Raw genomic sequence first — 286,336 nt, forward strand, 5'->3', positions numbered from 1 at the left:
AAAAGATCCCACTTGTGGGAAATAATCAAATACATATTTAACTCAAGGATACTGTGAAATTCTGTTCCCAAAAAATGCTACAGTATTTTCATGTACTAATATAGTATGTAGAAAACTGGGGGGGGGGGTGTTTTGGTTTTATTATAGAGCATTTTTGCACAATGTCTCCATTACCCCCATGAGTGAGTAATAAGATATGTTATATGTTTACATTTAATGATAGGAGACTAGAGAAAGGGGGCGAGGGGGAAATGGATTTACTCATCACAGGTGTATTATATCCTAGAAGCAAAGTCCTGTGAGGATATCCAGTGCACTGGTGGAAAAAAGTGTTTATGGGATTTCAAGGTTGGCAGAGGCCGGTGTTCCCTCTGCGATGAGCTGTGCCCTGAGAGTAAGTCTGAGGAGCCTGTCTGTGCCAGTGACAATGCCACCTACGCCAGTGAGTGTGCCATGAAGGAAGCGGCCTGCTCTTCAGGCGTGCTGCTGGAAGTGAAGCACTCCGGATCTTGCAACTGTAAGTGCAATTTCTAACCTTGCTGCAATTTAAGGCTTTCCCAGGCAAGCCCTAGGGAATGGAGATGTAAAAAGCACGAAAACCTCCCCATATAAGCCCACTTCTGTTAGGTAGCTGCTAAATTTTACCAGCAGTTCCGCGATCCACAGAAAAATTGCCTAGAATGTTTCTGGGCTTTTAGGATTTGTCTGATGATCATCAAGGGGGTTGCCTCTAAAAACCTGTTTCCAGTCATTTGCCCCTAATTTCTTTTGCTTTAGTAGTGTGCTTTGCTGTTTGCTTTATTAACACTTGAATCTAAACTAACTGCCTCAAAGGCTGTTTTTTTTTCTTTTTCAAAGACAGCTTTCTATTATCACACATGGGCTGCTGCTTTGCGCAGCTGCCTCTACTAACTCTGAATTAAGGACCCAAAGCAGTTATACCTAGAACACAAGAGCGCTTTTTATCTAATTTCAGGAATCTGCCCGTAAAACCTGAGCCATTGATTCTTCAGAACTTTCTGCAGTTTTTGACTTCATAGATAATGGTGTTTTTTTTAAGTTTTTTTTTAAACTTATTGCATAACAGCAGATGCCAAAAACAAAACAAAAAAAAGCATCTTACTGCAAGTCACATAAAAATGCAACGCTGTAATATGGCTGTTTCAGAGGGCTTTGAAAACGTACACTGAGCTGCTTCTGCGCTGTTGTTGTCCATATTTAAACAGCAGCTCCCCTGTATTCCCCCATCTAGCCATTTCGGAAGACACCGAGGAAGAGGAGGAAGATGAAGACCAGGACTACAGCTTTCCTATATCTTCCATTCTAGAGTGGTAAACCCTCCACCAATGTTCAGTGTTGACATAGCCTTTGGGCAAAAAAAAAAAAAAAGAAAGAAAAAGAAAAAGAAAAAATATATTGTCCATACTGTAAATAAGTGTATGCTTATTTATTTGGGGGGAAAACTATACATAAAGGACATTTGTCCTAAAGCTCTCTCCCAGGCCACCTTGTTACTCACTGGACCCGGAGAGGCAGTCATTGTGAGGTCTACTGGATGAGGCCCATAGTTGAGACTTGTAGACATTTATTTATACTGTGTCATGTTTTATAATTTATACATAAAATGTCTGGTTGACTGTACACCTTGTTTTTGAAGAAATTTATTCGTGAAAGGAAGAGCAGTTGTTATTTATTGTGAGGTCTCTTGCTTGTAAAGTAAAAGCTTTTTTTTTTCCTTGTAAACCATTTAAGTCCATTCCTTACTATTCACTCACTCATCTGTCTCCCTTCATTTCACTGTTGTTAGACTCTTTTCCATTATAACAAACTTGCATGTCAGTTTCTGTCATGTTTATTTATTGGATTCTCTGCTGCCTGTTCTGTACATACATGATCCCTCGGGTTTTGTTTACAAGGAATCTTGACTGACCAAAAGGCATTATAACTCTGACTCACATAGAAGGTACACAGGATACATCTTTGAGGAAATTCCTACTTCCGTTCTCTTTTGTGATGAAGACATTTGTGAGAGGGGCTGATAGCAATGTTGGGTTTCTAATAATGTACTTTTAAGATGTTACAGATCCAAAGAAATTGAATGATATGGGTGTCAGGAGCCTGAAGGAAGGGGAATGCTACACATTCGACCTTTTGTTAGGTGTTTCCTTTAAGCTAGTCTGCTGTACCTTTTAAATTAGTCCTTTTCACCCAATGTGTCATGAAAAGTTATATCAAAGCTTTATCAGTTCAAGTTTCTTGCTTTTCATAATACTTTTTTCTGATGCAATTTTATATTTTCAAACATGGCAAGTTAAATATAAATTCATTTAAATATATAGTTTTGTACTTTTCTACCATGTAAATGTGCAATGTATATAAAAGTTATAATGTGTATTTGTAAATAAATGATGAGTGAAAAAATAAAAAAAATTTTAAAAAGCCAATGGTCTCAATTGCTGATGATGTAAAAGAAGTTATGTGGGCTTTTGAGTAAAAATGTATATGATACATTTGCTGAGAAATAGAGTTATCACTGAAATGAAGTGGCCAGGGCAGTAGGAACTCCAAGGTAAATTACAGATCACCTCAGTGGAGCTCAAAAGATAAAGGAATCTGAGGTCCAGCCACCTCTTTGTAGGAGTGATAGCATACCTACCACACAGCCCTGGAGGACACTGTAGCTGTTCTTCCTTGCAATGGACCAGGCCTAAAGTTTCCTCTTTAAAAACACCATCTTCTTAGCTATCCTTGTTCCAAACTCATCTCCATAGCCAGACGTGCCCTTGATCTTTCCTCATCTAAAGACAGTGGATCTTAGATCCTTAAAAAACAAAGCACATCACAAGGAAAAGTGAAAATAGACTAATATATGACAGCACATCCTAGAAGTCAGAATATCAACTACAGAAATAAAGGCAGTATAGTGTTGGAATTCTAGAGACTTGGTGAAGTAAGGGTGGGGCAGGGGTGGATTTCCACAATGATGTCCATGGTTCATGGAGAGTAAATAATGACAGTTTCAAGGTAAGAGGACCTGTATTAATATTTTGCAGTTTACATTAGACAGCCAAGTCACACTATCAGAGTCTCAGATTGGCATCTGGGGCATCAATTGGTTGTCCCTGTAATACATTGTACTACATAGTGATACGTAACTATATAATCACAAGTATGATTAGGAGCCTGTCGGGTTCATTAGCCCTCTGCCCCCGGTTCCCAGAGAAAGGGGGAAAAGAGGTGCAGAAGACAAACAGGCCACCATTAACCGAGGAAAGACAAGGATTGTAACTTCTGTAGAGCCCAGGAGCTGCTGGCTTGCCACTAGGGTTGGGCTCTTGGGTAAGGAAACAGCAGGCAGACATGGTTTCACATCCCTTCCTGGAACAGATTTATTACCTCATCCTGGGATGCTACCGATGCTTTAAAGCTGCCATTGACATCAGAGTAAAAACGTCAAATTTAACAGGCACCAATGTGTGTCTTGGCAAGGGGGAGTGATTAAATCAACAGCTTGCCTTTTAAACAACATCCGGATTATTTATTTATAATTTCTATTTCATACTTGTCAGCATCAATCATTCCTCTCAAACACCAAACACTATCTCATTTTCCTTCTTGGGGTTTCTGACTTTTCCAGTAATCTTGCATTAGGCTAATTAGTACCAAAAAATAGAAGTCTCTTTTAAAATTAAAATTAGATTAATACCATTAGGCTACTGTTAGAATTTCAGCTATGACTCAAAAGAATCTAATTCGTTTAGGTATATAAAGTAATTAATAGAAACAGTTACTAGTAACTAGCTTTAATTAGTATGAGTTCATCCTAATCATCATTAGGAATTTCAAAATATCAAGTAATAATGAAAAATCTATCAGGGGTCTAATTTTCATCAGAGGTCCACTTCAATTAAGATTTTTACATGCTGTATGGGTATAGCAAAAATAAAATCTGGCATAATTAGAATCATTCTCAAACAATGCAGCTCAATATAGTACCTGGCCTTAGACTGGATCCTGTACCCAAGGTGGAAAGCCCTGTATATAACATTATTGTCCAACTGACAAAATTAGAATACTGTCCATAGATTAAAGCATTGTATCAAATCAAATTTACTGAAATTGATTACTGAAATATACACGTAAGAGAATATGCCTATACTTAGGAAAGACACACTGAAGTATTTAGGGGGAAAGACCAAGATGTATGTAATTTACCCTTAAGTGATTTAGAAAGAAAAAATGTAGCTTTATATAGTTTTTTTCCCCCCATATGTAATCATAGAGAGCACACAAATGATAAAATAAGTAAAATGTGAGTTAACAATAAGTGAATTTGCGTAAAAGGTGTATGGGTATCTTTAATACTATCTTTATTTTTGCAACTTTTCTGTAAGTTTGGAATAATATCCAAATAAAATGTTTAAAGATTTAAAAAGTCATTCTCAAGGAGAGGTGCACGGTAGACTGCTTTTCCCAATCTCTAGGAAAGCAACTGAAATAGAGTCATTTAAAAAATCATTTTGTATGACCAAAAGACTGGAAAATAATTCCGGTGACTTTGCAAGGGCTAAAGAATCAAAATTGGCAATGGGAGAATTTCTGACATCTAAACCATACCTGAACTGAGAAACAGCCTTTTCTTTTCCATAACCATCTTAAAATTTAGAGTAATTCATAGCTTTGATAAAACACTTCAAACACCAAAACCCCAGTTCTCCCCACTACTTGCTATATATTAATTAGACAAGGAATTTAACCTCTCTAGGCCTCAGTTTTCCCATGTATGTAACCAGGATAGTGAAAGTGTCTCCCTCATAACAATGTTCTGAAGATTAAAAGAAATAAAATGTGTAAAGAGCTTAGATCTGTGCCTTGCACATGAAAAACAGCCAGTGAATAAGTGTCCTCTAGGACTGTAATAATTGTTATTAATTAAAGAAAAAAGAGGGACTTACCTGGTGGTCAAGTGGTTAAGACTCTGCTCTTCCACTGCAGGCTGCATGGCCTGGACAAAAAAAAAAAAAAAAAAGAAAGAAAAAAAGAAAGAAAGAAAGAAAAAGAAAGAGTGGGATTGTAGCTCATCAACCAGCCTCTACCTTGAAAATGCAATGAATAAGGAGTGGCACCAATCAGGACCAGAAGCACAAGTGTAAACAATTAATTTAAAATTTTAAACTATTTTAGCCACGTTAATATTTAACAGAGCTTCAGGAAGTTCTAGGTGCTATAGCAAAAGTTCACAGTTCAAATAACAAATTGAGATACATCATTTTTCATGGAAATTTAGAAAAAAATCAGTCACCCAACAACATTTCCAAAGCCACAAGACATGCATTTTGTCTTTTCATTCACACACCCAACACAATCCCTGGTAGTAAACTAAATTAAATCTGTCTTTAATTTTGATAGGATTTCCTACATGAGGGCCATAGGTTTCTAAAGATAGTAATAAATTATTTCCAAACTAGCAAAAATCTTAATGTAAATTGTACAATTACCAGATACAAAAAGGTGATATATTATTTAATTTATAAACTCATTTATTAAAAAACATTTTTCAAAACCTGCATCCTAAGACAGACACATTTCTCTTCTTCCCATTCCACTTTCCATTCAGATCAACAAACAATCATTCTTCAGCCAAAAGTTGTCATGTAAATAGACTCCAGGCATGCCTGCCCTGAGTATTCAGCAGACCTGCCTGGACATGTCCAAATCCCAGCTTCTATTTAGCTGGAATCCCCCCATGAGTACTGGATGGTCCCTGGGTTTTGCCACCCTTGGACCTCAGATATCTTGGCTGGTACCATCAAGATTCCTGTGGCTGATTCCTTCAGACACTTAAACACATATTCTCTGGATTATACCAAACGTAGTCCTGGCAGAGCTATAATTTATTTTTCTATTTTAAGAATATGGCCCAGGAACCAGCTGGTACAGTCAGGAGCCAGATATACTACCACCAAGAGTCTGTTGTATTAATTCTCTAAGGACTCAGGTCTCTGGCTAAAAAACAAGTATAAGCTTTTCTCAGGGATTTTGGGCAAGCAAGAAATCAGAAGCAAAGTCACAATCCTGGTGAATCAGAGGAGCTGTACATCTATTCGAGTTCTAAGAGATCTTCATAGATCTCTATCTTTTCTGGCACACAAAAAAAATTGATGGGATGATTTCCTGGTCATGATGCATCCCATAAACTGTGGTGGCAGTGAAAGACCAAGGCACTGGCCAATCTCTATAGTTTCTTGAGACTGCTGTGGACTTATGGGCCAATGACAAGGGAAGAATTGGATTACTCAAAAGACTACCAATACTTGAAACTCCTAGAGTCTTTTGTAGACCCAGTGACCCAGGAAAAGTTATCAAAATAGATTGAGGGCACTTTATTTATTAGCTATGCAGAATCAGGACCCAGTCAATAAAATTCCCAAATATAAACAGTGCCACTCAGGGTGTAGTGCCTGGACCAGCAGCATCAGAATTACCTGGGAGCTTGTTAGAAATACAACTTTTGAGCACTACCCCAGAACCACTGAACAAAATTCACCTGCGGTCCAAGAATCTATGGTTTAACAAGCTTTCCAGGTGATTCTTGTGCACGCTAAATTTTGAGAACTACTGCCCTAGAATCAATTTAAGCTCTGAGTGAGCCCTGGATCCCTGATGTTCCAAAGGCAGCCAGAATACCCATACATGGGTCTCTGGTAGGGCTACAGAGAAACTGTATTCAATTCTGTTCTGCCAGCCTGACCTGGCCAGAATTCCCACGCATAATTGGCCTTATTTGCAGGAGTGTACCTGCTGGTGGTAAAGATACTTGGCCATAGACATCACAAGGCACATTTTTCCTAAGAATATTCTCAGCCTTCACTATCTTAAGGGAGATCTTCCCAATGAGACTTAAGCTGGACTGGCTAGGAGTTGTGGACTTGCCTTTACCATCCCTTCCAGGCATATGTATTGAGTGGTAAGTTTATCAAGAAGAGACATGAATTTTAAATGAAGAGTAGTGACATTCCAACCCTGGACCTCCCTTAAATTGACATTTGTTCCACTTCCCTTCCCTAGCACTTGCCTACAACTTCTTCCAGGTGTTCTACATCATCTTCTTAGAGAGTAGAACTTCCAGCTTCATCCACTGGTCAGGAAGCCAAAACTGCTATTCATCTGATCCACCTCTTCTAAGAACAGGGAGATCTAAGCAACCAGATGGAATAGACGTGCAGGCTCAAAACTATAATAAGTGATATCCTCCTAGGAATGCATCCAGAGAAAACCACATCCCAAGGTCCATAGGCTGAACCAAGAGTGAAAGGGCCTCTCTCACAATTTTTTGACATTCTATTCTTCCTGGCCTCATATCTTTTCCTACCTCAATCATCTCAATGATTCTCTCACTAGAACCTCGGTTCTATGAATTCCTGTCCATTTCCCCACACTCTCTGGCCAAAATCCTAACTATGGATCAGTGAAATCCACCTTCTCTACAACTATACCTATGCTGCTGAGCAAAGATGAAATCCTCAAAAAGTACCACTGGGTGCCCTTACACAAGTAAGGAATCTAATCTCAGTTGGGTTCTTTAAGAGCAATATTTTATACATCTGTCTTTTCCCATTTCCCTCTCTGGCACTTCCAAACCACTCCCACTCTCCTCACTTTCAGTGAACTTTATCTCATCTACTCAACTAGATAATTGCTGCCATCAGGAAAGAATTATGTCAGCTTCCTCCACTGCCCTAAGTTTGCCCTATTCCATACAATTTGTAACAACCTTCCCTCCAACCTCAAAGAATCTCATTTTCATTTCTGTGTTTTCTACCACACCCCCTCCCGTCTCTTCCAGAAATTCACTCTATGAACAGAGCTTTCCCTCCATCATTTAAAATTTTTCCCTCTATGGTGGTTTTATTAACCTGAGCCTATAAATATGTTTCATAAAAATGTTTTTAGGGCTTCCCTGGTGGTGCAGTGGTTGAGAGTCCGCCCGCCGATGCAGAGGACACGGGTTCGTGCCCCGGTCCGGGTAGATCCCACATGCCGCGGAGCGGCTGGGCCCGTGAGCCATGGCCGCTAAGCCTGCGCGTCAGGAGCCTGTGCTCCGCAACGGGAGAGGCCACAATAGTGAGAGGCCCGCGTAACGTTAAAAAAAAAAAAAAAAAGTTTTTAAATAAAGATAGGAAAATTGAAATAATTAGTAAAGTTTGCCTAATTAAAGACACACACACACACACATACACACACACATAAATGCTTCAGCCTTGGCTAGCCCTTTAAAAAAAAAAAAACCTTCTTGTGTGTTCCTCTAGACACAACCTGTGGCGTAATCTCCATTCTGTCTCCACTAGCTCACCTCTCCCTCATTCCTCAACCTTCTGCAATGTGGTCTTTCCTCCTATTCTTCATCTAAACACGTTTGGCAAACATTATCAATGACTTCCAAGCTCCCAGTACAATGGACACAATGGATGACTCCGTCCTTACTTAATGAATCACTCTTTGGTTTGTACATTGTCAGCCGGACTCTGCTCTTCTCAATTCCCCTGGTTTTTAAATTTCCCCCACCCGTTATCACACCATTCTTATGGGATTTCCTTATGCACCGTGTTCTTCTCACCAGTAAAGTAGGATCAAAAGCTGGCAACCTATGGACTGTATCCAATTTATATTTTATTTGATCACCCACACCTGTAAAATAATTTTGAATTAGTTAACAATATTTTAAAATTAGGAAATCCCACCCCAAAATCTGGATTTCTACTTTCTCTTGAAAAATCTGAGAACCAGATATCACTGGGCTTGTGATTCCACACAGTCACCAGGAGCAGAACGGACATCAGCAGCTCTTTCTTTAGATGGGTACATGCCTCCTAGTTCACTGCACCTCCCATGTCGCCTGTTGTCCTTCACCTGGTTTGTTTCACTCATCTACCTGATGTGACTGCCCTTTGTTGGCCAAGAGTTCCATCCTCCACTCCCTCGCTTTTCAGTCCATACAGTCTTCTATGTATTCCACAATATTCCACTATCATCAGATTGTCCTGGTTTTCACTGCAATCCAAATGCTGGTGACTGAAGATTGCTATGACCTGACATTTGATTGAGCTTCAGATCATACCTTTTCTTCTACAATCAGGAAATTGCCCCTTTACCTACTGCCCCTAACAAAGGGATGCCCCTCACTCTGCTTGTTTCCTCACACAGATTCCTTCCACGTCAGAATTTTTTTTTTTTTTTTTTTTTTTTTTTTTTTTTTGCGGTACACAGGCCTCTCACTGCTGTGGCCTCTCCCGTTGCGGAGCGCAGGCTCAGCGGCCATGGCTCACGGGCCCAGCCGTTCCGCGGCATGTGGGATCTTCCCGGACGGGGCACAAACCCATGTCCCCTGCATCGGCAGGCGGACTCTCAACCACTGCGCCACCAGGGAAGCCCCTTTATACGATCTTGATCTTTTGTAAAATCCTCCAATCTTAACTCAGGTTCTTATTCTTGAGTTAAAGTTAGGTGTGTGCTTTTTTTTTAAAGATTTTAATTTGATCATTCGATTCCTTTGGGGAGAGGGATTTGAGAATTTATGCAAACACTTTCTTGTTTATCTAGAATATTAATTATATATCTCAAAATATGATATACAACATACTATGGCAATGATGCATATGCATATATAATGAGAGAATCTTCCCTTAAAACTCTACTTCAATTCACATAGGGTTCCCATAATCACCCAAAGCTAGTTGGGGTTGGGACTGACAAAGGTTACTGATAGCTTACCTGTCACGAGAAACACTTACACTTTTTGCTCTATCTTGGAATTTGCCCCGAGGATTTTAAGGCAGGAAACACTAAGTATGCTGATTATCCTTTTTGCACTTCCACTCCCACCCAGTCTCCATCCTTTTCTCTCCTGCTCTGTGTCCTCGAAGGCTGAGCCCTACAGAATGCCCCCGTGGGGGCTGGTTTACCTCTAGGTCTGGCCAGGTCAATGAGAAGAAAGCAGAGGATGGGAGGAAAGAGATGTGGGGTCCGGGTTCCTTGCTCGCTCCCCGTTTCAGCACCAGCTCTCTGGTAGTCGCTGCTTCCCTCCGTGACCCTCCAGGAGAAGCAGGGCGGCCCAATCTATACATTTCCAGTTCCCTTTGAGTCCAGAAACTCTATTTCTTGCCCTCGTTCTTCTCTAAGGAAAGTAAGGTCTTCCTATCTTTACTTGTCTAGGTGCCATTGCTTGCTTATTCCCTTACCCCTGCAACACCACTGTGACGAGTCCTATCCTGTGTGAAGGTTCTGATCAAACTCTCGGGCCAGGGACCAGGCATGGATTCTCTCTTCCTGCCTCAACCTGACAGACACAGGAGTCTTCTAAGACTTCCTATTCAGACCTGATTTTTGGTTGATCAATCCTGAATTCATATAGGAAAAGGGGGGAAGAAAACACTCAGGAAGAGAAGAGTTTCTCTACCACAGCCTGATATGACTGCTTCTCAGTTTGATCTGCCTCGTTTCACTGAAAAACACTGCTTTTGCTAACACTGCTTCTAAACTTCGGATCCTTTACCCAATACACGTGAACGTGTGCATTTTTAGGGTACATAATTCAGTGAATACAGCAGTTTGACACTCTCAAATTGGAATAGCAGCAAAGACAGGCAACTTCCACTGAAAACCAAAAGAGGTTTCCTGAGTCCCCTTCACTTGTTATATCAGCACACTCCAGTTTCAGGGCCAAAGCAATCTATTCCACCACCCTCTGTTCAGACTTGTGTCCAGGACCATGGCACCAATCTGTTTGAAAGCACAAGTTTTTCAATTTTGTTTCTGATAATGAGCCTGCTGTAAGCACTGCTTTATTTCCTTGCTCAACTGAGGAGAAAATCCTAGACTCAGAATCTGCTACATTTTTGGATTAACAAAGGAGCTTATCTTATTTAAATAATGGAAAGAATCATTATAATAAAACCAGTGAGGTCATAGTCAATGTATTAATTACCACAAGTAGGTTAAATAAATTCATATTACTAAGACAAACGTATTTATTACTTTAAGTGAATAAATGTAATTTTGTATAACAAATATTCTAACACATACAGTTTCTTAAACGTGCCTGGAGATTAACATAACCTGAAGTTTATAGGTTACAATTGTTAACCGAAAATCTTTTATATTTAGAAGCTGCATATCACAGAAGATTTCCTTATAAATGTTAATGACATTTATAAAAAAATATAATTGTGTTTAAAAGAGACAAAATTGGTACAAATTTAAAGTGGAAGAGCTTTGCTTCTCCTCCCACCCACCTTAGGTTGAAGGTTATTTGTACATCAGGTTCTTAAAACCACTTAAGCACTTTTTAAAAAAAAAGTCATGTGTGTTTGATTCAAATAAGAAGTGCATACACGTGTTAGTAAATTCAAAGGGAACAAAAGGATATCTAGGGAATAGAATGTTTCTCTCCCACCCGTATATCCTGGTCACCAAGTTCCCCTCCTCTGAAGCAATGAATGGTACCAGTTTCTTGTATATTTTTCAGAAATACTCAGTGCATAAGCAAGCATGTACCTGTATTTTTGTTTTGTTTTGTTCTGCATAAAAGGTGCCATACTGAAATTTTTTTGTGCAGTTTGCTTTGTCCACTTTTTATATCTTAAGATATAGATTGTTCCATATCAGTATAGAGCTGGCTTATTTTTTAAAAAAAGAAGAAAAAGTGTTCAAAGACATAGATGTACCACAACTTAGGCTATTTTTTAAGACCTTTCTTGTTTTGGGTATCCTGTGCTAGCTACTCATCAACACTTTATTTTTCCTTCGCCTTTTATTTACTATTCCCCTTCTTGATTGATTTGTTTGTTTTCACTTATATAGCGGAAAAGATAAGAACAAATGTGGTGATGATGATGACATAAGGATATAGGAGGGTGAAGAGACAATTTGCTTTCATGAGGATTTTTCAGTGGTGTACTGGGAAGTGTGATTTAACAATAAGTTTTCCAGGGAGAAAAAGCCCTGCTTGGTGGCATTTGCTGATCATTGTATCATAGTCAGTTTCAAGCTACCAATGTGATGCCACTGAACCCAGAGGTGGGAAGAGATATGTACCATTCTATAGTATTTTTACTGAACAGATACAAGAGAATTAACCTCATCATTTTAGATAATAGTAAAATGATTAGGAAGTGATGGGTTTTAAAATATGTATTACTTTTGTTTTGGTATAATTTAACTAATACACCTATACATACATAGCTTAATTTTGAATAACAGCTTGTTAACTTCTAACAATTGGCTTAGAAAATTCCTGAAAATATTACAATCAGCTCTAGCATGCCTCTAATTGTGTTTACCCTCATTGAACAGGGACCCACATTAGCATATGTCTAAAGATGTCTTCTCTTGACTCATAATCATCTCAAATTTAATATGTCCAAAAGCAAAATCCTGACTACCCCCTGTGCTCAAACCCCTTTCTTCCAATTGCTCCAGTCAGAAACCTTGGAATCATCCTTGACTCTTTTCTTTCGTACACACTACATCTAATCTGTCTGTAAATCCTGTTGGCTCTACTTTCACAATATGTCCAATATCCAACCACTTCTCATCGCCTCCACTGACACCACCTTGGTCCCTCTTGTATGCCAGCACCTAGGATGTTGTCTAGCACATAACTAGAACTGAACAAATATTCATTGAATGAATAAAGGTATGAATGCAAGGCAGAATATTTTGAAAAAAAAGTAATCTCATTTTTATGTGTTTTAACTTTCCTTTGTCATTACCCAATCAAAAATCTGCAATGGGCCCTTATTTTCTAGAAAACTGCTTGCAATTTGTAAGCCACTGACTTTTCACAAATCCACATACGCACCGAACATTATAATATGTCTGGTAACAGATGAACATCCTTTTTTTCCCTATGTCTGTAGATGCTTTGGTGGTAAGTAGAACACAAATTTATTTTAAAATGCTATTAAATTTATCGTAGCTTTTTTGTCATTATACAGTTTTTCAGAAAAATCCCAAAAGTATGATTACAAAGGAGTCCTTGTACTGGAAAAAAAAAAAAAAGAAAGAAAAAGAAAAAGCTAACCTAGGGGAAGAAGTCCAAAATCAATTGCATTTAATTTTAAAACTCACTAATTAAAATTGTGCTGGGTGATACTTATAGTACAAAGAGGTGTGCCTGACTTTGTGAATGATAACAACATGAATAGGACATATCCTTGGTCCTATAAGAATTTTAATCTACTTGGGAGATAGACACAATTCAAAATAATTCTACCATGAGTTCTACTGTGAAAAGAATACAAAGTACTATGAGACTATCTGAAAAAGAGATCAATTCTACCTAGAGGAAAAAGGCTTATCATCAGAAGAGGCGGAGACAGTCTGAGCTGGGCCTTAAAGGATGGCTAGCTAGAAGGTAGAAACACATTCCAGGCAAAGAGAAAAGGTTAAGTTAAAGAATGGGCATGAAAGTGAAGAGTGTACTCAGAGAAGCCCTGTAGAATGGTTTTTATGGCTAAAGGTATATGGCTGTAAGGCGTGGAATGGTAGGATAAGCTAGAAAGATAAGTTGCAGTCAAATTGCTGTGGGCTAGGCTGATGAATCTGATCTTTGTTCTGCAAGTGAAAAGCAGCCATTAAAGTTTTTCAATTGCATTCATCAAATATCTATAAGTACCTAATATGTAACTAGCCATGAGCCAGGTACTAGAGATGCAGTGACCACCAAGAGAGATAAGATATTGTCTACCCTCAGCCTTTGAGCAAGAGAATGATGTCACCTGATCTATATTTTTGGAAGATAAATCCACAGAAAAGATTGACTAATTTCTTAGTTTTTCAGTCACTTGTAAGGGAAATTATTTTGGACAGATAAAATATATTCACTATAAACAATTCCCCTCACCTGTAATTCTCTCCAACCCCTTTTATAGGGAAGATAGAGTCAAAAAAGAGTTTTTTCTTATAGAGAGGGATGAGGAGCAGGAGGCTTGTTATGAGTTGAATTGTGTCTGCTGAAAATTAATATGTAGAAGTTCTACTCTCAGTACCTCAGAATGTGACCTTATTTAGAAATAGGGTCACTGCAAATGTAATTAGTTAAGATGAGTCCATTTAGGGTGGACCCTAATTCAATATGACTTGTGTCCTCATAAAAAGGGAAATTTGGGGTTTCCCTGGGGGCGCAGTGGTTGAGAGTCCACCTGCCGATGCAGGGGACACGGGTTCGTGCCCTGGTCCAGGAAGATCCCACATGCCACGGAGCGGCTGGGCCCATGAGCCACAGCCACTGAGCCTGCAAGTCCAGAGCCTGTGCTCCGCAACGGGAGAGGCCACAACAGTGAGAGGCCTGCATACCACAAAAAATATATAAATAAATAAAAGGGAAATTTGGATGGAGATGCACACTGGGAGAACGCCATGTGAAGGTGAAAGCTGAGACTAGGGTAATGCTTCTACAAGACAAGGAATGTCAAAGATTGCCAGCAAACCACCAGAAGCTAAATCCATGGAACAGATTCCCCACCACAGCCCTGAGAAGGAACCAGTCCTACCCATACCTTGATCTTGGAGTTCTAGCCTCTAGAACTGTGAGACAATAAATTTCTGTTCTTTAAACTACCAAGTTTGTGGCATTTATGTCAGTTCTTGCAAGCTTATAGAAGGATGAAGGCTATAATGTTCCACATTAGAAAAGGAATAGAGAAAGATCTCTGTTGGCTTGGTGAAATCAGAGTGGTGAAGGCTGAGTCTGTAAAGCTGGACACGGTTCTTGAAAAGTAAAGAGGAATAAAGCAGAAACTAATAAAAAAAATGTTATTATCCAGACAAAACACACAGAAGGCACAGAATAAATTTTGCTGTTTCTTCCTAAAAAAAAAAAAGTAAAGAGGAAGACAACACACTAAAAAGGAACTTTGAGGGGAAGAATAGAAAAGGCTAATAGGAATGTTCAATAAAACTTTGCTGTGTGGTATGTGATGTCATTCTCTTCTTCAGCTCCCCCGAAAGCATTCAGTAAAATCTACATTACTCACGTTCTTAGGTGATTTAGATTTGAACTTTTAGATGAAGCAAAAACCATGTTCACCTGATTCAAGGTGAACAGTCAATGACAAGGTTTCCCACTGAGCCCTCTCATAACTACAACAGAGCCTCATTCATTTCAGAGATACTGATAAAGCACCAACTCTGAGTCAGGCACAGTGCAGGTACGTAGAATTCAGTAATAAACAAGATAGGCACAATCCCTGCCCTCATGGAGCTTAAAATCTAGTGAGAAAGAGACAATAGGGACTTTCCTAGCAGTCCAGTGGTTAAGACTCTGTGCTTCCAATGCAGGGGGCACAGGTTCAATCCCTGGTTGGGAAACTAAGATCCCACATGCTGTACTGTGTGGCCAAACATTAAAAAAAAAAAAAAGACAATAAATAATTCATCATATTTCTATTAAAATTACTATTGGTTTGAGTAGTTTCACTTATACAAGTAGTATGTGTAAAGGCAAAGTATAGGATACTGTAATAATATGTAGCCTAGGGACTTCCCTTGTGGTCCATTGGTTAAGAATCCATCTTGCAATGCAGGGGACGACAATTCGATCCCTGGTCTTGGAACTAAGATCCCACATGCTGTGGGGCAAGTAAGCCCACGCACCACAACTACAGAGCCCACGCGCTCTGGAGCCCGTGCACCACAACTAGAGAGAAGCCTGTGCACCACAATGAAGAGCCTGTGCCCCGCAATGAAAGATCCTGTGTGCCGCAACTAAGACCCCATGCAGCCAAAAATAAATAAATTAATTAAAATAATAATAATATGTAGTCTAACCTAGGCTGGCGAGCCTCTAAAGCTGAGACTTGAAGGTTGAGGAGGAACTAGCTGGCAGTGGTAGCCTGGGGAGGGCTGCGGGTGGTAATGAAGATTTTCCCACACAGACGGAAACAGTGATACTCTGAAGGATGACAGAGCTTGGTTTATTTGACAAAGAGCAAGCAGGTCACTGAGTTTGAATCTCAGTGGGGAAGGCAGAGAAAGGTAGAAAATGAAGCTGGAGAGGTGAGTGCCAGATCATGCAGAAATTTGTAGGATTTTAAATTTTATCTGAAGAGCAATCGCAAACCATTAAGGAATTCAAGCAGGTCAAGGATACCATCAAATTTCAATTTTAAAATTTCTATTGTCCACAGAATTGGGGAAGAGGGATTGAGGAAGAGGGAAGAGAAAGAGGGGAGAGGAGGGACATGACCACTGTTGGCTTCTGCTTTAGGTTATTTGAGGAAACCCCACAGCCTCCTTGTGTTCTGCCTACATGAGGGTTGCTGTTTCCCATGCCAGCCATACTCTAAGATGCTGAAGAAACTCCTTGGTTGTTCTCTTTGGAGAAAGTAGGAACAAGGAAAATATATTAAAGAGTGAGATCTTTCTTGTAAAGTCTCCTTATTCTCCTTTGTGTTTTCTTTCCACACCCAGGTCATGATTTATGCCATTTCATTTTCATTGACTGGAGAGCATTGCTTATTAGACTCAGATCCAGTTGCCTTTGGTAAGGAGAAACAGTTGATGTTCATTTATTTTTTATTATACCCTTACTGATGTTCCTTCCATTTGCCTTCTTATTTTTTTCAAGATTTGATTCTAGGGGCTTCCCTGGTGGCGCAGTGGTTAAGAATCCACCTGCCAATGCAGGGGACACGTGCTCGAACCCTGGTCCAGGAAGATCCCACATGCCGTGGAGCAACTAAGCCCGTGCGCCACAACTACTGAGCCTGCGCTCTAGAGCCTGCGAGCCACAACTACTGAGCCCGCGTGCCACAACTACTGAAGCCCACGTGCCTAGAGCCCGTGCTCCACAGCAAGAGAAGCCACCACAGGTAGAAGCCCACGCACCATGACAAAGAGTAGCCCCCACTTGATGCAACTAAAGAAAGCCCGAGTGCAGCAAGGAAGACCCAATGCAGTCAAAAATAAATAAATCAATACATTTTTTTAAAAAAGGAAAAAAAAAGACTTGATTCTACATAGAGCATTATTTAAAAACAAAAAAACTTCAAAGCAGTAACTTTTGCAAATGTGGAAATTTTTCTTTAAAAAATTCTAAATGTTTATATTTGTTCTCTGTGCTGACTTGCAACATGCTTCAGATTCAAATGAAGGTCATATCCACGGTTTATCTGGACTATAAAGAAGATTATAAAACTAGCAACATTCTTAAGAGATACTTGTTATCTACTTGCTGTATGGACATAACATGCTCCCTCAACCTCATATTTGATCCTAGTCAATATTTTAGTTGTCCGAGGGTTTCAAAGAATCAAGACTTAAACAAAAAAAATCTCATGTTTTCTTAATACTTAAAAGTTTATCTAATGTTTCTAGAAATGTGTGAAGGATGAGATATGAGAAGGAGTATGCACTTTCCCCAAGCCTAATTTTGACAGTTTAAAAAAAGAGAAGTGTCTCTTATAAAGCATTATTTAGACTGAAAAGGAATCCAAACAAACCTTCAAGCCATCAGTCTGCACTTTAAACCCCTAAACTAGCCAAGGACTTGAGATTTTATGCTTCCTTTGTTGTGAAGCTAAATATTATGGGATGTAATATTATGGGATGTAATGTACCTGACTCAAACCTTCATTTCCATTTACATGGAATTTGAAAAAGGAAACTAAATTGATGTTTTATTTGCCGCACTCTAAGGAACATTGCATGTACCAGCAAACCGCCGGTCATCTAAGATAAGAGTAAGAACTTTATTTCTCCATTCAGTTATCAATATATTAGTATCTGCTAAATTCTCAACTCTCAACTTTAGGAACAATGTCTGTCTTTTTCTCTTTTTTTGGTCTTGCCACGCAGCATGTGGAGATCTTGGTTCCCTGACCAGGGATCCAACCCCTGCCCCCTGCAGTGGAAACACAGAGTCCTAACCACTGGACCACCAGGTAATTCCGTAGGAACAATGTCTGTCTTGTTCGTCACAGCTCACCTACCATTTAAGAAACTGCTGGCACATAATAAACCCTCAAGAGATATTTGTGAAATGAATAGCTGCATAACATAGCATAATTAACTATTATGTTAATAGTTTTAACATACTCCATTATTATATATTTTTTTGTATATAGTTCTTCACTCCAAAACATTGCCATTTACCTGCCTAATCTACCAGTCCATATTATTCCCCATTGTTGAACCCACATAAAGAAATCATTCAGCTTTTAGGGACTTCTCTAGTGGCCCAATGAGTAAGACTCCACACTCCCAATGCAGGGGGCCCGGGTTTGATCCCTGGTCAGGGAACTAGATCCTGCATGCATGCCGCAACTAAGAAGTCCGAATGCTACAACTAAGAAGTCTGAATGCCACAACTAAGACCCAGCGCAGTCAAAATAAAGAAATAAATATTTTTAAAAACACATTTAAAAGAAACTACTCAGCTTTGAAATAACTCCTTGAAGCCTTTAAGAAGTTCTAACTCTGTGGATCTATAGATATCACAATTACTAAAGTGTCTATTCCTTTGACCAAGCACAGTTCCCTTTGAACTGAATTCCCCATCTAAAGTGTACAAGCCTTTCTAGTCAAAGAATTATTATTTCAGCACACACACAAAAATAAACAGCATAAAGATGATTTTAAATGACAGAATATCAACATCAAAATTCTCAAGATGAAACGAGAAAAAGCCATGTGCCTGACAAATGTTAAAGGACTATGATTAAAAACAAATGATAAACTCAAGGTTTTGTGAAGTCATCCAAAATCAGAACTGAGGCTATAAACTTATTTAGATATCTTTATTATCTTACAATGTGCCAGAAGGACTTAAACGACTCCCCAGAGTATTAGACGCATACTTCCTTGAGCACTGCTTTGAGTAGCACTGATGTATTATAGCACTGTTGTCTCTGAAGTATTTCATATTAAAATGTGTGTGTGTATGTGTGTGTGTGTGTGTGTGTAAAACACATGGAATATTGCTTTGGTAGGCATATTTCTCCTGATGAGTCAATTGTAATACATCATCATATGCCCTACTTACTTTGCCTCCATTTGCGTGGGCACGCCAAACTCTTTTCTTGAGCATGGTAAAAGTGAAGACAGGAATTCCCTGGCGGTCCAGTGGTTAGGACTTGGTGCTTTCACTGCGTTGGCCCGGGTTCAATCCCTGGTTGGGGAATTAAGATCTTGCAAGCTGTGTGGTGTGGCCAAAAGAAAAGTGAAGCCAAAAATTGGGAGTGAGCCTTTATTTCATATCATGGTGAACGGTTTCAGCCCATTGTCATTGATAAAAGATGTGCACATTGTAGTACTGGAAGTGATCCCATTGACTCATCAGGAGAAATATACCTACCAGAGCTGTACTCATTTGGATATTAAAGTACTTGAGGAGGAAGAGCACATTTTAGGAACTAGTGGAAGAAATAAATGACAAATAGCAGAACCATTTACGGATGGTGATCATTGTTTTTTCTCACTGCAGCTAAGAAGAAATGATCAACAGTTTTATGAACAATGGTTGGAAGAATGTAAGTCAAGAGCTTTTCTCAACTCAGGATATTCAAAGAAGATAGAATCAAAATTGTCTCTGCAATGGCCAGAATATTAATTCCATATAATTATCTGTTTGCAGTTAGCACTCCCCATTCTGTAAATGCATCTCTATGCTAAGAGAGTATGACTACACTTGGCTACTTTAATTTTCAGATTGAATCATCACAGACTATTTAGCTGATTTAATTCAAGTAACAAGTATATTTTGAGGATTAATCTCAAGCCCAGCACTTTTTGAATGCATCAGATATATAAAAGAAAGAAAAGTTTCTTCCCATAGTAGATCAAGAATTCAATGGTGAGATGAGAAATTCACAAAGAAAACAACTAGAAAATAATACAAAAGAGTATATAATTAAGAGCTAAGCCACTTAATGTGAGCCACACAATAAATTTTATTTACATTGAACAAGTTCCAGCATGATTCATGGCAAGGAGAGAACATACATTGGTTTGTGAAGTGTGGATAGAATCAGGTGTCAGAACGGAGGGTAGAGGTATTTTAGACAGGGAACATGGAAAGTAAAGGCAGAGAAGAGAGAGCCAGCCTGGTGGGTACAACACTGTAGTAAAAACAGCTTAAAGAAGAGCTTTTCTAAAGCATTGCATTAGTGCTGTTTGAAATCATATTAGTTATGAAACTTCTGTCCCGCAAGGAACCCCTTCCCAAAGATCATGACTTGCTTGTAATGACCAGTGTTACGTAGTCTTGGTTATAGGTTACAAGCATCTGGAGGGTTCAAGCAATACTGCCTTACTTGCTGTAGAACCATGCCTAAATCCAGTGAGATGAATAGTGACTTACTTTTTCAATATGCTTAATAAGGCCTAGGTTCCCAGACAGCAAAACAAATTCTCCAAACTTTTGTAATATGGGTTGAAATGTACCCAATACTACTTAGATGTACAGCAGATTATACATTTCTTTATTTCAAATAATCTCATCTTGTCCTTGAGTCCCCACTGCCACTGATAATTGAAGAAAAACTTAGTCTCTAGATAAAATTAGAAAACCATAATTCAAAAAGACACATGCACTCCAATGTTCACTGCAGCGCTATTTACAACAGACAGGTTATGGAAGCAACCTAAATGTCCATCAACAGAAGAATAGATAAAGAAGATGTGGTACATATACCACATCTTCTTTTTTTTCAAAATGAGCATTTATTTCACAGAAGCCTTAGCACAAAGAGACTGGGGTGAATGTGGTTTTAGTGATTGTTCTTGGTTGCCTCCTTTACTGCTGCAATCAGTGGAGTGAGACTGGAGAGGGGCTTGGCAATCTTCAGGAACTGATGCTGCAGCATCTCTTTAGCTAAACTTCTCTTCTCCACATCCATTTCAAGACAGCGGTTCAGAAAGTCTCGGAAGATAGCTGACAGCTTCTCTGGGTTCTGAAGCTCCGGGGTCCCATTGGTGGCGATGGGGTACAAGGCTCTCAGAGGACTTTCACTGAGGTATGGGGGCTCCACTTCAATCATTTCTATGGCCATGATGCCCAGGGACCAATGTCAACCTTAGGCCCATAGGCCTTCCGTGTCACAACCTCTGGTGCCATCCAGTACGGTGTTCCCACCATGGTGCTCCGTTTGCTCTGCTCTGGGGTGATCTGGGTACAGAATCCAAAATCAGTTAGCTTGACAGAGCCATCCATTCCCAGCAGGATGTTGTCACTCTTGATGTCTCTATGAATAACTTGGTTCGAATGCAGAAACTCCAAAGCCTGCAGGCACTCACAGCACACAGCTGCAATCTGGCCTTCATCCATGCAGGTTTCTGTTACCACGTCTGTCAAAGGACAATGGAATATTACTCAGCCATAAAAAGGAATGAAATTGGGTCATTTGTAGGGATGTGGATGGACCTCGAGAGGGTCATACAGAGTGAAGTAAGTCAGAAAGAGAAAAACAAATATCGTATATTAACACATATATGTGGAATCTAGAAAAATGGTACAGATGAACTGGTTTGCAGGGCAGAAATAGAGACACAGATGGAGAGAACAAATGTATGGACACCAAGGAGGGAAACAGGGGGTGGGGGGAGAGGAGTTGGGATGAATTAGGAGATTGGGATTGACATATATACACCAGTATGTATAAAATAGATAACTAATAAGAGCCTGCTGTACACTTCACTGTACAGTAGAAACTAACACAATATTGTAAAACAACTATACCCCAGTTAAAAAAAAAAAAGAGACCCCAGAGAGCTCCCTACTCCTTTCACCATGTGAGGACACAGCAAAGAGATGGTCGTCTATGAACCAGGCAGTGGGCTTGCACCAGACACTAGATTTGTCAGGGCCTTAATCTTGGATTTCTCATCCTCTAGAACTGTGAGAAATAAAATTCTCTTGTTTATAAAAAAAAAATTAACTGTTACCTCCAGTTAAAATTCTCTTAATCAATCCATAATTTTAACTTCCTATCAAAGACATTTCTTACAGCCAGAGGGGTCTCCTCTCCCCACTCTTCCTTGCTAAGATTGTTGCTGAGTAGAGAAGGAAGCTTCTATGTATTAATGATGGCGGGAAGAAGGGCCTTTAGTCTACCTCCTATTCTCTTGATCTGTGCCATCCAATACAATAGTCACTAGCCATGGGTGGCTACTGAGCACTGGAAATGTGGATGGGCCACATGGAGCTGTGCAGTAAATGTAAAATACATACTGGCTTTCCAAGGTGTAGTACCCAAAAGTATATACATAAACTATCTCCTTAATATTTTATATAGATTTCAAGTTAAAATGAAAATATTTTGGCTTGTATTGGGTTAAATAAATGTTAACTATTCAAATTAATTTCACCTATTTTTAACTTTTTTAATGTGGCTGCTCGAAAACTGTAAATTGTATGTGTAGCTTGCTGCTCTGGGTCTTCTCCTACCTCCAGTGTAGTGTGTCCTCAGTCATCAGCCCTGGCATCTGCTGAGGACTGTCTGGTCCTGCATGGTAACTACTAATAATGGCTACTGTGCCCATTGCGGGGACAATCCTCCAGGTGTAAGTTCTTCACCAACTACAGCTTTCTTTTCCCAGCCCAAGCCACTTTGATCTTTCAGTCTGTGATATTGTGATTTATAATAAGAAATACATATTTGTTCTTTGTCCTGTTTCTGGCACAGAGCTCCTAAAACCCTTGGCATTTCCTCTGACAAGAGCAGATACAGGTGTGTCTTGTTATGTTAATGAGGTGACTTTGTGAAAGCACTGAAGGGTGGGGCTGGTTGCCAGGGAACCAACCTTGTGAGTAGAGGGTTGGAATTCTCAATCCCACCCCCATGACCTTCCCCTGGAGGCTGGAAGTTGAATCAATTGCCAATGACTAATGATTGAATCAATCGTGCCTGTGTAATGAAGCATCCACTAAAACCCCAAAGGACAGGGTTTAAAAACCCTTCTGGGTTGGTAAACAGGTGGAGATTTGGGAAGCGTAGTGGGCTCAGAGAGGGCATGGACTCTCCGAGCCATTTCCCCATAACTTTCCCTATGCATTTCTTCCATCTGGTTATTCTTAAATTACATCATTTTATAATAAACCAGTAATCTAGTAAGTAAAATGCTTCTCCGAGTTTCATGTGCTGCTCTAGCAAATTAATTGAACATGAGGGGGGGTGTCATGGGAACCTCTGATTTATAGTCAGAAGTACAGATGACAATCTGGACTTGCAACTGGCATCTTAAGTTAGGCAGAGAGTTTGTGTGAGGGACAGTCTCGTAGAAATGAACCCTTAACCTGTGGAATCTGACACTGTCTCCAGGTAGATAGTGTCAGAATGGAGCTGAATTGTAGGACATGCAGCTGGGGTCCAAGAATTGTTTGCTTGGTGGTGTGGTAAACTCCCCCCAACACATGCCCACATTCAAATTGGGTGTAGAATGTTTACAGTCCTTGCAGCATCTCTGCTTTCTACCATTTAGTAGCATATAGGACTTCCCTGGTGGTCCAGTGGGTAAGACTCCATTTGCGGGTTCCATCCCTGGTTGGGGAACTAAGATCCTGTATGCCTCATGATGCAGCCAAAAAAAAAAAAAAAAAAGTAGCATATGAAGGTCATAGGCTTTGAATAATACTGTATCTCAGGCCCATTGCTCTAGAGTCCTCCCAGTGCCCTTGTTAATTTATCATTCCAGAGCTATGATAGATAAAGCCATGAGGCTGATTACAAGCCTGGATGTTCTCAAATTCTCCCTCAAGCTATCTGGGTTTACTATCATCTTGCTACACCCTCCTTTGCCCAAGGCTGAGAATGATGGCTCATCAAATTCCTATTCCAGGATTCAATTATGCTTATCTTCTCTCAGGTTGCAGCCCTCCTAATCTGTCTCGTTTTCTCTTATCACGTAAAACTTTCTCTTTCCTCTTCCTGTCTGAAAGGTCTTTCCTATCCATCATGTTCTGCATGCTTCTTACACTATGCGTGATCGTAAAACTCTATAATCTGAGTTCATGAGATCGGCTCTTGATATTCAAAGGGGAGCGTTTAGAAGACAGACTATAGAGCCACTGAGCTCTATTGGAGATCATCACTAACTTCGGGGACATAAATGCATGAGTTCCAGTTTTACCTGCACTGTCAAGGATTTGCTGAAATCCTGTAATTCTCTATATAACAATTGCTTCTAACCTTCACATAAACTATTTCATTTCTTCCTTTATAATATGTTTTTAAAAAGTTGTACTTTAAGTAATTACTATACTTACAGGTATCTGCAAAATATATGTATTTTGTAAAAGTACACATATTCACTTTAAAAATTCAAAAATAAAATAAAATTAATTAAAATAGAAATTAAAAATTCATACAGCACAGAAAAAGCCAAATAAGAATAAAAGTACCCAAAATACCCCAAAAATGATAACTGCTGCTAACAATTTTGTGACTATCTTTCCAGATACTGTGATTCCAGATTATTATGCTTAGTAACCAATTTTAACTCAATGGGATTATTCTATACATGCTATCTTTTTCACTGATAGATCTTGTGCATATATTTCCACATGAATTAATATAGAAACATATATTAATTTTAATGGCCACAGAGTATTCCACCGTAGGATTGTATCTTAATTTTTCTGTCTAGTACCATATTAATGGATTGGGAGGGGGCTAAAATAAAGCCAGAAAGGGACATCCTAACAGATAAAACATTTTGCATTTGTGCAATTACTCCTTACAATAAATTCTAGAATTGGGATTGGTGGGTCAAAAGCTGTATACATTTTATATTTTGATACAGTGTCTCAAATTGCCTTGTAGAAAAGTTGTATTGATTTATATACCTACAGTAAATTAGCGGGTCTGTTTTCCTTCACTTCCTACAACAATGGGTCATATCAATCTTTTTTTTTCTTTTTCTTTTTTCCTTTTTTTTTTTTTTTTTTTTTGCGGTACACAGGCCTCTCATCACTGTGGCCTCTCCCATTGTGGAGCACAGGCTCCGGACGCACAGACCCAGCGGCCATGGCTCACGGGCCCAGCCGCTCCGCGGCACGTGGGATCCTCCCAGACCGGGGCACGAACCCACATCCCCTGCATCTGCAGGCAGACTCCCAACCACTGTGCCACCAGGGAAGCCCCATTTCAATCTTTCACAACTTTATAGATATGGAAATTATATTTCACAGTTGTGTTTGGGTTTTTTTTAGTAGATTTTTTTTTTTAATTTTTTGGCCACACAGCATGAGGGATCCTAGTTCCCCAACCAGGGATAGAGCTTGCGCTACCTGCAGTGGAAGCACGGAGTCTTAACCACTGGACCGCCAGGGAAGTCCCTTTCACAGTTGTTTTTAGTTCATGTCTTTGATTATTAATAAAGCCAGAAGTATTTTTATATTTATTTACCAATATGTTTCTTCAGGGATCATTGGCCTGTTAAAATCTATCACAGATTTTTTCCTACTGAATTGTTAATTTTTTATAGATTTATTCATTTGTACATTATGGCTATTAATTTTTTGACATGTGTTATGAATTTTTCCTAATTTTTTAATGAATCTTTTAGCTCGTTTATGGTATTCTTGCCCTAAAGATGTTTTAAATTATAATGTAGTTTCCAGTTCCTGTGATAATTTCAAAACAACAAAATATAAATATATACACTTAGATTCCCTTCAAGTTCTTTTACATTTAAATCGTTAATTTATCTTAAAGTTTACAGGTATCTAAAAGTAGGGATTTAACTTATCTTTTCTAAATCACTAGCCAGCTGTTCAAAAATATTATTTGATGAATAATTCATCTTTTGTGCCACTAGTTTGAATATACCTTTACCATATAATGAATGCCATATTTAACTTGGTCCTATTTTTAGACTCACCAGCTTTTTCTATAACCTATTTCTGAGCCAATAATGCACTGTTTTTCTTTTTTGGTAGCTTTATGGTACATTTTTACATGTGGTAAGGCATATTATAATCCTCCAAATTCATTCTTCCCCACCCTACTCTATTCCTTTGCTCTCTGGCTTTTGGTTGGGTTTGGCCAACAAAGAAAAGGGAAGGATTAGGGATTGTGAGGTCTAAGTATTTATCCTCCCAGCTCCCCACCTGTGGGTCTCTATGAATGGAGGTGTCTCTCATTCTATCAAAAGTCCCTGTTCCTAGAAGCCAGCCTCTTCCACTCAGCTTTCTCAGTTTCTAAGTTACTGAGTTCCAGTAACTTTCCTCTTTTTCCTACTTCGGTCCTGGGAGTGGTAACAGTGTCCTGGGTTACTAATCCTGAGGTGTTGCACTAGACCTTACAATTTCCCTTATATGCTGCCAAAACTTCATCAATAGCCCCTCTCCTCTCGGTACCCCGACTTGATTGTGTCATCTGTCTCTGGCTGGGAACCGTACTGATACAAGTGGTAATAGTGAATATCTCTATCTAATCCTGGCTTAAACTGGAATGCTTACAGTGTTTCACCATTAACCATCCTTCACTACATCAAACCATCTCTACTGTCCTTGAACATGCTCTATCGCCTCTTCCTTCCCTCTCAGCACATGGTCTCACCTGCTACTATATCTGCAAACTTATATGCAGTCCTTTCTTCCTTCCCTCCTCTCACAGTGGGAGAGAGATTTCTCCTTTTGTCTCAGCTGAATTCCTCTGGCTATTAAGCTCAGGATTCCATCCTTTCATTTTTCTCAGGGATCTTGGGCTATCACCCCTTCCACTCACTCAAGTTACCAGATCGAAATATTTCATGACTGTCAATTCTTTTTTTTTTGTCACACTGCACAGCATACAGGCTCTTAGTTCCCCAACCAGGGATCAAACCTGGGCCCCCTGCAGTGGAAGCTCAGAGTCCTAACCATTGGACCACCAGGGAAGTCCCCATGCCTGTCTATTATTAAAGTGAAGTCCCCAATGACTCGAGTCCCACTCGTTTCTTCCCTCGCTCTTCCTCTTCACCATTGAGTTTCAAACTTTACTGGGCATTTATTCCTCAACTTCCTCTAATTCCATGGAAACGTCTCCTGCAAGATCACTGTGTCAGAAGTGGACACAGTGAACAGTGTAAGAGGTTTCTTTGGGAATAGCACCTGTGAAATATGAAAGGGGAGGAAGCAGGATTGGAACATAGAAGGCCTTCAGATGGTGATGCAAATCTGAAAAATTCTTGGTCAATCCAACAAGAAGTCCTGGGGCAAAAATTGCTCCTTAAAGGAGCCCTGGGCTGGGCAGAAGTGTCCTTACTTACTCAATGTTCTTGATAAGCTCCATCGTTTGCTGTGGGCTGTCCAGGAAGAGCTTGGCCTCAGTCTGAAAGCTGAGGCAGATTTGGGAGGTACTAAAATCTGGAATCTGTCAGCTCAATGACATGGATCATTCTGTCCTTAAAAAACATCCTCTGATTCTTCCCTGTTACTCTCTCAGCTTCTTCTCAATCACATTTGAAAGACTCTTTCTCTGACCATCCACTTACGCTGTTCCTCAGGGTTTGGTCCCAGGTCTTGTTTGTTTTGTACCCTGAATACTCTATCTAGAAAAGACTCACACATGTCAATAGCTTCAAAATGCTGGTGGCTTACAAATGCACGGCTCTAGCCACGATCTCTGTCCTAAGCTCTAGGCCTGTGTAGCCAACAGCCCAGGAGACATTTTCACCCGCATGTCTCACAGGCACCTTAAGTCTTCCTAACTGAATTCTTTACTTTTCCTCCAAACCTGCTTCTTCCCCTCCAGCATTTTCTATCTCAGTCACCTACCTGGTTGTCCGTTATCCTCATCTCCTCCCTCTCTACAATCTTACGCAATCGATAAGTCTTGTCTTTTAAAAACTTTAACCACCTCTCCAATCTGTGCTGTTCATTATCACTCCACTATCTTATCTCAAGCCAGGGTATTTTTCTCTTCTAAAATATTGCAGCAGCCTCCAAACTGTTTTTTTTTTTGTTTTTTTTTTTTTTTTTTTTTTTTTTGCGGTACACGGGCCTCGCACTGTTGTGGCCTCTCCCGTTGCGGAGCACAGGCTCCGGACGCGCAGGCTCAGCGGCCATTGTTCACGGGCCCAGCCGCTCTGCGGCATGTGGGATCTTCCCGGACCGGGGCACGAACCTGTGTCCCCTTCATTGGCAGGCGGACTCTCAACCACTGCACCACCAGGGAGGCCCCCAAACTGGTTTTTTTACCTTTCTGCTTTCTGTCCTAGCTTCATCCAACCTTATTATTCATTAAATAAATAAAAAATTTAAATAACCATGTGTCTGGTGAGGGAAATGCTGGTTAAAGCAACACTGAAATATAATTTTGACCAGTTGTATTCACTTCTTGTACTTTTCTCTCTAAGAAATCACCAAAACTTGGTGGCTTAAAACAACAGCAATTTATTCTCTCGCAGTTCTAGAGCCCCAAAATCTGAAATCAAGGTATTGGCAGGACCACATTCCCTCTGCAGACTCCAGGGAAAAATCTGTTCTTTACCTCTTCCCTCTTCTGGGGACTGCCGGCATGGCATCCCTGGCTTGTGTCCCCACCCTCCCATCTCTGCCTCTGTCTTCACATTGTCTTCTTCTCTGAGAGTCTGCCTCAAAACTTCCTCTGCCTCTCTCTTTTAAAAATACACATGATTGGGACTTCCCTGGTTGCACAGTGGTTAAGAATCTGCCTGCCAATGCAGGGGACACAGGTTTGATCCCTGGTCCAGGAAGATCCCACATGCTGCGGAGCAACTAAGCCCATGCACCACAACTACTGAGCCCATGTGCCACAACTACTAAAGCCCACGTGCCTAGAGCCCGTGCTCCACAACAAGAGAAGCCACTGCAATGAGAAGCCCTCGCACCACAACAAAGAGTAGCCCCCGCTCACCACAACTAGAGAAATCCCACACACAGCAACAAAGGCCCAATGCAGCCAAAAAAAAAAACAAAAAAAATATGATTGCATTTAGGGCCCCCTGCATAATCCAGGATAAAACCTCCTCTCAAAATCTTTAACTTAATCACATCTTTTGTCATGTAAGTTAATACTCAGACTGTGAATATTAGGACGTAGTCTTATCTTTTGGGGAGTCTACCATTCAGTCTCACTACACCTATCAAATTAGCAAAGCTTTAAATAGAATGAACATTCAGTGCAAGCAAAAGTGACAAAAAACAGTATGCATACACATCCGCAGCTGGTGAGGCTACAAATTGGTATAAATCTGTTCAAAACAATGTAATAGTATGAATTAAAGCCATTAAAAATATTGATACTCTTGGACTTCCCTGGTGGTCCAGTGACTAAGACTCCATTGCTCGCAATGCAGGGGGCCCGGGTTCCATCCCTGGTCAGGGAACTAGACCCACGTGCTGCAACTAAAGTGTTCGCATGCTGCAACTAAATGTCCGGCACACGGCAACAAAGATCCTACCTGCTGCAGCTAAGACCCCACACAGCCAAATAAATAAATAAAATTAAAAAAAAATATTCATACTCTTATCTAGTAATCTCACATCTAAGAAGTTGTCTTAGACAAATATATTTAAATATGGACAAACAGAAGATTCAAATTTATATATGTATATACATTTATATACATATGGAGAAAAGACTAGAAAAAATGCATGAAATGCCTGTCATAGTTATCTCTGGATAGTAACATTATGGACATTCTTATTTAAATTTGCCTAGGATTTTAAAATATTTTAGGATGAGCATGCATTACTTTAATAATCATTTAAGTCGATTTTCAAGTTTAATCATATGAAATGTGGATTGTAGTTTGATTCACAATGAAGGAATATATGACCAGCCATAGAAGACTTGTGAATTACTTTCCAAAATATTTAAAAGCCTATCTGGGAAAAAAAAAAAAAAAAGAAAACCTATATGGCTATACCTCAGGAGCCAAAGCAAGGCAATAAAAAGTAGATTCTGGAAGTCAAACTTTTGAGATTTGTGATTATACACCCAAATATTCCAGGGTTCATTTATCTCTGGAGAAATTTTAAAATAAGAGAGAGATAAGTGAAGCTGGGATGGCCCCTATTATGAGGCTAAAGGGGACCCAAGAAGTCACCTTGTTTATTTTATCACCTGAAGGCAGGCAGCTGCTCTAGGGAAATGTAAATGTCTCTTGTTTTAAAAAAACGTATTCTAAAAAAAAAAAAAAAGTATTCTATGTCCTGGCTATTGTAAATAGTGCTGCAATGAACATTGTGGTACATGTCTCTTTTTGGATTATGGTTTTCTCAGGGTATATGCCCAGTAGTGGGATTGCTGGGTCATTTAAAAATTTTAAACTAAATTTTTAGTTTATTAAGGAACCTCCATTCTCCATAGTGGTTGTATTAATTTACTTTCCCACCAACAATGCAGGAGGGTTCCTTTTTCACCACACTCTTTCCAGCATTTATTGTTTGTAGATTTTTTGATAATGGTCATTCTGACCGGTGTGAGGTGATAACTCATTATAGTTTTGATTTGCATTTCTCTAATAATTAGTGATGTTGAACATCTTTTCATGTGCCTCTTGGCCATCTGTATGTCTTCCTTGGTGAAATGTCTTCCGTCCATTTTTTAACTGAATTGTTTGTTTTTTTGATATTGAGCTCCATGAGCTGTTTGTATATTTTGGAGATTAATCCTTTGTGCATTGTTTCATTTGCAAATATTTTCTCCCATTCTAAGCATTGTCTTTTTGTCGTGTTTATGGTTTCCTTTGCTGTGCAAAAGCTTTTAAGTTTCATTAGGTCCCATTTGTTTATTTTTGTTTTTATTTCTGTTACTCTAGGAGGTGGGTCAAAAAAGATCTTGCTGTGGTTTATGTCAAAGAGTGTTTTTCCTGTGTTTTCCTCTAAGAGTTTTATAGTGTCTGGTGTTACATTTAGGTCTTTAATCCATTTTGAGTTTATTTTTATGTATGGTGTTAGGGAGTGTTCTAATTTCATTCTTTTACGTGTAGCTGTCCAGTTTGACAGATGAATGGATAAAGAAGATGTGGCACATATATACAATGGAATATTACTCAGCCATAAAAAGAAACAAAATGCAGTTATTTTTAGTGATGTGGATGGACCTAGAGTCTGTCATACAGGCAAAGTAAGTCAGAAAGAGAAAAACAAATACTGTATGCTAACACATACATATGGAATCTAAAAAAAAAAAAAGGTCCTGATGAACCTGGTGGCAGGGCAGGAATAAAGGCATAGACATAGAGAATGGACTTGAGGACCGGGGGGAAGGGGCTGGGGGGAGGGGAAGCTAAGGTGAAGTGAGAGTAGCATCGACATGTACACTACCGAATGTAAAATAGTTAGCTAGGGGGAAGCAGCAGCATAGCACAGGGAGATCAGCTCCGTGTTTTGTGATGACCTAGAGATGTGGGATAGGGAGGGTGGGAGGGAGGCTCAAGAGGGAGGGGTTATGGGGATATATGTATGCATATGACAGAAACTAACACAGTATTGTGAAGCAATTATATTGCAATAAAGATCTATTTAAAAAATTTTTTTAAATAAAATAAGTCTTCATGTGGGGAAAAAAAATATTCTAGAAAGAGAAATCCTGTATCTCCATTGGGCTTCCATGTTCTTAAATATATCAATTATATTTGACAAAGTTCTGCAGGTTAAGTAAATGGAGGAGAGATGTAAGTCTAAGAATTTTCTTTTGGGAACAATGAAAGAAACAAAGGAGAGACTGTTCCTTTGATTCTATGCTAAATCTAGCTACATACGACACAAAATTATTTTATGATTTTTTTAAATAACAGTTTCCTGTATGAATTATGATTTAAGATCCAGATATTGATAACAAAATAATTATTAAGCAAAAGGTTATGTATATGTAAAATATCATGAAAAAAATTCCCCCTATAATAAAAAAATTTTTAATGTGCCAAATCCAGCTAGAAGTAAGGTATTCAACCCTCCTCACCAACTGAAGAAATCACTTACTTCAACAAGACAAATGCTTTTTTCATTATGAAATGTTATCACATACCATTAGATATAACCTGAGGGCACCAAATAACCTTAAAATATAGTTACAGAGAACTTATTTAACATACGGTTATTTAGTAATAATTAACTTTGTCTATTCAATGCATTACTCAATAAAATCACCGAGAGGTAAATATCTTGCAGATACTGTCTCAGGAAGCCTTAGAAGAAATGATGGCTTCCCATTCAGGACACACAAAACATCTTAAGGATTAAGACAATTGTAGTAAAAGGACTGTCCTCTTCCATTATGTACAAAGATCCTCAAAGCTTTTAACCTCAAGAGATTATGCAGAAAATGTGTATACAGTTTCCCCAGAGGAAATTTAGTTTGGGTGACTAACTCCATGAGAAGATGAAGCACATGGAAAAGGACAAGAAAAACCAAGAAATACTTGCCGAAGTTGTGCAAATATACTGAGAATTAAGATCCAGTTAGGTGTATTCATTCTCAGGATAGTGGTTACAGTTCTGAAAGACATCCTTCAAAGGAAATGACTATGTTATCAGCAGGGAACTTACGTAGGTTTGATTTGAAAATAAACTATTATTTGATGAAATTGGTAGATATGTGCGTTTTCTTATAACCTGTGAAGGAAATAATTTTAAATGCAGAGACAAAAATAAATAAGGCAAAAATAAATTCATGTCAAGCCTACATAAGTATTTCAAACAGACATACATATGAGAATATATAAACTCATAAACATGTACAAGGACTGTCTTTTGCATTCTTCAGTTGAAAAATCATTAAATGACAGAAATATTCATTTTTGGAGTAAACTTGAGAACATTTCAGTCTCAAGAATTGGTGTAGGGATGAGAACTGAGAAAGACCATAACAATGGTCAAGTAACTAGCACTGCATAGAGAAATACTAGACAACTATTAAAAATGGTGATATAGATATTTGTTGTCTGTGATGTATTTTTTATTATAAAGAAGCAAGTAATAGAATAGCATGTATGGTATGTCCCTATTTATGTAAAAGTGTGTGTGTGTGTGTGTGTGTGTGTGTGTGTGTGTAGAAAGATGTCTCTGTCATACAGTGAGCATCGAATACATATTTTGTTAAATGAACAGGGTTAATCTCAGGGCGATAAGACCTGAGGTGAATTTTAGTTCCTTCTTTTTCTATTTATATTTTGAGACAAATATAGTTAGAAGTAGACAAATATTTTCACTTTTTTTAAAAAAGGAAATAAACAGAGAAGAAAACCCGTAATTACTTCCCTACATGTGACTCAGTAAGGCAACTATCCTTGAAATACCATTCATCCCTCAATTTGGATTTCAATAGAATTCATGCTGCTGTTCCAGGTCTTCTCTAGTTCAAAAGTCCTGACTTGAGAGCCCCGGGGGTTTTCAGAGATTGAAGACTTTGGATGAGGAAAACTCATTGAAGATAATGGTGTATATATGCACTACCATAAAGTTAGGAAAAGAAAAAAAAAGATTGCCCATTTTTGTGTGTTAATTCAGTGTTTTTCATACTTCTCTATGTGGGCACCCTAACTGTGGAGAAAAGAATCTGGAAGGCCTTCATAATCTTGAAATTTCTTTAAAGTCTTACATTTGATCCAAAAAATCATGAGAATTTTGCATTGTATCCATAATATATCTGTAATATTAGTGCAAAATGAGGTTTAAATTATTTAGCCTAGAGTAAAAATGATACTCCATGAAAAAGCTGGTCACGTTTTTTCTTGGGGTTTTAGTGCCTGGTGGGCTGAGTGTGCGGGGGAGGAGTAACATCCCAGCAGAGAGGAATTCAGTCTAGAAAGCGCTCAGTTCCTAAAATCAGTATCACTGACAGACCAGCTGCTCTTGCGAAATAAGCCTCCAACTTTGCGCAGGGTGTCTCAGCACTTGATGGAAATCACAGAACGCTGAAGAAAACACGTGATGCAAATGTCATAGGACGCATTGGATCGTACTGTTACTTTAAAAAACGTTGTTCATTTTACCAGTTCTCTTTAACTTTCAAGTCCTAAAAACTAAAATAATATTTAAAAAAGTAAACTATGGACTGGTAATAAAGTAAGACATATTTACTAAGTATTCATATCAGCACATCAAAAAATCGGATAAAGCTAAAGTTTTTATTTCAAAAGGTTTTTTTGTGTGTAATAATCTTATTAGTATTCTGACAATATTATACCTTTACTACATATGTTTTGTAAAATTTAAAATGTTTACAGATGCTTATTAGAAAATGAATAAGCCCCAGATGTTCAGAAGCCATTCAGAATGTCAAATTTAATTTTAAAATAAACTGTTTTCTTCTCCTCTTCCAGGACAACAAAAGAAAATTTATAGTACATATCTATCCTCTGGATAATAATGTTATCGTTTAAAATGTGGTATTTTTCTCTCTTAAGAAAACTGTTCTGACAATCCTTGAACTTAAGAAAAAGAAAAACGGTTGATAAGCATTTAATAATTCAAAATTTATTTATCATTCTTCTTGTTTACAAAGGAAAAATATAATTACCCAGTGTATCTCAATAAGAGGGAGGCATGGAGTAATAAAGATACCAACTGATGAAATTAAAACCATGTGGAAGCTTGGCAAGAAGATCAGGACAACCAAATTACAATTTAAAAATTAATCTTTTTTGAATTTTTGGTAATTGAGCAATCAAGAAAAATAAATTCTATGTTGTTATAAACCAGTTGCTGTTCAAAACTTTAAAATAATGTCTTTTTGCAAGAGAATGTTGCTGGAGCTGACAAGGTCTGGGACGGTTTTCAATGTTAAATGAAACTTAAAAGGCTTCTTTTTCTTTTGCAATTATTCATTTCTTGGGTTCAGTGAAACGTGTTGGGTCACAAAGAATGATCTTATTTTATTTTCCTTTTACCCCCAAAACATAGGGTTATAAAATAAAAGTTACAGAAAAAAAAATCTACTTCTAACAAAAAGGGGCATTTTAAAAAGAGCTACAAGTAGTTTTTTACATTAAAAAGAAACTCAATGTAGTAAATTACTGTATCTGAATATCTTATTTTTGCACCACATTTAAATCATTGGAGCCAGGAAAAGTAAATGCCAACGCTTGATTCAAAGAGATATTTATCACATTCTCTAAACTGATGGGAAGAATACACAGACACAATAGGGATTACAACTCTCTTTGATGAAGTCTCCCTGATTTGAACCTGTTTTTTCCTCTTTCATGGAACAAGAGACAATCTCCCTGAAATAAATATTTTCCCCTTTGAAAAATGATTCAAACAAAAGATAACTGGGCAAAATAAGGTGCCGAACACATAGTTAAGGTGGGAAATAATAAATAAATATAAACAGATAAAACACTAAGATTACATCTCTCTACGGTATTTTCTAAAGAAAAAATGTAATGAGCAGACAACCACTTGTAATTTACAAGCTGAAGTCTTCCTTTGACAGCCCACGGATCAATTAAATCCTCTTCAAATTAGTTTTGATGTGTTAATGTGTGAGTTCCCCACCTCCCCAAGATTCCATGGACCATTACTGGGGTTTTATGCTGGCTTTCCTTTGAATTGTTTCTAGTGTTTTGTTGCATGTTAATACGAGGTCATTTAAAGCTATGTAAATACAGAGAAAAATAACTCTAAAGCAGATTATTCTCTACTTTGCTTTATTTTCTCACACTACCTTAGGTCTTCTAGCTAAGAAAAGATAGAAAACATTTGAGCCTTGCTTAGTTTTTCTCTTTGATAGCTGCATGTGTAATCTTTAGCAATACTTAGACTATCAAGATACAGCAGGTGGCCATATCCCAATTTCCACAACCTGTTCAAAAACACCTAGATTCTCAAAATTGTTAACCTTAACCTGTCACAGATACTTAACTCTAATACAGAGTGACTAACAGGTAAAGAAAGAAAATTTTAAATTTATGACTGGGTAATTCTTTTCACATATGATGGGATCCAAAACAATACCTCAGTTTTATCTGACAGGGAATTACTGTCACGTTTGCCTCCCCAGTGCTTCCTGTTGGGGGTGAGCGGTCTATTCTTCAGCATGACAAAGTCTGATTTCTGAATGGCTGGTAGTGTCAAAGGGCCATTAGTATGCTAAGCCTTTTAGTGGCATGGGATAGCTCCATCCTGCTTTCCTCAATTGTTGCAATTGGGCCACGTGACTAACTGATGATTTCAAGGCAAGCTTTGGAATCTTGCTGTCTTCCAGAAATTAATATTCCTTCTGGTAATATAATCTATTGACTCCTCTTGCCCAATTCTTTAATGCCTGAATGGAGGTACAGTCCTAGTGAAACTCCGGAGCAATGAGAAAAAAAGAAGACTCAGCCAATAAAATCGCTAGATTCGCTCATGATTAGATTTTAAGAGTTTAAAAAGACAAGTCTAATCTGTTTGGAAAACTGTTGACAGCTTTTATCATCTCCATTTTAAAAATTCTACAAATAATGGTGACAGAATTTGAAAGCCATTTTTCAAAACTGAATTAACTACAAAAATGTTTATAGATCTTATTTTATTTTGTTTAGTCAACTCTCTATTGCCCAGCACTGAAATTTCTTTTGCATTTCTTGAAAATATTCTTTTCATGCTTATTAACTGCCAGCACCCACAGAAAGGATGGTAAAATAAACACAAAATAATCATCTGAAAATTAAACAAAGTGGACCAGATGATTTCTGATTCTATACTGACTAGTTACCTATTTTATTATGTCTTATTCTTACTCAACAGTTAGCCTGCAAACCAATAAGGAAGTTTATTGAAATACCACATTTAGCTCCAAAGAAGATTTGAAAGATGGTACGCTGTAGATTTGTCCTTCAATAGTTCCAGAGGAAGAGCCGAGCAGGGGAGACTAGATAACAAAACTGATCAGTTTCTTGGCCTTGCAAGAATGAAATCTTTATAGCCCATGTTATTTGGTTAGAGGGGCATTCCAAGAATATCAGCCACATACATATTCAAATGCAGAGAGAAAATAAACTACCGAAGTCCAATGCACAACGTGTTTTAGATTAGCGACCTACACATTATCCACAAATTTGCCTTTATTTCTAAAGGGTGAAAAACTGAAAACTATGAATATCTTGTCACTCTGTGAACTGGTATAGCAGAGACAGCCTGGCTTTTCAAAAAACTTTTTTTTCCCTGGGGCACAAAGCTAGGCCATACATCCCTGCCTCCCTTGCAGTTAGGTGTAATTATTTGACTGTGTTTCAGCTGTAGGATGTATTTAGCTAACAGGATGTGCTTCACTGCCAGGCCTGGCCCATGAAAGTCTCCCACGAATGATCTTTTATACCCTTTCTCCACTTGCCAGCCTGACTCAGACCATGGTGACATTGAAAACTTATGATGAGGAGGGCAGACCCACAAGATAGAACTAGCCTCCATTCTAGAAACACTGCTTACAGGAAAACTCCACACCAATCAAGAATACTTTTATTGGACTTTACATGAGTTAGAAATAAATATATGAAGAAATATTTATTGTTTTTAATAAAGAAATAAATATTGTTTTTTAATCCATTGCATTTTTCATACTGGAAGTAGAGTACGGCTGAAAATGACAACTCTACATTTGTGACATGGGTTTAGTGGTTGAGCATCAAGCAGTAAGGAAACTGATATTGGAGGCTGGAAAGATAGAGGATCATAATGCCTAGAAGCAAAACATATGATAAAACTGTCTTCAATGATAGTTTAAAGTGTTACCGCTCCCCACATGTCAGGCCAGTACATCGAGAGATGAGTTGTTAGGGCAAGGAATAACAACTTTATTCGGAAAGCCAGCAAACCAAAGAGATGATGGACTCCTGCCACAAAGAAACATCTTGCCTGAGTTAGAATTCAGCCTTCTTTTATACTAAAAGGGAAGGTGTAAAGTCAAACATTTCCTGGTTCTGGTCAGCCTCCGGAGGGTATACGTTAATTTCTTCCTCCCTGTAGTCATTCACAGGTGGGTTTGGTCAAGATGTTTCCTGTGAAATAAACAAAGGTATTTTAGCTTAATGTTCATTACCTGGGAGGCAGGCAGGGTTCCCAGAGATGGGCCATTATGTATAAGTTAAGCTTATAGGCAACATCCATTTAGTGATTAACTTGTAATAGAATACAAAAAGTTCTTCCCTGTTACAAGAGGAAGACCATATAACCTCTGAACCTGTAGCACTAGTGGAAATGACTGGAAAAAGTAGGGGTAACTGCTTTCAGCAAGCTATCACAGAAACTGATGTACTCGGGAAAAAAATCACAGTTTCCAAACTGAGATGAAAGGGAATAAAGACAGTCCAGAAACTTAGTTCCTCAAAGGATTGGAAAAGTCAACTGCTTCTAAATCCTATGGAATAGGAAAAAAGACTGAAAAAAAAGTTTTCAGCAAAAAAGGGCTACACAGCAACTGTATGTTCCAGTTTTCCCAGGATAATCATGGTTTATGTCTCTTGTTTCTGCCTAAATACTGATAGTATTATTATGACTCATTTTGGCAAAAATCAGATTACAGATGTAGTCTTCCTAACCAAAGTTCAGGTGCCCTGAAGGTAGCTGGCTAGATAAGAGAAAAAAAAGGCATTGAATTATGTAGTTATCTACTGCTGTGTAACAATCCCCAAATTAGTAGATTAAAACACAACCATTTACCTACTCATGATTGTGCAATTGTGAAATAGCTCAGAGGGATGGATGTATTATCTCTGCCCCACAAGGAACTAGGTTGGGTCACTCAGTAGCTGCATCTAACTGAAACAGTATTTATCATAAAAGGCAAGGAGGCAAAAAATAAATGAGGTTTGAGAGTTATATCTATAGGTGTGGTTACTGACATATGGAACTAAAAATACATCAATCAGAAATCTACTATGATTTTGAAGGAATTGAACTATCAAACACAATTAAAAGCCCAAACTTGCATGTTGAGAGCAAGCAGTAAAAACTGGGCAGTTCCCAAGAAGGGCATACTTCATATGTATCTATGGAGAAAAGATATTTGGTGATCAGAAGAGCAGACTGGGGGGCTTCCCTGGTGGCGCAGTGGTTCAGAATCCACCTGCCAATGCAGGGGACACAGGTTCGATCCCTGGTCTGGGTAGCTCCCACATGCTGCGGAGCAACACAGCCTGTGTGCCACAACTACTGAGCCTGCAATGTTGTAACTAGTGAAGCCGGTGTGCCTAGAGCCCGTGCTCCGCAACAAGAGGAGCCACCGCAGTGAGAAGCCTGCACATCTCAACGAACAGTAGCCCCTGCTCACCACAACTAGAGAAACTCAGCAAATAAATAAATAAATAAAAAGAAAAAACCTACAGGGAACTCTGGCAAATTAAAAAAAAAAAAGCAGACTGGGCTAGAGACATTTATGTGTTAACCAAAGTCCATTTCCTTTTCTTTCAGAGTACATAGATATGATACTATTCCCAGAATTCCCCTTTCAGTTAAGTGTAACTGTATGACTGAATTATGACCAATGGAATGTGGGAAAAGTGATGTATGCCACTTCCAAGTCTGATCCATTAAAAACTTTCCACATTATCTGCATGGTATCTTTTCTCATCCACCTATTGAAGGCAAAGTTCCCTACGGATCTTGAGAAGAGTGGAGCCTGGGTCCCTGGTCTGACTGGGAACACCTTATTTTACTGACATGTGAGAAATAAACTTTTATTTTGACGAGCTTCTGAGAACTTAGGGTTTATTTGTTAAAGCAGTCAGCATTATTTTAACTAACACAAGGAAATTAAATGTACCAGAAATAAATGTTATTTGATTCACAAATTACTATACAGTCAGCCTTATTTATGATCAAGAAAATGAATTGTATTTATTGTAAAAACATATTTTAAGTTTTTATTTTCTTTTATGGGTTCAGGAGGAAAATAAAGCCTATATTTCTTAGGCAAAAGTTGGGATTTCTACCTGGCTCACACACTTTCCTTCAGAATTTGGCTCTTCTGAAGGGATGGGCAAAGGCAGCCATCTCTAGTCCATGTAACATGGCCACCCAGTCCAGCTGATTGGCAGAGGTGGAGATCTGACCCAAGATGGACCAATATGATTCTTCTTTCATAGGAATTTGGTACTAGGAAAATACTAAGTAGGAATTGAGCATAACTGAATAATTTTAATGGTGGGATTGTAGTGTGAACTTTATAAATTTCTGTTGATTAATAAGTAAAATATATGATGGGATGTCCAAGATTTGTTTTAAAATACTCCAGAAAAAAAAAATTGAGTAGGATGTGTGTTTATGGGTTTTAATGTTTTTACAATATCAGGGTAGTATAATAAATTCCCATGTAATCACTAGCCAGTTTCAACAATTATCAACATTTTGCCACTCTTGGTTCTATGTGAACACTTTTTAAAAGCAGTATATCTCTTGTATGGTTAAAAATTTAGATTCTGAGAGAGATCTTCAAGATGGTGGAGGAGTAAGATATAGAGATCACCTTCCTCTCCACAAATACATCAAAAATACATCTACATGTGGAACAACTCCTACAGAACACCTACTGAAAGCTGGCAGAAGACCTCAGACTTCCCAAAAGTCAAGAAACTCCCCACGTACCCAGCCGTGTGGCTGACAGGGTCTTGGTGCTCCAGCCGGGTATCAGGCCTGAGTCTCTGAGGTGGGAGAGCCAAGTTCAGGACACTGGTCCACAAGAGACCTCTCGGCCACATGTAATATTAGACAGTGAAAGCTCTCCCAGAGATCTCCATCTCAATGCAAAGACCTAGCTCCACTCAACGACCAGCAAGCTACAATGCTGGACACCCTATGCCAAACAACTAGGAAGACAGGAACACAACCCTACCCATTAGCAGAGAGGCTGCCTAAAATCATAATAAGTTTACAGACACCCCAAAACACATCGGTGGACGTGGTCCAGCCCACCAGAAAGACAAGATCCAACCTCATCCACCAGAACACAAGCACCAGTCCCCTCTACCACGAAGCCTACACAACCCACTGAACCAACCTTACGCACTGGGGGCAAACACCAAAAACAACGGGAACTACAAACTTGCAGCCTTAGAAAAGGAGACCCCAGTAAGTTAAGCAAAATGAGAAGACAGAGAAATATAGCAGATGAAGGAGCAAAGTGAAAACCGACAAGAAAAAACAAATGAAGAGGAAATAGGCAGGCCACCTCAAAAAGAATTCAGAATAACAATAGTAAAGATAATCCAAAATCTTGGAAATAGAATGGAGAAAATACAAGAAATGTTTAACAAGGACCTAGAAGAACTAAAGGCAAACAAACAATGATGAACTAACTAAAGGCAAACAAATAAACAAATAAACAAACTAAAGGCAAACAAACAATGATGAACTAAAGAACTAAAAGAGCAAACAAACAATGATGAACAACACAAAAAAATGAAAATTAAAAATTCTCTAGAAGGAATCAATAGCAGAATAACTGAGGCAGAAGAACGGATAAGTGACCTGGAAGACAAAATAGTGGAAATAACTACCACAGAGCAGAATAAAGAAAAAAGAATGAAAAGAATTGATGACAGTCTCAGAGACCTCTGGGACAACATTAAATGTACCAACATTTGAATTATAGGTGTCCAGGAAGAAGAAGAGAAAAGAAAGGGACTGAGAAAGTATTTGAAGAGATTATAGTTGAAAACTTCCCTAATATGGGAAAAGAAATAGTCAATCAAGTCCAGGAAGTGCAGAGGGTCCCATACAGGATAAATCCAAGGACACATATTAAACCCAAGACACATATTATTCAAACTATCAAAAATTAAATACAAAGAAAAAATATTAAAAGCAGCAAGGGAAAAGCAACAAAAAACATATAAAGGAATCCCCATAAGGTTAACAACCAATCTTTCAGCAGAAACTCTGCAAGCCTGAAGGGAGTGGCAGGACATATTTAAAGTGATGAAAGGGAAAAACCTACAACCAAGATCACTCTACCCAGCAAGGATCTCGTTCAGATTTGATGGAGAAATTAAAACCTTTACAGACAAGCAAAAGCTAAGAGAATTCAACACCACCAAACCAGCTCTACAAAAAATGCTAAAGGAAATTCTCTAGGCAGGAAACACAAGAGAAGGAAAAGGCCTACAAAAACAAACCCAAAACAATTAAGTAAATGGTAATAGGAGCATACATATTGATAGCTACCTTAAATGTAAATGGGTTAAATGCTCCAACCAAAAGACAAAGACTGGCTTAATGGATACAAAAACAAAACCCGTATATATGCTGTCTACAAGAGACCCACTTCAGACCTAGGGATGCATACAGACTGAAAGTGAGGGGATGGAAAAAGATATTCCATGAAAATAGAAATCAAAAGAAAGCTGGAGTAGCAATTCTCATATCAGACAAAACAGACTTTAAAATAAAGACTATTGGGGCTTCCCTGGTGGCGCAGTGGTTGAGAGTCCAACTGTCAATGCAGGGGACACGGGTTCATGCCCTGGTCTGGGAAGATCCCACATGCTGCGGACCGGCTAGGCCCGTAGGCCATGGCTGCTGGGCCTGTGTGTCCGGAGCCTGTGCTCCGTAACGGGAGAGGCCACAGCAGTGAGAGGCCCATATACCACAAACAATATATATATAATAATAATAATAATAATAAAGACTATTACAAGAGACAAAGAAGGACACTACATAATGATCAAGGGTTCAATCCAAGATGATGATATAAAAATTGTAAATATTTATGCACCAAACATAGGAGCACCCCAATACATAAGGCAAATGTTAACAGCCATAAAACGGGAAATTGACAGTAACACAATAATAATAGGGGACTTTAACACCTCACTTTCACCAATGGACAGATGAAAATGAAAATATATAAGGAAACACAAGCTTTAAATGATACATTAAACAAGATGGAATTAATTGATATTTATAGGACATTCGATCCAAAAACAACAGAATACACTTTCTTCTCAAGTGGTCATGGAACATTCTCCAGGATAGATCATAGCTTGGGTCACAAATCAAGCCTTGGTAAATTTAAGAAAATTGAAATTGTATCAAGTATATTTTCCGACCACAACACTATGAGACGAGATACCAATTACAGGAAAAAATCTGTAAAAATACAAACACATGGAGGCCAAACCATACACAACTCAATAACCAAGTGATCACTGAAGAAATCAAAGAGGAAATCAAAAAATACCTAGACCCAAAACCTATGGGATGCAGCAAAAGCAGTTCAAAGAGGGAAGTTTATAGCAATACAATCCTACCTCAAAGAACAAGAAACATCTCAAATAAGCAACCTAACTTTACACCTAAAGCAATTAGAGAAAGAAGAACAAAAAAAACCCCTAAAGTTAGCAGAAGGAAAGAATCATAAAGATCAGATCAGAAATAAATGGAAAAGAAATGAAGGAAACAATAGCAAAGATCAATAAAACTAAAAACTAGTTCTTTGAGAAGATAAACAAAATTGATAAACCATTAGCCAGACTCATCAAGGAGAAAAAGGGAAAAGACTCAAATCCATAGAATTAGAAATGAAAAACGAGAAGTAACAACTGACACTGCAGAAATACAAAGGATCATGAGAGATAACTACAAGCAACTATATGCCAATAAAATGGACAACCTGGAAGAAATGGACACATTCTTAGAAAAGCACAACCTTCCAAGACTGAACCAGAAAGAAATAGAAAATATAAACAGACCAATCACAAGCACTGAAATTGAGACTGTGATTAAAAATCTTCCAACAAAGAAAAGCCCAGGACCAGATGGCTTCACAGACAAATTCTATAAAACATTTAGAGAAGAGCTAACACCTATCATTCTCAAACTCTTCCAAAATATAGCAGAGGGAGGAATACTCCCCAACTCATTCTACGAGGCCACCATCACCCTGATACCAAAACCAGACAAAGATGTCACAAAGAAAGAAAACCACAGACCAATATCACTGATGAACTAGATGCAAAAATCATCAATAAAATACTAGCAAACGGATTCCAACAGCACATTAAAAGGATCATACACCATGATCAAGTGGGTTTTATCCCAGGAATGCAAGGATTCTTCAACATACACAATTCAATTAATGTGATAAACCATACTAACAAATTGAAGGAGAAAAACCATATGATCATCTCAATAGATGCAGCAAAAGCTTTTGACAAAACTCAACACCCATTTATTATAAAAACCCTCCAGAAAGTAGGCATAGAGGAAACCTACCTCAGCATAATAAAGGCCATATAACACAAATGCACAGCCAACATCATTCTCAATGGTGAAAAACTGAAACCATTTCCACTAAGATCAGGAACAAGACAAGGTTGCCCACTCTCACCACTATTATTCAAAATAGTTTTGGAAGTTTTAGCCAAAGCAATCAGAGAAGAAAAAGAAATTAAGGGAATCCAAATTGGAAAAGAAGTAAAACTGTCACTGTTTGCAGATGACATGATACTATAAGAGAATCCTAAAGATGTCACCAGAAAACTACTAGAGCTAATCAATGAATTTGGTAAAGTTTCAGGATACAAAATTAATGCACACAAATCTCTTGCATTCCTATATACTAATGATGAAAAATATGAAAGAGAAATTAAGGAAACATTCCCATTTCCCATTGTAACAGAAAGAATAAAATACCTAGGAATAAACCTATCTAAGGAGACAAAAGACCTGTATGCAGAAAACTATAAGACACTGATGAAAGAAATTAAAATGATACAAATAGATGGAGAGATATACTATGTTCTTGGATTGGAAGAATCAATATTGTGAAAATGATTATACTACCCAAAACAGTCTACAGATTCAATGCAATCCCTATCAAATAACCAATGTCATTTTTCACAGAACTACAATAAAAAATTTTACAATTTGTTTGGAAACACAAAAGACCCCGAATAGCCAAAACAATCTTTAGAAAGAAAAATGGAGCTGGAGGAATCAGGTTGCCTGACTTCAGACTATACTACAAAGAAAAAACACAAAAACAGAAACAGAGATCAGTGGAACAGGATAGAGAGCCCAGAGATAACCCCATGCACATATGGTCACTTTATCTTTGAGAAAGGAGGCAAGAATATACAATAGAGAAAAGACAGCCTCTTTAATAAGTGGTGCTGGGAAAACTGGACAGCTACATGTAAAAGAATGAAATTAGAACACTCCCTAACAACATACACAAAAATAAACTCAAAATGGATTAAAGACCTAAGTGTAAGGCCAGACACTATAAAACTCTTAGAGGAACTCATAGGCAGAACACTCTTTGACATAAATCACAGCAAGATCCTTTTTTACCCACCTCCTAGAGAAATGGAAATAAAAATAAAAATAAACAAATGGGACCTAATGAAATTTAAAAGCTTTTGCACAGCGAAGGAAAACATGAGACAAAAAAACATTTCTCCTCAGAATGGGAGAAAATACTTGCAAATGAAGCACTGACAAAGGACTGATCTCCAAAATATACAAGCAATTCATGCAGCTCAATATAAAAAAAACAAACAACCCAATCCAAAAATGGGCAGAAGACCCAAATAGACATTTCTCCAAAGAAAATATACAGATTGCCAACAAATACATGAAAGGATGCTCAACATCACTAATCATTAGAGAAATGCAAATCAAAACTACAATGAGGTATTACCTTACACTGGTCAGAATGCCCATCATCAAAAAATCTACAAACAAGAAGTGCTGGAGAGGGTGTGGAGAAAAGGGAATCCTCTTGCACTGTTGGTGGGAATGTAAATTGATACAGCCACTATGGAGAACAGTATGGAGGTTCCTTAAAAAACTAAAAATAGAACTGCTATACAACCCAGCAATCCCACTACTGGGCACACACCCTGAGAAAACCATAATTCAAAAAGAGTCATGTACCACAATGTTCATTGCAGCACTATTTACAATAACCAGGACATGGAAGCAACCTAAGTGTTCATCGACAGATGAATGGATAAAGAAGATATGGCACATATATACAATGGAACATTACTCAGCCATAAAAAGAAATGAAATTGAGTTATTTGTAGTGAGGTGGATGGACCTAGAGTCTGTCATACAGAGTGAAGTAAGTCAGAAAGAGAAAAACAAATACCATATGTTAACACGTATATATGGAATCTAAAAAAAACCCCATGGTTCTGAAGAACCTAGCGACAGGACAGGAATAAAGACACAGATGTAGAGAATGGACTTGAGGACACAGGGAGGAGGAGGGTAAGCTGGGATGAAGTGAGAGAGTGGCATGGACATATATACACTACCAAATGTAAAATAGATAGCTAGTGGGAGGCAGCCACATAACACAGGGAGATCAGCTTGGTCCTTTGTATCCACCTAGAAGGGTGGGAAAGGGAGGGTGTGAGGGAGACGCAAGATGGAGGAGATATGGGGATATATATATGCGTATAGTTGATTCACTTGGTTATATAGCAGCAAATAACACAACATTGTAAAGCAATTATACTCCAATAAAGATGTTAAAAAAAAGAATTTAGATTCTGGAATGTGATGGACTAGGCTTCATATGTTGTTTTTGTCACTTTCTAGTAGTATCCAGGTTGTGCAAATTACTTTGTCCTCTGTAAAGTGCAATATTCTCACATGCAACAGAAAGAAAATGTAGTACTTCATAGGGCTGATTACGATTAAATGAAACATGTAAAGCACTTAGCACATTATCCAGTACAGAGTAGGTTCGTACGATTTACTTTTTAATTTTTAGTAGTGCCATAGCAGAAATTTGTACAAGGTAGAGTGGTGACATAAAGAAAGACTGATATCTACCCTTTGCATGGTGGGGGGAGGGGTGACTTCAAATGAAAAAGAAACTGAGTTGGATCTTGAAGGTTGCACTAGACACTTCTAAAGGGATAAGATGGTATAAAGGGTATCCAAGAGAGAAAATTCACAGTAGTTTTGGATACATACAAAGATACCATGAATGCTTATAATTTTTTTGGCTGCCCAGGCTGTAAATCTCCTTTGTATGTTTGGGAAATTACTGCCTTCTGAATATTGATAAAAGGTGGAGACTGCCTTTCACCAAGAAATCTGAAAATAACACATACCCTTTCCCAGCCCTCTGTGCAGCTAGGATATAAGCATGTGACTCAGATTCAGGCATTCAGACACATTTGCCCTGGATTTTAGAGAGCAAGTCATTGAGACCAAGAGCCCAGGGCAGTGGAGAATCTATTACAGAGACAGGTGGCAGTACTAATGGCAGTGATACCCAGTTTTCATGAACAGCAGTGGCCATGGTTCCAGCAGTGGGATCTAGTCTCCAGTGATCTACAAAACAGCTGTGCATCTGTATCTATCATGGCCATGGTAGGGTCCTCAGTGGGCTAGTTTCTGGGGCATGTTTTGTTTTGGTCCTGCTTTCTGCCTAGTTTTCTGTGCTACTGGCCCCTTTTTAACTGAGCTCAGTTCTCCAGGCCTCCTGTGATTCTATCTGCTACCCCACATATTTTCAACAATTTCCTCTTCTAAAGGCACAATAGGTTTCTGTTCCTTCCAACTAGGAATCCTGAGAGACAAGACCATAGAGCAGGGTAAGAGGGAGTGTGTGGTAGATGTGGGGTTTGGGATCTTGAAATTGTAGAAGTGTGGTATGCTGAACTTTTTCCAGCTTCTCTTAGATTTCTTCCTTGACTTCCCTGCTCTGCCATTTCATAAGGAACAACCTCTCCCAGGTTCTCTTGACTTCGAGCTTCCAGGTGGGTTCAGTTAATGGGAGGTACTGGCAGACTGGAGGGCAAGTTGGATATTTATCTGCCTCCCCTCTCCAGCTTGGGGGTTGATGTCTGGCACTTTTTCCATCATTCTGTTCCAGTTCCTGTTGGATTATCTCTCCCTCCCTGGTCCCAGCTCCTACTCAGCCTCCCTTGCTATGGTTTCAAAGCCCATGGGTCACCCCAGCTTTGGAGCTCTGGTCACACCACTTACTCCCTGTGGTCCTTAGCCCTAGGGGTGACAGCAGCTCCTGCTGATTCTGATATCTGAGTTGTCTCATAATCTCCCTCGTTTGGCTCCTCAGCAATTCCATCACCTGTGTAAACAATTCCCTGAATTAAATTTCCTCTGTTTGAAACAGTGGTTTCTGTTTTCCTGGCAGTACATTGACTGATATGTATGTCAAGGAAAGCCTCCTTGAAAGGTGACATTTGATCAAAGACTTATGAGAGGAGGGAGTTAGCCATGTTGATACATGGAGGGGAGTGAATTCCAGGCAGAAGGAACAATCAATGCAAAGGTCCTATGGTGAGAAAATGCCTGGTATGTTGAAGAAAAGAGCAGAGTGAAAGAGAGAATACTAGTAGGTGAGGTAGGAGAGGTCATGGAGCCCGATCATCTCTGATGGAGGGTTTTGGTCAAGGGCATATCATGAATTGCCTGATATTTTAAAAGGACCATTGTGGCAACTGTGTTGAGAATATACTATAGGGGACAGAGACAAAAGGAAGTCATGCTCAAAGACTCTAGCAGCATTCTAGGCAAGAGATGATGGTAGATTGGACCTGTGAGCTAGCAATAGAGATAGTGAGAAGTGATTATATTATAGTCATACTTTGAAGGCAGAGCCAAAGGAATTTATTAGGGTGAGAGAGAAAGAGAGGAGTGAAGGAGGACTGTAATGATGTTGCAATGTCTAGCTAGGGATATACAAAGTGACCAGAAGTCTTCTGGCATGGCAGTGAGAAGTTATCTGCCTGTGTTTCTCTAACAGCTACACAAATTTATTTTCCTTAGGTTCTTCTGGACCTCTTCCAATGTCAATGGACATTGAACAGTTGTTCAACTGTTCTTGAATCTCATGTAGAGGGACTTTGTGGCCACTCTGTAATGTGGAACCATCTTCCAGAAATATTCCAAGATGTTTCAGAACTAGTGTTCCAAAGAGAGAGAAGGGAGTTAAGGATAACTCCATAGTTTTTAGCTTGAACAACTAAAAGGATAAGGCTGCCATTAGTTAGGATGGGGAAGGCTATCAGATTTGGGGGGGAGATCAAGAATTCAGTTTTAGACATTTTTAGCTGGTGATATCTATTAAACACCTAAGTGAGAAAATCAAGTAAATAAGTGGAAATACAAATCTTTAATTCATGATAAAAGACAAAGCTGGAGATAAAGGTTTGGTAGCTATTGGTAAATAGATGACATTTAAAAGCTATGGGGCTGAATGAGGTTGTCAAGGGAGAAGAAGAGAAGACCGAGGATTGAGTCCTAGAACACCCCAACATTAACAAGTTTGGGAGAGAAGGAGGAATCAGGAACTGGAGTCTGAGAAAGAACATATAAATGAAGTGGGAGGAAAACCAGGACAGTATGGTGACCTGTAAAGCAAGTGAAGCAAGTGTATTGAGAGATGAGAAATCAATGTGTCAAATGACATGAAGTCTGAGAATTGATAATTGGCCTTAACAACATGGAGGATATTGGTGGTTTTGAAAGAACAGTTTTAGTGGAATCAAAGCATTGAGAGAATAGGAGAATTGCAGTGTATAGAGACAACTATTTAGAAAATTGTTTCAGAGATGTGGCAATAGTTTGTGGGATAAATTGAGTCAAGATAAGTGTTGTTTTTGAAAATGGGAGAAATGGCGACATGCTTGGGAACTGAGAAGGATGTTCCAGGATATAGTGAAATATTTATGGTGTAGAAGAGAAGAGACAGAATTACTGGGGCAATGTCCTCAGGTAGGTAATTCAGGATGGATCCAGTGTACAAGTCGAGGATCACCTTTAGATAGGGGCAGGGATAGTTCATCTATGATAACCAAGGGAAGGCAGAGTATGTAGGTGCAGCTGCTGATAAGTGATATGTTGATGGGTATCTGGAGAATGGCTCTTCTGATTAATGAAATTTCTCAGTGAAGCAGGAAAGTTACCAGCAAGAAGTGAGGATAGGAGAAGAGGTAACAGAGGTTTGAGGAGAAAGAAGAAGGTGTAAAAGAGTAAATGGGTTAAAAATACATGAATATAGAACATAGGAAAGTTTAATATGATTGGCAAGTAACATTAAGAGCCAACTTGAGGTTTGTGATAAAGTGACACAAATCAGTATAGGTTGGTGCTTTTCCCCAGTTGTGTTCAGTTGTGTGCAGGGACAGGATAGAAAGACAGGTGAATTTAACTTAGGTGGCAGTTTTGCTGAGTATAAGAAATAGAGAGAAGGGCAAGGGAGTTGTGAGTGTAAGCAAGAAAATATTCATAATAATTGGCCGTGGAACTTAATCTGGATAAGGGGGGAGAGCCACCATCAAGGGAGTGGTGATAGGATCAATGGGTCGGCAGTTCTTATGGAATCAAAGGATGGTTGGAGTATCCAGGCTCCTTCCACCTCATTATTTGCTCATCACAGGGCTCTTGTTTTCATGGTCTGAGTCTTCACATTTGCATCTATATAGCAGGGTGATAGAAGAAATAAAGAAAAAGGGGGAGGGAGGGGCAAAGCGGTGCAACTACTATCTATGTGTAAAGGAGGTTTCCCAAAAATTGTCACATGATAGTTTTTTCTTACGCTTCTTTGGTCAGAACTTGTTACATGGTTATTCCTAGCAATAAAATAAAATCTTTATTCCAGAGACCAATAAATAACGGCTTCTATTACTAATGAAAAAGAGGAGGAAATAGGTTAGGCAATTAGTATATTTCTTTGCTTCTAAAATGTGCATTTCCCTATATTTTACCTCTCTGAAATCAGGATATATAATATAGTTGGTATTGTGTCATGGTTTAATTGTTGCATTTTTTTGTACTTAATAGTACAGAAAATAACGATGTATTTTACAGTTGATGACATCCTATATTGGAAGAAAGATAGGAGTATTTTGTCAAGACAGAGAATACTGGATGGGACAGACAGATTTGCTCTGGGTGAAAGAAAGGGAAGAAATATAATTTGTTTGGTTTTCTTCATGTTAAGTTTGAGAATGACCCATAAACAGTTGAAAATTTCGGATTGGAGCTCCAGATTTTGATGGGGCATGTGATCAAATTTATGTGGGAAAATTCCTCCAAATTTTTGAATTTTGATTGTTTGTATCCTTTGATTTCCAAAAATAATTTCAAGTGGTATTTCTTCACTATAGGTAGAAATTATTTCATTTGTTGCCAAAGCCTCAGCAACCCTGCCAGATGTCATAATAATTTTATAAGGTAATAAGGTATTAATTCAAGATTTTCAATTAAATTAGCAGTGAGAAATAAAATGTGATTTAAAATATTAGTTTGTAGCCAATAAATGATGGTGGAATTTTTTCATGTCTATAGTGATTGCATGTGAAACTTCTGATAGAAATGTCTGGTTTTAATTTATTTTCTTCTGGAAGCTTTATTGAAGACCCATGTGTAAAGGGAAAAAATTAAAACCAGACAACTTCAGATCCACTGTAAATTTCACATGGCCTCAGAAAGACTAAACTAAATGTTTCTTTTGGCCACCATGCTTGAAATGCAAGCAAAAAGTAAAATCAATTCATATTTTAATACTCCTATTTGAAGTAATAAAATAGTATTTGGACCTAGATATTTATTAAGCCTAGTGGTAGAACCTATGGTTTGGGTGAAATTGTTAAAAAAAATAAATTCACACAGCAAATTATTTGTATTCCAAGCTCAGGCCTATATCCTGTATTTGAAATGTGAGAAATAAGGAAATGAAAGGGGTTATTAAAATTCTTTTTTTAAATGCAAGCCTAATAAATGGTAGATTTATGGTTTCAGGTCTTTTGCCAGCAACACTGGGCCCCTACCCCTAACATCCCACGAAGGTCTTCAGGAAATGGCACTTGATCAAAGATGAAATATTAGAAACCAATAAGATCTGTAGACCTGAGTGAAAAATCCCTTAAAAGCAATTTGTACAAGCTTTTTATGAGCAAAAATAGCAAAAAGAAAAGGCTCTCTCCCCTGATTTTTGATACATATTTTTAAAATTTATTATTTATTTATTAGATTTTTGATACTTTTATAGTTCCAATTATCTTCATTCATTCATTCATTCATTCATTCATGTATTCTATGCTTTCTTTGGGTCCTACTGTGTGTCAGGAACCAGGCTAGGTACTGGCAAAATGATTAGGAAAAACAGATATGACCCTTGTCCTCAGAGAACTTACTTTACATTCTAGAGAAAGAGATGATTACATTGCATTAAAATCACAGCATGCAATCCAATCCAAAAATGGGCAGAAGACCTGAACAGACATTTCTCCAAAGAAGATACACAGATTGCCAACAAACACATGAAAGGATACTCAACATCACTAATCATTAGAGAAATGCAAATCAAAACTACAATGAGGTATCACTTCACAGAATGGCCATCATCAAAAAGTCTACAAACAATAAATGCTGGAGAAGGTGTGGAGAAAAGGGAATCCTCTTGCACTGTTGGTGGGAATGTAAATTGATACAACCACTATGGAGAACAGTATGGAAGTTCCTTAAAAAACTAAAAATAGAAAAACCATATGACTCAGCAATCCCACTACTGGGCATATACCCTGAGAAAACCACAATTCAAAAAGAATCATGTACCACAATGTTCATTGCAGCTCTACTTACAATAGTCAGGATATGGAAGCAACCTAAGTGTCCATCAACAGATGAATGGATAAAGAAGATGTGGCACATATATACAATGGAATATTACTCAGTCATAAAAAGAAACGAAATTGAGTTATTTGTAGTGAGGTGGATGGAACTAGAGACTCTCATAGAGAGTGAAGTAAGTCAGAAAGAGAAAAACAAATCTGTGTGCTAACACAGATATATGGAGAAAAAGAAAAGGTTCTGAAGAACCCAGCGAAAGGACAGGAATAAAGACGCAGACGTAGAGAATGGACTTGAGGACACGGGGAGGGGGAAGGGTAAGCTGGGACGAAGTGAGAGAGTGGCATGGACATATATACACTACCAAATGTAAAATAGATAGCTAGTGGGAAGCAGCCACATAGCACAGGGAGATCAGCTTGGTGCTTTGTGTCCACCTAGAGGGGTGGGATAGGGAAGGTGGGAGGGAGACGCAAGAGGGAGGAGAAATGGGGATATATGTATATGTATAGCTGATTCACTTTGTTATAAAGCAGAAACTAACACACCATTGTAAAGCAATTATACTCCAGTAAAGATGTTTAAAAAAATGCATTAGATAGAAAAAGAAAAAAAAATCACAGCATGGGAGGTGCTCTGAAGGGGAAAGATATGGTGCTAGGTGGGTCTATCAAAAGAGGAATTGACATGGTCAGGGAAGTCAGAGAAGTAATTCTTGTGTAAGGGCATCAGTGACAATATTTTTGGTTGTAGGATATCTAACAGATGTAGGCTTAAACAATTTTTTCCCTTTCTCTGCTCTTCCATCCTTTCTTGTTGACTAGGCTCTTCTCTGTCTCCTTTTGCTGAGATTCCACAGCTCTAGGCATTATGTCCTCATTCAACTGCATCCAAATGCAGGATAAGAGACCTTTTCCATTGTGTGTCTCTTTTTTTCAGAAGTCTTTTTTTCCCAGAAGGAATTTCAGGTCCCTTGGCCTTGGACATGTCCATGTGCTAGCTTCAAGTTGATGGGAAAGCAAGTATACAACATTTTTTAGTCTCTATAGTAGGAATCAGGCTCTGTCATCAAGGAACGGGGAGGTGGGAAATACTTATAAGATACCTACATTTTCTACCACAGGGAGTGACTCTCAGGCTGTGACCTGAAGGGCAAGGAGGATGACTAGAGAAGAGGCAAGGAAGAGCACTCTAGTAGATGATCATTTGTGAAAGGCTCTGGGGCATTACAGAAAGCCAGTCAGTGGGCTAGAGAGGAAGGAAGGTGGGAGACGGACCATGTGGAGCCTGTCAGATCAGGTGAAGGGATTTTGTCTTTATCCTGAGGACAATGGTAAGCCACTGGAGGGATTTATACAGGGGACATGACATGTGTTCACTTCCAGAGTGGATATAAATTGGAGGCCAGAATGAATGTGGTAACCCAGTAGGGGTCATTGCAGGTCTCCAGGTACAAGGGAGAGTAACATTATATAGTTCACTAATTATTGCAAGCTAAGTAAAAATATCTTCATTTGATTAATTGCAGAAATAGAATAATTGTTCCCAGAAACAGTACTGTGAAGGTAAGAAAAAGTTTGCGACCATAAGTGGAAGGAGATTAACCTTATTTACTGGAGGATTTTCTCCCGTATTTTATAATTCATATTTATCATAAGAAGTTCATAAAGTGCTGAAACTTACAAAAACGCTAAGGAGGAAAAATAAAGTGGGGAAGACGTATAGAAAGCGTTGGAGTGGGGTGAAAAGTTTAGACAGGGTGCTCAGGAAGGACCTCACTGAGAAGGTGACATGTGAGCAAAAATGTGAAGAAGGGGAGAGAGAGAGACAGAAAGAGATAGGTAAGATTATTCCAGATACAGGGAACAGCATTCTAGCCACAGAGAACGGCAAGCACAAAGGCCTTGAGATAGAAGTGGGCCTGGTGTATTCTGAGAATATCAAGGAGGCCAGTGGGTCTAGAATGCAGTGAGTGAAGGGACAGCAGTAAGAAGTGAGGTCAGGGGCTTCCCTGGTGGTGCAGTGGTTGAGAATCTGCCTGCTAATGCAGGGGACACGGGTTCGAGCCCTGGTCTGGGAGGATCCCACATGCCGCGGAGTGGCTGGGCCCGTGAGCCACAACTACTGAGCCTGCACGTCTGGAGCCTGTGCTCCACAACAAGAGAGGCCGCCATAGTGAGAGGCCCGTGCACCGCGGTGAAGAGTGGCCCCTGCTTGCCACAACTAGAGAAAGCCCTCACATAGAAACGAAGATGCAACACAGCAAAAATAAACAAATTAATTAATAAACTCCTACCCCCAACATCTTAAAAAAAATTAAAAAAAAAAAAAAGAAGTGAGGTCAGAAAGACTTTAGGGTTCCTAGTATATGGGGCTTTATATGTTATAATAAGGCCTTGGCTTTTACTTTAATTGAGATAAGAAGTCCCTGGAGGGTTCTGAACAGAAGAATGGCATGATCTGACTTTTGTTTTAATAGCTTTGATTGCTATGTGGAAGCAATTAGAAGCCTTGTGCAAGGATCCATGAAAGAGGTGATGGTGGCTTGGATCAGAGTATTAATAGTAGAGGAATGAAAAATAGTCCTATTCTGGATACATTTTAAAGACTGAGGGACTTCCCTGGTGGCACAGTGGTTAAGAATCTGCCTGCCAATGCAGGGGACACGGGTTCGAGCCCTTAGTTTCCGCGAAGCAGCTAAGCCTGTGCACAACAACTACTGAGCCTGCGCTCTAGAGCCCGCGTGCCACAACTACTGAGCCTGCGCGCCCTAGGAGCCCATAATCTGCAACAAGAGAAGCCACCGCGATGAGAAGCCCGTGCACTGCAACAAAGAGTAGCCCCCACTCGCCGCAACTAGAGAAAGCCCAGGCCCAGCAGCAAAGACCCAATGCGGCCAAAAATAAATTAAAAAAAAAAAAAAAAGATTGAGCTGAAAGGTAAAAGAAAGAGAGGAATTAAGAATGCCTCCAATGTTACCACGTGATCCAGCAATTCCACTTCTGGGCTATATCTGAAGCAAATGAAATCACTATATTGGAGAGATATCTGCACCCTCATATCTATTGCAGAATTATTTATAATAGCCATGACATGGAAGCAACCTAAGTGTTCACCAATGAATGAAAGGATAAAGAAAATGTGATACACACACACACACACACACATACACAATGGAATATTATTCAGCCATAAAAAGATGGAAATTTTAAAATTTATTGCCATTTGTGACAACATGGATGAAACTTGAGGGCATTATGCTATGTGAAATAAGTCAAACCAAGTAAGATAAATATTGTATGAAACCACTTATATGTGGAATCTAAAAAAACCAAGGGACTTCCTTGGTGGCTCAGTGGTTAAGACTCCACGTTCCCAACGCAGGGGGCAGGGGTCGGATCCCTGGTGGGGAACTAAGATCCCACACAGTGCAGAAAAAAAAAAAAAAAGATAAAAATCAAAAAAATAACAAAAAACAAAAAAACGAACTCAGAAACAGAGTAGATAGGTGGTTTCCAGGGCAAGGTGGTGCTGGTGAGAATGGGGGTGAGGGTGGGAATGGATGAAGGTATTCAAAGGGCAAAAAGTAAACTTCCAGTTATAAAGTGATTAAGTTCTGGGGATGTAATGTACAGCTTTGTGACCATAATGAATGATACTGTATTATATACTTGAAAGTTGCTAAGAGAGACGATCTTAAAAGTTCTCAGCACACACACATACACAAAGGTAACTGTGTGAAGTTATACATGTATTCACTATTGTGGTAACTGTTTTGCAATATATGTGTATATCGAATCGTCCCAACGTATACCTTGAACTTATACAATGTTGTACGCCAGTCATGTCTCAATAAAGCCGGAGGATAAAAGTGACTCCAAAGATATTATGAATATCCAAGTCTGGAATCTTAATAGCATGGGATCAATTTTTAGGAGCATCTGTTAAAGTCTTCCACAATTAGTATTCTCCCCAGAATATCATTTGGTAAATGAAGTAAAAGACATTGAGTTAAAAGCTATGCCAAACTATTGAGGAGTCAGATAAGGTTGGATAGTGAGTACTCGCTGGTATTAAAACAAGTGTTTTAGGTTGCTATTTTGTTTAGCCATGATGAGCAGCTCGGGAGAATTCTGGTCACTATGCATGAGATGCCAGCAAAAGTTACCATTAATTCATATTTTAATACTCTTATTGCAATAATAAGATGGTATTTGGACCTAGACATTCTATTAAGCTTAGTGGTAGTCTATAGTTTAGGTGAAATTGTTTTAAAGAAATGCACACAGCTAGTTATTTCTGTTCCATTCTCAGACTTATATCCTGTATGTGAGGTCAGAAAGAACTCATGTATGGGCGGATGAGGGAATCCAGGGAATCAGTAAAACCAGAGATTCTATAGGAGTGTATTATTGGCAATGCTGGTTTTGGATCACGGGCTGAGTAAAAAGGCAAAAACGCAGACAGTGGGGTTTTGCTGAGGACTGCAAGCTCATAGAAGGAAGGGAGTGGAGTAGGTGGTAGGTGGAGAGGTTGGCTTTCGATCAATAGGACTAGAAGCAGGGCTATAGTAAGTTGTCCTTGTGAACATTCGGATGGATCGTAAGTTTCTCCTTAAAAAAGAAAACATATTTATAAAAATTTAATCTAAAATCAAAGCCACCTTGGCCTTAAAATCCCCCCAAATAGAGAACCCAGAAATAGCCACACATAAGCTCCGCCAACTGATTTTTTGACAAAGGTACAAAAGCAATTCGATGAGAGAAGAACAGTCTTTTCAAAATATATTGCTGAAACAATTCGATAACCACAGGTAAAAAACTGAACTTTGACCTACAATTCACACCTTATTAACTAAAAACTTAAAAACGAACTCAGAGAGGATCATAGACTTAAATGTAAAAGGTGAAGCTAAAAACCTTTAGAAGAAAACACAGGAGAAAATCTTCAGGACCTAGGGTTGGTGAACAATACCTAGACAAGACACCAAAAGCACAATCCATACAAAAGAACAAGAAACAACGTGTTGGCATGGGTACGAAGAAAAGGTAATCTTTGTGCACTGCTGGTGGGAGTGTAAATTAGAAAGCCACGGAAAACAGTATGGAGGTTCCTCAAGAAACTAAAAATAGAACTACCATATGATCCAGCAATTCAACTTCTGGGTATTTATCCAAAGAAAATGAAAGTGCTAATTTGAAAGGATACATGCACCCCATGTTCACTGCAGCAAGATTTACAATAAGCAAGACATGAAAGCAACCTATGTGGCCATCCATAGATGAATGGATAAAGAAGATGTGGTCTATATATACACAATGGAATATTACTCAGCCATAAACAATAATGAAATCTTGCCATTTGCAATAACATGGATGGACCTTGAGGGTATTATGCTAAGTGAAGTAAGTCAGACAGAGAAAAACAAATACTATGTGATTTCACTTACATGTGTAATCTAAAATACAAAACAAATGCACAAACAAAACAAAACAAAAACAGACTCATAGATATAGAGAACAAACTGGTGCTTGCCAAAAGGGAGTGGGGAGGGGGAACAGACAAAATAGGTGAAGGGGATTAAGAGGTACAAACTTCCAGCTATAAAATAACTAAGTCAGGATATAATGTACACATAGGGAATTTGGTCAATAATATTCTAACAACTTTGTACAGTGACAGATGTTAAGCGGTCTTCTTGCTATAATCATTTCATAATGTACAAAAGTATCGAATTACTATGTTACACACTTGAAACTAACATAATATTATATGTTAATTATAATGCAACAAAAATACATAAGTAAAAAACATGGAAGCAAAAGAAAACATAATCCATAAGTTTAAAAATGACTAAACTGGACTTCATCAACATTAAAAACATTTACTTAGCAACACACCCTGTAAAGAGGATGAAAAGACAAGCTACAGATAGGAAAAAATATTTATGAACCACATATCTGATGAAAGAGTCATATCTGGAATATATAAAGACAAAATGTAACAGTAAAAAACAAATAATGCAACTAGAAAATGGGCAAAATGAGACATTTAACTGAATAGAATATTCATAAAGGCAAATAAGCACATGAAAAGATATTCAACATCATTAGCCATTAGAGGAATACAAATTAAGACCATGATGACATATCACTACACACCTATTATTTATGTTAGGTGAACTGAAATTAAAAATAGTGACAATACCAAATGCCGGCAGGGATACGGAGAAACTGGATCTCATACATTGCTGGTGGGGATGAAAACTGGTACAGCTTTTCTGGAAAATAGTTTAGCAGTTTTCTTAAAAAACTAAATATACATTGCACTTTTGAGCATTTATCCCAGAGAAATGAAAATTTATGTCCACATAAAAACCTGTACATGATTGCTCATAGCAGTTTTATTTGTAATAGCCCCAAATGGGAAACAACCAAAATATCCTGCAACAGGTGAATGGTTAATCAAATTGTGGTAGTCCAGATATATATACTACTAGTTTTGTTTTTTGGCAGCATCTGGACTAATACACCATGGAACACTACTCAGCAATAAAAAGGGATGAACTATTGTTAAATGCAATAACTTGGATGGATCTCAATGGCATTATGCTGAGTGAAAGAAGCCAATTTCAAAGTCATATACTGCAAGATTCCATTATATAACATTCTTGAAATACAAAATTATAAAAATGGAAACAGTAGTGGTGGCCAGGGATTGGGAGGTGGATACGACTGTGAAAGAGTAGCACCAGGGGAAATTTTTGTGGTGATGGAATAGGTCTGTATCTCGATTGTGTTCGTGGTTTCATGAATTGACACATGTGATAGAATGACATAGGACCATATAAACACTTTATATCAATGTCGGTTTCCTAGCTTAGATACTGTACAGCAATTATATAAGATGTAATCAATGGGGGAAACTGGGTGAAGGGCACACAAGATCTCTCTGTACTGTTTTTGCAACTTTCTGTGAAATCTATTTCAAAATTAAAAGTTTAAAAGAAAATTCCCTCTGAGACATCTCTTCTTTCATCTTTCTGTGCATTTCCTCTTTTCCTGGACATGGCTTTCTCCCTCTTTGGTGCCAGGTGCTATGGTGCTCAATCTCTTTCTTTTCCCCTTTTCCCTATGTATTGAGTTTTCTTGTAATTGGCCTTAATGCAAAACCAAGGCATTCCCCATCCTCCTGTTAATCCTATTCTTTTAATAAAGGTTATGTTTTAACTTGCTTAATTTTAAAAGCAGCAACGTTCTAACTCTTAAAAAAAATCTTTTAAATAACAAATCCCACAAAGTAGTCTGCTTTTCATTTCATAATCCACAGTTAATCATTGTTCTTAAGGTCAGTAGCCCACAATACAAACATGTTTCCAACAATCGCCTCAGAAGATAATTTTTGTTTTATATGTCTGGTATCTATGGATTATGATCACACATTCAGGATTTACTGGGAAAAGAGTGATATAAAATATTATTTTCCGTTAGTTTTTCATATAAATACACAAGTCAAAAAAATAATCCTTTGCCAGGCCATGTGTCTAGATTTTTCATTTGGAAAATATGATCATTATAGCTATCAACTACAGAACACCAAACTGAATACAGCCCTTTCCTGAGGTCTTGCAAACTTAATCTGGCAACACTTTGGAAAAGTACTACTTAAGGTTCTCAAGAACCCAACGAGCCCTCTGGCTCTTCCAGTGGGCTCAGCCCTAAATATTGAGTCCTTTGAAAAAATTATGAGTTGCAGGTGTTTAAACTTTTAAGTGTTTTCTTTTGGTCTCTTGATTAACTGCTAAGTAACCAGTCCTAAACAACAAAAAAGGATTTTACTTTATGAGGATAATCTTTACACTTAATGCACTTCTGCATTTTTCTTCCGTCCACTTTCCTTCTTATCTCTTTCAACCAAACGTTTCACCTCTTTTCTAAACTCCATTATTTAACAAAACACCAAACAAGGATAAAATTAACCCAAAAAACCCACTCCGTTGCATTGCGGTTCCATTCGCTTGAAAACGAAGGAAGTTTGTCCCTTGCGGTGATCCGTCCTAGTGTTTGCCTGAAGCAAGATGGCGGCGGTCTCAATGTCAGCGGCGCTGAGGCAAGCGTTGCGGGGGAGAAGGGCAGCTGTAGCTGCCGTTTCCGTTTCCAAGGTTCCTACCAGGTAACAGCATTGTGAGGCTTCTTCAAGCTTCTCGGGTCTCTCCACTTTTGCGGAGGTCTCTGCTGCTGGGTCCCGGAGAAGGGCCTCGGGAAAACGTCCTCTGCTGACCCTTTCCACGGGAGAGGGCGGGCGGATTTGGGACTAGCTGCGACCTGGGGAAGCTTGGCCAGGCCAGCGGGGGCGTGAATGCGGGGAGGTGGGAGGAGTACCTCTGGTTTCTTGGAAACTTGGACTGCTGCTGTGAGGGGTCTGTGGAGTGGGGCTGTCTCCGGAGCTAAGAGCCGAGCCCCCAGAGAGAGGGGGCGGAGTCTCACTCATTTTTCTCCCCTCTTTCCTCACCCCTCCATTTTTTACCTGTTTGCCCATCACTCCAGTCTTTACTGGAGGGTTAAATCACTCCCTCCCTTTCCACGGCTTTAGGTGATATTGATTGGGTTTCTGCACTGAAAGATTGTTTTATTTATCAGGCTGCTTGGGAGGAAAACTTGGTTGGAAATCAACGTTAGTAAAAATATCACTGCTAGTAGTACTGGAAAGTAATTTTTAAAAGACTGGTGGTAATGCCGGGAGTTTTCCCAACCAGAATTTTATTAAAGCCTCACAGTAATACAGTAATTCAGAGATTGTTGTCGTTCATTGTTTTGCCTTGAAGCATTTTTATGATGGTGATTTCTTTTTCGACTGCGTTACTTAACCCTCCATTTCCCTATTTTTCTGAATTTTCCCGACTTTATCATAGTACTGACACAACAGCATGCGCGAGCCCGCGTGCGCACACACACATTCTAGCATTTTTGTCTGCGAAGAATTGTTTTGTTTCATTGCTATTTTCACAGCTTGTTAGTATAAATACTAACCAGGGCTTATGTTCAGTATCTTCTACATGAGTGCTTAGAACAGTGATGGAAAGACTGGATGGACAGATGTGAATGGGTGGGAGGAATGGGAGTGGTTAAAAATTGAAAAGAGGGTCTAGTGAAACGCTAATTAGTGTTATATTAAACATAAAGGGAGTACAGAGAGTTAGAACTAGAGTTAATTAGAAAGGATTTTTGGAGGTGAGTTTTATTAAGGTTTTAAATAGTGGATGATGGATGGGAAAGATGATGTCAGTGGCTTATGAAAAGTCTTGAAGGCAATAATAGAGCGATGTATACATAATATAGTGTCATTGAAAAATAAGAATGCTAAGATTGGGGAAAGGTAAGTTTGTACAACAGTTAACTGTTCTACACATGAGTATTTCTCTAAGGTAAGATACTCCACTGGTTGACTTAGGTCTAGAATAGAGGTGACCAAGGTTAGTTCTTATTCTCCTAGATACTATGGGCATTAATTTTGCATTCCCGAGAAGTTCACGGTATTCCTAGAACTGAGAACAAATTTGAAGGGTCCATGGCTAATCAAAACATGGATGTATGTCTAAGTCACAGCCATTTTGTTAGCGATTTATAGTTGTCGAAGTTAAGATACTAGATTTTGGAAACTTTGCTAATTAGTACTACTTATCCACATTTAAAGAGTTTCTGCTTGCAAATGTGTTAAAAGAAATTTGAAAATAAAATTTTAAATCATGTAAGATGAACTTTGTTTCAGACTTTAAAAAATTTAAAAGCCAAGGAAAACAAATTTTAAGCTCAAGTGAAATGATACATTTATTTGCTTTCTTTACCACCTTTTTTACCCGAAGAGCTTATGTTGTTCACTTCACCTTGAGAGAAATTTATGGCACTTCTCTCTTAGGTATTATTTGCTTTTCGTCCTTAAGCAGTCTCTTCACATTATGTTTTGAGAGTAATGAGGATCTGAAAAGGTAGAGCGTGGAAAGAGAACCAATTAATGGGGACATCTGCATCTAAAATTCATTTTATTGTATTGCTTAGAAAATATTTGCAAATGATGTGACATTTCAGATCACTTGAGTGAAATGAGGGAGGATAGAATCAGTAAGGCCCTTGATAAAGAAGGGAGTAGTGAACAAATATAAATATTGAAGAAAAGGAACTATCCGCAGAAGGAAAGAAGCCGTTAACTGCTACATTAACTTATATGAATTTAACTTTGGTATATCTGTAAAAAACCAAAGAGCAAACCAAAAAAACCCAACAATGTGTACACACAAGAAAGAAGAAAAATTGTTTAAACAGTGTAGTTGATTCAGCTGATCTAGTTGCTGAGATCCTGCTTTAGAGTGAGTCTGTTTCCACGTGCTTCTTACTTGCCTGGGCTGAAGAGAGAGGAGACAACCCCGGATATATGGCCTACATTTATTCTTACTTTCCCTGACTTTCCTAAGGGATTGTCCAGGGTAAGTTTAACTATTTAGTATATTAATCTAAAATCAGATAAAATGGCAGTCTATTTCAAAATAGCAATACTTGGGACTCAGGACATTTGATACAGTGTTTTTGTTTTTATTTTCTTTAACCTATTCATGCATACTTATCTCACCTAGCCCTGTTCTATCACTTCTCAATTGGACTGAGTCTTGTGTTTACCTCAAATATAGCTCCTTAGGGTCTTCAGAGGGTGTTAATTAATACTGGTGGGGACTGAGTGTATGGGACCTTTTTGTGAGGCCTATTTTGTGCTCCAGTCTCTGGCTGTATTTTGTTGCTATGTTTCCTTTTTCAGCGTTAGATAAGCCAGTATGAATATGAGTCTGCAGGAACCTTCAATGAGTAAGAGGCACTAAGTTTGATAAGAGTTCTGTGTGTATTACATCTTGCTAAGAAACTGTCTCAGCCCTAATTTGAAAAACACTTAGGACATTTAAAATCAGTAGGTTAGCTTCTGCTTCAGATAAGCTGGATAAACAAATTCCTCTGAAGGGCAACTACTTTTTGCTGTCTGAACCATATCAAAGCCAAGTTTTGTGAGCTTCCAATGTTTCTAATGTGTTTTCTAATAGATTTCATTGTTTTGCTTATTTTCCTCATTAAAAAATACCCATAATTAGTTGGTCTGTTTTCATCAGTAGCAGACATCTTTGTTGATTTAAATATTTTAACATTAATAAATATTAGAATAATGTCTTGGCACATAGTAAACCTTGCCTAAATAAATGCTGATTTTATTATTGGTTTGAATAGCCTGAATATTTTTCTTTTCTTTAGTCTTGATGGTGGATATCGTGGTAGATGGTATTATTATTTATAATATTAATTTCCATTCCCTGTGACAGGATTATACATCACCACCCCATTGGCCAAGTGACTTGTTTTGACCAATGAATTTTTTTTTCCAAGGGGACCATCTCCTCTCCCCACCATTCTTTTTTAAAAAAAGTTATTTATTTATTTATTTTTGGCTGCATCGGGTCTTAGTTGTGGCACGGGGGATCTTTCATTGCGGTGCGTGGGCTTGCTCCTCTCTAGTTGTGGTGCATGGGCTCCAGAGAGCATGGGCTCTGTAGTTGTAGCACATGGGCTCTCTAGTTGTGGCACACGGGCTCAGTAGTTGCCACACGTGGGATTAGTTGCCCCATGGCATGTGGGATCTTAGTTCCGGACCAGGGATCGAACCCGTGTAATCTGCATTGGAAGGCAGATTCTTAACCACTGGATCACCAGGAAAGTCCCTTGACCAATGAAATGTTAACCAGGAATGTTATACCATGTCAAGCAGAAGCTCCAAGAGTTATCCCATGTTTTGCCATGTCATTTTTTCCTCTGCTGTCCCTGGTGGGGTCTTTTCTTTCAGCCTAGATCCTGGAATAAAGATAACATGGAGGAAAGCAGAAGCTGATTCTTATAGGTTATATAAAATGTAAAGTGACAGAAACAAACTTTGTTATAAGCCACAAAGTTGTTTGGATTGTTGGCTGCCTCAGCATAACAGCCTATACTGACTCTTCTACACACAAGTGAGCGTGCACACACACACTTGAAAATGAGCAGGTTTTTTTTTTCTTTAATAAATTTATGTATTTATTTATTTTTGGCTGTGTTGGGTTTTCGTTGCTGCGCGTGGGCTTTTCTCTGGTTGTGGCGAGTGGAGGCTACTCTTCGTTGTGGTGCACGAGCTTCTCATTGTGGTGCCTTCTCTTGTTGTGGAGCACAGGCTCTAGGTGCACGGGCTTCAGTAGTTGTGGCATGTGGGCTCAGTAGTTGTGGCTCATGGGCTCTAGAGCACAGGCTCAGAAGTTGTGACGCACGGGCTTAGTTGCTCTGCGGCATGTGGGATCTTCCTGGACCAGGGATTGAACCTGTGTCCCCTGCGTTGGCAGGGAGATTCTTAACCACTGCGCCACCAGGGAAGTCCCTAAATAGATTTTTTTTTTGTACTCAAGCACTTCTTTGACAAGTGTCCTGATTCCTCCTTTGTTTTCAAATTTAAAACAGAGGTGGAAATGAATTTAATTTGAGAAAGGGTACTCAGAACATGAGAGCTCTTTAGGAATAATAGTAACTAAATGTGATTATTAGACTTGCTGTGTACAAGCTACTTTACATGAAGTTTTTAAAAGTTGATAATACATGGGACTTAATGAAGAAAGATGGGGCAACTTGATTCCTGTATAATACATTTTAGAGAGGTCTCTGGGTGTGGGGTGAATGCAGAATAAGACCATTTCAAATGGAAAAGCTTCTAAAATATATCCTTTGGTGAACATTGAGAATCATTTTTATGATGTTTATTCTGAGTACAAATTAATAATGGCAGCTAACATTTATTTCTCACTGTTTATTAGCCACTGTGCCAAGGACGTTACCTTTGTTATCCCATTTCTCACAGTAATCCTACAACTCACATGTTTTTATTCTCATTTTTCAGACAAAGAAACATTTTAAGTTTACATTACTAGGAAATGGTCTGACTTAGCAATTTAAAGGAATATGTTGACTTTTGCAGAGAGAAATATTATGTCTGGTAATAGTAAATTAAAACCTCAGTATCTTCTCTGTTTTCTTTTCCTTTTAGCAAGGTATATATATATATATATATATATATATATATATATATATATATTTATTTATTTATTTTATGTTGGAGTATAGTTGTTTAACAATGTTCTATTAGTTTCAGGTGTATAGCAAAGTGATTCAGTTATACATATACATATAATCTATTCTTTTTCAAATTCTTTTCCCATTTAGGTTATTACAGAATATTGGGCAGAGTTCCCTGTGCTATACAGTAGGTCCTTGTTAGTTATCTATTTTAAATATAGCAGTGTGTATATGTCAGTCCCCAACTCCCAGTCTGTCCCTCCCCTCAAGGTGTATTCTTTATTTAAAAGACTATCTGATGCTCTTTACTTTCATTCCATTGTTCCTTTTATACAGCTAGAGTCTCCAATTGAGGAATTAGGGGGTTTTGTGGTTTTTTTTGTTTTGTTTTTTTTCCCCTGTGGTACGCGGGCCTCTCACTTGCTGTGGCCTCTCCCGTTGCGGAGCACAGGCTCCCGACGGGCAGGCTCAGCGGCCATAGCTCACGCGCCCATCCGCTCCGCGGCATGTGGGATCCTCGCAGACCGGGGCACGAACCCGTGTCCCCTGCATTGGCAGGCGGACTCTCAACCACTGCGCCACCAGGGAAGCCCTGTGGTTATTTTTGTGGTAAGGATTTTTTCCCCTAAATTTTGTAATTATTTTTGATGAAAGACTTTGTATAGGTAACTTGATTATTATACTTTCTTACCCTCTTAAACAAAATACATGTAAGGTATGTATTAAACAAGGTATACTGAACATATTTTTCTTTTTCTTTACTCTAGTGATCATTAGGAAATAGAGTTACCGTATTCTGCTGCCTTTAAAAACTATCAAGTGTCTGCTGTGCTTTCTGAGTTCTTGTGTCTACTTTTTAATAGTGTTTTTGTATCTTTCCTTGACTGGTCTGCTCCCCTTTAGCAGTTCCACTGCCAGTTTTCGTTTATCATGGATTTGAATACCAACCAAGTAAAACCTGGTAGAATTTTGTGTAAAATGAAGTAGGCTTAATAAAGCTTTGATAATGGCTGAAGTTTACTTTGTTGTGATTAAAGCCTTGAACTTTTTTTTTTTTTTTTTTTGCGGTATGCGGGCCTCTCACTGCTGTGGCCTCTCCCGCTGCGGAGCACAGGCTCCGGACGCGCAGGCCCAGCGGCCATGGCTCACGGGCCCAGCCGCTCCGCGGCATACGGGATCCTCCCAGATCGGGGCACGAACCCGCATCCCCTGCATCGGCAGGCGGACTCTCAACCACTGCGCCACCAGGGAGGCCCAAAGCCTTGAACTTTTTAAAGGTTGACAGATAATACATATAATACATGAGCTCTTATTATAACTTTTCTTTTTTTCAGTTTGCAGTATCCAGAGACCCTGATGGAACCTTTGCAGTGATCACATTCTTCATAACAACTTTCATCTAAATATTTGGATATTTTAGCAAACTATTCTAAGACTTTTGTCCTTTAAGTAATGGCATGAGAACAATTCAGAATTTCTGTTTCAAATTCTCTTTCTGTTTGTTACTGAGTATTTTAGTAGGTGTATACAACCTTAGGTTCTTTAGAACTAGTTAGTTGCTCAAATGTGACCTTTCCTTCTTGTCTTTACTCACTAGACTTTAATTTTTCCTCTATGGGATCATGCTCCAGTTCAGTTGTTTTTAAACCCTTGCTGTGCATCAAAATCACTTGCTGTGTGCATAAATACTTCAGATGCCTTGGTCCCAATATATATTGGTTCAGTAAATTTAGGTTGAGACCTAGCTCTATAGTGATTCTGAAGGGAAGCTAGGGCTGAAAACTACTGTTTTTGGTTTTTTTTGTTTAATAGTTTCCATGCTATGTCTTGAAGGACTTCAAAATGCATTTTGCCTTAGGCGGAGGAGATTTCCAGAAACAAATGCTTCTATTTTTGCATGTTTTCCTAATCTAAGTTTTGTTTTTCACCCATGTATTGTATAGAGGCTGTTTCTTGGAGAAACTTTCCTTTGAGGCAAAGCAGGCATTTTGATAATTTTGGAGAAAGCAGGCCATGTTACTCGCTCTCCAGAGACTCTTGTTCTTCCTTTTGGAAGGGCTCAGGTTTAATATAGCGCAGCTGTTGAACTCTGCCCTTCAGAGTTTTGAGAAGAAAGTGTTTTATCCTTTAAAATGGAAATGCCTTTTTTAGGGAGGTGGTCTTTGGCTGGATATAGTTCTCTAAGAAAGCTTTTCTAGAGTTCTTTTGTTTCAGTGATTTCTTAGAATTGTTTCAGATGTTGAGAGCACTGTCTCTGAGAGTAAAGATCCGCTGCTTTTCTAATGTGTTTTGCTGTGTCCTTAACAAAGCTAGATGAAGAGTTTATTTCTTTGTGTTTTCTAGGACTTAAAAATATGTTCTTTTCTTTATTCAGCCACTCCATACATTAGTAAATGGTCCTTGAATAGGGTTTACTAGACGAAAGATCCTGTTCTAGATGACTGTTCAGCAAGCCATATGCTTCTCCTAAAAATGTCAGTCTGTCTTGATGAGCTTTAAAGTGAATACAGATGTTTTGGCTCTTTTGAGGACTACCACCCTTTGTGTGGAAAGAGTACTTCTTTTTCAAGACATTTCTTCAATATACTTATAGAAGTTTGCATGAAATTTATATTTATAACTTTTGTCTTTTAAGTCTAATGAAATTAGATTTAATTAGACATTAGTAATTTGAATTTAATCTTAATATCCTTAGTACAAATGAGATTTGGAGAAATAAAATGGGTCTTAATAAGGCGTTTGTTAAGATTTTGAATTTATTTGGTCTTTTTAAAAATTTGGAACTTAGAATGCTATTTAATATTTTTATGCAATGAAAGGTGATATTTCGGCAGGAAGGGATACCTTTTTAGATGTTCGGTGTCTTCTACTTTGGTAGGTTAACTGTAGAAGTTATAGTTCATATAATGTTTGAGGTGGAAGAAAACTCTTGGATCATCCCGTCTGACCCTTTGTTTAATGCCAGAATCTCCAGAACGTCCTGCTTCTTGATTATCTAGCAGTTGAGGAATATATGGTGAATTACTGGTAGCCCTAGAAAACCTTCTATATTTTTAGGCGCACTGGTAAATGAAGTTTCTCTTTAATATTATATGGAAAAATTCTAACTCTCGTGCACATGTCAGCTCTTCAGATAATTGAAGACATTTGTCATCAGTCATTCTCCTTCTGAGTCTGTGCTCCAGGCTTAGCATGTCTAGTTTATTTACTCCTAATTAATGACCAGATTTATTACCTCTTGGTACTCCTTAGGATGAATTTCATTTTTTCCGTATCTTTCTTTGAACTATATACTGTATTTTAAACTAAATGAGATGATCAGAAGTGGTAGTCTAGTGAATTTAAACCAAATTAAAGAAAAGCTATTGACTCTCAATATTGACTACTGACTCTCAATATTGACTACTGACTCTCAATTGGATTTAACATTTTTTAATTTTGAAAATTATAAAGAAAAATCCACTATTTTCCTTTTGGTGAACAGTTTTTAGAATTTTAACAAACGTATAGATTTGTGTAACCATCTCAATAATCAGCGTACAGAATACCAAAGGACTTCACCCCAAAAGACTCCACCCCAAAGGGGTCCCTCCCTACCCCTGTAATCTCTGGCAACAAATAATCTTTTCTTCATCTCCATAGTTTTGTAATTTTGAGACAGTAATATAAATGGAACCATATGGTATACCACCTTGTGAAGATTGGTTTCTTTCACTTAGCATAATGCCTTTGAGATTCTTCTAAGTTGTGTGTATCAATAGTTCATTCTCTTTATTGCTAAATCATATTCCATTCTTTGGATATACCACAGTTTATTTATCCATTTACCCCTTGAAGAACATTTAAATTTTTTCCAGTTTTTTTAAAAAAATAATTAATTTATTATTTATTTTTGGTTGCATTGGGTCGGTTGCTGTGTGCAGGCTTTCTCTAGTTGTGGTAAGCAGGGGCTACTCTTCTTTGTGGTGTGTGGGCCCCTTATTGTGGTGGCTGCTCCCGTTGCGGAGCATGGGCTCTAGGCGTGCAGGCTTCAGCAGTCGTGGCTCGCGGGCTCTAGAGTGCAGACTCAGTAGTTGTGGCTCATGGGCTTAGTTGCTCTGTGGCATGTGGGATCTTCCCAGACCAGGGCTCGAACCTGTGTCCCCTGCATTGGCAGGCGGGTTCTTAACCACTGCGCCACCAGGGAAGCCCTTTTCCCAGTTTTTGACAGTGGTAAATAGAGCTACTTTAAACATCTGTGTACAGGATTTTATGTAAACATAATTTCATTTCTCTAGAGTAGATACCCAGGAGGGAGATTTCTGGGCCGTAGGTAATATACTTCAACTTTATAAGGTACTGCAAAACTATTTTTCAGAGTAGTCATACCATTTTGCTTTTCCAGCAGCAATGTTTGGAAATTTAATTGCTCTGCATCCTTATTAACATTGGTATTGTCAGTATTTTTAAATTTAGCCATTTTAATTGGTGTCTAATGATAATTCATTGTGTTTTTTATAACAACCTTATTGAGATGTAATTACCATATAATTCATTCATATAAAATGTATGATTTGATGGTTTTTAGTATATTCACAGAGTTGTGCAACCATTCACAGTCAATTTTAGAACATTTCCATCACTCCAAGAAAGAATCCTGTGCTCATTAGCTGTCACTCCCTGTTTCTCCCTTCCCCTAGCCCTAGGCAACCACCAACCTGCTTTCTGTCTTTTAGGTTTGCCTACTCTGGACATTTCATACAAAGAGAATCTAATGTGGTCTTTTGTGACTGGCTTCTCTTAATGTTTTCAAGGTTTAACCAAGTTGTAGCATGTATCAATACTTGATTCCTTTTTATTGATGAATAATGTTCTGTTGAATGGACATATCACACTTTATCCACAAGTTGATGGACAGTGGGTCTATTTTCACCTTTTGGCTAGTATGAATAACGTTCTGTGAACATTTGTGTACAAGTTTTTGTGTGACACAGGTTTTCACTCTTTTGGGTATATACGGAGGAGTTGAATTGCTGGACAATATGATAACTCTGTGTTTAGCCCTCTGAGTAACTGCCAGACTCTTTCCAAAGTGTCTGCACCACTTTACATTCCCACCAGCAGTGAATGAGGGTTCCATTGGCTTCACAATCTTGCAAACACTCGTTATTACCATCTTTATTATAACCATCCTAGTGAGTATGAAGTGGTATCTGGTGGTTTTGATTTGCATTTCCATCATGGATAACTCATGTGGTTTTAATATGTATTTCCCTAATGGCTAATAATATTGAGGTGAAGTGTCTGTTATGTCTTTTGCCAGTTTTTAAGTTGGGTTGTTTATTTTCTTATTGTTGAGCTTTGAGAGTTCTTAAAATATTCTGGATATAAGACCTTTGTTAGATACGTAGTTTGCAAATATTTTCTCCCCATCTGTAGTTTTTCTTTTCATTCTTTTAACAGTATCTTTCAGAGAGTAAAAGTTTTTAATATTGATAAAGTTCACCAGTTTTTTTCTCTTATGGATTGTACTTTTGTTGTCATATCAGAGAACTCTTTGCCTAACCCCAGGACATGAAGATTTTTTTCCTCTATTTTCTTCTTGAAGTTTTGAAATCTTTTTATTCAGATCTATGATCCACATTGAGTGAATTTTTATATAATATGTGAGATTTAAGTTTTGCAAATGGACGTATATTTGTTCCAACACCATTTATTGTAAAGACTATTCTTTTACCACTGAATTGCTTTTGGACCTTTGTCAGTAATCAGTTGACTATATATATATATATATATATATATATATATATATTTTTTTTTTTTTTTTTTTTTTTTTTTTTTTGCGGTACACGGGCCTCTCACTGTTGTGGCCTCTCCCGTTGTGGAGCACAGGCTCCGGACGCGCAGCGGCCATGGCTCACGGGCCCAGCTGCTCTGCGGCATGTGGGATCTTCCCGGACCAGGGCACGAACCCGTGTCCCCTGCATCGGCAGGCAGACTCCCAACCACTGCGCCACCAGGGAAGCCCAATCAGTTGACTATATTTGTCTGGGTCTGTTCCATTGATCTAAATCCGTTTGCCAATACCACATAGTCTTGATTACTATAGCTTTATAGTTAATGTATTGTAATTGAGGAGTTGTGATTCTTCCAATTTCATTCTTGTTTTTCAAAATTTTTTTAGCTATTCTAGTTCCTTTGCCTTTGTCTAAATTTTAGAATCATTTTTATCCATATCTCTGAAAAATCCACCTGAGGTTTTGATTGGTGTTTTTTTTAGATCTATAGATTAATTTGAGGAGAGTTGTCATTTTTACTATGCTGAACCTTCCAGTCCATATATATGGACATCTCTTCATTTATTTATTGATTTCTTTCATCAGTGTTTCGTAGTTTTGAATCTGCAGATCCTGTATGTTCTGTTAGATTTATGCCTACATATCTCAATTTGGGGGAGCTGTGGTAAATAGCCTTGTTTTTAAAATTTCAGTTTGTAATTGTACATTGCCATATATAGAAGTAGAACTGATTTTTGTGTGTTTGACTTTGCAGGCAAGCTTGCTATATTCATTTGTTAGTTCTTTATGTATTTTGTAGATTCTTGGGGATTTTTTAAGTAGGTAATCATGTAGTATGTGAATAGGGACAGTTTATTTATTCTGTCCAATCTCTATACCTTTGTTTCTTTTTGGTTTCCAGAAGTGTTAAACAAGGGTGGTGACAGTAGACATTCTTGCCATTTACTGATCTTAAGGGAAAGCTTTCAGTTTTCCACCATTAAATATAATGTTAGCTAAAGATTTTTTTGGTAGAAATGCCTTTTATCAGATTGAGGAAGTTTCTACTTCTAGATTGCTAATAGGTTTTTTTTTTTTTTTTTTTTTTTTTTTTTTGTGGTATGTGGGCCTCTCACTGTTGTGGCCTCTCCCGTTGCGGAGCACAGGCTCCGGATGCGCAGGCCCAGCGGCCATGGCTCACGGGCCCAGCCGCTCCGCGGCATATGGGATCCTCCCAGACCGGGGCACGAACCCGTATCCCCTGCATCGGCAGGCGGACTCTTAACCACTGCGCCACCAGGGAGGCCCTGCTAATAGGTTTTAATCATGAATGGATGTTATATTTTATCTAATGCCTTTTCTGTATCAGTTGATATATTATTATGGTTTTTCTTCTTTAGCCTGTCAATATGTTGAATTATGTTGATTTTTCAAATACTGAAGCAGCCTTGCATTCTCAGGATAAATCCCACTTGGTTGTATTATTTAATTCTTTTTATATACTTCTGTGTTTGATTTGCTAATACTTTGTTGAGGATTTTTACATCTATATTTATGAAGGATATTGGTTGTAGTTTTCTTTTTTTGTTCTATTTTTGTTTTGATATCAGGGTATAGTACTGGACTCATAAAATGAGCTAGGAAGGACTTCTTCATCTTCTGTTTTCTTTTGAATTGCTTTAGTTCCATCCCACAAATTTTGATACGTTGTATTTTATTATCTTTTGGTTCAAAATATCTTATTTCCCTCCAGACTTCCTTTTTGATGCATGGATTATTTAGAAATGTTTTAATTTCCAAGAATTTGGAGATTTTTCCTCTCATCTTTCTGTTTCTGATTCCTAGTTTAATTCCATTATGTTCTGAAGACCCAATTCCATGGGGTTTCCCTTTTAGTTTCCATCTAGGAACTTGTGGCTCTTGCTACCTTGTTTTGTAGTGCAGTCCTACAGTTACATTTGCCTCAGGGGCTAAGGGATGGGAGGACAGAGAGAGAAAAAACCCAAAAAAGCAGTAGGTGTTGGTCCTGCCTTCTTAAAATCACAACTTCAGTGAATGGAGAAGAAGGTTTCCTTCCCTCTAGTTTTTGGCTCTTGCAGGTTTCCATGTGTGGAAGCTGTAGGATTGCCTACCACTTGGTGCATGAGAAAACAAAGAAAAGAGAAAAAAATGGGTGATTTCCCACTCAAACATTTCTGTTAGTTCCCTTTCTAGCTTCTTGGGACAGAATGCTTCTCCTCCAGAAGTGCTCGTTTCTAGGTTTTCAGTTGCATTAAGTTCAGGCAAGGGCTACTGGAGGGAAAAAATGTGGTAAACTTGTCTCTGGTTGAGTGATACTTTGAATTCTGGTAATCTTCCCTGATCTGCTTGCTATTTACCTTTCAGTGTTCAAATAGCTTTTCCAAGCATCGTGTCCAGTATTTATGGTTGTATTCAGTGGGAGAGACAGGATAGAGTGTGCTTACTACATCTTACCAGGGCCAGCCAGCCTAGGATGAATTATTTAAAAGCTAAATTCTAATATTTCTTGCATTTTAGCACATCTGAATAGATTTAAAAGATCTAAAAGGTGACCCCCAAAAAGTTCTTCATAGAATCAGATTCTAAACCATTGATTCTCAACTGTGGTAGGAGGAAGAATCTTAGAAATGGGCCAGAGAAAGGGTTTCAAAGAAAATACATGTGCCCTTGGTTGAAAATTATGACATTTAATAGAAGATAGAAATTTGTTGCCCATGTAAATGGGCAGAAAAATACATTGAGTCACTGTTTTAGACCACCAACCAATAAATCTTAATTTCTTTGAGAGGATGTAGGAGTCAGAGATTTATTTTGAGTAACTGATGGAAGTTTTGGTGACTTCCTTCTAGAGATGTATACACTCATATATAAAATCAAGAGTTACATTTCCAGGGGATTCATGGATCCCAGGCTTTGTAGCCCTTCCATAGAGAGCATTAGATCTTATACGACGTTTTGTTTATACTAGCTCTTGTGTTAGACCGTTCTCAGTTGCAAGCGACAGAAACCTAGAAACTCAAACGACTAGCATAGACAAGAAGATGGAATTGGTTTATATTGGTATTATCAAGCAATGAAAAGGGCAAGGGTACTGCTAACTGGTCCCAGGGATCAGAGCAAGAAAGCTACTAAGTTCTCTCTCTAATTTGTCTCTGCCATTTGTCAGCTACTACTTCAGCTTGTTTTTTCTGATGTGGCAGATATCATAGCTGATGGAACACAATAGTGTTCAGCTATTTAACACTGAAAAACTGAAGTTTTTTTCAGGCTTATATCTCATAGCTTTATCATGAGGGAGGGACTGAAAATCCCTTTCTTTGGTACCAAGTTTTAAAAATCTTGGGGGAGGGTTTCCCTGGTAGCGCAGTGGTTAAGAACCCGCCTGCCAATGCAGGGGACACGGGTTCGAGCCCTGGTTGGGGAGAATCCCACATGCTGTGGAGCAACTAAGCCCATATGCCACAACTACTAAGCCTGCACTCTAGAGCCCATGAGCCACAACTACTGACCCCGCATGCCACAACCACTGAAGCCCACACACCTAGAGCCCATGTGCTCCACAACAAGAGAAGCCACCACAATGAGAAGCCCGCACACCACAACGAAGAGTAGCCCCCCACTCGCCGCAACTAGAGAAAGTCTGCACGCAGCAATGAAGACCCAATGCAGCCAAAAATAAATAAATAAAATAATTTATTAAAAAAAAATCTTGGGAGAATACTCAATTGAGTCAGATTAAACAGACTAAGGGTTTACTATGATATAGTCATTGTTTGTAATTGTACTTATGTTGTTGTATCATATACATGTAGGTTATAGAAACTCTGGAAGTTGGTTGTAATGAAAACTGGGCCCCTTGAACAAAAATTAAGAACCAGGAATATTTTATTTATTCATTTATTTTTTGGCTGCGTTGAGTCTTCGTTGCTGTGCGCGGGCTTTCTGTAGTTGCTGCGAGAGGGGGCTACTCTTTGTTGCTGTGCGAGGGCTTCCCATTGCAGTGGCTTCTCTTTTGCAGAGCACAAACTGTAGGCGCGTGGGCTCTAGATAGAGCGCAGGCTCAGTAGTTGTGGCGCGTGGGCTTAGTCGCTCTGCGGCATGTGAGATCTTCCTGGACCAGGGATCGAACCTGTGTCCCCTGCATTGGCAGGCGGATTCTTAACCACTGTGCTACCAGGGAAGTCCCAAGAACCAGGAATATTTTATATTGCAATATCTGTAGGGAACAAATAATGTTTGCATATATTGTATAGACTGATCTCTTACCTGTTTCTTAAAGAACTCTGGGATTTTGCTTGCCTAGTTTGCTCACTCATTCAATAAATGCTTGTAGTTCTTTTCTAGTCTCCAAGACTGTAGTTCTACACTTTAATAGGATGTATGCCCTTGGAACATCTGCTTTGAGGATGAATGTGTTAGGGTAAAAGTGTTCAATCCAAGGATAGGTGATCATTTCTTAGGATCTTGTGCATGGGCTTTGTCTTAGATTGACATTTCCCAAAGAAGAGTATGAGACCAAGACATGGGTATAGGTGGTTTATTTGAGAGTTGACATAGGAACTAGAAGTGAGGAGCTCTGGAGTGAGACTGGGAAGGAAGGAAGAAGGGTGATAATTGAGATTGCTGCAGTGAGCAAGCAGTAAGAGGCTCAGTTCCACTGGAATCTCCTAAGCATACAGAATGCCTTTCAGTGTTATCCATTTGAAAGCTGGAAGGCTTGAACATTTATCTACTGGTTCTCATTTCCCTTTGGTTGAAGGTGTTAGCTCTTCTGTACTCTGAGCTAAACTAGTGCTCCTGAAGACCCTCAGGCATAATGGGTTCACTTCAGGTGGGATACTGGATGATGACCCGAGTCTGAGCTTCTATAGCTGTGGCTGAAAAGAAAAATGGGCCAAAGGAATGTAATGTGAGCACCAAAGGTATCAGTTATAGGCTTCCTTATAACTCAAGAGTCTCTGCAACCTTTTTTGGGGGGAGGGGAGTTGCTAATAAGAATTCTTTTTATTTTTTTTTTAAAGTTTTATTTTTTAACATTTTAATTAATTTATTTATTTTTGGCTATACTGGGTCTTCGTTGCGGTGCGTGTGCTTCTCTGGTTGCGGCTTGTGGGCTCAGTAGTTGCAGCGTGCAGACTTAGTTGCAGTATGTGGGATTTTAGTTCCCTGACCAGGGATCGGACCTGGGCCCCCTGCATTGGGAGTGCAGAGTCTTAACCACTGGACCACCAGGGATGTCCCAAGAATTCTAATATCTATAATTTATTGAACACTTAGGCACTGTGGTAATTGCTTTATGTGTGTTATTTCATTTCATGAAAGTGAATGATCTCATTTTAGATGGTCTATTGATAATTATATTATAGTTTAATCTATTCCTAGCATTGTAAATAACTCATATTTATTAGAATTTGCTTTATTCACCAGTATTCTGAAGGACGTGACAAAGGATCAGGACACTGAGGTCTTACAACTCATTTAACTGTAAATAATAATAGAAGTTCTCTAGGGAAGAGAACAATTCCATGTTTAAAGAATTCATGATGGCATAATACTCCCGTATTGTGTACCAGTTGACCAGTGACTGTAACATCCCAGCAGACAAAGGTCAACCTACAGAGTTTTCTTTGAATTTGAGGATGTAACAGGTACTAGTGGCCAGTAACCTAGTTGATCTCATTCTCTGGGTGAGCATATATTTTCCTTTCACTGACACTGTCTAAATGATTTAATGGTAGTTATGAGAACTTTTTTCTACCGCTATCTTTTAGGCTCTTGCTCCTGTCCCCCTGTCTTCTCTGATTACCTTGGTGGTAGCCTTGTTGTCCATCTTATTAATGTGTTTCAGCATACCATGTTAGTGCATAGTTAATAGTGGTATGGATACAATGTGCATCTGGGGTTATTTCACAAATTTCAGTTTTCTTTTCCTTTAGTTGAGACTTAAAACATTGGTATTCTGCTGCTGCTGAAGTTAATGGTTTAAGTACATCTTAGTTACTGCTTGTAAATGGCCCTTCTTTAGGGCTCAAGTTTTTATTTTGGTCCCCAATTTAATCTTTTGGTTTTGAGTTCAAACTGTTGATGTGGCCTACTCCCTTAAAATCTCTTTACTTAGTGTCCTTGACTCTAGCTTTGGGAAGAACTGCTTTCCAGAGATTTTCTGTTAACTCCCGATATTAGCCATGCTGCCAGGCTAATTCTTAGGTAATTAGCTTCTGGCTAATTCTGCCATTCTTAGCTTTTTCATACTTGAAATACACTATTGGAGCCATCACATCAGTTAATACAGTAGTTAGGAGCACATGTTTTAGAGTCACCTTTACTGACATTTGAGTGCCACCTCTGACATTTCTTGCTGTGTGTCTACTTTGTGCCTGTTTTCTGTTCTGTAAATTGGACATAATAATCTGTTTCATAAAGTATATAAAGTGCTTGGGGCAGTGTGCAGCATATGCTAATGCCTAATAAATTGTAACAACAAAATTATCATCGTCATTAACATCACCATTATTATTCTTTCTTTTGTGGCTTCTTTCTTTTAGTTTTTATTCCTTTCTTTCTTCCCCACCTCTTTTCCTCCGTCCTTTCATAAATCTTACCTATATTCTAGTTCCTCTTCCTGGATTATTAGAGCATCTTAGATTTTGTCTGTTTATTTACAGTGTTTTATTCACTAGTATGTGAAAGATTTATCTGCACCTGGCTTTTTCCAGATCGTGACCTCCCATGCACTCCTCAGCTCAGTGTAATCTATTTTTGTATCCACCATTCCACTGAAATAGCTTTCATCAAGGTCGACAGTGAACCTGTTGCTAAATGAATAGACTCTTCTCAGTCCTTATCTTACATGACCGTTGCAATCCAAAAGGATGACTTTTTCATTCTTGAAAGATTCTTCCTTTCACTTCTATTTTGGCTTTCCTCCTCAGTTCCCTTTGAATGCCCATCTTCTTTTGTCCATTCCTTGAACTGCTAGTGTTTCTCAGAGTTTGATTTATAGTTCTTTACTTTTTAAAGTGTTTTACATTATATAATATTTTATATACACATAAATGTATGTAACATATGTATGTTAGGAAGCATAATGGCAAAATGAATTGATGTGGACTCACCATTCAATTTGAGAACTACCAATACCTTTATTCTTTGCATACTCTCTGTGATAGGCTGAATGATACCCATTCGGCCTAAAATCTCCATGTCTTTTTTTTTTTTAATATTTATTTATTTAGGTTGCACTGGGTCTTAGTTGCAGCTTGCTGGGTCCTTAGTTGTGGCACGTGGCCTTCTTAATTGCAGCTTGCTGGCTCCTTAGTTGTGGCACGTGGGCTCCTTAGTTGTGGCATGCGAACTCTTAGTTGCGGCATGCATGTGGGATCTAGTTCCCTGACAAGGGATCGAACCCAGTCCCCCTGCATTGGGAGCATGGAGTCTTAACCATTGCGCCACCAGGGAAGTCCCCAAAATGTCCACGTCTTAATCCCCAGAACATGTGAATATTACTATTACCTTGGATGCAAAAGTGACTTTCTAGGTATGATTAAATTGAGGCTCTTGAGATGGGAAGTTATCCTATTGGGCCTGATGTAATCAAAAGGGTTCACATAAGAAAGACACAGGAGGAGTCAGAGGAGAAGGAAATATTACCATGGAGGCAGAGACCAGAGTGATTTGACCACATGGTAAGGCAGCCTGTAAGAGCTGGAAAAGACAAGGAACAGATTCTCCCCTGGCACCTTTGGAAGGAACCAGCCTTGCTGACACATTGATATTAGCCCTGTGAGACTCATTTTGGACTTCTGACCTCCAAAACTGTAAGAGAGTAAATTTGTGTTGTTTTAATCCACCAACTTTGTGGTAATTTGTTACAGCAGCAATAGGAAACTAGTACACTCTTCCTGTATCTCATTATCTACTGTGACTTCAGTTACCATCTATTTATACGAAAGCTTAAATGTATCTAGTTCATTTGCATCATATACACTCTTCACAGAAGAAAGGCAACCCATATACATGGCAAATAAGAGTAGAAAATGTTTTAAAAGCATTTAAAAATTCAAGTTGGATCTTTCATGGTCTACTTAGTGATCATTTAGTACTCAACCAAAGAAACAGCAGTTTGTCCCAGTGCTAGAGGACTGGCTTATTAAGAGATGGTATGTGGGTCTCCACTGTGGGGTGAGAGGGCTTCCTAACGAATTTCCAAAGATAATTTTTACTCTTTGCAGTTTTTGCCTAACACACTGACTTTAGGACCTACTTTCCATCTAAGATATAACTCTGCATCTTCTTCTTGAATTCTAGACCCTTAGAACTAACCACTTGATTTTCCACAGGCATCTTAATCACAGCATACCTGAAACAATTTGATAATGATCATCTCTTCCGCCACTTCATTCGTTCTCCCTCTTAGTTACTGTCACCAACACCCAGCCAGTGATCTGAGTCAGAAACCTATGTATCATTCTTGTCTCCTCCCTCTCTTAGGCCTCCTAGCAATGTCATTCAATCCTAGGATTCATTTTCCTAACCCTCATTCAATTCCATCCTTACTGCAACTGCAGTTACTATCGTCCAGCCTCCTAACTGGTCTGCTTGCCATTGGTATTAATTTGTTCTCCATGTTGCCTGGAGGATGAAGTCCAAACTTCTCAACATGCCACAGAGGCCTTCATATTCCCTGCTCACATCTTCTGTTCATTTTTTGGCATTCATCCTCTCCTCAGTTCCCTTCTGGCCCAATCTCCAGCCATATACAAATTATATTTTGGTGTTTCTGAACTACTTGCTATCCCTGACTCCTGGCATTTGTATGCTCTCTTACTCTCTCCTATGTGATTACGGTTCTGTCTGCTTAGACTGTTTCTTCTGCTTTCCCCTCTGTCCTTCCCTTCCCTTATTCCACCTCAACACCCTTTGCCTATTTAAGGTCTGTTTATCCCTCAGGTGGCACTTTAACCATCACTTTCTCTAAGGAGCATTATTTGAATTCACAAGCTTAGGTTAAATACCAATTCTGTGTGGTCTTAGAGTGCCTTGTTCTTATGTCTTACCTCTTCCTAGTAATAGTTATGCTTCATTATGATTGCCTATTTCCTTGTCTGTGTTTCCCAATAGTCAAGTTCTTTGAGAGAAGGAACTATTTTCTTCACCTTTTTCCTTTCACAGTGTAACACAGAACTTAGATTCTCACTAAACATCTGTGGGATCATTTGATTATGCAATAGTATAGAAAATTTAAAATATTTCATAGCAGCATCTCCTTAAGCAGGATAGCATTTTAGATTTTTGTTTTCCTTATGAAATAACTATTTGGGTTTTAAATGTAAGCATCATGGGCAATGATGTTATAGATTACTGGAAAATGATGACTTTTTTTTCATTTTATGATGTGTCCTGCTTCTTCCTTATATTGAACAATAGTATTGCATATTGCAGACTTTATCTTTTTTTTAATCCTTTTTTAAAAATTGAAGTATAGTTATTTACAGTGTTTCAGATGTACAGCAGTGATTCAGTTATACATATATATCGATTCTTTTTCATTGTATGTTATTACAAGGTAATGAATATAGTTCCCTGTGCTATACAGTAGGTCCTTGTTGTTTATCTGTTTTATATATAGTAGTATGTATCTGTTGATCCAAAATTGCTAATTTATCCCTCCCTCCCTTTCCCCTTTGGTAACCATAATTTGTTTTCTATGTCTGTGAGTTTATTTCTGTTTTGTAAATAAGCTCATTTGTATCATTTTCTTAGATTCCACATATAAGTGATGTCATATGGTATTTGTCTTTCTCTGAGTTACTCAGTATGATAATCTCTGGGTCCATCCGTGTTGCTGCAAATGACATTATTTCATTCTTTTTTATGGCTGAGTAATATTCCACTGTGTATATATATGTGTGTGTGTGTGTGCGTGCATGCGCACGCCACATCTTCTTCATCCATTCATCAGTGGACTTTCAGGTTGATACCGTGTCTTGGCTGTGGTAAATAATGCTGTTACGAACATTGGGGTGCATGTATCTTTTTGAATTAGCATTTTCTTCAGATATATGCCCAGGAGTGGGCTTGCTGGATCATATGTTAACGCTATTTTCAGTTTTTTAAGCAACCTCCATAATGGCTGCACCAATTTACATTCCCACCAACAGTGAAGGAGGGTTCCCTTTTCTTCACACCCTCTCCAGCATTTATTATTTGTAGACTTTTTAATGATGGCCATTCTGACTGGTGTGAGATGATACCTCATTGTAGTTTTGATTTTGCATTTCTCTAATAATTAGTGATGTTGAGCATCATTTCCTGTGCCTGTTGGCCATCTGTATGTCTCCTTTGGAGAAATGTCTATTTAGGTCTTCTGCCCATTTTTTTTTTTTTTGCGGTACGCGGGCCTCTCACTGTTGTGGCCTCTCCCGTTGCAGAGCACAGGCTCTGGATGTGCAGGCTCAGTGGCCATGGCTCACGGGCCTAGCCGCTCCGCGGCATGTGGGATCTTCCCGGGCCGGGGCACAAACCTGTGTCCCCTGCAACGACAGGTGGACTCTCAACCACTGCGCCACCAGGGAAGCCCTCTGCCCATTTTTTGATTGGGTTGTTTGTTTTTTTGATATTGAGCTGCATGAGCTGTTTATATATTTTGGAAATTAATCCCTTTTTGTTGCATTGTTTGCAAATATTTTCTCCCATTCTGTAGGCTGTCTTTTTGTTTTGATTATGATTTTCTTTGCTGTGCAAAAGTGTTTAAGTTCAACTGGGTTTCATTTGTTTATTTTTGCTTTTGTTCCCATTACTGTAGGAGACAGATCCCCCAAAAATATTGCTGTAGTTTATGTCAAAGAGAGTTCTGCCTGTGTTTTCCATTTCCACTATGAGTTTTATAGTGTCCAGTCTTACATGTAGGTTTTTAATCCATTTTGAGTTTTATTTTTGTATTTGGTGTTAGAGAATGTTCTAATTTCATTCTTTTGCAAATAGCTGTCTAGTTTTCCCAGCACCACTTATTGAAAGACTGTCTTTTCTCCTTTGTATATTCTTGCCTCCTTCGTCATGGATTAATTGACCATAAGTGTGTGGGTTTATTTCTGGGCTTTGTGCCTTGTTCCATTGATCTATGTGTCTGTTTTTGTGCCAGTACCATATTGTTCTGATTACTGTAGCTTTGTAGTATAGTCTGAAGTCAGGAAGCATGATCCCTTCAGCTCCATTCTTCTTTCTTAAGATTGTTTTGGCTATTCAGGGTCTTTTGTGTTTCCATACAAATTAAAAAATTTTTTTGTTTCAGTTCTGTGAAAAATGCCTTTGGTAAACTGATAGGATTGCATTGAATCTGTAGACTGCCTTGGGTAGAATGGTCATTTTAATAATATGGAGTCTTCCAATCCAAGAACACAGGTATATCTTCCCATCTGTTTGTGTCATCTTCAGTTTCTTTCAGCAGTATCTTACAGGTTTTGGAGTACAAGGCTTTTGCCTCCTTAGGTAGGTTTATTCCTAGATTTTTATTTTTCCTGATGCAATGGTAGATGGGATTGTTTCCTTAATTTCTCTTTCTGATATTTTGTTGGTTACTGTATACAAATGCAAAAGATTTATGTATTTTAATTTTGTGTTCTGCAATTTTACTGAATTCACTGATGAGTTCTAGTAGAGTTTTCTGGTGGCGTCTTTAGGATTTTCTATGTATAGTATCATGTCATCTGCAAACAGTGGCAGTTTTACTTTTTTCTTTACAATTTGGATTCCTTTTGTTTGTTTTTCTTCTCTGATTGCTGTAGCTAGGACTTCCAAACTATGTTGAATAAAAGTGGCAAGAGTGGACATCGTTGTCTTGTTCCTGATCTTAGAGGAAATGCTTTCAGCTTTTCACCGTTGAGTATGATGTTAGCTGTGGGTTTGTCATATATGGGCTTTATTATATTGAGGTAGGTTCCCTCTAGGTCTGGAGAGTTTTTATCATAAATGGATGTTGAATTTTATCAAAAGCTTTTTCTGCAACTATTGAGATGACCATAGGGTTTTATTCTTCAGTTTGCTGATGTGGTGTATCACTGATTGCCACTGATTGCCACTGTTTGATTTGTGGATATTGAAAAATCCTTGCATCTCTGAGATGAATCCCATTTCATCATGGTGTATGATCCTTTTAATGTATTGTTGGATTCAGCTTGCTAGTATTTTGTTGAGGATTTTTGCATCTATGTTCATCAGTGATATTGACCTGTAATTTTGTTTTTTTATGATATCCTTGTTTCAAACTTTACCTTATGGAAATATTTACTAAAACGTGTAAGTGGAATTCTGTCAGAAAGGCACCTTTTTGGTGAATTGGGTCTTCACTATGACTCCAAAGTTTTCCATCAAAGACAGAATGGAAAAGATGGAAATGTACTGTGAATTTAAATAATTGCCAGTAGTAACTTTTTTCTGTATGAATAGCTCTGTAGCTATTATACTATAGATTTTGGAGTGGCACAGTACACAATATACAGAATAAATCCTGACTTGAGACTGAGAATAACTTTCTTCTGTTATAGTCCACATTAAGCAAACCACATGATTTTACTTAGTTATATTTGTTCAGTTCTATTTATTTTAGAAATAAAAGCAAGTATGGAATCTATTAGTGTTTAAAGCAGCGGTCCCCAACCTTTTTAGCACCAGGGACTGGCTTTATGGAAGACAGTTTTTCCATGGATGGGGAAGGAGGGATGGTTCAGGTGGTAACACGAGCGATAGTTCAGGTGCTAATGCGAGCTGTGGGGAGTGGCAGATGAAGCTTCACTTGCTTGCCTGCTGCTCATCTCCTGCTGTGTGGCCCGGTTCCTAACAGGCCACAGACCGGTGTTGGTCTGTGGCCCAGGGGTTGGGGACCCCCGGTTTAAAGGATTTTTTAATACTGTAGATATGATTAAGTGTTACCATTTCATTTAATTTACTGGAAAGGAGTTGGGAGGAGGTAAAATAAGAAGCACTGGTGGAAAAATAAGCATTTTTGGAAAAACAAAGTATAGATGATTTTTCAGCCACTATTTAAATTACTGGCTTTGTGGGACTATACCTAATTTAGAAATAAACTATGAACGTATTTGCCAAGACTGTACCACACACCATAGGCACTAATTGTGTGAATGAATCAAAGTAATATGCTAAACCTTTTGTAATTCCCTTCTCAAGCCTATAACATTGGACGCTCAATGAAAACAAAAGTATCTGGACAGCATGGGAAACATCGTTAAGGAAGTTTTTCCTGAAAACCCTGCCATATCCCACTACATCTCCCACTCCCCAATGGACAGTTTTTCCTTTATTCGTAGAAAAGCACCTTGATATACCTTTATCATAGTAATTACCACTAGCATTCAAAGCAGTGACATTGAAATTACTGTTTATATGTTTGCCTTCCTACCAGTAAAATCTTTAAAACCAGCTACTGGGTCTAGCATTGTGCATAAGATCTAGTAGACGTTTCAGTAGATGTTTGATGAATTGAGAATAGGATTTAGAATCTTGGTATACATTCTTAAGTATATATGGTCAATAGAGTTCAGCTAGGCGTTTTGAAAACAGATACACTGTTTTGTAGTTGATAAGTACTATCTCTCGTGTGATGTTTCAAACTTCTCTTCAGAGTATTTTATTGTCTGGGTATATGTCAGCATCACCAAAAATATTTATTTTATTTTATTTTATTTTATTTTGTGCGGTACGCGGGCCTCTCACTGTTGTGGCCTCTCCCGTTGCGGAGCACAGGCTCCAGATGCGCAGGCTCAGCGGCCATGGCTCACGGGCCCAGCCGCTCTGCGGCATGTGGAATCTTCCCAGACCAGGGCACGAACCCGTGTCCCCTGCATCGGCAGGTGGACTCTCAACCACTGCGCCACCAGGGAAGCCCCCAGAATATTTTAAAGTTAAAACCTCTTTGGGAATTCCCTGGCTGTCCCATGATTAGGACTCAGTGCTTTCACTGCTTGAGGCCCAGGTTTAATCCCTGGTCGGCGAACTAAGATCCTGCAAGCCTTGGGCCAGGTATGGCATTGTGACTGTTGTTAACACTATATTGCGTATTTGAAAGTTGCTAAGAGAGTAAAACTTAAAAGTTCTTATCGTAAGAAAAAGGATTTGTAACTATGGTGGTGATGTTAACTCGACTTATTTCTGCTGATCATTTCACAGTATATGCAAGTATCAAATCATTATGTTGTACATCTGGAACTAATACACTGTTCACTTCAATTAAAAAAATCTTTAGGTGAATATTTTTAAAAGATAGAATGTTATTATGAAAAGTCTATGGAAATTTCGTTCATGTCTCATTTCTTTTTTTTTTTTTAAATAGACCTTTATTGGAGTATAATTGCTTCACAATACTGTGTTAGTTTCTGTTGTATACTAAAGTGAATCAACCATATGCATATATATGTCCCCATATCCCCTCCCTTTTGAGCCTGCCTCCCATCCTCCCTATCCCACCCCTCTAGGTTATCACAAAGCACTGAGCTGATCTCCCTGCGCTATGCTGCTGCTTCCCACTAGCTAACTATTTTACATTCGGTAGTGTATACATGTTGATGCTACTCTCACTTCACCCCAGCTTTCCGTTCCCACCCTGTATCATCAAGTCTGTTGTGTATGTCTACATCTTTATTCCTTCCCTGCAACTAGGTTGGTTCATCAGTACCTTTTTTTTTTTATTCCATATATATGCGTTAGAATACAGTATTTGTTTTTCTCTTTCTGACTTACTTCACTCTGTGTGACAGACTATAGGTCCATCCACCTCATTACAAATAACCCAATTTAATTTCTTTTTATGGCTGAGTAATATTCCATTGTATATATGTGCCACATCTTTATTCATTCATCTGTTGATGGACATTTAGGTTGGTTCCATGTCCTGCCTATTGTAAATAGTGCTGCAGTGAACATTGTGGTACATGACTTTTGGAATTATGGTTTTCTCAGGGCAAATGCCTAGTAGTGGGATTGCTCGGTAATATGGTAGTTCTATTTTTAGCTTTTTAAGGAACTTCCATAGTGTTTTCCATACTGGCTGTATCAATTTACATTCCCACGAACAGTGAGGGAGGGTTCCCTTTTCACCACACCCTTTCCAGCATTTATTGTTTCTAGATTTTCTGATGATGGCCATTCTGACCAGTGTGAGGTGATACCTCATTGTAGTTTTGATTTGCATTTCTCTAATGATTAGTGATGTTGAGCATTCTTTCATGTGTTTCTTGGCAGTCTGTATATCTTCTTTGGAGAAATATCTATTTAGGTCTTCTGCCCATTTTTAGATTGGGTTGTTCTGAGGATTGTCTTTTCATCTTACATATGGTTTCCTTTGCTGTGCAAAAGCTTTCAAGTTCATTAGGTCCCATTTGTTTATTTTTGTTTTTATTTCCATTTCTCTAGGAGGTAGGTAAAAAAGGATCTTGCTGTGATTTATGTCAAAGAGTGTTCTGCCTATGATTTCCTCTAAGAAATTTATAGTGTCTGGCTTTGCATTTAGGTCTTTAATCCATTTTGAGTTTATTTTTGTGTATGGTGTTAGGGAGTGTTCTAATTTCATTCTTTTACATGTAGCTGTCCCGTTTTCCCAGCACCACTTATTGAAGAGGCTGTCTTTTCTCCATTGTATATTCTTGCCCCCTTTCTGAAAGATAAGGTGACCATATGTGTGTGGGTTTATCTCTGGGCTTTCTATCCTGTTCCAGTGATCTATATTTCTGTTTTTGTGCCAGTACCATACTGATTACTGTAGCTTTGTGGTATAGTTTGAAGTCAGGGAGCCTGATTCCTCCAACTCCGTTTTTCTTTCTCAAGATTGCTTTGAGTATTTGGCGCCTTTTGTGTTTCCATATGAATTGTAAAACTTTTTGTTCTAATTCTGTGAAGAATGCCATTGGTAGTTTGATAGGGATTACGTTGAATCTGTAGATTGCTTTGGGTAGTATGGTCATTTCCACAATATTGATTCTTCCAATCCAATAACATGGTATATTTGTCCATCTGTTTATGTCATCTTTTTTTTTTTTTTTTTTTTGCGATACGCGGGCCCCTCACTGTTGTGGCCTCTCCCGTTGCAGAGCACAGGCTCCGGATGTGCAGGCTCAGCGGCCATGGCTCACGGGCCCAGCTGCTCCACGGCATGTGGGATCTTCCAGGCCCAGGGCAAGAACCCATGTCCCCTGCATTGGCACGCAGACTCTCAACCATTGCGCCACCAGGGAAGCCCTGTTTATGTCATCTTTGATTTCTTTCATCAGTGTTTTATAATAAGTTTTCTGAGTACAAGTCTTTCACCTCCTTATGCAGGTTTATTCCGAGGTATTTTATTCTTTTTATTGTGATGGTAAATGGGATTGTTTCTTTAATTTCTCTGTCTCATTTTTGGTTGTTGGTGTGTAAGAATGCCAGAGATTTCTGTGCATTAATTTTGTATCCTGCAACCTTACCAAATTCATTGGTTAGTTCTAGTAGTTTTCTGGTGGCATCTTTAGGATTTTCTATGTATAGTACCATGTCATTTGCAAACAGTGACAGTTTTACATCTTTTCCAATTTGTATTCCTTTTCTTTTTCTCCTCTGATTGTCGTGGTTAGGACTTCCAAAGCTATGTTGAATAACAGTGGCGAGAGTGGACATCCTTGTCTTGTTCCTGATCTTAGTCGAAATGCTTTCAGTTTTTCTCCATTGAGTATGATGTTTGCTGTGGGTTTGTCATATATGGCCTTTATTATGTTGAGGTAGTTTCCCTCTATGCCCATTTTCTGGAGAGTTTTTATCATAAGTGGGTGTTGAATTTTGTCAGTAGCTTTTTATGCATCTGTTGAGATGCTCATATGGTTTTTTTTGTGTTTTTTTTTTTGTGGTACGCGGGCCTCTCACTGTTGTGGCCTCTCCTGTTGCGGAGCACAGGCTCCGGATGCGCAGGCTCAGTGGCCATGGCTCACGGGCCCAGCCACTCCGTGGCATGTGGGATCTTCCTGGACAGGGACACAAACCTGCATCTCCTGCATCGGCAGGCGGACTCTCAACCACTGCGCCACCAGGGAAGCCCACTCATATGGTTTTTATTACTTAATTTGTTAATGTGGTGTATCACAATGATCGATTTGCGTATATTGAAAAATCCTTGCATACTTGGGATAAATTCCACTTGATCATGGTGTGTGATCCTTTTGATGTGTTGTTGGATTTTGTTTGCTAGTATTTTGTTGAGGATTTTTGCATCTATGTTCATTAGTGATATTGGTGTATAATTTTCTTTTTTTTGTGATATGTTTTGATGTCAGTGTGATGGTGGCTTCACAGAATGAATTTGGGAGTGTTTCTCCCTCTGCAATTTTTTGGAAGATTTTGAGAAGGATCGGTGTTAGCTGTTCTCTAAATGTTTCATAGAATTTACCTCTGAAGCCATCTGGTCCTGGACTTCTGTTTGTTGGAAGATTTTAAATTATGGTTTCAATTTCGTTACTGGAGTTTGTAGGCTGTTGGGTAGAGCTGGGTCTTTGTGCTGATATGAGGACCTCTGTGAGACCTCACTCTGATGAATATTCCCTGGGGTCTGAGATTCTCTGTTAGTCCAGTGGTTCTGACACGGAGCTCCCACTGCAGGAGCCTCGGGCCAACCCCTGGCTCGTGAACTAAGATCCCGCAAGCTGTGTGGGGTCGGGAAAAAAAATAGAGAACAAAAACAAAATAAAAAATAAAATTAGACTAGGCATCTAACAGATATGTTAGAAAGAATATAAAAATAAAAATATACAGGAATCAACAACTGGAATGTACAACAGTACCGCAGTAGTAAAAAAGAGGAGGGAGAAGAGGAAAAAAAAGGAAAAAAAAGGGGGGGGGAAGGCCTTGGCTGTGGAGGGCGGGGCCTAAGCAAGGGCAAGGTTTGGGCAGTCAGTGAGGCCTATGCTTAGGACTCACAGCGCTGGAAATGGCCCTGGGGGCTGTGAGGGGTGGGGCTTAGGCTGAAATAATGGAAGGGGCCCAGGCACGCCCACCACCCCTGATCTCAGAGGGTGAGGGACCTCACCTTGGAGCCCAGCAGGTTTCCTGTGCTTGAGTGGTGGGGCAAATGCCCTCCTCTCCCCTCCTGCTTCTCTGTCCCGGAGGGCCCCTCCCACCTGCCTCTCCTGAACTCCTCTCAGCCTCCTTCCTATTCCCACAGGACCAGTGTGGCCAGTGAAGGGGGGACTTGGAGGGCAGGGGATCGGCCTGGGAATCAGCAGGCTCCCCGGCCCAAGTGGGCAGGGCAAATGCCCTCCACTCCTCTGCTACTCCTCCCGGATGGCTCCTCCCACCTGCCTCTCCTGATCTGCACGAACTCCCTCCTATGCTCCTAAGGACCCACAGAGCCTGGAGGGGGCTTTGGAGGTCAGGGGACCGTCCTGGGAGCTCAGCAGACTCCCCGTGCTCAAGTGGGTGGGGTAAATGCCCTCCGCTCCTCTCCTGCTCCTCCTGGATGGCTTCTCCTGCCTGCCTCTCCTGATAATCCCTGCACTCCCTCCTGTGCCCCCAGGACCAATGTGGCTGGGGTGAGGGGGGCCTTGGAGGGCAGGGGACCGGCCTGGGAACTCAGCAGCCTCCCCAGGCCGCATGGGCGGGGCAAATGCTTGCGCTCCTCTCCTGCTTCTCCCGGAGGGCCTCTCCCAGCCACCCATCCTGATCTCCCTGGCCTCAGGGGCCCCAATCCTGTCTGGCTTCCACTTCTACCTTCTCTGTCCCACCATGTTCTACCAGTTCACTTGGGGGTTCCTTCCATCTCCTTGGGCATGAGGGTCCCCCACCAGCAGCTGACAGGTGCCCTAGTTGTGGGGAGATGCTAACTCGGTGTCTTCCCACACCACCATCTTGACTCCACCCCCGTATCTCATTTTCTTATTGATTATGTCAGTTTTGTGATTGGAGTGAAATTGCGTATACAGACCTGAAAATACTTCTTGTGTAAAAGTCATAGACTTAAGCATTTAGTTAAGTAATTTCTTTAGGGAAATCATTGAGAGTTCTAAGTACTCTGTTCAGGTTTAGTAGTCTATTATTTCATTGGATTTGGATAAATTAAGAAAAAAATTTTTCTTTTTTTGTTGAAGTATAATTGATTTGTTATATTAGTTTCAGCTGTACAGCATAATGATTCAATATTTTTATACATTACAAAATGATTAGTACAGTAAGTCTAGTTATCATCTGTCACCACACAAAGCTATTACAGTATTACCGACTATACCCCCTAAACTGTACATTACATCTGTATGACTTACTTATTTTATAACTGGTCATTTGTACCACTTAAGTATTTCTTAGCTATTTGTCTCATCCTCCTCATCCCCTCCCCGCTAAGAACTACTGGTTTGTTCTCTGCATCTGTGAATCTGTTTCTGTTTTGTCATGTTTGTTCGTTTGTTTTGTTTTTTTAGATTCCACATATAAGTGAAATCATACAGTATTTGTCCTTCTCTGCCTGACTTATTTCACTAAGTATACTATCCTCTAGATTCATCTGTGTTGTCTCAAATGGCAAGATTTCATTATTGTTTATGGTTGAGTAATAGTCCATTGTTTATATACACTATATCTTCTTTATTCATTCATCTATGGATGGATACTTAGTTTGCTTCCTTATCTTGACTATTGTAAATAGTGCTATGGTGAACATAGGGGTGCAAATATCTTTTTGAATTAGTTTTTGTTTTCTTCAGAAAAATACCCAGATGCAGAATTGCTGGACCATATGATAGTTCTGTTTTTAAATTTGGCAGGGGGGAACTTCCATACTGTTTTCCATGGTGAGTGTACCAATTTACATTCCCACTGATAGTGCACAAGTGTTCCCTTTTCTCAACATCCTCCCTAACACTTGTTATTTGTTATCTTTTTGATAATAGCTATTCTGAAATTTGTGAGGTGATATCTCATTGTGGTTTGATTTGCATTTCCCTGATTAGTGATATTGAGCATCTTTTCATGTGTCTTTTGGCCATCTGTGTATCTTTGGAAAAATGTCTATGCAGGCCCTCTATCCATCTTTTAATTGGGTTGTTTGTTTGATGTTGAGTTGTTTGAGTTCTTTGTACATATTTGGATATTAACCTCTTATCAGATATTTTGTAAGCAAATATCTTCTCCCATTCATTAGGTTGCCTTCTCATTTTGTTGACAGCGTCCTTTGCTGTGCAAAAGCTTTTTAGTATATTGCTAACACCAGTGTTAAACAGTGTACTGCCTATGTTTTCTTCTAGGATTTTTATGCTGTCTGGTCTTACATTTAAGTCTTTAATCCATTTTGAGTTTATTTTTGTATATGGTGTTAGAATGTAGTCTAGTTTGATTCTTTTGCATGTGGCTGTCCAGTTTTCCCAACATCATTTATTTAAGAGGCTGTCTTTCCTCCATTGTATATTCTTGCCTCCTTTTTTGTAGAATAATTTACCAAAGTGTTGGTTTCTTTCTGGGCTCTCTATTCTGTTCCATTGATCTGTTTTTATGCCAGTACCATACTGTTTGATTAGTGTAACTTTGTAATATAGTTTGAAATCAGGGAACATGATGCCTCCAACTTTGTTCTTAAGATTGTTTTGGCCAGTTGGGGTCTTTTGTGTTTCCCTATGAATTTTAGAATTATTTGTTCTAGTTCTGTGAAAAATGCCATTGGTATTTTTTTTTATTTTTTATTTTTTTGCGGTATGTGGGCCTCTCACTGTTGTGGCCTCTCCCGTTGCGGAGCACAGGCTCTGGATGCACAGGCCCAGCGGCCATGGCTCATGGGCCCAGCCACTCCGTGGCACGTGGGATCCTCCCAGACCAGGGCACGAACCCATTTCCCCTGCATCGGCAGGCGGACTCTCAACCACTGCGCCACCAGGGAAGCCCGCCATGGGTATTTTGATAGAGATCTCATTGACTCTGTATTAGATTGCCATGAGTAGTATGGTCATTTTAACAATATTAATTCTTCCAACCCATGAACACAGTATATCTTTTCATTTATTTGTGTTATCTTCAGTTTCTTTCATCACCACCTTATTTTTTTTTCAAGTATTGGTCTTTTACCTACTTGGTTAGATTTATTCCTAGGTCTTTTATTCTTTTTGCCATAATTGTGAATGGAATTTTTTTTAATATCTCTGATAGTTTGTTTTTAGTGTATAGAAACACAAGAAATTACTATATATTAATTTTTTGTCCTGCAGCTTTACTAATTCATTTATTAGTTCTAATAGCTTTTTGGTGGCATCTTTAGGATTTTCAATTTATAGTATCATGTCATCCTCAAGCAGTGGCAGTTTTACATTTCCTTTCCAATTTGGATTCCTTTTATTTCTTTTTCTTGTCTGATTGATATGGCTAGGACTTACAGTACTATGTTGAATAAAAGTGGTGAGAGTTGGCATCCTTTTCTTGTTCCTGATCTTAGAGGAAATGCTTTCAACTTTTCACTGTTGAGTATGAGGTGGGCTGTAGGTTTGTCATATATGGCTTTTATTATGTTGAGGTATTTTCCCTCTACACCCACTTTGTTGAGAATTTTTATCATAAATGAATATTGATTTTGTCAAATGCTCTTTTCTGTAATTTTTCTTCTTCAATTTGTTAATATGGTGTATCACGCTGATTGACTGGCAGATACTGAACTATTCTTGCATTCCTGGGATAAAGCCCACTTGGTCATGGTGTATGATACTTTTAATGTATCATTGAATTCTGTTTGCTAATATTTTGCTAAGGATTTTTTCTTTTATTTCATCAGTGATTTCGGCCCGTAGTTTCCTTTTTTGTGATGTCTTTGTTGGTTTTGATATTGGGGTGATGCTTGAGTCATAGAATGAGTTTGGGTGTATTCTTCCCTTTTCAATTACTGAAATAGTTTGAGAAGGATGGATGTTAACTTTGCTTTAAATATCTAGTAGGATTCACCTGTGAAGCTGTCTGGTCATGGACTTTCATTCGTTGGGAGGTTTTTTTTACTTATTCAATTCCATTACTATTATTTGGTCTGTTCATATTTTCTGTTTTTCTCATTCAGTCTTGTAAGATTGTACGTTTCTAGGAATTTATTGATTTCTTCCAGGTTATTCATTTTATTGGAGTATAATTGTTCATAGTCTCTTATGATCCTTTTTAATTTCTTTGGTGTCAGTTGTAACTTTCTGGTTTTCTTTATTTGTGCCACCTCTTCTTTTTTTTTTTTTTTTTTGATGAGTCTGGCTACAGCTTTATCAATTTTGCTTATCTTTTCAAAGAACCAGCTCTTAGTTTCATTGATCTTTTCTACTGGGCTTTCTATTTTTTTTTTTTGTCTTTATTTATTTCTGCCCTGATTTTTATTGTATCTTTCCTTCTACTAACTTTGAGTTTTGTTTGTTCTGTTTTTTCTAGTTCATTTAGGTGTAAAGTTAGATTGTTTATTTGAGATTTTTCTTCTTTCCTGAGGTAGGCTTGTATTGCTATAAATTTCCCTCTTAGAATTGCTTTTACTGCATCCCATAGATTTTGGATCATTGTGTTTCCTTTTTCATATCTTTCTTGATTTCATCTTTGATTTTTCCATGACCCTTTGGTTGTTTAGTAACATATTTAGTATCCATGTGTTTCTGTGTTTTTGCAGTTTTTTTCTTATAGTTTTCTGACCACAATCTCATAGCATTGTGGTCGGAAATGATACTTGATATGAGTTAAGTCTTCTTAAATTTATTGAGACTTGTTTTGTGGCCTAGTATGTGATCCATCCTGGGAATGTTCCATGTGCACTTGACAAGAATGTGTATTCTGCTGCTTTTTTGGATGGAGTGTTCTATATGTATATCTGTATTAAGTCAATATGGTCTCACAAGTTGTTTAAGGCCAGTGTTTCTTTATTGATTTTCTATCTGGATGATACGTCCACTGACGTAAGTGGCGTGTTAAAGTCCCCTACTATTTTTGCATTACTGTCAATTTCTTTATGTTTGTTAATATTTGCTTTATATATTTATGTGTACCTGTCTCAGGGGCATATATATTTACAATTGTTTTTTTCCTTGTTGCATTGATTCCTTGATCATTATACAATGTCCTTCTTTGTCTCTTGTTACAGTCTTTGTTTTAAAGTCTATTTTGTCTGATGCAAGTACTGATACCCCAGCTTTCTTTTCATTTTTGTTTACATAGAATACCTCTTCCATCTCCTTTTACGTCCTTTAACACTTACTATGAAGCCTGTTTGGTGGTGCTGAAACCTTTAGCTTTCCTTGTCTGTCTTTGTCTCTCTTTCATATCTGAATGGCAGCCTTGCCGGGTAGAGTATTCTTGGTTGTAGGTTTTTTCCTTTCATCATTTTGAATGTATCGTGCTACTCCCTTCTAGCCTGCAAAGTTTGTGCTGAAAAGTCAGCTCATAGTCTTATGGGAATTCTGTTATACTTACCTAGTTGCTTTTGTCTTGCTGCTTTTTAAGATTCTCTGTTTTTAGTTTTTGCCATTTAATTATAACGTGTCTTGGTGTGGATCTTTTTGTGTTCATCTTGTTTGGAACTTTTTGTGCTTCCTGGACCTGCATGTCTGTTTCCTTCCCCAGTTTAGAGAAGTTTTTAGCTTTTATTTTTTCAAATAAATTCTCAGCCCCTTTTTCTCTTCTTGTTCTGGGACCTCTATACTGTGAGTATTAGTATGCTTGATATTGAGATCTCTTAAACTATCTCTTTTTTTTTTTTTTTTTGCGGTACGCGGGCCTTTCACTGCTGTGGCCTCTCCCACTGCGGGGCACAGGCTCCGGATGCTCAGGCTCAGCGGCCATGGCTTATGGACCCAGCTGCTCCGTGGCATGTGGGATCTTCCCAGACCGGGGCACAAACCCATGTCCCCTGCATTGGCAGGCGGACTCCCAACCACTGTGCCACCAGGGAAGCCCCTGTCTCGTTTTTTAAAAATTCTTTTTTCTGGTCAGCTTGGGTTAATTCTACTTCTCTTCCAGGTCCATGCTCTGTTCTTCTGTATCATTGTTGATTCCTTCTAGTTTATTTTTAATTTCAGTTATTGTATTTTTTGGTTCTGTTTGGTTTTCCTTTATATTTTCTATGTCTTTGTTAAACTTCTCGCTTCATTCATTCTTCTCAGAAGTTTGTTGAGCATCTTTATGATCATTACCTTGAACTCTTTATCAGGTAGATTGCTGATCTCTACCTCACTTAGTTGTTCTTCTGGGGTTTTGTTCTTGTTCCTTCGTTTGGAACATATTCCTCTTTCTCCTCATTTTGCTTAAATTTCTGTGTTTATTCCTACATGTTAGATAGGTTGATTACATTTCCTGAGCCTGGAGAACTAAGCGTATAGGTTACATCCTGTGGAGCCCAGCAGCACACTCCACTCTGGTCACCAGACCTATAAGCTCTAGGGCTGCCCCCTGTGTGGACTGCATGGGCCCTTCTGTTGTGGGACCAACTACTGGGGGTGCACTGGTAAGCAGGGCTAGCTCCCAACCTGGTTGGCTCTGAGGACCTGCCTTTTGTGGTGGCTGCTGGCCTGCTTGTGGGCCGGGTCGGGTCCTGGTACAGCTGGCTGTACCACTAACTGGGGGCTTCCAGGGTTGGTGCCAGCCTGCTGGTGGACAGGGCCAGGGAGTAGGGTGGCTGGCTGTGAGGCCCAAGGCGACCTCAAGCTGGTGCTGGCCCACGTGTGGGCCAGTAAACCCCCAGCACTAATCAGCTAGCAGGAGGACTCCAAAATGTTACTTGACAACACCAGTGTCCTCATGGTAGGATGAGCTCCCTAGAATGGCTGCTGCCAGCCTCTGTGTCCCCAGGGGGAGTCTCAGTTGCCTACTGCCTCTCTGGGAGTCTTTCCAAAATCAATAAGTAGGTCTGACCCACGCTCCATTCAAATTACTGCCTCTGCAGTGGGACTTGGAATGTGTGAGATTTTATATGCACCACTTAAGAGCAGAATCTCGGTTTCCTAGAGCCCTCTGGCTGTCTTGTACTCAAGCCCTCTTGGCCTTCACAGCCAGCTGTTCTCCTCTTCCTGGTGCAGGACCACTGGGCTGGGGAGCCCCATATGGGGCTTGGACCTCTTGCTCCTTGGGGAGAACCTCTGCAATTGTGATTGTTCTCCCATTTGTGGGTTGCCTATCTGCTAGTATAGGTCTTGACTATACCACATCTCTGCCCCTCTTACCCATCTCATCCTGTTTCCTTCCTAATGTCTTTAGCTGTGGAAAGTCTTTTCTGCTAGTCTTCAGGTTGTTCTCATAGATGGTGTGCTCGTGGGAGGAGGTAAGTTCAGGGTCATCCTACTATGCCATCTTGACCACACCAAGATTTATACCAGATCTCCTGCATAAATCTTGTAGTGAATGCTAAGTTTTTCTTTCTTTTTTAAAAATTAATTAATTAATTAATTAATTAACTTATTTTTAGCTGCATTGAGTCTTCATTGCTGCACACGGGCTTTCTCTAGTTGCTGCGAGCAGGGGCTACTCTTCGTTGCGGTGCGTGGGCTTCTCATTGTGTGGCTTCTTTTGTTGCAGAGCAGGGCTCTAGGCACACAGGCTTCAGTAGTTGCAGCATGCAGGCTCAGTAGTTGTAGCTCATGGGCTCTAGAGCGCAGGCTCTGTGGTTGTGGCACACGGCCTTAGTTGCTCCGCAGCACGTGGGATCTTTCCGGACCAGAGCTCGAACCTGTGTCCCCTGCATTGGCAAGCAGATTCTTAACCACTGCACCACCAGGGAAGTCCCTGAGTTTTTCTTAAATGGTATGAAGACCTGTAAAACTGTTAATTGAGTAACAGGTTATTTATTTTCATTAAGCTAACCACTATGAAGTTTAGTGTTTGTCTGTATCTTGATTTCTATGTGGCCTTTTGTGCTTTTATGCATATATATTTTGTTTTGTTAATGTTTATGAGGTGATAAAGTCTAGATTGTATTTCATATTACTTAAAAAAATTCTATTTGAATTTATTTAAACAAGTTAATACATCTGTTAAATTTACAGACATGCATTATTTTAAAAATGTACTGTATTTTAAACTAGTATGGCATTGCTAACTAGTACGAGATATTTTCAGTTTTTCTTTTATTAACAACTCACCTCTTGTTACAGTAATTTATTACTAAATTTTCCCTTGGTTTGTGCCTGATTTCAAAAAATGATTGTTCTGAAACAGGTCATGGGTAGCAAACATATACCGTAGCAGTTTAGGATAGTGAATTGTTGTCTAGTTAATTTTTTTTTTTTTTGCAATATGCGGGCCTCTCACTGTTGTGGCCTCTCCTGCTGCAGAGCACAGGCTCCGGACGCGCAGGCTCGGCGGCCATGGCTCACGGGCCCAGCCGCTTCGCAGCCTGTGGGATCTTCCTGGACCGGGGCATGAACCCGTGTCCCCTGCATCGGCAGGTGGACTCCCAACCACCGCACCACCAGGGAAGCCCTGTCTAGTTAATTTTAAATCTGAACTTTTTTTGGTAGTTGAATCTATATCTTAGAATTAGCTGTGCTAAGCATTTATCATTTATATCTCATTTAATCTTCTCAGTATTTCTATGAAGTTATACCTTGGTTGACTAAAGGTAGACGATAACAAATTCTTAGGATAGGAATGGTCTGCTGTCCAGTCAGGTTAGGTAGTAGGGTTCACTATGAAGAGGTAGTTCACAGGCCTTATGATGAGAATCTTGGTTCACTAAAGATAAACAATAGCAGTAGTCTGATGGCAAGACTGTCAAGTCAGGCAACAGTGGGAGATCCTAGGTGCAAATGGAGCTTTAGACCTTGAGTGTTGTTCTAAAAGTCTAGGCTACTGACCTTGCTAAATTTTAAATCTTGTTCAATGGTGCACACGCAGTTTTTGTAGACAGTCATAAATTTCAAGTACCACCATTTCATCAAGGAAAAAAATTTCAGTCTTGATTTATGCCAATCAAAAAAATTCCTTTGTTATAAATTTTGATAATCATTTTTGAAATTCGTGTCTGTAAGTAGCCACTTCTGGAGTGTATAACTAACCATCCCTAGGGTGTAGATTAAAATTAAGTTGTATACATTAGATGGTATTATTAATACTGAAGTTTTCTTTCTTTTTTTTTTTTTTTTGGCTGTGCCACACGGCTTACAGGATTTTAGTTCCCCAACCAGGAATTGAACCTGGGCCCTTGGCAATGAGAGTACAGGGTCCTAACCACTGGACCGCCAGGGAATTGCCAAGATATTTTTTTCTTACTTCAACAGCTAGACTTAGCTAAAACATTTATTGATCCTTGACCAAGTGCCAAGCACTTACTAAGGCTTTATATATGTTGTCTCATTTAATCCTCACAGTAACCATATGCATTGAGTAAAAATATGGTCAACAATACTTTCCAATGTAATATTTTGAATTGATAATACAGTCATAGAGTTCTGTGTTTATAAAATAAATAGCATGTAAGGGTCTTCCTCTCATCTCCGTTCCCCATTTACCACTGCTCTCCCCACCCCCACCCCCAAGAAATCATTGTTATCAGTTTCTTTCTTATGCTTGGAATTTGTCTATGCATATTTAAGCAAATACATTCTTATTTCTTTTCGATTTTTCCATAGATGAAGCATGCTAATTGTAATATTCTAATATTTTCCATTTTGTTTTCAATTTTACAACTTTTTATAAAAATCTTCACACATGCAAGAGAGTATAATGAATCCATAAACCCACCACATAAATTTAACATTGTAAATATTTTGCTGTTTTTTGCTCATTTTGCATTTATGTATTATATGTATATAGATAAGAAAAATACATATATGATTATATATGCATATATATGTATATGAGCAAAATGCACATACACATATAGTCTTTATTATCTAATCTATTTGAAAGTAAATTATAAATATCGTGGTACTCCATCGTTAAATACTTCCATTTTTAAAAGTAAACTACTACCAGTCAATGAAGGATTTTAAGCAAAGGAGTGGCATGATAGGATGTAATTCACTGATGATGTGGAAGACGCCTTTAAGGAAGATAAGACTAGAGTCAGGGAGGCCAGTTAAGTGTTGGATGTATTAGTCCAGCTGAGAGGGAATAAGGACAGAAATAGAGTAATGGATTTTGTAGTATTTTGTGGTTAATTAGACAGAAAAAGAAGTTAGCTGTTTACATTTCTTAGAGAAAATCTGAGAGATACGTGTTTCTTAATCCTTTGTAGGGTTCCTTTTCCTCTCTTGCCACTAAATGAACTGGTTTTATTTGTTATTGGAGGGAAAGGAAAGAACATTTATTTCTTTCTACACCAGGCCCTCCATGTCAATTATTTAACATGTTATTTGATTCTGACAGTCATCTTGTGAGGTATTATTATCCTTATTTTTGCAGATGAGGAAATTGAAGTGCAGAGTTGTGCAGTAATTTGTTCAGGATTGTTTTGCTCTTAAGTGGCAGATACGGAATTTTAACTTGGCTCTGACCAACTCTGAAGTCACTATGTGACCATTTTCCACTTAAAAAAATGAAACGAATATGAATGTTAGTGATTTTTTTCTTCTCAATGTATTTGTAATTATTCTTAGTCATGTAATCATCAGCCTTTAAGAAATAGTGTGCCTAAGTGTACCAGATTTCCTGATGGACATACACTCCATCTTTAAATTGAAGAGTAAGCAATACCTACCAACTAGCTTTCTCTTTGGTGTAACATTGCTAGATAATGAATGCTGTGCTGTTCAACTATCATGTGTTATAATTTCTACATACGATTCAAACCAATCGCCGATCGTTTTATAGTAGTTAAAAGTTTTAAAGTAAAGATTCTTAACTTGAAGCAAATAAGCAACAAGTTCGAATAGTTCAAAGTGAAAATAAATGAAGATAAAATACATAGCCTTTAAAAAAAAAAGTTAGATGAGCTGTCTATGATGAAGCAGTAGCATTAAAGGTGGTGTGAAGCAAATCATATAATGACTTTTTGACCCCTTCTGAGCTTTGGAGGCACAAGAAAATAAATCATGTTGACCTTAAAGACCAAAAATGGGGGCTTCCCTGGTGGCGCACTGGTTGAGAGTCCGCCTGCCAGTGCAGGGGACACGGGTTCGTGCCCTGGTCCGGGAGGATCCCACATGCCGTGGAGCCTGCGCATCCGGAGCCTGTGCTCCGCAACGGGAGAGGCCACAACAGTGAGAGGCCCGCGTACCACAAAAAAAAAAAAAAAAAAAAGGCCAAAAATGTATATATATATTTTTTTGCCTCTCACTGTTGTGGCCTGTCCCGTTGCGGAGCACAGGCTCTGGACGTGCAGGCTCAGTGGCCATGGCTCACGGACCTAGCTGCTCCGCGGCATGTGGGATCTTCCCGGGCCGGGGCACGAACCTGTGTCCTCTGCATTGGCAGGCGGACTCTCAACCACTGCGCCACCAGGGAAGCCCCAAAAATGTAGTTTTTGAAGTGACATCTTGATTCACTTGAAAATAGTAACTCTCCATCTATAACACTTTTTTTTTTAAAATTATTTATTTATTTTTTGGCTGCATTGGGTCTCATTGCTGTGCGTGGGCCTTCTCTAGATGTGGTGAGCGGGGGCTACTGTTTGTTGCATGCGCAGGCTTCTCACTGCAGTGGCTTCTCTTGTTGCAGACCACTGGCTCTAGGTGCGCGGGCTTCAGTAGTTGTGGCTCACGGGCTCTAGAGCACAGGCTCAGTAGTTGTGGCGCATGGGCTTAGTTGCTCCATGGCATATGGGATCTTCCCGGACCAGGGCTCAAACCCGTGTCCCCTGCATTGGCAGGCGGATTCATAACCACTCTGCCACCAGGGAAGCACCATCTATAACACTTCTAACTTCAAACAAGCAATGTAAAACAGAGACCATATAACTTACGTTCTCATATGGCATTCCTTAGAAAATTACTTGAATAGAGAATTTTTTATCAAGCTGCCAGGATACTAAACCTCCAAATTTCTGTGGCTTAAAATGACAAAGATTCGTTTCTTGTTCATGCTGCATGTCCCTGTGGGACAGCTGGGACCTCTACTCCTCTGTTTGTCTTCACTTGGGTACCCAGACTAACCATCTTTCTGACAGAGGAAAAGAGATAGGTAATTACACACTGATTTTTAAAGCTTCTGCTGGTTACTGTAACTTTCACTCCATTGGCTAAAGTAAGTCACATGCCCACACCAACTTCAGAGATGGCAGTGAAGTGTACGCTCACCATACGTTCGGAAGGAGAACTGGAATATTGGTGCACTGCTGTGATAACTAACAAACAGGCGTTATGAGGAACATAGAGAATTATGCATGGTTGATTCGTAGAATCTGTTTTTTTTTTTTTTTTTTCCCAAAAGGATGCTAAGTACCTTTGAAGAATACTATTGTGATTAAATTAAGGATCTAGATGCTAAAAGGTGAACTAGTTAAATAACTGAGAATGTTCAGTAGTTACTTATTTTACTGTAGGAGTCAAGTATTTCATCTGGGCTTGCTTTTTCTTGTATTTGTCCATTAAATTTTTATAAATATACTTTAAAATAGTTACTGTTATTTGCTTATTTGTAACAAATCTATTAGTGAAATAATTCAAAATTATCAACTATTTTTATGCAAAACAGTGGTGATAATGCAATGGTCTGAAAAATCACAAAGGTGGTAATCGGTATTAAGTATGGTAGCAAAGTATTACTTAATTTTTATTCCATAGACACACACTAGAAGTTTATAAAAAGTGTATAATTAAAAAAAATATGCTACATGAGGCAATACAAATGAATAATCATATTGAAGCTTAACAGCTTCAATTTAGTCTTTTAAAAATTTGTAGAGACATGAGTGATTAATATACAGAGAGTACTTCTGCATGCATACATGGAGAGGCTTTCTCTAGGCAAAGCTATAAATCTTGGGCTTTGAGAAACTTTTGTTTGTATGTTTCTCTTTATTGGTAGTGTAAACCAGGGTTCAGCAGTTTCTTCACAAGGCATAGGCTTTTTTTTTTTAATTGTAAAATATACATAACACAAAATTTACCATTTGAACCATTTTAAAGTGTAGTTCAGTGACATTAAGTACATTCATATTATTGTGAAACCGTCACCACCATATAGCCCTGGAACTTTTTGTCATCTTCCAAAACTGAAACTCTGTACCGGTTAAACAATAACTCGCCATTATCCTCTGCCACTAGCCCCTGGCACCCACCGTTCTACTTTCTGTCTATGAATTTGACTACTTTCGGTACTTCATGTGAGTAGAAATCATGCAGTTTGTCCTTCTCTGACTGGCTTATTTCACTTAGCATTTCTTCAAGTTTCATCCCTGTTGTAGCATATGTCAGAGTTTTCTTGCTTTTCAAGGCTGAATAAAATTTCATTGTACATATATACCACATTGTTTTTAATCCATTTATCCACCAGTGGACACTTGATTTTTTTCACTTTTTGGCTACCGTCAATAATGCTGCTATTAACATTTGGTGAACAAATACCTAGTTGAGTCCCTGCTTTCAATTATTTTGGATAAATAGCCAAAGTAGAATTGCCTGATGATATGGTAATTCTATTTTTAATTTTTTGAGGAATTGTCATACTGTTTTCCATAACACCTACACCATTTTACATTCTAACTGGTGGTTTCAGTTTCTCCATATCCTTGCCAATACTTGCTCCTTTCTCCTCTCTCCCTCCCTTGCCCCTTTTGCCATCCTAATGAGTAAGATGTAGTATCTCTTGGTTTTGATTTACATTTCCTTCATAATTAGCAATGTTGAAGATCTTTTCGTGTGCTTATTGGTCATTTGTATACCTCCTTTGGAGAGATGTCTATTTAAGTCCTTTGTTCATTTTTGAATTGAGTTGGTTGTTGTTTTGTTGTTGAGTTTAACTAGTTCTCTCTATATTCTGCATATACCTTGTCACATAAGTGATTTGCAAATATTTTCTCCAGACCATTTCTTTTCCTTACTAAATTACATTCCATTGTATGGTTCTACCACAGTTCACCAGTTTACCTATTGAAGATGACATCTTTGTGGTTTCCAGTTTTGGGCAATTATGAATAAAGCTGTGATAAACATTCTTGTGCAGATTTTGTGTGGACATATGATTTCAGTTCAATTGGGTAAACCCTAGTAACACAGTTGCTGGATTGTATGTTGAGACTGTTTAGCTTGGTACAAAGCTGCCAAACTGTCTTCTAAAGTGGCTCTACATATCATTTTGCATTCCTACCAGCGTGAATGAGATGTCTTCTTGCTCCACATGCTTATCAGTATTTGGTGTCAGTTTTTTGGATTTTAGTTATTCTAATTACTGTGTAATGGCATCTCATTTTTGTCTTAATTTTCAATTCCCTGATGACATATGATGTTGAGGCACTTTCATATGCTTCTTTGCCATCTATATATCTTCTTTGGGGAGGTGTCTGTTCAGGTCTTTTGCTCCCTTTTGATTGGGTTTTCTTACTGTTGGAATTTTAAGAGTTCTTTATATATTGTAAATAAAAGTTATTTATCAGATATGTGTTTTGCAAATGTTTTCTCCCACTCTGTGCTTGTCTTTTCATTCCTTAAAGTGTCTTTCATGGCTTTCCTGGTGGTGCAGTGGTTAAGAATCCGCCTGCCAATGCAGGGGATACGGGTTCAAGCCCTGGTCCGGGAAGATCCCACATGCCGCGGAGCAACTAAGCCGGTGCGCCACAACTACTGAGTCCACATGCTGCAACTACTGAAGCCCATGTGCCTAGAGCCCGTGCTCTGCAACAAGAGAAGCCACTGCAGTGAGAAGCCTGCACACCACAACGAAGAGTGGCCCCCACTTACTGCAACTAGAGAAAGCCCGCATGTAGCAACGAAGACGCAATGCAGCCAAAAATAAATAAATAAAATAAGTAAATTTATTTATTTATTTAATTTTATTTTATTTTTGCGGTACGCGGACCTCTCACTGTTGTGGCCTCTCCCGTTGCGGGGCACAGGCTCCGGACGCACAGGCTCAGCGGCCATGGCTCACGGGCCCAGCCGCTCCGCGGCATGTGGGATCTTCCTGGACTGGGGCATGAACCCATGTCCCTTGCATCAGGCAGGCAGACTCTTAACCACTGCGCCACCAGGGAAGCCCAAGCAGAAGCTTTTAATTTTATTGAAGTATAAGTCATCTATTTTTTCTTTCATGGATTGTGCTTTTGGTATTGTATATAAAAACTCAGCACCAAACCAAGGTCACCTAGACTTTCTCTTATGTTCTAGAAGTTTGATAATTTTGTTTCCTACATTTAGATCTCTGATCTGTTTTTGAGTTAATTTTTGTAAAAGGTGTAAGGTCGGTGTGTAGATTCATTTTTTTTTGCATGTGGCAGTGTTCCAGTTCCACTTATTAAAAAGATTGTCTTTTTTCCATTGGATTGCCTTTGCTTCTTTCCCAAAGGTCAGTTGACTGTATTTGAGTAGTCTATTTCTGTGCTGTCAGTTGTGTTTCATTGATCTATTTGTCTGTTCTTTTGCCAGTACTACATTGTTTTGATTACTGATGTGTGTAGTGAATCTGAGGTCAGTGTCAGTCCTCTGACTTTGTTATTCTTTTACAGTATCATGCTGACTATTTTGGGTCTTTTGTTCTTCTATATGAATTTAGAATCAGCTTTGTGATATCCTCAAAATAACATTTTGGATTCTTGATTTGGATGTGCTGGTCTGTAGATCAACTTGGGGAGGACTGACATCTTAACAATATTGAGTCTTCCTATCCATAAACATGGAATAGCCCTTCATTTATTAGATGTTTTGTGATTTCTTTCCTCAGAGTTTTTTAGTATTCTTCATATAGATGTTTTGTTAGACTTACCCCTATATGTTATGTATTTTTCGGTGCTAATGTAAATGATACTGTGTTTTTTGCTGGTTATATAGGAAAGCAGTTGACTTTTGTATGTTAACATTGTATCCTGCAAATTGCTATTACAATTACTTTTTAGTTCCAGGTGTTTTTTTGTCCATTCTTTTGGATTTTTCTATATAGACAATGATGTCATCTGCAAACTAGGACAGTTTAATGTGTTTCTTCCTAATAGGCATACTTTTCATTTCATTTTCTTGTTCTGTTGCTTTAGCTAGAACTTCTATACAATGTTTTTGTTTGTTTGTTCGTTTGTTTGTTTTTTGCGGTACGCGGGCCTCTCACAGTTGTGGCCGCTCCGGACGCGCGGGCCCAGCGGCCATGGCTCACGGGCCCAGCTGCTTGGCAGCATGTTGGACCCTTCCGGACCGGGGCATGAACCAGTGTCCCCTGCATCGGCAGGCAGACTCCCAACCACTGTGCCACCAGGGAAGCTCCCTGCAGTAAGATTTGATTGCTGTTAGCATGGTATCAATATATCTTCTTCCATCTCTTTATGTTTAATCTGTCTGTGTCTTTATATTTAAAATGGGTTTCTTTCCGGAAGCATATAGTTCGGTCCTGGGTTTTTTTCATCACTGTGACGTATTTTCTCTTCTAGTTGGTGTTTAGACCATTCTCATTAAAGGTGATTAGCAACATAGTTGGTATTAATGTCTACTATATTCATATCCTGTGCTTTACTCCTCCATTTTGGGGGGTTATTTTTGTCTTGATTCCTAAGAATCTTTTATTCTAGATATTAGTCTTTTATTTACTCTGTGTATTATACTTATTATCTCTGATATTTCCTTTAATTTAGTGTGTAGTGCCTTCTGTTGTTCAGAAGTTATTTTTCTTTCACAGTTTGTGGATATTGTGTCTTGATTAAAAAACTCTTGTGTTTTATCCAGTAATTACACACACAACACAATGTGTGTGTGTGTATTAATCCATCTGGAATTCCTTGGTGTATGCTGTAACTATTTTGTAAGTGTATTGGAACATTTTTCTTCCGTGAAAGGATAGCCAGTTGTCTCAGTATCATTTATTGAATATTCTAGCTTTTCACCACTGTTAAGTGAAATTGCACTTATTTAGTAAATTTACAGATCTACGTAATTTGTTTTTGTACTCTGATCTGAACTATTTATTTGATCTATGTGTCTTTGCCTGTGCTAATACCATGATATTTTAATTACTGTAGCATATTAATTGGCAAGGCAAATCCTGCCTTATACAGGCATACCTTGTTTTATTGTGCTTCACTTTATTGTGCTTTGCAGGTACTGCATTTTTTTTTTTTTTTTACAAATTGAAGGTTTGTGGGAACCCTGTATTGAGTCTGTCAGCACCATTTTTCCAACAGCATTTGCTCATTTTGTGTCTCTGTGTCACTTCTGGTAATTCTCACAATATTTCAAACTCTTTTATTATTACATTTTTTTATGGTGATCAGTGATCTTTGATTTACTATTGCAAAAAGATTATGATTTGCTGAAGGCTCAGATGATGGTTGCACTTTTTAGCAATAAAGTTATTTTAAAATAAAGGTATGTACTTTTTAAAAAAAAGATACAATGCTATTGCACACTTAATAGATCACAGTGTAGTATAAATATAACTATTATATGCTCTGGGAAACCAAAACGTTTGTGACTTGCTTTATTGCTATATTTGCTTTATTGCAGTAGTCTGGAACTGAACCTGTAATATCTCTGAGGTATGCCTGTAGTTGGTTTTCAAAATTTTCTTGGTTATTTTTGTGAATTTTTTCTTCCTGATAAGGATCATCTAATTTTATAAAAATTCTGCTAGGATGTTTATTATTAATATATTTAATCTGTTGATTAACAACTGACATCCTTATGGTAAATTAGCTTCCAGTTATTTACAAGACATGACAAAGTACGGCAACTCAATTCCTTCCTTTAAGGCGTTCCAAACCAGTAAAGTTATTCTTTAATGGCCAGTGTAGCTCAATGATTTGACCTTCCTAAATATGAACTTTAAAAAAAAAATTTTTAATTAATTAATTTATTTATTTATTTTTGGCTGTGTTGGGTCTTCGTTTCTGTGCTAGGGCTTTCTCTAGTTGCGGCAAGCGGGGGCCACTCTTCATCGTGGTGCGCGGGCCTCTCACTGTCGCGGCCTTCTCTTGTTGCGGAGCACAGGCTCCAGACACGCAGGCTCAGTAGCTGTGGCGCACGGGCTTAGTTGCTCCACGGCATGTGGGATCTTCCCAGACCAGGGCTCGAACCCGTGTCCCCTGCATTGGCAGGCAGATTCTCAACAACTGCGCCACCAGGGAAGCCCCTAAATATGAACTTTTCACATGTATTTGTTGTGTTTTGTAATATAATTATCATCACCATGACATCTATGTCTCTTATTCTCTTTGTTTTAAGCTCATGTATATTTATTTTGATATCCTGTTGGTATAAACTTGGGTATATTTCTTTCTCCTTTACATTTTCCATCATGCCCTCCAGTTTCTTTGTTACCACCCTGTGAAACCTTGCCCACATTCTCCTCCTTATTACTCTTCAGTTCCATTCCAAAGTCTGGTATGTGAGCATAATTCCTCTTATCCCTCTTGCACAAATCTCCTTAGTCTGTTGGATGACTCTCAAAGGATTACTTTAAGGTTTTGGCTTGAGCTGTGTCCAGAGGCACAACAGCTATAAGATCCTGTTACAAGTTCTACCTGGCTCAGAAGAAAGGGAAAATATCTATGAGCAGGATATTATAATTTTTACTGACTTAACCAGTTGAACATTTTAAGGTAATATTAGGTACTTAGGTAAAGATAAGAAGTTATTGCAATAAATCTGATTTAGAATTAAATAACTAATTTGTGAATAGATTATAAACTGTCATCACTGTTATTTCCACTGCATTAACTGAATTTATAGGATCTTTGCCTTTCCTTTTACTCTATATATTTTCCCAGAATATTAAGATGGTCTCCTGACCTCCCATTTCTTTTCTTTTTTAAAAAATGATTTATTTATTTATTTATTTATTTATTTATTTATTTATTTATTTAGGCTGCATTGGGTCTTCATTGCTGCGCATGGGCTTTCTCTAGTTGCGGCAAGCGGGGGCTACTCTTTTTTGCAGTGCAAGGGCTTCTCATTACAGTAGCTTCTCTCGTGGAGCATGGGCTCTAGGTGCATGGGCTTCAGTAGTTGTGGCATGTGGGCTCAGTATTTGTGGCGCATGGCCTTAGCTGCTCCGCGGCATGTGGGATCTTCCCGGACCAGGGCTCGAACTCGTGTTCCCTGCATTGACAGGTGGATTCTTAACCACTGCGCCACCAGGGAAGCCCTTGACCTCCCATCTTTATTTTTTCTGTTAACAATTAGTTCTTTCTTGCTTCTGTCTAGTGAGTACAGTGTGATGAAGACAGTTTAAATTTTCTCTATAGATTCAAGATTTTGAAGAGCTTTAAGATCATCAACTTGAAGGTGACTGACCCAAATATCAGCATATTTTAAGCCTGAGATAGTTATTGTGGTACAAAGTATATGGATATATTATTATCTTATTATTTCTGCTAGAACTTCTAGTAATATTTCCTTATGTTTTAGCATGGAACTGAACACTTTCTGATTTAATGTGAATTTGGGTTAATTCAGTTTGCGGTAAATTGACAACAAGCATAATTGGTTTTAGTCAAAAGGCTGAGGATTCATTGATTCATTAATAATTTCTATAGGATTAGGAATTTTACTTTGTAAGTCCAGCAGATCATTTCTGGTCCCTAGAAGTTACTGGTTTAATTTTAATGTTTATAAAACCATATTCAGTTATTTGTAGGGATGTTTTTGTTATCTATAGTTGAACACAAACTACCCCAATATTCACTTGCTTGAAACAGCAACAGTCATTTGTTTTACTCAGAAATCTGAAATTTGGGCAGGGCTTGGCAGGGAAGTTTATCTCTGCTGCAGGTAGTGTCTGCTGGGATGGCTCAACTTGGGCTAGAGGATTCATGTTTAATAGCTCACCCACTTGGCTAGCAAAGTGGTATTGGCTGTTGATTCCTCTTCACATGGGTCTTTGTGGGGCAGGCTGGACTTCCTCACAACATGGTGGCTGGGTTCCAAGAGACAGTATCCCAAGAAACAATGTTCTAAGAGACAAGAAGTGGAAACCATTAGTTTTTTAAGGTCTGAGCCTGGAAACACGCATAGCCTCACTTCCGTATTATATTGATCAAGGTGTCACAGGACTACATTCTAGGAATAGGGCACATAGACCTCCAGCCCCTCATGGGAAGGAGGAGTGTCAAAGGAATTTGGAGCCATGTTTTAAAACTGCTACAATAATATGGGAGTTTTACTATTCTTAGTTGATAAAGTTAATTTGCTTCAAGAGGAGAGTAGTGTTAGTACTTGGAGTCAGCAATATGATTCTTATTCAGATACTATTTTCTAGTGCAAATGATTTCTTTTTATCTTTTCACCATTAAGACTTTTTGAAGAGTATATTTTGAAGTATTAAAAACAGTATTTGCAAGACATCTATGTAGAAAACCACAAAACTTTGATGAAAAAAAATCAAAGAAGATCCTAATAAATATACATGGATAGGAAGATTCAATATTGTTAAAATGTCATTTCCTCCCAACTTGATGTATAGATTCAGCACAGTTCCAATCAAAACCCCAGCAAGCTCCTTTGTGGATGTCAAGAAACTGATTATATACTGGAAGGCAAAAGACCCAAAATATTCACTATAATAGTGAAGAAGAATAACAAAGAGGACTGACACTAACTGACTTCAAGATTTAGTATACAGCTGCAATAATCAAGACAGTGATCAGCAAATAAATCAATGGATAGAATTGATAGTCCAGAAATAGACTAGTCAAAGATAGGTAACTGATCTTGGAGGAAGGAGCAAGGGCAATCCAGTGGAGAAAAGATAATCTTTTTAATAAGTGGAACTGGAACATAACCACATGCCAAAAAAAAAAAAAAAAAAAAGAATCTACACATTGACCTTACACCTTTCACAAAAATTAACTCAGAATGGATCATGGATCTAAATGTAAGACGCAAAACTATCAAACTTCTAGAACATAATAACATAAGAGAAAATCTAGGTACCTTGGTTTGGTGCTGAGTTTTTAGATACAACATCAAAAACACCATCCATGAAAGAAAAATATAGATGAGTTGGACTTCATTAAAATTAAAAGCTTCTGCTCTTTGAAAGACACTTTAAGAGAAAGAAAAGCACAGAGTTGGAGACAATATTTGCAAAACACATCTGATAAATAATTTTTTCTACAATATGCAAAGAATTCAAAATTCAACAATAAGGAAAAAAAATTCAATTTAAAAATAGGCAAAAGATCTGAACAGATACCTCACCAAAGAAGATATGTAAATGGAAAATAAGCATATGAAAAGGTGCCTCAACATCATATGTCATTAGGGAATTGAAAATTAAAACAACAATGAGATGCCACTACACACCTATTAAAATAGGTAAAATCCAAGAAACTGACAACACCAAACACTTGTGAGAATGAAGAGAACAGGAAGACTCATTTGTTGCTGGTGGGAATGCAAAATGGAACACCCACTTTGGGAGACAGTGTGGCAGTTTTTTACAAAGCTAAGCATAGTCTTAACATATAAGCCATGAGTTGTGTTCCTAGGTATTTACCCAAAGAGTTGCAAACTTACGTCCTCACAAAAACTGCATGTGAATATCTTTAGCAGAAACAATCCAAATGTTCATCATGAAATTAATGGATAAACAAATGTGTATATGCTTTTGAAAATTGTAACTCCTTAGATTTTTAAAGAAAATCAGATTATGAGTTGAGTAGTTATTCCATAGCATTTTCATAGGGGATTATTAAAACAAACTAGAACTATAATCAGTTCCACTTATTAGAATCACATAGACTCTTCAGTAGAAAAAAAGAGGAACAAGTCCTCATTTTACACATTTACAAAAATGAAATCGAGATGCAGAGACGTTAAGTGATTTGCTCATAGACACAACAGTAAGTAGTAAAATTCAGAGTTAGAAATAAGATCTCTTAATATCCATTTCCAGGATACCTCATTGTCTTACAGGAAACATAAATAGAATAAATTGTTTGTATACTCTAATAATAATTGATTAGTAACAGTCACAGCCCTCATAGTTTATCCTTTGGGCTCAGAATTAAGATTGACACTTAAGAAACTTGGAAATGTGAACAGACCAGTTAAAACAAATGGGTGGATAGCAAGGCAAGTTCATGAAGCAAACAAAATTTCTAAGTTTCTCAAAAATGGGTACTAGGGACTTCCCTGGTGGTCCAGTGGTAAAGAATCCACTTTCTAATGCAGGGGACATGGGTTTGATCCCTGGTCTGGGAATTAAGATCCCACATGCTGCAGGGCAACTAAGCTCGTGAGCCACAACTACTGAGCTCATGCGCCTCAATGAGAGAGCCCACCTGCTGCAAGCTACAGAGCCCATGCGCCCTGGAGCCTGCACACTGCAACTAGAGAAGAGAAAACCCGCACGCCACAACTAGAGAGAAGACTGTGCGCCATAACGAAGAGCCTGTGCGTGGAGACAAAAGATCCCGCAGGCCTCAATGAAGATCCCGTGTGCTACAACTAAGACCCAATGTAGCCAAAAAAAAAAAAAAAGGGAAATAAATAGCAAAATAAAATTAGCATTTATTTACTAATCATTACATATTAGTCATTTCTGTATGTACACTTAACTTCCTAGTATTCTGATACATGACCCAATAAAATATGATTATTAATATTTGACTGTTGGCTGTTGCTAATAATGCTGCTATGAATATTACAAATATCTGTTTGAGTCCCTCCTTTCAGTTATTTTGGGTATATACCCATAAGTGGAGTTGCTGGATCACATGTTAATTCTGTTTAGTTTTTTTTAGGAATTGCCATACTGTTTTCCACAGCAACTGCATTTTACATTCCCCCCAGCAATGCAGAAGGGTTCCAATTTCTCCATATTTCACCAATGCTTATTTTTTTGTAACCATCCTAATGGGTATGAAGTGATACCTCATTGTGGGTTTGACTTGCATTTCCCTAGTGATTAGTAATGTTGAGCATCTTTTCATGTGCTTATTGGTTATTTGTAGATCTTTAGATAAATGTGGCTTCAAATTCTTTTCCCATTTGTAATTGGGTTGTTTGTTTTTTTCTTGTTTGACTCCCTCCTTTGAAACTCATTATTCCTATGTACCAATTTATAGGAGCTCTTTTACCTTTTTTTTTGGCCCTGTTGCACAGCTTGTGGGATAAAACCTGGGACCCCAGCCGTGAAAGCACTGAATCCTAACCACTGGACCGCCAGAGAATTCCCTACCTACTTTGAATATTGATCCTTTACTGTTTTGTGTTGTAAAGATTTCTTGTTTGTTACCTGTCTTATTCTTAATTTATCGTATTTTGGTTTAGAAGTTTTTTTGTAGTAGCTTCTGTCATTTTTTACTTTATGCTTTCTAGGTTTTATATTTTGTTTAGTAACGTTTTTATACTCTAATATGACTAAAAATATTTTCTTTACTTCTTCCACCTCACTGTTGTGGTGTTCTGTACAGGCTAATAAACAAAAAGATATTTGCTATATAGTTCACATTTAATCTAAAATTAACTGTAGATTATATTTTGTAGGTATAATTAATTAAATGCTGTGTTCGTAACTGACTCTAGATCTCTGTTGCTACCTTAACTATCTAGAATTGGAGGAAAATTTTTCTCCACATCTGAGGGTTTTTTTTTTTTGGCGGTACGCGGACCTCTCACTGTTGTGGCTTCTCCCATTATAGAGCACAGGCTCCGTATGCGCAGGCTCAGCGGCCATGGCTCACGGGCCCAGCCCCTCCACGTCATGTGGGATCCTCCCGGACCGGGGCATGAACCCATGTCCCTTGAGTCAGCAGGCTGACTCTCAACCACTGCGCCACCAGGGAAGCCCATGAGGTTTGTTTTTTAAGAATTGCTGTCTCTGTGTTTCAGGAGTAGCTACTTAGCACATGACTTAATATATATAACCCATATGCACATATATATACATATACCTATATACATTGTGTGTTTTTTACTTAGGCAAATTTTTCTGAAATAAAGTATATGTGAATATATTGTTTCAAATACTAAATAAGAATTTCTACTTATAATTTCTTTGCATTCTAGCCTTTTTCTTACAAAATATTTTTATTTTTAACTCTTCTGGTTATATTATTTTACTTAACATCTTTGTCTTATTGTGTTGCATTTTACATACAGGCTGATAAAAATATAAGCATAATTTTGCATCTGTGTATTTGTTTATAATAGTTATCTGTTTACACAAAATGACATACAGCTTCATTCTTATGATTAGTTGGAGATCAATCTAAAATTATTAAAATATATCTACCATTAAAGTATGTATACTTTAACATTTTAAAAAATTTACTTTGGGGGCTTCCCTCGTGGTGCAGTGGTTGAGAGTCCGCCTGCCGATGCAGGGAATACGGGTTCGTGTCCCGGTCCGGGAAGATCCCACATGACGTGGAGGGGCTGGGCCTGTGAGCCATGGCCGTTGAGCCTGCGCGTCCGGAGCCTGTGCTTCACAGTGGGAGAGGCCACAGCAGTGAGAGGCCCACGTACCGCCCCCCAAAAAAAAAAAATTTTACTTTGGGTTACAACTAATGCACAATAAGATTTTAACATACAATTTAAAAGAAAATTGTTTAAATCAATCAAACCTACTGTATAATTTTAAATTATACAGTTTGTGAATTACAGAGTTTTAATCTAATTTCCACTATTTTGATCTAACACTTCTATTCATTAGAGGAATTAGGTAGTTCCATTTTCTTGAAATATAGCTATATTTTCTTTTCCTTTTAAAATATTTATTTATTTATTTAATTTATTTGGCTGTGTCGGGTTTTAGTTGTGGCATGAGGGATCTTTCGTTGCAGTGTGTGGGCTTTGTGTGCAGAGTGGGGGCTCTAGAGCACGCGGGCTCAGTAGTTGTGGTGCGTGGGCTCTCTAGTTGTGGTGTGTGAACTCAGTAGTTGTGGCCCACTGGCTCTAGAGCACGTGGGCTCAGTGGTTGTGGTGTGTGGGCTTAGTTGCCCTGCAGTATGTGGGATCTTAGTTCCCCGACCAGGGATCGAAGCCGCGTCCCCTGCATTGGAAGGCAGATTCTTACCCACTGGACCGCGAGGGAAGTCCCTACATTTTCTAATACTTCTAATATTTCAAGTTTTCCTGAGTTCCCTTATCATTGCCTCACTTTTTTCTTGCAATATATGGATTTAGTTATAAATACTCAAAATGTTCTTATTGTCATATTATTGCTCTTAGTGATTTCCAGAGTAAATAGATTTTAAAAGGTACATAATTATACTTCTTTAGTATTAAACAACTAGAACATATATTTTAACTGTTTGTATAAATAATTTAAAATAATATCCATGTAGGTGTATTTTGTGTGGATATATTTCTGAGCAAGGTATTTATAGTGATAATAAATTGTATTAATTAGGGGAAATAATTGATATTTTAAAAAAATATATGTTCATGAAACAAAGCCTTTTGTATTATGAGTTATCTTTATGTTATTAGTAGGTAGATTTTCTATAAAGCTGTGTACAGTATAGCTATTGAAAGTTGAACATTTGGCATGAAGTTTTGCATGAATTATTGGTGATTATATTGCATTAAATAAAAGAATTGAATACTCTATATTCAGTTGGTTTGGAAACTCAAGTCAATTGTGTATACTAACTTACTTTCTAAAGAGAAATCTACATAGGATGGTTTAATATTTTGGAAAATTCTAAAATGCTAAATTGTCACAATCATCGATGGCTATTGCATTCATTAGTATAAACTACAGTGTGTACATGAAATTAAAAAAATCTGTTAGCTTTTCATAATTTCCTTGGGGTGAGAGTGGGACCATGCTAATACAAAGGAGTTAGATTCTGTGCTGATTTTATTTCTGACTTAATATTTCTATTTCAGCTATTCAGACTTTATTCAATTCTGTGAATGGGTCACAGGATTAAACCAATAACATTGGTTTAAATGATCATGCAAATCATTCTTATTTAAACTTTTGTTTTGAAATTAGAGTGAAGGAACTTTTTGTTAACATTATATAATTAAATTCTACAACTTTTACTTTAGTCCATTAAGAATATGATGGAGATTTTTCTTTTTCTTTCTGATGCCATCATTTAGGAATCAGCATTCCAGAAGTGTTGATATAGCTTTGCATTTTTCTTCCTTGTAATGACAAACTAGCCAGTGTGCATTCATAGAGAGCAGAACAGTTCTTGTCACTGGCGGCCCTTCTATGACAGAGAGCCTATAGACTGCCATAAAGTACAGCCTGTTGTGAACTGTCAAGTGAGAGTCTGCCAAAAACTCAGCAGACAGAACTAATTGGGGAGAAAAAGGATTTTTGTGCCCTCTTCTATTTCTTTCTATTCCTTTTGTTTTATAAGACAGATAACTGTTAAAGTAGCTGGTTTCTGTAAGATTTGTCTGCCTCTCTTTTCTCATTGCATGGATCACTTTTTAACTTAAAGTCTTTCACTGCAGGTCGCTGAGCACTTCCACATGGAGGTTGGCACAGGACCAAACTCGAGACACGCAACTCATAACGGTTGATGAAAAATTGGTAAGAATTCTCTACTATACATTGCTAGGATTCTGCCTTCAGGGTTATTTTTGTACAACAGATTTTTCAGATGGTGTTCTGGGTTCTTCTAGGAAAAGTGTATATAAATTTTAAGAAGAAATCATTACAAAACGATAATTTGTGTTAAGCATTTTACACAAATATTATATACAAACATTAAAATTACAAAAGGCTTCCATTTTTGTGGCATTTATAAGTAGAAATCAATATTTTTATTTTTGGAATGAATATATTATTTTTAATTTTCTCAGTTACACTCCTATTTAAGTTGTAAGAACTTAACAGTACTATCTAAAATTAAGTATATTGGGTTTTTCTGGAACCAATTATTGTAATTGTTACTGTGTATATATAAGTATGTGTACACACACACATCCTATTTCTTCATTATGCATGAGAGATTACAACTACCAATACATGAATAAGGTTCTTCTGTTAATCAGCAGCAGATAGAATTTTGGTAATCGTCACTTACAGAATTTTTCAGTGTGTGGTGTTACTTTAGATGCAACTTGTTATTTATGCTTATATTGTACAATGGCATAAATTTTGTAAAGTTTCTAAGACTTCTAGTAAAAATTTGTAATCATATAAACATGGTTTTCATTTTATATCTGGTTTACAATGATCAGATATACAGGTATGTTTCTTAACTACTCCCTTTCTAACTGTACATTCTTTTGTCACTTAATTTTGAACTTGTAAACATAATTTAAATAATGGGTCACACTTAAGTTTCTTTTTGCACCATTAAAGATACAAACAGATAAATAAATAGATAAGTACAGACAATTTGTAAGGCTGGTTATGCCTCAGACTGCTTGGTTTTGTCTTTAAATTATCTCTTAGATCTGCCTCCCGACCTTGCCATCATCCTAGTCAAGGCTACCATCATTTTTCACCTAGATTGCTGTAGTGTTTCTTAATTGATCTCCATAGATACTTTAATCTTCCTCTAATTCGTTTTACACAGATAACCAGAATAGTCTTTTAAAAATGCTGGTTGTGTCATCCTTTTGTGTAAAATCCTTTGCTGTTTTTTACTGACCTGAGAGTAAACATTAAAATCCTATCATGGCCTTTGAGGTCTTGTGTGATTTAACTCCTACCTTTCTAAGTTTATCTTGTGCCTCTGTCTTTTACACTCTGTGCTTCAGCCACACCAAGCCTGGAACTTGCTGTTCTTCTTTCCTGTTTCAGGGCATTCAGATTTCAGTTAATTATGCCCAGCTGCTTTTTACCAATTCCCTAGCTCTTCATCCAGGTACCATCTACCTGTTCATCAAGTGTTAATCAAATGTCACTTGCTGGGAATTCCCTGATGGTCCAGTGGTTAGGACTCCATGCTTCCACTGCAGAGGGCCCAGGTTCTGTCCCTGGTTGGGGAACTAAGATCTTGCATGCCACGTGGTTCAGCCAAAAAACCCCCCCAAAAAACAAACAAAAAAACCAAATGTCACTTGCTTAGTCAAGTATAAGAAAAATGAGACAGGTGTGTGTGTGAGAGGAGGAGGAATTACACATGCAACATGTTCATTAATTAATGAGGGTACTATTATTTTACCTTTTCCAATGACCATCTCTTTTAAGCCCCAAGAGATTACTTTCTTGTTCCAGTATTATGAGGTTTACTCTCTATAATAGAGTTTCAAATTTTAGAGAGTTTGTTAGTAGCACTTCTGAGTTCTTTTCTTACTATTCCGTTTGCAAAATGAATAAGTCAGACAGCAATCTATTGCTCTAAAAAGATGCTATGAAGCATACCAGAGAGGTATACAGACTGCTTTGAATTTTGTGTTTTTAATGATATCCCCTAAAATCAGTTGTATAGTTTTAATGAATTTTGTTGCCCTTTTTAGATTTTCCCTAGCTTTGTTATGTCTTTCTTGAAGTATAGTAGTCAAAATGTCAGTGCGATATTCCAGTTGAAATCAGTTGAAGTCTTATGTATAATTATTCATAGTTCTTGAAATGATACTTAATATGGAAACCCATAGGTAATTTTCAAACCTAAGTTTTTGCCATTCATTTAGTTTTATATTAAAATGAAAGTATTAAATAATCAGATAGGTAACATAATGCCAGTAGGGGTTTCATGTCTTCTTGTTCCTACACACTGTAGTAGTCTTTGGATGGAGAGTTTAATAAGTAGCATAATGACAAGACCAGGGGCTGAATGGTACTTCCAGAAATATCGAGCAATTGGGGTTGATTATGCTTGCATTTTGAACAAAAAATGATTCTAAAAATGTATATATCAATACTAATGATAAAAATATTTCAAAATGTGAAGTAAATCCTCATGAGTGTTGCTCATGAGATGTGGAAACAGCATTTTAATGTCACTATTATATAAGGTAAACCCATTTGTTAACTTAGTATACCATTTTTATTAATTAACACTACTGTTATAGACTACTGTTATATTTGTATCTGAAATTGGATAGAAGCTTGAATCTTATTTGGAAGGTAAGGGAACTAGCTATTATGATTTCTATTGAACACTGTTATATATTTTTAAAATTAATACAGGTATGCCTATTAAAGCCCAGTGATTAAGCATATGGACTAAACTTAGTTGGGGACCAATTTCAGTGGTTATTCTAGTTTTAGAAAATGGATCTTAGGAATTTAAAACCAAAGGATAACTTTAGATGTTACCTAGTTATATTACTGCATCAGGTTGTTTTTCATCTAAAAAATTGTTTAACCTTTTATTCAAGAGAAATCTTATGTGGGAATTCAGTTAGTCATAAACTAGATAAAAGCTGAACTGCTGGAGGGTGAGGGTTGAGAACATGAGGGAAGAAGACCTGTAAGTCTTCCCTAAAACATGCCCCTCTGGGGACTGCATAGAGTGAGAGTTGGAAGGATAATTTAATGTTCTGCCCTTTTTTTATTGGACTGAACAACTGGTTCTTAAACTTCTGTTTTAAAAATTTCCAGCTGATTCTCATTTCTTTTGAGGCTGCTCTTTATGTTACCGATCAGTCATAATTATTAGAAGCGTGTTTCTTATGTAGAAAGAATAGTCTTTAAAACAAATGAAGGGGCTTCCCTGGTGGCGCAGTGGTTGAGAATCTGCCTGCCAATGCAGGGGATACGGGTTTGAGCCCTGGTCTGGGAAGATCCCACATGCCGCGGAGAAACTGGGCCCGTGAGCCACAACTACTGAGCCTGTGCATCTGGAGCCTGTGCTCCGCAACGAGAGGCCGTGATAGTGAGAGGCCCGCGCACCATGATGAAGAGTGGCCCCCACTCACCGCAACTAGAGAAAGCCCTTGCACAGAAACGAAGACCCAACACAGCCAAAAATAAATAAATAATTTCTTTTAAAAACCAAAAAAAAAAAAGGAAGATGGAATAATTGTATATCCAAATGCAAAAAACCAAAAAACAACAAAAAACTTCATTCATACCTTGCACCATACTTAAGAATTAACTCAAAGCCCTAGATATAAACTCATAGTCTGAAATATAAAACTGAAAGTTGTAAAACTTCTAGAAGAAAATGTAGGAGAAAATCTTTGTAACTTTGGTTTGGGTAAATATTTTTTAGCTATAACACCAAAGCATAATTTATTTTTAAAAAAATTATGAAGTTGGACTTCCTCACAAATAAAATTTTCTTTCAAATTGCTTTGAAAGACATTGTTAAAAGAATGAAAAGACAAGCCATAGATTGGGAGAAAATATTTGCAAAACATGTATCTGATAAAGGAATTGTATCTGAAAATAAATCACCACTTATAACTAAATAATAAGATATTAACTCAAATAAAAATGAGCAGACACTTTACCCAGAAGATACTCAGATGGGAAATAAATGCATGAAAAGATGCTTAACATCATTAGTGATTATGAAATTGCATATTAAAACTACAATGAGCTCCCACTACACACTTACTTGAATGGCTTAAAAAAACTGACCATACCAAATGCTAGCAAGTATGCAGAGCTACTAGAACTCTCATAGGAATGCAAAATGGTACAACTATTTTGGAAAATAGTGTGGCAGTTTTTTATAAACATATGCTTACCATATAATCCAGTAGTCTCACTTCTGAATATTTACCGAAGTGAAATGAAATCTATGTTTACACAAAATCCTGCATGTAAATGTTTTTAATAGCTTTATTAATAATTCCAGTAACTGGAAACACTCTGTCAGTGGATTTCTGCACACTGATTAGGAACAAACATGCTTCTTATTAGCATGCTTATTAGCATGCTTTATGCTAATAAGAAGCCAGACTCCAAGGCTACGTACATACTGTGTGATTTCATTCATTTGACATTTTAGAACAGGCAAAATTCTAGGGACAAAAAACTGATGAGTGGTTTTCAGGATTGGATGTGGGAGGAGGAATTAACTATAAAGGGCATTAGAAAATTTTAGGGGGTGATGGAACTGTTCTATATCTTGATTGTGGTGTTGATTTTTTTGTCAAAACCGGTATTTTTTGTGATGCATTTGTTAGAAAAAACAGAACTGTACAGTATAAAGGATGGATTTTTACTGTTCATCAATTTTTTTTAAAGGGAAAAGGTTTCTTAATTTGGTGCTAAGCTGTTTCTTTATAAATAATGTCCATTGGTTCAAGATCTGCCCTTGGGCTTCTCTGGTGGCACAGTGGTTAAGAATCTGCCTGCCAATGCGGGGTACACGGATTCGATCCCTGGCCTGGGAAGATCCCACATGCCACCAAGCAACTAAGTTTGTGCTCCACAACTACTGAACCTGCGCTCTAGAGCCCGAGAGCCACAACTACTGAGCCCGCATGCCACAACTACTGAGCCCACATGCCTAGAGCCTGTGCTCCACAACAAGAGAAGCCACTGCAGTGACAGGCCTGTGCACCACAATGAAGAGTAGCCCCTGCTCACCACAACCAGAGAAAAGCCTGCACGCAGCAACGAAGACCCAATGCAGCCAAAAATAAAATAAAATAAATAAATTTATTTTTTAAAAAAAAGATCTGCCCTAATAATACATGGGGCATGCCATTTTCTACATGGTAGCTTTCTGTATATTTGAAAACAGCTCTTTGGTCCTAAATCAGTGGTTCTCAAAGAGTGGTGGGGCGCTGAGGGAGCAAGACCCTTGTAGAAGGTCCACAGAGTCAAACTATTTTCATAATTATTCAAAGACTTTATTTGCCCTTTTCACTGTGTTGACTTTGACACATATGTTACAAAAGCAACTGTGGCAAAACTATTAGCACCTTAGTGTAAATCAAGGCAGTGGCCCTAACTGTGCACCTGTCATTGTATCCTTCACTTCCCTGCATTTGAGGTTTCTTAAAAAAGAAGCTAGTTTCACTTAATGTCTTTGATGAAGCAGTGAAAATTATTAATTTTCAAAAATCTCAATTCTGCATGTACATCTTTTTTATGTTCCATGTAGCAAAACAGAAGTATGCGTAAAACTTCGGCATACCGAAGTACCGTTGTATCAAGGAAGAACACTTGTATGGTTGAGTTGCTGTTGCAAACTGAACCTAGTCCTTTTCTTCATGGAACACCTTTTAGTGAAAAAACAATAACAGACGACAGACACATTATGGTTATTCAGCATTCAGCACGTGGCAGACATCTTTTCAGAAATAAACCTGTCACTTACAGGAAGTGTTGCCCATGATAAACTTCAAGCTTTCGAGTGAAAGTTAGAATTTTTGTAGAACTTGATTCTGCCACTGATCTGAATGAGTTCGACAACTTCCCAGAGAACTGTTCTAATGGAATTGGTAGTGATATTAATGAATGTGACTTTTAAAATACTGTGTAATGAAATATGTTAACATTTGGAAGATCTGCATACTTCTGTGAACCAGTATTTTCCGTAACTAACATATGATGGTTATAAAATCATGAATGGGTAAAACTTTCTTTTTCTTCTTTTTTTTTTTTTAAGTAAATTTATTTACTTATTTTGGCTGCATAGGGTCTTCGTTGCTGTGTACGGGCTTTCTCTAGTTATGGCAAGTGGGGGCTACTCTTCATTGTGGTGTGTGGGCTTCTCATTGCGGTGGCTTCTCATTGCGGAGCACGGGCTCTAGGCACGCGGGCTTCAGCAGTTGTGGCACACGGGCTTCAGTAGCTGTGGCTCGCAGGCTCTAGAACGTAAGCTCAGTAGCTGTGGCGCACGGGCTTAGTCACTCTGTGGCATGTGGGATCTTCCCGGGCCAGGATTGAACCCATGTCCCCTGCATTGGCAGACGGATTCTTAACCACTGCGCCACCAGGGAAGTCCTGGTAAAATTTTCAATTAAAGTGCAAGAACCAACCATGGATTTAATGAGAGAATGAAAATATTAAGGTTATTAAAATATTGCTCCCTCCTCTAATTACATATCTGTGCAGGGATGAGTTCTCTTCATATATAGTAAGCAAGACAACTTAGCCAACAGTTTGAATGTAAGAACAGAAGTTAGAATTCAGGTGTCTTCTATTAAGCTAGACATTAGAGATTTCAAAAGTGCTACTCTTCTCAAATTTTTAGTTTTTGAAATATATTTTTATAATGTTATTTATAGTAGTATATAATCGGTTTATTATTATTTTAAACTAAGTTTATGTTTAAATTTCTCTCCATTTTAATTTCTTGTATGATAAATATCTATAGGTATATCTCATATAAGCAAAATCTCATTGGGGTCCCAATAATATTTAAGAGTGTAAAGGAGTCTTGAGACTAAAATGTTTGAGAATCATTTTCCTAAGTCTTCTCTTTTCTGGCTTAAATATCCCCAGGGCTTTGGTTCATTTTACATGAGCTTCAGTTAATTCATCATCTTGATTACCTTCCAGTTTGACTGAATCCCTTTTAAAATGTTGTTGCCAGGATTTCTCATGATACTCCAGATGTATGGTGCAGGATATGGTGGGGATTATTACCTCTGTTCTCTCTTTTTTTTTTTTTTTTTTTCAGTGCGTGGGCCTCTCACTGTTGTGGCCTCTCTGTTGTGGAGCACAGGCTCCGAACGCACAGGCTCAGTGGCCATGGCTCACGGGCCCAGCCGCTCCGTGGTATATGGGATCTTCCCAGACCGGGGCACGAACCCGCGTCCCCTGCATCGGCAGGTGGACTCTCAACCACTGCGCCACCAGGGAAGCCCCACCTCTGTTCTTTTTAATCTTAGCAGTCTAGTAAGGCAACTTAAAACTTAGGTCCTCATACTTCTTCCTTATGTGGATTTCATGGAGAGCTAGAACCTCAGACCCTTTTTTATTTGTCCTGTCATGTTTCATTTCTTTCATCTTAAGTATATACTGCTTATTATTATTTTAAAAAATATTTATTTTTGGCTGTGTCAGGTCTTAGTTGTGGCACACAGGATCTTTCGTTGTGGTGCATGGGCTCAGTAGTTGCGGCATGCGGGCTTAGTTGCCCTGTGGCATTTGGGATCTTAGTTCCCCAACCAGGGATCAAATCCATGTCCCCTGTGTTGAAAGGTGGATTCTCAACCACTGGACCACCAGGGAACTCCCTATAATGCTTATTATTTTAAACTGTTATTAGATTAGCTCTAGGGGCATGTCACCAAGTAAACTTTAATTTTCTTTCTTTTTTTTTTTTACTGTTATATCTGACAGGCAGAATTTAATATATATATATAACATAACAAATTATAGGAATTTTTATAGTGTTTTGTGGATGTCGATACCATACAAAGAAAAAAACATTTTATTCTGCGCATCAGTTGTATATTGACAACTTGTATCCTATCCTTTTTTTTAGGAATAGAATGTAGCGGGGTAAAGTCTGCTTAGCATTTTCTAGTGTAAAGAATTCTATTCTGTCATTTTAGAACTATACATAATGTTCACATTGTTAGAAAACAAATCTTCAGAGAATAAAATTGTAGTAATTCCTGGATAACTGCTAATAATGAATTTTATATCAGCACATGGTAAATTTTTAATCAGTCATTCTTAATATCTTCTCTCTTGTTTGTTGTGTATAAATTGCTAACTATCCTTTTCATTTATTCTTGCAACTAATAAAATGTTAAATATCAGAAGAGGTGATGACAGTGTCTTAAAATAATCTTGTTGATTTATGTAGAAGCACAGTGTTTAAAAAAAACTTTTGTGTGGCAACTTTCGTGGGTTGCACCATTATTATTTTCAAATATGTGATACTTCCTACAGATAACAAGGAAAGCCAACGAATGGTTGTTTGCTAGGCCCTTGTTTTTTGTGGCAGGAGCTGCTGTGCCTTGGAGGTTGGGTGAAGAATGTCTTTGCCTTTGTGCTTATTAAGAGAGTAACTTTTTTTTCTTTATGCCACCCCACCCCAGTCTCCTTTCAGTACATTTGATGAATACGCAAGTCCAATGAACACATTGTCTTTTTATATTCACTTGTATTATACAAAAGAGAGAAGTTAAATTTTCAGTACTCTTTAAGAGTTTGAGTAAAGGCTTCCCCACAAAGCAACTAAAGCATAACTTAGACCTGCATAGGTACATTTTTGATTTGCTTTTTAATCATTTGTATTAAGTATTTAAAAAATACTAATTACTGTTTTTCACAATTACCTTATATTAGCTATCAACTGCTATAGTTAATCTTTTAACACAAAAAAATAAAAAACTACCCCGATAAAATAAGAATTGATTTCAGTTTATTAATAAAAATAATGTGAAATAAGCCTTAATAGTTTGACATTAGTATATTACTTCCATAAAATTATGTTACATGCCATCTTTCCTTCATTCTTCATTTATTTATTCAGTAAATACTTACTGAGCACTTAAGTGTGCCAGGCACTATCCATCAGTGTTTATATTGATACATTCAGTGGTTTGTTTTCATTTAGGTACTTGGTTATTTTATCTAAAAACTATTACGTACCACCTGTTTTAAATCTTATAAAGGTGTTACACTTAGTTACACATGCAATCTCAACATACATGCATGTGAGAAAGGAAACTTTTTTTTTAGCTATCTGTAAATCTCAAATCTGTGGTGAGGGGTGTGAAGGATGGCTACCATTTCGAAACTTTTTTGTTTTTTTGAAAAATTACATGATAGTACACACTATTAATGTAAAATCCTAATATTTTGGATATTTAAGTAGTCTGTATTAATATCTTTATTTAAAAATTAGGTGTGCACGTAAAATAAATAGTCAGTGTTTTGAATGTTGCCAATTTTTTGTTTCGCCCTTTGACAGTTACTTCCAAAAGCAATAACACAGCAGTTAAAGGTTTGTTACTTGTTGATACTTGCAGTAAGTAATTGCTACTTGATTAAGCACATGTTATTAACACATTCAGCCAATAAATATTGCTGTTTTAGAATGTCTGCAAGCAGCAAGTTATTTAATATAAATTTATTGCCACTTTAATAGGTTTTAAATTTTTCATTGCTTGTATTACTGTAAGAAATTTTAAAAATGAAAGATTTTTGCAAGTCTTTCAAAATAAAACCGTATTTGCAGCAACAGTATTTGTTTTATGTTATTTTTGCCTCCTACAATACTAAAAGTTTATAGATGAAAACTTTTTATAAGTCTGGAAACTTGAATTAAAATTCGGTCATTAAGAGGTGAACTGCACAAAAAGATAAACCTAAGTTAAAGGCTTATATTTGCTTTGACTGCTTGCTTTTTTTTTTTTTTAAGGGGTCAGTTTTCTTTTGGTGAGATTACTTTCTTTTGGTGTATGGCAGCGCTATCTCTGCTAGATTATTGGAAGGAGTAGTGTCTGCGATTGGGGTTATACAGCCTTCTAGCATCTCAAGTGTCTGTTTTGTCTGGACTTTCCTCACGCAGCATTCTTGTGCAAAAATTTCAAGGCTTTAGTCTGGAGTACCGGGTCAAAGGATATGTCTCTTTGAAGGGTAGACAGGAGTTTTTTATGTTTTATTCACTAAGTAGTATTTCATTTTACATCAAAGAATAGCAGCCTTTGAGAACCTTCCATGGTGGCAGTTTAGCATGAAAGTTTTTTTTCTTTAAGACTTGCACTAAATATGGAATAATGTTTTTTCATGTTTTTTACTTTGCAGATGCTTATTTATCTTCTTGTATTTAGATGAGACTATTAAAAAGAGAAAAGTGTTGACTAAATATAAATGTTAGTTTGCAATATAGTTTTAGGTTTTAAAAACAGCAGTAGTTTTTTACAATGTACTGCTCTCTGTTGGTTTTACGTTACCCACGAACTACTGAAGAAAATTGGTGAATAGCTTTTAAGATTGTAGCAATACTATTGCTTAAAATTCTAAGGAAGAAGTAATGACTAATGATTTTGGTAGTGTAAATTTTATAGTGAAATGGCCATTCTTTAATTGGCCTTTTTTCAAGTACTGGTGTGTGTGTGTGTGTGTGGAGGGTGGGAGGGCATTGATTTTGGAAAATATAAAAAATTCAAGTAATGAAAAATGTTAAGACTTAGCATAGCTAGAAATAAATGTGTTTCCTTCTGCACTTTTGGTATAGGTTAATCAGTAAATGTATTATGTACCAGTAGCATTAATCCCCATAGTAAGTGGTTGCTTACATGTTTAGAAGATTATTAAATTATATATAATATTCCTGTTACATGACATAATATACCTCAGTATTTGAACTTATATTAAAATAGCTTGTTTTATGTTTATGGGTAAAACATGCTCTTAAATTACTGAATTCTGTTAAATTAATAGAATTAATCAATCATTTAAATAGAAATATTTCTACTCTTATTAATAACATGTCATTAGTTTTAAAACAGCAACGGTTAACTCTTACATTTAACACTGATTAAAACAAGTCAGATCAATTATTATATACAGTTATTTTAAATAAAATTATATTGGTAAATACAGAACTTTGTGTTCTAAAATATACTCCCAATTAAAATAAGTTATTTTTACATACTGTCAAGCTATATAAAAGTTGTACTAACTAAATACAGAGGAAATGAATGTTATAATAGTTTTAATATGCAGACAGGAACCATTTAAACTTAAATAGAGAATGATCTTTCTTTATTAAAATTGTTTAAGGAACAAAAGACCTTTCCTCTGAAGTATTCAACCATCTCTATTATCTGTGATTCTTCAGCAATTAAAGCAGATTTATTTTCCTCTTTGTTCCTACTTGGAATACTTGAACAATGCTGGAGAATTGAACTGACTGGAATGTTTTATCTTTCAAAAGCTTTAAAGTTCTATGTACCAATTAGTAAAATACAGTAAAGGTTTAAACTGTTAATAGCCACAACATCTTTAATGCATAGATCTGTAGTATGCTAGCGCTGTATAACAGTTCTCTATTGTATGTCTCTTTTAAGGAGAGTAACTGTGTCAGTTCTTTTCTTGCTTTGCTACCTGCTGTGTATGGAAATTGTGTATAGTACTTGACACTTGCTTTCAAGAATTTAAAATTCTTGCATGTTATTATGTAGGAGCTTTGGCCCTCAATAAAGTAGAATTGATAATATTTTACTTGTTTGGATTTTACATTAAGATTTTTTTAGCCATTTTTTAGAAATTATACAATTTATATGTGAAAATACATTACCTTTTTAAAAAAATGAATTCAAAGTCATAAGCTGTATATTATCCTCTTGAAAATTGGTTGTCTAATTTTATTTATTTAACTGAATATAAACTAATCATCAAGGTTTATATCAGAGTATGTAGATATATGATGCTTTATTTTATACTGTATTTGAGTGTAGGCAGGATTTTGTTGTTGTTGTTTGTTTCTTTGGTAGTAGAAAGAGAATATTTTGTTTTTAGAGTTATAGCTTTTTTCATTGGCCAGCTTGCCAGATAATTTCAAAAATTAATTCCAAATACCCACATTAAACTTGTTAAAAGCCTCATGTCCATCATCTTATAGTAAGTTCTTAATGAAGGCAGGAGTGAGAAGAAATGAAGAAAATAGGAGTAACATCTTGTAGTGACAATTATTTTTTCTCTTTATATCATGTATCTCCGGGAATAGAATTCGAGCAAAGGAAAGGAAAATGCAGACCTTGGAATTTGAGACTAGCAAACATCGAATCTGTTTCTGTCTTCAGGCTTTCTAATCTTATATGACTTAATCTGTGCTCTGATTTTACTCTTTAGGATGCCACTTGAAAGCTTGCAAATATCATTCATGTTTTACAAGATGAGGAGGCTTAAAATATAGGGTAGTGATATGGAAGCTTTACTGCTTGCAGTGTACTATGTGTCCACAAAACTCTCTCTTTATTAGGCATAATTTTCAAGATATGTGTGAATAGGCATTTTGTTCAGTTCCTATTTCATGTTTAATATTTTATTTGTTTCAACTTTGAGTTTATTGCATGTTAGTTAATGAGGGTCTTTTTTAATTTTAATACTTCCAATAAAATAGGTATAAAAAATGATCTTGGCTTTCTCTAAGCAACATATAGGACACAAATATATCAAAATGTTGGGCTGAGAATGCTAATTTAAATTCAAGAATTGAGGATCTGATTAGTGTACTGATTTGCATCTATTACAATGACTACTGAATATGTATTGTTATAATTAAAATCTATCAATTAAAAAGATTTTTAAGCCTAATTCAGTAGTTAGAAATTTGACATCCAAAAAATTAAAATAAGGTTCCTGTTTTAGTAAGCTTTATAATGTATAAAACATTCATACCATGGCTGGCATAGCTTGTGCCTGGAGTGTTTGGAGACTAAAATTCCTCTAGGGCTGGGAGTTTTCAACTATGTCTGTAGCTGTTTGTGAAGATCCTTCAAGGGATTTTTTTTTTTACTCATCCTTTATTTATAATATAAAATCATATTGTACTTTTTCATTTGTTCATTCAGTTATTTGAGCACCTGCTATGTACCATATTCTAGGCCCTGGGGATATAACAGTAAATAAGGAACAGCATCATTCCCCTTAGAGCTTATATCAATATTTTCATGTGTAAGCATATGCCAACTTTATTTCTAAATGATTAAAATACTTGCATAGGTTGATGAATGTTATAGAAAAAAAAAAGCAAGGTGATAGGATAGAGACTACCTGGGGGTTTGGGTAGAATAAGGGTTATTTATAGGGCAATCAAGGAAAGACACTTTGAGAAGATATGAAATATGAACTAAGATTTGAATGATGAGAAGGAGCCAGCCATGTGAGAAGCCAGCGTTAGAGCATACCAGGTAGAGGAAAAGGGTAATGCCTTCAAGTGTTAACTAGCTGATGGTAGTAGTCAAAGAAGAGAAGGAAAGCTACGTGACATAGTGAGAAATGGGGAGAGTGATAGGAAGTGAGGTCAGAGAGGTAGGAAGGAGCTGGATTAGGTAAGATTTTAGGTCCATGGTAACAAGTATGAATATTATCCTAATTTTAATGGGAAGCCCTTATAGGCTTTTTGTTTGTTTGTTTGTTTGCGGTACACGGGCCTCTCACTGTTGTGGCCTCTCCCGTTGTGGAGCACAGGCTCCGGACGCGCAGGCTTAGTGGCCATGGCTCACGGGCCTAGCCGCTCCGCGGCATGTGGGATCTTCCCTGACCAGGGCACGACCCCGTATCCCCTGCATCGGCAGGTGGACTCCCAACCACTGCACCACCAGGGAAGCCCCATTATAGGGTTTTAAGTAGGAAAGTGATTTGATCTGATTTACTGCTAAAAAAAACTTGAGAATTACTTAGCTATTACAGTTAAAGGTCACTTCAAAGAAGCTTAAAGGAAGTGATTTGTTTGTTGCTATTTTTATTTACTCATATGCCTTTTTTGGACATTCATGAATTTTTTATAGTTTTCACAAAGTTTTCTACAAGCAATTGAGTTTTTTTTTTTTTTTTTGCAATATGCGGACCTCTCACTGTTGTGGCCTCTCCCATCGCGGAGCACAGGCTCCGGACGCGCAGGTTCAGCGGCCATGGCTCACGGGCCCAGCCGCTCCACGGGATGTGGGATCTTCCCTGACCGGGGCACAAACCTGTGTCCCCTGCATCGGCAGGCGGACTCTCAACCACTGCGCCACCAGGGAAGCCCAACAATTGAGTTTTTAACAACTACTTTTTAAAAAGGACCACAGTTTTTGTCTGTGCATTTTAGATTTTACATATGGTATAACAATTCACTGATTTGTCTATTAAAGAATCTTCTGAATTTGAAATTGCTTTTTTTAAAGGTCGTATTGTGACCTGGAGTAATAAATTCATCTTCTTCCTCTAATTTTCCACTCTCCATGGCCCTCCTACACTGACTCCCCTCCACCCCCACCCCCAAAAGGGGCGGGGAAATAGTGGAGATTTGTCATCAGGGTGAAGAAAGATAAATTGTCTGAGCTGCTGTCCACTAGATTAGGTGCTGACAAAGCCCCAGATATGTTTGTATTACCCACTGTTTATATGTCTTTTTCCATCTGTCTCTGTGACTCTCTGTTCTTCTTTTGCTGACTATGTAGCTGATAGTCATCTGTCTCTCTCTTTCTGGCTGCTTGTGTTTCCTCCTACCCCCGTACTGTCCTCCCCTTTCAATGGCTATTTCTTTCTCCTCCTCTGCACTTTCCACCTCTGTCTCTGTCTGGCTTTGACTCTCTGGCCAATTCTTTGGCTATCATTATTCTTTTCTTTTTTTCACTCTTATGTGTCTCTTCTGTTCCCCTTGTTGTTCTTCCTCTCTTGCTCTTCTTTCTCCACACTTATGTGCCTTTTGCCCTTTTTCTTCTTTATTTATTTTTTTCCTCTCCTTCTTCCAAAATTATGGAAGAGCTACATCAGATATAGAGAGGAGAGACAGAGATGACTCTACCCTCTAACTGCATTTTTCTTTCACTGTCTTATTTCCCCCTTTGGTAATATACAGGACTTTTGAAGACATTTACTAACTGTAAGAAGAAATACCATGACTTGTACATTATATTACTTGAAATTTTCAATCTAGTGAGAAACTTGGGATACTAGAAAGACCATGGACTTACTATAGACATAGCATTACATCTTTTTTTTTTTTTTGCGGTACGCGGGGCTCTCACTGTTGTGGCCTCTCCCATCGTGGAGCACAGGCTCCAGATGCGCAGGCTCAGCGGCCGTGGCTCACGGGCCCAGCTGCTCTGCAGCATGTGGGATCCTCCCGGACTGGGGCACGAGCCCATGTCCCCCGCATCGGCAGGCGGACTCTCAACCACTGCGCCACTAGGGAAGCCCAGCATTAGATCTTTAAATCCCTTCTTTTAGCCGTGTGACCTTGAGCATGTTATTTAAACTCTGTGAATGTCCTCATAAAGTGAAAACACTTAGAGGTATTTTTTTTGTTTTAATTAATTAATTAATTTTTTAAATTTTTGGCTGCCTTGGGTCTTCGTTGCTGCTCATGGGCTTTCTTTAGTTGTGGTGAGAGGAGGTTTCTCTTCGTTGCGGTGCACAGGCTTCTCATTGCGGTGACTTCTCTTGTGGAGCATGGACTCTAGGCATGCGGGCTTCAGTAGTTGTGGCTCACAGGCTCTAGAGAGCAGACTTAGTAGTTGTGGCGCATGGACTTAGCTGCTGCGTGGCATGTGGTGTCTTCCCGGACCAGGGCTCGAACCTGTGTCCCCTGCATTGGCAGGCAGATTCTTAACCACCGCACCACCAGGCAAGTCCTTAGAGTTGTTTCGAAAGTTAATTCACAATACCTACATTAAACAGTAGGAGAAGACAACATCTTGTTTATTTCATCATTCAGTAAAAGTCCCCCCCCCCTTTTTTTTCCTGTTTGGAGTTATTAGTCTGAAAAGAAAAGCAAACTGAAATTATAACCCTTATCCTTAATTGAATCTGAATTAATTGAGGAGACTACTGTTCTAAGTCAATTTGCTATTCAGGTATTGAGTTCTTGGGGATCTTGGAGCAAAATATTGGTCTCGATTACAGTGGTCTTATATTAGTGAAGTGTGTTCATTTGTGTATGTCAATGTATGTCGAGTTGGTATTTAATGATTTTTGTCATATAACTTGCCTTTTCTTACAGCCTATGGCATTTTACTAAATCATCTGTGATATTACTATTTTTCTTTACATAGTTTCTGCCGATCAGTTGTGTAGATGTATTGCTGTATGATTATCATTCCCATGAGAAATTTCTTTAGTCATTTATAACCTATTTTTAACGGTGCGAATTTTAAACTGTATTACTCCAAAGGAGTTTTTGAAGGCATTATTCATGGTATTAAACTTCATATGTGGTCATTAAACTGTATGTAATTAAAATTTTTTTTACTGATTTTAATAAACATGTACATTGTAGAAACATTAACTTGGAAATATTAACATAAAAAAATTAAAATCACCTTTAATGTCATAGTCTTGGTGAATTTACTTCTTTTTTTTTTTTTTAATGAGGAGTTAGGGGCTCTGGTTTAATTCTGTTCTGCTCTGTTGTTCCTCCAACACCTGTATTTTATTAGGTATAGTTTGTTCTCTTGTATGCTTTTTTTTTTAGATGTTGGGGGTAGGAGTTTATTAATTTATTTTATTTATTTTTGCTCTGTTGGGTCTTCGTTTCTGTGGGAGGGCTTTCTCTAGTTGTGGCAAGCGGGGGCCACTCTTCATCACAGTGTGTGGGCCTCTTACTATCGCGGCCTCTCGTTGCGGAGCACAGGCTCCAGACGCGCAGGCTCAGTAGTTGTGGCTCACGGGCCTAGTTGCTCCGCGGCATGTGGGATCCTCCCAGACCAGGGCTCGAACCCGTGTCCCCTGCATTGGCAGGCAGACTCTCAACCACTGCACCACCAGGGAAGCCCCCTAAGTCTAATCTTTGATAACATCTTTATTTTAGGATTGATTCTTTGAAGTGGGATTACTAAATCAAAGGGCTTATTTAGTATTAATATTTTAAATATTTTTGATACCTAAAGATAATTAATAACCTTCTTGAGAGGTTTTTACTAATTAACTATATATAATTTTAGAGATATGGCTCTTCATGGGCTATATTTTTTTCTAGTATACATTATCCAGTTCTATAGATACCTTTCCAACTCTGACACATGGGGTTTAACAAGTTCTGTACAATAGATAAATACTATACATCTAAGAATTAGAAAACAATAAAAACGCATAGTACTTAAATGATGTACCATTGAATTAGAAAGTACTTCAAAGCTTAATACATCCTGAGGATCAGCATTATGAACTTAGCTATCACCGTACTATCAGTTTGTGGGTGTGCAGGTTGATAAATTTATATCATAAATAAATGTAAAATATTAGGCCACTGCATAGCAATTAGTATTACTGCTATTCTATTTTTTATAATGCATTGTAACAGGGTTTGTTATATAAAGAATGTATCTGAGAAATATCCTCCAGATCTTATGTGTCAGTCTATATTTTCTTATTACAAAGCTTTCCAGAACAATGCAAGGTGATCATCCACTAATACATCTACAGTATTATCTTCATCATTTATTTGGTGAACTACATTATTTTTGATTTCTAATTTAATTTTATTGTAGTCAATAACACACTCTTAACGATTTCAATTATGATATTTTTTTAGACTTTTTATTTTTACGGCTCAGAATATGGTCTTTTCTGATTAATGTTTCACGTACATTTGGAAAGAATGCGTATTTTTTTAGTTTTACGGTTTGGTGATCTATAATTTTCAGTTAAGTTTAGGTTGGTTAATAGCATTGTTCAAGTTTTCTTTATCCTTACTGATATTTTTGTCTTTGTCTTCTGTCAGTTACTGAGAGAGAAGTGTTAACATCTCAAAATATAATTTGTTTCTTCTGTTAGTTGGATCACATTTTTGCTTCAGTGATTTTGAAGCTCTCCTATTAGGTACATAAACATGGAAGATTGTTATGTATTCTTGATGAAATGATGTTTTTATCCTTATGTAACATCCCTCTTTATCCTGGCGCTAATCCTTGTTCTGAAGTCTACTCTGATGACATAAATATAGCTGCTTCCATTTTCTTATTCTTAGTTTTGCATGGTGCATCTTATTCCACCTTTTTACTTTTAACCTATTTGTGAGCTTATATTTAAAGTTTGTTTTTTTAATTTATCTTTTTCTTTTTTTAATTAAAAAAACCATATATATATATATATATATATATATATATATATATATATATCCCCATATCTCCTCCCTCTTGCGTCTCCCTCCCATCCTCCCTATCCCACCCCTCTAGGTGGACACAAAGCACCGAGCTGATCTCCCTGTGCCATGTGGCTGCTTCCCACTAGCTATCTATTTTACATTTGGTAGTGTATATATATGTCCATGCCACTCTCACTTCGTCCCAGCTTACCCTTCCCATTCCCCGTGTCCTCGAGTCCGTTCTCTACATCTGCGTCTTTATTCCTGTCCTGCCCCTAGGTTCTTCAGAGCCTTTTTTTTTTTTTCAGATTCCATATATATATATGTGTTAGCATACGGTATTTGTTTTTCTCTTTCTGACTTACTTCACTCTGTATGACAGACAGACTCTAGGTCCATCCACCTCGCTACATATAACTCAATTTCATTTCTTTTTATGGCTGAGTAATATTCCATTGTATATATGTGCCACATCTTCTTTATCCATTCATCTGTCGATGGACACTTAGGTTGCTTCCATGTCCTGGCTATGGTACATAGAGCTGCAATGAACATTGTGGTACATGACTCTTTTTGAATTATATTTTTCTCAGGGTATATGGGATTGCTGGGTCATATGGTAGTTCTATTTTTAGTTTCTTAAGGAACCTCCATACTGTTTTCCCTAGTGGTTGTATCAATTTACATTCCTACCAACAGTGCAAGAGGCTTCCCTTTTTTCCACACCCTCTCTAGCATTTCTTGTTTATAGATTTTTTGATCATGGCCATTCTGACCAGTGTGAGGTGATACCTCATTGTAGTTTTGATTTGCATTTCTCTAATGATTAGTGATGTTGAGCATCCTTTCATGTGTTTGTTGGCAATCTGTATATCTTCTTTGGAGAAATGTCTATTTAGGTCTTCTGCCCAGTTTTGGATTGGGTTGTTTTTTGATATTGAGCTGCTTGAGTTGCTTGTAAATTTTGGAGATTAATCCTTTGTCAGTTGTTTCATTTGCAAATACTTTCTCCCATTGTGAGGGTTGTCTTTTCGTCTTGTTTATGTTTTCCTTTGCTGTGCAAAAGCTTTTGTTTCATTAGGTCCCATTTGTTTATTTTTGTTTTATTTTCATTGCTCTAGGAGGTGGGTCAAAAAGGATCTTGCTGTGATTTATGTCAAAGAGTGTTTCTGCCTGTGTTTTCCTCTAAGAGTTTTGTAGTGTCTGGCGTTACATTTAGGTCTTTAATCCAAGGTAAAGCTAAAGTTTGTACCTTGCACGTATTTATGAGTTGAAAAAATGTGCCATTTTGCATTTTCATCTACTCATTTAAAGTATTTTATACTTAAAGAAATGTCTGAACTCTTTGCACTACACGGTGTCAGTAGTGCCTTTATTTCAGGCTTGATGATACATAGGTATGATTGTAAAATCATGAAATGGGTAAAGGAGGGGGAAGCCCCCAAACTGCTATGGGGACATTTTATAATCTCTATGCTGCACCCACTTACTCTTCTGTGGTGTTTTGTTTATTGGTTTTGAATAATTTCAGCTTCTATATATTATGTGTATATATTTTTGTAAAATCTATTTTGGATAAAAACATGTACAATGTGTCTTTCTCTTTTTTTTTTTTTTTTGCGGTACGCGGGCCTCTCACTGTTGTGGCCTCTCCCATTGTGGAGCACAGGCTCCGGACACGCAGGTTCAGCGGCCATGGCTCACGGGACCAGCCGCTCCGTGGCATGCAGGATCTTCCCGGACCGGGGCACGAACCCGTGTCCCCTGCATCGGCAGGTGGACTCTCAACCACTGCGCCACCAGGGAAAGCCCTGTCTTTCTCTTTTTTTAAAAAATTAATTTATTTATGTTTTGGCTGTGTTGGGTCTTTGTTGCTGTGCGCAGGCTATCTCTAGTTGCGGTGAGCAGGGGCTACTCTTTGTTGTGGTGTGTGGGCTTCTCATTGTGGTGGCTTCTCTTTGTTGCGGAGCACAGGCTCTAGGCACGCGGGCTTCAGTAGTTGTGGCATGTGGTCTCAGTAGTTGTGGCTCACGGGCTCTAGAGTGCAGGCTCAGTAGTTGTGGCACACGGGCTTAGTTGCTCCGCGGCATGTGGGATCTTCCCGGACCAGGGCTCAACCCCGTGTCCCCTGCATTGGCAGGCAGATTCGTAACCACTACGCCACCAGGGAAGTCCCTACAATGTGTCTTTCTTTTCAGATTTTTACCTTTATGAAAAAGAAAACACTTTAAATGTCCATCATGACCTAATGGACTAGGCCAGAAATAGCATCATGTGGCTTTGCAGCTCTTTGTTCTTTGTGTTTTCATTTTATTTGTTTATCAGATATAAATAAATGGGAGAATTTTCTCCAGATTGTTTTTCTTCCTTCTCCAGCAGATATCCCCAGCAGTCAGTTAATTAGATAATAATCCACTATAAAACACCTAAATTAACCAATCTACAATCTTTACAGGTTTTTTTTTACTGTGTTTTTAGATGAATGTACAGTGAGAAATTCAACATTAATAATTTTAGATTTTCTTATCACAAAAAATAAAATGAAGGACCTCAACCACAAGAAGTTTATCAAGCAGTCTGAATATAAAAAGTAATAAATAAATGTATATTCCATGAGACATGTATAAAAAGAACTTCTATAATTGTATAAATTCCTTTGATGTATTTTCCTCTCAAAATTATCAACTATGTGTTTGACAAGTGAAAAATAAATCTGTAATCAGTTGAAATTTGGGTTTATAAACATGTTATAATAGGCACTGTTCCACAAACACAGTATGTAAAGCAGTATTAAAATCTGAGGAAACAAGTGTTCTGTATCTACTTTAATAAATGGTTATTCTTTTTTGCCAGTGTAAAAAAAAAAAAAAGCTCTTGCTTTTATTTCATCTAGTTTGACAATCTCTGCCTTTTAATTCCCATTTGATTTCTTTTCTCCTCCTGCCTACCTTTCTCATCTTCATTTTGGATTGAGTACATTTTTGGAAACCCATTTTATATTCTCTGTTGATGTTTTAGCTGTATCTCTTTTTTTTTAAGTGGTTGCTTTAGGGAATACAACATGCATTCTTAACTTTGTACAGTCTCCCATGAACTAATAATATATCACTTTACATGTAACATAAGAATCTTGAATCAGTGCTTCCATCTGTCTCTCTAGTCCTTTGTGTTAATGTTGACATAGATTTCACTTCCACATATTTTATAAACCTCATAGTAAATTATTAATATTGCTTTAGATAATCATTTATCTTTTAAAGAAATTAAAGAAACAAGAAGAAAAATATTTTATATTTACTTAAAAATTTACCATTTCTGGTATTCTTCATTCCTCTTTATAGATACAGATTTCCATCTGGTGTCTCTTTCCTTCAGCCTGAAGAACTTCATTTAACATTGTTTGTAGTGCAGATCTATTGGGACAAAAACTCTTAGCTTTTGTTTATCTGGAAATGCTTTTATTTTGCCTCTGCTTTTGAAATACTTTGTCTTAGCTCAGGCTACCATAACAAAATACCATAGACTGAATGGATTAAACAGCAGAAATTAATTTTCTCATAATTCTGGAGGCTAGATGTCCAAGATCGAGGTGTCTGCGTGGTTGGCTTTTGGTTAGGACTGTCTCCCTGGCTTGTAGATGGCTGCCTTCTCACTGAATCTTCACATGGCAGGGAAGAGAGAGAAAGAGGATTCACCCTGGTGTCTCTTCTTATAAAGGCACTAATCCCATCATAAGGACCCCACATCATGACCCATCTAACCCTAATTACCTCCCGAAGGCCTTGTCTCCAAATACCATGATATTTGGGGTTAACGGTTCAGTGTATGAATTGAAGGGCAGGGGGACGCTGAATGTTATGGACATTCAGTCCATAACAACCTTTTCATTGGATATAGAATTCTAGATTGATGGTTTTTATTTTAGCACTTTAAAGATGTCATTCCATTTTCTTAAAAAAAAAAAAATTGTAGTAAATATACCTAACACAAAATTCACCATTTTAACCACTTTTAAGTGTACAATTCAGTGGCATTAAGCACATTCACAGTATTGTGCAACCATCACCATTTTCCATTTCCAGAACGTTTTCATGACCCCAAACAGAAACTCCAAACCCGTTAAACAATAACTCCCCATTACCTCCTCCTCCTAGTCCCTGGTAACCTTTATTATACCTTCTGTCTCTATGAATTTGCCAAATCATGTATGATATAAGCAGAATCGTACAATATTTGTCCTTTTGTGACTGGATTATTTCATTTAGCATAATGTTTTCAAGGCTCATCCATGTTGTAGCATGTGTAAGAATTTCATTCCTTATTAAGGTTATGTTGTATATATGTGCCATATTTTGTTTATCCATTCATCCACTGATGGACATTTGGGTTGTTTCCACCTTTGCATGTTGTGAATAATGCTGCTATATACCTGGATGTACAAATATCTGTTGTAGTCCCTGCTTTCAGTTCTTTTGGGTATATACGTGGAAGTGGAATTGTTTGGATTATGTGGTAATTCTATGTTTAACATTTTGAAGAACTACCATACTGTTTTCCACAGTGGCTGTACCATTTTCATACTCCCACCAGCAATACACAAGGGTTCCAATTTCTCTACATCCCCACCAGCACTTACTTTCCATGTTTTAGATAATAGCTGTCCTAATGGATGTGAAATGGTATCTCATTGTGCTTTTGATTTGCATTTTCTTAATGACTAGTGATATTGAGCATTTTTTTATGCATTCATTGGCCATTTGCATATCTTCTTTGGAGAAATGTCTGTTCAAGTACTTTGCACATTTTCTTGTTGAGTTGTAGGAGTTCTTTATATAGTCTGGATATTAATCCTTTATCAGATATATGTCCTTTGGTGCCCAAAACTTAGGAGTTTTATAGTTTTAAGCTTTTACATTTAGGTCTTTGGTCCATTCTGAGCTAACTTTTGTATATGGTATAAAGTAAAGGATCCAATTTTATTCTTTGGCATTTGGGTATGCAGCTTTTCCAGCACCATTTGTTGGTGCTTTCCCCATTGAAATGGTCTTGGCACGTTTCCCCCCACCTTATTTTTTTTACTACGATAAATCCAGTTACTATCTGTTACCATACAGTTATAGTAGTATTATTGAGTATATCCCGTATGGTGTACATTACATCCCCCTGACTTATTTATTTTATATCTGGAAGTTTGTACCTCTTAATCCCCTTCACCTATTTTGTCCACCTTCCAACCACTCCTCCCTCTGGTAACCACCAGTTTACTTCCTGTATCTATGAGTCTGTTTCTGATTTGTTTTTTAGATTCTACATATAAATGAAATCATATAATATTTGTCTCTGTCTGACTTATTTCACTTAGCATAACACCCTCTAGGTCCATCCATGTTGTTGCAAATGGCAAGATTTCATTCTTTTTTAGGGCCAAGTAATATCCCATTGTATTTATACATACATCTTCTTTATCCTTTCATCTATCAGTAGATGCTTAGGTTGTTTTTGTATCTTGGGTATTGTAAATAATGCTGCAGCGAACATAGGGGTGCATATATCTTTTAAATTGGAATTATTTTCTTTGTTTCATTTTCATATTGTTCATTGTTAGTGTATAGAAACACAACTGATATTTGTTGTGTGTTGATTTTTTTTTTTTATCCTGCCACTTTGCTAGCTTGTTCATTAGCTCTAGCAGGTTTTGTGATTGTGTGTAGAATCCTACAAATCTGTGAACAAAGATAATTTTACTTCTTTCTTTCCAATTTGGATGCCTTAAATTTATTTTTCTTGGCTAATTGTTCCTCTTCTGAACTCTGCCTCACAAATGTTAGTAGCCCTGAACTCTAATCCCTACCTTCCCTGATCAGTGAGACTCCACGTTGTTTTGCTTGGGCTCCATCATGGTCTGGAATGTGCCTCCAGGCATAAAGCTGGGACATTTGTAGGACTACAACATGAATTTTCCTTCTTTCAGGGATGACAGTATGATGCTGCCTATTATCTAGTTGTCTAATATCTGAAAAAAGTTGCTTAACTTTCCCAGTTTTATGGTTTTACATGGCAACAGTGGTAGTCTGGTATGTGTTGCTCCATCATGGATCCCAGTGAAAATCCATATACTACACTGTGACAATCTTTTACAATAATGGCTTTGATGAATCTTTAATTTTTTAAACCAACCTTTAACAATTTGCTCTGTTATTGATGCTCTCAGTTCTTTCTATAAAACATCCTTACCAACACACTACATACTATGGCTTAACTTAGGTTTCATTTTAGCATACTACCAGACTTCAGCTCTCAGTAATGAGTCATGTTTACCAAGACTCAGCTGTGCTTGTTTCCACACCTTTCTATGCCAGTTTTACTTGCCATTGTAATTACATAATTTAATTGGATACTACAGTCTGAATGTTGCTATATGGGGGACAAAGAGTTCTTTATATGACAGTCTTTTGAATACTTTGAAAAGACAATAAAGGTGAATTTCTAACACAATCTTTGTCAAATTAGGTGGAGGTGAAACAATTATATTAAAGGTTGTGATGTAAAAGCAAATCTAGACAGATTTTGGACTCATGTTTCACAAGTGTCTTTGTATTCTCACTTCGCATTTAAAAAACCAAAACTATAAATTGTAGATATGCAGTTTCTTGGTAGTTTATGGAAGAAACAACACTTGGAATTCTTACCACTGGACTTACACTCAAAGGAAAGGTACTGGCCCTATATCAGAAGATTATTGAAAGAATGTACATGTATGCTTTTTAAGTTATAATACAGTGTTTAAAGTGTGGCTGTGTATGTGTGCATGTGTGTATTTACTTAATGATCCTCTATTTTCACTAATATTTTCAGTTAACTGAACAATTATCAGTTCCTAAGTCAGAAAGGAGACTTCTATTGCATAGCTTAACTTCTATTCTTATGCTAAATTAACGAGGGATTATCTTATACATTTTGTGTCTCCTTGAAATCTAGTTTGACTTTCACAGCATTGCCTCTTGAGTATTGCTTTATTAAGCTAGAAACATTCAGCTTTAGATTCATTATTTTCAGCTTCCTTTCCAGATTTAACTAATTTCATTTATTGCTTAAACCATCACTTGATTTCCAGATGTTTATTTACCTTCTTTTCCTTTGCCCTGATGTATATTCAACAGTTATTTCGTATTTAGTTCTCTGCTGTTGTGGCTTTTGTTCTCATAATTCTTAATTTATGTTGTGTGTATGTCAACTTTTTAATTTATTACCAGGGTATGAGGAAGACTATTTGATTAAGAAATAACAGATTGGCTCTTTTAAAAATATAATATGCTATATAAGTTCCAAGTGTTTTGTGTCCAAAATTTTTTCCCTTTATTTCAGCTTCTGAAAAAGCTATTATGTGACCTAATATAGCTACATGAGTTAGTGATTTAAAAATCAAAAAAATTCTGGAACATTGGATTAAAAAGCAAAAGGGGAGAGGGGTTTATGTATTAAAAAGTTGATCAGGGCCTCCCTGGTGGCGCAAGTGGTTGGGGGTCCGCCTGCCGATGCGGGGGATACGGGTTCATGCCCCGGTCTGGGAGGATCCCATATGCCGCGGAGCGGCTGGGCCCGTGAGCCATGGCCGCTGAGCCTGCGCATCCGGAGCCTGCGCGTCCGGAGCCTGTGCTCCGCAGCGGGGGAGGCCACAAGGGTGAGAGGCCCGCATACCGCAAAAAAAAAAAAAAAAAAAAAAAAAGTTGATCATTATTAATATGTTATATCTTTCTCTTAAGTTTAAAAAATTATTAGCTTAATAACTTTCAGAATGCTTCAGTGAAGCATACTGGTTTTCAATGAGGCAGTATTGACTGTTCATTTATTTATTAAGCATTTTTTTTAAAGTAACTTTCAGTTGTTTCAAAGTTAGTAGAAAATGAAGATTGTTTCAAGTGTTTGCTTATAAAAATGAAGGAAGTCTTCCAATGGAAGACTTTTCCTGATTTTGGGGAAAAAGTTTATTTCTGTATAATCTTTTTTTTTTTTTTTAATTCCAGTTTTTCCTAATTTTTTAAAAATTCTTTTCTTTTTTTTTTTAAACCCCACATTTGTTTATTTATTTATTTTTTTGGCTGTCTTGGGTCTTCATTTCTGTGCGAGGGCTTTCTCTAGTTGTGGCAAGCAGGGGCCCCTCTTCATCACGGTGCGTGGGCCTCTCACTATCACGGCCTCTCTTGTTGCGGAGCACAGGCTCCAGACGCGCAGACTCAGTAGTTGTGGCTCACGGGCCTAGTTGCTCTGCGGCATGTGGGATCTTCCCAGACCAGGGCACGAACCCGTGTCCCCTGCATTGGCTGGCAGATTCTCAACCACCGCGCCACCAGGGAAGCCCTGTATAATCTTTTTTAAATTATAGAATTCCAGGGGCGTTCCCTGGTTGCCTAGTGGTTAGGATTCCAGGCTTTTACTGCCGTGGGCCGGGTTCAATACCTAGTTGGGGACTGAGATCCTGCAAGCCACGTGGCATAGCCAAAAAAAAAAAAATTATAGTATTCTGTCTTAAAATAGTTGTTTAGTAGACTTGATTTGGCTATGCCATATGTCAAATCATATACTCTTACTATGTACAGTATTTCAGAATATGAAAATATTCACCATCCTTACACCATTACAAAAAGATTATACATCTCTTTGATGTTCCAGAGTTATATTTTGAACAGTTAATTAGATTTTAGGTGTTACCTTTTCCCACCTGTTTCTACTGGTATCAACTCCTATAAAGTAATATCATTAGGGTCAATTTTGAGGATAATGTTTTTACAAGTCAAAAATCAAACTCATCTCCTTTATAGTTCTATATGGAAGAATACACAATAAATAAATTCAATCCAATTAATATATACCTGTTTCTCTGTGCCTTTAGAGCATAAATGGAAATTGGCCCACATGTGGTTGGCAATATAAAAATTTACCACCCCTTTGGAAAGCAATTTGATAACATCAGGAACCATGGAAATTATTATAACCTTTGATCCAGTTAGTATTACTCTCAGTGACTAACCTTAAAGAATTAGGCTACTGAGATTTTCATTGCAGTAATCTGTACTTTAAAAGAAATAACAACAAAACAATTTGATTTTTCAATAATGAATTAGCTAAGAAATTGTGGTATATCAACTTTATAGATTAGCAATAAGGCCATTAAAACAAGAAATATGAAAACTGGGTAACTACATGGAGAAAAAGTAAGTGATGTGATACTTAACAATAATGCAAAATAATTTTATTATAACTATACACAGTGGATATGTATATAGATAATTATTGGTAGGTAATATGCATAAGAAAAGCAGTTACTAGGGTTTTAAACATATGGATATATTTTTTTAATTTTTCTTTAATTTTTTTATAATGTTTTAACTGTATCTTCTTAAAATCATAAGTATCCTGAAAGAATCATCTTCTGTCTCCCTCTTTAGTCAGAAAAAGTATTTTCTGATACTTTTGCACCTTTAAAACCAAATGCAATCTTTCTTTTATTTGACCCCCATGGCATTTATCACATTTTACTTCATATCCTGACTTAATCCTTCCAAACATTGCTATGAGGTAGGTTTTGTAGTGTTTTTTTGGGGGGGGCCGAGCTGCAGGGCTTGCGGGGTCTTAGTTTCTCCACCAGGGATTGAACCCGCGCCCTCAGCAGTGAAAGCGCGGAGTCCTAAACACTGGACTGCCAGGGAATTCCTTGTAGTGCATTTTTTTAAAGGAGGAAACTGACAGAATTTAAGCAACTTATCAATACCGCATAGGTTGCAAACGGTGGAGCTTGGGTTCTTCGAGATTTATCTGAATCTTAACTAATACTGTATTTTACAGTAATGATTACTTCGTTATCCCCCCCTCCTTATGGGTACACAGATTATAAACTTTTAAAATTCAGGACTAACGTCTTATTTTTATATTCTCTTCAGTCCCTGGTATAGATAACTTGGCATAGTAGGATCTGTCCATTTGAATTGAAATGAACAAAGGTAAATTATACCTTGTTCCTTTTGTTGTATTTTATTTACTAACTCATATTCTTCAAAGAAGATGGAAATTTTTTCATCTTAACAACAGCCTCTCGTTACTTGTTCACTCTGTCCTTTTTGAAAAGTCAAATAGTACTTTTCATGAGAATGGAGATCATGTCTATACTATTGAGCATTGTGTCCATTGTCTAATACATAGTAGACATTAAATATACATGGGACATCTCTTTATTGCCCAAGCACTTTACATACATTATTTAGTCCTCATTTTACTTTGTTTAATTGATCCTTATAGATGATGATTTAGGAGAAGTCTATTAATTTACCCAACATAAGTTGCGATTCTAACCCAGTTTTGACTCAGCCCTTTGCTTTTAGCCATTGTTCTACCCTATCCTGCTCAGAAGGATCTAGGAGTAATGAAAATAGTTTGAGATTGAGACACATGTCTCTAATTCTTAGGTTTTTTTTTGCTCTTTATATGTTTAGCTGCATCATTTGCTTGATCCATTGTTAATATCTTGACAACATTCCATTTAAAACTTAACTTTTGGTTTCATGGTAACTTTGCCCAATATGCAAGATATAATGGATATCATATTTCAACACTTGTTTCATTACCTGGTTAGACTCCTACATCAATATGTTGCTTTAACAAACAAACAAAAATTGGTTCTGCTGGCACACTTCTAATGTATTTTTACAGTTTTGATTGTATCTTGAATCGCTGTGGCCACTAACTTTTTAGAAATGTTTAAAGTTCTTCCATGGTAAGTAAATACATATGGTTATGCTATCTGCCAACTCTTTGTTAATTTTCAAACTGTAAAATTTATTTTGTAAAATGTCCTTCATTACTTATAAGACCACTTAATGAGTTTCTTGTGTTAAGTTTCTGTAGGGCACTTGAAAGGAAGTTTTTATTACAGATTCAGGATTGTTTTTCTTTTAACATCTTTCATGGTTGAAGTAGAATATAAACACGATCATCAAATTTAGATCAGTTTTAGCCCTAAAATAAATTTAAACACATAATTGGTAACTAATAGCCTGCAATAGAACAAGTTTCTATGAGCAATATTTGTACTTAATGTTCCAATATGTACTCTATTAAAACTTTTCAACATTGATCCATAATAACATGCAATTTAGTCAACTTATTACCAAAAAGCCTGGTAAAAATTTTGGCTGTTCTGGGTGTACTGAGAGATCTATCAAAAATTCATCCAAAGTGGTGAAAACCTTTTTCATTAATTTCTCTTTATGACAAGTGTAAAGTATTAAGGTTAAGTGGGTGGGGCAACCGGAAGTAATTACTAAGGCCAGTGGCATTTTTGTGGTTTAATAAAGGCAGAAGCTAATTATTCAGTTTTTATTTAAGTGAAATGGTGCCAAAAAGGAGGTTCCTGCAGAGCAGCTGCACTCCTTCAGTGTTACCCTAATTTACCAAAGACACAACTGTCACAAACAAAACTTTTAAACTTGATATATAGCCACAAAAGTAAGGAGGCTTTTGTTTGGAATGCATGCAGAAGAACTCCTTTATACAAATCAACTGGCAGATGACGGACAATGATGAAAATTTGATTCTTTGAAGTCATAATAGTCATTGAAATGTGTGAAATTCTGGTATTGAAAAGAGAGCGGCCAGCAAGACTCTAAATCCTGGGTGGTTGCAAGAAGCTTGCTGGGAGGTTTTTCTGCATTTTGACACCAACTTCCCATTGCTTGTTCCCTGCTTCCTTTGTTAAAAAAAAAAAAAAAGTTGAATTCACACAAGATAAATGGGGACAGTTGATAACCGAGTCATACAGTTTTTGTATGGAAAACTAATATTTTATAATGGAAATTGGTGTTTGAAAAAATAAAGTTCATTTACATATAGTGGCATATACTTTCTTAATGATTTTTCAAATTCCTCTTCCATTTAACTAAACTAGACTTGTGAAATGGTAGGTCTGCTATCAGCTCTTCTAGAATTTAAATTGTGGAAGAGATGGTACTGAAAGAGTAGAACTTTGGAACTATGATATGCTGCTTTTCAGTAGCAAATGTTTAAATTTGAATGCCCTTTAATCTATGAATCATGATGAGCTAATTAGTTACTGTTTCTTAAAATAGCATATTTTACATAAGATTGTGTTTCCCAAACTTTATTAAGATAGTGACATTCTTTAATAATATAAATAAAGGTTTCAGGCTTGACCCAACTGTTTAAAATTAAGTTTTAAAATTCAGTAAGTCTGTATATATTATCTATAGGGTTGCTTGTTTTATTAGAATTTATAGATCATTATTAACTGGTGATTCTTGAGGTTCTTCAGGTGCCAACTTGAAGGCTTCTCGTATCTTATGTGATTTAACTTTTTTGTAGTCATAGAAAATTTATGAATTATTATTTATAAATTGCCTATTTTACCAATCAAATGGGAAACCTGTAAAAGGCAACATGGGCATCTTCAGAGCACTTCTGTCTTTTGTAAATGGGTTTTTAAAATAATCACAGATGATCCATATTGCAATAGAGAAGTAGAAATCTAGAGAGAATATCATTAGTTCAATATAGTTTAAGTAGTTTGCCGATTATTTATTTATTTATTTATTTTCAAAAGTTGAGTCACAGGTAGGTGAGTGACAACTTTGAGGAAAGCAAAGCATTGAAGACACAAGTAAAAAGTTCAACATAGTGCCTCATAGTTCTTTTCAAGTATTACATTGTTTTAATGGAATCTTGGAATGGGAGCTTTAGCCCATTGAAATGTCGCTTAAAGGACATGTTCTTCTGTCACTAGCTGAAGCTGTGTGGATGAAATGATAACAATAGAGTGTTGTGATGCATTTAAAAAGTGTGAGAAATCAGTTTGTCTAGACTGAGAGTGTGCCTAGAGGGACTAGGAATTTTAGAGCTTCTGTGCCCTTTAGGTGTCAAGTATGTGAGAGATGCCAAGCCTTTTTATTCTGTCTTTGGCAGCAGTTCAACTCGGCTGCAGTACCTTACATGTCTTCTGCAGGCAAAGACAGGGATTCTATGTCAGAACAACTTGGGCTTCAAAATTTGGAAACTCATTTGTTCGAATGCCAGCTTTATTGGGGGAAGATATCAGTAAATAATTGCCGTAATTTGAGGGGGCATGGAAGCACTGGCAGCTAGGAGCTTAGCAATATTTTATAGCCACTGATTTTAAAGAGGTTTTCCATCGTTAAAAAATCATTCTATCCCTTTCTGCTTTGATAGTACAAATCAAGAGATACTCTTTCCATTTTATTAAAGCTTTATTGGTTTTCAAATTACTTTGGCATATGCACACAATATAGACATTTATTAAGAAAAAGTAAGTGTGTTTCTTATGATCTCATCTTTCTGAGGTAACTGGTATTAAGAGATTAATATATTTCCTTTTCTATAAGTCTTAATGAAAAGAATAGCTAACTTACAGCTCCAGTTTTTATGATCTCAGCTCAGAATGGAGGGGTTGCTATGGAGTTTGACAAGGATGCCTCACCCCCTAATTTTGTAATACACTTATTACATTGTTTATTTATACTTTGCTTCGACTATAACTGAAGAAATAGGACATATTACTATGAAGATATATAGTATTAAATAATAAGTTAATATGAAAGATTACAAATACTGTGGTGAATTCAAAGGGGGAAATAAACATCAAGGACTTCCCAGGAGCTGAGTCTCTTTCAAGCTCTTGAGTAGAAGAATATGCTTTAGAAAGTCATTAAATATAATAATACCTGAAATTACTTTTCTTTGAGGTTTAACTTGACAATTAGAAGTTACTAATTAAAACTTATATTCATGTCTTTAAAAATTATGTACCAATTGCACTTGTTTTGTTTTTATTTTATCCTATAAGCAAAGAAACTTCTAAAAAATGTAGGCATATACTAGAAGTACATTTTTGTGTAAATATTTGTATGGATCATTTCAATAGTTTCTCCAAACAGACAAGCTGTGACAAAGTAACCACACCTAATTATTGGTACAGGTGGAAAGGTATAGTTACCAGCTAAAATAACTTTAAAGAATTGGTTCTTTAATCTGTGGGTAGAAAGACTAGTCGAGTCAGAAATACATTTAGTTTTTTCCCAGTACATATTGCAACTAAGTACTTATACTAATTCTTTGGTCCAAAGCATTGATTAGAGTGGAACCACAGATAAACGTTAGCCTTTATTAGAGGACATATTACAGTGAAATTAAAATTGACAAAATGGGCTATATTTTCTAGTTTTCACAAGTTTGGTATACTCATTTCCAGGTTAAACCTGTTGTTTTTAACCAGTTAAAATTTACCTTAGTAAGTGAACCATGATTTTAAAATGCTTCATTTATAAGAATAATATAGTTGACCCTACTATGTTCTTATGTTGATAAAGTATTTTACCATACTAAATGGAGACTTAAATTCTGAATTACTTTGTTATTTTGCATCCTGATTGCTATTATAAATTGATAAATATGTCTAATCTAGGGCATCAAAATTGTATGCATTCATCAGTTGAGCATTTGTTACTGGATAGAAATATAGAAAAAGAGTCAAGAAAGTTACCATTGTTTTCATCTCACGTTTCTGCAAAAATTGTGCAAATTTTTTGGCTCTGCTTTGCAGAATAGATTTGACATCTATTTGATATCATTTTCTCTTCAATAGGTTTCACCAAAGGGAGATAAATCAAAATGCTAGTTAAAATTGTTAATTGATTTTAATTGTTTACAAACAGGGTCAGGCCTTCCTCTGAAGGGAATGCCTTGTTGTAAGCAGTTTGACATAGAAACCATTGGTAATAGATTTTTTTTTCTATTTAAAATTTAGTCACTTTTTATATTTCATTATTTTTAATATCCCTTTACATTTCTCTCTGCTAACTAATTAGCAGGTAATTACTTGCTTATGAAATAACAGTCTATTGTATACAGGCTTTTCTACCAGCAAAATCTTCAGAAATTACCAGTGCTTTGTTGTACAGAAGGGACCTAATTTTTTTTATGAACCCTTCCCCACTGTACCCTAACACTCCCCCAATATATCTTTTCCAAATACCAGAATAGCAGTTTACATGGTAAAATAACAAAGTAGTGAATTAAGTCAGAAAGCTTAAAAAAATTTATAAATAAGTATGAATAGAATTGCAAGATACAAAAAGCAACAAAAACACTTTAGAGTGTATGTGGGCTGTTAGAAACACGTTTGCTTGTTTTTCTGTAGGATATTACTGCTTTAACTGGTGTTCCAGAAGAGCATATCAAAACTAGAAAAGTCAGGATCTTTGTTCCTGCTCGCAATAACATGCAGTCTGGAGTAAACAACACGAAGAAATGGAAGATGGAGTTTGATACCAGAGAGAGATGGGAAAATCCTTTGATGGGTTGGGCATCAACGTGAGTACTTTGGTTTATTTGAATATTATTTTCAGCTCTGTTTTTCTGTGTAGATTTTCCTTTTAAGTACACTGATTTTCAGACTCTTCTGTGTACAGAATGCTTTTTTTTTTTTAATTTATTTATTTTTGGCTGTGTTGGGTCCTCGTTGCTACACGCAGGTTTTCTCTAGTTGCAGCGAGCAGGGGCTACTCTTCGTTGCGGTGCGCATGCTGCTTATTGGGGTGGCTTCTCTTGCTGTGGAGCATGGGCTCTAGGCGCATGGGCTTCAGTAGTTGCAGCACGTGGGCTCCATAGTTGTGGCTCATGGGCTCTAGAGCACAGGCTCAGTAGTTGTGGCACACGGGCTTAGTTGCTCCGCGGCATGTGGGATCTTCCCGGACTAAGGCTCAAACCCGTGTCCCCTGCATTGGCAGGCAGATTCTTAACCACTCTGCCACCAGGGAAGTCCCCAGAATGCTTTATGACAATACCTTTTGAGATAATTTGTGTAGATATCACTATGTTTGATGATATAGATATATATATTACATATATATAATATATATATAATGTTCATATAAGTGTGGCCCAGCAAAATAAACCATAAAAACAGTCTTTTTCAGAGTACTATTTATTGGATAAAAATGGCTGACATTGTGAGCACTCTTAGCGTGGTCCCCAAGCTATATATATTAGTTTAAGATACACTGTATGAATAGTGTTAATAATTTAGTGACACTTTTACTTGTTTATAAAATAAAACTTATATTTTTTTGTTATTTATAAGAAGAGATTAGATAAGTTTAGAAATTGGCTATTTTGAGGGAAACTTGTAAGTTCCTGAGATCATGTGATTAATAAATTCACAGGCATTGGAATAAAGTAGTCATAAATTCTGTGGCACTAATGAAATCAGTGACCTGAATCTCTATGGTGGATAAGGCCCAAATGTTAAAGAGCAGGACTGCCTCTAGTTGAATGAAAGACGCTGCTACTAGAGAAAATAGCTAGATATTCAAGAATATTATCTTTCTTACTGAGACTACTGGAACATTATATGTGTTTAGTCTCCAGTTGAAGGTAGTTATCAGTTTAAATTATGTCTCATTTTAGAAAAGTATGACACTTAACATCTTTTCCTGATGATGTACCTGGGAGAATTTTTGTTTAAAATATCTGCCATGTTGCAGTTTAAATAGAATTATATTTTATTTGGCAGAATGATACATAGGCACAGTTTTTCAGGTGTTTTGGTATCTTTAGATTTTATGTTTCATGTAATATATGGAGTGTTGTTGTAAATCACACACTCATAGAGACTAAAGAAATATATAAGGAATAACTTCGTCTATACCCAATGGTTGAAATGTTAAGATTACTCATTTTTTAAGTCACATGATCTTTTAATGTGTTCATCTATACACAAGGTTCATCCATTGCACTATCTATTGATGGCATCGGGTAGTTTTCATTTGGCATTATTATGCATAATACTAAAATGAAAATTCTTATACATATCTTTTGGTGAATGTATGACTTCATACTAATAAGATGCTAATTAATCCCTGAAACATTAATTATCAGTTAATAAACCAATTTATATTAAGAAATATCAATAATCTATTAATTTCCATCCCTTATGCTTATATAGTTAATGACAGTTAAATTACTGGTAGAAAACTGTGAACTTGTGGAAGATATATTTTATGCTTTATTAGGGTAGGTCTGTTGCAGTTTTACCCCTCTTCTTAATCCTGGAACATAATCTGGAAAAATAAAAAGGCATGGCCTTTCTGAGGTTTTGATGGAAAGCACAAGGTGTTTACTAACTCCTTCTAACTCTGTGGAACTCCAAACTCAGTCCTCACTGTAGCAAGTGGACAGCTGCTGAAATCTCTGTTGGGTTCTCTCAGCCTTCTCAGCTATTGTTTTAAAGCCTTGTCCATTCATGTGCAATTCAAAAGTTCTCTGTTCTGGGGATTCCTCCTTTTTAATGTTTTTGCTCCTAAATTTCCAGCTTCTCTGGGAATATACTAAATTCCATCTCCAGACTTCTTGTGCTTACAAGACTATGGCTTTCTTCTGCTTGAGTGCTTGATGCTCCTAGCTGTCTGAACTAGAGAGCACCTTTAGGGGAAAAATTGTATAAATTTGGATCAAATCCACTATGGTTCCATTTTTTCAGTTTTTGAGTTGGACAGTGAATTTGGGAGTTGAACTTAGGAAGATTAATCTGGCATATAGGGATCTTACGGGAGTCCCAGAATAGTAACCATTTTGTACAACTTGTGAATCTTCACTTCAGTGAGTGCTATTTCCCATGTATTCTCTTCTGTGTATATCTCATATCTTTACACTATCCAAATTACTTTCTGAACCTTCTTTTCTATATTTTTTATTCCATGTATCTAAACGATGTTTCACAGAATGCTATACTTGGCTTAGAGATTCAAAATAAATATTTGTAGCAAAACAGTCTTTTAATAAACATGCTAATAAAAGTGACATTTCTGAAATTATATGGTTATTTTGTAAAGAGTCTATGTAGATTTGTAAACATTACCACTATCCTAGTTTGAAGAACTCAATTAGATGTCAGATCTTAGAGCATTATTTTTTTAAAGTGGCCAAAAGCTGAAAATAGTATTGTAAGTATGATGTATTCTAAAGAGTATTCTCCATAATGATGAAGGTTCATTAGGAAGATGTTGTTGTTGCCATCTATTTGGGGCAGGGAGGCAGTAATGATAGTAGCAGTAACGGTTATACTCAGCAATTTTCTTGATACTAAATTTTTTAAATTGAGGTATAGTTGATGTACAATATTATATTAGTTTCAGGTGTACAGCATAGTGATTCAAAATTGTACAGCTTATACTCCATTTAAAGTTATTATAAAATATTGGCTATATATCCTGTGCTCTACAGTATATCCTTTTTTAAAATTTTTTATTTATATATGTATGTATTTATTTACTTATGGCTGCGCTAGGTCTTCGTACCTGCGTGGGTGCTCTCTCTAGTTGTGGCGAGTGGGGGCTGTTCTTCCTTGCAGTGTGCAGGCTTCTCATTGCTGTGGCTTCTCTTGCTGCAGAGCACGGACTCTAGGCACGTGGGCTTCAGTAGTTGCAGCATGCAGGCTCAGTAGTTGCAGCACGTGGGCTCTAGAGCTTGTGGGCTTCAGCAGTTGTGGCGCATGGGCTCAGTAGTTGCAGCTCGTGGGCTCTAGAGCAACAGGCTCAATAGTTGTGGTGCACAGGCTTAGTTGCTCTGCGGCCTGTGGGATCTTCCTGGACCAGGGATCCAACCTGTGTCCCCTGCATTGGCAGGTGGATTCTTAACCACTGGAACACCAGGGAAGTCCCTACAATATATCCTTGCAGCTTATATATTTAGTACATAGTAGCTTGTACCTCTTACTCCTCTACCTCTATCTTACCCCCTCTTCCCTCTCCACACTGGGAACCACTAGTTCGTTGTCTATGAGTCTGTTTCTGTTTTGTTATATTTATTCATTTGTTTTATTTTTTTAGATTCCACATATAAGGGATAACATAAATATGTATTTTGTAAATATGTAAATATATATTTGTCTTTCTCTGTCTGATTTATTTCACTAAGCATAATACCCTCTGGGTCTATCCATGTTGTTGTAAATGGCAAATTTTCATTCTTTTTTGTGGCTGAGTAGTATTCCATTGTATATGAATACCACATCATCTTTATCCATTCGTCTGTTGATGGACATTTGGGTTGCTTCCATATCTTGGCAACTGTAAATAATGCTGCTGTGGACTTTGGGGTGCATGTATCTTTTCAAATTAGTGTTTTCATTTTTTTCTGGATATATGCTCAGGAGTGGAATTGCTGGGTCATATGGTAGTTCTGTTTTTAGTTTTTTTGAAGAACCTCCATACTGTTTTCAATAGTGACTGCACCAATTTACAATCCCACCATCAGTGCACAAGGGTTCCCCTTTCTCCACATCCCTGCTAACGTTTGTTATTGTGGCCTTTTGATGACAGCCATTCTGACAGGTATGAGGTGATATCGCACTGTGGTGTTGATTTACATTTCTATAATAATTAGGGATATTTAACATCTTTTCATGTGGCTATTGGCCATCTGTATGTATGTCTTTGGAAAAATATCTATTCAGGTCTTCTGTATATTTTTGATAGGTTGTTTGTTTTTTTGATATTGAGTTGTATGAGCTGTTAATTTTAGATAGATCAGTCATATCATTTGCAAATATTTTCTTCTATTCAGTAGGTTATCTTTTCATTTTGTCAGGTTTTTTTTTTGTTTTTTGTTTTTGTTTTTTTGCTGTGCAAAAGCTTTTAATCTGATTAGGTACCATTGGTTTACTTTTGCTTTCGTTTTCTTTACCCTAGGAGACAGATGTAAAAGAATATTGCTATGAATTATGTCAAAGAGTGTTCTGCCTATGTTTTCTTCTAGTTTTATGATTCCTTGTCTTACATTCAGGTCTTTAATCTATTTTGAGTTTATTTTTGTATATGGTGTGAGGAAATGTTCTAATCCCATTCTTTTACATGTAGCTGTCCAGTTTTCCCGGCACCATTTGTTGAAAAGACTGTTTTTTCTCCATTGTATACTCTTACCTCATTTGTCATAGATTGATTGGCCATTAGTGCATGGGGTTTTACTTCAGGGTTCTGTAGTCTGTCCCATTGATCTATGTGTCTGTTTTTATGTCAGTACCATACTGTTTTGATTACTGTAGCTTTGTAGAAAAATCCGAAGTCAGAGAGCATGATACCTCCAGCTCTGTTCTTTCTCAAGATTGCTTTGGCTATTTAGGATCTTTTGTGTTTCCATACAGATTTTAGAATTATCTGTTCTAGTTTTGTGAAAATGCCATTGGTATTTTAATAGCGATTACATTGAGTCTGTACATTGCCTTGAGTAGTATGATCATTTTAACAATATTAATTCTTTCAGTCCATAAACATGGTATATCTTTCCATCTGTCTATCTTTCCATCTGTTTGTGTCGTCTTCAGTTTCTTTCATCAGAGTCTTAGAGTTTTTCAAGTCCAGGTTTTTTACCTCTTTTGTTAGATTTATTCCTAGGTATTTTATTCTTTTTGATGCAATGGTAAATGGGTTTTTTTCTTAATTTCCCTTTCTGATAATTAGTGTATAGAAATGCAACAGATTTCTGTATATTAATTTTGTATCCTGCAACTTTACCAAATTCATTAATGAGCTCTTGTAGTTTTTTGGTGGTGTCTTTAGGATCTTCTGTATATGTTATCATGTCATCTGCAAAACAGTGAAAGTTTTACTTCTTCTTTTTTCACTTTGAATTCCTTTTATTCCTTCTTGTCTTGATTGCTAGCTATAGCTAGGAGTTTCAGTACTATATTGAATACAGGTGGTGAGAGGGGGCATCCTTGACTTGTTGCTGATCTTAGAGGGAATACTTTCAGCTTTTCACCATTGACTGTAATGTTAGCTCTGGGCTTATCATATGTGGCCTTTACTATGTTGAGGTATGTTCCCTCTGAACCCACTTTGTGGAGAGTTTTTAACATAAATGGATGTTGGATTTTATCAGAAGCTTTTTCTGCATCTATTGAGATGATCATATGTTTCTTATTCTTCAGTTTGTTAATGTGGTGTATTACATTGATTGATTTGCAGATATTACATCATCCTTGCATCACTGGGAAAAATCCCATTTGATCATGGTAGATGAACCTTTTAATGTGTTGTTGAATTTGGTTTGCCAGTGTTTTGTTGAAGATTTTTACATCTATGTTCATCAGTGATATTGGCCTGTAGTTTCCTTTTTTGTGTGATATCTTTGTCTAGTTTTGGTATCAGGAAGATGCTGACCTTGTAGAATGAGTTCAGAAGTGCTCTTCCCTCTGCAATTTTTTGAAATAGTTTGACAAGGGTAAGTGCTAACTTCTCTAAATGTTTGGTAGAATTAAAGAATTAAACTATGAAGCCATCTGGTCCTGGGCTTCCTTTTGTTGGGAGTTTTTAAATTACTGATTCAATTTCATCACTGGTAATTGGTCTGTTTATATTTTCTATATCTTTCTGGTTCAGTCTTAGGAGAGTGTACATTTCTAGGAATTTGTCCGTTTCTTCTAGATTGTCCATTTTATTGGCATATAGTTGTTCATAGTAATCTCTTATGATTCCTTGTGTTTCTCTGGTGCAGCCTGTAACTTCTCCTTTTTCATTTCTAATTTTGTTGATTTGGGCCCTCTTTGTCTCTTGCTGAGTCTGGCTAAAGGTTTATCAGTTCTGTTTATCTTTTCAAAGAATCAGCTCTTAGTTTTGTTGATCTTCTCTATTGGTTTTTTAGTTTCTGTCATTTATTTCTGCTATCATCTTTATGATTTCTTTCCTTCTACTAACGTTGGGTTTTATTTGTTCTTTTTCTAGTTCCTTTACGTATAAGGTGAGGTTGTTGAGGTTGTTGACTTGTATCACCTTAAACTTATCTCCTGGAGTGGCTTTTGCTGCATCCTATAGATTTTGGATCATTGTTGTTTAGTAGCATATTGTTTAACCTCCATGTGTTTGTTTTTTTTTGCAGCTTTTCTCTTGTAGTCAATTTCTAGTCTCATAGTGTTTTGGTTGGAAAAGATGACTGATATGATTTCAGTTTTCTGAAGTTTACGGAGACTTGTTTTGTGGCCTAGCATGTGATCTATTCTGGAGAATGTTCCATGTGCACTTGAGAAGAATTTGTATTCTGTTGCTTGTGTTTGGAATGTTGTTGGATATATATATAGTTTTATACAAATGTATAACTTTTAAGGCCGTTTGTTTTGTCATTTAAGGCCAGTGTTTCCTTATTGATTTTCTGTCTGGGTGATCTGTTCATTGATAGAAGGAGTATTAAAGTCCCCTTTTATTATTGTGTTACTGTCAATTTCTTTTTTTTTTTCCTCTCTCTCTTTTTTTTTTTTTTTTTTTTTTTTGTGGTATGCGGGCCTCTCACTGTTGTGGCCTCTCCCGTTGCGGAGCACAGGCTCTGGACGCGCAGGCCCAGCGGCCGTGGCTCACGGGCCTAGCGGCTCTGCGGCACATGGGATCTTCCCAGACCGGGGCACGAACCCGTGTCCCCTGCATCGGCAGGCGGACTCTCAACCACTGCGCCACCAGGGAAGCCCCGTCAATTTCTTCTTTTATGTCTGTTAATTTTGCTTATGTATTTAGGTGCTCCTATGTTGGTGCATATATATTTACAATTGTTATACTTCCTTCTTGGATTGATGCCTTGATCATTATGTAATGTCCTTCTCTGTCTCTTGTTGTAGTCTTTGTTTTAAAGTCTGTTTTGTTGTTGTTTTAATATAAGTATTGCTACCCCAGCTTTCTTTTCACTTCCATTTTCAAAGAATACCTTTTTCCATCACCTTACTTTCAGTGTGTCTTTAGGTACAAAGTGAGTCTCCTGTAGGTAACATATATATGAGGCTTGTTTTTATATCCATTCAGCTACTCTGTGTCTTTTGATTGGAGCATTTACATTTAAAGTAATTATTGACAGGTATATACTTATTGCCATTTTGTTAATTGTTTTGGGTTGTTTTATAGTTTTTGTTCCTTTCTTTTTATTTTGTTCTCTTCCCTTGGGATTTGATGACTATCTTTAGTGTTATATTTGGATTACTTTCTCTTTTTTGTGTATTATTATAGATTTTTGGTTTGTGGTTACCATTAGGTTTGTATATAGCAATTTGTATGTGTGTGTGTGTGATTATTTTAAGTTGCTTTCTTAATTTCAAACTCATTTTAACAACCCTGCATTTTTACTCCCCTCCCCCTAAGAATACAGTTTTTGACAGCATATTTTACATCTTTGTTATGTGTATCTTTTAACTGCTTATGAGGACATATATGATTTTACTACTTTTGTCTTTTAATCTTCCTAGTAGCTTTCTACATGGTTGATTTACTACCTTTAACATTTCCTGTAAAGCTGATTTGGTGATGCTAATCTCTTAGCCTTTGCTTGTGTGTATAACTTTTGATTTCTCCACCAAATCTGAATGAAAGCCTTGCTGGGTAGAGTATTTTTGTTTGTAGGTTTTTTTACTTGTATTATTTAAAATATATTATACCATTCCCTTCTGGCCTGCAAAGTTACCACTGAAAAGTCAGCTGGTAGCCTTATGGGGAGTTTCCTTGTAAGTAACTTGTTGCTTTTCCCTCTTAATTTTTAATATTCGCTATCTTTAATTTTTGCCATTTTAATTACAATGTGTCTTGCTCTGGTCCTCTTTGGAGTGATCTTATTTGGGACTTGCTGTGCTTCCTGGACCTGGATGTCTGTTTCTTTTTCCCAGGTTAGAGATTTCAACTATTATAATAGTTTTCAAATATGTTCTCTACCCCTTTTTTTCTCCTTTCTTCTTCTGGGACCCCTATAATGCAAATGTTAGTATGCTTGATGTTGTCCCGGAGGTCTCTTAATCTGTCCTCATTTCTTTTTATTCTTTTCTTTTTTTTTTCTTTTTTTTTTTAGCTTCAGTGACTTCCAGCTCCGATTCTTCCAGTACTCCGACTTCCAGCTCACTGATTCATTCCTCTGCATCATCTGTTGATTCCTTCTAGCGTACTTTTTATTTCAATTACTGTATTCTTCAACTCTGTTGGTACTTCTTTACATCTTCTTTTTGTTAAACTTCTCACTGTGTCATCCATTTTTATCCTGATTTTTTTGATCTTTACAATCATTACCTTTAACACTTTATCGGGTATCTCCACTTCACTGAGTTCTTCTGGTGTTTTATCTTGTTCCCTCGTTTGGAACTGATTCTCTTGCCTCATTTTGCCTGATTTGCTCTTTTTATTTCTGTGTATCTTGCAGGTTAGTTTTGTTTCCCAACATTCAAGAAGTGGCCTTTTGTAGATGTCCTCTGTGTCCTAGCAGCACACTCCCCTCTTGTCACCAAAGCTATATGCGCCAGGGGTGCTGCTTGTGTGGGCTGCATGGGTCCCTCTGTTGTGGCAGGTTGGCCACTGTGGGCAGTCAGATGGCTGTGGCTGGCCCCTGGTCCAGTTGTTTGCTAGGCCTTACCTTGTGTGGAGGAGGCTGGCTGCGGAAGCCCAGGGTGTCACAGGGCTAGTGCTGGCTCACTAGTTGGCAGAGCTGGGTTCCTGGATCTAGTGTCAGCCTACTGGTCGGTGGGGTCATTTCCTGACATGGCTGGCCGTGGGTTCTATGGTGTCCCAACACTAGTGCTGGCCTCATGGTGAGTGGGGCTGGACTCCAGGTCAACTGGTTTAGTAGTCCAAGATGTCTCAGTTCTGGTGTCAACCTCCTGGTGTGTTGGCTGGATCTTGGATAAAGCAGGCTGTGGGGCTGCAGTGGTCCTGGGATTGGGACCACCTGCTGGTGGGCAGGGTCTGGTTCTGGGGCTAATGTCCTCCCACTGTTGCATGAATTTAAGCCCTGTGGTCTCTTGCTGCAGGGCCCAGGGGTCCTACAGCTGGTGTCGAACGCATAGTGAGTGGGGCCAAGGCCAAGGGGTTCTGGGGCTAGTCCTGGCTCACTGGTAGGCAGAGCTGGGTCCTGGGATCTCTGGCTACAGAATCCTGGGGGTTCCTGCTGAACTGCTGTTGTCCACTGCTGGGTGGTACCAGGACAGCTGAGGGAGGTGAGGGATTGTGAGGGATCCACGATCCACAGTGTCTCAGAGCTGGTGTCGTCCTGATGGTCCACAGAGCCAGGGCCTATGCGGTCCCAGGGCTGGTACTGCCTGTTGGTGGGTAGGCTGGGTCCTCTATGGCAGGCTGAGGGTGTGCTGTGGCCCTGGGGTCTCTGGCTGCAGGGCCCTCTGGTGGAGAGTGTTGTGTCCCAGGGCGACTATGGGCTCAGAAGTTTTTACGGCAGCCTGCCTGCTGGTGAGTAGAGCTGTGTTCCCACCCTGTTAATTGCTTGGCCTGAGGCACCTCACGATTGGTGCCTACAGCCTTGTGGGTTCCAGTGGTAATAAGGTATTGGGAGTGTTCCAGAATGGCACTTGCCACTGTCCTCGTGGTAGAATGAGCTCCCCAAAATGGCTGTTGCCAGTTTTCTACATCCCCAGGCTACAGTTGCCTCCTGCCTCTTCTGGAGACTCTCAAAGATAAGCAGGTGAGTCTGACCCAGGCTGCCTTCAAATTACTCTTCTGCCCTGGGTCCCAAAGTATGTGAGATTTTGTGTGAACCTTTTAAGAGTTAGTCTCTACTTCCCACAGCCCTCTGGGTCTCCTGAGAGTAAGGCCCATTGGCTAAACAGGGGCTCGTCTTCCCAGTGCAGGATCCCTGGGCTTGGGAGCCCGATGTGGGGCTTAGACCCATTGCTCCTTGGGCAGAACCTCTACAATTGTAATTATCCTTCTCTTTGTGGGTAGCCCACCATGGGTAGGGGTCTCCCTCTCCCACCTGTCTCATTGTGGTTCCTTCTTTGTATCTTTAGTTATAGAAGATCTTTTCCACTAGATTCCACTTTGTCTCAATAATTGCTGTGTAAATAGTTGTAATTTTGGTGTGTCTGTGAGAGAGGTGAGCTCAGGGTCTTCGTAGTCCACCATTTTGGCCACGTTCCTTCTCATTTTGACGAATTTGTAAGTTTTAAAGAAAAACCCAAGAGGATTCTCAGTCTCCTCTAGTTTTTTTTAAGTTTAATAAATGATTTTATTTGAGATTAAAGATTGCTGAATATCTCTGCAATTTTAAATTTTTTAATTTGGCAATACATGTTAGAAAAGTCAAATTTAACACAGAAAAACATATTCAAACATTTAACAGTTTTAAAGAAATGATTTAAAATAAGTAATTTTCAGCCAGAGGCTAATGTTAAATCCTGGAAAAAAATTGTTTCTTACAGGGCTGATCCATTGTCCAACATGGTTCTAGCTTTCAGTACTAAAGACGACGCAATTGCCTTTGCAGAAAAAAATGGTAAGTTTGGTTTGTTTTTGTTTTGCTTTGACAAATAAAATCAAGATATGATCTTATGTTCTTAACCTTAATCAGATTCTATATCCCTAACTGGCATTAAGTTGAATGAAATCTCTCAATGTATCTAATCCAGTGGTTTTTAGATTTTTTTGTTTTTTACAACCTGAGAACATACCCCTCCAAAAAAAAATATAAAAGTAAATGCACATGTAACGTAAGTCAAACTGCTTTAAATTTGAAGTAGAGACAGGGAATAAAACTACTTGTCTAATTCCTATCTTGCTTATGAATTCCTCTGCAAAATCATTTAACATTAGGTCTCTAAACTCCAATTAAACATCTCATAAGGCAACCTATTCCAGTTTTGACATCTGGTTATTATTTTCTTACTTTCTTACTTTGAGCCAAAATCTCATGTCTGTTACTTTACCTAATAGCTTTTCAATTATTTGAAAATAGTTATCATTATCATACTTCCTCTAAGATTTCATGTAAGGCTAAATGTCTACATTTGCCACTTTTATTGATATGTTGGGCCTAGTACCAAGCATAATCTCATGTCTACAATTATATTAATACAGCCTCAGAGTATATTATACCTCAAAACTACTGTAGCCACCTAAAACTATTGGCCTATGTTGGTCTTGCTTTCAACAAAAATACAGAATGTCTTTTTTTCTCATTTCCTGCTGTTAAGCCATGCAACACAGTAGTGAAAGGAGGCTTTGGAGGCAGACCATTCTGAATTCTAATCCTTATTATGCCACTTGAAGCTACATGATTTTGGATTAATTTCATCATGGGCTTAATGTTTCTTCGTTGTTGAAATAATGGTACTTATCTTAAGGTGTACTTAGTCCAGCACTTGATACATAATAGACGTTTGGTAACTATTAGTCCTGTTCCTTACCTCCCTCTCCATCTGTTATTTCTGCTGTTTCTCTTGGATTTTAATGCAGTACTGTGCATTTGTATCTAATGCATTCTGTTGTTCTAGTCGGTCAAATTGAATTTGAATCTAATTTAGCTATCTATTTGAATGACATACTGTCCATTTAAGTATGTTATTACTATAAGGCAATATATAAGTGTAAAAGATTATTAGCATTATCTAACATTTGATATAAACGTGAAAGCACTGTAAAGATTATTATTATCTGAAATATTTTCTTTTCATCCTAAGTTCATATATACCTTACGATTAAGAGTCTAAAGCCAAACTGCCTGGGTTTGAATCCATGTCGGATCGCTGTTTGACTCTGTACAGGAGGAAATGGAAGTACAATGGAAATTGTTGTGAGGATTGAATGGGTTAATTAAAGTGCTTAGAACATAGTTAAGTAAGTATGTAATAGTATATCAGTTTATTTTATTAGTAGTAGACTTCTGAAATTAAAAAGATTTAAGTGTAATTCCTTATTAATACTTTCTTGGCAATTTCCAAATTTCTGAATTACATATTGTTCTCAAAGTGGTTATAGTCTTTAAAATATTATTATGATTTAACATTTACATTGCTCTTTTTAAAATTAAACTGTAATATAGCTTATCAGCAACAGTTCTGTTAATGTTTTTCAGCCTACCGTATTTCATGTCTGACACTTCAAAAATGTCTGTACTGTGAGTTTAATGACAGGAAATCTAATTAAACTCATTGCTGACTAGTCTCTGAGTGGGCACAAGGACTGCCTGACTATAGTTGCCATGTGATTTGCAGGTGTGACCTAACCACTGCTGCTGTTAAAATCAAGTGCCTTTCCATTCTGATTTCTACCCCCAACACCAGAATGAAAATTGAGGAACATTATCAAAGTCAATAGACAGTAAAACTTGAAAAAGTTTAGAGGATATTACCTTATAAAACTATAAGCTACCAGTGGATCAGGCGAGTTCCCTGGTGGTTGAGTGATTAGGACTTGGCACTTTCACTGCTGTGGCTCGGGTTCAGTCTCTGGTTGGGGAACTGAGATCCCGCAAGCCATGTGGCATAGCCAACATAAAATAAAAAAAACAAAAACAGAAAAACAGTGGATCAGGAATTCTAACTTACAGTGTAGCAAGAGTTAGGTACATACTGGAAACAAAGCAACATAACACAAAACGTATATAATGGACACTTGCTTATGTGGTGAAATTATTGACTTTCTAAAATATTTTCCTCTACTCAAGAATTTGAAGCCACTTTCATCTCCTGGGGAAGTCCTCAATGATTATTCCTCATTCCTCATTTATTTAACATTTAGCATTATATGTCTGTCTTTAAATAGATAAGTCCTGTTTCTACAGCTATCGTGGCAGCAAGTCTAAACAAACACCATTGAAATGGTACAGAATCATGGGGTGGAGGATCTTTTCCAAATTGCCCAGCATGTCCTCTATTCTGATTTTGCTCTCTTGGGTAGGTGCATAGTGGTGGGGGGCATACAAACGGATGCCTGCTTCCCCTCCACACCAAACATCATTTTGTTGTAAGCTAGTGCTATTGAAGGTTACGTGAACCAGTGTTCTGGTAGGTTAAGACAATAAAAAGAAATGGTTCAGAAGCACTAACATGAAAGACTATTGGATTAAGAGGCTAGAAACTAGGATTCTCGTTGTGTAATTGCCCCACAGGAGAGCTTGAGCAAGTCATGTTTCACTATAGCCATTGATAAACATGTTTCTTCATCTTTAAAATAAGTTGGATTGAGTAATGATCAAAAACTATAGACTTAAGGATGTCAAGCCCATGAACCAGCTCATATATATCTTTATTTCTTTACTGCCTAACCCAGTGCCTTATTCATCATATGCTCTAGAAGGAAACATTTGTTTTTGTTGATATAGATAATTCTGTGTTGATAGTAAAATCTGGCAATCCAGGTATGAGCATTAGTTTGCCTTTCAATAGTGTCTAGAAATAGGAGGTTAGGGTAAAACTACCACAAAAAAAAAAGGATAATTTGTACACTAAGGGAACTGTTCTGAAAATAAACAATCTACCTTTCATCTCCTCCTTAGTTTTCTAATTTCCCTTACTTTTAAATGGTTTTCTAAAAAAGTCATGACCATCATTTCCCTTGACACAAAAGATTTTACTGTAGAGAATCAGTACAATGAAGAACAAGATTTACAGATTCCGTTGCTTTCTAGAAAACATTTTTAATGCCTATATATCAGACTCAGTTAATGGGTATCATCATAACATAAAGCTAACATTCATAAACACCAAGTCATGAGCCAGTCACTATGCTAAGTGCTTTTCATTCTAATTTACATTCTCACTACAACTCTATGAAGCAAGAACAGTTATTCTCATTTTACAGTTCAAGGAAGTTGAGGTTTTAGAGATATTATAACATTAACAAGGCCACATACTTATAAGGGGGTAAGTTTTATTTGAACACAGGTATGTTCATTCATGTAGTGTCTATGACCTCTTTTCAGCTATAATAGTAGAATTAAATAGTTGTAATAGAGACCTTATGGCCCCCAAAGTCTAAAAATATTTTCTACTTGGCCACTTACAGAAAATATTTCCTGACCCCTCGTCTAAACAATTATATGTATTCCCTCAATACTGAGACCCTTTCTTCCCTGACATTTTTATAAATCCAAAATACTCTTTATTCAGACACTTCAAAAGGCCTGTGCTTAATAGATACACTTTTCTCAATTGATAAGTTAGTGCTTATATTGTGAAGAACTTGAATTATCACTCAAGTACTAACCTAACTTTATCATACCATGCCTCAGCTCTTCTTCCTGCCCTTATCCCCAAGCCTGCTTTAGTTTCTTCCTCCTATAACCTCTTCCTCATTCTGTTCCCTTTCTCTTCTTTTTTCCTGCCTGTGAGCTCCAACCTAGTCTTCAAAATACATTTTAAGTGTTATCTCCTTCCTGATCCCTTTTCTTATTATTTCCCTTTCCCACCTCCAAATAGATGTGCTCTCTCTTCCTTTTAACTTCCACAGTGATTTGTTCCTTTCTTACAGCTCTTATAGTATGGTATTGTATTTTACTTCTTTTGTATTGCATTCAGTCATACATATGTTGAGTACCCTGTCATATGCCAGCAGTGGTGGCTAGGTTCTGGGGATCATTAGTTAATAAGGCATAGTCCTCTTACTCAAACTGTAATACTTTACCCTGCTTACTGAATTATAAGCACCTACCAGGGAAAACACCCAGTCTCATTCATCTTCATCTTTTAATGTGCTCAATAAAAACTGGTAAATTCAACAGTATATTTAGTGATGTTATAAATTATTCTCCAGATGATGTTTTAAACTTTTCCTTAAATCACTTTAAATTAATTTGGCTACTTGTTCTATCTTTTAGAAGAACTGTTAATTCCCTCTAAGGAGAAACCTGAAGAAACAAAATTATAGTAGAATGATTAGCAATTTCTTATATTTTAGTGTGTTTGTAAAATGCAACCAGTAAACGTTTTTCTGTGAAGTTAATTTGAAGCTTATCCTTAGTTTAAGAGTTAGTACCCTAAAGTATATTCCAGGGTACTTAAGATGATTATTTCATAACTTTAGAGTTATTTCCAAGCTGTATGCTATTTGTTCTAAACTTTTCTTTTTAAAGGATGCTGAGACCTAGAGAAGTTAATAAAACAAGACCAGTATCCATCACATAGCTCCCAGCTGATAGGGCCCAAGTTTCTAGGTTCCAAGTCCAGTGTTTCTTCTATGATACTATGCTGCTGGTAGATCTTAAAAAATCAGTCATCTAGATGTGCACTGTCCAGTATGGTAGGCACACGTGGCTGTGTAGCACTTGAAATGTGTTTAGTTGGAATTGAGGTGTGCTGTTAAGTGTAAAATATACATTGGATTTCAGCGACTTAGTATAATAAAGCATTAAATATCTTTTTGTATTGATTACATATTTAAATGATAATATTTCACATATGTATTGGGCTAGGGAAAAAATGATTAAAGGCTTACCTGTTTCTTTTTAGTCGTTTTTTTAAATGTTGCTCCTAGAAAATTTAAAATCATATGTATGGTTCACATTCTGTTTATATTGGACAGCACTAATCTAGAATACTTCAAGCTATACAAGACATTCATTATACACATATTCTAAGTATTTCATTAATATATATTCTATGGTGAATATAAAAAAAAACAGGAAAACTTACCCAATTTTTAAAAATTCACATTTTATTACTTAAGAAATGCAGGAAATTCCCTGGTAGTCCAGTGGTTAGGACTCAGCACTTTCACTGCCAAGGGCCTGGGTTCAATCCCTGGTTGGGGAACTAAGATCCCACAAGTTGCACGGCTTGACTAAAAAATAAATTTTTTAAAAAAAATTTTAAAAAAGAAATGCAGTTCTGTTCTTCAGACACTCTTACCCAATATCAATCAAGGATAAGTGTAGACTCTTACATTATATATAATAGTGAAATAAAATAGCTAAAAGAGACCTATATTACATCATAAAACCCATATTAATCACCTATTTTCAATTTCTTAATCAAATAAAGCATTGTGTAAGTCCATCTTTTTTACCTAAGAATGCCCTCATCACTAAGACTAAAAGTTTTCTTCTTCCTGCTATTGATAATTCCAGCAACTACCTCTCTGCTCCTCTTTTTTGCCTAGGTCTCCCTTCTCACCATAGCTCACTTCCTGTGGAAGGCTGGTTCTGTGAACTGAGGATTTGGATAGAAGAAAAGACTGAATGCTTTCCCATGGCTTCTTTTTCCCCCTGCTTCCCACCTCTTACTTCTCCCTCCCCCAACATACACAAAGTAAATTACAAATACCCCTATGTCTTTGGGTTTTAACTCCAGAGCCTCATCCTCCTCATCCTAAAGGTCCCCCTTTGAATGCAGCATATATTCCAGAGGAACTCTTCAAAGAGCATATATTCCAGAGGAACTCTTCAAACTCTTTTCTGTTTACAAAGAAAGGTTATCTGAGGTTTCCTCTGAAATGTAGATGAACCTTATTTTAGTTCTTTGTGTACAGAAAAGACCCACCTTTCTCACCCATGTGGCTTTTGTCTTTTCTTGTTTCATGTTGGAGTCAAAGGGTGGGGGAGGAGAAGGAAGCTGCATCCTTGAGAGAGGAGGTAGAAGCTGTGGAAAATTTCCATAACAAGCTAGGATCTGCTACCATTTACATGCTAATGAACCAGAATGGCTCCCCTCCCCACCCCCATTTGATCTGATTTGAAACTTTGTGAGTTTCCTCTGGTATGTCATTTTACCCCCTGTGTTTTTCTCATTGCTGTTAGCTGTAAAAACTCTTTGAAATTCTCAAAATAGAGGAGGGTTTCCTTCAGGAATAGGACCATAGTGAATAAGCATTGAAACTGCTGTAGTGGTCTCTTGGGGAGGAAAACCCACCTCTGAAGTAATAGAAGGTGGAAGCAACTAAGGAAGCAGACAGGTTAGGCCCTGGATTCAGGAAAATAAAGAGATAATTGGAGTTGCAGCCCAGAACGTAGAATTACCCCAGAAGTGGACACCATCAGCAAGGTCTGGATTTCCACCTAATGTAAACCTTGTAATGAGGGTCTCAACCTCACATCCATATATCTATTATTAAAAAAACAACTTTCAAAAAAATAAAACGAACAAGAAAAGACAACTTTCAAAACAAAAGTAAGAATTATCACTCTCATATAGATATAAAATGCTTGTTAAAGGATTTATTTTACTCTGTAGGGGAGCAGAATTTGCCACCCCAAAATACGTTTCTTTGGCATATTATTTTAAGCTGATTATTTTCTAAGAAACTGCATACTTGGAGGAAAGTAGGAGTTACCCTTTTGTAATAAGCATTTACATTTATAAGGGAAATATCAATTTGTAAGGGTATCTCCCTGGATGTACCTGAAAGAGGGGGATGACCTTATCTCCGGAAACTCTTATCAGTGGAGAAGGCAATGACTTAAATCTGCATAACAGTCTCACCCTTGTTTACTGTTTTTTTCCTGGTGATCTCACAGAATTGACTTTTCCTATCCTCAGTGTTCTCTTTTGTCTTTAGCTGAGGATGGTATTTAAGGAGGGGGCTTTGGCAGTTTTTAATTACTTACTTCTGCTGGGTCTCTCCCATGTCTATATGTTATTAAACTTTTGTTTGATTTTCTCCTGTTCATCTATCTCATGTCAATTTAATTCTTAGTCCTTAAATACGGTCTTCAGTTAAAGACGAGAGATATTGTGGGTGGGGAGTGAGTTATGGGAGGTTATCAGGCAAAGTATCATAAACAAGGGTATGGTTGTTATGCAGATTTAAGTTAAAGCCTTCTCCATTGATAAGTTTCTAGAGTTTCAGTCATCCTTTCTCCTCCTGCTACAGAGAAGGGGACAGCTTACAAATGGAAATTTCCCTTATAAATGTAAATGCCCCTCAGAAAAGGGCAACTTCTCTGTTTTCAGAGATTTCCTGTGTTTACTGTTTCTTAAAAATAACCAGCTCAAGACAATCCTTATTGCCAAAGAGGCATATTTTGGAATGGCATATTCTACTCCTCTTTACCACATAAGTTTTCTTACATTTGCTTTGCTGAAAATTTCAGAAGGAATCTCAAATTGGATTTTTCAAACCCTTTTAAGACTAGGAAGCCAAGCCAATAACTTACCACCAGATTTCTCCTGCAGTACCTATTAAATTGGGCAAATTCCTCCCTTCTCAAGGTCCTAAAAAAATCCTAAGGTTCCTTAATACCTTAGGGAACTTTGTAAGCCCTAGTGCCATGGAAGGACTTTGGAAGCATTGGCTCCATAAAATCAACTTTAGTTCCTTACAAATGTCTGGTCATACCTGAGTAAATGAGCATCATTCTCAAATATGTCATTCCAGATAAGGCCTTGGTTGCATAACCATTGTTTCTGTTAAATTGTAATGAATTATAGATACCTCAAGAGAGGGGAAGAACTTCCTGATATGTCCAGAAAATAGAACGTTAAAACAATATGAAAAATATTCTCCCCCAAACCATAGAATTATCTCTTATCAAATTTTTCAGTCCTGTATAACTAATTCTTGTTTCACTGGATCATAAATGTACCTGCTTCTTAACTAGAGTTCTGGAAATTTTGACTGAGTCCACTGATACGGTCTTATAATTGTTTAAGTGATGCCATCAGAAGCCTATACATATTCTTCACAGGGCTTTGAGACAGTCTTTCATTGTTGAAGATAAAGCTCTCCGCCTGTAGCTGTTTGCAAGAGCTCTTAGGAAAGCAGTAGAGTAAAATTTAACAATCTTTTCATAAATGATTAAAGACTTAAAATGGATGTAGTTAACATTACAGATAAATTTCAAAAGTGAAATATATGATAGGAGTTAATAACAAGAATAACGCAATTTGAAGGCATTCCAAAAAATGTTACAAACAAAATATCTGTACACAATTAGGTAAGCCTGTTTTCAAAGAAGACAGTGACTGTTCATCTAATTTATGAAAATAGACGAACATACTCTTTACAGAGAAAAAAATCTTAAGACAAAGTAATCCTGAGACATAATATACCATGACTATACCAAACATAATAAGAATATGTCAAAAAATATATCAAGTAAAAATATCCAATAAGTCTAGGGTAGGTCCTAAACATCTGTATATTAATAAAACTCCATAGATATGCAGTATGGATTCCTAGTTGACATATAGTGGCCTAGAACATAAAAGTTCTAAACTAAAGAAGATGTAACCAAGTTAATGTTTTTAAAATTAACTGAAATCGTGACTGATAACCTATACCATTTTCTGATATCAGGCAAAGCAGCACCAGAGATCAGATAAATAAAACCTATCATAGACAGTGAGGGTATTGACAAATCTCTATACTTAGCATATAGCATACAATTTGTGAAATACTTACATTAGTAACATTTTAGCCATACAGATTTAACCTCAGGATGGTTAAGCATCTCTTCTGACTTGACAGCTCTTCCAATGTAGCTCATCAATAGTAACATATCAAATAAATCTAATTGTGTCTAGCACATCTTTTTTTACAAAGTTGAAAGCACACATCTTTGAGATTCCCCAGAGGGCCTGTGGAAAATCACAAAGATAGTTTTAGATGCAAAGATACGCTGAATATTTTATTTTACATTTAGGATTTGATTTGTGGCAGGCAAAAATAAAACATTTTCAATAGATTTGAACATTTAGGAAATAGAATCGCAGGTGCCTGAGAAACATTATTTGACTGCTCATGTCAAAGTGACAAACTTATAAACATCGAAGTTAGCATAACTGTGAAGAACCTGAGCTCTTACAATAAGTCATCAAGTACTTAAAGTCAACATAAAGCATATAAAATTATTCTGTTAAGCCACAGAATCTTTGCAATCTAGGCAGATTAGACAAAAAGAATAACCCTTCATTTTGTAGGTGAAAGCAATAAACACTAAACTAATGAAACAAGCCCATCAAAATGGAGCAGACTTTGCAAGGATTTTAACACATATCATAGCTTTTCAGACTTATTTTCCAGACATACTGTACTCTAAGGCAAATAAAATTTACTTTTTCCAAATCTTACATAACTTTCTGTACCCATTCAGGTTTTGTCCTTCATAGTTCTCTTTCTCATTCTGGAACAGCCATTTTACTAACTATTCCCTTTTCCCCTTGGTAATCAAAAACACATCTCATAACCTTGCATACAAAGTTATTCCCTTTGCCACCATCACTCCCAGTGGAGTTTCATTTGTGTGTATTAATTCTATCTTTTGACGAAAGTTACTTTGATTTCATAGAGAAAACAGACATAAGTTGAAAACTCTTACACACCAGCATTTTAGTAGACAAGCAAAGGTCATTAATACACATAACACAACTTTCTACAACTGTGTGCATTCTTTTTTTTTTTAACATCTTTATTGGAGTATAATTGCTTTACAGTGTTGTGTTAGTGTCTGCTGTATAACAAAGTGAATCAGCTATATGCATACATACATCCCCATATCCCCTTCCTCTTGCATCTCTCTCCCACCCTCCCTATCTCACCCCTCTAGGGGGTCACAAAGCACCAAGCTGATCTCCCTGTGCTATGCAGCTGCTTCCCACTAGCTATGTATTTTACATTTGGTAGTGTCTATATGTCCATGCCACTCTCTCACTTTGTCCCAGCTTACCCATTCCCCTCCCCGTGTCCTCAAGTCCATTCTCTACGTCTGTGTCTTTATTCCTGTCCTGCCCCTAGGTTCATCAGAACCATTTTTTTTAAAGACTCCATATATATGTGTTAGCATATGGTATTTGTTTTTCTCTTTCTCACTTACTTCACTCTGTATAACAGACTCTAGGTCCATCCACCTCACTATAAATAACTCAATTTCATTTCTTTTTATGGCTGAATAATATTCCATTTATATATGTGCCACATCTTCTTTATCCATGCATCTGTCGATGGGCACTTAGGTTGCTTCCATATCCTGGCTATTGTAAATAGAGCTGCAGTGAACATTGTGGTACATGACTCTTTTGGAATTATGGTTTTCTCAGGGTATATGCCCGGTAGTGGGATTGCTGGGTCTTATGGTAGTTCTATTTGTAGTTTTTTAAGGAACTTCCATACTGTTCTCCATAGTGGCTGTATCAATTTAAATTCCCACCAACAGTGCAAGAGGGTTCCCTTTTCTCCACACCCTCTCCAGCATTTATTGTTTGTAAATTTTTTGATGGCCATTCTGACTGGTGTGGGGTGATACCTCATTGTAGTTTTGATTTGCATTTCTCTAATGATTAGTGATTTTGAGCATCTTTTCATGTGTTTGTTGCAAGCTGTATATCTTTGGGAAAATATCTATTTAGGTCTTCTGCCCATTTTTGGATTGGGTGGTTTGTTTTGTTGATATTGAGCTACATGAGCTGCTTGTATATTTTGGAGATTAATCCTTTGTCAGTTGCTTCATTTGAAATATTTTCTCCCATTCTGAGGGTTGTCTTTTCATCTTGATTATGGTTTCCTTTGCTGTGCAAAAGCTTTTAAGTTTCATTAGGTCCCAGTTGTTTATTTTTGTTTTTATTTCCATTTCTCTAGGAGGTGGGTGAAAAAGGATCTTGCTGTGATTTATGTCATGGAGTGTTCTGCCTGTGTTTTCCTCTGAGAGTTTTAGAGTGTCTGGCCTTACATTTAGGTCTTTAATCCATTTTGAGTTTATTTTTGTGTATGGTGTTACAAGTATTCTAATTTAATTCTTTTACATGTAGCTGTCCAATTTTCGCAGCACCACTTATTGAAGAGGCTGTCTTTTCTCCATTGTATATTCCTGCCTCCTTTATCAAAGATAAGGTGCCCATATGTGCATGGGTTTGTCTCTGGGCTTTCTATCCTGTTCCATTGATCTGTATTTCTGCTTTTGTGCCAGTACCATACTGTCTTGATTACTGTAGCTTTATAGTATAGTCTGAAGTCTGGAAGCCTGATTGCTCCAGCTCAATTTTTCTTTCTTAAGATTGTTTTGGCTATTCGGGGTCTTCTGTGTTTCCATACAAACTGTGAAATTTTTAGTTCTAGTTCTGTGAAAAATGCCATTGGTAGTTTGATAGGGATTACACTGAATCTGTAGATTGCTTTAGGTAGTATAGTCATTTTCACAATATTAATTCCTCCAATCTAAGAATATAGTATATATCTCTCCATCTGTTTGTATCATCTTTAATTTCTTTCATCAGAACCGTATAGTTTTCCGCATACAGGTCTTTTGTCTTGTTAGGTAGGATTATTTCTAGGTATTTTATTCTGTTTGTTGTAATGGTAAATGGGAGTGTTTCCTTAATTTCTCATCATTAGTGTATAGGAATGCAAGAGATTTCTGTGGATTAATTTTGTATCCTGCTACTTTACCAAATTCACTGATTAGCTCTAGTAGTTTTCTGGTAGCATCTTTAGTAGTTTTCTGGTAGCATCTTTAGGATTCTCTATGTATAGTATCATATCATCTGCAAATAGTGACAGTTTTACTTCTTCTTTTCCGACTTGGATTATTTTGTTTCTTTTTCTTCTCTGATTGCTGTGGCTAAAACTTCCAAAACTATGTTGAATAATAGCGGTGAGAGAGGGCAACCTTGTCTTGTTCCTGATCTTAGTGTAAATGGTTTCAGTTTTTCACCATTGAGAATGATGTTGGCTGTAGGTTTATCATATATGGCCTTTATTATGTCAAGGTAGGTTCCCTGTATGCCTACTTTCTGAAGAGTTTTTTTTATCATAAATGGGTGTTGAATTTTGTCAAAAGCTTTTTCTCCATCTATTGAGATGATCATATGGTTTTTATACTCAATTTGTTAATATGGTGTATCACATTGGTTGATTTGCATATATTGAAGAATCCTTGCATTCCTGGGATACACCCCACTTGATCATGGTGTATGATCCTTTTAATGTGCTGTTGGATTCTGTTTGCTAGTATTTTGTTGAGCATTTTTGCATATCATCAGTGATACTGGCCTATAGTTTTCTCTGTTTGTGACATCTTTGTCTGGTTTTGGTATCAGGGTGATGGTGGCCTCGTAGAATGAGTTGGGGAGTGTTCCTCCCTCTGCTATATTTTGGAAGATTTTGAGAAGGATAGGTGTTAGCTCTTCTCTAAATGTTTGATAGAATTCGCCTGTGAAGCCATCTGGTCCTGGGCTTTTGTTTGTTGGAAGATTTTTAATCACAGTTTCAATTTCAGTGCTTGTGATTGGTCTGTTTATATTTTCTATTTCTTCCTGGTTCGGTCTCGGAAGGTTGTGCTCTTCTAAGAATTTGTCCATTTCTTCCAGATTGTCCATTTTCTTGGCATATAGTTGCTTATAGTAATCTCTAATGATCCTTTGTAGTTCTGCAGTGTCAGTTGTTACTTCTCCTTTTTCATTTCTAATTTTGTTGATTTGAGTCTTCTTCCTTTTTTCTTTGATGAATCTGGCTAATGGTTTTTCAATTTTGTTTATTTTCTCAAAGGACCAGCTTTTAGTTTTATTGATCTTTGCTATTGTTTCCTTCATTTCTTTTTCATTTATTTCTGATCTGATCTTTATGATTTCTTTCCTTCTGCTAACTTTGGGGATTTTTTGTTCTTCTTTCTCTAATTGCTTTAGGTGTAAGGTTAGGTTGTTTATTTGAGATGTTTCTTGTTTCTTGAGGTAGGATTGTATCGCTATAAACTTCCCTCTTAGAACTGCCATTGCTGCATCCCATAAGTTTTGGGTTATCATGTTTTCATTGTCATTTGTTTCTTGGTATTTTTTGATTTCTTCTTTGATTTCTTCAGTGATCTCTTGGTTATTTAGTAGTGTGTTGTTTAGCCTCCATGTGTTTGTATTTTTTACAGTTTTTTTCCTGTATTTGATATCAAGTCTCATAGTGTTGTAGTCGGAAGAGATACTTGATTTCAAGTTTCTTAAATTTACCAAGGCTTGATTTGTGACCCAAGCTATGATCTATCCTGGAGAATGTTCCATGAGCACTTGAGAAGAAAGTGTATTCTGTTGGTTTTGGATGGAATGTCGTATAAATATCAGTTAAGTCCATCTTGTTTAATGTGTCATTTAAAACTTGTGTTTCCTTATTTATTTTCATTTTGGATTATCTGTCCATTGGTGAAAGTGGGGTGTTAAAGTCCCCTACTATTGTGTTACTGTCTATTTCCCCGTTTATGGCTGTTAGCATTTGCCTTATGTATTGAGGTGCTCCTATGTTGGGTGCATAAATATTTACATTTGTTATATCTTCTTTTGGGATTGATCCCTTGATCATTATGTAGTGTCCTTCTTAGCCTCTTGTAATAGTCTTTATTTTAAAGTCTATTTTGTCTGATATGAGAATTGCTACTCCAGCTTTCTTTTGATTTCCATTTTCATTGAATATCTCTTTCCATCCCCTCACTTTCAGTCTGTATGGGTTCCTAGGTCTGAAGTGGGACTCTTGTAGACAGCATATATACAGGTCTTGTTTTTGTATCCATTCAGCCAGTCTGTATCTTTTAGTTGGAGTATTTAATCCATTTACATTTAAGGTAATTATCCATATGTATGTTCCTATTACCATTTTCTTAATTGTTTTGCGTGTTTTATTGTAGGTCTTTTCCTTCTGTTGTGTTTCCTGCCTAGAGAAGTTCCTTTAGCATTTGTTGTAGAGCTGGTTTGGTGGTGCTGAATTCTCTTTTGCTTATCTGTAAAGGTTTTAATTTCTCCATCGAATCTGAATAAGACCTTTGCTGGGTAGAGTAATCTTGGTTGTAGGTTTTTCCCTTTCATCACTTTAAATATGTCCTGCGACTCCCTTCTGGCTTGCAGAGTTTCTGCTGAAAAATCGGTTGTTAACCTTATGGGGATTCCATTGTATGTCATTTGTTGTTTTTCCCTTGCTGCTTTTAATATTTTTTCTTTGTATTTAATTTTTGATAGTTTGATTAATATGCGTCTTGACGTATTTCTCCTTGGTTTTATTCTGTATGGGACTCTCTGTGCTTCCTGGACCTGATTGAGTATTTCCTTTCCCATATTAGGGAAGTTTTCAACTATAATCTCTTCAAATATTTTCTCAGTCCCTTTCTTTTTCTCTTCTTCTTCTGGGAACCCTACAATTCAAATGTTGGTGTGTTTACTGTTGTCCCAGAGGTCTCTGAGACTGTGTTCAATTCTTTTTTCTTTATTCTGCTCCCTGGCAGTTATTTCCACCATTTTATCTATCAGCTCACTTATCCATTCTTCTGACTCAGTTATTCTGTTATTGATTCCTTCTAGAGTATTCTTAATTTCCGTAATTGTGTTGTTCATCACTGTTTGTTTGCTCTTTAGTTCTTTTAAATCCTTGTTAAATGTTTCTTGTATTTTCTCCATTCTGTTTCTGAGATTTTGGATCATCTTTACTGTCATTACTCTGAATTCTTTTTCAAATAGGTTACCTATTTCGCCTTCATTTATTATTTGGTCTTGGAGGTTTTTACCTTGCTCATTCGTCTCTAACGTATTTTTTTTGTCATTTCTTTTTTGTTTGTTTGTTTTGATTGGTGGTGCTGTATTCTTCTCTTACTGGTTGTTTGGCCTGAGACGTCCAGCACTGGAGTTTGCAGGTAGTTAGTTAGATAGATAGAACTCATTCTTAGTGCTGAGATGAGGACCTCCAGGAGGCCTCACTCCGACTGATATTCCCTGGCGTCTGAGATTGTCTGTTAGTCCAGTGGTTTCGACTTGGAGCTCCCACCAAAGGAGCTCAAGCCTGACCTCCGGCCTGGGAACCAAGATCCCACAAGCTTCATGGCAAAATAAAAAAAAAACGGGAAGGAAGGAGGGAGGGAGGGAAGGAAACAAGGAGCAGTACAATATCAAAGAATAAAAAAGAAAATAAAATTAGAAAGATTAAAAATATATTAGGAAAAATAAAACTATAATTGAAACAACTGCAACAAGGTAAAATAAAACCACAGCAGAAAAAAGAAAACAACAAAAAAAGGGGGGGCATGGGGAACAAGCCAAAAGGAGAGATCATTAACAAAGTATAAAGAATAAAATAAAATTAGAAAAATAAAAGATTAGGAAAAATAAAGATATAAAAGAATGGACAACAATGAATCAACAAGGTAAAACAGACCTCCAATCTAATAGAGAAAAAAGAAAAGAAAACATCCTTGGCTATGAGGGCAGAGCTTAGGCAGGGGGTGGTACTTAGGCAGGGGCAGGGTTTAGGGTGGGGCAGGGCCTAGGCTCAGTACCCACATAGCTGGGAAAGGTCCCTTGGGCATGGCCTAGGTGGGCGATTTTTAAGCATGGGGCAAGGGCCTCTGCTTAGGACCTGTCGGGAAGGGGAGAGGCAGTAAGTGGAAAGGAAGGGCCTCTGGAGTGTGGAGTTCTGGAGTTAGGAGGTAAGGCCCTGGGTGAGGGCGTGTGGGTGGGGTTTACGCCCAGCGCATTGGAGGGGTTCTCCGAGTGTAGAGGTGGGGCCCTGGGTGGGGGTGTAGGTGTGGGCTTGGGCTCTGTGCAGCAGGAAGGAGGCTCTGAGGGCAGTGGATTAGGCCCAGGAACCCAACAGGCTTCCTGATGCCTACCTACGTGGCCAGGGAAAGCACTGGCTGTGTTTCCTTCCGTTACTTCGCACCCCTCCCCCACCATCTCCCCCAGGGTCTCCCCTGTCGCCACTGGACCTCTAACTGTGGGTGGATCCCACTGGGTGTAGGAACTCCTTCTTTCCCCCAGCCACCACTCAAGGGTGCCAGTCCCAGAGGTCCGGCCTTTACTTTTGCACCGCCTTACCTCCCTCCCATTCCCTCAGGACCCAGGCAGCTGGAGGGGGCCTAGGTGGGCAGAGAATTCGGCCCAGGATCTCAACAGGTTCCTGGGGATCCAGGTGGGCAGGGGAAACCTGGCCACGCTCCCTTTTGATCCTCTGCCCTCCTAATGGTTCACCAATTTCCCCCTTCAGGCGTGGGATCCCTTTCCCTCCCCCAGCCACTCCTCAGGGGTGCCAGTCCCATCCCCCCTCCACTTCTCCTCCCCCTTCACTCCCCACATCCTACCCAGTCGCTGGGGGTTTCTCCCGTCCCCTTAGATGACCGTGGTCCCCCACCGGTGCCTGGTAGGTGCCCTAGTTGTGAGGAGATGCAAATTCCGCTTCCTCCTAGTAAGCCATCTTCCGTGTGCATTCCTTACAGTCCAACTTATCCAAGTGGCAAAAATGAACGTGTCCATTAACAAACCAAAGATACAGCCTCCCTGTAGCATATAAAAGAAGCAAAAGTACATAAATTAAAATTTTTGCTTAGTAACCAGTTGTTCAGTACTTTATTGTAGAAATTATCTAGGTATCTAATAAATATTCATTAATATCATTTAAGGTTGTAGGTTACCTAAAGATCCTGGAAATTAATTTTAAAGATGACATATTGCAAAATGTAATTAGTGTTGAAATAAAATTGTTAGAATAACTAATCATTGTAGATAAACACAAATTTACATTTTGCAGGATTGTAAAACATTGAACAGAAGTAATGTTAGCTTATTTGATTAGAAAACTTGTATAAGTTTAGAAAGAACGTATTCAGGTAGAATAAAAATCTATGCTTGTGTTATATTTAACACTGATATATTAGAGAAAACATAGCTGTTTTTATTAAACAAAAATTAAATTTGCCGTTTGCCAAAATTTACCTATATTACTTGAATTTGAATTCTTAAATGTTAGGTCCTATAAGAATACTTTTTAAACCTAGCACATTCAAGGTATTAGAAATTCAGTTTCCTCATTTTAGGAATATTCCACTTATACAAGCACGTATTTTCTCTATACCCAGTCAGAACAGAGCCCCTTAAAGATATTTTATAATCTAATTCATTAATTCCATCTGGAGGTAGAAAAACATTAGCCACACACATAATGAGAAGTAAAGGCATTTCTAAATTAATAGGTTATGTAGACAGACACATAGTCACACAAAGAACTTATAATTTCAATTCTGAAATTTCAGCCATGGGCTAATAGTAAACATAGAATTTTAATATTCACTGGTCCACGCTAAAGAGCTGTTCTCTACTCAGTGATTACAACTTCTTCATTTATTTGACCTCAAATAGAAAGGACTAACAAACCAGACTTTGTCTTTTCTCATCTGAGAATGGATTTCTAAAGCCATCAATCCATTTTGTGTTTTTTAAATTAATTTTTTTAAATTTTATTATTATAATTTTTTAAAATTTATTTTTGGCTGCGTTGGGTCTTTGTTGCTGTGTGCGGGCTTTCTCTAGTTGCAGTGAGCGGGGGCTACTCTTCGTTGTGGTGCGTGGGCTTCTCATTGTGGTGGCTTCTCTTGTTGCGGAGCATGGGCTCTAGGCACGCGGGCTTCAGTAGTTGCAGCACAAGGGCTCAGTAGTTGCCGTGCACGGGCTTAAGTTGCTCCACGGCATGTGGGATCTTCCCTGACCAGGGATCAAATCTGTGTCCCCTGCATTGGCAGGCAGATTCTTAACCACTGAGCCACCAGGGAAGTCCCCATTAATCCATTTTAAGGGAATCATTAAATGATCAGACCTTAAAATCAGTTCCCCAAATTAGTAGAGAACAACATTGAAATTTGAAAAACGAGAATCAGCAAAGTTCTCTTTCTTTCAGAAGCCAAGAAAAGATACGCCTGAGCTTAAAATAAGGTACACAACTTCTGGTGAAGAAGTTTACTTGGTTTTCGTTGGTGAACCTATTGGGCATCTCAGTAGGACCTCCAAAATTGTTAAAAGAATACCCTGAAAAAGATGAGATTATGATTTAATATAGATATAAGTGAACATGTGTTGAAGAATTTATTTTACTCATGAAATAAGGGAGCCAGGCAGACGTTATAACCAGTTCAAAGGAAAAGTCTGTACAGCACAAATTTATATAGAGTGAAAAAATGAGATGAATTGCAAATAGAGACAAAACTGGTTTTTGCAAGGCCTAGGGAGTCACCAGCCAGGACAGAATTTATATATCCATCAAGTACAGTTGATTCACATTATTCATGGTAGTTATGTTTTATAAAGTCACCACAAACACTAAATTAGTGAATACTGAAATATTGCTCCTAGGGAAAATGATTCCTGTGAGACTCTGATCACAAAATTTTGTCAGCCAGTCAATACACCATCTTGTTTTTATGTGTTTCTGTTTAAAAGTACCTTATTTAATGTATTTTGTCTCTTCATGAACATTGAACTCATGGCCAACAGCATTATACCTTATGCCTGAATGACGCTTATCTAACACAAGTTGGCACATCACAGCCTTCTTGCACTTAGAAACACTAAACAGCACTAAACCACTACCCTTGGGGGTCATTTTAAACAGTGAAATTACCAACAAGCAGGGCAAAAATGCAAAAAACGTGGCTGTGAATAGACTACAAAAAGGATACTTGTTTACAGTGTGAGAGCTGAAACAAGAAGGCAGAGCATTACCTCGTTTGATCTCAGCTGGAGCATGTGTGTTGGGTGACTCAAAATTTTCATTGCTCTGTGCATGTCATGAATGACCATGGGAAGCATCACAAGTATTCATTTTGGGTTTACAAATTAATTTTAGTGAGTAGGCGAATTTGAAAATACAGTATCTGAGAATAATGAAGATTATTTGTGCATACAACATTTGGAATTGCAAAGTAACTCAAAGAAGATTAACAGAGCTATGATCCGTTGTTCTATAAACACTGCGTAGTCTCTACTGAAGCACCAGATTTTTTTTCTACATAATTCTTTCTTCCCAATCCCCAGTCCCAGTACTGACTGTCTTGTGGCTAGGGAAATGTTCAGTTTGGCTGCTAAGGAGAAAGACAGACAGACAGACAGACGTGAGTTCCTTAGATTCCCTGTTGGAAGTCTGAAATAATTTTTCTCATAGAGATAGTGTTATACATGGTGGCTTAGTGAGGTTCTAGTATATTTTGGGTTATATAGGATTCTGGAAATCTACAGGATTCTGGAGATCCCTACACACAGACCACACCCAGATCAATTATGTCAAAATCTGAGTGATTTTTTTTTTGAGGTACACGGGCCTCTCACTGTTGTGGCCTCTCCCGTCGCGGAGCACAGGCTCCGGACGCGCAGGCTCAGAGGCCATGGTTCACAGGCCCAGTTGCTCCGCGGCATGTGGGATCTTCCCGGACCAGGGCACGAACCCGCGTCCCCTGCATCAGCAGGCAGACTCTCAACCACTGTGCCACCAGGGAAGCCCCTGAGTGATTTTTGAACATCTACCTTTGTTGTGTAGTTTCGTTCTCTAGACAAATGTGTTGTAAATTTCTAATGACTGATTTTCAAATGTACTTTTGGAACACAAACCAGTTTGTTTTGTGGCAAATTCTGAATAATGTGGCTCCAAAATAATAATACGGTATAGCAAATATATTATTTGAACAGATAAAATTTAAGGGAGCATTAACTATCATATCAAAGGTTTTTTTTTTTTTTGGTCTTGCAGCTGTGGCAGGTGTAGGGTGTTGCTAATCCATCTTATATAATTTTCATAGAAAGAATTGCTTTGCCAGTGTATCCAAAATACATTTCTCCTCTATAATATTTTCTAAAAGAAGATCTAAGATATTTTAAAATTATGCTGAACCTCTTCCTCTCCCCCAAAATATTAGATACGTGAGAATTTCAAATAGAGGTACTTTTTTGGGGGGCCACATTACGCGGCATTCAGGATCTTATTTATTTCCCCGACTAGGGATCAAACCGGCGCTCCCTGCAGTGGAAGCGCAGAGGCTTATCCACTGGACCACCAGGGAAGTCCCGAGGTACTTTTGAGCGCCTGTAAAGCTACTTTTCTTCCTTCTCCCCTTCCTTCCTTAAATTATATTTTAAGTTTATGCTTTGCTTTTACCTAGACGCATAGTATGGGTCCATGGCCTGGTGGGGAATCTTGAAACTTTCTAAGTATCAACATACCTCTCAAAGTCTTTGCTATTCTGATCCCATGCCTCTGTTAGCAGTGACTGCCAGGTATGTCAGTTTGTGCCAAATTATGTGATCGTTCTTACTTTGTACACAAATGGACAGTAGGAAAAATCATTAAACCGTTCACTTCCAAATATTATCAGAGTTTGCGATTAGGTTATTGGAGGAGAAAGACCTTTAACAGGACTTGAACCAAGGTTACTAGAGGTTAACATATTTCACAAGCAGTAAAAACACTGATGAATGTTTCTCTGTATTTCTGCATTACTGAACCATAAATAAAATGGTTCTGTAAATTTAAATGAATGGGATTTTCTTTTGTCTTATACATGGAATTCATAAATTATTGGGGTCTCGTTTCGTTCAGAGGCTTTTCTGTTTTTGTTTTTTGGTAGTATTTGAAAAGGTTACACCAGACATTCATATCTAGGAAGTAGAATATCCCAGCCACAATCTGGAGGTCAACAAAATAAATGGGCATATTTCTGAAAAAGAAATTGAGCATGGGATATCACAGATCACATTTTAAGTTTATTGGAGCATTTGCCAGAGGTATTTCTCTGATACTAGGGCTTAAAGTTCAAAATATCTTTGTGAAAGCATTCCAGTGTGTGAAACAGCAAAGGGAGTCAGCTTCTCATCATTTGGGTGCTGTTGGTTGGATTTGTGGTTAATCCATGCCATATGGCTGCTCTCCTCAGTGGGAAGTGACGGCAGCCCTAGGAGCTTTACCCCATCCCTGGGCAGCTGCCTTAGACTCAGTTGCTTTGATCTTCTTCTGTTGCACAGCTGGGAGGAGCAAGGGCTGGTTTTCAGAACAACCAGAACAACAGAACAATACATGAAACCACTGTCATAGACTACACCTTGATTTTATACCAGCATTCTTCAGAGAGTGCAAGCGTTTTCACTTTCATAATCTCATTCAAAAACTCAAGTTTGAGTTATTTCTTAAAAAAATTTTTTTCAGGTTGAAAAAAATTCCTGTGGAAATTTAAGCATTTCACAAATAAGATTCCATTCTTAAAGGTCTATGTTTTATTTCCCGCAGGTTATATTATCTTCTATCCTTCTAAGAACAAGTTTCAAATAGGAAGTAGAAAAGATGAGTACAATTCATGTAACATACTCATTAAGTACAAATGTTCAATGTCCTTTCAAGTGCTTTTACTCTTGTAGTTATCTTGTCTTTTTAGTTAAAGCTACAGCTTGCTCCAGTAGCCTTTGTATTGCTACAATATTACAAAAAATAATTTGGGAAAGATTGTGGTATGAAGTTTTTAGTGGGACCAGTAAATTTGTTCATCCAGGCACTGTAAGGTAAACACTTTGTAGAGGGATGCTTGGAAATGTGGTCAGATTCTTAACAGGGTTCCAGAAAAGGGCAAATTTTCATTGTAACGTCAGTCCTACATAGTAGAAAACTGCTGAAAAATCCAAAGGGAGATTTTACGTAGACTCTGACTTGAGTTTCAGTCTCTATTGTGAATTGTCATTAGACTTCCTCATACCCTTCTTTGCTTTTACTTAATCAGAGAACACAGTTGCTTGTATCGCTTTGGGAACAGAGTTTTCCGCAGAAAAATCACTGGTGGCTGTGATAAAGTGGAAAGTAATAGCATAGAGACGGATGCCGTTAGCAAACGCACGTTTCTTCCATGGGTGTTTCTGTTTGTTTCACAGGGTGCTTTGCCCATCCACATTCCAATCCCTATAATGATACTTCTATTTATTGTTGTTATCACTATCAACAGCAACTATAATCTGGCTCACAATTCCCAAGAGTCAGCTCACTCCTTAGTTACCAGGAGAAAACCCAAACCAGTTGTTCTTTTATGTGTACAAAACCCCAGTCTTCTCACATTGCAGTGACCCTGACAGCGTTTTCAGACTCCATGGACAGAACAGATAATAGAGCTATGTCTGCATTCTGATGCAGTAAAAAAAAAAATTATTTTTCTCCCTCGTGCTTGAAGGATTAACTGTAAATGGGAGTGATTATCAAGTATGTGTGTGTGGGTATACGACCAATTACTAAATATTTCTAAGTGCTTTCTCATTTATTCTTCAGTTCCTCTTAGTGTCTTTATTGGGCTGGAGAGTGTGTGTAGGGAGGCAGAGGGGGAGGAAACGTACGTCGTCTCACCCATCATTTGGCAAGAAAAGATCACAGAGTCTTGGGTAACTTACCAGTAATCATTACAATAACCAGACATAGAATCCACACTAGAAACGATTTCCTTTCTTCACAACTATGGGGGGACATATGGAGGACGTAGCCTTACTTTCCAGGGATTCTTAAAACAGTCTTTTCAACTCATTTACAAAAATAAACAGAAAAAAAAAGTTAGGAAATCACACAGGTTGAAAGGAGATGGGGGAAATAGATAAAAATTGCAGTTACAGGGAAATGCCATTTTATTTTGAGGGGGTTGGGTGCATAGACTTAACCTGAATTAAAATCCAGGCTTTGCCACTTATTAGCCACGTGGCTTTAGGCTGCTTATGTTCTCTATTTTTCCTCATAATTAGATATAAAATCAGGGTATTTATAATGCCTACCTTATAAGCCAGGCAACCTATGAACTCAATTTTAAAACTCAGTGCAGGACCTAGAACACAGAATACCAGGCGCATTCCTGAATGGAGGTCTTTGTACTTGTGTTCTTTTTGCCTTCAAGCTCTCTTTCCAGACATCCACATGACTAACTCTCTGATGTCTTTGCTCAAATGTGATCTTCTCAGGGACGGAAGGTGCCCCTATCTGCCCTCTCTAAAATGTTTTCTCTTTAGTACTCATTAGTGTATAATATATATTTTTAATTGTACATTTTACTATATTAGCATGTAATATACTATGCATTTACTTATTAACTTCTCCTCCCCTACTGACTTGAAGAAGTTTGGGAATTTTTTGTTTACTGCTTTACCTCTGGTGTCTAAACAGTTCCTGACACGGAAAGAAGGCAATTGATAATATTTGTTAAATGTATAACAAATGCTCAGTAAATATTATTGTTATACCTGCTTTACTGAATTAAGGATTTTATAATTATCAGCACCACTTGCTGATTAATGTAGGAAATGCTTGAGAAGTTTATAATGTTAAAATTATGCTTAGTTCACAGTATTAATTTGCTTACCAAAACCGCTTTCTGTAGTTAATAACTAGGCTAAATTATGCCTAACTAGATTCAAAGCATCATAAGTTCAAAATTAATGGGTTCCAATATGACAGATTTTATTCACATTAATACTTCATATAGAAGATAAGTTGCTAGGAAGTTGCAAATAAAACTTGAGGGAGAAATAATAGCTTTACGTTTATCAAGTGCTTACTATAAACCACAAGAAACAACAGAGTATAGTTAAGGCACAGGCTCCAGAATCAGACTGTGTTCAAATCGTGTTTCTGCCCTTTCCTAGCTGAGTGACCTTGTGCTAGTTACCTAACCATTCTGTGCCTCAGTTTCCTCAGTTATATAAAAGAACTAATATTAATTCATATAAAGGTTTTAGAAAAATACCTTTCTCATAGAACTTAATAAATGCCAGGACTTTACATGAATTAGCTTGTTTAATCCTCATGACAACCTATAAAGTAGGTACTATTCTTATGCTCTTTAGTAAATTTTTTGAAATTCAAACAACCACTTGTTAATATACCAGTATTTTGGGTTCTGTGAAAGTAAGATGTATTTTAAACCATTTGTTTCATTTGCATTCCTCCTCCATTTCCTTATAGCAGATGGGCTCTCTTTGAAGATAGTGTTCTAGCAGTGGACTTATTAATTATTTCCCCTTTTTGGGCACTGAAATAGGCATATAGCAGTATACTTTGATGATTTGAGTTTCATAGGCTTCACTTTTATGGCAAAATTGAGTTCTAAAAGGCTTGTTGAAACGTAAGCTTTGTGGTAGCAAATACTATACTCACCTAGAGGCACTAGAATTCATAACAACTCACAAGATCAAGAAGCTTATTACTTAATTAGACTACAGTATTCAGTTTGGACATTTTATGTATGACTGCATGATTCAGCCATGAATCAAATGTTTCAAGATGAGTTATTTGAAGAAAGTTCTAGAAGAGAATGACAAATTACAGAGATGGAAAATGGATCTAATGAAGAAAAGTGAGTTATATAGATAGGTTGCTTGGACTAGGGAATAAAAGTATGACTTACTTAATTATATTTTCAAGGAGGAGTGTGTTTATTTGGTTTTTCTCCATGTCTTAGAAGAACTGAACTATACTTAAAGCAGAAGATATAGACATATATGAATCTAGTTTTCAAAATTGTAAAACACTGAGAAGGGCTTTGGAGAGAAGGTATAAACTCTCAGAAGGCAATAGACAGTTTAGACCAGTGGTACTCAAATTTCTATGCATAAAAATCTCCTGGGATCAATTAAGTACAGATTCCCAGGTCCCCACAAGAGATTCTGATCCAATGGATCTCTGGTCAGGCCTAAGAATTTTCACTGTTATCAGATACTTCAATGGGATTCTAACGTAGACAGCCCTTAAAACAAATGTTGAAAAACGTTTTGAGTTTAATCAGCCTGTCAAACTCCAGGGAGCTCAACCAAGTAATCTCTTATGGTCTCCTCTAACTCTGATTTATATAGATAGTTCTGTACATGTTTCTCTGTATCACTTCAAGTGAGCTCCAAACGGTTATAAAGGCACCAGCTCTTAGAAAGCAGTGAGATGGGTTATATTGTTCAGTGTTGCTCATTACAGCTAAAGAAATCACATATTAAACCACAAAGAGGAATGGAAATTTTTACATAATACATAACTAATGGATATTTGAACAAGTAATATTCAGCAAGGAGAAATTAAATCATGGCTTACACCTTTAAGATACGGTAAATCATCTTCAGGCAATACTTTAGACCCTCTTGTCACACAGGATTACAAGGGAACGCAATACTAAGTATTTATAGTTCAAATGTGTTGACACATACTCGTGATAAATGAACATTAAATTTATGAAAGTTAGCCTCTGCTCGCTGTGTTCTTCAGGTATCCTCTTTAATTCTGTTCTTATGTGTTTATTTTTGTTTTTGTTTTCTAGGATGGAGCTATGATGTTGAAGAGAGAAGGGTTCCGAAACCAAAGTCAAAGTCTTATGGCGCGAACTTTTCTTGGAACAAAAGAACAAGAGTATCCACAAAATAGGTTGGCACGGATTATATCTCTGCTTGACTGTGAATAAAGTCAGCTGTTCAGTATTTATAGTCCGTGTATATTACACCTCAATCTCCTAATAAATTTGAACTTTAAACTACAGATACATTTTGTGGTGTAATTTTAAATGTTTTTTGATGTCTCAAATTAAACTTGTTATAATTTCCTTTATAGAGAGACTTTTTCAGGTGATCATATCTCTAGGAAATTTCGGCACTTACAAATCTATTAAAAGGAATACTTGAAATCTGCAATATTGAAGTTTTATACTTGCTTTTTATGACCATTCTCAAGTTAATAATATTTATAAACTACCAGCCATCATTATCAAAATGCTGTCTTAGAAATTTTCCTTTTATCATAGGTAAAGAAATTCATGATTACATTGCAATCTGATAAACCTAAACCCAAATCTCCTTATTATTGAAATTCTCTTCTTTAATTAGAAATATTCTCTAAGTTTCTTTGAGCCTGAATGAATTGTGTTCCATACTAAATGCTGCCCACAAATCAACACTTCATGATTGTGAGGTTCAGGTAAAGATTTTATATTCTTGTGAATTAAAAGACTCAGAAAATAAAAACCAGTTCTTTGTTTGTTAGAGATGATTAGTATTCACTGTTATTTTTAGAAAATATAGATATATGCTTTTGTTATGTGCTAATCATTTAGGTCATACAGTATGAGTTACCAAGCACACACTCTTGTCGGTTACCTCAATAAACATTCTATACTAATCTTCATAATAATTCATAATAATTCACTATTTTCCCCATTTTGCAAAGACATAAATCAAGGCTTAAAGTGACTAAATAACATGCTCAAAATCACACAAGTGAAAGCTGGCACTTGAACCCAAGTCTGTCTGTCTTCAAAGCCCATACTGTTAATTACTTTAGTTACAGAGAAATAGGATTGATTAATAGCAGATGATTTCTTTGGATTGCTAATACATTCTTCGATGTTTCAAAAATTATATACTAAATATACAGTCTCTCACAATCACATTTCATAAAAACACTAATAGCACATTGACCTAGCCCAACAAAGAAAACACGTCAGAGTAAAAATTTGTATGATATTGTTTTTGGAGAGCGTATTAGTAGTGTCTTTTCAAAATGTTAACTGCACATTCCATTTAATTTTAAAAATCCTCTTCTAGGCAAATAGCCTATGGATGTACACAGAAGTGAATGTACAAGGATATTACAGAACTGTTTCTAATAGCTAATAAGTTGAAACAATCTAAATGTCTATTAAAAGGGGAATGAAGTTAAATGGAGTGTTATACAGCTATTATAAAGAACAAGAAATAATCTGTATGAGCTGTTTGAAATGATATTCAAGATATAGTGCTAAGTGAAAAAACATAGTAGTAGATAATATCTGGTGTAAGGTGGGGCAGCAGGAGCTAACATATATGCATCTAGAATATTTTGGGAAAAATATATGAACTGGTTGCCACTGGTTGTGGGAGAAAGGAGTCTTGGGTCTTTCACATTTATTTAACTTTCAATATGCTTTTTGAATATATTACTGTAAAGATATATTGTTTTATAAGTAAATATACATAATAATAAATATATATTTTTACACTACAATTCATATCTTGCCATCTTAAGCTTTACTTGAAAAATTATACATTTTAATTACTGCTATTTTAGAATTTTAAGTAAATGGTAAACTACAAAATGATAAAATATAGCTGTTAAGAAGTTCCATAGATATTTCAGTGAGTATGAGTTTAAATTTCAGTTAAAACAAAATAAAACCTACTTACATCCCATTACAGTAAGGCAATACAAGCAAGTTTTCTTCAAAAAATTATTTAGCATTCCACCTTACTTTGGTTTTTAGCATAAAATATAACACTTTTTATTTCTGTTGTTACTCTCGTAGAACTAACTTCATGGGCCACCTCATGCATCTGTTGAAAATTCAGTATTCTTTTCTTTTGTAATATCTGGTCCTTATTTACACAATAAGTCAATGCCCAACTGTTTCTGGGTTGTTTCCATCTCTCATCATTCTATAGGAGCTGCTGATACAGTGACTTATGTTCATATTTCATGTAATTTATAACTTAATTTCTAGAAGACTAGCATAAAGGAGACCCCCCCCTTTTTTTAAATAGTGTTTTGCCTTTTGGGGTAAGTATGACAGATCCAAAAACAAAGAAAATAACCTAGATGGCTCTCATTTTTATAGTATCTGTCTTATGCTAAAGGATCCCGCGATGTAAATTTTCTAAGTCAAAAACCAAGTACTTCGCCAATAGTCCTGAAATAGAGTGTCAATACAAACATGTTTTAATGACTTTTAACATCATTTATCTTACTCCTTTACACAATTTTAATTTAAAGTTTTTAGTACCATCATTTTGATTGTGGGTATAAAGTTATTACCTTTATTGACTGAATCTGAACCCCAGGTTTAAGTTATCCAGTCCTTGGTTGTGAACCATAGTGACAAGACTGACAAGGTTGCCCTGCTCTTGTGTTATAGACCTACAGAGGAAGCTTATATTCTGCCAGCAATTGCTAATTATTTAGTATGAGTAAAGATTGAGTTAGACTACTTGGACTTGAATTCTGGTTCAGTCATTTACTAGCTTGGTGATCTTTATAAAGTTAATTAAATTTCTCTCTCAGTTTCCTCATCTCCAAAATGGGGGTACCTACCTAATGGGGTAAGTGAAAATTAATATAATCAGAGTGATTTTATTAAGCCCTTACTCTGTCATGCACAGGGCACTGTGTTACACATCATGTGGGCTAGGAGGATACCCTGGAGCACTCCAGCCATATGAAGTTGGTGTTGTAGAACTAACTTTCAGGGCAGTTTGGTGCTTAAAGTGTATACTGCTTTGTATTTTTAATGATGTCTTTAAATTATTTCTTTAAAATATTTGTGCTTTGGTTATAAAAGTGTTGCAAAAATATTTGATATAGAAATCATAAAGAATATAATCACAAATTCCACCACTCCAAGATAACCATTGTTATACAATTGGTGTGTATGTTTCTGGTATTTGTTTTCTTCATACACATATGTTGCTTTTATAAAACAAAACTGCAGGGCTTCCCTGGTGGCGCAGTGGTTGAGAGTCCGCCTGCCGATGCAGGGGACACGGGTTCGTGCCCCGGTCCGGGAAGATCCCACATGCCACGGAGCGGCTGGGCCCGTGAGCCATGGCCGCTGAGCCTGCGCGTCCAGAGCCTGTGCTCCGTAACGGGAGAGGCCACAACAGTGAGAGGCCCGCATACCGCAAAAAAAAAAAAAAACTGCAATAACATTATATGTTTTTTAGAAAAACAAAATTGCATTGGTATCAAACCCTTTTTTTCACTGACTATATCGTGTTTTCCCAAGACATTTTTTATATTGTGGCATGTAATACACAATTTAAACCTCTGTTTTTCAACGTTTTGATTTTCCCAGTTTTTTGCTTTTATATTTAAAAACATATAACTCTTACCTCCCTAGCCAGACTGCAAATGACTAAAACTGTAAGTATTGAAATTTCTTTCTCAATGTCTTCTACAAAGGCTCACTCGTGGGAAAGCACAATAAACAATGGTCAGTTTGACTGTTTCAGTGATTCTGAATACAAACCAAACCTGATTTGTCTCATTCTCTTCTAGTTTTCAGTTGATATGTCTTTGAAACTGTTAGTGGATATTTACTGGGACTCTATTCAATAGCTGTTCAAAAGTTGATGTTATTTACACTCATCTAAGAATTATACTGACCACTCAAGTGTTAATTTTAAATGGATTTTTAAAATTTTAGAACTCAGACTTTTTTAAAATTTTATAAAACAATCTTGTTTTATCTTAAATATTGTTAAAATAATCTCCCATATATTCTCAAAAACTGAGGAAAAGTTAATTAAAGTGGATTTTTTGGAAGATAAATATTAAACCTACATGGGTAATGAAGATTAAATCACGAAATTGGAAAAAAAACAGATTTTCAAATTGTGATTTAATTGATTACCCATAGATGTAGACATGATTACGCCTGTGCTTTGGATCCTGGTTAGGGGTAGATCTAGGTTGAGGAAACTGAATGCTGGAATATATGGCAACTCTGGGAACCTAATGAGAAGTTCCAGTGTCTCTCCAGTTGTCAATTTAACAAGAATAAGTCCAGGAAATGTCATTATTTATGGTAGGAAGCTCATGATGATGATTTTGTGACCAAAGCCTGCCAACAATGGTATGGGATCATAATAATATATTATACTGTAATAGATTTTCTCCTAATCTAAAGATCACTGATTATATTTTTAATTTTTTTTCCTTTTCAGTGGGATTTTCCATAAATTTTTATTATAAGAAAAAAAAAGGTTAAAAATGAACACTCATATACCCTTCACTTAAATTTACTAGTTAATATTTTGTCACATGTATTCTCCCTCCCTTCCTCCCCACAATCTTCATTTAAAAGTAAGGTGCAGGCATCATACCATCTCTAAATACTTAGGGAAATATCTCTTTAGAAAAAAGACATTATTCTATATTACCACAATATTGTCACAATTTTTAAAAATGTGACTGTTTTGATAGTTTAAAAATTGTCCATATTCAGGCTTTGCCAGGTTGCCCCAATATTGTTCTTTACACTGATTTATTTCAGTCCAGGATCCAATCAATAATTATATATTAAATTTAGTCTCCTTGATCTTGAACAGTTCACCTGCTTTTTTGTTTCTTCCATGACATTGGGTGTTTTCAAAGAATTCAGGCTAGTCCTCAAAAAATGTTCCATTATTTAGCTTTCTCTCATTGTTTCCTCATGATGAGATTAAAGTTAAACATTCTTGGTAATAATCCAAAGAATGTTAAAACAATGGTGAAATTTTGTTGGGAAGCAGATTTATGCAATCTCAAAGTGTCAACCGGGCTTCCCTGGTGGCGCAGTGGTTGAGAGTCCACCTGCCGATGCAGGAGACACGGGTTCGTGCCCTGGTCTGGGAAGATCCCACATGCCGCGGAGCAGCTGGGCCCATGAGCCATGGCCACTGGGCCTGCTCATCCGGAGCCTGTGCTCTGCAACGGGAGAGGCCACAACAGTGAGAGGCCCGCGTACCACAAAAAAAAAAAAAAAAAAAAAGTGTCAACCCATACATTATGTACTAACTAAAAGAGATAAAAGTACTTTATGATGGAGAAATCTGGCACGTACCTCCTCAACCAAGTGATCAAACTTAATATCACCAATAATTAGTAATTTTTTGTTGTTCTCAAGGAATCAGTCCTGGAGGCACATAAAATCACTGTCCAATTATTGGTGATGTTAGTGTAATCACTTGGTTAAGGTGGTACATGCCAGAGTCTCCATCACAAAGTACTTTTATCTCTTAATTAGTACATAATCTATGGGTTGATGCTTTGAGGTTGCATAAATCCTGTTTCCCAAGAAAACTTTACCAAACTGTGTAAGCATTTTTGGACTGTCCTTACCTGAATCAGGTATTACACCAGAGACTGCAAATGGTAATTTTCTAGTTCTGTCAATTCTCCCTTTACTAGCTAGCCCTACTGGTTTGCTGTTGTTATTAATTACTATTGTTGATTTATGGATTCTTTTTTATTTAGTATTCATTATTCTCATTATATTTAATGTCCCAGATTTCACCTTTGGGAGCTCCCTCAAGCTGGCGCCTCTGTCCCTTTTGGCATATCTTTACCCCCTTTTTAACACTTCCTGGATTTCTGGAACAATATATTTTAGGTTTACGTTGTACATTCCCCCCTCAGACCTGGAATCAGTCATTTCTCCAAGGAGCCCTGTTTCCTTTTAGCGGAAAGTAATATTTAGAAATCAAGGTTAGGGTATCACCCCTATGTTCATAGCAGCACTATTTACAATAGACAAGACATGAAACAACCTAAATGTCCATCAACAGATGAATGGATAAAGAAGATGTGGTATATAAATACAGTGGAATATTACTCAGCCATAAAAAAAGAATGAAATAATGCCGTTTGTAGCAACATGGATGGACCCAGAGATTATCATACATGCAAATTAGGTCAGAAAGAAAGACAAATACCATATATCACATATGTGGAATCTAAAATACAACACAAATGAACATATCTATGAAACAGAAAGAGACTCAGAACTAGAGAACAGATTTTTGGTTGCCAAGGGGGAGGGGGGGGTGGGGGAGGGAAGGATTGGGAGTTTGGGATTAGTAGATGCAAACTAGTATATATAGAATGATAAACAACAAGGTCCTACTGAATGGCACAGGGAACTATATTCAATATCCTGTAACTGAGTCACTTTGCTGTACAGCAAAAATTAACACAAATTTATAAATTCTACTTCAAAAAAAAATTTAGGGTACTATATAGACCATGTAAGTGAGCAGAGTTTACACACATGCTTATATTTTATATCTTGATAACCTCCAATTCCAGTCCAGTAGCTCAGAGTTCTTTCTCTGCATCTCCCTCCTCTACTCTCCCTCACCCCCACTGAATATTTTATCACCCTTCTCTCACAGTGAGAATCCTGGTTCCTAACATCAGTGTATTACTCTTACTCTATCCTACAATACACACAAAATGGTTTTGAAATCATTAATACCACCAGTAACAAACTACAAGGTAAAGTTCAAGATTTCTTCACAATTCTTCTTCAGAAAAAAGAAGAAAGAAGAGAGGGCACTGTTTCCCAAGTTCCTTGAATTAACTCTTTATATTATCTATTTTCATATACAGTTAGGTTCATTTGTTCCTTTGTATCCATGTATAGCATTTTTTCTTTCTTACTGATTAATTTTTAAACATGTAAAATTTTAACCTGGTTCAAAAATCAAAATTGTAGGGCCTCCCTGGTGGCGCAGTGGTTAAGAGTCCGCCTGCCGATGCAGGGGACGCGGGTTCGTGCCCTGGTCTGGGAGGATCCCACATGCCGCGGAGCGGCTGGGCCCGTGAGCCATGGCCGCTGGGCCTGCGCATCCGGAGCCTGTGCTCCGCAACGGGAGAGGCCACAACAGTGAGAGGCCCACATACCGCAAAAAGAAAAAAAAAAAAAAAAAAATCAAAATTGTACTAAGAAGTTGAAGGAGTTCCATTCTTACCCACCCTCTGTGGTAACCAATTTTATTACTTTCTGATTTATCTTAGCTATGTTTCATTTTGGAAATTAAGCAAATGTACATATTCATATTTCTCCTTTCTTACACAAAAGGAAGCATACTATATGTACTCTTTTGTACCCTGCTGTGTTTTTTTCTTAGTATACCTTAGGACATACTCCATATCAGTTCTATATTTAAAATTTGGTAGATCTTAGTGAATGTAAATTATACCTCAATAAAAATTGATTTAAACATAAAGACAAACCTCAGTGTGATGTCAGAGCAGCACTTACAACGTGCATGGTCCATGAGCATTCGATATGGCTTATAATGGTTAAACAGGAAAACAACTATATATAAAGTTTTGATGACTGAGAAGATCAATGTGTTAAAATTCATATACAGAATAAAAGTCAGATTTTCCATTCCTGCAGCATTTGCACCACGACTAGGATGGTCCATGTGGAACAAGGCAAAGTGAAGAAATATTGGAAGAAATATTACTCAAAATTGACATCTGCAAAAACCAAAAAATTAGATACTTCTCTAGTTTTCCATTATTGTGTAAAACAAAACAAAACAAAATTCTTAACATGCCTTATTTGATGAAACATTCATTTCTGGTGTTATTTGGTTTTCTGTTTATAAATCTGTGTGTGGGAAGATGAATTCAGTTTTAGTTATAGTGAATGCAGGATGCCAGTGAGCTATAAAAGATAGCTATCAAAGATTCACAGCCCACCATTGGAAATGTGAGTCTGGAGCTTAGCAGATGGGCCAAGAGCATTGGCTGGACTGTAACAATGATAGCTCTGGCAATGAATAGAGGAGTATAAAATTATGAAGAACAGAGAGGAGGGTCATGGACAATTCCTTAGGGAAAGTATTTTCAGTAAACAAAAAGGAAGAGGTGATAAGGAATTGAGGAGGCCAATAAAGGATTTTTTAAATGAAAAGAATTGTCTCTAAGCTCAACAGCTACATACCTCCTTAGACGTTGCGATGTGCTTAGCACCAAAATTACTAGAATATCAGAAATGGAAATTGAATAAAATTAGATGCAATTTCATCAAGAAAGTGTGGTTCTAGTAGGAAATAAAAGGTTGTTTAGTCTTTGTATTAGTTTCTTATGGTTTCTGTGACAAATTATTACAAATTTGGTGGTTTAAAACAACACACATTAATTCTACAATTTTTGAGATCAGAAGATCAAAAGCAGTTTCCCTGGGCCATAATTAAGGTGATGTCAGGGCACTCGTTCCAGAGGATCTAGGAGAGAATCCATTTCCTTGCCTTTTCGAGATTCCAGAGCTACATTCCTTGCCTTGCTTGACTTGCAGCCCCTTCTTCATTTTCAAAACCAGTAACATTTTTTTTTTCTTTTTGGTCACTCCATGCAGCATGTGAGATCTTGGTTCCCCCCGACCAGGAATCAAACCCACACCCCCAGCATTGGAAATGCGTCATCTTAACCACTGGGCCACCAGGGAAGTCCTGCCAGTAACATCTTGCATTAGGTATTACCTTCTTCCCCTCAGGTCAAATTTCCCTCTGCCGTTCTCCCATAAGGACACTAGTCATTACATTTAGGACTCACCCAGATAATCCAAATCATGGGATAATAAAGCCATGAAAAATATCCCAGAGCCACCTCACTCTTTAAACTGTCAATCTGTCCAGTTTGTTTAGCAGTACACAGTTACTGGTATTTACAAGAAAGATTAGTTTAGAAGGGCCTTCAGAGATAATAGTAGATACAATTTAAAGTTGTGGAAGAGGGAGTCCTTATACAAGTTGACAAAAATCAGTCTTCTAATCACAATGAGGTTTCATAACTCTCCTTTTGAATGGTCCCCTAGAACAATCACATGCCCATTATGACCTATGATGAAGTTAGGCCTGCTTGAGCCAAGAAAAGCTTAAAATAAGTAAATTAATTTACTGGACTTACTATCCCCTTTGGAAGAGGAACTAAAGCGCAGTGTTCTTTAGTATGACGACCCTTAGATCAAGTGTCAGATGTGCCGCTGGTACTTGGCCTCTCTAATACCTTAGTGTCCTTATCAAGTGTGATTGAATAGATAAGCACTTAGTATATACTTGATAAATGTTGGGCACTCTGCTTCATGAAAATTCACATCATTCATTAAATATTATTTGTGGCCAGGCATGTGGCTAAATTTATGTGTGCCTGCTAGGATCTCTATTTGAGTAATTTTTTTTTAACTTTAATCATAATGTGAGAAAGATAAAGCAGGATGCCTACAGATATAAATAGAACTTAGATAAAATAATGAACAGACGGACTTCCCTGGTGGCTCCGTGGTTAAGAATCTGCCTGCCATTGCAGGGGACATGGGTTCAATCCCTGGTCCGGGAAGACCCCACAGGCCACAGAGCAACTAAGCCTGTGTGCCACAACTATTGAGCCTGCACTCTGGAGCCCGTTGAGCCACAACTACTGAGCCTGCGTGCCACGACTACTGAAGCCCGCATGCCTAGAGCCTGTGCTCTGCGACAAGAGAAGCCACCGCAATGGGAAGCCCTCACACCTCAACAAAGAGTAGCCCCCACTCGCCACAGCTAGAGAAAGCCCGTGCACAGCAACAAAGACACAATGCAGCCAAAAATAAATAAATTAATTTTTTAAAAAATGAACAGTTTCTTTTAAAGTTGTACTTACAATGGAGAATAAACAGGACTTAGCAGACTTGTGAATACTTGAACTAATTATGGTTTTATGGGTAAGAAATAGAAACAATGTATGTGAGTACAAAGTGATAAAGCATAGTTAATTTTTTTGTTAACATCTAACTCAAATTTACTCTTTAATGAATATCCATATCTAGAGAAAATCACCAACAATAGTAGATTACAATGTAATATCTGCTGACATTTTTCATTATGAATACACACACCTTGATCCTTATCAGCAACCCTGCCCTTGAACCACTGCTATAAAACTCCTCACCAAATCCTCTCGGGTTGGGACACACAGTTTTTTTTTTTTTTTTTCTTTTTGCGGTATGTGGGCCTCTCACTGTTGTGGCCTCTCCCGTTGCGGAGCATAGGCTCCGGACGCGCAGGCCCAGCAGCCATGGCTCACGGGCCCAGCCGCTCCGCGGCATATGGGATCCTCCCAGACCGGGGCACGAACCCGTATCCCCTGCATCGGCAGGCGGACTCTCAACCACTGCGCCACCAGGGAGGCCCGGGACACACAGTTTTTGAGGCACAAGCCCATGGTGTCCCCCTTTGCCTTGCAAAGCAATAAAGTTATTCTTTTCTACTTCACCCAAACCTCTTGTCTCCGAGATTCAATTTAGCATCAGTGTACAGAGGCCAAGTTTTGGGGATCAATATAGATTTACAATTCTTAAAATGGAGGAAATATTTTGGACATGTAACAATCATATGATTTTTACAAAGGGATTTCCATGTGAGTCTAAAGTAATATATATCACAATTAAAGCATGCTTTAGTCTTTTAAAGGTGGCAATTCACCTAAGAGGACACAGTGCAGTGCACTTGGGAAATATAAATTATAAATTTGCAAGACAGGGGATGATTGATCTTTACATAAGAAAGAAGAAAATTGCTAACAATGAGAAGGAGATGAAGGATCATAGAGAACCATAAGATGAATAGGAATTAAGTAAGTATGTAACAGTGTGGAAGGACCCTGGGGAGTACCTAATGCAATTTCACTGTATATTAAACAAAGGATAAATTGAGGTAAGTGAAGAATTGCTTCAGTTAAACTTCCAAAGGATCAAATACACATTGCATTTTGCTTTAGGTTATACCACTCAAAGAAATATATGGAGAGAATTCCAAAGAAGAAAACAACAATATCCAAATGCCGAAATGTAAACCATATAAAAAAATAAGTCTTGGCACATGTCAACTACTGGGAGCCATTCAAAATAAAATAGGCTACTTGGACAACCACAAAGGTTTGACAGACAACAAAGAGCTAAGGCAAGGTTAAACAATGAGATTAATCTCCTACACAAGGCCACTTCCTTCAAGACTAGGAGAGGTGGCTATTTTATTTAATGCAAAGAAACCAACATAGAAAATGAAGAAACAGAGGATATGTTGCAAGCAAAAGAACAAAATTAAACCTTTGAAAAAGTCCTTAATGAAACAGAGATAAGTGATTTACCAGATAAAGAGTTCAAAATAATGGCCTTAAAGATAAAGAGCAAACTTGGGAGAAGAACAGATGAACACAGTAAGAACTTCTACAAAGAAATAGATAATATTAACAAGTGCCAATAGAAGTTACCAATATGAAAATACAATAACTGAACTGAAAATTACAGTAGAGGGGTTCAACAGCAGACTACATGAAACAAAAGAAAGGATCAATGACCTCCAAGCCAGGGTAGAGGAATTCACCCAATCAGTGCAGCAAAAAGAGAAAAAGAATTTTAAAAAGTAACGACAGCTTAAGGGACTTATAGGACAACATCAAGCAAAATAGTATTCACATTATACAGGTCCTAGAAGGAGAAAATTGAGATAAAAAGGCAGAAAGCTTATTTGAAAAAATAATGGCTAAAAATTTCCCTAACGTGGGGAAGAAAACAGACATCCAGATCCAGGAAGCCTGGAGAGTTACAAATAAGATGAACCCAGAGAGACTCACACCAAGACACATTGAAATTAAAATGTCAAAAGTTAAAGACAGAGAAAGCAGCAAGAGAATAACAATGCATTACATACAAGGGAACCCCCATAAGATTAGAAGCAGGTTTTTCAGCAGAAATTTTGCAAGCGAGAAGGGAGTGGCATGATATATTCATAGTGCTGAGAGGAAAACAAACAAAAATTTCCAACCAAGAATACTCTACTCAACAAAGTTGTCATTCAGAATTGAAAGAGGGTTAAAGAGTTTTCCAGACAAGAAAAAGCTCAGGGAGTTTATCACTACTAAATCGGCCTCAAAAGAAATGATAAAAGGACTTCTTTAAGCTGAAATAAAGGGTGCTAATTAGTAATAGGAAAAGATATAAAAGTTTAAATCCCACTGGTAAAGGTAAATGTATAGTAAAGGAGATGGATTAATCACTTATGAAGCTAGTATGAAAGTTAAAAGACAAAAGTAGTAAAAAAATAACTATAACTATAATAATTAGTTAAGGACTATAAAAGATAAAAAGATGTAAAATGTGACATCAAAAATATATAAAATGAGGGAGGAAGAGTGAAAAGGTACAGATTTAGAATGTGATCAAACTTAAGTTGTTATCAACTTAAAATAGACTGTTATAAGTTATTATATATAGATCCTATGGTAACCACAAAGCAAAAACCCATAGGAGATGCACAAAAAGAGAAAGGAATCTAAGCATGCCACTTAAGAAAGTGATTAAACCATAAAGGAAGAGGCAACAGAAAAGAACAAAGTAAATACAAAACAGCGAGAAAATAAATAAAATGGCAATTAAGTTCATACCTGTCAATAATTACTTTCAATATGAATGGAATAAACTCTCCAATCAAAAGACAGTGGCTGGGGCTTCCCTGGTGGCGCAGGGGTTAAGAATCTGCCTGCCAGTGCAGGGGACACAGGTTCGAGCCCTGGTCCGGGAAGGTCCCACATGCCGCGGAGTAACTAAGCCCGTGCGCCACAGCTACTGAGCCTGCGCTCTGGAGCCCGTGCTCCGCAACAAGAGAAGCCACCACAATGAAGAGTAGACCCCGCTCACCACAACTAGAGAAAGCCCGCCAGCAGCAACAAAGACCCAACGCAGCCATAAATAAATGAATAAATGAATAAATAAATAAATAAATAAATAAAAAGACAGTGGCTGAACGTAAAAAAAAAAAAAAACCAAAACCAAAACAAACAAGAGTTAACCTAGCTTTAAATAAATGGACTTGTGTTTGAAAAAAAAAAAAAAAAGAAAAAGAACAAGACCCGTATATATGTTTCCTATTGGAGACTCACTTCAGAGGTAAGGACACACACGGACTGAATATGAAGGGATAGAAAAAGATGCAAATGGAAACCAAAAGAAAGCTGAAATTGCTATACTTATATTAGACAAAATAGACTTTAAAATGAACACTGTAATGAGACAAAGAAGGGCATTTCATAATGATAAAGGGGTCAATTCAACAACAGGATATAACATTTGTAAATATTTGCACACCCAACATAGGAGCACCTAAATACATAAAGCAAGTATTAACACATGTAAAGGAAAAAACAGACAGCAACACAATAATAGTAGGGGATTTTAATACCCCACTGACATCAATGGATAGATCATCCAGACAGAAAACCCATGAAAAAACACGTTGGCCTTAAACAACACATTAGACCAGATGGAATTAACATTTCATGAAAAGGCAACAGAATATATATTCATCTCAAGTGCACATGGACTGCTCTTTGGGATAGGTCATATGTTAGGCCATAAAACAAGTTTTAATAAATTTAAGAAGATATCAGATACCTTTTCTGAACACAATGGTATGAAAATAGAAATTAATTACAAGAAGAAAACTAGAAAATTCACCAATACGTGGAGATTAAACAACATTCTACTAAAAACAAATGGGTCAAAATGAAATCAAGTGAGAAATTAAAAAATAAAGACAAGTGAAAATGGAAATATACCAAAACTTATGGGGTACAGCAAAAGCAGCTCTAAGAAGGAAGTTCATAGTGATAAATGTCTACATCAAGAAACAAGAAGGAATCTCAAAAAGGCCAACCTAACTTTATACCTCAAGGAACTAGAAGAAGAAAAAAAATGAATCCCACAGTTAGTAGAATGAAAAGAAATAACAAAGATCAGAGTGGAAATGAATGAAATAGAGACCAAAAGCACAATAGAAAAGAACAACAAAACTAATAGCTGGTCTTTGAAAAGATAAAGAAAATTGACAAACCTTTAGCTAGACTCACCAACAAAAAGAGGGGACTCAAATAATAAAATTAGAAATAAAAGGAGATGTTACAACTGATGCCACAGAAATGCAAAGGGTCATAAGAGACTACTATGAACAATTTTTTAAAGTTAATTTTTATTGGAGTATAGTTGGTTTACAGTGTTGTGTTAGTTTCTGCTGTGCAGCAAGGTGAATTAGTTATACATATACATATATCCTCTCTTTTTTAGATTTATTTCCCATATAGGTCATTACAGAGTATTGAGTAGAGTTTCCTGTGCTGTACAGTAGGTTCTTATTAGTTATCTATTTTACATATAGTAGTGTGTATATGTCAGCCCCAATCTCCCAATTTATCCCTCCCCCCATTCCCCTTTGGTAACCATAAGTTTGTTTTCTACAATTTATAAAACATTCCTGGGGCCTCCCTGGTGGCGCAAGTGGTTGAGAGTCTGCCTGCCGATGCAGGGGATGCGGGTTCGTGCCCCGGTCTGGGAGGATCCCATATGCCGCGGAGCGGCTGGGCCCGTGGGCCATGGCCGCTGAGCCTGCGCGTCCGGAGCCTGCACGTCCGGAGCCTGTGCTCCACGACGGGGGAGGCCACAGCAGTGAGAGGCCCGCATACCGCAAAAAAAAAAAAAAAAAAAAAAAAAAAAAAATTCCTGAAAGACAGAAAAATACACTTAAACAAATGAGAAGATATCCTTTGTTCTATGATAGGACATCTCAACATCATGAAGATGTCCGTTTTACTTAATTTATGCATTTAATGTAATCCTAGTATAAATTCCAATAAATTTGTATGTGGATCTAAGTAATTTCATCCTAATGTTTGTATGTAAATACAAACACAAAAGAATAGCTAGGGGAACACTGAAAATAAAATAAAACAAAACTCTGAGTGGGGTCTACCCCTTCTAGATATTTAAACATATGAGAAAGTCTGTATTAAAACAATTTGGTACTGAACACGAATCAACATGACAATGGGATAGAATAAAAAGTCCAGAAATAGATCAACTACATATAGAAGTTTTGTATATGATAAAGGTGATATCTCACATCAGTTGGGACAAAGATGATGTTTTTAATAAATGGTATTGGGATAACTGAAGAAAAGAAAACCATCCATTCCTCAAGCCATACATAAGAATAAACTCCAAATGAATCAGAGATCTGGAAGGAAGGGAGGGAGGGAATAGTTCTAGAAGAAAACATGAGTGAATTTCTCTTTTTTCTCTCTTCAGTAGAAAAAAGTTTTTTAGCTATGATTCAATTCTTATTAATTATAACTCAAAATCCAGATGCAATACAAGAAATGTTTGATAAATTTGACTATATAAAAAATACAAATTTTTGGGATGATAAGAAACCATAAGCAGTGTTTAAGACAAATAAATTGGGAGAAGATATTTGCAAACATATCACAGTTAACAGCTACTCCCAACTATACTAAGGACTTTTAAGAATTGAAGGGGAAAAGGACTAAAAATCCTATGGAAAAATGTGCAAAAGTCATGAACAGACAATTCACAGAGACAAAAATGACCCTGAAACATATGTAAAAATGTAATTTCAAGCATAATAAGGGGAAATGCTAATTAAAAGCACCCTGTGATAGTCTGTTTCACCCATCTGATAGGCAAAAGCCAAAGCTTGCTAACTTACTTTGTTGAAGCTGTGGAGAAACAGGCACTCTTACACTGCTGAAGGGAATATTAAATGGTACAACCCCTATGGGGAGGAATTCAGCAATATCTAACAAACTATGTAAGTATTCATGGACCCAGTAATCACATTTCTGAAAATTTACCTTGAAGATATGCTGCAACAAATATAAAAATACATATGCCCAAGGTTATTAATCCCAGCCTTATCTGTAATTTTAAAATATTAGAAACTACATAAATATCTAGGTATAGGAAATTGAATGAATGACATATGGAACATTCACACAATTGGGTATAATACAGCTGTTAAGAAGAGTGAGGAAGATTTGTATGAACTGATATGAAGTGATTTCTAGGAGATATTGTTTAGTAAAACAATAAGTACAAAATAATATCTTTAATAATTAAGGCTGTGATTAATAACCTATATATGTATGTGTATATATATATTTCCATATACATGTATACACGTACACACACATCCTTTTGTACAAAAAGGAGAGAAAACTGGAAAACAATGAAGTACTTTACCTACAAGGGGTAAATGAATACCATAACTACACTAAAAGGGAAAAAAAGAAAGAACTTATCTAAGTTACTTTGAACATAGTATTTGACGATATACCCACATTCTTGGATGGGGTGGAATGGTGGGAACAAATTGCAAACAAATAGATCTTTTTTTGATATTGTTGTTTTACATAGTGGTATGGTCAATGAAATTTTGAAACAAATTTGGATGTATTAGAATAGTGAGCAAATGAATAAGCATACTTATGTTGTTTTCGTTGAAGAAGAAAGGACATACAAATATAGAATGAGGAAAGGCAAGAAATAACTTTGTGGGAGGAATAAGAGATATCAATGCAAACATGATTTCTAAAATATGTATGTTCGTGCATGTATATGTATGCATACATATATGTGTGTATATTTACACTTAGCATCAAGATTTTGGTCTGTAATAACATTTCTTAATGAAATATACTAGGGCTTCTCAGAAAAATGACTGAGTCCAGCACTGGGACAGGGTAAGTACAAGATGAATCTAGAACATCTTGCTATCCCAGAAAGTGAGAAAACATTACAACCAAATGATGCCCAAAATACAGAATCCAGCTTGAAGGGATGCCCCCCACTGATCAAAACTGGACAAACTGAGCAGAAAAATTACTAAGTACAGTAATAAAGTATAAACCATTAGGAAAAAAAATAGTAACTCATGAATCCATACTGATAATAAATAGATAAATAATGGAGGAGAAGGAAGAGCTCTTGCTTATAGTAGAATGCCAAGTGCTGAGTTGTAAATTTGGAGAGAACGCTGCTGGAGTTGGAAGATCAGCAGTTTGCAACCATCATACTCAAGTAGTCAAGATTTGATTAGGCAGTGGGACTTCTGAAATGTCTACATGAAAAGCTTGATAGATTGTCTCCTCAGAGAAACAGTGATAAAACTGGATAAATACATAAATTAATTAATATTTTCTAAATGTCTCTGGAATTTGACCAAAGGGCATATAATCAATTGAGAAGAATTTGCTTAAGAAAATCTATGCATCTCTGTAAGAAATGTGGGAGTCTATGTCATTTCAGCCAGGGGATGCTCCCATCCTCTTCATCTCTATGTTTTAGAAATTCTACACTGTGAAGGTAGGGCAGCCCATGAGAACTGATAGCACCCATCCTCCCTCACCAGCTCCCAATTTGGGACACAGATTCCACTTCAGGAAAGGATGGGGTAGCTTGGGAGGACCAGTGGCTCCTATCCGCACCCCCAGGGCTCTGGCCTTGTGTTGTGGAGGTTCTGCTCAGAGTGGGCATAGCATGTCATGAGGACTGGTAGCTGCTTGGCCCTGCCTGAAGAGGCTTACTTTACTTGGAGATGAACATGGAAAAAGCCATATCCAGGAACATTGTCAAAAACAGTAGATATCAGTGCCAAACCATCAAGGAAGGTTAGTGTCTCTGTACTACTAGTAATGGTAAACAAAATGGCATCACAGTAAGTCCCCTACATATGAACCTGCAAGTTTCAAACGTTCAAAGATGCAAACATGCGTTTGCATGTCTAATCACATAAGTTAGTTCACATGTCTGGCGTACATTGTCACATGCGTGCATCCTCTACATAGTGGTTGTGCTTTTGTGTACTTCACCATACAGTACTGTATAGAGTACAGTAGTACAGTATGTTTATTTCAAGCCCAGGATGTCTGGAAGCACGTGTAAAAGTAGCGGTGATGTAGCTGGTACTGCTGAGCGCCAAACGATAATGATGGAAACAAAAGTGAAAATAATTGAGAAAGTGAGTGACAAGAGGAAGAAAAAGTAACTGACGAACCGAAGAGATTCACAGCACAGGAAATGGCAAGGGAATTTTCTTCATTTGAGGAGGCACTGTTAGTTTTCGAGGCACAGGACCCAAACATAGAACCGTACCCGAAGGACTGCAGCAGCCATTCAGAATGCAATCCAGTGCTAATGTGTCGTCTATGACGAGAAAAAAAGAGCTACTACCCAGACATCATTGGATCATTTTTTCAAGAGGGTAGATAGAATTGTATCCAGTAAGGAACCAGAACCTGTGCCATCAACGTCAAGCATGAGTGAAATTGCAGCTTGCCCTCCATCTCCTATTGCTAATGATCCTTCAGCTCTACCATCTCCCACCTCCTCTCCCTCCTCCAGTCAATAACTCTTCTTGCCTGTTCACTCGATGCCAGCCCCTGTGTGCCAGCTGTTGTACTGTACTACTGTACTTTTCAAGGTACTGTACTGTAAGATTAACAATGTTTTATTTTTTGTGTTTGCTTTTTATGTATTATTTGTGTGAAAAGTGTTATAAACCTATTACAGTATAGTACTATATAGCCGATTGTGTTAGTTGGGTACCTAGGCTAACTTTGTTGGACTTATGAACAAATTGGACTAATGAACGTGCTATCAGAACAGAACTTGTTCATATGTAGGGGACTTACTGTATCAGAAATTTAAGAGGGAGATCCAGGGAAAGAGATAGCCAAAAAAAAAGGCCTTGCTAAGACCACAGGCATCCCTGGTCATTTGAAAAGCTGTATATATGAGCAAGACTGCACCTAAGTAACAAGAGAAGTTGCTAGTTCCTGACTGAACATGGGGAAGACTTGTAACTTTTACTCCTGAACTTTGAAAGCATTCCCAACACTATACACAGATCCACCAACAAAAAGTGGAGGCATTAAAGGCTCAGGGGGCTTAAAACAACCTCTGATCAATCATTGAACACTGAGCTATGCTGACTCAGGGGTGACGCCTAGGAAGCCTAAAAATAAAGAAGGAAAACAAACGAGTAGTGACATACATCAGAGACTGCACACTGCAGAGGAAACAGACTTCACAAAGTTTGTTCAATGAAATCACTAAAGAAAGAAACAAAAAATGGCAACAAGCCTGGAGTGCAGACACAGAATAAGAACTGAGATTTGCTATATTATCTGAAATATCCAGTTAAACAACAACAAAAATTATGAGACATGAAAAGAAACAGGGAAGTGTGCCCCACACACAGGGGAAAAAATCAGTCAATAAACATTACTTTTGGGTGCACCTCAAAGCAACTACCACAAATATGCTCCAAAAATAAAAGGAATCCACATTTAATCCATTAAATGAAAGTATGATAACAATGACTCACCAAATAGAGAATACTAATAGAGATAGAATTATTTTTTAACAATCAAGCAGAAATACTAGAATTAAAAAGTACAATAACTAAAATGAAAAACTCACTAGAGGGGCTCAAAACTAGATTTTAGCTGGCAGAAGAGATCAGGGAACTTGAAGATAGATTAATAGAGATTATCCAGTTTGAAGAGCAGAAATTAAAAAGAATGAAAAAAAATCAGAGATCTGTGAGACACCATTAAGCATATCAATATATACATAATGGAAGTAACAGAAGAAGAGAAAAAGGAGCAATATTGGTTTACTATCGGTGCCACAACAAATTATCACAAACTTAGTGGCTTAAAACAACACCTGTCACTCACTTTCTCAATGATTCATTCATTCATTCACTCACTCATTCACTGACTCATTATTTTATAATTCTGTAGGTTAGAGTCTAACATGGGTCTCAATGGGCTAATCAAGGTGTTGGCAGGGCTGCATTCCTTTCTGGAGACTCTAGGGGAAAAATCTGTTTCCTCTCCTTTCCCAGCGTCTACGGATGCCCACATTTCTCAACTGATGGCCCCCATCCTCTTGAAAGCCAGCAATATTGCATCTCTTTGATCATCTTTTGTAGCCACATCTCATTCCAACATTGACCTCAGCCAGGAAAGGTTCTTTTTAGCACGTGTTATTAGGTTGGGCCCATCTGAATAATCTAAAATAATCTCCTCACCTCAAGGTCTTTAATTTTGATCACATCGGCAAAGTCTCCTTTTCCATGTGAGGTAATATATTCATAGGTTCCATAGATTATGACATGGATATCTGTGGGGTAGTAGTGGTTGGGGGGTGCATTATTTTACCTACCACAATAGCAGAGAAAAATATTCAAAATAATAATGGCTGATCATGTCTCAAATTTGATTAAAAAACCAATCTAAACAACAAGAAGCTCAACAAAATCCAAGTAGGATAGAAAAGGAAAAAAAAAAAAAAAAAAAATCAAACTTAGACACATCATAGGCCATTGTTGAAAGACAAAAAGAGAAACCATGAGAGCAAGAGACAATACATTAGATACAAAGAGACCATAATAAGATTAACAGCTGATTTCCTATTAAAAAAAATAAAACAATTTATGGAGGCCATAATACAGAGGAATGACATATTTAATGTGCTGAGAGAAAAAAAAAATCCTACATACAGCAAAACCATCTTTCAAATATGAAAACAAAGATATTCCCAGATAAACAAAGACACAGAATCCATTGCTATCAGATGTGCTTTAAAAGAAATATTAGAGGAAATAATGTCACAATGATGGGAGCATAGGTTATTCTTGACTTTGCTCCGTTTCACAGGGAAAACAACTAACAAATATTCATGAACAAGACACCACTGAGAAATTCTAGAACCCAGGGGTGAGGCTGAAGCACCCCCTGAATCACAGAGAAAAAGATGGACAGCATTAGAAAGGTAATAGGAGGGTTACATGCTGACCACACTGCTCCTTTCCCAGGCTGGTGCAGAACCATGCTGAGAGGTCTCCCCTCAACCTATGGTTCCTCCAGTGGGATAAGAGAGTGTAGGGTTGACATCCAGCTCCCCTAGCACTGTGGATCACTTCTTGGGAGCCCTCACTCCAGTACTGTCTCATAAAGATTACAGGGGAATCTGTGGGTCTTGACCACTGGGAATCTGATGGTGATGGAGAAGTGGGGAGGGGCTTGTAACAAGCAGCACTTGGATCTTGGCAGAACAAGTTTCTACCTATAGCACCCAGGTAGTGGTCCCAGCTAGTGGCTTTGTTCATCTGTAGAACCAAGTCAGTGACACAGTCTGACCAGGGAACTCAGCAGGGTTCTTGTCTGCCTGATTTGGGTCCCCAAATGAAGAGATTTGCTAGCCCTGGAGCTTGGTCTGCTCCCACCCAGCCAGTGGAGGTAAGTCATAACCCCGCTAACTGCTGAGTGTAGCTCCTGGCTCCATCTGACTAGAAAGGCTGGCAAGAACACTTGGAAGCTACATAACCCAGTAACACTCAAGCAGAGAGTCTGGCAGGCAGAGCTGATTGCCTGCAGAGCAAAGCCAGTGCTGGGCTTACAGGGTTCCCTTAATCCACCCAGGCAGGGAAGCTAATTCATAGGCCTACACACTGCTGAGTGAAGCTCCTAGACCTGGCCAACCTGTCTCTCCAGAACAGCTGGAAAACTGTATAGCCCAGCAATGCTCAAGCAGGGATTTCAGCAGGCAGAACTGATAGTCTGCAGAGCCAAACCAGTGCCCTCGTTTGGCCAGATTACTTGGGGCATTGGTCAGCTTGAGTCAAAACCACAAACAAAAAACCTTTCTGACTTGGAGCTGTTTCCCCTGCTGTGCCTGGCTAGGAAACTAATGTGTAGCCCCACCCATTGCTGAATATAGTTTTCAGCTTGCTCAAGCAGGGAACCTAACCAGGGTACTTGGGAAGCTATATAGCCCATCTAATAGCCCTGCTTACAGTGACACTTTAACAAGAGAACATAGCCCATGGATTTCCCTGTCTGCACAGCAAAACCGGTGGCCCTCTTTGGCCAGAGAACTCAGTGCACAGTTTTGCCTAATTTGGGTCCCTGAACAATGGGCTGGATAGGACCTGGGGCCTATCCTGCTATCCCATCAGGACAGAGAAACTAATTCATAGTACTTTACTGCTGAATGTAGTACCCAGTCCTGACCATCTAGCAAGCCTGACCAAAGAACCCAGGCAACTGCAAAGACCATCCTACAGCCTTGCTTAGCCAAGGAAATAAACCAGGAGTCCTATCCAACTGTTCTCAGCCAGTGGCACCTCCTTCCTAACCTCAGAGCTTGGGCAGTGATCTCACCCTAAAATAGACCCTGATAGCAAGCCCCCTCCTGCCAAGGACTTTACCAGCAGATACATCCAGAAACCCAAACTGAACTGACTGGTGAAGAACTGTCTCTGCCAAAGGAAACCTATAAAGTCTGGAAGAGGAGACCTCCTCACTGAAATGTGAAATACAATGTAAGGAATCAAGGATCATGAAAAAATCTGGTAAACATCACACCACCAAAGAAATCAAATAAAACTCCAATAACTGACCCTAAAGAAATGGAAATCTATGAACTGTCAGACAAAGAACTGAGGCTAATCCTCTTGAAGAAGTTTAGTGAACTACAACAACACAGAGACAACAAAATAAAATTAGGAAAACAATGCATGAACAAAATGAGTTCAAAAAGAAATAGAAACCATTAAAGCAAAAACAAACAAATCTCAGAGCTGGAAAATATGATGACTGAACCAAAGAATTCAATAAAGTGCTTCAAAATCAGACTCAGCCATGCAGAAGAAAGAATTAATGATCTAGAGAAAGGACATTGGAAATTATCCAGTCAGAGGACCACACAGAAAAAAGAATGAAAAAGAGTGAAGAAAGCCTGTAGGACTTACAGGACACAATCAAAAGAAATAATATCCATATTATGGGAATTCCAGAAGGAGAAGAGAAACAGAACAGGACAGCAAGTATACTTAAAGCAAAAATGGATGAAAATATCTCAAACCTGGGAAGAGAAATGGACACCAAGATCCATGAGGACCAAAGAATTCCAAATAAGTTCAACCCAAATAGGACTACATTGAGATACATTATAATTAAATTATCAAAAGTAAAAAGACAAAGAAAGAATTTTGAAAGCAGCAAAAGAGAGAAAATTAGTATAATAGGACACCCATACGACTATGGGTAGCTTTCTCAAGAGAAATGTTTCGGGCCATGAGAGAACAGGATGACATATTCAAAATATTGGGCGGGAAAATGTCAACCAAGAATTCTGTTCTCAGCAAAGATGTCCTCTGGAAATAAAGGAGGGAAAGACTTTCCAAAAAAACTAAAACTGAGGGAGTTCATCACCACTAGACCTGCCTTACAAGAAATGCTACAGGGTGTTGTGTGGAAGTAAAAGGACACTAATTAACATCATAAAAACATAAAAAGGTAGCATAAAACTCACTGGTAATAGTAAATATATAGTCATAGTTAGATTCTATAATATAGTAATGGTGGTGCATAATTCACTTACAACTAAAGTTTAGAAGTTAAAAAGAAACATAACCATAAATACAAAAATCTGATATTAGTTACACAATATAAAAAATATGTAAACTCTAACATCAATAACCTAAAATGTGAGGGGGAGAAGTTAGTATAGTTTAGGAATCTTACTGAAGTCAAAGATTGTTATCAGTTAAAAATAGGGTGCTATAATTTTAAAATATTTTATGTAAACCTCATGATAATCATACAGGAAAAATCTGTAGTAATTACAGAAGAGAACATGATAAAGAATTCAAGCATAGTGATAGCAAAATATATCAAAACACAAAAAAGAGATAGAAAGATAAGAAACAAGGAATAATGAATCTATAAAATGGCCAGAAAACAATTATGAAATGGCAAAAGTAAGTCCCTATCAATAATTACATTAAGCATAAATGGATTAAATTCTCCAATCAAAGGACATAAAATGGCTGAAGGGATTAAACAGAAAGATCTTATGATATGCTGCCTACAAGAGACTTACTTTAGCTTTAAAGATACAGTATTTTGAGACTAAGAGTGAAGGGATGGAAAAATATTTCAAGAAATAGTAACCTAAAAAAAGCAAGAGTAGCTATACTTTGACAAATAGACTTTAAAAATGGCAAAAAGGGACAAAGAGGGTCGCTATATAATGATAAAGGGGTCATCTATCAAAAATATATGACAGCTTTAAATATTTATGTGTCCAACTTGGAACATTTAAATATACATTTGGTCCTTGAACTACATAGGGATTAGACCCGCCATGCAGTTGAAAATCCATGTACAATTTATAGATGGCCCTCCGTATAAGTAGTTCCTCTGTATCCATGATTCCTCCATATCGACAGTTCCACATCCATGTATTCAACCAACTGCAGATACTGTAGTACTGTAGTATTTACTATTGAAAAAAATCTGCATGTAAATTGACCCTCACAGTTCAAACCCATGTTGTTCAAGGGTCAGCTGTATAAAGCAAAAACTAACATAGCTAAAAGGAGAAATAAACAGCAATACAATAATAGTTTGGGACTTTAATAACCCACTCTCAACAATGAATAGATCATCCAAAGAGATATGCAATCAATTAGGAAAAAGCAAATATGAACACTATAGATTACATGGACCTAAAGGATATATACACACCTAAAGGATATATACAGAATATTCCATCCAACAACAGCAGAATACACATTCTTCTCAACTACACAAGGAACATTTTCTAGGATAGACCATATGTCAAGCCACAAAACAAGTCTTAGTAAATTCAGGAAGATTGAAATCATACCAAGTATGTTCTCAGACCATAATGGTATGAAACAAGAAATCAATAATAAAAGGAAAATGGGAACATTTAAGAATACATGGAAATTAAACAAGACTCTCCTGAACAAACAACAAAATTTTTTTAAAAATTAAAGAGGAATAAAAAAGTATCTTGAGACTAATGGAAATGGAAACTCAACATACCAAAACTTTGGGGATGCAGTAAAAGTAGTTCTAAGAGGGAAGTCCATAGCAATAAATGCCTCCATTAAGGAACAAGAAAGATCTCAAATAAACAACCTAACTCTGGCTTGGGAACTAGAAGAATAAGAACAAACTGAACCCAAGGTTAGTAGAAGAAAGGAAATAATAAATTTTAGGGCAGAAATAAATGAAATAGAGAACAGGAAAACAACAGAAAATACTAACAAGACTAAGAGTTGGTTCTTTGAAAAGATAAAATTGACAAACTTTTAGCTAGGCTAACCAACGGAAAAAGAGAGAGGACCCAAATCAACAAAATTATAAATGAAGAAGGAGGCATTACAACTGATACCACAGTTATACAAAAGAGGCAACTATGAACAGCTATATGCCAACAAACTAGACAACCTGGAAGAAATGGAAAAATTCTTAGAAACATACAAGCTACCAAAACTAAATCAGGAAGAAATAGAAAATCTGGACAGGCCAATTATTAGTAAGGAGGTTGAATCAGTAATCAAAAATCTCCCAAGGAAAAAAAGCCCAGGATCAGAACATTCCATTGGTGAATTTTATAAAAGATTTAGAGAAGAATTAATGCCAATCCTTCTCAAACTCTTCCAAAAAATCAAAGAGGAGGGAACACTCCCAAACAAATGAGGCCAGCATTACCCTGATACCAAAAGCCAGATAAGGATACTATCAAAAAAGAAAACTACAGGCCAATATCCTTGATGAATATACGTGAAAAAATTCTCTATAAAATTCTAACAAACCAAATTCAGCAGCAGATTAAAAGGGTCATTCACCATGATCAAATGGAATTTATCCCTGGGATGCAAGGATGGTTCAACATACACAAATCAATCAATGTGATACATCACATTAATACAATGAAAGAAAAAATTATATGGTCACCCCAATAGACACAGAAAAAGCATCTGACAAAATTCAACATTCGTTCATGATAAAACAAAAACCTCTTACCAAACTAGGAATGGAAGGAATATAATTCAACATAAATAAGGGCCACATGTGACAAGCTCACAGCTAACATCATACTCAATGGCGAAAGGTTGAAGGCATTTTCCTCTAAGATCAGGAACAAGAAAAGGGTGCCCTCTCTCATCACATTTAACATAGTACTGGAAGTCTTAGCTAGAGCAATCAGCAAGAAAAAGAAAAAAAAGATATCAGAATTGAAAAGGAAATAGTAATATTGTCTCTATTTCCAGAGGACATGATTATATATATATATAAAACCCTAAAAACACCACCAGAAAACTATGAATTCAGTAAAGTTACAGGATACAAAATTAACATGCAAAAATTGTAGCATTTCTATATGCTAACAACAAATTATCTGAAAAAGAAGTAAAATTAACTCTTTTACAATAGCATCAAAAAAATAAAATACTTAGAAATAAATTTAACCGAGGAGGTGAAAGATCTGTACACTGAAAACTACAAGATGTTGATGAAATAAATTAAAGTAGATGAAAATAAATGGAAAGGTATCCTGTGTTCATGGACTGGAAGAATTAATATTATTAAAATGTTAATACTACCAAAAGTCATCTATAGATTCAATACAATCTCTATCAGGATTCCTATGGCATTTTTTACAGAAGTAGAAAAACAATCCTAAAATGTATATGGAATCACAAAGGACCCTCAATAGTCAAAGCAATCCTGAGAAAGAAAACAAAGAGGGAGGCATCACAGTTTCTGGTTTCATTCTAGCTGTATTATAAAGCTAGAGTAATCAAAACACTATGATACTGGCATAAAAACAGACAAACCAATGGAACAGAATTTAGAGACCAGAAATAAACCCAGGCCTGTATGGTCAACCAATATTTGACAAGGGATCCAAGAATATTCAGTGGAGAAAAGACAGTCTATTCAATAAATGGTGCTGGGAAAATTGGATAGTCACGTATAAAAGAATAAAACTATACACTTGTCTTACACCACTCACAAAACCATAAACCATAAAACTCCCAGAAGAAAACATAGGGGAAAAGCTCCTTGACATAGGTCTTGGCAACGAATTTTTGGATATGATACCTAAAGCACAAGTGACAAAATCTAAAATAAACAAGTGGGACTATATCAAACTGAAAAGCTTCTGCACAGCAGAAATGATCAGAAAAATGAAAAGATGACCTAAGGAATGGGAAAATAATATATTTGTAAACTATATGTCTGAAGGGTTAATATCCAAAATATATAAAGAACTCATACAACTCAATAGCAACAAAACAAACAACCCCCCCAATAATCCAATTAAAAAATGGGCAAAGGCCCTGAATAGACATTTTCCCAAAGATATATGAATGGACAATGAGTACATAAAAATATGCCCAGGGCTTCCCTGGTGGCAGAGTGGTTGAGAGTCTGCCTGCCGATGCAGGGGACACGGGTTTGTGCCCCAGTCCGGGAAGATCCCACATGCCGTGGAGTAGCTGGGCCCGTGAGCCATGGCCGCTGAGCCTGCGCAGCTGGAGCCTGTGCTCCGCAGCGGGAGAGGCCACAACAGTGAGAGGCCTACATACCGCAAAAAAAAATAATAATAAAAATAAAAAAATAAAAAGATGCCCAACATCACTGGACATGAGGGAAATGCAAATCAAAACCACAATGAGGTAACAACTCATGCTTGTTGGAATACTTAGCATCAAAAATGCATGAGATAGGGCTTCCCTGGTGGCGCAGTGGTTGAGAGTCCGCCTGCCGATGCAGGGGACACAAGTTCGTGCCCTGGTCCGGGAAGATCCCACATGCCGCGGAGCGGCTAGGCCCGTGAGCCATGGCCGCTGAGCCTGCGTGTCCGGAGCCTGTGCTCTGCAACGGGAGAGGCCACAACAGAGAGAGGCCCGCGTACCACAAAAAAAAAAAAAAAAAAAAAAAAAAAAATGCATGAGATAAATTCTGGCAAGAATGTGGAGAAAAGCAAACCCTTGTGCACTGTTGGTGGGATTGTAATTGGTGCAGCCACTATGGAGAATAGTATGGAGGTTCCTCAAAACATTAAAAATAGAGTTTCTATATGATCCTCCAATCCCACTCCTGGGCATATATCCAGAGAAGACTCTAATTTGAAAATATACATGCACCCCAATGTTCATAGCAGCACTATTTATAATAGCCAAGACATGGAAGCAACCAAAGTGTCCATAGATGGATGAATGGATAAAGAACTGGTGGGATATATACACAATGGAATATTATTCAGCCATAAAAAGGGGGGAAAATCCTGCCATTTGTGCCAAGGATTAACATTGAGGGCATTATGCTAAGTGAAATGAGTCAGACAGAGAAAGACATATACTTTATGATCTCACTTAAATGTGGAATCTTAGAAAAAGAAAGACAAACAGACAAACCAAACTCATAGAAAGAAAGATCAGACTTTCTGGTTACCAGAGGCACAGTGTAGAAGGAATTGCTGAAGGTGGTCAAAAGGTACAAACTTCCAGTTATAAGTAAATAAGTACTATGGATGTAATATATAACATTATGACTATAGTTAACACTCCTATGTGATACACATGTAAGTTGTTAAGAGAGTTAATCCTGAGTCCTCATCACAAGGAAAAAATACTTTTTTCCTCCTTTTTTGGTATCTATATGAGATGATGAATGTTAGCTAAACTTATTGTAGTAATCATTTCACAATATGTGTAAGTCAAATCATTATGCTATATGCCTTACAGTTATATAGTGCCATATATCAATTAAATCTCCATAAAACTGGAAAAACACCAGAAAACAAAACTAAACTCAATTCTGAAGTTAATAAACATATTTTGCCTCAAAAAAAAAGAAAGAAATATTAAAGACAGTTCCCCAGGTTGAAAGGAAGTGATGCCAGATAGTAGTTCAAATGTACACAAAGTAACAAAGAGCACCAGTAAAGGTAATTTTGAAAGTAATTACAAAAAGCAGTATAATATTTTTCTCCCTTTTTATCTTAACTGATTTTGAATATGAAGACAAAAATTATAAAATTGTATTTTGGGCATTGTATAAAGATGTAATATATATGACAAAATAGAACAAAGGAGGGGGCAGAGAATGAAATTACACTGGAGCAAGGAAATGACACTGGTCAGTAACTTGAATCTATGAAAAGAAGTGAGGAGTACCAGAATGATAAATAAGTCAAGTATTTTGTAAGTAAAATATATGGCAGAGCCATAGAGCAACCATTAACAAAACGAGTCAGAATATGTTTTTAAAATGAATAAATGAATTAAAATGGTACACTAGAAAATAACCACATAATATAAAAGAAAGCAATAAAGGAGGGATAGAGGAAAAAAAAGACATGAGAACTACAGAAAACAAATAGCAAAATGGCATACATAAATCCAACTATGTCAATAATAGCATTAAATGTGAATGAGTTAGTAAAACAACTATATCCCAATTAAAAAAAATGTAAATGAGTTAACCACTCCAAAGAAAAGGCAGAGATTATCAGACAATAAAAAAACAGGTTCCAACTATATGATGTTATAAAAGACACACTTCAGCTTTAAAAATACATGCAGTTTGAAACCAAAGAAATGAAAAAAGAAATACTAAGTAAACAGTAGGTATAAGTGAACTGAATTGGCTATCCAACTCTCAGACAAAGTAGACTTTAAGGTGAAAACTGTTACTAGAGAAAAAGAAAAACATTTTATAAAGGATCAATTAGGATTAATTGTGAAGATATAACAACAAATATATATTATTTGTCTGACAACAAAGACCTAAAATACATGAAACAAAAGCTGACAGAATTGAAGAGAAAAATAGATAATTCAACAATATTTGGAGACTTCAATACTTTAATCTTGATAATGGGTAGAACAAGACAGAGAATTAGCAAGGATATAAAAGACGTGAACAACATTACCAACCAACCAGAGCTAACTAACATCTGTATAACACGTTACCAACAACAATAGAATGCAAATTCTAGTCAAGTGCACATGGAGTATCTTCCAAGATAGACCATATGTTAGGCCATAAAACAAGACTCAATTTAAAAGGACTGAAACCATACCAAGAATGTTCTTTGACCACAGTGGAATTAAATTACAAATCAACAACACAAGAAAATTTGGGAAATCCACAAATATGTGGAAATTAAACAACACACATTTAAATAACCCATAGATCAAAAACAGAAATAACAAGGGAAATTAGAAAACATTTGGAGCTGAATAAAAATAAAAACACAGTGTGCCAAATGTATGGGATGCAGCTAACACAGAGTTCAAAGGGAAATTTATAGCTATAAATGCCTACATTACAAAAGTATAAATATCTCAAATCAATAACCTAACTTTCTATCTTAAGGAACTAAAAAAATGTGAAAAAATGTTATAAAGGGTATTATTATCAATCTGATAGAACTGGAATACAGATAGATTAGGTAAAAATATTTTAATTAAGGTTAAATTTACTAATGTTGACATATGTACTATGGTAGTGAAAGAGAATATCCGTATTTGTGGGGAATACAGACTGAACTACTTAGGAATGAAGGTTCAGAAACAATCAACCAATCTCTTTCTTCCTCCCTTGCCATCCCTTACACATACACAACCATATGCCTCTGTGTGTGTGTGTGTGTGTGTGTGTGTGTACAGGGAAGGAGGAAGTGATAAACCAAATGGGATAAAATGTTAATCAGTTGAATTTACATAATGAATATATGGATATCCTTTGTATTAATGTTATTCTTGCAGCTTCTGTGTAAGTTTAAAATTATTTAAAAATTTTAAAAAAGCAATAGAAAAGATCAATGAAACTAAAAGCTAGTTCTTTGAAAAGATAAATAAAACTGATAAACCTTTAGCCAGAATCATTAAGAAAAAAAGGGAGAGAGCTGAAATCAATAAAATCAGAAATGAAAAATGAAGTTATAACCCACACCACAGAAATGCAAAGGATCATAAGAGACTACTGCAAGCAACTATATGCCCATAAAATGGACAACCAAGAAGAAATGGACAAATTCTTAGAAAGGTACAATCTCCCAAGACTGAACCAGGAAGAAATAGAAAGTATGAACAGAGCAATTACCAGTACTGAAATTGAAGCAGTAATTAAAAGCTCCCAAAAAACAAAAGTCCAGGACCAGATGGCTTCACAGGTGAATACTACCAAACATTTGGAAAAGAGCTAACACTTGTCCTTCTGAAACTCTTCCAAAAAATTGCAGAGGAAAGAACACTTCTGAACTCATTCTATGAAGTCACAATCATCCTGATACCAAAACCAGACAAAGATATCACAAAAAAAGAAAATTACAGGCCAATATCACTGATGAACATAGATGCAAAAATCCTCAACAAAATACTAGCAAACAGAATTCAACAATACATTAAAAGGATTATATATCATGAACGAGTGAGATTTATCCCAGGGATGCAAGTATTTTTCAGTATCCATAAATCAACCAACGTGATATACCACATTAACAAATTGAAGAATAAAAACCATATGATCATCTCAATAGATGCAGAAAATACCTTTTGATAAAATTCAATATCCATTTATGATTAAAAACTCTCCAGAAAGCAGGCATAGATAGAACCTACCTCAACATAATAAAGGCCATATGTGACCAACCCACAGCTAACATCATGCTCAATAGTGAAAGGCTGAAAGCATTTCCTCTAAGATCAGGGACAAGACAAGGATGTCCACACTTGTCACTTTTATTCAACATAGTTTTGGAAGTCCGAGCCACAGCAATCAGAAAAACAAATAAAGGAATCCAAATTGGAAAGGAAAAAGTAAAACTGTCACTGTTTGCAGATGATATGGTACTGTAATAGAAAATCCTAAAGACACTACCAGAAAATTACTAGAGCTCATCAATGAATTTGGTAAAGTTGAAGGATACAAGATTAATATACAGAAATCTGTTGCATTTCTATACACTAACAACGAAATATCAGAAAGAGAAATAAAGAAAACAATCCTGTTTATCATCACATCAAAAAGAATAAAATACATAGGAATAAACCTACCTAAGGAGGCAAAAGACCTGTACTCCGAAAAGTATGAGACACTGATGAAAGAAACTGAAGATGACACAAACAGGTGGAAAGACAAATATATGATATCTCTTACATGTGGAATGTAAAAAAATTACAAATGAACTTATTTACAAAACAGAAATAGACTCACATAGAAAATAAACTTATGGTTACCAAGAGGGAAAGGGAGTGGAGGGATAAATTGGGAATTTGGGATTAACAGATACATTCTACTATATATAAAATAGATAACCAACAAGGACCTACTGTATAGCACAGGGCCTCGCAGCCAAAAAAAAAAAAAAACCAGAACATAAAACAGAAACAATATTGCAACAAATTCAATAAAGACTTTAAAAATGGTCCATATAAAAAAAAAAGCATGAAAAGGAATTAAAAAGTAGCATATTTTTAATTAAAGTAACTCTATAAAATTGTTAGAAATAATGGTAAAACTGAACTTTTGACCTTTGGCAAATAGAATATAATCTTATAAAGTAAAACACTTAATAGGCAAAAAAAAAAAAAGAAAAGAAAAGATATGTAGCCCCATGTTCACTGCAACATTATTCACAATAGCCAAGGAATGGAAAACCCTAAGTATCCATTAATGGATGAATAAAGAAATTGTGATACACACACACACACACACACACACACACACACACACACACACACAGAGGAATACTACTCAGCCATCAAAAAGAAAGAAATCTTGCCATTGACAACATGGTTGGATTTCAAGGGTGTTATGCTAAGTAAAATAAGTCAGAGAAAAACAAAAACTGTATGATCTCTCTTATATATGGAAGCTGAAAACAAAACCCAAAGATACAGAAAAGAAATTGGTGGTTGCAAGAGGTTGGGGGAAAGGGGTAGGAGAAATGGGTGAACTGTTTTTCTTTTTTTAGTTTAAATAAATTGAGTAAAAATTTTAAAGAAAAACCATAAATAAACTGACATTCTTTGAAGCATAATTAGACTAATTCCTTTGCCAATCATTCTATCTTTTCTTGAAAAAAATGGAAGTTGCAGTACAAATTGATTTTATAATTTTCTTTTGCTTATCACTGTGAATCTGAGTCAGTTTTTAGAGAATTTAGTCTAACAGATGATTTCTTTTCTATGTTATTTTTTGTAATTTTAAGAATACATGCTTACTTTAAAAATGGAAAAGAAAATATATAATTTTATTTACAGATGGTACAAAAAGTGTTTTCCTGTGTTTAAAAAAATTGCTAATTGTGACAATGTTTGAATATGCTTCACTATATGGGAAGTTTTAACACTTTGTCAAACAGCAATTTCCCTCCATTGTTTTTGTACCATCAGTGCAAATAACAACACAGTGAAAAAGGCAAATAATATTTTTATTATGAAAAGAGTTTGACTTAATAGATTTCCTGAAAGGGTCTCAAGGAAACCACTTGTTTCCAGAACCATAAATTATAATGGTACTTGTTCTGTATCTACATAGGAAGCAGAATAAAATATAATGAGCATAAAATTTATGTTATGTGCATTATGAATTATTAAAAAGTCCAGGTCAGTTTTCAAATAGACTGTCCACATTCTGGATTTGTGTCATTGCTTCCAAATGGTGATGTTTATTCCTTCCTTGGTTTTCCATATTTCTTATAAACTGAGATTTGACCTTAGCTTGGGTAATATTCAGGTTCAACATTTTTAGCAAGAATACATCATGGTGGTACCACCATAAAGACTTTCACAAAAGAAGGGAAACATCTACTATAAGTAGGATTACAGATTTTCTTCTTCAGGATCTATACAGCCCAATCCTAGAGGTAGAAAGATATAAAAGAGTACCATAGCTCCATGGTAACCTGTTAGAACTGGAAAACACCTTCACGATAGAAATCTAAGGTAATTGGCTTACCCAAAGTCATGCAATTGTTGAGAGGAATTTCATGAGCAGATTTGCCCAGCTGTGGCCATTAAAAAAAAAAAAGCAAAGAATGATTTTCAAAATCAGAGTTACTGGTTTTTTGTTTTTAAATCACTACCCCACCCAAGTATCCTAAAAAATGGTAATTTGATGATTTTTCCACTTCACTAGGAAATATCCTTCAGTGATGGATAAATTGAGGAACTTCAAAGTTTTAAAATTTATTTATAGAGCATTTTATTATCACTGAATGAAAGATTCTTTACCTATGTTGTGACTGTGGTTTTTTATGAGTGGGTGCTCACAAGGTTCTGATTTAATGATCTCGGTTAAAATAAATATAAACCAAAACCAACAAAGTGACAAATAGAAAGCAGGATCAAAGACTATTATGGCATTTCCTGGTAGTGTCAGTATAATTAAGATTCTATTAGTTTTCTCAGAGGTTAATAATTTCACAGTGAAAATAATGCTCAAGGCTGAAACTTGGCATGCAAATATTTAGCCCAGAGCAATTCTTTTTAAGGAAAATCTAATTAAGTTAGTCAGTGAAGGAGAGTTAAGAATGGCTGCTCTGAAACCACAGAGAGAATTTTTTCCATTTTAGAAGTCTTGTCATGTCTGGCAGTGGTGAGAAGGTAAGTGAGTTCTCTGGAATTTACTACTAAAAAGAAAAGAAAACTGCCATTTCAGTCTCCCCTTCCTATACCAATCCTCATTCCCTGATAGTATACAACCATTCACGAATAATACTGTTCACGATAAATTTGAAAGACTCCAGCAAATGTTAACTGGGACCGAGGTGGCAGAAGCATTAGATCGTGCTGTAAACATCTGACACTGGTGGTTACAAATAACTTAACTTGAGAATTGCATTTCTGTCATGTAAGTATCAAATTGAAAAGAAACACCGTCTCAATGAGACAAAAATTATCGAACGCTTCTGTGCCACTCATAGTTTAGCTTTGCTTGTAGCTTCTACTTAGAGTGGTGGCTTGAAGCTGAGTTATGCTGCTCCTGCAGAGTTTCAATTCTAGAACCAGTGATTTGCTTCCATGGCCCCAGAGAATCATAGCCCAGTTTACGATCAGGAGGAAGGCAAACCTCTGGCCAGCAATCTGTCAATATCACAAGCAGAATTTCCTGGACTGTGGGGAAGGTGAGTGAGTGAGTTCATGGAAACTGTTTCTGTTTCGTTCTAGAATTGTTGAATCTGGATTCACTCGCAACAGACACATACTTTAAGTACAAAGGGAGGTCCCCCCAGGCCCCTGCTTTGCTTAACTCTACTTAGTAACCCATATAGGCTAAAATTAGTGGCAAAATAAGCTTACCTTTCAGGAAAATAATAAGAATCCCTTTTCTGAAAAATTCCATTTGCTTTTATTTACGCAATTTTATCAGCAGGTAGAATGACTTTCCTAGTTTTACAGAGGGAGAGATTCAAGCACAGAGACAATAGCTCTGCAGTAGCTCCAGGGGCAGCCATTCTCATCATAGGCTCTTTGTGACCTGTTGTGCAGTGCCCAGCCTGTGCAGCCCTACGCCGTGGCCCTGCACATCAGCAGACATACTCCCCTTCAGGAATGTCAACCAGGCAGACCCAGTCCTGCACAGGGCATCAGCCAGGGAGGGCCAGGGAAAATAAGTTCAGCTCTGATGAACTTATCCAGAATGTTGCAACCGGGATATATAGAAACAGTAATTTTCTAGAAAATATATAGAAATATTTATAGAAATGTATAGACATTTTAATTTCAGCATACATATGTTTGTGTTTTACAGTCAAATGTTGTTTTTACTTTTATTTCCAGTGCTTAAGACTCTGAGAGATCATAATCTAGCCCTGGTGACAACCTTTCATCTTCTCTTTTGTCAGCCTTCCCTTCTCTTTAACACTTACCTACCCACCTACATACTATCTCCCCAAACTAACCTTATTCCAACCCCTCTCACCAGGAAAACAAAAAACAAAAAACATCTGCTCAGCCACTTTCTGGTCAATCTTGACAGTCCAAAATACCCCAACCCGGGCTGGCTTCTGACAGTCCAGTCTGTTTCCTAAGCTAATAACTCATGGTGGAATTTCAGGCACTGGGGTAAGTGGAGCGGCATGTTTAGGGGTTTAGGCAATTTGTTTAAGCAGATTTTTAAAACACTTCGCAAATCATACCACACATCTGTCTCCTTATTCATGAATGTTGATGGAAAATCTAGTTTCTACTTATTATATAGAACTAGTTATCTGTGTTTATTTAGAACGTGTGTTCAAACTCACCCCCCGCCACAGGCGGTGTGTCACAAAGCACAATAAAAGACCTTTCTCTGAGGAAAGGGTGGCCACCTCCAAGCTAGATTTGGTGATACTGCATTGTGAACAAATTACAGAGGCAAGAGGCAGACCGTGTCATTGGACTGGTCAGTCCCCTGGAGAGTTGAAACACTCCAAAAGGTCAGAAATGTCATTTTTTTCCCAATTGGCTCAGGCCTTGGAGACCATTAGGTGTAACCCATCCGCCCTTGGAGTCAAGGATTGTATCAGTTAGTCTTGTGAATTCTTTTTTTTTTTTTTTTTTTTTTGCGGTACGCGGGCCTCTCACTGCTGTGGCCTCTCCCACTACGGAGCACAGGCTCCAGACGCGCAGGCTCAGTGGCCATGGCTCACGGGCCCAGCCGCTCCGCGGCATGTGGGATCTTCCCGGACCAGGCCATGAACCCACGTCCCCTGCATCGGCAGGCGGACTCTCAACCACTGCGCCACCAGGGAAGCCCCCCTTGTGAATTCTTGATCCAGGAGCATCTTGTAGGTGTCTCAGAAGCAATAAAGAGAACTATGACAGAGTTACTGAGAGCCATCCCTCAAGGAGAAGCCGAGGCACAACCAGGGGGATCAGGAGGTAGAGTGCAAATGAGGAGAAGGAGGAGCACGGCTGGGACACACTGTAGCTCCCGCCACAGGGCACTAAGCAGCGCAGAGAGCTGATGGGAAAAAGCAACCCCAAGCTGAAGACAATTTCTGATTAAGATGGAATCTTCCTATTCTTTACAAAAAGGAAGGCATTTCCTCCTTCATGCAAATGTCGTGTTCCCACATGGAAGTACATCTACCCCACAGATAATTTACTAAGAATGAGTTATCGGCAAGTACTCAATTCTAGCTACACAGAACCAGCACCAAGTCCCATTCTGGTCTTAGAACAAAGAAAGTAGAGTTTTTATTTTCCTGGCTATACTTAATGAAAAGCAAATCACATTCCCTGGGGCAGGGGTGGGGAGTGGGAATGGTTCAACATTCTGAAGAATAGGCAAGTGTTGACCTATGGTGAAAAAAGTTCCTTAGTGATAAACTGACTGGACAGAATCTAAATGCCTCCGATTCGGGGAGGGGAAATATAAATGTCTATACATATGTTAGGTCTGATGTCCATGACCAAGGACAAGTTAGAAATCGGGTTCTTGCTCAAAAAGTTACTATTCAAATATATGCACTTAAAAGCAGCTTTCCTCACTGGTACACTGGACCAGTCTCTACATGAAGAAAAGAATACCCACCTGTTTTTATAAAATTTTAGGACTTCCCTAGTGGTGCAGTGGTTAAGAATCCGCCTGCCAATGCAGGGGACACAGGTTCGAGCCCTGGTCTGGGAAGATCCCACATGCTGTGGAGCAACTAAGCCCATGTGCCACAACTACTGAGCCTGCACTCTAGAGCCCACAAGCCACAACTACTGAAGAAGCCTGTGTGCCTAGAGTCCGTGCTCCACAAGAGAAGCCACCGCAATGAGAAGCCCGCGCACCACAATGAAGAGTAGCCCCGCTCACCGCAACTAGAGAAAGCCCACGCACAGCAACGAAGACCCAACACAGCCAAAAATAAATAAAAATAAAATTAAAAAAAATTTTAAATTTGTTAAACGATTCTCAGTGACTTATATTTTAATTTCTACAAATGTTGAAAATTGTTTAAATTTATCATTTTAACCCTTTATAGAATAATACTTGCTCAGTGAAGAAGGCTTTCCATGTGATTTTTAAAACAGAGGAATAACTGAAGTGCTTTTAAGCATATCTGGCTACATTGTTGATACATTTGTCACAAAAGCAAATCTGCGGTATGTATAGTTCAGGCTGATTGGTGGAGCAGTTCCTTTTCAGTGTTTACTTGCTTGAATTGTATTTTGCTTATTTAGGTAAAATGTTATACATTAATTGATACAATACTTTGGGATAAAAAGGAAAGGGGCTTGTATTAGTCAGCTAGGGGTCCTATAACAAAATACCACAGACTGGGTGGCATGGCAGAAATTTATTTTCTATCGGTTCTAGAGGCTGGAAGTCCAAGATCAAGGTGACTGTGGGGTTGGTTTCTGGTGAGATCTCTCTCCTTGGCTTGCAGATGGCTGCTTTCTCACCATGTCCTCACATGGCCTTTTCCCTGTGCATGCGCTCATGGAGTCTTTTACTATTCTTAGAAGGACATCAGTCCTGTTGGATCACGGCCCCATCCTTATGACCTCATCTTATCCATAATTACCTCCTTAAAGACCGTATCTCTAAATGCAGTCACACTGAGAGTTAGAGCTTCAACATATGAATTTAGGGGGTGGGAACACAATTCAGTTCACAACAGAGCTACAATAACAAGAGTATTTAGGTTTGAGATGCTTATTAAATGCTTAAAGCCCTGCCTGCTATTTTTTTTTTTTTTTTTCTTTTTGCGGTATGTGGGCCTCTCACTGTTGTGGCCTCTCCCGTTGCGGAGCACAGGCTCCGGATGCGCAGGCCCAGCGGCCATGGCTCACGGGCCCAGCCGCTCCACGGCATATGGGATCCTCCCAGACCGGGGCACGAACCCGTATCCCCTGCATCGGCAGGCGGACTCTCAACCACTGCGCCACCAGGGAGGCCCCCTGCTATGTTTTTATGAAACTAAATCTTGATCTTATTTCCAATGTCTTAGAAATAGACTTAAACCAAAGACAAAAGAATTATGTCTATTTTCCAGGGAAAAGAAAAGTTTCCTTAGTAATGGGAGAGGAAAATACCCATGATGTTGAAAAGAATAAGTAGTGTTTATTCTCTCAAAGCCATAGTAATATTTTTGTGTTGTGTCACGCGCCACATGTTCTCATCACCACAGGCTGCTACACACAGAAAGTTTTCTTGTTTTCTATTGTCCACGCACACTGCTATTTTAGACTGAATCTCACAAAGTGGACAGCTACACATGCTTCATTTAGTTCCCCAAAACATCCCATATGAATGGCCCAAATTAGGAAGCTACTGAATAAAAAGAGAGCTTAGAATCTAGTTGATAGGCGGCATGATTATTAATACATAAAAAATAATTTCCAAATTATTTCCCCATAAACCTACTGTTTCCCAAGATTTTCTAAGCTGCCTTCTCTGTTGTGCCTAAACACTTACTGGGAAGAAGTGCTTAGAAAAAGGCATACACTCTCTGAAGTTTCTTCTACTCTCATCTTCATCTTCAACCCCACCCATAAAGAGTATCCAACTTTGCTTAGAACTTTCAGGGCAGATGTGGCTTAAATAAGAACTTCAACTTCAACCCACTTCATTTATCTCCTCAATGGGCTTGCAGTGTTGCTCAGCCCTAGTTATCAAGCTCTCAGGAGTGCAGAACTTTCCCAGCTTTTTCCTGTCATCCCAGCACCTCATAAGTTTACAATCCAAGAAGCAAAAAAGAAAAGAAAAGAAAAAAGGCAATCACACTAAGGACAAGTGGGAAGAATTTTAAGTGAGCAAGTAGATGGATGATAAACTACAATATAGAGTGTCCGAGTCGGAAAGAACGTTAAGGATCATCTCTAATTTTCTCATTTTTATCAAAGAGAAAAAAAGCAAACACAAAAGCACACTAGGAATCTCCTCTGTGGAGATCATGGAGTGGAGCAATGACCACAGGGGATCGTAGGAGCATAGAGTAGAGCGAGGGTGAGTTGGCTGAGAGAAGGGAGAAAAGCTATGGCCAGTCTAACAAGGCACAGACAGGGCACCAGGCAACAAAGCCCCATGGCTAAGATCAGAAGCTCTAGCATCACACTGACCTGGATTTGAATACCAGCCGCCGTCACTCAGTAGCTGTGCGACCCTGGAAAAGTTGTCTGTCCTCCCATTGACTCACTGTCTTCATCTGAAAAACAGGATAATAACAGTATGAATTAAGAGAAGTTTTAATTCTCTGGTAGAATTTTTTTACATGGACTATGTATAGTGCTTAGACTAGGGCCTGGTCCATAATGCTCACTAAATATTAGTGACTTATTATGTCCCCTTTGAACAACCTAGAAATACTTCATAGAGATTTAGGAATTTCAGGAATAGTTTGAATAATAGGTATGAGGAAGAGGTAAGACTCATACAAACTCAATTTGGAATTTTCAGTTTCCACAACATATGGATTGAGGTAATATAAACTCCTCTTCAACTATAAACATATAATCAAACCAAAAAAAAAAAAAACACCAGAAAACAAAAATATTAACTACATAGTTGAGTGAAGAGGAGCAAAGTAAATTCTGAGCCAGAAATGAAAGAGGAACGTAGTTAGAGTTGATGGCCATGGCTGGGATGAGGAGGTGTTAATGCCCATGTGGGAATACCTGGGACCATGAACTTGCAAATGATAGAGGTCTAGAACCGAAACCCTTCAACCCTGGAAAGGCTGCCTTCTCTGGCAAAGAATGATCGGAAGAGGTCTATCCACTAACCTAGAGAAGTAGCAAGAAATTTGCCTAAGGATCTAGGGGAGAGCTTCCATAAGAAGTTATTGTTAAAAGGAGTCCTGGAAACTGAAACTCCTGTTATAGCAATATTTCTACAACCTAGGCATGGTGAATTTCTACACACACACACACACACACACACACACACACACACACACACACACCCCCCACAGATCACTGATATGGATGTGCTCATAATGAAAAGACAGGAGATAAGGTAATAATATCTTTAAAATGCTGATTAAATATATTAATCTAAAAATTCTGACTGAAGTGAAATGAATACACTTTCATTCAAGACTGAAGTGAAGTGAATACACTTTCAGGCAACGTTTGAGAACTGTTTTCCAAAAGAACCACTAATGCGTGTCTTTCTCTAAGAAGGAAATTGAACCAAGGAGGAAGGAGCAGGTAGTAATGATGAACAAATTTATAAACCTAAGTATATGTGAACAAGCATTGGTCGTTAAACACAAACAAACTACAACAACAATTCCTTTCTCTCCTGCAGGAAGAAGTGTGTGGGGAAAACAACAGGAGTGGATTTTGCTGGTCCTAGGGCCATAACTTATATTAGTTCCAATAAGAACATCACGTCTATCACTGGACAGGCAGTGCAGCCAAACTATAATAAAAGAAACTGCAAAAACATAATTTCAGGTGAACATAAACAGCCAAAGTAACCCAGAGGTCAACATTGTCCAGAGCAAGGAAGTTGGAGATGGACAACTAAAATACTTCAGGGTATCTGGCTTAGAAAACAATTCTACCAGCACATATTTATACAACCATGTTAAGTGAAGACAATATGTCTGGAGCTCTTCACTAGAAAGAAAATGCTCATATACATCTGCTGTTTCATAGCATCATTTATTTCACTTAAGAACATCAAGAGAGTTCCATTTATATGTTTTCATCCCTTTAGAGAAGGGAAAATGTATTCAGGTAGACTTGAAGCTCAGCGGGCAAACTCTTATGAGCTGGTACATTCCCATCGTTTGGTGAAGATTACTCCATCCGTACTCCACACAACCCCACATCTTCTCTTTTACTTGACAGGCTGCCTCTTTGGAAGTGCCCAAGAACTTCATGTGGCTTTTTAGGAACGCAAAACCAACCCCGATCCTTACTGATGACCAAGGAAGTATATAGGGGGGCCTTCTTTTTCCACCAGTCAAACTCCCTCTTGTGAGGCAGAGATCTCCCACAAAGAAGCACTGACAGTGCCAGCAACAGCTATGCCTCTTGATACCCTCTATTTGGACAAATTGCTTCCATTTCCTTATCTGTAAAATGGGGATAGCCAACGTACCTATCTCAGGGTTATTGTGTGGGTTAAATAAGAAAATTTATCTCAATTATCACAGGGAGAAAGGTCCAGGCACAGTGCCTGGCACATAAAGTGTTTAATATTTATTTAATGAGTAGATGAATGGATGAAGGGATGAACGGATTCATCTACCCTCCTCTAGAAAAGCCATAAGTCCCTGTCATGCTCTCCCTAAAGCCTGGGCCACCTCTTCTAAATACGGGAGGGCTGAATATGTAGCTAGAGGATTCATTCAAGTTATCGGGTAGCCAAGCGCCTACCCCTAGTCTAAAACCAAACTCCCAAATGTAGCTCAGCCTTCAGGCTGTGACATAATGTGAGCCAGTTCCCAATTCAACAAAACCTTGCCTCTTTTGCTCCCAACTATGCCAGAGAACTTCCCTGACTTTTAACCCCAACTGGAATTTAATACCTTTGGAGAAATGTCTAATTCATTTGCCTCCCTGGGAGTCATCTGGCACTATTAGATTGTTTAGGTCCCAAGGTGTGCACACAGGCAGCTCTGGACTGAAGGGGGGTTGGGAAGATTCTCTCAGTGGAGAAGTGCATGACTTCTGCTTTAATGTGTTAAACCCCAGTCACCAATTTTTTTTTTTTTTTTTTTTTTTTTTGCGTTACACGGGCCTCTCACTGTTGTGGCCTCTCCCGTTGCGGAGCACAGGCTCCAGACGCGCAGGCTCAGTGGCCATGGCTCACGGGTCCAGCCGCTCCGCAGAGTGTGGGATCTTCCCAAACCGGGGCACGAACCCGTGTCCCCTGCATCGGCAGGCGGACTCTCAACCACTGAGCCACCAGGGAAGCCCCCCCAGTCACCAATTTTAATCCCTTACGTTGGGGGAAGAAGAGGATATGTTCTTTTATAGAGTTTTGCCTTTCTCCACTAGGGTGAAGGATTTTAACACATTTCTTTCTTCATCTAGAGAAGTGGTCTGCTTTCCTCTATTAACCCAGGGTTGGCCCATTCAACCAATGTGGGCCTCCTGAGGGTAATCCCTCACCCCCTACCTCCCGAAAATGACAGTCAGGAACTTGCCCCCCAGCCACACCCACGCCCCCAACTTCCTCAAGCCCTCCCTGGGTTGGATTCTGAGCAGTCCTGCCACTTTCTTGTTCTCCGACCAGACCATGTGTCCCCGCCTCCACCCAGGCTTCTGCTTCACCCCTCTCTCTTTCCCTTCAAACAGACCAGGCTGGACCTCAGAGCCGGGATGTGCCCATCAAGGGCCCGATGTTGTAAATCAGAATTTGATTCAAACTGTTGTGTGTGTGAGGTGAGGAGTGCTGATGTCACCTCACCTGAAGCCTCACTTTGCAAGGGACAGGAACGATGGCCGACTTAAGCAGAAAAGGAACTGTTTTCAAAGGATACGAGGGAACTGACAAACGCGTCAAGAACACTAGGCTCAGAGCAGGCAGGAGCATCACCTGGGTCCACCAAGACCCTCCTGCCACCCCCATGGAACATGGAAAGTGGATGCTGGCGCTATTGCTACCGCCATCACCAAATGGTGTCTCTCCTGCTTCTGCTTCTTTGTGACTCCAGTTTTCTGTTCAAAAGGTGGCATGATGCATCTGAGGAACCTACCCTAGGTCACATACCCAAACTCTAGCTGCAAAGAGGGCTAGCAAATGGGGTTTCCCAACCTTTAGGAAGCGAATTTCTCAAACACAGAAAGGTGGTTCATGTCCTACAATAGCCAAAAAATGACAAACGTCAATGACATGTATCTCACCATTCCCTGTTCTGTTCCTCATTCCTGTCTTCTGCAAACAAGCACCACCAAGATGCCTTCTCTGCCTCTCACCTGCAGGAAGTCCTGGGATTACAGGCTCTGAACTCCTACTCCAGCCCAGGATCTGTGACGTAGCTTCCCGTTTCCCCTCTAAAATTTTCCTTGTGCCAGTTTTGTAGAGAAAGGAATGTCATCACCCTCAGTTCATCCTAACAGACAGGCTAGGAAAGCTCAAGTCGCCATCTTTCTTCTCTGCTATCCACATTCCTTACTCTGAAGCTTAACACGTGCTCAAACTGTCTGCTTCGTCGGTATCAGTTTCTTTGCTTTCTTAGTTCTATAATCACTGTTTTTGGACTATCTAGGGTCTGGATCCAGGTTGCCAGGAGCCACAGGCTTGTAGGGCTAGTAAGAACATTCTGAGTCTGCAAACAACAGACTCTTGGAGAAAACATGTGCCTTTAGAGGACACCGTCACACAAGGTTCCCTGATGGCAAAGCACTTACAGAGACTGAGAATTAAAAGGTCATCCATGGAGGGAGACGCTCCTATCACCCTTCCTTGATGGTCACTAGTGAAGGGCTCTGTGTCGATGCCGTCCCGCTGCCAACATTCAGTTCCCAAGCTCGTTCTCTTGTATCAGTCTACCCAGGTCCTGGAATGCAGCCAGCCTACCGACACTGAAAGGACGGATGCTCACTGCAAAGAGATTGCTTGTCTGGCTGTGTACGCCGGGGAGGACAGCAGGACACCAGAGCAGCGGCTGGAGGGGAGAGGAAGCAGGGTGGTCAGAACAACCACCTCAGAGATGCCCTGAGATGCAAGAAATCACAAAGCCCTACATCTTTCAACAGTTGAGCAGGCAGAGCAGCCTGTTGGGAAGCAAGCAGGAATAAGGGATTCCTTTCTGAACAGAACTCTGGGTCAGGAAGTGAGTCAGAGAAGCAGAATTGCCAAAGGAGGTAAGGCCCATCATCGGCTGGCAGCAGTTCCAGGACTAAACCAAAGGCCCTCCTGTGTGGGCCTCCTGTGGAAGGCTGTCTGGGTCATCTAACGCACACAGGACGGGGTCATGTTGTCTTAGATTTTTTTTTGGGGGGGGGGATTAAAGCAAAAGATGTGGTTTCAACATGTTTCCATTTTCAACCAAATACTTCCTGTACATTCACTCCACTTACATGAGAGACGGCATGATGTCTATTGGTAAGGTCACTTCAAGCACTGGAACAAATATGTCAGTACCTGGGCATGACTTCGGAGCCCATGACAAAGGTGATATCAAGCTACTTCACATAATTTTTAAATTCACCTACTTCCTGAAAGGATTTGAGATTGCTGAGGATAAACGCTTACGTGCAGTAAACCCAAAAACTATACACACAGGAAAAAAATAAATAGCAAGTTTAAAGGGGAAAAAAATCATACCAAGAAGCTCTGGCCAAAAAAAAAAAAAAAAAAAGAAAACAGTAATGAAGCCCAGATCTTGGTCTTGGATGTTAATGGGCTCAAATCTAAGGGAAAATCCAGTGGGTTACAGAATTCTTGCTAGCTAGAAGGAACATAGCAATTGGCTTACGAGACTAGACAAACGTTTTCTGGCCCCTGAACTAAACCTGAAATTTATCACCAGTCTGTGTATGACAGATGTAGAAGTGATATGATCACAGAAGTTCTGAATACATACACACATTAAAATATAAAGGGAGAGAGGGTGATGGCTTTCTTGTATTGCCTCCCTTCCATGCCAGCAGCCTATCTGAGGTTTTTTTTTTTTTTTAACATCTTTATTGGAGTATAATTGCTTTACAATGGTGTGTTAGTTTCTGCTGTATAACAAAGTGAATCAGCTATACATATACATATATCCCCATATCTCCTCCCTCTTGCATCTCCCTCCCACTCCCCCATCCCACCCCTCTAGGTGGTCACAAAGCACTGAGCTGATCTCCATGTGCTACGGGGCTGCTTCCCACTAGCTATCTATTTTACATTTGGTAGTGTATATATGTCCATGCCACTCTCTTACTTCACCCCAGCTTGCCCTTCCCACTCCCCACGTCCTCAAGTCCATTCCCTACATCTGCATCTTTATTCTTGTCCTGCCCCTAGGTTCTTCAGAACCTTACTATTATTTTTTTTTAGAGTCCATATATATGTGCTAGCATACAGTATTTGTTTTTCTCTTTCTGACTTACTTCACTCTGTATGACAGACTCTAGGTCCACCCACCTCACTGCAAATAGCTCAATTTCATTTCTTATTATTGCGGAGTAATATTCCATTGCATATATGTGCCACATCTTCTTTATCCATTCCTCTGTCAATGGACACTTAGGTTGCTTCCATGTCCTGGCTATTGTAAATAGAGCTGCAATGAACATTGTGGTACATGACTCTTTTTGAATTATGGTTTTCTCAGGGTATATGACCAGTAGTGAGATTGCTGGGTCAGATGGTAGCTCTATTTTTAGTTTTTTAAGGAACCTCCATACTGTTCTCCATAGTGGTTGTATCAATTTACTTTCCCACCAACAGTACAAGAGGGTTCCCTTTTCTCCACACCCTCTCCAGCATTTGTTTGTAGATTTTTTGATGGTGTCCATTCTGACCAGTGTGAGCTGATACCTCATTGTACTTTTGATTTGCATTTCTCTAATGATTAGTAATGTTGAGCATCCTTTCATGTGTTTGTTGGCAATCTGTATATCTTCTTTGGAGAAATGTCTGTTTAGGTCTTCTGACCATTTTTGGACTGGGTTGTTTGTTTTTTTGATACTGAGCTGCATGTGATGCTTGTATATTTTAGAGATTAATCCTTTGTCAGTTGCTTCATTTGCAAATATTTTCTCCCAATCTGAGGGTTGTCCTTTCGTCTTGTTTATGTTTTCCTTTGCTGTGCAAAAGCTTTTAAGTTTCATTAGGCCCCAGTTGTTTGTTTTTTATTTTATTTCCATTTCTCTAGGAGGTGGGTCAAAAAGGATCTTGCTGTGATTTACGTCATGGAGTGATATGCCTATTTTCCTCTAAGAGTCTGATAGTGTCTGGCCTTACATTTAGGTCTTTAATCCATTTTGGGTTTATTTTCATGTATGGTGTTAGGAAGTGTTCTTATTTAATTCTTTAACATGAAGCTGTCCAGTTTTCTCAGCACCACTTATTGAAGAGGCTGTCTTTTCTCCACTGTATATTCCTGCCTCCTTTCTCAAAGATAAGGTGACCATATGTGGGTGTGTTTATCTCTGGGCTTTTGATCCTGTTCCATTGAACTATATTTCTCTTTCTGGGCCAGTACCTTACTGTCTTGATTACTGTAGCTTTGTAGTATAGTCTGAAGTCAGGGAGCCTGATTCCTCCAGCTCCGTTTTTTTTTCTCAAGATTGCTTTGACTCTTCGGGGTCTTTTGTATTTCCATACAAATTGTGAACTTTTTTGTTCTAGTTCTGTGAAAAATGACTTTGGTAGTTTGATAGAGATTACACTGAATCTGTAGTTTGCTTTGGGTAGTACAGTCATTTTCTCAATGTTGATTCTTCGAATCCAAGACCATGGTATATCTCTCCATCTGTTTGTATCATCTTTAATTTCTTTCATCAGTGTCTTATAGTCTTCTGCAAACAGGTCTGTTGTCTCCTTAGGTAGGTTTATTCCTAGGTATTTTAGTCTTTCTGTTGCAATGGTAAATGGGAGTGTTCCCTTAATTTTGCTTTTAGATTTTTCATCATTAGTGTATAGGAATGCAAGAGATTTCTGTGCATTAATTTTGTATTCTGCTACTTAACCAAATTCATTGATTAGCTCCAGTGGTTTTCTGGTAGCATCTTTATGATTCTCTATTTATAGTATCATGTCATCTGCAATGAGTGACAATTTTACTTCTTCTTTTGTGATTTGGATTCCTTTTGTTTCCTTCTCTCCTCTGATTGCTGTGGCTAAAACTTCCAAAACTAAGTTTAATAATATTGGTGAGACTGGACAACCTTGTCCTGTTCCTGATCTTAGTGGAAATGGTTTGTTTTTCACTATTGAGAATGATGTTGGCAGTGGGTTTGTCATATATGGCCTTTATTATGTTGAGGTAAGTTCCCTCTGTGTCTACTTTCTGGAGGGTTTTTGTCACAAATGGTTTTTATCACAAAAGTTGAATTTTGTTGAAAGCTTTTTCTGCATCTATTGAGATGATCATATGGTTTTTATACTCAATTTGTTAATATGGTTTATCACATTGATTGATTTGCATATATTGAAGAATCCTTGCATTCCTGGGATACACCCCACTTCATCATGGTGTATGATCCTTTTAATGTGCTGCTGGATTCTGTTTGTTAGTATTTTGTTGAGGATTTTTACATCTATGTTCATCAGTGATACTGGCCTGAAGTTTTTTTTGTGTGTGACAACTTTGTCTGGTTCTGGTATCAGGGTGATGGTGGCTTCATAGAATGAGTTTGGGAGTGTTCCTCCCTCTGCTATATTTTGGAAGAGTTGAGTAGAATAGGTGTTAGCTTTTCTCTAAATGTTTGATATAATTCACCTGTGAAGCCTTCTGCTCCTGGGTTTGTTTGTTGGAAGATATTTAATCACAGTCTCAATTTCAGTGCTTGTGATTGGTCTGTTTATGTTTTCTATATCTTCCTGGTTCAGTTTCAGAAGGTTGTGCTTTTCTAAGAATTTGTCCATTTCTTCCAGGTTGTCAGTTTATTGGCATATAGTTGCTTGTAGTAATCTCTCATGATCCTTTGTATTTCTGCAGTGTCAGTTGTTACTTCTCCTTTTTCATTTCTAATTCTATTGATTTGAGTCTTCTCCCTTTTTTTCTTAAGGAGTCTGGCTAATGGTTTATCCGTTTTGTTTATCTTCTCAAAGAATCAGCTTTTAGTTTTATTCATCTTGGCTACTGTTTCCTTCATTTCTTTTTCATTTATTTCTGATATGATCTTTATGATTTCTTTCCTTCTGCTAACTTTGGGTTTTTAAAATTATCTTTCTATAATTGCTTTAGGTGTAAGTTAGGTTGTTTATTTGAAATGTTTCTTGTTTCTTGAGGTGGGATTATATTGCTATAAACTTCCCTCTTCGAACTGCTTTTGCTGCATCCCATAGGTGTTAGGTCATCGTGTTTTCATTGTCATTTGTTTCTAGGTATTTTTTGATTTCCTCTTTGATTTCTTCAGTGATCCCTTGGTTATTTAATAGGGTATGGTTTAGCCTCCATGTGTTTGTATTTTTTACATTTTTTCCTGTAATTGATATCTAGTCTCAAAGCATTGTAGTCGGAAAAGATACTTGATATGATTTCAATTTTCTTAAATTTACTAAGGCTTGATTTGTGACCCAAGATATGATCTATCCTGGAGAATGTTCCATGAGCACTTGAGAAAAATGTGTATTCTGTTCTTTTTGGATGGAATGTCCTATAAATATCAATTAAGTCCATCTTGTTTAATGTATCATTTAAAGCTTGTGTTTCCTTATATATTTTCATTTTGGATGATCTGTCCATTGGTGAATGTGGCGTGTTAATATCCCCTACTATAATTGTGTTACTGTCAATTTCCCTTTTTATGGCTGTTAGCATTTGCCTTATATATTGAGGTGCTCCTATGTTGGGTGCATAAATATTTACAATTGTTACATCTTCTTCTGGGATTGATCCCTTGATCATTATGTAGTGTCCTTCTTTGTCTCTTCTAATAGTCTTTATTTTAAAGTCTATTTTTTCTGAAATGAGAATTGCTACTCCAGCTCTCTTTTGATTTCCATTTGCATGGAATATCTTTTTCCATCCCCTCACTTTCAGTCTGTATGTGTCTCTAGGTCTGAAGGGGGTCTCTTGTAGACAGCATATATATGGGTCTTGTTTTTGAATCCATTCAGCCAGTCTATGTCTTTTGGAGCTCTTAATTCATTTACATTTAAGGTAATTATACATATGTATGTTCCCATTACCATTTTCTTAATTGTTTTGGGTTTGTTATTGTAGGTCTTTTCCTTCTCTTGCATTTCCTTCCTAGAGAAATTCCTTTAGCATTTGCTGTAAAGCTGGTTTGGTGGTGCTGAATTCTCTTAGCTTTTGCTTGTCTGTAAAGCTTTTGATTTCTCCATCAAATCTGAATGAGATCCTTGCTAGGTAGAGTAATGTTGGTTGTAGGTTTTCCCTTTTCATCACTTTAAATATGTCCTGCCACACTCTTCTGGCTTGCAGAGTTTCCACTGAGAAATCCACTATTAACCTTATGGAGATTCCCTTGTATGTTATTTGTTGCTTTTCCCTTGCTGCTTTTAATATTTTTTCTTTGTACTTGATTTTTGATAGTTTGATTAATATGTGTCTTGGCATGTTTCTCCTTGGATTTATCCTGTATGGGACTCTCTGCACTTCCTGGACTTGATTGGCTATTTCCTTTCCCATATTAGGGAAGTTTTCAACTATAATCTCTTCAAATATTTTCTCAGTGCCTCTCTTTTTCTCTTCTTCTGGGACCCCTATAACTCGAATGTTGGTGCGCTTAATGTTGTCCCAGAGGTCTCTGAGACTGTCCTCAATTCTTTTCATTCTTTTTTCTTTATTCTGCTCTGTGGTAGTTATTTCCACTATTTTATCTTCCATGTCATTTATCCATTCTGTTGCCTTTGTTATTCTGCCATTGATTCCTTCTAGAGAATTTTTAATTTCATTTATTGTGTTGTTCATCATTGTTTGTTTGCTGTTCAGTTCTTCTAGGCCTTTGTTAAACGTTTCTTGTATTTTCTCCATTCTATTTCCAAGATTTTGGATCATCTTTACTATCATTACTCTGAATTCTTTTTCAGGTAGACTGTCTATTTCCTCTTCATTTGTTTGGTCTGGTGGGTTTTTACCTTGTTCCTTCATCTGCTGTATTTCTCTGTCTTCTCATTTTGCTTAACTTACTGTGTTTGGGGTCTCCTTTCTGCTGGCTGCAGGTGTGTAGTTACCATTGTTTTTGGTGTCTTCCCCCAGTGGGTAAGGTTGTTTCAGTGGGTTGTGTAGGCTTCCTGGTTGAGGGGACTGGTGCCTCCGTTCTGTTGGATGAGGCTGGACCTTGTCTTTCTGGTGGTCAGGTCCATGTCTAGTGGTGTGTTTCGGGGTGTTTGTGAACTTATTATTGTTTTAGGCAACCTCTCTGCTAACGGGTGGGGTTGTGCTCCTGTCTTGCTAGTTGTTCGGCATGGCATGTCCAGCACTGTAGTTTGCTGGTCATTGAGTAGAGCTTGGTCTTAGTATTGAGATGGAGATCTCTGGGAGAGCTTTCACCATTTGATATTACATGGGGCCAGGAGGTCTCTGGCGGACCAATGTCCTGAGCTCGGCTCTCCCACCTGAGAGGCTCAGGCCTAACACCCGGCTGGAGCACCAAGACCCTGCTAGTGTTAGAGGGTCTCCTACAGAGGTGTCAGGTGGCTGTGGCTCACTGCAGGGACCTGATCGCCCAAATGACAGTTTTCAGTGGTGGGGTGAGGTCCTGCACGGACACGTCACACTGGCATCCTTTGTCATAATACACATCATCAGTGCCAAGAGCCGTGTCAACTACTGGTATTGGAGGGTCTCCTCCAGAGGCTGCGGGCAACTGTGGCTCACGTGTGTGCTGGCTCTTCCGAGGTTCCCCCTTGAGGTCCTAATTCAGCCAGAAATGACGGCTCCTGTGCTCCCGAGCAGGTTTTGCTTCCCCTCTCAGGAAAAGAAGTGAACTTCAGGTACAGATTAGGGACGAAAAGACCCACCTTTGTTATGAAGACTCAGTGGAGCCAGAGGCTCCTCAACAAGGGCTGGGAGTGATGGGGAAGATGGGAGTTAGCGCCAAGGGGCCACTTCATTCCAGGTCCTTGTTTTTGTTTTTCTCCCTTTTTGCTCAGTCTGTTGTTGTTAGAAAATGTCCACTGGAGGCATTTCCTGGCTGGTAGAGTCTGTTACTCCTTATCACTTCAATGTTTTAGTGGAAGCACCACTGCAGTGGGGACCCAAGGGGCTCACAGGGAACAGGAGACAATGTCACTGCTCGGTCTCTGGCACCTGAATGCCAACCTGGAGTGCTCCAGGGAACTGCCAAGGGCCTGAAGTTTTTTTAAAGCCTGATTCTGTAAAGGTGACTCTCTGGGAGAAATATAATCCAAAAATATAGTCTTCTGGTGATCTAGGTGCTTAATACAGGGATGGCGCTTGCAGACTCATAGTCAGCCTGTGTTTCAGATTGGGCCTCTCAAGCTATTCACCACTCACAACCCTTTTATTACCTTTTCCAGATCCCAAGTGAGTCAGTTATTTTGAAAGATTTCTGAAAATTAAATAAATATACTTTTATTGAGTAATGGCCTAGGCAGCCTTATCACAAATGTTTCATTTCCAACACACTTTATGGAATGTTGAAAACAGCCTTCATTGCCTTAAAGCATCTCTCAAAAATATCCGTTCCTCATCCTGATTTTTGGCAGAAGCCCTTTTGGCAGACATGTAAATTTGAGGTACCTAACAAACACCAGAACGAACTTGGGTTCTTAATTGAAGATCCACTATTACAAACACTGGTGTGTAGGCTACAAAGGTGATGTTTCATGTGATCCATGAAGAATCTAAGTGCTATAATTGCCCTCACAGAGGACCCCAGACCTAGCCCCCAGCCTCCAGAGCCTTTTTTCTGGAAGCCTTGCCTAATCTGTTCCTGTTCCAACAAGTCATCAGTTGAAACTCTTGACTTGTATATGATAAATCATGGAAGTCAGGGCTTCCCTGGTGGCGCAGTGGTTGAGAGTCCGCCTGCCGATGCAGGGGATACAGGTTTGTGCCCCGGTCTGGGAAGATCCCACATGCCGCGGAGCAGCTGGGCCCGTGGGCTGTGGCCACTGGACCTGTGCGTCCGGAGCCTGTGCTCCGCAGCAGGAGAGGCCGCAGCAGTGGGAGGCCCGCATACCGCAAAAAAAAATAATAATAATAAATTAAAAATAAATAAATCATGGAAGTCAAAGCCTGGTCTGGAAGATGCTGAGGGAAGGGATGGTTTCCTAATGCCCTGAACACATTTTATTTTAAATGGCACTATTTACCTGATGAGCCCACCAGGAAAGATGAGTGCAAAATAACTCCACTCATAGTAGAGATTCATTGAGCATTATCCAACCAGATGTTATTGAATGTTTCAATGTAATTAAATCTTAGGTGCTCTTCCTGACAATGATAGCCCTGTGACTACAATTAGGAGAAGGTGGAAAGGGTAGCTAGGTAGTGACACACATTTGAGATAACATAAAGAATGAAGACAGCAAATAAAATAAAGGATTAAGGTGACTCTGGAACTGGCAAAATGGGTCTCTACTCATACAAGATAGACTATAGGAAGGGTGTAAGGTGTAATGAGAAAGAAAGAAAAATTAGAAAACTATCCCATTTACAATTGCTTCAAAAAGAATGAAATATCTGAGAATTAATTTAACCAAGGAGGTGAAAGACCTATACATTGAAAACGATGAGACACTGATGAAAGAACTTGAAGACACAAACAATTGGAAAGATATTCCATGCTTATGGGTTGGAATACTTAGTATTGTTAAAGTGTGCATATTGTCCAAAGCAATCTACAGATTCAGTGCAATCTCTTTCAACATTCCAATGGCATTTTTCACAGAACTAGAATGAACAATGCTAAAACTTGTATGGAATCACAGAAAACCCTGAAGAGCCAAAGCAATCTTGAGAAAGAAGAACTGGAATCATCATGCTTCCTGATTTCAAACTATATTACAAAGCTATAGTAACCAAAACAGAATGGTATTGGCATAAAAACAAATAGGTCAATGACACAGAATAGAGGCCCTAGAAATAAACCCACACATATATAGACAATTAATTTACAACAAAGAAGCCAAGAATACACAATGGGGAAACTATAGGTGTTAGGAAAATTGGACAGTCACATGCAAAAAAATGAAACTGGGCTACAGTATTACACCATGCAAAAACTTTAACCGAAAATGGATTAAAGACTTGAATGTAAGACCTGAAACCATAAAAACCCTAGAAGAAAATATAGGCGTTAAGCTCCTTGACATCAGTCTTTGTGATGATTTTTTGGATCTGACACCCAAAGCAAAGTCAAAAAAAGGGAAAATAAACAAGTAGAGCTTCATCCAACTAAAAATGCTTCTGCACAGCAAAAGAAACCATCAACAACATGAAAAGGCAGCCTATCAAATGGAAGAAAATATTTGCAATCATATATCTGATAAGGGGTTAATATCCAAAAACTATAAAGAACATATACAACTCAATAGCAAAAAAAAAAAAAAAAAAAAAAAAAAAATCCGATTAAAAAATGGCCAGAGGAAAAAAGTCTGGACCTGACGAAGAGGGAAGAGAATTTTTCTCCCCTCTGTTTCCTGGTGTGTGAGGAGACGGGATTAAGAGCACTGCTTAAAGGAGCTCCAGAGATGGGCGTGAGCTGTGGCTAACAGCGCGGACCCCAGAGATGGGCATAAGAGGCTAAGGCAGCTGCTGCCGCCACCAAGAAGCCTGTGTACAAGCACAGGGCACTATCCACACTGCCCCTCCCAGAAGTCTGTGCAGCCCGCCACTGCCAGGGTCCTGGGATCCAGGGACAACATTCCTGGGAGAACGCCCGGCACACCTCAGGCTGGTGCAACGTCACACTGGCCTCTGCTGCTGCAGGCTCGCCCCGCACTCCATACCCCTCCCTCCCCTGGGCCTGAGTGAGCCAGAGACCCTGAATCAGAGGCTCCTTTAACCCCATCCTGTCTGAGTGAAGAACAGACACCCTCTGGTGACCTACATGCAGAGGCAGGGCCAAATCCAAAGCTGAACCCTGGGAGCCGGGTGAACAAAGAAGAGAAAGGGAAATCTCTCCCAGAAGCCTCAGGAGCAGCAGATTAAATCTCCACAATCAACTTGATGTACCCTGCATCTGTGGAATACCTGAATAGACAACGAATCATCCCAAATTGAGGAGGTGGACTTTGAGAGCAAGATTTATTGTTTTTTCCCCTTTTCCTCTTTTTGTGAGTGTGTATGTGTATGCTTCTGTGGGAGATTTTGTCTGTATAGCTTTGCTTTCACCATTTGTCCTAGGGTTCTATCCGTTTTTTTTTTTTTTTTTACTTAAAAAAAAATTTTCCTTAAGAATTATTTTTTTATTTTAATAACTTTATTTTACCTTACTTTATTTTATTTACTTTTATCTTCTTTCTTCCTCTCTCTCTCTCTTTCTACTTTTTCTCCCTTTTATTCTGAGCTGTGTGGATGAAAGGCTCTTGGTGCTGCAGCCAGGAATCAGTGCTGTGCCTCTGACGTGGGAAGCCAACTTCAGGACACTGGTCCACAAGAGACCTCCCAGCTCCACATAATATCAAATGGCGAAAATCTCCCAGAGATCTCCATCTCAACACCAACACCCAGCTCCACTCAATGACCAGCAAGGTAGGTACAGTGCTGGACATGCCATGCCAAACAACTAGCCAGACAGAAACACAACCCCACCCATTAGCAGAGAGGCTACCTAAAATCATAATAAGTCCACAGATGCCCCAAAACACACCACCAGATGTGGACCTGCCCACCAGAAAGACAAGATCCAGACTCATCCACCAGAACACAGGCACTAGTCCCCTCTACCAGGAAGCCTACATAACCGACTAAACCAACTTTAGCCACTGGGGTCAGACACCAAAAACAACGGGAACTATGAACCTGCAGCCTGCAAAAAGGAGACCCCAAACACAGTAAGATAAGCAAAATGAGAAGACAGAAAAACACACAGCAGATGAACGAGCAAGATAAAAACCCACCAGACCTAACAAATGAAGAGGAAATAGGTAGTCTACCCGAAAAAGAATTCAGAATAATGATAGTAATGATGATCCAAAATCTTGGAAATAGAATAGAGTAAATGCAAGAAACATTTAACAAGGACTTAGAAGAATTAAAGATGAAACAAGAAATGATAAACAACATAATAAATGAAATTAAAAATACTCTAGAAGGGATCAATAGCAGACTAACTGAGGCAGAAGAACGGATAAGTGACCTGGAAGATAAAATAGTGGAAATAACTACTGCAGAGCAGAATAAAGAAAAAAGAATGAAAAGAACTGAGGACAGTCTCAGAAACCTCTGGGACAACATTAAATGAACCAACATTCGAATTATAGGGGTTCCAGAAGAAGAAGAGAAAAAGAAAGGGACTGAGAAAATATTTGAAGACATTATACTTGAAAACTTCCCTAATATGGGAAAGGAAATAGTTAATCAAGTCTGGGAAGCACAGAGAGTCCCATACAGGATAAATCCAAGGAGAAACACGCCAAGACACATATTAATCAAACTGTCAAAAATTAAATACAAAGAAAACATATTAAAAGCAGCAAGGGAAAAACAACAAATAACACACAAGGGAATCCCCATAAGGTTAACAGCAGATTTTTCAGCAGAAACTCTGCAAGCCAGAAGGGACTGGCAGGACATATTTAAAGTGGTGAAGGAGAAAAACCTACAACCAAGATTACTCTACCCAGCAAGGATCTCATTGAGATTTGATGGAGAAATTAAAACGTTTACAGACAAGCAAAAGCTGAGAGGGTTCAGCACCACCAAACCAGCTTTACAACAAATGCTAAAGGAACTTCTCTAGGCAAGAAACACAAGAGAAGGAAAAGACCTATAACAAACCCAAAACAATTAAGAAAATGGGAATAGGAACATACATATCGATGATTACCTTAAATGTAAATGGATTAAATGTTCCCACCTAAAGACATAGACTGGCTGAATGGATACAAAAACAAGACCCATATATATGCTGTCTACAAGAGACCCCCTTCAGACCTAGAGACACATACAGACTGAAAGTGAGGGGATGGAAAAAGATATTCCATGCAAATGGAAACCAAAAGAAAGCTGGAATAGCAATTCTCATATCAGAAAAAATAGACTTTAAAATAAATACTATTAGAAGAGACAAAGAAGGACACTACATAATGATCAAGGGATCGATCCAAGAAGATATAAAAATTGTAAATATTTATGCACCTAACATAGGAGCACCTCAATACATAAGGCAAATACTAACAGCCATAAAAGGGGAAATCGACAGTAGCACACTCATAGTAGGGGACTTTAACACCCCACTTTCACCAATGGACAGATCATCCAAAATGAAAATAAAAAAGGAAACACAAGCTTTAAATGATACATTAAACAAGATGGACTTAATTGATATTTATAGGACATTCTATCCAAAAACAACAAAATACACATTTTTCTCAAGTGCTCAGGGAACATTCTCCAGGATAGATCATACCTTGGGTCACAAATCAAGCCTTGGTAAATTTAAGAAAATTGAAATTGTATCAAGTATCTTTTTCAACCACAATGCTATGAGACTAGGTATCAATTACAGGAAAAGATCTTAAAAAATACAAACACATGGAGGCGAAACAATACACTACTTAATAACGAAGTGATCACTGAAGAAATCAAAGAGGAAATAAAAAAATACCTAGAAACAAATAACAATGGAGACATGACGACCCAAAACCTATGGGATGCAGCAAAAGCAGTTCTAAGAAGGAAGTTTATAGCAATACAATCCTACCTTAAGAAACAGGACACATCTCGAATAAACAACCTAATCTTGCACCTAAAGCAATTAGAGAAAGAAGAACAAAATAACCCCAAAGTTAGCAGAAGGTAAGAAATCATAAAGGTCAGATCAGAAATAAATGAAAAAGAAATGAAGGAAATGACAGCAAAGATCAATAAAACTAAAAGCTGGTTCTTTGAGAAGATAAACATGGTTGATAAACCATTAGCCAGACTCCTTAAGAAAAAAGGGAGAAGACTCAAATCAATAGAATTAGAAATGAAAAAGGAAAAGTAACAACTGACACTGCAGAAATACAAAAGATCATGACAGATTACTACAAGCAACTATATGCCAATAAAATGGACAACCTGGAAGAAATGGACAAATTCTTAGAAATGCACAACCTGCCAAGACTGAATCAGGAAGAAATAGAAAATATGAACAGACCAATCACAAGCACTGAAATTGAAACTGATTAAAAATCTTCCATCCAACAAACAAAAGCCCAGGACCAGATGGCTTCACAAGCGAATTCTATCAAACATTTAGAGAAGAGCTAACACCTATCCTCAAACTCTTCAAAAATATAGCAGAAGGAGGAACACTCCCAAACTCATTATACGAGGCCACTATCACCCTGATACCACAACCAGACAAGGATGTCACAAAGAAAGAAAACTACAGGCCAATATCACTGATGAACATAGATGCAAAAATCCTCAACAAAATACTGGCAAACAGAATCCAACAGCACATTAAAAGGATCATACACCATGATCAAGTGGGGTGTATCCCAGGAATGCAAGGATTCTTCAATATATGCAAATCAATCAACATGATACACCATATTAACAACTTGAAGGATAAAAAACGTAGTATAATCTCAATAGATGCAGAAAAAGCTTTCAACAAAATTCAACACCGATTTATGATAAAAACCCTACAGAAAGTAGGCATAGAGGGAACTTTCCTCAACATAATAAAGGCCATATATGACAAACCCACAGCCAACATTGTTCTCAATCGTGAAAAACTCAAAGCATTTCCGCTAAGATCAGGAACAAGACAAGTTTGCCCACTCTCACCACTCTTATTCAACATAGTTTTGGAAGTTTTAGCCACAGCAATCAGAGAAGAAAAGGAAATAAAAGGAATCCAAATGGGAAAAGAAGAAGTAAAGCTGTCACTGTTTGCAGATGACATGATACTATACATAGAGAATCCTAAAGATGCTACCAGAAAACTACTAGAGCTAATCAATGAATTTGGTAACGTAGCAGGATACAAAATTAATGCACAGAAATCTCTGGCATTCCTATACACTAATGATGAAAAATCTGAAAATGAAATCAAGAAAACACTCCCATTTACCATTGCAACAAAAAGAATAAAATATCTAGGAATAAAAGTACTTAAGGACACAAAAGACCTATATGCAGAAAATTATAAGACACTGATGAAAGAAATTAAGGATGATACAAATAGATGGAGAGATATACTATGTTCTTGGATTGGAAGAATCAACATTGTGAAAATGACTCTATTACCCAAAGCAATCTACAGATTCAATGCAATCCCTATCAAACTACCACTGGCATTTTTCACAGAACTAGAACAAAAAATTTCACAATTGTATGGAAACACAAAGACCCTGAATAGCCAAAGCAATCTTGAGAATGAAAAACGGAGCTGGAGGAATCAGGCTCCCTGACTTCAGACTATACTACAAAGCTACAGTAATCAAGACAGCATGGCACTGGCACAAAAACAGAAAGACAGATCAATGGAACAGGGTAGAAAGCCCAGAGATAAACCCATGCACATATGGTCACCTTATCTTTGATAAAGAAGGCAGGAATGTACAGTGGAGAAAGGATAGCCTCTTCAATAAGTGGGGCTGGGAAAACTGGATAGGGACATGTAAAAGTATGAGATTAGATCACTCCCTAACACCATACACAAAAATAAGCTCAAAATGGATTAAAGACCTAAATGTAAGGCCAGAAACTATCAAACTCTTAGAGGAAAACATAGGCAGAAGACTCTATGACATAAATCACAGCAAGATCTTTTTTGCCCCACCTCCTAGAGAAATGGAAATAAAAACAGAAATAAACAGATGGGACCTAATGAAACTTCAAAGCTTTTGCACAGCAAAGGAAACCATAATCAAGACCAAAAGACAACCCTCAGAATGGGAGAAAATATTTGCAAATGAAGCAACTGACAAAGGATTAATCTCCAAAATGTACAAGCAGCTCATGTAGCTCAATAACCAAGAAACAAAAACTGAATCCAAAAATGGGCAGAAGACCTAAATAGACATTTCTCCAAAGAAGATATACAGATTGCCAACAAACACATGAAAGAATGCTCAACATCATTAATCATTAGAGAAATGCAAATCAAAACTACAATGAGATATCATCTCACACTAGTCAGAAGGTTCATCATCAAAAAATCTAGAAACAATAAATGCTGGACAGGGTGTGGAGAAAAGGGAACACCCTTGCACTGCTGGTGGGAATGTGAATTGGTACAGCCACTATGGAGAACAGTATGGAGGTTCCTTAAAAAACTAAAAATAGAACTACCATATGACCCAGCATTCCCACTACTGGGCATATACCCTGAGAAAACCATAATTCAAAAAGAGTCATGTACCGCCGCGGAGCGGCTGGGCCCGTGAGCCATGGCTGCTGAGCCTGCGCGTCCGGAGCCTGTGCTCCGCAACGGGAGAGGCCACAACAGTGAGAGGCCCGCATATCGAAAAAAAAAAAAAAAAAAAGAGTCATGTACCAAAATGTTCCTTGCAGCTCTATTTACAACAGCCAGGAGATGGAAACAGCCTAAGTGTCCTTCATCGGATAAATGGATAAAGAAGATGTGGCACATATATACAATGGAATATTACTCAGCCATAAAAAGAAATGAAATTGAGCTACTTATAATGAGGTGGATGGACCTAGAGTCTGTCATACAGAGTGAAGTAAGTCAGAAAGAGAAAGACAAATACCGTATGCTAACACATATATATGGAATTAAAGAAAAAAAAATGTCATGAAGAACCTAGGGGTAAGACAGGAATAAAGACACAGACCTACTAGAGAATGGACTTGAGGATATGGGGAGGGGGAAGGGTAAGCTGTGACAAAGTGAGAGAGTGGCATGGACATATATACACTACCAAATGTAAAATAGATAGCTAGTGGGAAGCAGCCGCATAGCACAGGGAGATCAGCTTGGTGCTTTGTGACCACGTAGAGGGGTGGGATAGGGAGGGTGGGAGAGAGGGAGACGCAAGAGGGAAGAGATATGGCAACATATTTATATGTATAACTGATAGACTTTGTTATAAAGCAGAAACTAACACACCCTTGTAAAGCAATTATACTCCAGTAAAGATGTAAAAAAAAAAAAAAAAATGGCCAGAGTGGATTTTCCTCGTGGTGTAGTGGTTAAGAATCTGCCTGCCAATGCAGGAGACAGAAGTTTGATCCCTGGTCTGGGAAGATCCCACATGCCGCGGAGGAACTAAGCCCATGTGCCGCAACTACTGAGCCTGTGCTCTAGATCCCATAAGCCACAACTGTGGAGCCCTCGTGCCACAGCTAGTGAAGCCTGTGTGCCTAGAACCCATGCTCTGCAACAAGAGAAGCCACCACAATGAGAAGCACGTGCACCACAACGAAGAGTAGCCCCTGCTTGCCACAGCTAGAGAAAGCCTGTGTGCAGCAATGAAGATCCAATGCAGCCAAATAAGTAAGTAAATAAATAAAATTTATGAAAAAAAATATGGCCAGAGGGTCTGAGTAGACATCTTCCCAAAGAAGACAAACAGATGGCCAACAGGAACACAAAAGGTGCTCAACACCACTAATCATCAGGGAAATGCAAATCAAAACCACAATGAGATACCACCTCAGATCTAGTAGAATGGCTATTACTGAAACCACAGGAAGATATGGAGAAAAGGGAACTCTCATGCACCATTAGTGGGAATGCAAATTGGTACAGTCACTGTGGAAAACAGTATGTAGGCACCTCAAAAAATTAAAAACAAAACCACTATATGATCCGGCAATTCCATTTCTGGGTATTTATCCAAAGAAAACAAAAACACTAACTCAAAAAGATATATGCATCCCTATGTTCATTGCAGCATTATTTACAATAGCCAAGATATATGGAAACAATCTAAGTGCCCATCAAGAGATGAATGGATAAAGAAGATGTGGAATATACACAAAATGGAATATTATTTAGCTATAAAAAGGAGATCTTGCCATTTGTGACAACATGGATGGACTTTGAGGGCATTCCACTAAGTGAAATAAGTCAGAGAGAGAAAGATAAATATTGTATCATCTCACTTATAGGTGGAATCTAAGAAAAAGAAGAACTGATAGATGCAGAGAACAGATTGGTGGTTGCCAGAGGCAGGAAGTGGGGGTGGGCAAAATAGGTGAAGGGGGTCAAAAGGTACAAACTTCTGTTATAAAATAAATAAGTCCTGGGGATGTAATGGACAGCATGGAGGCTGTAGTTATTGTATACTATATTGCATATTTGAAAGTTGCTAGGTGTTTATCTTAAAAGTTCTCATTACAAGAAAAAGAAAAAATGGTAACTATGTATGGTGATGGACATTAACGAGACTTATTGTGGAGATCATCTTGCAATATGTACAAATATCGAATCATCATGTTGTACACCTGAAACGAACATGTTATATATCAATGATACTCAGTTGAAAAAAGGAAAGAAAGAATAAAACAAGATAGGATGGAGAGTAGGGAGTTAGGTTTCAAAAAAGTCCAGGTTCTTTACAATCATAGAAAGAGTTTTAAACAAGTGACGCCAGGCTGCTGAAATTTTCCACTTTATTTCCAAGCCTAAATTTCTTACAACTTTTTTCTCTTCCATGATATAAAGTTAAATTATAAATTTGTGATTCACTGAGAAATCTACAACACTGATTTACTGATTTTAAATCCCCATGAGTCCAGACAATGTACAAATTCTATATTGAGTGATCAAGGAACAGTAATAAGAATTTCTTATCTTTTTAAAGTATAACTGCACTTCTTATGTTCAGTTATGGTTTTGCTCCAGAAGACTCTATGGAAAAGAAGGGAGGAGGTGCTAGAGTTCCAAGGTGAGAATTGTTTCCATCTGTCAAAGAAAATCTACCTTTTGATGAAATGAAGACGCGGTGTGTTTTTTAAAATTTACTTATTTATTCATTTATTTATTTATTTTTGGCTGCGTTGGGTCTTTGTTGCTGCGCACAGGCTTTCTCTAGTTGTGGTGAGCGGGGGCTACTCTTTGTTGCAGCGCGCGGGCTTCTCATTGCAGTGGCTTCTCTTGTTGCGGAGCACGGGCTCAAGGCGCACAGGCTTAGTTACTCTAGGGCATGTGGGATCTTCCCGGATCAGGGCTCAAACCCGTGTCCCCTGCATTGGCAGGTGGATTCCTAACCACTGCACCCCCAGGGAAGTCCCCACAGTGTGTTTTTACCTAGACCTAGTTAGTCCTAATAGCAGATTTAAAATAATAATAATAATAATAAAGAAACAGCAGCTAAACTGTCCATGACAGTAAGATTCCAAGGCAAAGCATCGTATTCTTCCAGTTTCCATCCTAAGGGCCTGACAATGTTCACGGGGCCTGTGGTGGATGGTGTGTGGGAGACCCACACACCAACAGCTACTCTAAGGGCTCCAAGTCTGAGTGACACCTCAGCCTTTCCAGGTGGGCCTGTGACGAGGCAGGGGACTGTAGAAGGGATTTGCTGGGCTCTCTCTTTCCTCTGTACAGTTAGGACACAATTGTCCTCACTGAACGATGTGCGAGGGGGCCCTGGGCTGGGAGTTCTGTACAAGGCAGACTTCAGGCCCCGTAGCTGCCCCAAGGACGAGCAGCCAAAGAGTCCTCTCCAATTCCTCTCTCCATAGTGCTCACCCAATTCATTCTGCAGGAGTGCAAAGATGTGCTGACAGTTTTTTTTTTTTAAGTATATATAATTTTTAATTTGTCAACCATTCCTCAGTGAAGCTGGAAAATTTTTTTAATGTTTTAAAAAATTGGTAATAGAATATGCCATTCTCAGTCTGGGCTTAAAATTCTGTGCAAAGACTCTGTGGTCAGTTCCTCTTTTATTTTAGAATATAGTTTGCATTTATATAATAAAACATAGAAGACAATAAAAATAAGTGAGCATTGCTACAAGCAACAACAGCAATAAAACTCATGAGCAATATTTGTGCTGACAGTTTTAAAGGAAGCAGAAAGCACTGGAGGCTGCTCCAAAGCACCTATCATGCTGGCCATCCGTGGCCGGAAGCCACCACCCTCCCAGACTCTCATGCAATTCATCACCAGTTCCCTATTCGGGACCTCCTCATCCTCAGAGTTCAGCAGGTGCTAAGGAGGGGTGGCGAGAAGCATGAGTTGCTGGCCCAGCTACCCAGGCTGGACCCTGGACGGACAGGGTGATTACAATCTTGAGTGCTGGCCCTTCCTTGAGAGACTCTGATCACACAAAGCCTCTGTTTGTTAAATTCCTAGACAAAACACCTGCCCTCAGGGGCTTAAGTTCCCTTCATGGGAGTCCTTATCTTTTTCTTAACTGTAATATTAGAGGTTGGATCATGCTGGTGCTAGGGATTTGCATTCGATACAAATACCTAAGTGCTTTGTATACCAGATGCATTAGTTAGAACACGCACATAATAAATTTACAAATTACTGAGCGCCAGCCCCATGCATGGTCCTATGCTGGGCACTCTTTATTGGTGGGTGTTTCTTTGTCAAATTATTTAATCACAGTCAATTAGGATAAACGTATTTGCATGCTACTGACAAAGGTAGTGTTCAAAACGCATGCTATTCTGCGTAGATATAATTACACCCATGGTTTGTTTCCTTGGGGGAGGTTAATATCCCTTTGAGATGAGATATTAATATACACAACAATGGCACATCTGTTCTCTCCAGTTGCGGTGAGACTGATAACACAAGTCTACCTTAGCATAGTTTTATGCTCATTAACATTTTAATCTAATTAAGAAGTGCTATTAACTCTGGGTGACAGCCTGGTTGGCCAGGACTGATGCAGGGGGTGACTTCTTTGTTGTAACAAAAGTTATTTAAACGCTGAGTGGGAAGTTGCCCTAAAGCAAGTCATCCAGAGGTCTTGTTTCTAATCCCCGCACACGGGAACAAGGCTGAGCCCTTGCTGCCGGCAGCCACCTGGGGCAGGGTGGGAGCTGGGGGAAGCATATACCTACTAATGGGAACAAGATAACCCATCCTCAGCATGAGCTACACTGCTCAAGAAAGGGGTTTTCGCAACCGAGACTGCATGTGTGTTAAAACAATTGGGTTGGCCAAAACGGCCACGGAAAAACCCAAGCGAACTTTTTGGCCAACCCAATGTGTGAGCTGTGAAAGATCTCAGAGGCGGCCCGAGTTTCGTCTCTGAGACAGATCAGTCTACACCTGCTGGCGTAAATCACCCCCAGCTGAAGGAACTGGGCCCACAGCTTTCTCAGACACCTATTGTTGCTGGGGGCACACTGGGGCTGACGGTGAGATAAACACCACAGAAAAGGCGCTGTGATAACCTATGTGAGAGAGGAATCTGAAGAAGCATGAATATACATCTATGTGTAACCGAATCACTTTGTTCTACACCTGAAGCTAACAACATTGTAAATCAACTCTACTTCAATTAAAAAAAAAAAAAAAAAAAGACCCTGGCCCCCTGCAGCCAGCAGTTCTCAGAGTTCCATCTCCCAAGGCAAGGGAGGGTCTCTGGAAGCCAGAGGCAAGGCCCACCCCACCGTGCTCAGGGATCCCTTCCCGGGTCTGGGTCTCCTGCCTCGTGGCCTCTGCACAGCAGCCGGCCCTCCCCAGCGGCCAGCTCTGGGAACCCCAAATCAGCTTGTGCTTCAGGGTGGTAGGCGGTTCCCTTTGCTCCTTGCTAGTGGCCTCTTGCCCAGGTCATCACCTGCCTCCAAAGGGATTTGAAGTGTGGCGTGGGAAGGGAGCGTTACGGATGCAGACCTCACTTCCCTGTATTTCCACTGTCTTCCTTCTTCTTTCCTCTCATCTTTCCCTGCGTTCAGTCCCTCTGCTTCCTCTCTTCACCTTCCACCACCTTCGTGCCCAGTAGGCCAAGCCTCCAGACTACTGAGGGGACACCCATTTCCTCAGTCCTCCTGCAGTGGCCCCGAGCCCCATCTCCTCTGGGGACAGCACAGACCGTGTGTCACAGCCACACAGCTGAGCACACGGAGGGAAGAAGGACTCCACCATCGCTTCCAGATCCCCGCAGTGCTGGAGGCGATGGAGCTGGGGAGGATCCCTTCCCAACCCGGAAGAGAAAACCCTAAGTCCTGAGAGACCCGTTCAGCAGTGAAGGGGTTACTCTTCTGGGTGCCGGGGGTCGGGGTGTAGAAAGTTGCCGGACACTCTTCCCAGCTTGTCTGATGGAGATGCGACCTGGCACCACTGAAAAGTTTCCAGATTAATGGAGAGAAGGAGAAATCTGACAGCTTTTCCGCTGGCTTCAGTCCTCCCGGGGGGGCCGACTGGTCTTGAATGTCACTAGCTACTTAATCTTGTGTATCTGAAACGGACTGGCATGTTTGAGGAGCCCTGCTTGCTCTGTGTGGACATCAATTGGAGGGGCAGATAAAAGGAAACTGCATTGAATTTCCCCTTTAAGCCTTTCACCGGGAACTCTGTGGCTGCAAAATAATCAGTGGCTGGTCCCACCGCACCCAGGGCGGCTATGACTTCTTGGCCAGGCTGCCGTGTTCTGTTCTGCTCGGTGCAGCCATGCACCACCTTCACGCTCTTCAGGATTTTTTTCCTACATGGTCTTGCTTACTAATCGTAAACCATGGGTGCCTGCTTGATCTGATGGCCAAGCTAATGGATCTCCAGAGACATAGTTCTATGAGCAGACATGTGCACAGGGAAAAGCAAGGGGGCTAATAATCCCTAAAGGCACCAAATAACCTGCTTACATGTCCCAAACAAATAGGGCTTAACTGTTGTTCTAGATCTAAAGTCTCTAGCCAGGAAAAGAGATTTAAGATCAAATGATGCTTTCTACTTCCTGTTTTGTCAAACGGAATGCATGTGCAAAAACAAAAAGCCACTCAGGTTAAGTGCAAGCATCAAAGGAGAATGATAAGTAAAACGACTGAGGAGGTTACAATAGGTTGGCTTCTTATATTTAAAGGATAGGAATGTTTTTGTGGTTACGGTGTGAAATAACTGTGTCTGGTCTGGTTGGGTCTGGCGCAAGAAGCCTCTGATGAGACTTACACACATTAAACTGTAAACATAATGGTTTATGAAGAGCTTGTTGTAAACCTAAACAATAGCTCCAATCAGAGCTGGGCTTCTGTTGGTATATTTCAGATATTTGCCCTTACCCTTTCATCATGTTCTGAGTTTTCTAAACTCATGAGCGTGGCTGAGTGTATTGTCAAGAGTAAGTGATGAATAGCCCAGGGTTGACTGAAGCCAACAGACTATATATTTATTGTCCTCAGCCTGGCATCTGGGAACAAACGAAACTTCCATGTCTGACACTTGCCACATTACAAGCACACACAGGTCTATGCAGAGTGTCTTCCCTGCAATGTGCATTTGGCTAGGGTGAAAGGTCTCTTTAAAGCAGAACATTTTCCAATAAACATACACAAAACTCATCATAAACCAGACTAATTCTTCTGTCCGCCTGAGGAAGATGGAAGACATAAACTGAGCCCAACACCACAGCAATGTGTCATAGTCCTCCATTATGCCTTTGAAATATCACCAGATATCTGGCTATTTTTAAGTTACCAGCTTCTCCTCTCTGGCCAAGGGTGTCTGCTTAAAAAAACGTTACAGGAAGTTACAGATGAGACCTAAAATGGAAAATGGAGTGGAAAATGTCTTCAGTATACCAAAGCAACCTCATTTCAACAATCATTTCAAAGATGAGGTTGCATTTTATTTGTGAGTTTCTTTCTTTCTCACATAGTGTCAAAGCATAAGGCGAAAGCTGACTGAAATGATCCTGGGATTGAAGGCCAGTCTGTGTGCCAAGGGAGGAGATGGGAAACCAGTGTTTCCTTATCTTTTCCAAGAATGGCTGTGCTCTCAGGGGACTGGGATGTAGTTGGCCAGAGAGGACAGAAGGGTATTGGGTGCAAGTTTCAAGAATATCAGGAAGTAAAAAGGAAGGAAGGAAATTCATGTATAAACACAAGGAACTGAAATGAGAGAGACGACTAGACAGAAAAGGTCATTTTTCTGGAGATGGGCGGTGGACATTTTTCAATCCTCTTGTTTGAGATCTCTGAAACAATGTCTTGTCTCTTCTGGGGGGAGGGTGGAAGCAGGTGTGCAGCTATGGACAAGAACAAGGTGAGCCTACAGAACAGGAAACCCAAGTTCTAAGGCACCTTTTGAATGAAAGGTGAAGGTCCCCACACTCAATGAAGAGTCAAGACATCCAAATGGAAAACACACTGAAGTCACTCCGTGGCAGTAATTGCTGGCAGACTTCGTGAGGTTTCTCCACAGCAGTGTTTTTGCCACATCGTTTTATTGTCAATTGGCCCTACAGGTAGCAACTACAAAAGTAGTTTAAATTATGAGATCCCCCAGACCTTCTCAAGAGAATGAATCAGGAATCTTGAGACAAGTCTGAGAAATAAATATGATGGGACATATAACTGAGAAGAGATGGCTTCAAAATGTGTGGTTGGTGGCCTATAAGACTCTTAGTTTCCTAACATGATGTTATCTGGTAGGCTGAAAAAAGGCTCATGAAAAAGGCTCCCCTGCCTGTACATACCTTACCAGCTGGCCTACTTGGGTGCTTTGAAGTTAAGGCTCTGTGTTATCCAGAGTCCTCGTGCAAACACAAATAACCCTCAAAAGGGTGCCACATATATGTACTGATTCAACAAATAATTCTTAGCATCCACTGAGTGCCAGATACTGTATTGGGGATACAGCAATGATCATAACAAACATGGTTCCTGCCCTCATGGATCTTGAAACTTAGTGAGGGTGTCAGAGTTGGACTAGGAATTAAAGTCTGAGGAATGTTTGACAAGGGGTGCTACTGGGTGCAGTGGGAGTTTGGGCCAGACCTTCAGAGAAGGTGTCCCTGGATACAGCTGAGTGATGATGCTAGTGATGTTCCAGGAAGAAGGAAAAGAAGACCAGGAGGGAGGGAAGAGCATATCATGCATGAGGAACTGAAAGAAGACAAAATTCCTAGAACACAGAGAGCAAGGGAAGAGTGGTGAGGCACAGAGGAGTGGAAGGGTAGCAAGGCCTTGAGGGTACTGGTAAAAAGTTGGTCTCTATTGGAAGAGAATGGGAAGCCACTGAAGGACTTTAAAAGGAGAGGGACATGATCATATTTGTATTTCAGGAAGATCCACTGTGACTGCTTTGTGAAGAAAACGTTGGACTGAGTGAGAGACGATTCCAAGAAACGGGTAGGAAGCTGTTGCAAAAGTCCAAATGGGACACAGTGCAAGACTGGAACAAAGCAGTGGTGGTGAGATTGGAGAGAAGCCAGCATATCCTAACACCTGTAGACAAATTTACAGTGGAGATATTTAGGGCCCTGAGACAGGGCAGAGGCAGAAAGAGCGTTCTGTGAGGACCACATTTTATCCTTAGAAGATGGGGCTTGGCAAATCCATCTGAGACAGGTCTGACCAGTAGGGGCAGTGGAAGGGGAGGAGGGTAATTAGGAAGAAATGAACTGTACATAACTTTGGCCAACTTCGTGATTCTGCCTGTAATTAGTTCTAGGTATTTGCTTCAGAAAATCCGTATGTAAAAGTTCTTCTAGTTATGCAATGAGAAATTTAGTTACAGTAGAAAAGAATTCTGCAAAGCCTTCCTTTAAAAAGAGATCTTGTATATAATTCAAATATAAAATGACTTGTGAATTTTAATTTACACGTACCCATTCAGAAACCTACTGATTACATAGCTCCGTAGAGTAGCTATACATATGCATAAAAGTCAAATCTCTGTATTTGACACCATATATATATGGAATATATATATTCCATTCCTTTTCTTAACTCCAGCAGCTAGTAGGCTTCTTTCTACTACATCTCTACTTCTGGGTGTACCAACTGAGCTGTAGGCTTACTAAGAGTCCATTTTTAGACTAGTTCTATGTCTTGTCCTTGTTATTGTAATAATATTATGCAAGTGAAATATCAGAGCAAGATGAGAGTTGTTTCAATGAAAATCAGGTTGGAAGCTTGGAAGTCTTTAACAAAAGTAGGTCTGTAAATTAAAAATCACTTGGGAATTCCCTGGTGGTCCAGTGGTTAGGACTTGGCGCTTTCACTGCCAGAGTTTGATCCCTGACTGGGGAACTAGGATCCTGCAAGCTGAGTGGTGGGGAGAGGAAAAAAAAAACTAGAAATATATTCTGTACTCGGATTCCAGAGCAACTACCTTCAAGTTCTGGTCTGTTTCAATAAAACAAAAATTGTAGGTGATACATTATGGGTGCAGCTAATGCAAGAAAAATGGTTTGGAACCCTGATCAGAAGACACATATTCAACTGAACACCTGTTTTGAGTTGTATCCTATGAAAACACGATTTTAAATGTCCAAAATAGTTGAATAGCAGCAATTTCATATCCTTATGTCAACTAAAGATAATCAATATAATGTCAAAGAGATATCTTGAACCCATTTTAAAAAGTTATATGATTAGCCCTCATTCTAACTATTGGGTTAGAAGTCTTCCTGCATGGTATCAAAAGCCCTGATTGGAGGAAGCTACACTCCAAGTGCAGATTAATGGGTTACAAGGACAGTGGGGGGACAATCCCGACTTGTCCAGAAAAGAGATTATTTCTCAGCCATGCTTGATAAGATTTCACCAGTAACTAGCAAGGAAGAATTGGAAACTCTTACCAGAACCCTCTGTATATCATTTATAGCCTATTATATAAACATACTGTACAAGTTTACTATATAGTAAACTGCACATAGGTCTTATTTCATACACTGTTTAGTCATTCTCATTTAATCCTTTTGTATCTTCACAAAGTCCTGAAAGAAGGAATCTCTGCAGCTGTCGTTAGTGATGGTGGCGTGTACCCAGTGAGTTTACTTGATTATTGCAGTTACACTATACTTGGAGTAGGTTCCCAGGAAAGCTGTCTCCTTATGGAATACTGATTTAATAGGGCCTATTTTGGTCAGAGTAACATGTACACAGGAAGGACAGCCCATTGCAGAGAAGTGCCATTTACCACATATTGTGTAATTCCATTTATATGAATATCCAGAATATACAAATACATAAAATCAGAAAGCAGATTAGTGGCTGCCAGGGACTAGGGAATGAGGAGAAAGGGAATGACTGTTGAAGTGTATGGAGTTTATTTTTGGAGTAATTAAAATGTTCTGGAATTAGTGGTGATGGCTCAAAACCTTGTAAATGTATTAAATTATCCATGGAATTATATGCTTTAAATATGTGAATTATATTGCATGTTTATTATATCTTAAAAAGCCAATCAATGTAATCTACCATACCAACCGTCTAAAGAAGAAGAATCATATTATCCTATCAATTGATGCAGAAAAAGCAAATCACAAAATCCAGTACCCATTCATGATAAAAACTCTCAAAAAACAAAGAATAGAGGGGAACTTCCTAATCTTGATAAAATCTACAAAAAACCTTTTAGCAAACATTATAATTAATGGTAAAAGACTGAATACTTTTCCCCTAAAATCAAGAACAAGGCGAAGATGTCCACTCTTACCACTCTTATTTGACATAGCACTAAGAGTTTTAACCGGAGGAGAAAAGCAAGAAGAAGAGAGAAAAGATATACAGATTGGAAAGGAAATATTTACTTACATGGAATTATCAAATATAAACAAAAAGCAGAATGCAATCTCAGTACGAAGTTTCAAGTTTCAAAATAAAAGGAGAAAAATCAGTAGAATTGATCCCCAAATTATATGGAACTGTTTCTAAAATGCTCAATATAAAAGAGTAGTTATCACAAAAAAGTACAGTCAAGAAAAGCAAGTAGAGGCACCCAAAAGTTGAGAAAGGTAGCAAACATTTTACATCTCAATTCTGCAATTATACCTTCAATGATCACATACTCTGTGTGGGCCACTTGTCTATCTACTGATCCCTTTTTCCACATTTTGTGTGTGTGTGTGTATCCTCACACACGTGTGCATGAACCCTGGGACACATAGGGAGACTGCCAGGTGCCAAGACTAATGAGACTCTCATATAATCAATTGTTTACACATTTCATACAACAGTAATCCCTTCCTGACGGCTTCAACTAGTTGTTGAAGTCTGGAGGAGACAACCTTTGTAAGAAATGTGGATGAAATTATATGCCATGGGTAATTTTACTTATTGAATATTTTCTTGGTTGTGAGTTTAGAAAAGAGAACAAGAAAACACAAATGAATGTTTGGGGAAGCCCCTGCAGTGCTAGGCGGTGACTGATGCCAAGAGGCCATTGGCGGGTTTGCATTTGCAAATGCCCAACCCCCCTGCCGAGTGGAGCTTGGGTCTAGCTGAGGGTTGGCCTCCACTAGGGAGCTGGCGTGGGTGTAAATCAGATGCATACCATTGCTCATTCTTCAGGCTGTTTTGTCAGAAGTTTGCATTTAATTTGTGGGTATCTTTTTCTTTTCCCAAAGCAGAGTTTAGACCATAGAGGGAATTGACGGCTCCAGGATGCACTGCTGAGTTGTGACCTCCTCTGGGGCCTGTTCCCCTGCTTTAACTATTTTCATGGATAATTCTCATTATGTTCAAGACATTACCCACGTGTGTTTCCCTTGCCTCAGGAAGGGTTCGGACCCAGGTGCTTATTATCACTAATGAAAACAGGTTCTTTGCAGATTTCCCATGGTCAAAAAGCTACAATAGAAAACTATTATGAAGAAGTGGCTAAAAGCCCAGGCTTTGAATTTCAATCTGGCTTTGAATCCTTACCTTCCTTTACTTTTCTTTTTATCACCAGATCACACAAGATAATTTATTACGTCTGTTGGTTACATCTGTCTTCCCCGGTTAGAATATAAGCTCCAGGAGGGCAGGCATCTGTCTGTTTTGTTTAATGATGTAACTCAAGCACCCAGAACAGTGCCAGGCCCTTCAAAGGCACTCAATAAATGTATGTCGAGTGAGTATATCTAGAATCCAGTATTTGCCATGGTTTCTATTTTCACCCCTAGGGTTTCACCTGGGGTGTGTTGGATCAGGTGGTTGACGGGGAGCAGATGCTGGTGTTAACCAGCATCTAAATTTTCTCTCTTCTCTCCACCCTCTCCCTACTTCTTCACCTGCCCCGAGAGGGGGTTTATCCTCTTTTGTGTAAACCAAACACCTGTACTTCAGTCAGCGTGCATTCTTCCCTACTCCAAGTTTGATGAATGCTACATGATCTGTTCTCTACCTTTGCTCTTCATATAAAAAGCTAGATTTTGGAATGCCAGCAGAAATAGTCCCAACAAAGGCTGCCTCTTGAGAATCAAACAGCAAAAGCACTTTGGCTTTTACACTACTATCTCCTCTGTAGACTTAAGAACTCTATTTTGAAACTCAGCACTGAGCAGTGACTCCTTTGTCTTAACTAGGACAGATAAAAAGCTAATCACTGGGGCTTCCCTGGTGGCACAGTGGTTGAGAGTCTGCCTGCCGATGCGGGGGACGTGCGTTCGTGCCCCGGTCCGGGAGGATCCCACACGCCACGGAGCGGCTGGGCCCGTGAGCCATGGCCGCTGGGCCTGTGCAAAAAGCTAATCACTGCTGCTCAGAAAGCAGTGACCTCTCAGGGCTGGCATCGCTCCCTACCATATCCACTTCCATAACTGACCAGCCGGCCTCTGAGGGACCCTTCTTTATTTTGCCTTGTAGAGCCTACACGTAATTACCTGGGGACTCTTTTTGCCTCTCTGGATGCCTTTACATACATGTCTTTGCTTGCTGCGTGATATGCTGACTCCATTCTTCATGTCTAGGTGGGCCATCTCCACCTGGAGGCTCAAAAAACCAACCCCATCACCAGAAGTGCTGCCACCCTCACGTTCAGATCCTGATACCTAACCCTGTTTCCTACCTGGTCTTCTGTTAGCTGTTATTCATCAACCAAGATTCACCTGGGAAGGCTAGTTTACTCTTATCCCATCTGCAACTCATAAATGACCCTGAAAAGCATAGTATATGGGGCTTCCCTGGTGGCGCAGTGATTGAGAGTCCGCCTGCCGATGCAGGGCACGCGGGTTCGTGCTCCGGGTCGGGAGGATCCCACATGCCGCGGAGCGGCTGGGCCCGTGAGCCATGGCCGCTGAGCCTGCGCGTCCGGAGCCTGTGCTCCACAACGGGAGAGGCCGTAACAGTGAGAGGTCCGCGTACCGCAAAAAAAAAAAAAAAAAAAAAAAAAAAAAAAGCATAGTATATGAAAGGAAGGCATGTAGAGGTAGTTAGAACTGCAAATAGAGGGTCTGAAACCACCAGATTCCTTTAGAGTAGCGATGAAAATTTTAAACACACTGAGACCAGTTTGAAGGAAGTTTGTCAGAGAGCAAAAGAAAAGAAGTAATTTTCCCCAAAGAGAGCTTCCTCTTGCAAGTAAAGTTGCTGCTGACAGTACAGGGCACAGAGCACCACGGCGGACCTGGGGTGGGGAGGGGGCTTCTCCGCCAGCCCCCTGAGTGCCCCCCCACACCTACCTGTCCTTCCCCTCCTTCCCACCCCACTGTGCGGAGAACTGGGAGGACAGGTCTGTGGGAACCCAGACCACAGGCGCCGCTGGACGAGGAGGGAGTCCCCAACAGGTTGTGGCTCTAGAAGCCTGGGAGAAATTATGCTGAGACCAGGGCTTAAATCCACCTCAAAAGATTCCTCAGTCCCCCCACAAGAGGGTTAAAGTTTGGCAGTATTCACCTCACAGAGTTTAGGGAAAGGGACAGCTTGCTGGAGGACTCTGTTGTCTGGTCCCCAGGGAAAAACAGATGCTCAGACACGGGACTGTTTGCCATTTAAAGAATTCAATCGACTCACCGCACTTTGCGTCCTTGCGCCCTTGGCAACCTTCTGCTCAGAGTTAGCTTTCTCGTGTTTAGTTTTTTGGCTGTAATTAGTAAAAGACTTGACTGAAACTGGCTTCCATAATAAGGGTATTATTTTCTCAAAGGAGGCGCAGTCTGAGGAGTGGCAGGTGCAGGGTCGGTTAATCTAGTGGCTCCACACCGTCAGCAAGGATACCAGATTCTTTTCGTAATTCTGTTCTGCCGTCCTCGGGGTGTTGGCTCTGGTCCTCTAGCCCATCTCCTTATGGTTAAAAGATGGTGGCAACAGCCCTATCCATAACATCCTCACACAACAAAACGTGAAGACCACAGCGAGACCGACCCGGCTTTGTGAAAAAGAAAACTTTCTCAAGCCCCTCCCCACGCTTCTCAAAAACCTTTCCTTTGTATCTTATTGGCTATCGTTGTTACCATGCCCTTTTCTAAACCAATAGGCAAAGGGAATGGATTCACCATGATCGACTTAAACTAATCAAGACTGAGGGTGGGCCCAGCTTTCTTAAAGCACAGGGTCACACGTGAACATATTAGATGTCTAATTATAAGAGAAACCTGGGGCTGTTGCATACTCAATACAATCAGAAGTTTCTGCCACACCACGAACATTTCCTGCAGGGAAAGATGCATTGATAAAGAATTCAGTGGTCTGGTCCCTCTGGCAGTTATCTGTCTTGTTTTTTTGAAAAATGATAGTCTTGCTTACTTGAATATTTTTATTCCTCTTCAGAAACAACAACAACAAAAAGTTGCTAGAAGGAAGAGGTGACCTCTTAAACTTCAGAGTGTTGGTGACTTAACGAATCTGCTTCTGAATCGTGTGGATGGAGAGATGACTGACAATCCCGAGGGCTGTGTGAATGGACAGGAGAAACGGAAGAGCACCAGAGAGCTTAGTCAGTTAAAGGTTCAGCAAATCCCCATTAAGGGCTCTTGATGGGACAGGCGCTGCGTCAAGCAGGATACCAAGGGGATCGTCTCTGCCCCCTGGGAATCCACCGTCAGCCTCCTGACTTTGCCTGGAGACACTGTTGTGAGCGGTAGACTCAGCCAGTCGTCAGGGAATCCAACCAAGGCTGTCCAGATGGTCTCGGCTTCTGGTTGCCGAGACACTGAGCATGGCCAGTCTCCCACCAGTGGAGCCAGAGACAGAAGGTTGTCTCATACCTGTCCCTTTAGCTGACCAGGCCCTGGGGGGTGCATGTACCTTGTTTCAATCCCTGGGTCCGTGGTTCTTGTCAGCAGACAAGGCCAGCAGGGCCTGACCTGTTCTACAACTATGGGTTGGGTCCAAATCTCTGCTCTCAAACAAAGAACTGGTAGCATTTCTTTGGAATAATCTCCATATAAGAAAGGCCTAAAAGAGGGCAAGAAATAAGCTGGGTAAGAGATTGAAGGGGAGTGGGCAGAGATCCAGGAAGGAGTGAGCACTGTTTTATGTGAGAAAGCACAGGATTGGGAGTGGGGCATGAGATGAAAAGGCTTGCACTGATCTCCCTTGTAAGGCAATGGTAACATGTAAAGAATGAATTCCAAGACCTCAGACCCTTTGAGAAGAAATGTGCTGACGTCATGAGTCCTTATTTAATAGACATTTTGGGCCTTGTGGGTACATTAGATTCAGCAGACAGGGTAGAATTTTGTTATTGGCACTATGGTTAAAAGTACTTTGAATAAATCAAATACTAAAGGGAAAAATAAAGCAAATTTCCAGAAAAAAATAACCACATCTATTATTAATGCCCGGTGGGTGAATTATTTCAGTAATTTACTGCTGCCCGTATAGATGTGGATATTTACCCACGCACTGATAAGTAACAGCATTGTCCAAAGAAATTTACCTCTGCAGATGTAAACAATGGGAATTTACCAAGGCTTCCAGTCAGTCACAAATCACCATTTCTCCATATTCTTTCTTTTTTTTTTTTTTTTTTTTTTGTGGTACGCGGGCCTCTCACTGTTGTGGCCTCTCCCGTTGCGGAGCACAGGCTTCGGACGCGCAGGCTCAGAGGCCATGGCTCACGGGCCCAGCCGGTCCACGGCATGTGGGATCTTCCCGGACCGGGGAACGAACCTGTGTCCCCTGCATCGGCAGGCGGACTCTCAACCACTGCGCCACCAGGGAAGCCCTATATTCCTTCTTGATAAAGAAAATGAACCAGACAGAGATTCTATCACACAAACCAATATTTATCCCAGTTCTTGTGGGAACTGCTATTGTCCTTTTTAACAAGCTAAAGAGTTTATGCAGTTGGGATGAAGTTATTATGTACCATATGAATAGTTTTAATATGTCTATGAAATGAGACCTCCAACCAAGAGAAGGTCCAAAGACTAAAGAGAACCACTTCTACTCCAAGAAAATTTCAGAGTTAAAATTTAAAAATCATAGAGGGTGAAGATTTGGAATGAAACACCTAGCAACCATTTCCATTTAAAATGATGGAGACAAGACAATAAATTCCTTGATATAGTCCACCTTTCCTGGGTCTACGATCTGAAACAGATGCCGATCATAGTAGACTCCCACCCCACAGATCATGTGTGGTCTAATGATGCCAATGATGGTATTAGGGCCTCTGAATTTCCCAAGCTTCTGAAAAGATCGAAGCCTGTCAGGATCCCTAAATCCAGGATGGTTTTATGTGAACGTGATGCAAGATGTGACTATGTTGTAATGATAGGATTTAAAAATAGGCTGTTGGGAAAAAAATAGGCTGTTGGCTGTGACTGGAGATGGGAGGCCATGGTATTAAGATACAGGGATAGAAGACGTGTGATGTGAAAAACGGTGTGAGCTCTGTGAGGGAAGGGACGTGTTTGGTCTAGCTCACGATTGTATTTTCAGCATCTAGAGCTGTGCCTGGCACATAGTAGGCGCTAAATATCTGTTGAAGAATGAAAGAATGAATGGTGCACAATAACTGCCTGGCCGGCTCAGCCATCCTGCATCTTCTGTGCTTTCTCTTTGCAGCCTGCTTCTCTCCAACGCTCTTTTTACCCAGGGCGGGTGGTCACCTCACCTTTCCCATGTGTCTCCTTCCTATTTACTTGCTCGTCTAGCCGATTTATGGGGTTTTGCTCAGCAAATGTTCTGACTCCAGTTGGGAACACAAGCTCTTGGTGCCATCATTGTGACCTGGCCCAGACTCCCACAACAAGCCTAGTGTTGAAGGAAATGTCCATGGAAAGGTTTTGGTTGCACCCCCTGGCAGATTTCACAGGGCTTACAACACACTTAGTGCGTCTGGAGATTGAATCTGAGCTTCTTCATTGCCTTTCCAGAGGAACTTCTCCTGGCCCCCCTCAGAGCCATTTCCACCTGCAGTGGCCCTAAAACTCTCCAAGACAGCAGCTCCCTACTTCCTAAAGCAAAGCAAAACAAAACAAAACAAAATGAAAGTGGGAAATTAAGATGATGTTTAAAATGGAGTTACTCTGTTCTGCAACTTGAGGATGAGAAAACCAGACTCAATTCCTTTATCTGTAACGCGAAAGGGTTTGCTTAGATTTGTGGTGTTCCACTGGTATAGTCTGCCCTACAGTGTGTTGTACTTCGCACGTAGAAAAAAAGTTTTCAACGTGAATTAGTTGCCAACACTTAAAAATCAAGAGATATAATGTTAAAATCTACATTTCCTCTTTTCCTGAAAAATTGGAAGATCTGGCAACGTGGTGCCTACATTTTCACAGAGCAATTGCAGCTGGGGTCAAGTCGCCACTGCGGCAGAACGGCAGCTGGAGCTGAGTCACAGATTCCCTCCTTAGTGAGGCTGTGTGCTCTTCCCCTCAGTCCTCACTACTCCCTATCGTCTCCTACCTTGTTTAGAGTCTTCAAGGCCTCTATGATCTCTTGGGGTAACAGACTTCCCTGACTCTTTCACCTTTCTTTCTGGCACCTGTAGGGAGATTAGGATCTCCGAATTAAGTGACTAAGATCTCTTCTAGCTCTCTGACTCTTTGGCCGTTTTTAACAAGTCACAGCTGAGAACTTGCATGGTTTGTTCCCTCTATCGATGATACTCAAACATTAAAGTGCCCACAAATGCCCTGAGGACCTTACTAAGATGCAGATTCTGTTCCTGTAGGCCTGGGGTGGGGCCTGAGATGCTGTGTTTCCAACAAGCTTCCAGTCTGTAGATGCCACACTTTTGCAGCAAGGCCCCAACTTGCCTCCAAATTCCCTTCCATTAGATTAGTGGGGATTAGGATCAGCTGCCGTGGGTTTTAAACCTACACCAATGCCGGGTCTGCACACCCAGAAATCCTGATTTAATTGGTCTTGGGTGGGCCCTGGGTCTGTGATTTGTTTTGTTTTCTTTTTAATGTTCCAGATGATTCCAATGTGCCTCCAGGATTGAGAACTACTGTACTAAATAGCATTAGTATCTTTTTTTTTTTTTTTTTTTTTTTAGATTCCACAGATAAGCGATATCATATGATATTTGTCTTTCTCTGTCTGGCTTACTTAGTATGATAATCTCTAGGTCCATCCATGTTGCTGCAAATGGCATTGTTTCATTCCTTTTATGGCTGAATAATGTACTAAGTAGCATTAATTTGCAATATCAAACTTCCATTTCTAGACTGAAGCTTAGCTTTAACAAGGATGTTAAATCTGTGTTATTTTCCAAAGACAGATAGCAGTGGTCATTGGAAGGATTAGTGTGCAGAGGGCGTCCCTTGGTACCTCAGTTGAGCCCGACTTTCCCACCCTTCTAAGCTCCTTCAAGCTGCCAGTGCTCAGATTTCTGTCAGTTTTCTATGTGACCTCATCTGCTTTGAGTCCCCAGAAGCCAAACCTCATTACATCTCCATGCCTTGACTCACTTGCCCAGGTTTCTCACCTCTGGAGTGACCACTTTCTGACCTTTCCATGCACCCCCCGCATGTCTGTCTCCAGGGCCTCCTCAGGTTGGACACACCTTGTCAAGTTTATTCCCTTCCACCCACATCCCTTCTTCAGTGAAAGCTACTTGTCCTGAAGAGGTGAAATCAGGTGTGCCCTTAGTGAGACAATATGAACCTGCTCCCAGGCTGGGTCCAGCTGTCCCCCATCCTCTGCTCTGTCATCAGCTCACTTCCTTTAATGTACGTCTCTCAGAGCTACTGCTTCTTTCCTAGATGGGGAAAGAAGAGAGCAAGACAACTTGGCTCAGTTGGCGAGTTTGCTCCCATTCACTAAAAGTTTATATCCAAAATCCTCCATCTCTCAGCCAGAATGCTAGAATTCATAAGCCTATGAATTCATAAGAAAAGGTTAAATGAATGAATGAATAAAAAAGTAAATAAATACTTGCATCAAAACGATGACCACAATTTCAATGCATACCCTTCCAGAAAGTCCAATACAGGTTGATTAAGCATCACCAAAAGCTGGGACTAGATACTGGACACAAAGTCGTGAGTAAGCTGGTGTGGTCCTTGCTCTTTCCCAGCATGCATCCTTTAGTATACCAGAGCCTTTGCACCAAGAGTCAGCATTGGGCAGAGTGGAGCTGACCAACAGTGTTCAACACACAGGTCAGTGACAATCAAGGGAGAGCACGGAGCTGACATTTCCATGATGGTGTCTGGGTCCCTTGGTCCAGAGTGATGCTATATGGGTAGATCGTGAGACATAGGGTAGTGGTGGTACCAGTTACTCTTATCCCAATATAGTTGAAACATCATCAGACTAGGAAGTGTAAGATCTGTGCTCTAAGGCTGGCTTCACTAATCCCTAGTCATCTGTACTTGGGCAATCACTTTTTGTTTTCTGGAAGCACTATTCAATATAGACTTACTTCCTCATTTTAGTAGAGCATATTCTTTTATAGAAGCTTCCTGAGAAAGGGTGCAGGGTGGTGAATTTTTTGAGTCTTTGAAAACAGCATTAATCTATCTTCATCCCAAGAACAAATAAATCTGAGTATGAAAGACTGGTAGGGAGAATTGAAAATGGTGATGCCAAGAATTAAATCTAAATAGTTGTAAATGTATAACTGGATATGTGTCAACAATAATTCATAACAATTCTTAAGCTGCTGTAGAGCTGAGACTGGTGTTTCACTTAAAATGAAACACAGATATTACAACAGAGAGGGATGGGAACTCAGAGGAAACAAAAAATGGGCAGAGAATTGTAGGATGAAAATTATGCCCCCTCCATATTATAAGGGATGCTTCCTTTTTGCTCAGTTTCTAATGTTAATTCTGGCACATTCTGATATCATTCTCACTCCCATTCTGATATTGCATGTGGCCTGTTTTTGCTCTCCAGCAGTCTTAGGATGTCTTCTTTAGCCCTGCTGTTCTGAAATTTCACTGTGATTGCCCTAGTGTGGGTTCTTTTTCATTTACTGTATGAGCCCTTTAATCTGGAGCCTTGTGTCTTTCATTTCTGGGAATATTTCTTACTTTATGTCTTTGGATATTTTATCCCCATGTTTTCTACATTTAAAAAAAATTTCTGGAACTCCTGTTAGTTATAAATCAAATTTCCAGAACTTGTTATCTTTTTCTATTTTCCACATCTTCTTTTGAGTCTATTTTCTGGGAGCTTTCATTAATTTTATTCACTCCTTCTATTGAGTTTTTCATTTCAGCTATCCTTTTTTAATTTCCAGGAGCTTTCCCTATTTTTATAACACCCTATTATACTCTGAATATTTTCTTTTATCTTCTATGAAAATTAATCACAGCACTTAAGAATTTATATATTAGTTTTCTTTTGCTCCCTGATTTTTGTTCCATCCAAGTTCCTTCTTTGTCATTGTTCTTCTCTCCCATTGTAATATCTGTGTTTCATTTTAAGAATTTCAGAATTGTTAATAATTATTGTTGACATTAATATCCAGGTACACACTTACAATTTTTTAGGATTAACTCTTGGCCATTTAAATTCTCCCTGCCAGTCTTTTATACTATGATTTACTTTGTTCCTCGGATATTAATTTTGATTCATCATTTAGTCAGACAGAGTCCCTCTTCAAATAACTTTCTCAAGCTGCAATACATAGGAAGTATATTTTTGGAATCTGTCTATGTCTAGAAATTCATTTCTGTTGTTTTCACACATGAAAAACAATATGAGTACAGTATTCCTAGTTTATAAATTTTCACTTCAAAATCTTGTAAACACAGCACCATTGTTTTTCTGGCATTTTCAGCTGCAGAAGCAAGTTGAAATCTTGTCTGGTTTTGTTCATTTGTGGGTATGTTTTTCTGGCTAGCTGCATGCACATTTATCCACTTATCCTTGAAATTCAGGGTTTTGAGAGAATATTTTTTAGAATACTTTTTGGCTGAACCAAGGGGCCTTTTCCATCTGCAAATTCAGGACATTTTTCTTCTCTGAAAAGTTTTCTTTTTCATCATGATTTGGATTATCACTTCTGTTCTAGCTCCTCTGATTTCTTTTTCAGGAAATCTGTGGTTCTTAGATTGGTTCTCTTTCCTCCCAATAATAATACCTTCTTATTCACGTCTTTGTCTCATTTAAAAACATTTTTCTTTTTCTTTTCTTTTCTTTTTTTGTCTTTATCTTCTGGAGGAGTCACTGATTTAAATTCTACCCTGTCAGGTCTGCTATTTACAGCTCTGATGTAGATTTTAATTGTGCTATTGCAAGTATTGCTTCCTTGCAGGGTTTTTTTTTTTAAAAAAAAAACCACTCCCAGCTCCCTTTTCTTCTCAGCACTTTTGTTTTATGTTGTTGTGTGTGATATGGTGCTTGCATCTTGTGAGCCCCTCGCTTCAGAACAGACTCATCTCTAACTTTCTGATCTTATTTCATTAAGGTCATGTTTATTGAGGATGTTAACAATTCTCTAAAAATTTATTCTTACAGTAAGTCATTTCTAAATATTATTATGCAGTCCCTTTAAATCATTAGTTCTTAAGGTATCAGAATTATCTGGGGGAACTTGTGGAGCTGGCTTCTGGCTCCCTCCTGAGAGATTTAGCAGGCTATGCTGGTCCAGGCTGTGTCCAACTCAAGTGGGTCCTTTGGCCTGTGACCAGAAAGGAGACAGATATGCACAGCATACAGCGCAATTCCTGGTCACTCATAGGTGTCTGTCATGTTGGCTTTCCTGGAAAGAGGTGTAATTTTTGGCCTACTTCCAAGGCCTTAATCTCTGACATGTTGAACCAATTAAGCACATTAATAACTCTGTTCCCCTGCAAGCATGCTACCTGAGCTTTTCTCTCTTCTCCACTGCAGTGCTGTATGTGAGGGACCTAAATCAGCAACGTTCAGCAATGATCCAGCATCAGTCCAGTCCCCAGCCGGCCCTACCTGAATGAACGCAGGTCACCGTGGGGAGGGAGCCCGCATCTATGAAAGGAACGTGGGTTCTGTGCTCCGCAGGGGGCAGGTAACTTGTGTCTCTGAACAAAGAGGACCAGGGAGGGAGAGGACAACGCACGGGGATGTTCCTCTTCTCTCTCAGGTGCAGAGCTGCTTTATGTCACAAAAAGGAGCACAGTTGGCACATGGATACGTTGCTGGATTATTTCCCTTCCGCTTTGGACCCATCGGCCATATTAAAAGTCTGCTTCAGCTTCCAGCAGTAGGGTTTGTTTTGTTTGCTTGTTTAATAAGAAGAATCTTATTCTGTGCATTTTCTTCCTTGCTTGATCCTTCACAGATATGTTTGTCAACTTGGAAGCTTAGAGAGGCAATTACTACTGGCTAGAGAGTGTATCTGACAGGAACTAAACATTTTCTCATGAACAATCTGAAATGGGATGTAGGATGCTTTGGAAAGGGGGAGAAACTGAAGGTAAGGAATTCAACTCGTTTTACCCAATTGTTCCCACAACTGTGCTCAATATATGCACCTGGTTTCCACCCAGTCCTTTTGCTTGTCTTTTCCTTTCTCTTTGTATCTTACAGTGGAGCTTTCCCTTATTCCTCCTCTCGCCTTTCCATTCAGATTTGCCTGGGAGAATTTCATGCTCGATTTTCTCTAGTCCTAGGACCTTGGAGTCCTTCAGAGGGCTCTGTCTTGGCCCCAGTGAGCTTGCCTAAATCAGCCTTAGCAGGAGTGCCTTTCTGGGGTTGATGCTCCTACTGAGGCTTTCTATCAATTTCCTTTCGACCCACACCCTTTTCCAATTACCTCCAAGCCTTCTCTCCTCCCTGCTTATGTTACTTGCCTTATTGTGTAGATCCATTATAATTGTCTTATTTCCACAATGATACTGCCCACTCCTTTGGCCGGGGGACCCAATCTTCCATTGCCTTTGTAATTTCTCAGTCTCTTGTGTGGGTCCCACACACGGAGGCCCCTCAAACGGAGAGGATTGCACATTTCCTTTTGCATACACACACCCAAGTATAATGACAGAATTTTTTCCCCTGTAGTTTCTCTCTTTCGTAATCGCTTCTCATTTCCCTCCCCATTAACTTCACTTCCACGAGGCTTTGAATAGAGTTTGGGTCCTTGAAGTCAGAGACACTCTGTTCTCCTCCACCCATATCCACTACCTTGTAACTCTCTGCAGGTCATTTATCATCAGTGAGCCATGGGCTCCAGGGTGTCTTGCAAGGGGGAACATTAGAGTGGCTTTCCCACAGGGCTTGTGATTGCTGCTGCTAATAACAAGCTCCCGTTGTGCTCCTATCCCTGCTGAGCTGTCAGAGCTCCTTGTCAGTGATGTTTTTCAATATGTCCCCGCCCCTGGGCCACTCGAGTACACATTGACTGAGACGTCATCCTGCCCTGACAACAGGTGGGCACAGCTCTTCAAAGAGGAGGTCCCTGGGCCTGACACGAGTCACAAGGAACATTGTTCACAGGGTGTCTGAGAGCTCCAGAGGCCAGCCATACCCCCTCTGAGCACACTGGTTCAAAGGGTGGGCCTGGAAGGGACCTCCCAAATGACACAGGCAAAGCCCTTCTTTCTGTGTGTGTGTGTGTGTGTGTGTGTGTGTCGGGGGGGTGACAGCCCAGGGTTCAGCTCTCACTTACATTCTCTGCCCAGAACTGAACCCTTTCCAAACTCTCCCACTGATTCTAGTATTGCAGCCCCAGTACACTCATTGCAGCCATACAATATCTTCCGTGGTGCGATTTCCTTCCCAAATGTTGTGTACTTAGACTTTATCCTAGAGCTGCTCAGTGATGTCCAATTCCTTCCAGGAATAGCCTTGGCTTTTCCATTGCAGATTCCAAATGAATCATATATGGTCTTATTTCTGAAATTGACATCAATTGATGTTAGGCCTGGGATTTATATAATAGCTAAGATGTTTATGGGCACCATCCCAGCATAGCTTTCTTCTCTCAGGCGACAGAGTCCTCTCCAGTGAGGGCTGGGTTGCAATGCTAGATCTCTACAGCTGGCTGGAGTCTCACTCAGTTTCTAGATCTCCAAATCGGAGTCTTAGTACAGTGCCTGGTACAAAGTATGTGCTCAATAAATAAATATTTGTATCATAAAGGAATACATAAGCCCCATGAGGGACCCTGATGGGAAATTCTTATTTTCTAATTTCAGCATGAAGTGTATGGAAAAACTGGTCCTCTCCTCCAGATAGCAAGTGATAAAAATGGCCAGTTTCCTCATTCTCAAGTGTGACTTGGGCTGGGATGTGAAGAGAGTTCCAACTTGCTCAGCAGTCTTGTTAATTTCACTCTTTCCCTTGTTGTTTCCTTTGGTGCCAGCTCCAACTGGTGGTTCCTGGACGTTCCCAGCAATGGCATCCTCTGAGGGTGGCAATTACCAGTTGGCTGCCCTGGGAATGGCAGCCACTGCTGTAAACTCCTCGGTGTCTTTTACGTCCCTGGAGATGCTCCATGTGACTTTGTCAGCACCATTCCTACAGAGCAGTGCAAAGCTGGAGCACTGCTCTTTGAGCATCTTCCATTTGTTGCTGCTCCAAGTCCTCTACTGCCTTGCTACTCAAAGTGTGGCCCATGGATCAACAGCATTGGAATCACTTGGGAGCTTATTAGAAAGGGAGGATCTTGGACTGCACCCCAGACCTACTAAAACAGATTCTGGATTTTAACTAGATTCCAGGTGTTTCCTCTGCACACTTAAGTTTAAGAAACATTTCCCCATTACAATTCTGATTCAGTAGGTCTAGATCAAGGGTGGGGTCTAAGATTCTGCCTTTTTGAACAAGGTCCCAGGTAATGATGATGTAGCTGATCCAGGGGCCACCCTTTGAGTAGCAAAGCTTTAGATTCAATAGGGAAGAGTGAGTGTATAATGCTCCCCCCTGCCCATCACCTGTGGTTGTTCCAAAGGCAGAGCACAGACTACTGGTGCTCCCTTAGACTAGAACACCCTTTCCCAGCCCCAGTTGCACACCGGAATCAACTGGGAAGTTTTGGGCAATACATGCCCAGAGTGTCTGATTTGAATAATATGGGAAGAGACTCAAGCATTGAGATCGCTTAGAAGTTCCCTAGGTGATTCTAATGGATCAAGAACTACTGGCTGCGGATGAACTCCTATAATGAATGAGAGTGCTCCCTGCACCTACCTTCCACCAAGTTCTCTTCCTTCTCCTGCAGGTCTGATCTGGAAGACTTCAGTTACATTACAAATTCCACTTCGAGGACCTTCTCAGGAACCTCTAGTAATGACTCAAGGGTGCACTGACTGAGGATTCTTCTTCACAACCTTTGCCATGAAGCACATCCTGAAAACATTCTTACAAAAAGTTCAAGAGGGGTGCTGGTCCCACCTCTCAAGGTTTTTCTGCTTCACTCTTTGATTGGAATTCCCTAGGAGAAAAACATGAGTTGGCTTTCCTGTATCCTTCTGTGCCCCTTCCTCAGTCCTCACACTTGTCCTCAACTCCTTTCCCACATCACTTCATGGCCTTTTAGGTGCTCCTGGTCTCTTCAGGGAATTCCTGTAGGAGTGCCCTGGCTCCCTTCCTTTTCACTCCTGAGGGCAGTGCTGGAGTTTGGGAGTGACCATTAATCACCTCCCTTCTTTTCCATGCCAAGTTCCAAGACAATTGAGACAGAGACAAAAAGGAGGCCCAGAGCTGGAGACAAGACCGTCCACCCTATTGCTGGTAAATCTTGTCTAGACTGGTGAGCACAGCTAGGAGGAGGCCCCAGTGGGCTCCTAAGACTCCTCCCACCACCCTGCCTGACATTTCCCACCCAGAACTGCAGGCCTCACCTCTGCGAAGCGAAGTCCAGCCTCAGGAATCTTCTGGAGAATAGAGAAAGCTCGGGTCTTGAAGAGGCTTTTCAAGATGGTGAGAGAGGAAGGGATTGCAGTACATGTGTCCTGTTCTCCATCCCAGCTCACCAATCAGAGAAGGGGGAGGAGAAGAGAGAAGGTCTCTTCCCAACATGCAAAATGTCCTCCTTTGGGGCCAAGATGGGAACTACAGGAGAGACTGCCCCCCCCTGGCAGCGGCCTGGTGCCCAGAGTTCCTCAGAGGTAACTCCCAGGGCTGCCAATCCTCACTGGCCTTCGGGAAAAGCCAGCACTCAAACAACCAGCCAGCCAAGCTCCCTCACTGCTGTGGTTCTTTTCTCTGCCCAGGGTTCCAGCAGAGCCAGAATCCTTCATGAAGTTGCCCAGATTGTCCCATCGGTCCGTTCTGACAGGGTTTCACCAGATGTGATGGGCTTGGGGAGAGCTCTGCTTGTTACCATTTGTAGTAGAAATGTGGAGTGTTTTAAAAGAAATATCTTCCCCTCACACTCACTCACGCTCAGCTGGCAGCATTCTGTGTGGGCCAATGGGGACTTGAAGCTGCTCTAACTGAAAGAAGGGATGCTCAGCGCCAAGCAGTTTTCCAGTAAAATGGTTTTAAAAATAATGGGAGAAAAGACAATAATGACCAGAGAAGGGACAGGTTTTTAAGAAGTCACTGGAGAAGACTGTCGAGACTAATTCCAGAGAAACAACATGAATCAGAGGCCCTCTTTGCTTTCCTGACTGGAAATGTGGCCGAGGGGATGGGGGGAGGGAGGGCTGGGTGTTCACAGTAGAATCACTGCTGACATTTAGCCAAGACCCAGCTAATTGCTGATGATTGTTTTCTCTTTTCACATTTACTCATCTAAGCTGGGGATGTCTCCCAGGCATCACAGATATAATTAGACTTGGGTTTCTGTCTCTCTCAGACTTGGGCTCCTCTTTGGAAAATGAGCCAAAGTATAGTGACCTCTCTGGTTTTTAAAATATTTAATGATTTCCTAGAAGCATCCTTAAAGTCAATAGGTGTACGTTTCATAAGAATTCATTTTCTCAAAATGAAAACTAAAAAGTGCAAAGTCAGTACGATGAATGGTGCAGAAAAATGGAGGTTGGATAACTGCTGTGTATAATTGATTATAGGAGATAGCACTGTTTTCATTATCAAGCAGACCTAGAGCCCCTTTAAGGTCATTGATCCGGTTACAAGTGGTCAGGGATGTAGTAAAAGGAGTGAGACCTTCCCAGTCCATTGCTGTAAACAGGCCCTATGTTAGGGCTTATGTGTTTGTTTTCTTTTCTTGTATCCCTCTGAACAAAAATACTTAAATTGTAAGCGGGGACTTTTCACAGCACATACCTTGCATCGTATGTTTAAAAGCTGTGGCAAAATCATCTTTTGGCAGAAGCTGTGTAGCCTTAGATAGGCTGTGCCCTGGTGTGTGTCCTTCAGGAGAGCGATGGTTTTCCAAGAGATTTCCCATATGGTGCATCCAATCAGTCCACTGACTCATTTTGGATTCGGCATTGGGGTCTGGACCAGAAGGGTACAGAGCATGCAGGTGGCCTTGCTGATGGGGGCTCACTGCTCCCCACTGTGGGGACACCCCACTTGCCCACAAACTTGTATAGATGGCTGTCTCCCAAACATAGAAGACCTATCACACTTGCCCCTCTAAAAACTTCTGGACACTCAGCAGTTCACCTCGGTTATCTGACTAAGACTTAAACTTTCTCTTAAGGTATGTCACTAAGTTTCACATCAGTCTCTTAACTTGTAAAGACTTTCCCAAATGTGTTTGAGAGGTGATAAAACTAGGAGGATCTCACATACAAACTGAATGGGCTTCATCTGTGTACTCACGAATCTCAGCACCAGAGGGTTGAAAGGACCCTAAAGGTCAACCAGAACAAAGCCCAGAACACACATGGTCATGCAACCCATTCTTGAACAAGCCTGAAATTGCCCAACTTTGCTGAGAGTCATTCAAAGCACTGATGCAAATTGGGGGATGGGGGCAGAGTCTCTTGGTTAATTAGCAATACTAAAAAAAAAATTCGAATTTCCCATGATCAGAGAAAATAATATTCAAATTCTTATCAGAGCAGAAATCTGTTCTTCTCTTCCATGAAGACATTTGGGCCTGAAGCCAGTAAATGTACCATATAAGTCCTGATTTATAAACACCTTGACGTATCTGAAACACACACATGTACACAGAGAGAAGGGGGGTGGGATGAGGGGGAGGGGAAGAGACGTCTTTCCCATGAATCCCACTGGGTTGTCTTCAGGACCCAAGCTTCTAAGCTGTAGGTCTATGAAGTTGTATGGTTTGATTTCAAGAACTGATCAGGGTTGGGCTGGTATGCATGTATGTGTTTCCCTAATCCTGTTTGATTTTGCTAATATATATAATGATATCCTTAGTCTCCTGCCTCAGCTGTGTCCACTGCTGTGGTTCTGTGCCCACTGCTAGGGTTCTATGTCCACAGTTAGGGCAGCCTAACCAAACCCACATGCATAAGGACTGTGGACCCTCCTGGGTGTGTAAAGAGGACAAGTATCCGGAGGAGCTAGCCTCTGTTAGAAAATCTTAGGTGTCAAAAGGGAGGGATATGGGGCCACTTACATTTATTTCATGGTCGGCCCACGTTGGACTCAGGTCTCAGTTCTGGTGAAAATAGGCTGGTATTAAACACTGAAAGAGATCTATGGGTGGGCATCACTTGTTTTGCCTCCTTGGGACAGGATTCCCATCTTTTTAGTAGGATTCTGGCAGGGGCTGCCAACCATAGTTCTCACCCTTGGCCACGGTGATTGGTCCAGTGATGGGCATGTGACCCAACCATAGTCAAAGGCTCTTTCCCAGGATCTTCCCAACCAGACCTCTGTGTGGTTGTGATGATTTGAGGAAATAAGCCCAGAGCTGATGACAGTGTCTAAGTTTCCAACCTCATGGGGACAAATCTGAGGAATTAAAGTTAACACATCAAAAGAAAAGAGTCAAGAAATGGCAAGAGACAGAATGAGTTCCCTGATGTTTGGGGTTCTGAATGTAGTGGCTGCTGAAGCAAACTCTACCCCCTGCCCTTTCCCTAGTTTGATTATGTCAGTCAAAAACAGGGCTTCCCTGGTGGTGCAGTGGTTGAGGGTCCACCTGCCGATGCAGGGGACACGGGTTCGTGCCCCGGTCCGAGAAGATCCAACATGCCGCGGAGCGGCTGGGCCCGTGAGCCATGGCCACTGAGCCTGCGCGTCCAGAGCCTGTGCTCCACAACGGGAGAGGTCACAACCGTGAGAGGCCCGCATACCGCAAAAACAAACAAACAAACAAACAAACAAACAAAACGCACCCCCCTCCCTTTGGTTAAGTTAGGTCAAATTGGGTTTCTCTGCCACTGTATAAAATGTTGGGGACACAAACTGCATTGTTTGGAAGCTTCTCTAACAGAGGATTCACAAAGGCCTCCTTGCCTTGGAGGCTTGTAAAGCCTGTGCATTAGGGAACAGGTAGGACATATAATTTATCATACAAACCGGGACACTTTAAAGAATAAATGGGAGTGCTATTAACAGTGACACCAGCGCAGTAGCCATAAGCTAGGAATTTATGGGCATCCCAGTGAAGGATCCAGTCTGGTGCGTGTGCTTTGGTCACATGCCCGGCAGACAGCAGCAGAGACCATATGCTTAATGGAGAACTGAGGTGCCTAGGGAGCAGTGGGGGGCACAGCTGGAGTGGACCCTTCATAAGCTCAGATGGACACTCAGGAAAGCCCTTGGTGGCACTTGTGCAATTTTGAGGTCCTATATTTTTTTGGTGCTGTGAACATGACTCCTATTTGTGTCCATAGCTGATGAGACCTGGGGACCTTCAGATTCCAAACAGGAAAACCAGAAAATCTGGATAGCTTGTTTTTTGAACAGGGACGGACTGCTCAGGATGTGTACCATGCTCCTTGCTCTGAGAAAGTAGCTCTCATGCCCGGGATGAGCCCCAGCAGCTTCATTCGTAGCATGTGACCCTGTCCCTTTTTCTGTAGTTCATTAGGCCACCGTAGACTCTGATTCAAGTTGGACCAGTCAGGCTTTCCCTTCCCAGAACTGGGGCTAATTAATAGCTAGTTGGTCTTTATGTGTTTGGGAGGATAACATGGTGATCGGAAGCTGTGGGGCAGCCATATTGCAATGTGACTGGAGAACCAGAGAAAGCTGGTCTGCAGTGGGAGAGAAAAGGAGAAGCAGACGTTCAGAGGGCAGCAGAAAGGAGAGGCAGAGTTTGTTTCAGGGTTGCCGACAAGCTCCTCAGACCTCAGTTCCTCAGGTTGGGCTACATTCCTGCCCTCGGGCTCCATGAGACACCCCTTATCCTTAAGCCACAAACCCTACATTGTGCTTCAGCTAGTTCACATTGATTTCTACTTCTTTCATCCAACAGTGTCTTAACTAATACCAGGAAATTTCTTTTTGATGACTTAAGAGCTCATATAATCCCTCATCAGTTTATGGCCCAAACAATTCTCTCTCAGTAACTTACCTCCAAATCCAAATATTGATTGGTTCCTTCTCTAGTTGAAGCAGCACATTAAAGGAAAATACAAAACAGAACAAAACAAAAGAAAACAATAATGGAAACATGGTCTCCATACTCTGAAGGCACATGGGATCCACATGGACTTAATTAGGACCAGAGACAAACAGATAAACATTTGGGGATGCCTCCTTCCCATACACTATTTCATAACATGGTACCAGCATGTAAAATTGAGATGTCAAACATGATGTGGCTCACTTGCTCACTCAGTGTTTCCTAAGGTGGACAAGTGCTGAAACACAAAGCTTCGTGAAATTCTGGCTGAAATATACACAGAGCTGATACTGGGGACATTTTGGGAAATAAATGAAATTTGTTACTGTTTCCCCAACTCTGCTTTCTGTGTTTTTCTCCCATTCTTGCCTCCTCCATGTCCCCCAGAGGAAAGCCATCTGACAAACTAAATTATAGTAAAATGTTAGTGACAATTTGTTACACCTATTAAGCATATTTGCATTTTTAAAAAGTCTAGTGAGGGCAATACGAAACCAAAGAAATGATTCTTTTGCTCCAATGCAAACTGGTAGAGGAACTATTTCGGGGGTTTCTAGTTGTTCTGAAATCTTCTCTACTTATGTATAAAGCCTGCAGTGACCTTAATAAATTAGGTGAATACAAAATAGAGTGACAAAATTTGGAACCCTTTTTTAGTCATCATTCTTAAGGAATGTTACCTTTCACTTCTTTTTTGGAGCCCAAAATTTCAAGTTTGAAGCTGGAAATGGAAAAAAATGATTGGAATGGGAACCATAGGCTGGAGTGGCCAGGAACACTTGATGCCTCTGTGTGTGCATGCGTGTGCATGTATGCGTGTGTGTGTGTGTGTTAGGGTTGGGTAAAGGACAGTCCTGCAACTTCCCTGCACGTCTTCCTCCCTCTTCTACAGCATTAAGGAGATGGGATCCCCTTGCAGAAGATCAGAGCTCTTCAGCCTGGGTGGGCGGCCAAACCACCATCCCTCCTCCACTACCAGCCTGTCTAGCAGAAGTGTTCAAACTGCACTTAATGAGCCACCACCCCACAGGGCAGAGAGCCTGCCTGGCTTTAACATAAGCATGAGGATGGGGAGCTGGGATCAGTCCTAGGAGAATGACAGTGACGGTCTAGAGAGCAGGGCAACCTTGGCCTTCATGGCTGGGCACGCTGGAGATGCCAAAAAGGTCTATGAGGGTGGAAGGTGGCTGAGCTGAGGGAGTGCATCTGCCTGTTGATGTCAAGAACCGAGTGGAGCATCAGACACTGAAAATGAAAAGTCCACATCCTTCTTGGACTTGGAACTGGGGCAAGGGCCAGCCTGCTGCTTGTTCTTTGCCCAGTGGGATTGATTTGGAGGGAAAAGAACATTCTACAACTTATGGATATAGGTGGTTGGTATGGAAAGGATGTAAGGTGGTTGGATGGAAAGGAGTGCATCCAAGGGCAGGAGCCTGAAGTCTTTGATCCGGCAATCCCACTTTCGGGTATACATCTGAAAGAATTGAAAGTAGGATCTCAAAGAGATATTTGCACCCCCATGTTCACTGCAGCATTACTCACAATGGCCAAAACGTGGAAGCACCTGAGAAGTCCATCGACAGCTGAATGGATAAGCAGATGGAATATTATTAAGCCCTGAAAAAGGAGGAAATCCTGTCACATGCTGCATATATAAACTTTGAGGACATTCTAATAAGTAAAATAAACGACTCACCAAAAGACAAATATTGTATGTTTCCACTTATGTAAGATATCTAAAGTTGGTCAACTCAGAGGGAGTGGAATGATGGCTGCCAGAGTCTGGGGGAAAGGGAAATGGAGAGTTGTTTAATGAGGAGAGTTTCAGTTTTGCAAGACGAAAATGTCCTAGAAGTCTGGTACACACAATGTGAATACACTTAACACTACTGAACTGTACAATGAAAGACGGTTAAGATGGTAAATTGTGTGCGATGTGTGTTTTTTTTTCTTTTAACCACAATTAAAAAAAAAAAAAAAACCAGACCGGTGGTCCATGAGGAGCAAGGAGAGTTTCCTTTGTCTGTGGGGAGAGCTGCAGTGGGACCACCAGCAGTAGTCTTCCCCCGGAGTAGAGAGGCGGAAAGCGTCAGCAGGTGTCTACCTGATGTGAGAGAATTGATACATTTAGCAAAACCAAGGCTGACTCTGGGGCTGTTTCAGTTTCAGGAGCAGCCCCAGCAGGCGCCCCATGCTTGGGCCTCCTCCTTCACTCACAGGGAAGTAAACAGAGATGGGAGGGTCCCTGTTCTGGGAAAAAGCTAATCAAATGATCCAACTGCTCCTCCTTTGCAGCCCCGGGAGAGGTACCAGGAAACACAGTTTTGGCCAAGAGAAGGACGGCCATGAATAAGGGAGGCTGTCACAGAAAGCTGCCCCCGCCTCCCAGCCCCATCCAGACCTTAGCCTTCGCACGCTGACCCAGCGTAGGTATCAGCCAGGGGGCTGGAGTTAGACCCAGGCTCAGGGAACACAGTCATCCAGCCTTCCGCCTCTGCACTTTGGAAGAGAAACTGTCTTCCATCCCCGTTCCATTATTCAGTGTTTGGGAAAGGACCCAGAGTCAGCGAGGAGGCAGGGAGCTGGGAATCTCTGTGAGTGTGGGTTGTGGCATTCAGAGAACAGTTACGGAGCTTGTAAATGCAAAACCCCACGAATAGTTTCCTGAGGAATTCCCAAGTGACACTCTTGGCTGAGATGGGAGGGAGGGGTAGGGGCTGCAGAGAGATACCCTTCTCCCTCGCTGGGAAGCAATGTTCCTGTTACCTGATTGCAATCTTTGGTAATGAACCATTTCAGAACAACTGAAGTCACTGGAGTCACTGATAATTACATAAATTTTCTTTTTTCACTTAAAACTCTGAAGTCTCCATCCACAAAGGCCCATTTTTAGTAACATGTTGAATCCTGCCAACATCCTGGGGCTGATTTTGTCTTTACACTTCTAGGAATTTCCAAGGACACGGGGGTTCAGGCTGCCAAGACGGATGTGAACGTGTGTGACCAGCAAGGAGCTTCTGAGGTCTGAAGATTGGGAAGGTCAAGGGTCAATTTCTCCTAAGTCCAAAGAGCGAGTCACCCCCTGTTGGGCCCTTTCCCCTGAGTGCTTCTCCTCCAACCTCTTGAAAACAAGATCCCCATTTCACCTCGGCCACAAGGTGATCCAGTGCCAGGAGTGTTTTCAGTCACTCTAACCAGTCCCCAGGGCGACAGCAGAGCGATGTCCAAAAAGGCAAGCGTTTGGAACTCTGAAACCTCCAGGGACGGCCCCAAGACTCTGATGATGTGGTTTATGGAGTTTTATTTTTAAAAATCTGACATACTTACATTGAAAGATGCTGTGGAAAAATCACTGGATTTACCCCAACTCCTCTGCTATTTATTGCCTTGGATGGCACCAAGTTTATATCAGAACACAGCCATAAGGGGAAGAGGCTTTGGAACAACTAAAACACAAGTAAATCTGTATTTAACCCTTTGTACGGTGTAAGCAATGACTTGCATACTGCTTGCAAAATACTGAGACAAGATTAAAAGATATGAGGAATTTTATGGACTGAATTGAGGCTCCACTTATGTTTCGTAGACAACAGGGTCTCTAATAGCCAAGCCCTACTCTTTGTTGAACCCCAGGTCTTAAGATGCAGACCTTTCTTTCCCTCCTGTGGCTAAGGGCCCACCATGCAGAGGCTTGGGTAGTCTTCCTTTTAATTCCTACTCTCTGCAGGAAGCCAGCGCAGGGAGGCAGATTGCACTAAGCCTTGTTTGACCGTGGCTGACTTTCCTGTGGGCTTGTGTTCCAGGACCTCAATACGTGCAGCTCTTAAACTGCCATCTCAAATCCATTACAGCTTGTGGGTGAACCTAATAAAACTACTCGAAAATCAAGACAGTTGACCACAGCAGGACAAAATCTGGCAGCCACCTCACAGGCAAGATTCTGCAGTTAGAACTTTTTTTCCCACTGACCACAGGTGGACACCTGGCTAGCACTTCCAAGGCTCTTCTGAGAGGTTTGCAGAGATCCCAAGGCCAGTGGATCATGGCTCAGTCAATGGTATCAGATGTGAAGTTGCTCTTCTGGCCATGGGTCCATCTGTAGTTAAACGAGATAGGCTGATTGTGCAATAATTTGCTCAATTTTGCACAGCTATGTTTAAGGATGCAACAAGAAATCTGCTTTCAGATCTCTGGGGAGCATTCAAATCAAAGACAGCAGAGATCATAAGTCCTTGAAAAAGCCATCTGGGAACTTTTGTGTGCTGACAAGTTTGCTCTTGAAGCTCACACAAACACTTGCAAGATGACAAGCAGATACCATGGACTTCTGGGTAAATTCTGCACCAGACTGTGGCCTAATGAGAAGCCGCAAGTTCTCCCAGGTCATATATCACCCACCCAAAGCAAAACCTGCACCCATCCCCCAACCACACGGTCAATGGCTTTCATGGAAAATATTACTGACACCTCCCGGACGCTGGTCCAGTGATGTGCTGGTTAACAAAGAAGTAAACTAGGCAACAATTATAAAAATAGTCACCATTGGTTATGTACTGTGCATGTATGATTTTGCTGAGCTTTTAGCATACGCTATGCAATTGATCAAAATAATTTCATGAGGCAGGTATTAATATTTCCACCTTATAGACAAGAAATAACTTGTCCCAAGACATAAAGCTTTGAAGAGGCATAGCCCAGATTTGAAAGCAGGTAGGTCAGGCATGTCTACAATACTGCCCCTAAGAAAACCCAACGATTCTAAAGGAATATGATTCATCATCGAAAGCTAAAATCTGTTGGTTGTTTTTAATGTCCTTTTCAGCAGTAGTGGCAAACTTCTATTCCTCCATTACCTCCCAATCAGACCTCCTCTTCTGTGTGAAGACCTCCCTACCTTCTCTAGGCTCACGTACATGTCCTTGTCTGAATATCCCCAAGACATTTTATGCAGAACTTCAGGATCACAATAATCTTATTTTCATTGTAATTATTTGTATACTTGTCCATCTCCTGTTGAAAACTGAGAATTTCTTGGGGGCAAGATCCATGTGACATAGTGTTTGGCACAGTTAACCCTCAATAACTATTGCTGATGGATGGACAAACAGCTCAGATCCCTAAGAAGTATCATCTTTTCTATACTGTCAAAAGTATTAGATTGAACCATTTGAAATTTAGCAATTTTTTCTAGGTCAAAAAAGAGTCAACTGTAGGCACTTTTGTATAGTTCAACCTAATAATCTATTACACTGGGTGTGATTATGAAGAAATGTGGTTGGTTTTCAAACAGATGTACTAAAATTCACACACCTAATGCTTTGAAAGCCCATTGTCACACTTTATTGAGAATCTCATTTATTTTTGTAGTTCTGAAATACTTAGTCCTGCATATTTACTCAAAATCATCCGGTCTTGAGAAGTTCTTTCATTACACAAGGCATTTGTCCCCAGATGTTTGGTATGCTTAGGAGGGCAGTATTATATCATGGTTAAGAATGACATTCTAGGGCTTCCCTGGTGGCGCAGTGGTTGAGAGTCCGCCTGCCGATGCAGGGGACACGGGTTCGTGCCCCAGTCCGGGAAGATCCCACATGCCGCGGAGTGGCTGGGCCTGTGAGCCATGGCCGCTGAGCCTGCACGTCCGGCGCCTGTGCTCCGCAACGGGAGAGGCCACAACAGTGAGAGGCCTGCGTACCACAAAAAACAAACAAACAAACAAACAAAAAAGAATGACATTCTAGGTGTCATCTTAGGCAAGTGAACGTCTCTGCTCCTTCCTAATCTGCAAGAGCAAGATCATAATAGTATCAGCCCCATATGGTTGTTGTAGGAACTAAATGAGGTAATGCTTAGAACAATGTTCAGGACATATTCAGAGCTCAGTGAGTATTTGCTGTTATTATAACTACTATAGGATTGGTCTATGTGGAAGGCACATGTGTTGGAATAGCAATAGAGTGCATGAGTAGCCAGTAATCAAAATTAAATAAATGAGTAAAATGATCACAACAAAGACTGTGTTTCTACCTAGATATTTCCCTGATAGAGTATGTAAATCAGGAAATTTTCCTATAGAAAATAAGTTAAGAGTGCACACATTTTGCAGTGTTTTGGGTATCTGAAGCCTTGTCATTTATTCCTTGTCATTTGTTCCTCCATCAGCACTTAGATGCCTGCTGGTGTCCTTTACAACACCACAACTCTTATTGTACAAATCCAAGTCCAGCTGTGGTATTTGAAAATAATCAAGCTGGCGTCACCAATTCACTTCTTCCTTTCTTTCCCCTCAAAGTCCCTTTCTTTCAAACAGTTTTGAAATTCCATTACTAAATTTCCTCTTGCCTTTTAAATATATTACACATTATGTTACGTATTTGTGGTTGAAGATAATCACATGGATCCACTTGTTTTAAATTAAATCAGCTTAAGCTACAAAACTCTCCAAGTGTCCTGGTAAAGGCCTGCTCTGCACGCAATATGGGCAGAGCCTGGAGCCAAATAATTAGGAACTAATTTGTCAGAATTGTAACGTGCTCTTAACTTTTGCACACTATCTATCTAAATTCCTATCTAGAGATAAAGCTCAGATTCCTGGAAGTTCAACACAACCCAGTAGCAGGGGGTATATTAAAGTTAGTGAGACCACTTCTAAGTTATAACCAGATACAGGACCCTTTCTTTGTGTTCCGTGTTGAGGACTGCCCAGTTCCTAAACCAACTGCAAGTTTGGGGACAGTTAAAGCAATAAATTAGGTCCAGTGTATCCTCTATTGCAAGTCATGAAAAGAAGGAGAAAGGACAAGCTCTACAGAGACATGAGACAGGAACCAATTATCAGGAGCAGAGTAGAAAGAGCAGGCTAAAAACAACCCCTGCCCCAACTTTATTCAAACCCAGGTGAAAACAAAGTGTATATTTACATTTTTATGTAAATGTATATAACTTTCTGTAATGCAGAGTCGTTCAAATCCAGTATTTAAAGTTTAATTTTTAAAAAATGCTTCATGTAGGAATTCAGGTTGAAGAATGGGTGCTAGGTATGTGGTGGCTGTTATGTCACTTTCTGGGTTTTAAAAAAAAATCATATTTTAAATACTTAAGAATTTAAAAATATTAAGATAGGCAAAAATAAACACATGAACCCAAATGTGTGAAACGAGTGCAATCAGTTTGGCAGAACTCACCTGCCAAGGGAGTGACACAGGAAAAGACGGAAATGCAGACTATTATGCTGTTACCTTTACATGATGAATAGTTACCATGCCTACTGCTTTTAAGTCTATAAAAATGAAAGAAGTATAGCATTATCCACAAAACTGTGAAAGTCTATCCCAGACACTTTCAAGACCTGAAGTGTTTGTTTTATCCTGCAAAAGAAGCCCTGGTAAAAGCCACAATTAGCTTCCAAGAAGAGGAATATGAATTTAAGGAAACATCTCTCTGTTCTCGTGGCAGCGGCCTTAGAGGGAAATACATTTGTCAGCCACATTTTGCACTGTTTGGGGCCCCTCAGCTTCATCCAAAGCTTTTGTGCTCTTGGGATCCTCCTCCCTGTCTACACACTCACATTATCACTCTCATCCGTCCAAGTCCACAAAAGCTCTGTGAGGAAAACAGATTCTAGGTTAGAAGAGGGAGCATTACTCAGAAACCTAAGGTTTATCTGGTAAAAATTGCATTAAAATGGTAGGAGGAGGAACATGGACATCAGTGGTTCTGAGGGAAATCATTAGGTTGAGATCTCTGGGCATTCAGCCAGTGATTTCTTTGGACTTGGGCTGCTCAGATCAGGGTTCTTTCTCTCTAAATTGTTCCTATGCTGCTGCTTGGTTCAGAAATAAAATCTAGAGGATTGATTATAAACACTGAAAATCAAAACTTTTGCATGGGAAAAGAAAATACCATAAGCACAGTAAAAAGACAAGTGTTATTCTGGGAAAAAAATTGCAATTTAAACTACAGGCAAAAATTTCAATATTCTAATATTAAAAAGTTTCTAAAAACAGAAGAAAACGTTCAACTACTTTATAGATAAATAGGCTAGAGATATGAACAGAATGTTCATAAAGAAAGATGTACAAATGGCCTTTAGCCACATGAAAAGTTGCTTAAACTCACTCATAATAAAATAAATGCAAATTAAAACTCTATGGAGTTACTATTCCTTATCTACCAGAATGGCAAAAAAACCCAAAAAGCAAAAAAAACTTTGTTGGTGAAGCTGTGCATAGTCATTCTTTTTTGGTAACAAAATGTGGGAATTCCCTGGTGGTCCAGTGGTTGGGACTCTGCGCTGTCACTGCTGAGGGCCCAGGTTTGGTCCCTGGTTGGGGAACTGAGATCCCACAAGCCACGCAGTGTGGGGGAAAAAGAAAAGCAAAATGGTTCAAGCTCGAAGGAAAGGAATTTGTCAATATCTAGCAAGGTTCACACATGTTTACTCTTTGACTCATCAATCTTACTTCTGAGAATCTATACCATACATGGAGAGGCATATGAAAAGACATATTACTAGAGTAATTCAGTGCCATGTGAGTTGTAATAGCAAAGGACTGAAAACAATTCAGATGTCTATCAATAAGGAGCTGGTTGAAAAAACATTGGTATATCCACTCAGTGGACTACTATAAAGGTATAAAATATAATGAGAACACACACAAAATATATATACACATATTTTTGTATAGTAAAAAATGAACTACTATTCCAAAAAATTAGAAGGAACACTTTCCAACTCATTCTATGCTATGAAAACCATACAAAGACATAAGAAAAGAACACTGCAGACAAGTATCTCTTATGAATACAGACACAAAAATCCTCAACAAGTAGTAGCAAACCAACCCACCAACATATAAAAAGAATTATTCACTATGACCAAGTGGAATTTAACCCAGGAATGCAAGGTTGGCTTAACATCTGAAAACCAATTAACATAATATACCATATCAACAGAATATAAAACACACAAAAAACATATTACCATCTCAATAGATGTAGAAAAGCATTTGACAAAATCCAACACTATTTCATGATAAAAACATTCAACAAACTAGAAACAGAAGGAAACTTCCTCAACCCAATAAAGAGCATCTATGAAAAACCTGCAGCTAGCATCATACTTAATAGTGAAGGAATGAAGGTTTTTCCCCTAAAATGAGGAACAAGACAAGGATGTCCTCTCTTGCCACTTTCATTCAACATTGTACTGGAGATTCTAGCCAGGGCAATTAGGTAAGAAACAGAAACAAAAATCATCCAGATTGGAAAGGAACAATGAAAACTATCTCCATTCACAGATGGCATGATCTTATACCTAGAAAATCCTAAGGAATCTAC

The 286,336-nt window shown here is 38.6% G+C and overlaps 2 protein-coding genes, 1 non-coding gene and 1 pseudogene across 5 annotated transcripts in view; 2 read left to right on the forward strand and 2 right to left on the reverse strand.

Annotated features, from left to right (window-relative positions):
* Positions 1-2,305, forward strand: part of FST (follistatin) — a 6,164-nt gene extending 3,859 nt beyond the window's left edge. The window contains exons 5-6 of one of the 3 annotated variants that reach the window (XM_060091688.1): positions 287-517; positions 1,253-2,305. In XM_060091688.1, coding sequence (XP_059947671.1) covers positions 287-517; positions 1,253-1,335 — 314 coding nt within the window. In that variant the 3' untranslated portion in view covers positions 1,336-2,305. The other 2 variants (XM_060091689.1, XM_060091690.1) reach the window with 2 other exon arrangements.
* Positions 2,306-20,768: 18,463 nt separating this feature from the next.
* Positions 20,769-27,550, reverse strand: LOC132486749 (serine/threonine-protein kinase PAK 1-like; annotated as a pseudogene).
* Positions 27,551-60,559: 33,009 nt separating this feature from the next.
* NDUFS4 (NADH:ubiquinone oxidoreductase subunit S4) lies at positions 60,560-185,939 on the forward strand. The gene is made up of 5 exons (XM_060091691.1): positions 60,560-60,667; positions 115,835-115,913; positions 149,165-149,337; positions 160,187-160,260; positions 185,725-185,939. The coding sequence occupies exons 1-5, from the start codon at positions 60,573-60,575 to the stop codon at positions 185,826-185,828; spliced, it is 525 nt and encodes a 174-aa protein (XP_059947674.1). The 5' UTR covers positions 60,560-60,572; the 3' UTR covers positions 185,829-185,939.
* TRNAG-CCC (transfer RNA glycine (anticodon CCC)) lies at positions 76,559-76,631 on the reverse strand. The gene has a single exon. It is a non-coding gene; the product is annotated as a tRNA-Gly (tRNA).
* Positions 185,940-286,336: the final 100,397 nt, after the last annotated feature.

This window comes from Mesoplodon densirostris, chromosome 3 (assembly GCF_025265405.1).
Source record: "Mesoplodon densirostris isolate mMesDen1 chromosome 3, mMesDen1 primary haplotype, whole genome shotgun sequence".
Lineage (NCBI taxonomy): Eukaryota > Metazoa > Chordata > Mammalia > Artiodactyla > Ziphiidae > Mesoplodon > Mesoplodon densirostris.

Bases quoted from the DNA above. Each gene is read 5' to 3' on its own strand.
- NDUFS4 (XM_060091691.1), top strand. From the start codon at position 60,573: ATGGCGGCGGTCTCAATGTCAGCGGCGCTGAGGCAAGCGTTGCGGGGG. The intron at 149,338-160,186 runs GTGAGTACTTTG...TGTTTCTTACAG, and splicing joins TTGATGGGTTGGGCATCAAC to GGCTGATCCATTGTCCAACA. The intron at 160,261-185,724 runs GTAAGTTTGGTT...TTTGTTTTCTAG, and splicing joins TGCCTTTGCAGAAAAAAATG to GATGGAGCTATGATGTTGAA.